The following is a 288,358-nucleotide window of genomic DNA, read 5'->3' on the forward strand; positions in this document are numbered from 1 at the left end:
CTAGGTAATAACTGACCATCTTATCAGGACAGTTGTGCTTGTACTCTTGCCAAGTAAGGTAAGTTATTAGTGGAAAAAATATATTGTAAAATTGGTGCAAGGTAAAGTGTGCAATTACATGTTTGTTTCAGAAAGCAATTGTCCTGTGCCTTAAGAACCTGGCAGCTGACAGACTTGAAAATACTGTTTGGACCACTGAGCATTGGAGAAGTGAGATACAGAATGAGTCAGTGTGTAGGAAGTCTACCAAATGAATAGTAGCATCATAAAGCTGAACTGCTGAGTCACCTACTACTGTGTGAGAGTATAAGGAGATTTCTTAACTAAAAGCAGGTACATAAGAGTTCCTATGTGGTTAGCCCATGTAGTGATTGAGGAATACAACTTTGAGACACAAATTGAAGGCATCTCAGAAATGAGATTCCATTGCATTCAAACATCTTGTTCCATTTTCATGCTAGTTAATGTTTTGTAGTCTGCCATCTGAAACCTCTGGGGAAGAAAAAGCCCTTCCTGAAACTATTTTTAAGGAAATACCCAAATCTGAGAACTTTAATTTTTGTGCACACAGGAGTTATTACATTTGTTGTACTTTCAGACATTATTTATTTGCTCCAATCATAACATACGAAGCATGCCAGTACTTTCGTTAAAAATTAAAGGATCACTTTTTTCACTTGAAAAAGAAAACATCTGGTCGGTAAAACACTTCACTGTTCATAGTATTTTGGCTTATGTTTTGAATACTTTTTCAAATACTTCAGCCTCTGCTTGAAGAGAGAAAGAAATGTATACTTGGATACTCCAGAATTTAACTGATCCATCAAGGTGGAATAAAAACCCAACATCACTGAATGTTTCAGAAAATGAAAACTTAGTGATAAAAGTATCACCTATGGCTTCTTCTCCTTCCTGGATTTAATTTTACTGTCACTGATCCTTTTATTCTTCATCCCTTCGCCATTTTATTCTTTTGATCTTATTTTTATTGCTGAAGTTAGGTTTAGGTTGTTTTGTTAGGTATGACTGTGGGATTTCAGATGAAAGTCATGTTAACCACAGGAAGGCAAAAAAAAATTAGCTTTAAACCATTATTTTCTGCTGTGTCCTCCTGTGGCCTTGGAAATGCTGATTAAAATCAGCTGGTATTGCATTTGTGTTAGTCAAATGTGTTTAACTGGTCACTGCAGGAAAAAAATGTGGGGGGGAACAATGAACAGCAACACAGATGTTTGTAGTTCTCTGTAAGAAACTTCTTCTGATAATGAAAAATACTGTACACACAAATATGATTTTCTCCGTAACATTCCTACTGTTAGCAACCTAACTGTGCCTTCCTTCCTCTGAAGAGTACAAGCAGGTGAGCTATTTCCAGTTTCCTAATCAAATAATGAAAAACCAAAATGTCACTTTCTAGGAAAAGGAGTCACAACATCCAACAGTATGTGGTGATATGCTCTAAACATGCTAGTGCCTTCTGTCGATACAGTAGATAGTAGTTGAATGATTTGGTATTAAATAGAAATAGCAAAGATTTCCCTTTGCATGTTTTCCAGCTAGACTGTTATGTATTCTAGCCAGTACAGTGTACAGCTTGTTTGAATCTCCCTAAGATATGTTGAGTATGAGGGCATTTCTCATTTCAAAATCAAAACCAGGCTTTGGTACTGTTTTAGAAAATGACTGGGAATTCCATGTGATGTTGGATTTTCTACAGCTGGACAAAGCAGAAATACCCTACTGTTCTTTGCCTGTGGTATTTTAACAAAGGGACTTTTATGATTAAAACTTGATATATGGACTCTTATAAAGCTCTGTGTACTGTTCACGAGGTTGGTTACAAGCTTGAATCATTTGTAGGGATTTTCCAGTAAGCTAACTCCACTGTAAACTGTCATGCTACCTTTTCTGTATTGCTGTGAAAAATGTAACAAAACCTCTCATTTGAAATTCACAAGCTACATAACATAGCAACAGCTCTTTCAGATCCTATGGAAATCCAGACCTGGTCACACTGAAGTGTTAGAAGTCATACAAACCATACCAATTTATTTACATAGGCCAAAGCATCAGATTCATGATGCGAGGAACACCCATTAACTACCAATGAAACTGAAAAAGAGTTTATTTTCTTGTACTTTTTAATTTACTGATTGGGGAGGGGGAGGAGGGGAACAGGCTCTTTAAATCCCAAGTTGATTTTGCACATGATGGCCTGATGCATGGTGCAGCACCTGAAGAAATATTTGTTTGCTGTTGTGGTTTTGACACCCCAGTCCAGCCATTAGAGCTGATGCAGATTTCGCAAGCACAGCTGAGTTCTTCTGCATGTTCAGTTGGAGCACGTCTCAGTGCCTTGCCTAAAGACAAGCACCTGCATTCACTTATTGATACACATCACTTAATTTAAAAGGTAAGAAGGAACACCTGCCTGAACAGCAGTGAATGGCACCTCCTACTCAAACCAATTTTAACTATCCTTATTTTCCTCATCTTGGCAGGCCTTAGGAGGGCTTTCACTACAAGAGAGATACTGAGGTGGTGGAGCAGGTCCACAGAAGGTCACTGGAGCTAGTAAAGGGTGTGGAGAACAAGTGTGATGAGGAATGGCTGAGAGAACTGCGGGTGTTCAGTCTGAAAAGAAAAGGCTCAGGGGAGACCTTATGGCTCTCTGCAACTACCTGAAAGGAGGATGAAGAGAGGAGGTGGCCGGTCTCTTCTCCCAGGTAACATGTGGTACAACAACAATGGCCTCAAGCTGCATCAAGGGGAGGTGTAGATTGGATATTAGGAAATATTTCTTCGTGGAAAGGATGATCAGGCATTGGAACAGGCTGCTTGTGGTGGTCTTGTGGCAGTCCTGGGGCAATGCCAAGGTCTTTCCCAACCTAGTTGGCTCTATGATTCTATAAACATTTTCTACTGGAAGACGCTCTCAGCTTAAACTGCAGCAAAGCTGAAATTCAGCTTGACACATAGCTGCAAATACATTGCCGTAGCTTAAAAACAAACATCCCCAGTGAAATACATTATCCTCTGTTGCTTATGAGCAAATCAGTCTCCATCAGCCCCACCCGAGCAGGCAGCCTTGTGCAGCCTCGGGGCACTCCACCACAGGCAGCCGGGGCTGGGCTCGCTCACCTGGCGGCAGGAAACAAGCCGTACCTTGGCTTCAGGTGCGGGCCGTTCTTCCCTGCAGCAGCTCCGCACGTTTTCCGCTGTGTGGTAACGCGGTGCGGGCCGGAGGAGCAGCGAAGCAGCCGCCACCTTGCGCGCTGTGTCCCGCTGCGGGTTTCCCAGAGCGACAGTTGAGAGCGGCGGGCACTGCCCCCCCTCGCCTCGCCTCGCACCGGGCCGTTGGCCAACGGCGGCCCCATCGCTGCTAGGTGACGGCGTCCGGGCAGCGCTGCCTCGGCCGCGCAGACATGGGCACCGAGCAGGTACGGGGTGCGGGAACAGCGGGCAGCCCAGGCTGCAGACAGCGGCGGGAGAAGGCTGGGGGTCCCATGGCGGGCCTTTGGGGCCGGGCTGGCTGAGGTGAAGGGCCTGGGCAGCTCTCGCTGTCTGGGAGGCACAGGGCAGAACGGTCGGGTGCGCTTCGTAGCGGCGGGGGCTGATTCTCATCTGAAAAGTGGGGTTTTGCCTTTAAACCTTAAGTAACTCGCGTGAATTAAGCTTCTGAAATGACAGGTTTAATCCCTGACGTCTAATTGTGCTGTATAAGCAGAGACCGCCCGGTGGGCAGCCGAGCTTCAGTTGTAGGCTGCTCCATGAGTTGTGGGCTGGTTGTGCCTGGTACTTTCCAGAAGAATTCAGCTGTGGTGTCCGTGCTGTGAACTCCTTAAATGAGGTCTCTAGAAACAGCATGGTCCTTCTTGCAGCTACCCAGATTCCCTTTAAATGGGGGGGTTTGTTTTTAAGCATGAACCATGATGAGATTTTAATTAGTTCAGTTTGTGTCCAGAATTGCAGGAAGCTCAAAACGCTGAAGCCAAAACCCAGTAGAAGCTTTTAGCCATGAATGTGGTTTTAGATCGCGGGGCATTAACAGACACTAATTTGTAGTACTCTTCAAGTGGCCAGATTGGGTTGTAGTTGGTTAATGTAATTATTGCTGTTCTTGGTTAGTGCGTCAGTCCTGCTCTTTTAGTCTGTTTTGGTTTTGTCCTCATTCACATTTGTTTCCCTCTGATGAAATCTTTGAGACTTCTGGAAGTGAAATCATTCAGTAACTTCCTCCAGTGAGTTAAAAGCTCACCAGTTTTCCTCTGGTGTGTCTTTCCTTGAGGCGCGTACCCGAGGGAGCGAGGTGGCTGCTCCTAACTGCCTGAGGTGGTCCTCACTGCCCGGGACTCTCTTTCTGGCAGACCTCATTGCCAGTAGTAAGTTTGCAGTATAGAATGTTAAAACATTGGTACTGTTTTGAGATGAACTAGTTTCAACATTGAGTTTATCAGTACCAGCAGCTCAGAGGTGTACATTGTGGTGCTGAATTCTGGTTTTCAACAAAAGAAAACCTGTACAAAACTGTGTAATGTTTTGCATGAATACCAGGTAGTCACAGTCATTTTTATAGCCCTGTTACTTGTAAAAATACCCAGGTTTCTGTTATTTGCTCCTAACCAGGAATCTTAAGAATTAAGACTGTGGACCTTGTCACAGGGAGAGGTAGACCATACTCTTTTAGGAATTCAAAACCATTTTCCTCTATAGAAAAGATTTATTTTAATTCTTATTTTATTTTTCTCCCTCCACTCCCTTCAGAGGGTAGTAGACAGCATCTGTTCTCTGCTTTAAAATCTGACAAACAGTGAGCTTTATATTTCAGTCTCATTGTGCGAGACATGGAGAACAGAGTGTCTCTAACTCAGAGTTCAGAATCACCTAAGGTGACTTTTCCCTGAGCCAGCTCTGGTCCAGCAGCTCTAAAGCTGCTGATAAACCAGAGTCCCTCAGGGATGGTTAGAGAGCTGGAGCACTTGGTGTGTGAAGAGAGACTGAAAGAACTGTGTGTTCAGCTTGGAGAAGAGAAAGTGGCAGGGGAATGTAGTTACTCTCTTCGTTGCCTGAACTAGAGAGAAAGTGGTGCCTGGTTCTGCTTGGTGCTGTGCAGCAGGAGGAGGAGAGGCAATGCTTTCAGCTTGCCAGGAGGGAAATTCTGAGTAGGCATAAGGATGATGTTCTTCACAGTGACGTGGTTAAGCAGGGGAGAAGGTTGCCCGGAGAACATTTCCCATGGCTTTAGAGAACGTCAGATCTCAACCAGACAAGGCCCTCTGCAATCTGACCTAACTTTTTCTACTTAGAACTGCTTTGAGAAGGAGACCAGATAATCAGAGGCCCTTTTCAGCCTAATTTTGACTATAATTCTATCATAGCATGTTTGCATAGAGCTGTGTCCAGACTGATCCAAACTGTCCACAGGCTATACTGCATCCTGTAGGCTTACTGGCTTGATAAGTAGTTTTGTGATGCTGTGTGGATCCACTGTTAGGAGATGCATTCCTGCTAGTGTTAGAAGAGACTGGTAGCTGTTACATATTTTGTGGTAAGAATCTTTTTGTAGCTGAGTATTTAGACTACAGAGAGAGAAATGTCTTTTTCAGTCGAGTTACAACTGCTCCTCTTACCAGACAAAAGCAGGCTTGTCATGTAAATCTTTCTGTATTATCTGTTATAATACTGCTTTTCCCTCATTTATTCTTAAGTAAGTTCCTCATGTGTGTCACTGCAGACTGAGACTGGTATGGGCATTAGAGTTTTGAGGTGTGCAGAATCTTGTATGTGGGCCATGCCTAGCTGGAAGATAGACTGGCCAGAGCATTAAATAATGGACTGAAAGAGATCTGTGGTTATTGTGGTAAAGTCTTCACTCACTTTTCCTGTGTTTGCCAAAAAGCTAGGTTAAAAATATTAAAATTGGCCTGCTTGGTGTTTAGTGCCCTTAAATTCACCAGACATTTTGATCTCTATTCAAAGGGATGTGTTTAATCTCAGAGTTAAGGGGAATACAGAACTATGGTTCATTAAAAGAGTAGTGCTGTTGATTTTTGAAACAAGATACTTAAAACATTCTGTTGTATGACTGCCTCTTGCAGCTAGTGGTAGCCAAGGAATTTGTCCCCATTGCCTTCAGGGAAGAACTCCCTAGAGCTGGAATGGGTTTGCTAACAACTGATAATGTATGTCTCTATGTATTTTATCACTGTCATTATTTTGAAGGAGGTTATCTTTGGAGCCTGATTTGATTTTTCCCTCACTTGGGAATTGCCAGAGTTTATCCTTGATTGCAAAATTCATGTGAATAAAGTGCCTAAAACTTACTCCAGTTCTACTCCACAGCAACTACATTGCAGATGATGGCCAACCTGACTTGGTTAAGGGTAGCTTGGGTATGTCTACATGAACTTTCTGTGCTTTGTGTCTTTCCTCCGTTACGGCCATTACATAGGATAAACAGTAGAAAGAGAATGGCTGTAGCATAGACATGCAATATTACTGCAAATGCAGCTGCATGAGAAGAGGCAGTGTGGGCAGTGGTGGGGTGGAGTTGTTAGTGTAAAACAGAGGAGAAATAGAACAGCCAAAGGCAGTTGCGTTAGAACCAACTTTAAATATTTTACAACTAGATTGTCTCGTTTGTTTATAGGAAGGTGCTGTACTTTGTGCTAGCCAGAGTCCTGGGCATGGTCAGGGAGTGCTTTTGGACAGTCAGCTTTGGTGTCTGATGCTGAGGGATCAGAAGTGTGGAAAAGCAGAAAATACTGGACACTTCTAAATGAAAGTTTATAGATTAGAAAAAAAAGGACCATTTAATATTTTTTAAATGGTGACTGAAGAATGGGAATAAGAAAATTGTTTATTTGTATTATTTAATAGTATCTTGTAATGTTTTAGTGTATATCTTGGCAGAAAGGTAACATACATGCTTCCCAGCCTAAAATTAATTTGTAAGAGCTCTGATTTTTCAAAGTCATTTGGGAAGGTTGTATTCTACGTGGAAACATTCTAGCAAGAATAGGGGAAGTGATATAAAAGTGTAGGTGTAAAAGTTACTATTTAAGAGATAAAAATGGAATTAGAGCTAGTTTACCATTTTAACTGGTCACAAAGGTGATATTAGTGGTAATTTTAAATTTCTAGTTGTGATTTTTCTTCTTTGGTTTTCCCTCCCAAGCCCGGTCCAAGTGTCAAAAGGAAGTCGACAAAGAAAACAGAGAACTTAGTACTACCACAGTTGCCTCAGGTAGTTTTATTGGCTTTTTTTGTAAGCTTTCATTTCAAATATACTTCATAGCATGATTTTATGAAGACCATAGTTCTCATTCAGATATATGCTGAGGTGTATATTCTCTCTCTGCACTATGTATTTTTGTTATATCCGTATATGGAGCATTGTTGATATTTCAGTACTTGGAAAACATTGAAAGTGCACTATGTGACCCAGTTTGAAAATATTTAAGTAAGGATATAACTAGAAAGTTTACAAATGTCATATATAAGTTTAACATGCTTATATCTTATCCATAGTCTGAATATTTAGAATTTGAGGGCAACTTATTAGTAGCTTATTGGACAATTTTTATGCTGGCTTATTCCTGCTATGTATTAGGCTACAGTATCTTTGATGTGCTATATTTAAGAAGTCTTGAAGTGTGTATAAGTAGCACTTACAAAAAGCTAAAATATAAAATACTTATTCCAGATAAGGTCTAAACCACTATGGCAGCAGACTTGTCCTTCATTCCGTCTGAGCAAAGAACAGAAAGATGATGAGTCAGATGACTTTACTGTAAAAAAAGAGTGTTCATCTGGTAAGGTTAATATTTTTAGTACTAATAAAGAAAACCTCTCGGAAACATAAACACGTGTGGTGCATTTGAACCTTTTTTTAAACTTAATTTCAAAATGTGTTTTCTGCAAGAATATTTGGAGGTGAGATCCAAGAGACGGAAGATACAGGATTCTACAGGTAATAAAGGACGTGCTGGACCATCAACTTCTACACTGCAGAGCACCAGCCATCTGAAAAAACAACAGCAATTCAGAAGTACTCTTGTTGACTTTATATTGTGAGTTCCCTTATCTTTGAATAATGTGTTTTTCCCTTTTGATAGATGAACCAAAAAGTATGTATATGAGCATGAACTATATCACCAATTTTAAAAGCTACCTTAGCAGGTAAAATACAAACTTGGTCACATGCTTCAGTGTTCTTTTGGATCAGAATGTCACATGCTCATTGTCAAGTTTTGCCAGTTCCCTTTTTCGTTCTGTTTGTTCACAACTGACATGTAGAATGACTATATGTTACTTACACCAGTAAAACATATCTGAAGAATGTGATGCATATTCTTTATTTTATTGGGTTTTTTTGTCTCAGGCACCAAGACCTTCCTGAAGAACAGCTTCTGTCCCCTGATGGAACCCAGCCTTCAGAAGCAGATTCTTCTACACCAATAGAGAAGGACATTTTGGTAGCTAAAGACAGTTTTCTAGAGTATTAAATGAAATGCAGTGCCAGTCACCTGTTGTAAATTTTGACAAGATGATTGATATAATGAGATTGATATAATGACAGATTTCTATGAGTTATGTCCTTTCTTCAATGAAATTCATGTTATTTTGATCTTATCAGAGAAATGGAATGGGGCTTATGCCACTATAACCTGTTTTTCTATCTTGGGGCTTTTAATCATTATTCTCCCCACTAGTGTTTGACAGGCTGATGAAGGTATTGAGATCAGATTTAATGATGTAATTTAAAACAGCCATTAATATTAATTACATTTATTTTTACTAAATAAGTCCATATCTCTAGTTAAACCTGTAGTAGCAATGACTACCTAATGCTTGACTTAACTGATACATCTTACTCTTTTATCCTGCAGAAATGCTACTACTACATTCGCCGTGGAATTGATACAGCAAATGTGTCCCCAGTGGATCAGTCATGGATAGACCACATCTTAGCTTTAATTCCACAACATCTGAAAGTGCACAGTGAAAGCATACGTTCACTGACTGATGAAATAAAAGAAGATTATCTTCTGAATGTAAAAAAGGCTATAGGTAGATTTCCGGAAGTTTACTTGCATTTTCTCCTAAGTTGCTAATATTGAAGAGTGTTCATTGAGTGGTGTTTGCTGTTGAGAGCTGCCATTGTAGAATTGTTATATAAAAGTGCTCTCCTGATGTTATAGGCACATTTTAATAAAAAGAATACTCAGGTTTTCTTACCTTTGTTATAACCAAAGATAATAATATTCATTATTATTGATCTGTCAATAGTTTTTAAAAGCATTATGTTATTAATAATGCTTTCTCCTAAATCCTAAATTTCATGTATATTTAGGTAAAACCATTCATTTCAATGAGTTATGTGTTTGGGTGTTTTGGTTGGGACATTAATGTGCTGGAGCATGTCCAAAGAAGAGCAATCAAGCTGATGAAGGGTGTAGAGAACAAGTCCTATGAGGAGCAGCTGAGGGAACTGGGATTGTTTAGCCTGGAGAAAAGGAGGCTCAGGGGAATCCTTACTGCTCCCTGCAACTACCTGAAAGGAGGCTGTAGCAAGGTGGCTATAAGTCTCTTCACCAAAAAGGTGAATTTCTTCACTGAAAGGGTGATCAGGCATTGGAACAGGCTGCCCAGGGAAGTGGTGGAGTCCACATGCCTGGAGGTATTTTAAAGATGTATATGTGGCACTTAAGAACATTTTTAAGTGGTGGACTTGGCAGTGCTAGGTTAATGATTGGACACTATGATCTTAAGGGTCTTTTCCAGCCTAAATGATTCTATGATTCTGTTTATTTGCTGAGCTTATTTTGGCTTTTTTTTCATTTCTTCCTCCTCCTCCCCCCCTTTTTTTTAATCCTTTTTTTCAGTTGACTTTGTTTTAAGAGACACCAGGGAAAAAGATGAAGACAAGAAAGATGATCTCCCTCATTGTGCAGAGTAAGAAAATACGTTTATTCGAAAACACTAACTGCAGAGCAGTGGGGTAGAATAGCATGTATAAAGAACAATTTTCCTACTCAGTAGTCAGTGTCAGCTGTAAATAAGGCTTAGTTATTCATTGTGTAAATTCAGATAATATCATTATACAGCGTCTTTGGAAAATCCCTGAAAAATACGTGTTTATCTTGAACGCTCATTTGGAATTAGTTTTGTTTAGCTTTGTTTAACTGGTAAAAAGTCTAACAATTAACTCTGCAGCATTGGTATAGGTGGCCAAATGCTTATGTCTCAACTGTTGTAATCTATGGAAGAATGTCATGTTTACACAGATTTCACTGAAGCTCTATCTTGTTTACAGATTGTGACGGTTTGGCTTATACACAACTTAAGAATATAATAAATATAGCCTAACTTGTTCCTCAGAAACAATTCAGCAATATGAAATGTAAACAGTGATAGATGTTGGGTTTTCCAGTGTATAGCAACTTCCAGTTTGGAGTAGTGGAGTATTTCAGTCCCATTTATACTTGTCTTAAAAAGTCAGCAGTCTACTGAGAGCAAGTGTAGTGCTACTACCAGGATCATACATCTGTCCAGTGTGAATCAGCCTACCAAGAATCAACTTTTCTACAGCATACTTTAATTCTTCCTGAGATGTGAAGGTGAAGAGGCATCTTATTCATAGGTGTAGCCAAAAATGGTGCAATATGTTTGCCTTGTAGAGAAATCAAATCTTATGAATTGTGCAGAAACAAAACATTTCCACCAATATTAATCAGGCTCTGTATTGAGGGTAGCATTACTGAGTAGTTTTATTGTAAATAGTTTCTGGCCTGTGGTTTGAGGTAGATGCTTTTAGATATCAAATGGTAGATTAGGTTAGATTATAGTAGAAGAGGTGGCTGTGACAGTTGTTACTTAAGCAATTTGCATCTTAAAAAGAGAAGTAATACATGAGGAACTTGTTATTGTATCCCCTGGGTAAAAGATACATCTTTTACATCGAATTCTTTGTAGATCTTCCGTATCCTCTAGTAACTGTGTAGGACATCACAATAGTTGGTATATGGGCTTATGTCTCTCAAATCCAAGCCTACAAAATTCTTCTAGTAGGATAATAATTGGTAACAGTTTAATTCCATTAACTGTATTTGAAATATGAAATTTTCTTCTAAAGAAATATGTAGGATAGATGTGGAAAAACTTTTTAACCTCCTGTGACTGCTAATTCTGTTTATTATACAATGCAGATTCACTGAGAAATGGATGAAAGTTTGATACTGGAATTATCATTTTCTTTAATAGGAGTTCATTAAGGAAATGAGAACAACAGTGTTATATGACAAAGTTGTCAGGAGTGTTTTTGCTTTTCCCTTGCAACCTAAAGATTGCCATGTATACTATTTAAGTTGCAATGCTTAGTATTTTAATAGTAAAATCAGACTGTCTGTAGAAGTTGACAGTTGTTTTTAAAGCAAATAAAGGCTATGAGTATATAAAACCCCTCCACCAAAATAGCTTGATGTTTTAAAAAAATTGAAAGCAGACAGAGTTTATGAAAAGCACTAAATTTATGAGCTTTTACAGATTTGATGTGACTAAGCATAAATAGAGATACAGCTTATTGTAGAAAAATTTATTGACTATACACATCATGTATGTGTTACGATTTTCTTACATGCTGAATATAAGGGACCATGAATAGGCTACAGATTTCTTAGGATCTGGCCAATATTTCTCTCATATTATTCTTTATCATACACTGATCAATTTTTGAAGATTTTTTTTTTTGATATCTGGATAATGAGCAGAAAGATAGATTTATCTCCTGAATTTTGTGCTTTCTGGGATGCAGAACAATTATCTTAAAATAAATGTATATATATTTTGGTTCTTTGCACATCTACATTCATCTTACTGTATCTTGATGACTTTGTGGTTGATTTTCTATTTCTTTTTTTTTTTTTAGAATGGCAGTAGTGCCAAAGCCTTGGAACAAGTCTTTCTTGTCAGCATGCAGTTACATGAAGGCAAATTTGCATGCAATAAATCCTACAATGCTTGCTGTTCAGAACTTATGGGAGACCTCGTTTAAGTAAGCGTTAACTACATCTCTTAGGTTTCAGCTGCTCAGTGATTTCAGAATCTGTATAGGGAAATAATGGATGGTGATATCTTAAGATTTCCAATTTCCCCTATTGAATTTTGCACTGCTACAATATATGCATCTGATCATGGTTATAATGGCTTTGGTCAAAAGCCATTATCCCAAATGTATTCTGTGGTCTCACTAACTTTATCCTGTGAATAATTTCTGCCAACTGTTCCTCAGTAGCAATCAAGTTTCCTATCTGTACTTCCCCAGAAATCACATGGAATGCTTTGCTATCTTCATTTCCTTTTGTATCTAGGCAGTTTTAAGCAAGAAGCTACACATGAAAGTTGAATAGTTTAGCCATTTCATATTTAATTTTCTTTAGAGCTTGGTCTTTCTCAGGTCAGGAACATTGAAAACAGTCTGTCTCCCAAGAGAAGGGTTGCTATCTTGCCTAAGGGGGCACATACTTTTTTTTTTTTCCCCTTTGATCTGGTTAGCAAGGGGAAAAGGCATTAGATGGGCTATTATTTTCTGCTTTCCGGAGCAGACCAAACTGCTTGCTTATTTCTTGACTGGTGAAACAAAAGGGAATGAACTGACCTGTCCAGGCAGGAGCCAGAACAAGTTGCAGGGAGAGGGTTTTTGTTTCAGTTTGGGTTGGGTTGGTTGGTTGGTTTGGGGTTTTTTTTGTTTGTTTGTTTGGGTTTTTTTTGTTTTGTTTTTGTTGTATCTGCTGAGTAGGAGCCAAAATTTAGCCAGTATCTTTAAAAAATCTAAAACCCGAAAATGATTTTTAGGTTTAGTTGGTCATTTATTTATTTTTCTGTTGTTTTGCAGTATTTGTAAGAAGCCATCCAGTCCTGGAAAGGAATGCTATATATACACAAATTCTGACTCTGAAAATAGTTATTAATATGCTCAAATGTAATAATTGCTACTTCAATTTAAGACCATTCATAAAGGCAGTACTGCAGTGCTTTTGTGTGGTTGGTCTGAAGCAATAAATGCTAATTTCTGAAATGAACATCATTTTTAAGTGTTTGTTTAAAAATCCTTTAAGCTTTGTGAAATATGAAAAGGGTTTTATGAAAAAAAAAGATTAAAAACCTAATTAGAGTGAATATGCTCCTAAAATATTCACGTTATATTGTTTCAGAAATTTCCGCCTTCTTGATACAAAAATATTTCACAATCAACCAGAAGCTGAGGACCTCTCAGGATTCCAGAATAAAATCATGAAGGAAATTGGAAAAGCCAGAGCAATTCTGTCTGAGAAGTATGATCCAGTGTATCTGTATTTTTTAAGTTAGAATTAAAGATTTAATTTTTCCTTCAGCTGTTTCTGAAACTCTGAATTTTCTGGAGGGAGAAGAAATGTCCCATTTTAATCATACATATTGAAAAATGAGTTGTAGTTTTGTGAAATTCTTTGAGGCCTCTGAACAAAAGCTGCTGTGTGAATATTGAGCATGGTATCTAATTTGTGCACTTTCCTTATTCTAACTTTTAGTGGTATGTATTTTGCTCACTACTTAGAGATCAACAACACAGCATATTTCAGTCTGACAAAAGCTTTTGTTTTGTGGACTGATTTGTGCTGGATAAGTGAGAAAATAAAATGTTGCCACTATTAATAATTTCACAGAATCGTAGAATAGTTAAGGTTGGAAAGGACCGTAAGATCATGTAGTTCCAACCCCCCTGCCATTGGCAGGGACACCTCACACTAAACCGTGTCACCCAAGATTCCGTCCAACCTGGCCTTGAACTCTGCATGGGATGGAGCATTCACAACATCCTTGGGCAGCCCATTCTAGTGCGTCACCCATAACATTTGTTTGTTCAGTCCAATACGGTTTAAAAGACAAAAGGCAGTTTTCTTGGTAGTGCCTCAGTATGCTGCAGTTAAGTTTTCAAATAAAGCATCAAAATTGCTAGGTCTTTTTTTGATGTTTGTGGCCAGACTGCATTCACAGAAATACAGAATCAGCTAGGTTGGCAAAGACTTTTAAGATCATCAGGTCCGACCAGAATACAAATTTTACTGTTTCAAGTAATGATGGTCTGTGAGGAACCCCAGAAACCCACAGCACGTCTGCCAAGTTCCATGGTCACTTCTTAAAACCTTCCCAGATGCTGAAGTCAGGCAATTGCCTTGGGCTCCCAGCCACACATCCAGCAGTGCTGAGCTCACCCCAGGCCCTGCAAGCACAGACTGCTGGAATTTCATACCCTTTTCTTAGAACCAATGAGTGGTTTGGGTTGGAAGGGACCTTAAAGCTCATCCAGCCCCAACTCCTCCCTGCTGCAGGAGAGGGGACACCCTCCACCAGACCAGGCATTGCTTGTATGCATCTGATATTTCTTTAATCAATAATGCTTGATTCCTGCAGTTATATATTACTGCATTTTTACTATCTCAGGTTTTAATTAAATAACAGTTGAGATCACTATAGTCTCAAATAAGCTGTTTTTCATGCTATTAGCCTTGAAGGTTTTAATTTCTGTACTTGCCCATGATTTTGTTACGTATTGCCTTTACAGTTTTCAGATGTATTTCTTCCTGGCTCCAAAGATACCTTTCTGCTCTTAACTGAAAGCTGTACGCTTCTGTGCTTTCTTCCTATTTCCCATCAATACTAGAGCCAATTTCATTTTTGTTAAGGCAAGTGGGCAGAATTCCCTTTGGATTGCATTCACATCTTAACAGCTACTGAGTTTGCAAGGCTGCATAATGAACTGTATAACCCTGGCACTTAAGCGTGCTGCCTGCACAGCTTTTCTCGCCTGATAAATAAGAGATCAAGGCAAGATAGCAAACTTGACTATCATACTATCTTTTATTTTAAATATTGTTCCATAATAATAGATAACATTTTCAGAGACATGATTCTGTAGATTTTAAAGATACTACCATATGACATGCTTATGTTATATGGTTTCCCAAGCATACTGCAGCATCTTTTGACTGCATGTAATATAAGCAATTAACTTAAAACCACAAGTTTATTAATGTTCATCACTTGAAGAACTTAAAGATGTTATATTCTTTTAAGTTGGCTTCCAGAAGTGCAGAAAATCTTTTACCAGGGAAATAAACGGAAACAAGTACCCAGCGGTGCCAGCACCAGGAAATTAGAGTCCTTCTTCGGTTCTGCTGCCACTTTAATGACTCGACAACTACAACATTTACTTTTACATTCAATTCAAGACTTTACAGATTTAATTGCTCAACCTGCAGTAAGTAGTCTTTCATATGCATACTAGCAGCATCGTTTATCCATATACATACAGTTTGTTTCCTCTTTATTTTACTTCTTTTGGAAAAACCAGAGAAAAGTAAGTATAAACTTTAGTGGCATGTGCTATCTGGAAAAAAAGGAGTAATATTTTCGGGATGCATTTTTAGTAAGTAGAGTTAAAATAACTTTTTTTTTCTCATATAAGAAGGGAAATATCAACATATTTTAAATCTGATATCCTCAAGAATATGTTGCAGTCAGACATACAGTAGAAATTCATTAATATGGAGACTGTTTGCATTTTGTGTAAGTGGTCTCTGTAATACCCATCTGCAGAGAAGCCTTATCCTCTCTGCTACTAGTAGGTGTCTGCTGCATGCTTTGGCAGTCCAGTTCTTGGAGAAAAGTAAGAAAAAGAAGTTTCTCCTTTGCAGTCACATAACTTCTATTGTAGGGGTAAATATTTCTTGTTGATATTTGATGTCTCGGAGTGAACTGGATCTTTGTTCAGCTTTTTGTTAATATGGACTTGCCATCAAATATCCACAGAACTCTGGTTCCAAATAATATTGATGAAACAGTATGCAGAGAATATAATTAAAGACTCACGTTGTGGAAACAGAGTACTTACTTTTTTATTCCTAATCCCTTGTAGTTGCTTTTAATACTTCTGAGATAAGTGAACTTTGCTGTATACAGTACTATTTTCTGCTATTATTATTTCTAAGTACATATTTTGTTATCCTTCCCAATGGTGATCCTATGCTACCTGGTAGTGATAAAGTATTTCCTCATGTTTGCTAATATTTTATGTAGTTAGATTATGTTAGCAGATGTGGGAAAGTTAAGAGATGCCTGAATCAGGTTAAAGATATGATAGAAAATCAAGATATACCACCAAGGACAAAAGCATATACAAATTTTCATACTGGAATACATGTGAATCCATACTGCAAATATAGCCCTCATAATACTCAGTTTTGTGAATCAGATTCTTGATAAGAAAGTATGATTAGATGTAATGCGTTTTTATTAGTAGTTTCATAGTGACTGCACCAAATGATGAATACATGTACTGCTGTACATGTAATCATTTTATGTATTGCTACCTTTGTAAGGGCTACTGCTGTAAGGCTGCTGTGTCTCAGTCTACACAAACCAATTTATAACAGTCGTTGGCTAGCATATAGGGGATGCCTTTAGTGCCTACTAAAAATAATGTGAACATAAGATTATGTGAATTGCATCAGAGACATATTTCCTACTTGCATGAGTATTTTTCTTACAATTATAGCATGTCATTTGCAATTAAAAGCCTGGTAATTTAAAATGCATATGCTGGAGTAATTCTTAATGATCCTTTGAGTTTTCCTACACGAGTTAGGTTAACTAATAATTTTCTTTCTTTCTTGTTTTTTTCTGTGTGTGTGTGTGTGTGTGTTTTAGAAATCATTCCAAGCCTACAAACAGCCAGGTTTAATCCTGAAGCCAGTCCTTCGGAATGACAATATTAAATTTGAACCTGACTTTTGTGACTATGAGGATACATTACTTAATATTTACACTAGTATGATTCAAGCTGTCAGTGATATACCAAGAATAGAGACCGAGTTATTTTCTAAGTGGGTAAGAAATTACAATACTCATGAGTTTTGTTTTATTATTATATTATTGCTGCATTTAGTTCCTAGGTATTTTAATGTATAGCCCTATTGTCAGAACTTGCATAGTGATATTACAATACTCTTTCAGGATATTTGGAACAATTTGAAATCTAAATTTTATTAATAAAAAGCCTAATAAAGTGTTCTCTAACAAATAAAAAGCTATGAATGCTATTTTCTCCTATGAGCTATTGTCTTCAGCAGCTGCTACAAATGTACTACAAACAAAATGGATGCATTTAAATTTTAAACGTATTTCTCCAGTATTCTGCAAAATGCCTTCTATTTTGGTACTGGAAAGGATGATGTCTTTTAAATATGGAAACTTTTGAGCAGATTATCCTTACAGATAATAAACTATAATTTTTAAGCTGTTGATATTTTAGTTGGTTTATGCATTCAGCCAGGTTAAAATAATAATTCAAACAGGAAACAATCCAAGTCAAATAAAAACATATTGTGAAATAATAATGATGATAATGTACCTACTTGTTTTAGGATTGTGTGTTTTCAGTATAGCAGTCTTAGTTTTCATGATGGAGAGTGAATGTAATGCCCTATGCTGCACATTAATAGTTTCCCAGAGAGTGGTGGGAAGTGAATATTTCTTTTTTCCTGAAAGAATATAATTTGAACAGTTTGTTGTCCTTTCTGTTTAGCACCAACTTGATTGGTGCTAAATGGTGAGTAACTCTCACCATTTTTGTTAATATGCTTGAACATATGACCAAGCAGAAACCTGAGTAGTATGCTGTGCTTCATAAAAGCACTAACCAGTAACCTGTGAAAAGACAAACGGAACATCCGAAGCATGTCTAAATGTACAAGAGCAAGGCTCTAGATCTTCTGGAGGTCTGCAGGAAAGTGTTTTCCATGTTACTAATGTTACAGATTCATCAGTTGATAGCAAAATTGAAGTTGTGCTTGTGATTCAGGAAGAATAAAGTCCATGTAGATTAAATTTAAAATTGTCTATGGAATTATTTTGCGTAAATAAATGTGAATTTCTGCAAGCAGCAGCTCTGATTTCTGACTTGTTGGTGGCAAACATCCGTAAGCTAAGACTTAAAAGAAAGTACAGTAGTAGACTGTAAATAGCTGTATCTACAAAATTAGGCTTATAGTTGGACTCTAATTAGAAAGATTTTAAAGTAACACTTAGTTGATTTTTTTCTGTCTATGTTTAACTTCCATGACATAAGTGAGCTACAGATACAACTGTAATTTGAAAATGCTTTTGTGGTTTTTTTCAAAGCCAAAAGGTGAGTTCTCCTCAACTATCTTGAAGCCCATTATCCTGGATGAGATCTTGGATGAGCATAAGAAAAGGATCAGAGAAGAAATTATCAAAGAGAGTGCTGCACCTGTGGAACATCTCAAGCTGTATGATAAGTACAGCTTCCTGATAAACAAACAAGCTGAACGAGATGTTGATCAATTCCTGTCAGGGGAATATACTTTTGAAGAAATGAAAATGGAAATTATAAAGTACCAGAAACTTGTGAAGGAAATAAAATGCACTTCTGGGAAGGTAAATGATAAAAATATTCAAAAAGAGATATGAATAGAATATGAATGTTGATTTTGTGCTTATGAATGTTGTCAAAGGTGCTGATAATTAGCTGTGAGATGATTAAAGTGAAATAGAATATTCTTTTTTTTAACATTTCTGGGGTGTATTTGTCATATTAAACGAGTTATTTTTGCTAGAAATTGTTTTGGAGCTTCTGAAGGCATTCAGAGTATGTTCCTCTTAGATGCGAAGGAGTAAGATTAAGTGTGGGTCCAGCCACCTACAAATTCCTTCCAAGCATCTAAGGCAGAGAGAGGATCTTTTAAGATGAACCATACTCTTTTTTTGTCCCTGTAAGGATATTCTGTGGTAATAATCCTTTGTGCATCCATTCTGGAAAAGAACTCGGAAGGCTAAAGTGGTTTTCCTTACGTTGTTTCTCTTGTGACACTCGGTGCAAGCCTCACTTCTGGAGAAACTAGTACTTACAGGCCTGTCGTGAGGGCGTCTGTGTGTGGAAGTGAAGGTTACTTGCCCACTAGTCAAAGAAAGCATTGAATTCAGGGACCCACTGAGAGGCAGAATCCCTTTTTAATCCTAACGAATGTCATGTGCCTCTAACAGGAACACAAGATTACCATATTTTAGATATATCTCAAACTCTATAATTTCACCTCACAACATTCCCTTCCCTTCATTTATGTAGATGCCCTTCGTTTTTGAGGAAGTAGATTTTTCTTGTCAAGGTCAAAAGCAATAGAGGTAAGATTTAGGTGAAGTTTGATGTACAAATATTGAACAGTTACTTGCAACTCTGGCTTTTTCTTTCCCTTCTTCACTTGAAAGTTTGAGAAGTATTTTATGCTTTAACTAAATTACTAGATGAGATCCCTGGCATTCTGCTTATGACAGTGAGAGAAAATAGGTAAAAGCTCTTCAGTGTTCTGACACCTGTTATATTTGTATTGCAGCGCCTCCGTCTAGGATTGTTTGAATTGCATTGTGATGATTTAATGAATACTTTGGGAAGGCGAGCAGAAAATATTTGTGAAAAAGTGATTTCCAAAATGCTTGATGATCTTCAAGACATCAATATGAGGTAACTCCCAAACGGAAAATGTCTATTGAAATGTATTTAATTTTGTTTACACTGTTGTATCTTTTTAACCTTCAAAGGATGTGTTGACCTTGTTTCTGCTGTTATACATGTATGTGATTGGTCCAAGGATGATTAAAACGAAACACAAGTGCCAAACTGGGTTTTTTGGATGTATTTTTCAGACTATGTGATGGGTATGAGAGAATATCAGAAAAAGCCCTTTCTCTTCCGGCTAACACCCAGGAGCTAATGGAGCTTAAGGTACTCTCTTTTTTCAGAAGTCCCAGATACAAGTAGCTACCAATACTTTTGCTCTGGTCTCAAGCGGTAAGATATGCAGGTTACCCGCTTTACAAGTATGATTCTGGCCTTGTTAGTCACTGGTGCCATGTCTTTTATTGCAAAATAGAAAAGGACAGGTCTTTGGCCATGAGGCTGAATGTCATATCCTGGCCCTTATACATACGGTTAAACTAGTTTTTCCCCACCAAAACACCACGGCTGTGATCAGACAGCCAATTTCAAGTAGTTCACTGTCTGTGCTGTCACTTACGCTATACAGTAGCTTTATTGGCAAGAATGCCGGTTAGCATGAACCAAAGGCCTGCAGGGCGACTGTCTCCAAAGTAGGGGGTGCGCAGCCCAGGGGATGCACAAGGTGATCCATTGAAGTATATGACTTAACAGTATTTACTTCTTATCTAAAAAAAAAAGAAAGAAATTAAGCTTTACCAATATTTGATCTCATCTATATGTCAGAGGGTCCTGGGTCACGTACATATGTGAAGTTTCCTGAGGAAGGAGTGGGTGTTCCACAATGAAGGGGGATTCACAGTGACACCCGGAGTTCTTCACTTGCTTTCAATGTATTACTATATATTGCAGTTCGTGTGCCCACTTAAATAGATTTGTGGATTATGTTATCTAGTTTTAATTAACCTAACTCTCACAAAATGGGCAACTGGCTTTAAAAGATCATCATAGAATCATAGAATGGTTTGGGTTGGAAGGGACCTCAAAGATCATCTAGTTCCAACCCCCCTGCCAATGGGCAGGAACACCTCCTGCTAGACCAGGTTGTTGAAAGCCTCATCCAGCCTGGCCTTGAACTCCCAGGGATGGGGCAGCCACAGCTTCTCCGGGCAACCTGTTCCTGTGCCTCACCACCCTCACAGTAAAATGCCGTCAAAGAAACTGTAGATTGAAGATAATACTAATAATGTGAGCACAAGTGATTGAGAAAGTGGCAGAGCTGATGCTTCTGCCCCTAATACGAGCTCTGCATTGTCCACATTACGAAGTAAAAATGATGGTTCTAATCAGATTTGACTAGTTGGCAGAAAAAAACCCAAAACCAAATCGGAATTATCAGTAAGAGTATTTGAAGTATGAGTTCACATTTGCTATTGTTAATGATGAACTTTGCCTAAAATGTTTATTGTGCCTTGAGATATTGGTTAATGATAGTATGAAATCATCACACTTAGGAAGACATGTAAAAACTAAGCATCTGGCTCATGAAGAGAAACCTCTACAATTTTTCGGTGATGTTTCAAGTCATGTGATACTTAATCCAGTACTCTACAAAATGTAATGATCCATGCTAGAAGACTCAGAAACCTATTCTTACTCAATGGTGAAAGAAAAAAACACATACTACTGGGAAAACATTTGTTCTTCTTGCTATCTGAATGGCTGAAATAATACATGAAAAACGACATGGTGACAAACTCAAGTGCATTTCTGTTGGAGGGCACATAGAAAACATTGCTGAAGGTTTGTAGAAACAAGTATTCAAACAAATTGTGCAGTGTGGAGATTTGCTGTGCAGCTGGGTGAAAGTACAGAGGCTTATTATGTCTCAGTTTATGGTACTTGCTAGATTCTGTTTCAGTAATGACATACATGAAGAACTGCCTTTTTCTGGACCACTTAAAGATGAGTTATGCGTTTTTTCTTTAACAAAATACAAGTGTTCCTAATTTTGCTGACCTGCTGACAAGTGGCTGTCAGTAACATGTTACCTTGCAGATATTTTGGTAAAATAATGACAATCTGTCATTCAGGGTGCAGGTGACATCTTTCAGAATGCTGCGTTGGAGAGAGAATTTTGAAAGTGGATGTTTGGAAATGTTTCCATTGTTATGTGATTTTGTTGCTGAAAACTGTGCCACTCTTCCACCCTCTGTATCTGTACCCTTTAAAAGCTTGGTAACACAATTTTCTGAGCTGTTTTAGTGAATGCATTTGTTAAAAATGCAACACTTTCCTGTTAGTTTGCAAGAACAACTGAGTGATGGCGAGGAAGAAGATGGAACTTTACTAGATTAATTTCAACACAAACCTTTGCATAATTGGTGGATGGCATCATGATTTATTAAGTGCAGCCAATGATGCAGTTCTTCCATTTGGATCTATGTATCTTTGAGGGTTGGGTTTTTTTTACTATGACAGCCACTAAAATATATTGAAATAAACTGAACTTAGAACAAGACCTTTGAATCTCTGAATCTCTACGTATTAGATGAAGCACATTTGATCATATTGCTTTCACTAGATATATTATTAATAATAGTGAAAGCAGAAAGATTTCTGTAAAATTAAAAAATATTCAATGTATTCTTTTCATCTTCATGTAATCCTTATTTAATTTCTATTTTGCATGCTTTTTTGTGTGCACACTATGTTAGTACAGTAAAAACTAAGCATCTGGCTCATGAAGAGAAACCACTACAATTTTTCAGTGGTGTTCCTCAAGTGATGTTTGCTGAAAATATGTTTATAATATATATATGTATCATTTATCATATATGCATTGCTTTCCTGATAGAACTTGTGAGCTTTTCACTATACTATAGTATGTGTGTATAATCTGTAAATAAATACACATATGTTGGGGGTGCATGCTGAAAGAGTCCTTGCTGGCAAGAATGTGTGATCAAGAACATTGGAGACCATTGCTGTGGAGGAGCATGCTAGCAAGCAGTGTGGCTGGCTGGAACAGTGATTGAGCCTGTTAGTAATATGCATATTTAGTTAGTAATATAGATATTACCTGGAAGTTTTTTCACTCATTTTCATGAAGCAATGCGTTTGTAAATGATGGCTTGGAATAAATGCATGGTTGTATTTCTATCCCCATCTCCCTATTGCAACCAGCTAGCAAGTAATTTCTGTAGTGCAGGCAACATGCCAATAGAATTAAATTAAAACTGTGTGTTTTTCAGGCTTCTGAACAGATAGCATAGTCAAACAGCGAATACCCCTTAGTTCTCCTAAATTAAATTCAAGTAATTAAATTAGATGTGGAACACTCCGAATATTCATTCCCAACATTCTAAACTAATTAAAGAGTCGAAACCTGAGGTGCAGGGAACTTTAGTATGTATTTAATTCTCCATGAGAAAACTTTAAAAAGCACTCATTGGCAAGTTGTACTAAGTAATTTTGCCTTTACATCGTTTGTTAAATGATGATTTAAAATTTAACAGGTGTAGGGTTTGCAGTTTGCTAACTGTAAAATCCCATCTCCCTTACAAATACAACTTTTGTAATCAAAACCCTGCTGTTCCTTTGATGTATTCTAACTTCAGATCAGCAAAGCACTTATATTCACACTTGAAAGGTAATGTGACTTAGTCTCTTGCTGTTCAGCAATGTTCTGATGTATGTGCCCACTATTAAATGTGTGGAATGTAGAGATGTGCTTACAATAATCGAGTGTCTGAGTGGTTGAATGTATTTTGCGTCTGAGTGATTTGAACTTTTGCTCAAAGTTTAACATGGAATATAACTGAAGTAACTTTTTCAAGTAAAAAGTAAAATCTTTAGAAGTTGAACTGTGTGCTATCTGAGAATATGGCACTATGCTATAATTTTGTGTTGGAGAATAAACAAATTGCATGTAATCATGGGTGGTATATAATAATTGTACCAGCGTGAAACCGCTTCTAATAGTTTTTCCATTTGATTGCTGAAAAGTTTTAATAGTATTTGGGGATTCTTTTAGTAGCCAAATATTCTCTTGATCTATAGCAATGAGTATATTCTGAAGCATGGAAACTGCTGTTACAAGAGCAAAAGTGTAGATTTGCTGGACAATTTATCCCTACCTAAAGAGTCTTTCCAGTGATGTCACGTTGTCATCACTTAAAAATTTTCTATATGTTCAGTTGATGGATATCAAGTAATATTTACATATACTGCTATACTATTGATCTGTCCATTTGGCCAACATTTTTACTAATACAGGTCTTGTTAGGAAGGTTTCAAGGTGCTTCGTAAAGGATTATTGTTTAAACAGGACTGTATTGCTGTTGTGTTAAGAGTACCATACAGAATGTTATGTGTATCAGTGCAGTTTACTACGATCTCTTGAGATCTGAAAGAACAGTGTTATTTTTATTTTAATTATACTGAGCAGTACAGTGGCTGTCTATATTCCTTACATTCTTACTTCACCCATTCTTCGGAGTTTTATTCAATAAAATAGCTAGTAGGGCAGTTGTATTAAAAATCTAGATGCTTTAAAAATGGTTAACACCATACTGTTCCAAATAAACACCTTTTCAGGTCACATATTTCTAACTTTATTTAATTTTCCTTGTAAAAAATTAGCTTTTAAAGTTTAATTATTGACTACACGCATTATTTTGGCATTAAATGATATAAAAAAGTATTGATTTTTAATTTATATTTCCCAGGACGCTGTAAAGAACATACAAACGTGTGACATAATTGAATTGGAGCAGAAATCAGCGGATGCTGTAAAATACATTGTTTTCCTGATAGATTGCGTCAGCTTTTCACCAGCAGACATTCAACTGAACAGTAGCGTTTTTCAGTGGCGTGATCGAATGCCAGGTATCTTTGAAGACCACAGGAAGATAATTGAAGAAAAAACTGTGCAATTCCAAGAAGAGCTTAAGGTTTGTAATGACAATATTTTAGAAGTCCTTGAGCTCCTAATTTTGGATGGCGTACAGGACATGGCATAATGGGTTGAAAAACCACTTTTATTTTCCCATATATTTTTAAAAGAAGTTTGAAGGAGATGGTTTTGTATTATTCTTGGTACTAACTAATTTTTCCTGCTTGCTCACGTATCCATGAGTACTGCAAGACAAGCCACATCTTACATTTTGTACTCTGGAAGCTCTCTGGTGACAGAACTTCCAGCAATGTTGATGAAAGTTGTCTGTATAGGAGATAGTAAAATTCAGATACATCCTTTAAAGACATATGGCTTAAATCAAGCCATGTATAAGCAGTCCCTTTAAAGTCAGTGGCAGTATATGAAATTTCTGTGATAGCTCAGAAAACTCCCAAACAAATCTTGCATTTATTTGGAAGTGTGATTCTGCTGTTAGAATAATGTCAAATAAGGTAGTTTTGTAACGTAAGCGCATTTTGATCCAGATCTGGTTTATATGTTTTTATTTTTTAATCTGTTACACTTTACTTGCATTTTATCTCTGTTAGCATTTTTCATTCTATTTACTAGCCTTCTACAGTACAGTTTGTTATATTATCTGGGTGATGAGCTTTCTCCACAAGGATTGCTAATTACCAGGCTACTGATTCATTACAGTTACTCCCTGTAGAGCTGTTCACTTTGGTTTTCTTGTGCTTCTCAGTCTCCTCATCATTTTGTCTTAGATTATATATATTTTGAGATAGTGAGCTGCTCTGTTTATGCAGTACATTTAGCTGGTGTTACTGTGTTATAAATAAATGTGCAGCATAGACTCCTATCTTAAAAAACCTTATTGCTTTGTATGGTTTGATACTTAGTTTCAGACACTGACCACTACTGATACTCAATGTGAAATATGTGTTGTGGAGTTGTATGTACGAGGAAAAAGCTGTCCTTGAACTGTATGGTTTTAAGGCAAGAAATACCTCTGTCTTGTGAAAGTGTTTGGCTTCATCTGTAATTTGATTAATCCTATTATTCTATTTTAATTTGAGATATACCAAGAATTTGAATTCAGCTTTCTATTATTAGTCTGCTGACTACTGATCTACTTTATGATCCCAGAAAGTAGAAATTTTTATGGCCAACTATATCCTATGACACAGAGCCCTCTGTCAGCCCAATAAATCACTGTAGGTAACAGTAGGAGACAGGGCAAATTCTGTAATTTGGGTGGAATAGATACTCATGCAAATATGTTGGATATCTTGGATATTCTTTAAGTATAAAGTGTCCTACTGTAGCAAATCAGAATAGTTTTTCCTTTTTTTGCAGAATTTATTGTGATTTTTTTAAAATGAGTGTATGTTTGCTTGATGTTTAATTAGATGCACTGTCAGCAATTTGCTGAGGAACTAGAAAACTATGCTAAGGAGGTTGAAGAATTCAGCACATTTGGAGATGTTCAGGAACTCGACAAGTATTTGAAGAAAGCTCAAGCATTAAATGCGAAATTGGATGTTGCTGGTGGAAAGGTACATGTTATAGTCGAATCTAGTCCAATAGTATAAATTATAAATCTTAATATTTGTGTTATCAGAATCATCAGTTTGCTTAGTAATGCAGTTACTGAGATGTAGCAAAATAATTCTTAATTCAGTTATGAAATATTTTTTACATGCTTTTATGATTTAAACTGCAAATTTACTGAGCTCAGTGATTTGTTACTATGTCGCCTTGCGTTAATATGGCAGCACTTTCCATAATGAAAGAGTGGATTAAGCTTACGTGGATTTGCATAGAAATTATAATTTTATGTGCTTGGAAGTGCAATTCCTGATGTTCAATATTACCTCCCATCTGTTAAAGCCTTCATGGTAATGCAAATTCTAGCGGAATAGCCAGGTACCATTTTTAATCTCTAGGCATATTCCTCTATTGACCAGCATGAATGCTGAGCTGTTACTGTTAGTTTGCTTTGACTGCAGTCAGTGGCAGCGATTATAGTTGCTGGTTTAGTAACTCAAAACTTAATTTGAAGCTTGTTGAAGACACCAGAAAACCTCCCTAATCCCTGTTGTAACAACCTGATATCACAGCTTTGTATTTCACCCCTCATTTATATTTCAACAGATGGATCAGTTTAATTCAGAAGAAGAGTCCTTTGGATGGCCAGTATCTCAGTTCCCTCAGCATAGAAGCATCCGGAATACTCTTGCTCCGTATCTTTGTCTCTATGATATGGCTGTTGAATTCAACAAAAAACATGAAGGCTGGACAGAGGGATCATTTGCAGAAGTGGATGCAGACAAAGTAGAAGCAGATGTAGGAAGCTACTGGCAGGGACTGTATAAACTAGAAAAATCCTTCCAAAATTCTCCAAATGCATTAGCAATAACAAGACAGATTAGATCAAAAGTAGAGGAATTCAAACACCACATTCCTCTAATCCAGGTGATTTGTAATCCTGGTTTGCAAGAAAGGCACTGGGAAGAGATGTCAAAAATTGCTGGTTTACCACTGTCTCCTTCTGAAGACTCAAATCTCTTGTCATATATTAACATGAATCTTGAACCATTCCTGGAAAGGTTTGAGACCATCAGTGAAGCAGCCAGCAAAGAACATTCACTTGAGAAGGCTTTAGTGAAAATGATTTCTGAATGGGAGGAAATGGAGTTCGCTCTCCATATCTATCGAGACACAGGAAGCTATATTTTGTCATCTGTGGATGATATTCAGCTGTTACTGGATGATCACATTGTCAAAACTCAGACTATGAGAGGCTCTCCTTTTGTTAAGCCTTATGAAATGAGAATAAGGTATTTTTTTGTTTTTCTAACAGAAAGTCACCGAGTAATGCTACCAAATAAGAAATCTTTTCTGCTTCGTCTGGAGGGACTTCAGTTGCTTTTATTTATCCCCTTAAGCAGTGAATTAATCTCATTTTCAAAGGGTAAAGCCTTAGTCAGCTACATGCTATTTAACCCCATAAAGATGATTTTGGAAAAAAAGTCTTTTAATTAACAATATGGGAAGTGCTAATGCATTGGAGAGGTTACTAAACATTTTTAACATGCTCTGGTACTTAAGGTACTACATGCATCATACCATTATATTTGTTTTACCAGGTGAAAGATAACTGAGGTATAAAGGCAAAGGTTGTAGACTAAAAGAATATAGTCTAAGCTTCCTACCTAAATTATAAAACTGCTGAATTTTTTAGCTCTTCATTAAAAATATTAGGTCTTATGTAAGGAGATGAAGAAAATGAAGACAAATATCGAGGGAGTGATGAAAGACAATAATTTTTTTCTAATGCAGAAAATTAAATTCTAAAACTTAGCATTGCATGTTAAAATTTCCATACTTCCATCTTTGAACATAGATTTTAATCTGGTTTTATCTCTTTCGCCTAAAGTTGGGCTATAGTTATTTAGTTCTATAGGTACCTATTAACCTGCAGAAATGCTATTTCAGATTTTAGCAGGTGTTAATAAATATGAATATATATGTACATAGACAGACATGTACTTTCCAATAGCATTACTAAGTGAATACAAAGCATTAATTCTCTAATTACTACTCTACTATAGTGTAAGACTTCCTTATTATTGTAAAATGGTGCGTTTTGCCTATCAAAAAGAGGAAGCACACCATGGTAATTTCATCAAGAGTTGTTTGGTGACAGCATTTTTAATAATGCAGGCTATTACTGTTAACTCGGACTTTGAGATCTAGGCAATAACAGAATGGTTGCTTTTCTCAATAACCCAACAAAGCAGGTAGAATTCTGGATTGCTGCCAGAGATTATTCCAAATTCCTCATCTTCATTATGGTGTATTTTTGGTGGAAGCAAATTAACTGAGCTGCCTAACTTACCTCTTGGAAAGCTGCATTTTTCTCTACCTCTTGGTAAAAGCAAAATCAACAGAGGTGATTACTGTGGACTTCTTATGCAGGAAATCAGGCTAGGTGAATATAATTTCTGTTGCTATCTTAACATACCTGTTGCACTTGCTGAATATGCAAATTTCCAAAAAGACTATAGCAGTCTGCTGGTATGGCTTAATACTAGCTAACAATTACCGTGCAACCACTTGCTCACTTCTCCTTGCTCCTCAATGGGGTGGGGAGGAGAATCAGAAAAAAGGTAAAACCCATGAGTTAAGAACAGTTTAATAATTAAAATAAGGTATAATATACTGCTACCACCAATAATAGCAATGAAAAGGGAAATAACAAAAAGGGAGATAAACCAAAACCGAAACAACAGCAAACAACTGTGATGCATAATATAGTTGCTCACCAACTGCTGATGGATACCCAGCCCACCCTGAGCAGTGATTCAGGCTTCCGGGTAACTCTCCCCAGTTCATGTACTGGGCATGCTGTGGTATAGAATACCCCTTTGGCTAGTTCTGGTCAGGTGTCCTGTCTCTGCTTCCTCCCGGCTTCCAGTGCCCCTCTTCACTGGCAGAGCATGAGACTGAAAAGACCGTGATCAAGTAAGTGCTACTGAGCAACAAGTAAAACATTGATGTGTTATCAGCATTGTTCTCAGAGTGAAGACAAAACACAGCACGGCACCAGCTACTAGGAAGAAAAGTAACTATCCTGGATGAAACCAGGATGGCTGGAAATGTTTTGCAGGCAGTATCAATTCATGCATTTAAACTAATACTATTTTATAGGGAATGGGAAGGAAAGCTGTTGTTGGTACAGGATATCCTGGATGAATGGTTGAAGGTACAGGCTACTTGGCTTTATTTGGAGCCAATTTTCAGTTCTCCCGACATCATGGCTCAGATGCCTGAAGAAAGTAGGCGATTCACTACTGTGGTTAAGACATGGAAAGAAGTAATGAAATCAGTTTTAGAGGTAAGTACTGCTCTCCTAAGAATATAGAGTGAATTTGTAGTACGTCTGATAACAGAGTAATCTGTTTTCTTTTTCATCTTAGCCTCCTTTCTTAGGTTCTTTAAAAAATGATTTTGCAGAACTGTTTCACATAGACCCATAGAAACACTGATTGGGAGGGGCCACCACTGTTAGTCTGACTTGTTTCTAAAAGCAGAACTTTTGCCAGCACTACATTAGGTCAGTCACAGCATTGTGTAGCCAAATTTCAAAAATCTCCAAGGACAGACATTTCTTGGAATTGCCTCCAGTGAATTCAGTGCTGCAGTACCTTCCCAGAGAATACTTTTTTCCTAATGTCCAAGCTGAACCTCCCAGGCAAAGATTTGTACCTATTGCCCCTTGTTGCACTGCTGAGAATTTGGCTCTTCACTTTCCACTTGGAATCATAGAACAGTTTGAGTTGGAAAGGACCTGAAGATATCTAGTTCCAACCCCTCGGTCATGGGCAGGGACACCTCACCGTAGATGATGTCGCGCAAGGCTCTGTCCAGCCTGGCCTTGAACACTGCCAGGAACGGAGCTTTTACCACTTCTTTGGGCAACCTGTTCACCGAGCTGAACAAGTCCAGCTCTCCCAGTGTCTTCTCATAGGGTGCATGGTCCTGCACCTGGGAAGGCATAAGCCCATACCTCAGTACAGATAAGGGCTGACCTTCTGGGAGGTAGCTCTGTGGAGAGGGTGTTGGTGGACAACAAGTTGTCCATGAGTCAGCAGTCTGCCCTTGTGGTTAAGAAGGCCACTGATATCCTGGGCTGCGTTAGGAAGAGCATTGCCAGCAGGTTGAGAGAGGTGGGCCTCCCTCTACCCTGCCCTGGTGGGGCCATGTCTAAAGCACTGTGTCCAGTACTGATTGTTCCTTCTGAAAAATGCTGTTTATTTGCATATTGAATGGTAGAGATGCCTCTGTAACTTTAAACTGTTTAGATATTTAACTTGCTTCAAAAGTACTATTCTCATCTACTGTAAATATATACATAAGGCAATTGTCAGATGCTATCACTGCACATGCTTGGCAGTTCAAATGTTACTGTGTTGTCAGTCTGCTTTGACACTTTCCAGAAGTTAGCATAGTTATTATGATCAATTCATGAGATTGTATTTTTGTTTCAGTAACTAGATTTATATTTCTGGATACTGTGTGCTGAATGATCTCTTTTGAGAAAATCTTCAAATATTCAGTGCTAATTGAATACAAAGTATTTTTATAATGTGATATGTGTTATCACTGCAGAAAAAAGATAAATCTCTTTTTTTTGTACAGGAGAATATAAATGCCAGACTAGAAGCTTAACAATCTCAGGTTGATTTTGGCTAAACAAGCAGGCATTGTTTTCCAGAAGATGGCAGTCTGTTTCCACAAATGTAGTGTTTAATTTCATGGCTTAAAAGAATGCTCTTCCCCAATCTATATGAATGGTCTTTCTTATATAGCTAACTTGAGTCTGTGCTTTTTTGCATTGTACTATAAAATTGCTGTGTATTATAAAATTCCTCTGTTTGCTTAGCTTTTCATCACAAATCAGAACAATCATACATTATTGCTTAATTTTAAATACCCAGTTTAAGCAATGCACATTAATGAGGGTTAAGTTACTTAGTGATTCCCATACATTTAAAAAAATCTAGGATACTGAAGCTTTACTGTCTTTGTTGGGAAGAAAGAAAGAAAAAAAAATAGAGCCTGCAACCTATCATATGTTAAAAACTAAAGTTTGTGGTGGTCTCTTAATAGGGTACTGAAATTACTTTTATACACTTGATTTATACTATTTTCCTGATAGTTTTTTTCCTTAATTGACACTCACAGTATCACAGACAAAGTAAGTAATACTGATGTTTCATAAGACTGAGAATGATGACATTACCTTTTTTTTTTCATGCCTTAGCAGAACTGTAAATAGGAAATCTATGTTGGGGCATAAATTATTTTTTTGCCTGACTTTTTCTCATATGAAACAGAAAACAAGCAGGAAGGCTCCCATTTATAAAACTGGCAACACAGCTTTGATGTTCTTTTCCAGTTGCACTTAATTCTATTTGTTGATGATAAATAACACTAAGAAAGGGAACAAAACCTCTTTCTGGTGACAACATGTAGTTACACAGTTGCTTGTGCATAAAAAACTGTTTTAGAAAACCAATTATAAACTATGTTTGTATACTGACAGCTTAATTGTCTATGCATAGATGAGAAGTGTATGTAGTTGTTGAGTTTGTTTGGGTTTGGTGTGATGCAAGAGGCAAGTGACAGAAGGTAAATGTAGTACAAAGGAGCACTGCGATTATTGTATTAGGGCGGTGCACCCTCATGATGATCAATTAGATAAACATACAATTCTGGTTTTTTTCAGTAGGTTGAAAGTATATGTGTAACATGAGCAGGGAATTGAACCAATGCTGAAAGCACATTGTGAATAATTCAAAATGTTACGAGTTTTTGAACTGAGACTGAACTTTTAATTTATTATTAAATTCTCCAAACTGAAGCTGAAGAGTAGTCAGGTTGCTGGATCAGATCTGCATTGTCACCCTGTGAAGAGTTTGTTTCTTACAGATAGATACCTTTTGCACCTTCTGGGCTTTGCACAACAGTCTAACCTGTCTCTCATCTCTCATCCTTTGCAACATGAGTCACCCATACTTCTGTTCCGTGAAACTCCTGTTCTGCAAACCCCATCAGGCACTTTTCTGAGTTGTATTTGTAATGGTCTCTGACAAAACTGTTCAAAATGGAAATAGTCTGGATACATCTTTGATTTCTGCAGTCCATTGTTTGAAGTAGTCTTTGATAGCAGTTCTTACAAGCCTTCAGTAGACTGACTAGTCTGAAATTCTCCCTACCAATCTCTTTCGTGCTTCTTATCGTTGAATACACCTGTGTCTTATTTAATCCTGGATACCATCTTCTATGGTGTGTGCTTCCAGGTGCAGACTCACTGGGCAGAACAGAGGGGATCTAGGAGTTCTAGTTAGCTCTGTTTCCATCTCACCAGTGGTCATTCTGGCCCCATTTAAATTCTGGGGAAATGCAGTGTGATTTAGGTGCTGATACGGCAGAAGGTGTTCTCCCAGAATTTCAGAAGGTGAACAGGGGATTGGGGTTAATCACTCTCCATTTCTTTGTCAGAACTTTGTAATTATAAAACATTATGTATTGCAGCGTGAATGGGTTTGAATCAGTTCACAGTTAACAAGTCAGTTAATGTATTGGCACAGAGCTGAACCAGAACTGAATAAATTCGGTCACAGGTGAATCCAAGCCCATACTGGAACTGAGTAGAAGCATTTGCTTGGTTTGGCTTCCACCATCATAAATCTGCATAATTTCCTCCTTTTCAATGCGTGTAGTGTTTTGCTTCCCAAGCCCCATACTTGATGAGCAAGATTAAAAAATACAATGATGATTATGCTATAAATTGGTCATAAGGTATATTAAATGCTAGTACCTGGTGTTCAGACAGCTGTATTGCTTTAAAGCCTCTTAGCTTGGAAACCTTTAGGTCTTTTGCAAAATCATTTTTGTATTTGTATTAACGGAAAATTTTCATCTTTTACAGTAGCTTTCATTTAATTTGAGAGGCTAATATGGAAAGCAGGAGAAAGCATTTGGAATGAACAATATGTCAATATATATTTTGTCATCTACAAAGTGTATAAAGATGAGAAACCCAGTGCTTATCCAGTAGCGTATATTGCCAGGTGTTACTGTAACTGTAAATAATTTTTTGTAAAAAAATTATTTAAAAATAAAGCAAGTATAACTTTCCTCATTTTGCTAGTGAAAATGTATGCAAGCAAGTAAATTAATTAGGATCAGAAAATACCTTTTTTTCAGACTGGATTACTAGTTGTTAGTACTAAAGCGTCAGTGTACAGCTTTGTCATTTCAATGACAAATGTCAGTGTACAACTGTCATTTCAATACTTATAATTTCAAATGTATACTTACATACTTTATATGGAAAGAAAGCTTTTTTTTTTTTTGCATTGAACTCTGAGAGATGATTACCACTTAAAAAAGGTGTGGCTGCATTGTTGTCTTGAAAGTACACTTTTAAACATCTTTCAAAACCTTTTAATTGTTCATGCTACTTAATTACATAATCCAATTGTAATCCAATCAGTGTAAGTTGATGTTGCTCCAACAGAATGATGGGAATTCTGTTGTTTGAATTGATTCTGTTTTGAAAATAATTTTCAACAATAAGAATTTATGTTTTACAAAAAATTATTGTAATACCAACTGCCAAACTAGTCTTCCAGTGAACCCTGCAATGAAGGCAGCTAGTAAATTGTAAACATGGCAATGGTTTGAGTAAAGCAGAATTTGAAATAGAGGTTCTTTTTGCTTAAGAATTGGTGCAGTGCTTTTTGACTTATTTCAGAAGGCATTAACATTTTTATCTGGAATAATTTCTTTTCCAGGACAAGCACGTTCTGGCAGTAGCAGAAATAGACAATATGTTGGAAAAACTGAGAAAGTGCAATGAATTTATGGACCTAATTCTCAAGGGACTTAATGAATACCTAGAGAAGAAGCGTCTGTTTTTCCCAAGATTCTTTTTCTTATCTAATGATGAACTCCTTGAGATACTTTCAGAGACCAAAGACCCTACTCGGTATGGTATTTTTTAATAGTTATATTTGCGACTTATGGTGCATGCAGATAGTCTTGTCATATTGTTTTTCTGAGCCCAGAGCTGACTTTTTTCTCACTGAGAGTTGTGGCATTAAGTATCTGCTTGTTAGATTTTATGACAGGTGAACACAGAGTAATTTTTAATATGGGTAATTAAATTCAATTCTGTTTTCTAAACTAGTAACCCTTCCATACACTGGTTTTCAGAAGAATCAGAAATCCGTATAGTAATTCATGGTAAAATGAACATGCCTGATTTTTCCCACTAGAAAATTGAATATCAGATGGAACTGCTGACCTGAGCTGTATCTTTTTAGGAGCAGTCCTAATTAAAGTATTTCAGAAGTTTTTTTGCCAAGTTTTAACTCTCAGTGGGATTTCTACTCCCCAGCCACATTCAGGATTATACTGAATGAGCATATAAAAAAAAGGTGTAACTCAGTATAAGTCTTTCTTATACTGAGTTATGTAAGTCTTTCTTATACTGAGTGGAATTAACTCTATGATGGTTCCTGCAGAAGTGATCTTACACTTAGAGCCTTTGCTGTATGTGGAGAAACTCAGGTTTGATTCCTGATATGCAGACTTGATAGCATTTAGTGAATTCAGTGCAAGGTCACGCAAAAATAAGGAGGAAAATGAAAACAAAATGCCAACTCAGTCACAGAGAAATACTCATACAGTGCAATGAACAGGGCAAGAGATCTTGTGGGGAAAAGGTATTGTGTTAAGGTCATACCTGGTTGCTTTACTCAAATTCCTTGATAATGACTCTAGTTTGCTGGGAACATGGGTTAGCAGTTAAAGGCTATTTGTTTATCTTTACCAGTTTATATATTACAGGGATTAAAAGTAATATTTTACATATTTAAAATCATCTTCCAAAATTGTGGTAAGCATCTTGCAGGGGGTAGTACACAAGAATTATTGGTGAGAATAAACTTTTTAACAAACTTGGAATGATCATTTAAGAAAATGGTTCAGGATGTTTTTGGCTATTTGTTTAGTTAGCTCTTCTTTGGTAGTATTGGCAAGAAAAAAAATTGTCAGTAGCTGTTTAATACTATTTTTGTTTTCTAGAGTACAACCTCACTTGAAAAAGTGTTTTGAAGGAATTGCAAAAGTGCAATTTACTGATGCATTAGATATTACACACATTAAAAGTCATGAAGGAGAGACTGTGGAACTCAGAGAGACAATCTCGACATCAGCGGCTAGAGGTCAGGTTGAAAGATGGCTGGTTGAACTGGAGAAATCTATGCTGAAGTCTATCCACAAGGTAACAAGTCCCAACCTCTTCTTTTCTAGGCTAATGATTTCTTCAGTAAACATTAACATATACTGGAATCACTTTTTATTCTTTGCACCTAGCCTCAACATTAAACCAATGAATTCAGTCTTTAAAGGTTACATAGTTCTTTTAGTTCTGGTGTCAATTACTGGTTCTAAAATTATCTAAAATTCTTTAAATAGTACAAAACACTTGCGCCAAGGATCTTTTTGCCAGAGATTGTTGATGTCACTTGATGTCACTTTGCCAGAGATGGTTGATGCCACTTGGTGTTGCATTAAGGGACAAGATTAAACTGAAAGTTTGCCCAGATTTGGGTTTTTTCTTTCTTTTTTTTTTCTGTTTCTCTTAATTATGGCTACTCAAGACCATTAACTCTTCAGATTTTATTGTTCTAGTGTTTACAGTGTCTCATCGTGGCGTTGTATATTTAACCATCAATATTGTTGTCTTTTTTGTGGTCCTTTTCAATGTCAAGGGATGTAAGTGAAATGTGCACATGCTTTGTTACAGTTTATATATACATAGTTATAGATATAGTTTATATATACATATATATGTATATATACATATATATGTATATATAGAGTTTATATATACATATATATGTATATATACATATATATGTATATAACATATATATATGTATATAACATATATATGTATACAGAGTATAATTATTGTAGTGGTATAGCAGTACAGAATAAAGTGAATAACCTGATCTGTTTGGTGCATACATGGACAAACTGAGGTGCATGACTAAGAAATGTTTAAGCACCATCTGCATGCATTTACCCTTGACTGCAGAACTTTCATAATGATCTAGACTGGATAACATTTACACAGTTTTAATGTCAATGCAGACACATTTTTTCCCCTCATAGATGTATATTTTTTAATTTAAGTTATTGTGTATATAGATTGCTAAAAGCAAAAAGGCTTGGAACTGCAAAACAAGTGGTAGATAGTCACTCAGGTTGTTTTCACTGTTTGAGGAGCCATCTAAATTTGTTGAGGATAATAAGACTGTTCTATGAGAGGAAAATGACCTGTTGGTATAGACTGGAAGGTTTTTTCCAGTGCAAGTTTTGATTTCGTTGTGATTATCTTTGAGTGGCACTAGAACCAGGTTAATCATTCTGTTATTAGAAAACATACTTGAAGTTAGATACAAGTTTAAATAATATCATCTGCAAAATTAAAAGCTCTGGGTTTTTATTAGTATTAATAGATGAAAATACTTTCAGTGTGGAATGCTACTTCTAACTAAATTGTGTTTGTGCTTGCTTTCTAGTTTCATTGTAGGTGGATGTATAAAATTTATGTATCTGAAGGCAAAAATCATTTTAGAATGTGTAGAGAAGTTCTCAGAAATTTTGTGTGATCACTTGTTCATATTGTGACATTTTGGGCTTTTGAGATTTATTGACAGATTTGCTTGAAAAATTATCACTATTATAGAGTTGAATTTTTGAGGCTGAATCCAGATTATTCTCAGTAATACAATCTAACCTAAATTCTAAATCTGAATATTACCTGCTTCCACATGTAGTTATAGTGTGCTTTTTGCTGTCTAGGTCATTGGGGAGGCACTTGAAGCTTATCCAAAAACTGCACGTATTAATTGGGTAAGAGAGTGGCCTGGACAAACAGTTCTTTGTGTATCCCAAACTTTCTGGACATTAGAAGTACAGATGTCTATTAGAAATGGCCAAGTGGTAAGAATCGTTAAAATTTAAATTAATGTCAAATTGATATAACGGAGTAGTAAATCAGACCTTTGGTAATAACCTTTTTGGATGAACAGGTGTACAATGTAATGGTTAATCTTTTGAGTATTTTCTTTAAAGATCTAGCTGACATGTGATCCTTGAAGATTTTCATGTCAGTGTTTACTTTTGGATATAGGCACCAATGCTTCTGCACTATGTCAGAGTGCATTCTGACAGCATGTAGATGACGTGTTTATGTGAAAGCAGCCCAGTGTGGTATTCAGGTGGTATTGACTGGCATAGCTTGTCTGTTCATCTCTGGTTCAGAAGTCTTAACTTACCTTCATTAATATTAAGTGCTTTTTATGAAGATGGACTAGGACTAGCATTAGAAGATATATATCATCCTCACCCTTGTCAAATAACGGATGTATATGCCTGACTGGTACCGAATTTATAATCTATTAGTAATGTTACTGGATAATGAGAATAAAGGTACTTAAGGCACTGAATTAAGATTCAGGATATGTGTTTTGTAGAACCTTTCTATTGTTTATCACTAAGGTTTAATGTTTTCCCCTGTTGTATTTGGAAGTGTTCCAGGATTGCCACCGTCAGATGAGGCAGCTAATCTTAGAGATTTTTAGAGGAAGTTAAGCGAAGGTTAAATTAGTTAATTTGCCTTTCGGAATGTTTGCTACACAATTCTTAGCCTAGACAAAAGTTCTTGTGCTGGTCTGTATCAAGTCTTCTCTGTACATGGGCATGCAAGGAAACCTGTCCTTCCTGTAGCTTTCAATTAAATTCTGTTGTAGTGGGAATTCTGCTCATCTGGCTTCAGCCCAGAATCTTCATTCTGCTGTGAAAAGGGACTTGTGTTTAGTTAAGTGGTGGAGAGGCATTTGCATCTCCTGACAATCTGTTCCAAATCTGTCAGGGATGGAGCATTTACCACTTCTTTGGGCAACCTGTTCCAGGGCTTCACCACCCTCACTGTAAAGAACTTCTTTATATCCAACCTGAACTTCACCCTTTAAGTTTAAATTCATTACCCCTTGTCCTATTACTACAATCCCTTATGAAGAGTCCCTCTCCGGCATCCTTGTAGGCCCCCTTCAGATACTGGAAGGCTGCTATGAGGTCTCCATGCAGCCTTCTCTTCTCCAGGCTGAACAGCCCCAATTTTCTCAGCCTGTCTTCACATGGGATCATGCTCTAGCCTCCTTATTGTCCTCATGGCCCTCCTCTGGACATGCTCCAACAGTTCCATGTCCTTTTTATGTTGGGGACACCAGAACTGCACACAATACTCCAGGTGAGGTCTCACGAGAGCAGAGTAGAGGGGCAGGATCACCTCCTTTGACCTGCTGGTCACGCTCCTCCTGATGCAGCGCAGGATACGGTAGATTTCTGGGCTGCGAGCGCACACTGAAGCCAGCTCATGTTAAGTTTGTCATCAGCCAACTCCCCTAAGTCCTTCTCCGCAGGGCTGCTCTGAATCACTTTTCCATCCAATCTGTAGCTGTTTGATTAATTTTAGGTCCCCTCCCACCCAAACCATTCTATGATTCTGTGTGTTCACACATACATGCACATGCAAATGCTCACTTTTGAATGTTTTTGAGTTGTTTCCAACAAGTAACTTTTGTATATAAATCAAAGGTGCAAATTTCTTATTAACACCAAATAATGAGCTAAGATGCTGTATAAAACCAGAGGGATTTCATAAATTTTGAAATCATTGTCTTGCTGGCCATGTGCATTCTCAGTGATATACAGTCATATGGTCAGAAGGATAGCACTGAGGAATGTTGCTGATATGGGAGTTGAGGACATAATCTATGCCCCAAGTAATATCTCATGTTTGCTGAGGAAAGCTTGGTGGTGAGCAGATGGGTTGTTATCCCTGACTTGAGAGAGATATTTCAGATTTTGTGCTGGTCGGGACTTCTAATGCAACACTAGAAATTGATCTGCTTTTGAGCATTGTGTTTGTTGCTTCATTCTCATGTATAGAAAGAAGTCATATTAAGCAGATGATTTTTGATACTTAATGTTTGGAAAATAACTAGTTGAGAGATCTCAAAACCTCATAGTTTGTTGAGGGCTACCAGTGCCAGTGTTTGGAGAGGAACAGCAGGCTAGAAGGGAGAAAAATCTAAAACAGGCCTAGATGAGTTTTTCTCCAGACAAGTAGAAGCTATGCCTCTATGGAAACATGCTTTGGTGTGAATGTATTGCTAAGGTTATTCCCACTTTTTAATTTCAGTTCAGTAAAGCACTTAAATCACATCTAAGTACTGTCACAATACAAGCCCTTTCGTTTACCAGCAGCTTATTAGCATGAAAGAAACTATCAATTACAGTGGAAAAGAATTATTAAACTAATGGAATCCAGACTATAACCAGAAGAAAATAAACTAAAAAACTAACAAGAAAATGCATATTCGTGTTAACTTCTTTGAATTATAGAACTGGGTTTTTTTTCTGACTGTTGCGGGACATAAAAGTGTTTCTAAGGTGACAGTGTCCCTTAATCATAGGAAGTATTTTGTATATATAGATATTTAAAACATACATGGCATTTTGTTTATGTTAATGTGAAACGTATAAAAAGTTAAGGACTATTTCCTGTGTTCTGGGAAGAAAACAGTGTATGCTGTTTTGTTTCCAGGTACATATCATTGATGCTTTACATATGGTTCTTTAAAAGTAGGAAATAAAACCCCCAAAACCCAAATCCAAACCCCTGTTGAACTGTCAGCAAATGAAGGTTGTTGGAACTGCAGTTAGAAGGAACTTTTTAATACAGAGATAAAAGTAATAATAAGGAAAAATAATCATGCCTTATGACTAGCCATGCAACTTCGTAACTTGTAAACGTTTTTGCAGGCACTAGAGGATTATCTGAAACAGAGTAATAAACAAATTGAGGACATTGTCACCTTGGTGCGAGGAGAGCTGTCTCAGCAGAATCGAGTTACTTTAGGAGCACTTGTTGTGCTTGATGTTCATGCTAGGGATGTTATTGCATCTCTAGTAAGCAAGAAAGTCAAAGATGAGGATGACTTTGAATGGTTAAGTCAGCTTAGGTACTACTGGGAGGTAAGTGATAACTCTCAATCCTATTAGAAGGTAATTTCTATTCACAGCTTTTCAATTTCTGCTTGCTTGCTTACACTGAGAATGGTTAACCTACTGTTGGAATTTCTGCTGATAAGATAATGCCTGTAACCAATCATTTTATGGATTGCTAAGTAGAATGGCCAGTGGCCAGACACAGTTTTTAATTAAAATTACTTTTTTCATCACTGCTGAGTCTCAGTACATTTGCTGAATTTGCAGGAGGGTTACAGGCAGAATCTGCTCAGTCAAAGACTATTTTGGTTGTCTGATTCTGCAGGATAGAGAATGCTGTAGAGATGACAATTTTCAGTTGGAGTTTTTCATGTGACATTGTCAATATTATTTTGAGCATTGCATTTATTGAAAAAATAATTATTTATACTGACTGGATAGTGGTAGAATATGGTATTTTTACAAGCATCAGGATAAGATTTCCCATGCTACAGAGGAAATCGCATGTGACACTAAAAAGTTTATATGTAGAGATTGTACAGTGCCGTATCAGTCATCAGATTGACCGTAACGATAGCTGCTGGTGATGATTATTTCTGTTTACCTGTTTAGAGAGTCGTTAACCTTTTAAGTAGCTAATACGACAGTTCTACTCTGCTATATGGTTAGCAGGACCTTCTTATGGGTAATGGTTAATGTAAAAAATGGTTTTATGTTTGATAATCTAGTATCTATTAATTGTTGTGGGGTTTTTATTATGAAAGTCACATTGAAACTAGTGTCCTAGAGCATCAGATGTTTCAAGAGCATCAGGCCTGATAAGGAACTTGAGAAATCGTATTGAATTGTGGGTATGTGAGGGCTTCTTATTTTGTTTTGTTGTTTTGGGGGGTGTGTGTTAATTCTTTTATTCTATTAAATGAATGCCTTGTTTCTTAGGGAGGGCATCTAGAAACAAAGATGATTAATGCTGGACTGAGATACGGATATGAATATCTTGGCAATACCCCTAGGTTGGTTATTACTCCACTTACAGACAGATGCTACAGGTAAACCTGCAAGATACTGAATGTACTGAATGCAAGAATTTATTTGAGATATTCTAATTAGTTCAGAGAATAGATGACTACAGGATTGTATTTTTTTATGTTCTAATAGGCATAATTAGAATAGGCTGCATTTCTTCTGATGGAATAAATTTAGTCCTGTATGAACATTTTAATTTAAATTTGTGAGAAAATTAAATCTTTTGTGAAACTGTAATTAGTGATAAATTACAAGACAATATAGATAGTGGAAAGCTGTTCTCTGCTGTAAACTTCATACATTGCTACACATTTGTAAACTGTAGCTGGCCAGAAGCAAGTAACCTGTACCATCATAGGAAAAATGCAGACATGAAACAAAGTTTGTGAAGTTTCTATAAAAGTTAGAGCAGCTGGAAAAATCGCATAAAAATTTGTACTTCCCTCCCTCCCCCCTCTCACCCTCCCAATTGTTGTATTGTTTCATTTCCAGAACCCTATTTGGTGCACTACACCTGCATCTTGGAGGTGCCCCTGAAGGTCCTGCTGGAACTGGAAAAACAGAAACTACAAAAGATTTAGCAAAGGCTGTAGCTAAACAGTGTGTGGTTTTCAATTGTTCTGATGGACTGGATTACCTTGAGCTAGGAAAATTTTTTAAGGTTTGGATAAATTACGATGGTTGTATTCTCAATTATATAAAAGCCATTTTATTATTCTAGCATTTGTAGCTGTCTTAAGGTATTTTAAATGTATCTTTAGCCATTTCCAGGCTACTAGAAAATGCTGGTATTGTGCATATAGATTTTATTGTAAGTAAGAATCCAACTGAGATACCAGGATGTTTTTATGTGCTTTGAAAGTGAAATAAACCATGGCAATTTTATTTTCTTTAAATAGGCAACATAGATGCTATTTCAATAGGTGCATTTTTCATACCTGATTGCAAATTTTAGGGGACTTTAAAGAGTCATAATATTATACAAATCAAGCATATATTCATTTCAATATTAGCCTTAGCAAATACCTCTGTATTATGAAAAGCTATCCTGAATGGAGATGTGTGTCTTATAGCCCAGTGTCCAGTTTTGGAACAGAATGTTACGAAAATAGAGCAAGCATGCTTTCCTCCCCAGCATTATTCTTACCTTCTGAGTCAGAGGTGGCATTGATATGATGTGATTTATCTTCAAAATTCAGCATGATGGAACTTCACCAAAATAAGCTAAATGAAGAGTTTTTATTTAGAATGATGAAAGCAAAATTCTGTGTCTTAAATGGGAATTTTAGAATTACTTGTAGCAAAGCATGAGATACTGTTAAAGGCTACCTACCAGTGCTGCAGAGACAGTACAGTAGTGTTTGGGGAGCGTATCTGAGAAAAAACCCCTATAAATTAACCAGAACTGTAGGAAAAGAGAATTATTCTTTAATTGCACTTTAGATAACATGGTATGCCATGAGATTCTATAACCAAACGGTGAATTTGAGCTCTGCAGAAGTCCTTACATTGCCTTTTGTCACTTTAAGCCTCGTTAGCATAGACAAAATAAGAGAGGGTTGTTTGGAGGCTTGTTTAGTGTTGCACAATACTAACTATAAAGGTAAAACACAAAAAATGTGTGTGTCTGATAGGCGCTTTGCATATGACAGAAGAATAAGGATTTTATATTAGTTTGTACAGTTTTTTTTGTCTCAATTATTTTGGTCTTTTTTACAAGCAAACTTTGTTTCTAAATTTCTGTAATTCTTTTTGAAACATTCTGGAGTGATTTTGTTTAGAAGTTAGTGCTCTGGATCATGGATATGAGTACTTTCTTTACACATTAAAGCTTTTTCTTGTTGCAGAATTGTTTTGATCAGTATGTCCAAAATAAATAGTTACCTATTAATTAGTCATATGTCTGTTTTTTCTAGGGTTTATTGACTTGTGGGGCATGGGCTTGCTTTGATGAATTCAACAGGATTGATTTGGAAGTACTCTCTGTGGTTGCTCAGCAGATTTTTACTATCCAAAGAGGTAACCTGTTATTTTAATCATAATTTTCACTTACATATGACAAAGAATAAAGATGCAACAAAACCTGCCCAGCAATAGCATTAGTTTTTATTTCTCCATAGGCATTAATTCAGGAGCTGAAATAATAGTATTTGAAGGAACTGAACTGAAGCTGAACCCTACATGTGCAGTCTTCATTACGATGAATCCTGGTTATGCTGGGCGTTCTGAGCTTCCTGATAATCTTAAGGTATTATAACACTTGTCATTTTATTTCTTTTAATAGCTAATGCACAAAGTAAAACAAGAAATAAACTTTTGTCTAATATAGAAATTATTAAGAGTGTTTAACGTTGGTTACCTTCGTTTTTTTTATTATACTAGCAAAAAAATAAATTTAAAAGAATAACTAGCCTGAAAATAGGAATAAAGTGAATTTTAGAATGTCAGGTTGCTTGATTCAATGTTTGACTCTCAGGACAAAAGAAAGTAAGTTAAAAAAAAACCTACTCGGATGTGTTTCTTAGCTAAGTACCAATGCTTTGTAGTGTACAAGCAGTGAATAATATCTTAATATTGAATAACAATGGGGGGGGGTATTAGTTTCTGCTTTTTCTGATATTTTGGTTTGATCTGATGGGACTTAAGGTGTTTTAAATGTCAGAGATTTCTATTCTGTTTAAGTGGTTGTTTAAGTGGTTGTTGAGTGCTACATCCTTTCTTACCCTTTTAAATAAATCTGTCCTGTCTCCATGGAAAGAAAAGGAAAGCTGAGCAAATACCTTGATAAATCAATAAAACCATAGAAAAATGCAGTCTTTATAAATATTTCTCAGAACTGCATGGGAAGTTTGCTCACTAATGCGATATAAAGAGAAGATTCAGAAATACTACTTGTGTAAATGAAAGAGGATAATTCAAAAAACTTTCTGGTAGATATGAAAAGTAGTGAAAGTTTTAGCTGTTTAAAAATCTTCTGATGCTTGTGTGGTAGAGCAATGGTGAAATTGAAGCATGGGTTGCAGCTAAACAACGCTAGTAGGAGTCTGACAGCATCATCATATTTGTGGTAGTTGTATTGCACTCCCCTGTCTGTTATAGAGCTTGTGGTGTTTTATGTGGTTTTTTTTCTTGAATGAAGACCTACAACCATGAGTTGTCACAATGGAAAATAAAGTATTTCTAATCATCTATGAAAAGCCATTAAATATATTGTAGTCATAATTGTGATAGTTGGAATTTAATTGGCTGTGACTGTATTAATGAAATAATGAAAGAAAATGATGTAATTGTATGAATAGAAGATTCATAAATACTACTTCTGTAGATGAAAGAGGATAATTCAAAAAACTTTCTGGTTGAATATGAAAAATAGGGGAAGTTTCAGCTGTATAAAAAAGTCATACATAATAATGTGGTGTGTGGGTTTTTTTCTGATGTGATTTTTTTTGTATGTATGTTCAATAGGCTCTCTTTAGAACGGTAGCAATGATGGTTCCTGATTATGCCATGATTGCAGAGATTGTTCTTTATTCTTGTGGGTTTGTTACTGCTCGACCTTTATCTGTAAAAATCGTAGCTACGTATCGTCTGTGTTCAGAGCAGCTGTCTTCTCAGCACCATTATGACTATGGAATGAGAGCTGTGAAATCAGTACTCACTGCTGCTGGCAACCTGAAGGTAACTGGTATTTTAGTAACCTGTCTCTTTTGTAACAGAATATACTGTTACATTCTGCGTAATGGCAAGTAGTTATTTAAAATTTCATCCTGTGGCACCTATGGAAATGAAAAGGGTATGTCTTAGGGCATAAGCTGTAGAAAGTCAGGAAGAGGTTAAGCTACTGGGCCATTCACCATACCTCTATGGCCATTCACCACACCACTTGTCACTGAATGATGTACCTATTAAGCCTGCTGATTATCTTTCAAGAATTTGTGTTAAATGCAGATGTACTGAGTTGGCATGTTGGCTATTGCTTTGCCGTGCCTTTCTTGCCAGGTTCCTTTGCCATAGTATGTGAACACTTTGCAGTAACATGCTGGCTAGTATCTGCTATGTGACTTTCAACACTGTTATGGTGTAGGTGTAGTATTTTGGTTTGGCTTACATTGTAGATGAATGCATACATTTTACAAAAACCTAAGCTGTTGTTTTATTAATTCAGTACCTTTTATTTAGACAGACAGGTATAATTTATAATTCTCTTCCATTCTAATTTTTTTGCAACCTACAATCTTAATATTACAACCCCCCCTACAGAATTCAGACTCAGTAACTAAACTCTACAGGGGCAAAAGAGATTATCAAGTAGACCTGAACCTGCCAAAATGATTGCAAATCAGGAAGCCAGCCGTATCCTGGGCTGCATCAAGAGGAGCGTGACCAGCAGGTCCAAGGAGGTGATCCTGCCCCTCTACTCTGCTCTCGTGAGACCTCCCTTGGAGTATTGTGTGCAGTTCTGGTGTCCTCATCATAAAAAGGACATGGAATTGTTGGAACAAGTCCAGAGGAGGCCACGAGGATGATCAGGGGACTGGAGCACCTCCCATATGGAGACAGGCTGAGAAAGTTGGGGCTGTTCAGCCTGGAGAAGAGAAGGCTGCGTGGAGACCTCATAGCAGCCTTCCAGTATCTGAAAGGGGCCTACAAGGATGCTGGGGAGGGACTCTTCATCAGGGACTGTAGTGACAGGACAAGGGGTAACGGGTTCAAACTTAAACAGGGGAAGTTTAGATTGGATATAAGGAAGAATTTCTTTACTGTGAGGGTGGTGAGGCACTGGAATGGGTTGCCCAGGGAGGTTGTGAATGTTCCATCCTTGGTGGTGTTCAAGGCCAGTTTGAACAGAGCCTTGGGTGGTATGGTTTAGTGTGAGGTGTCCCTGCCCATGGCAGGGGGGTTGGAACTAGATGATCTCAAGGTCCTTTCCAACCCTAACTATTCTATGATTCTGTAAGTGTTCTTTAAAACAAACAAGTGTAACATCTGGGTTTTGAAATTATAAAAATCAACTAACACTATTTTTTGCATCTTTTAGCTGAAATATCCATCGGAAGATGAAGAAATTTTGCTCCTTAGATCCATTACAGATGTCAACCTGCCAAAATTCTTGTCTCATGATATACCACTTTTTGAGGTAGAAAACATACAGATTTTCAATAATGCAAGGTGCTTGCTAAAAATACTAGTTGATAAAAGTACAAGGTTTGTTAAGGAGATGGTCCAAAGACTTTTTTAATGTAGCTTGTAATTAGTTTAAAAATTAGCATTAACTGTTCCTTCCTAGCAAATATGGGAAGCATTTGGGTTTTGAGGGGTTAGACCAATGAAAGTTTCTGATATGTCTGCCACTTGAAATGGTAACTTACTATTTTTATATGTCATATAGTCAAGATTTCAGAATGCCTTATGAGTGTTCTTATGAAATAGGTGGGTACTAATAGTCTCCTATTTTCTCTTTATAATTTCTCTTTATAAGAGAAAAATCTAAATAGCAAATAGACTCAAATCAAATAAATCAGGGGTAGAGCAGTTGACGTCATCTACCTGGACTTGTGCAAAGAGGTCGACACTGTCCCGCACAACGTCCTTGTCTCTAAAGTGGAGAGACATCAATTTCATAGATGGACCACTCGGTGGATAAAGAACTGGCTGGATGGCCGCAGGCAAAGAGATGTGGTCAATGGCTCGATGTCCAGCTGGAGACCAGTAACGAGTGGTGTCCATCAGGGATCGGTGTTGGGACCGGTCTTGTTCAACATCTTTGTCAGTGACATAGACAGTGGGATTGAGTGCGCCCTCAGCAAGTTTGCCAATGACACCAAGCTGTGTGGTTCGGTTGATACGCCGGAGGGAAGGGATGCCATCCAGAGGGACCTCGACACGCTTGTGAGGTGGGCTGATGGCAACCTCATGAAGTTTAACCATGCCAAGTGCAAGGTCCTACACCTGGGTCAGAGCAATCCCAGGCACAGACAGAGGCTGGGCAGAGAAGAGATTCAGAGCAGCCCTGCGGAGAAGGACTTGGGGGTGTTGGCTGATGACAAACTTAACATGAACCAGCAGTGTGTGTTCGCAGCCCAGAAAGCGAACTGTATCCTGGGCTGCATCAAGAGGAGCGTGACCAGCAGGTCCAAGGAGGTGATCCTGCCCCTCTACTCTGCTCTCGTGAGACCTCCCTTGGAGTATTGTGTGCAGTTCTGGTGTCCTCAACATAAAAAGGACATGGAACTGTTGGAACAAGTCCAGAGGAGGGCCATGAGGACGATCAGAGGGCTGGAGCACCTCCCGTATGAAGATAGGCTGAGAAAGTTGGGGCTGTTCAGCCTGGAGAAGAGAAGGCTGCGTGGAGACCTCATAGCAGTCTTCCAGTATCTGAAGGGGGCCTACAAGGATGCTGGAGAGGGACTCTTCATTAGGGACTGTAGTGATAGGACAAGGGGTAGTGGGTTAAAAAACCAGGGGAAGTTCAGATTGGATATAAAGAAATTCTTTACTGTGAGGGTGGTGAGGCACTGGAATGGGTTGCCCAGGGAAGTTGTAAATGCTCCATCCTTGGTGGTGTTCAAGGCCAGGTTGGACAGAGCCTTGGGTGGCATGGTTTAGTGTGAGGTGTCCCACATTCATTGTTGTCATGAGTTCATCTCAATGTAGAACTGAGCTGAAGAAAATCATCTGTAACTTGATCACCTGATTTACAGAATGCACTAAGAGCCTCTTTCCTAATATGTTTCATTCAGATTGGATTTCTAATCTGTTACCACAGGATAGGTGTGTTTAATATACCTCTGATCTATCCAGACATTCCCAACACAGGTGTGAGTTGTGAACTTCATTAGGAAAAGTCTGAAATCCTCCTCAGTAGCTGTGAGATTTCTGTGCTCTGTTAGAAAAAGGAGAAAGGATCTATGTTGGTATATATAAATGTTTGGAAACTGAAAGCCTTATCCTTTGTGTGTACAGTGTGTAATACTTTTTTTGTGTAATTTTATTAGGGAATAAAATGAGGCAATTTCCATAAGAAAACATGCATGGGTACATGAAAGTAGTGTGGAAGCTCTTTCCTTTAGGAATTTTAAGGAAAAACCTTAGAAATCTGAAGAAAATCTTAGAAATCTGTAAAAGATAATTGTCTTGCCCAAAGTTATATGAAAATGTCATGAGTTAGAAACTGAACGTATGTCTCTGGACATTGTTACTCTAATGTAAAGAAGAGTTTGCCTAAACTAGACACTTGTTCCTGAAAACAAGTCATGAGATGAAAGGAGAATTCATATTTTTGAAAGTTTCGAAATAGCGGAGGTAAACTTAGGAGAGGTCTGTGAAAGCTGAAGCATCTTCACTAATTGTTTCTCTAAGTTTCAGTCTTTAAAAATAAGAATAGCAATGTTAACAATTTAGTGTACAGAAATTAAGTATATTTAAGAAATAATACTTCAGATATATTTTTTTCACTGTCATAGATTAAGAAATGGTTTAGAGATAAGACAGTCTTGCACATACTAATATTTTGCTTGTTGGCATATCCCAAAAATAGGCAATATTTTCTAAGTTGAAACTAGGAAGTGTCACATTATTGACTTGGAAACAGCAAAAGAAGACTTAAGGAATGTGAAGCTAATAGAATTAAAGTAGATGATTGTGGCAGTACAGAACAGATGCGTGTTACAAGGAAAAACATTGATGAATGAGCATGACACCACAATGTCACTGTAATTAGTTATCCACTGGGGGACAGATTTAAGAGTCAACAGTAAATTAGGCCTATGCTATGTGGCTATTGTAATAGCTTATTTAGACCTATGCTATGTGGCTATTGTAATAGCTTAATTCTGTTAGTTCTAGAATGCAATAGGTTTGTTTGAAATTCTTATTAGATACAGAAAGAATTATAAAAAGAGTTCAGCAGTAGTAATGTAATTTAAAATACTGAATTCAATTTTAAGAATTATTTATATTTTTAATATAAAAAAATAGTTATTTCTTCCCTCAATTTATATATCTTGTTGTTAAGAAATGGGAAATCCCCATATCCTCTGTAATTAATTTTAATTTTGCTGGTTGTCATGGTTTAAGCCCAGCCAGCAACCCAGAACCACACAGCCACATGCTCACTCCCCCCTCCTTCCTCCTCCCACTCCTGGAGGGATGGGGAGGAGAATCGAAAGAATGTAACTCCCACGGGTTGAGATAAGAACAGTCCAGTAACTAAGGTGTAACACAAACCACTGCTGCTACCACCAATAATGATAAGGGGAATAACAAGGGAAGAGAATACAACCGCGCACCATCTGCCGACCGATACCCAGCCTGACCAAGCAGTGATCCAGCCTTTCTGAGTAACTGCCCCCAGTTTATATAGTGGGCATGACGTGCTGTGGTGTGGAATACCTCTTTGGCTAGTTTGGGTTCAGGTGTCCTGTCTTTGCTTCCTCCCGGCTTCCCCTCCTCCCTGGCAAAGCATGAGACTCACAAAGTCCTTGGTCAGAGTAAACATTACTGAGCAACAATTAAAAACATCGGTGTTATCAGCGCTGTTCTCAGGCTGAAAGTCAAAAACACAGCACTGCACCAGCTACTAAGAAGGAGAAAAAAGAACTGCTACTGCTGAACCCAGGACACTGGTTTTACCTTTGTTCAGGTGTCCAGTGTAGTCAGGTTGGCTTGAGATACATATAACTCTTCTGTGTTTATGTAGGAGCATGCAAATGATAACATGCTTTCCAAGTCTTGTTTTGCTCAAAACTCTCCTTCACTTTGTTTTAAATTATTTATGATCTGTCCAGGTTTTTTTTTTATTCTAGATTTTTAACACATTCAGTTATTGAGGGAAAAAAGATAACATTTTCTCCAATTTCTAACTGCAAGTTTTATAAAGTACTTTAATAAAAGCTTATGTTTATCAGGAAAGAATATATTTAGGCAGTTAATTGCTTCTCTATGTGCCCAGGTAAACATGAAAAAGATGCATGAAATAAATATCAATAATAAATTAAAAAGTCAGAATTTTGGCTGATGCAAGGGTGACATGAAATTAATAACTATTTAGTTTTAATCAAAATAGGTATAAGTTTGCTTAGTGTCAACAAAGGTTTGATTGCATGAGTTTCAAACCAAATTACTGTGAAATTAAGTATACTTTTAATTAATTGTTTGGATAGGGTATTACTTCTGATTTGTTTCCTGGTGTGAAGCTACCAAAACCAGACTACAAGCACTTATTGGAAGCCATCAAAACAAACTGTGAAGCTATGAATTTGCAAATGACTGATGCATTTACTATGAAGATCCTGCAGATATATGAGATGATGATTGTGCGTCATGGCTTTATGATAGTTGGCGAGCCTTTTGGAGGAAAAACATGTGCATATAAAGTTCTGGCAGGAGCATTGGGAGACATATGTAAGAAGGTATCTAAACATTTTTATAAATATTTTTGGTGAAAAGTCTTTTCAAGCAAATTTTATTTTTATTTTTATGAATATTTAATAATATATAACTGTAAAAATAAACCCAAAACAAATGACATTATAAATCACATGTTTGTGGTTAAAAGATTTTATTACTTTTGTGTCTTCAGGGGCTGATGGAAGAAAACAAAGTTGAAATCGCTGTTTTAAATCCCAAATCCATAACTATGGGTCAGCTGTATGGACAATTTGATCCAGTGTCACATGAATGGTCAGATGGCATCCTAGCAGTGAACTTCAGAGCATTTGCTGCTTCTCAGGTAGGAGCTTATCAGGCTTAGGGCATTTTGGGAAATTACTTTTCAATTTATACGTTTTATATTTTAATTGTAGGATTCATATGCTTAATCATTTGAATGCAGAGACTGCAGTTTGGCTTGATTGGATTGTAGCAAGTGCCATGCAAAGTACTTTCTGGGTTCTGGTGAATTAAAATTTGTGTTTCAGGAATCCTTATGTGAAGATAAAGGTCCAGGGACTGGTTTTTTGCATGTTATAAATAAATGAGTATTTAATTTTTCCACCCTATTGTCGTCCCGTATTTTGCCTGATTTGGCCCAAATCTGTGCTATTAATGTATATTGGTATTTTGATGTTTATTTTGGAAGAAACTGCTGTCTGTGTGTGGCTTTTGGCTGACCTTCCATTAAAGTGCATTGAAATATTTTCGCTGAGTATAATACAAGACATATCTTTCTGATTGATACTTTGCTCTTTGGTGATTGTATTATCAAACTTTTTGACCCATAAATTTAAATAGTATATTGAAGCTGATTAGTGCAAAGTTTACCATCTCTAATAACATTTGCAGAACTGTGTAACTGCCTTGTATTTTTTTGTAAGAAGTATAATAAACACCTATGACTATTTGCTTATATTGTAAAAAAAATCCTATATATTACATTTAGATATTGCCATATTCCTTAAATTAGTCCTGTTGGCTTCCATGGTAAGTGTGTAATAGGTATTACTGCTAAGTAGTAGTAACTTGTATACAACATTCTCACTGTGTTGTAAGTCAAAGTATTTGTGTTGCAGTTTGACAGAAGCAATATACTGTATTGCGAGTACAACTGAAAGAAACCAAAGATATTAACTTTCTATAGTTAAATACAGTATATGCTTTGATCTTATAGAACTAAATTGTATATATAGATTGTGATTTCAGAAACTGAAATTTTGATTTTTTTTTTTTTTGGAAAATAACTTTAGATCTATTTATTTTACAGTAAACATAATCAAATAAATTGCAGATATTTGATTAAAAATATTTTCTGCTAACCAGACTCCAGATAGAAAATGGCTGATTTTTGATGGGCCAGTGGATGCAGTATGGATTGAGAATATGAATACTGTGCTTGATGATAATAAAAAGTTGTGCCTTATGAGTGGAGAGATCATCAAAATGTCAGATCAGATGAGTCTTATTTTTGAACCAATGGATTTAGAAGTTGCTTCTCCTGCTACCGTAAGTATTTGTCTTTGGTAGTGGTCTAGCGTGAGGCGTTCTTGCCCATTGTAACGTGGTTTACTTGTTTAAGTTTTTCATAATCTTACAATATAATGTGATAAATTATGTACTTGCATATGTAATGTTAATTACATATACAGAAGACCATGTAACTGTTCAGAATCTGGCAAGTGCCTGACTAGAAAAATAAAATCATTTACATCCCAGAAAAATTCTGGTAAAACCAACAGTCGCTGCGAAAATAACAAAACAACCCTTGAATATGAAAAAGGGTTCATAGTAATATGAACAGAACAAAGTATCTGCATGTTGGGTTTAAGCCCAGCCGGGAACTCAGAACCACACAGCCGCTCACTCACTCCCAACCCTGCCTTCTTCCTCCCCCGGCTCCTGGAGGGATGGGGAAGAGAATCAAAAGAATGTAACTCCCATGGGTTGAGATAACAGCAGTCCAGTAACTAAGGTATAACACAAACCACTGCTGCTACCACCAATGATAATTGATTGATGGCTTGGCTTCGCGAACGAAGATTTGGGAAGGGCGTTACCATGCTCACTACAAGCACGATGACCAAGGGCAAGTGGAATAGGCAAAACCAATTGGAGAAAAGCTGCATAGGCAATCAGGAAGATTCCGCATGAGACTGTCATCTCCTAGGTCAAGCTCAAGCGACCAAAGGCCTGAAGTGCCTGGAGGCATGATTGGACCTGCAGCTTCCAGTGCACCTTGTCACCTGCCGTTTCGACCCTCGCCTGTCGCTACAGGGCTTTGCAAGTGTGAGTAAACCCTTCCAGCCTGCGCAGTGAATTTTTTAGGTGAGGCGCAGCGTGCATAGAACTGGCCCCACCCTTTACACCTGAGATTTATCTGCCATGGCCTAGATAGCTAGGACGGTGACAGCAAAGTCCTCAGGTCGCAGGTTTTGTAAGAGTGTCCTTCTTTTAGATGGAAGACCTTACAAGGCTAGACGAGCACCATCAGCCCTGGTTTGAAGATAGGAGTTTTCCTTCTCCTATGAGGATGGCATGTCTTCGCTAACGAAGATTTGGAAAGGGTTTTACCCTTGCATTCTAAACAAGACTGTCATCTCCTGGATCAATCTCAAGTGTCTAGGCGGGATTCTGACTTAGAGGCATTCAGTCAGAAGCCTGCAGATGGTAGCCTCGTGCCAGTGGCTCCTCAGCCAAGCGCACGCACCAGGAGTCTGGAACCTGTGGTTCCTCTTGTACTGAGCAGGATTGCTATTGCAACAACACATCATCAGTAGGGTAAAACTAACGACGGTCTAATCCTAGCTCACATTCCCTATTATTGCATGAACAATCCAACGCTTGGTGAATTCTACTTCACAATGATAGGAAGAGCTGACATCGAAGGATCAAAAAGTGACGTCGCTATGAACGCTTGGCCGCCACAAGCCAGTTATCCCTGTGGTAACTTTTCTGACACCTCCTGCTTAAAACCCAAAAAGCCAGAAGGATCGTGAGGCCCCGCTTTCACGGTCTGTATTCGTGCTGAAAATCAAGATCAAGCGAGCTTTTGCCCTTCTGCTCCGCAGGACGTTTCCGTCCTCCCTGAGCTCGCCTTAGGACACCTGCGTTACGCTTTGACAGGTGTACCGCCCCAGTCAAACTCCCCGCCTGCCGCTGTCCCTGGAGCGGGTTGCGCTTGGCATGCACTGGGCGCTTGGCGCCAGAAGTGAGAGCCCCCCTCGGAGCTTGCCCCCCGCCTCACCGGGTAAATGAAAAAATGACCAATGATAATAATGATAAGGGAAATAACAAGGGAAGAGAATACAACTGCTCACCACCCGCCGGCTGATACTCAGCCCAACCCGAGCAGTGATCTAGCCGTTCCGGGTAACTGCCCCCAGTTTATATACTGGGCATGATGTGCTGTGGTATGGAATACCTCTTTGGCTAGTTTGGGTCAGGTGTCCTGTCCCTGCTTCCTCCCGGCTTCCCTTCCTCACTGGCAGAGCATGAGACTCACAAAGCCCTTGGTCAGAGTAAACATTACTGAGCAGCAACTGAAAACATCGGTGTTATCAGCGCTGTTCCCAGGCTGAAAGTCAAAAACACAGCACTGCACCAGTGTCGTGGTTTAGGCCAGTCGGCAAGTCAGCCACCAGTTTCTACTCCCCTCCCCCACCCCCACCCAGAGGGATGGGGAGGAGAATTGAAAGAATGTAACTCCCACAGGTTGAGATAAAACCAGCCCAGTAACTCAGGTATAACACAAATCACTACTGCTACCACCAATAATAATTAACGATAAGAGAAATAACAAGGGAAGAGAATACGATACCACCCGCCTAATGAGCCCGACCGAGCAGAGCGTGCCCTTCTGGGTAACTCCCAGTTACCTCCCCCAGGCATGACGTGCTGTGGTATGGAATACCTCTTTGGCTAGGTTGGGTCAGGTGTCCTGTCCCTGCTTCCTCCCGGCTTCCCCTCCTCCCTGGCAGAGCATGAGACTCACAAAGTCCTTGGTCAGACTAAACATTCTGACCAGCAACTGAAAACATCGGTTTTATCAGTACTGGCCCCAGGCCGAAAGTCAAAAACACAGCACTGCACCAGCTACTAAGAAGGAGAAAAAGTGACTGCTACTGCTGAACCCAGGACAACCAGCTACTAAGAAGGAGAAAAATAACTGCTACTGCTGAACCCAGGACACTGCATAGTCATCCTGGGAAGCACTTTTTACTTAAAAGTTACATAAAGCAATTAAAAACCCAATTTTTAGGCACACTTGTGGTTAGCTTATTATCTTTTGTGATCTTAAAGTTGGGAACTAATTCTATTTAAGAGGAAGATCTGTCTTCGACATTAGGTCTTCTGTTGGCTGAAGTAATAAAGCAAAGTTTGAACCTTGTGTGTCTCAGAGTTCACATAGTCCCACTGTACACTTTATACCAGCTTCAGATACTCCCAGAAGGGGTATTGTAGCACTGAATGTTATGTTATGTTCTTATAGATAGAAAAAAAACCTTTGAAAATTGCTTAAGATGACACAGAATCGAAGAATCATAGAATAGTTAGGGTTGGAACAACCCCCTTGCCATGGGCAGGGACACCTCACTCTAGACCATGCCACCCAAGGCTCTGCCTAACCTGGCCTTGAACACTGCCAGGAATGGAGCATTTACCACTTACTTGGGCAACCCATTCCAGTGCCTCACCACCCTCACAGTAAAGAATTTCTTCCCTGTGTCTAACCTGAACTTCACCAGCTGAAGTTTAAATCCAGTACCACTTGTCCAATCACTACAATCCCTTATGGAGAGTCCCTCTCCAGCATCCTTGTAGACCCCTTCAGATACTGGAAGGCTGCTATGAGGTCTCCACGCAGCCTTCTCTTCTCCAGGCTGAACAGCCCCAGATTTCTCAGCCTGTCTTCATACGGGAGGTGCTCCAGCCCTCTGATCATCCTCGTGGCCCTCCTCTGGGCTTGTTCCAACAGTTCCGTGGCCTTTTTATGTTGAGGATGCCAGAACTTCACACAATACTCATGTTAAGTTTGTCATCAGCCAACACCCCCAAGTCCTTCTCCGCAGGGCTGCTCTGAATCTCTTCTCTGCCCAGCCTCTGTCTGTGCCTGGGATTACTCTGACCCAGGTGTAGGACCTTGCACTTGGCATGGTTAAACTTCATGAGGTTGCCATCAGCCCACCTCACAAGCGTGTCGAGGTCCCTCTGGATGGCATCCCTTCCCTCCGGCGTATCAATCGAACCACACAGCTTGGTGTCATTGGCAAACTTGCTGAGGACGCACTCAATCCCACTGTCCACGTCACCGACAAAGATGTTGAACAAGACCGGTCCCAACACCGATCCCTGAGGGACACCACTCGTTACTGGTCTCCAGCTGGACATCGAGCCATTGACCACATCTCTTTGCCTGCGGCCATCCAGCCAGTTCTTTATCCACCGAGTGGTCCATCTATGAAATTGATGTCTCTCCACTTTAGAGACAAGGACGTTGTGCGGGACAGTGTCGAACTCTTTGCACATGTCCAGGTGGATGATGTCAGCTGCTTTGCTCCTATCCACCCATTCTGTAGCCCTGTTATGCACCTGTTTGTTCTTTTGTTTTTAGGTTTCAAGGTGTGGTATGATCTATATGGAACCCCAGTTGTTAGGATGGAGACCATTAATGATGTCTTGGCTGAATACATTGCATTCAGGAATCAGCTCTGTGCATAAGGAATTTATAAGAAGCCTGTTTGACAGAATGGCTCCGCTCTGCCTTGAGTTTATTAGGAAGTATACAAAGGTAGGATGACTAACTTCTCTGAGAAATTAAGATTGTGTGAATTGTTTTCACTTCCAAGTGCCAAAGGAACAAATTGTTTTATTTGGACCATATTAATTTATATTTATTGATTTTTAAGAATAGCTGTTAAGATGAAGGCTCTGAGCAAGGTTTCTGTGTCTTGTTTAACTTAATTCTGAATGTATTTTAGAGATATTTATGTTACTGAATTTTTTATCTTCACAGTGAGGAAAAGAACCCCACTATTTAGCAGTCTCTTTTCAGTGAGTAAAACACACATGTAACTGAGGTGACTTCTTTCTTTTCAGGAGCTGTCTCCTACTTCAGATACAAACTTAATTCGATCACTAATGAATCTGATGGACTGCATGATGGATGAATTTGCTGATGAAGACAAAGTTAAAGAAATGAATGACCAAGACATTTTCTCTTGGCTTGAGGTAGGCAGTTTGTTAAACATAAAGAACAGGAAATTCTAAACCAGGCTTTAGTGAAATGGAATTCACAAGCAATAAAACCTGTATTTTGTAATTAGAATTACACATTTTGTAGTGTCCATTGAGGAGAATACTACTGCATTTTTTTATAATTGATGCATAGTTGAGTCTAATGTCTTTGATATCTTGATAAAAATTTAATGCATTTTATACAAACCAGCAAAAATTGTAAATGATTCTCCAGGTTATGGTATTTCAGTTTATTACTAGTTAGAACAATGCTATGCAAGAATTGCAATTCAAGGGAAGCCCTGTGAACAAGACATAGCTATCACTGTATGAGACTGGCCTTTGAATAACAGAAAGATCATCTAAATTGGTCTGGAATAAAAAGCAGCTTATGCTCGAACTTTCTGAAAATAACAGCTCCGCACTGAGCATGTCAAGCATTTTGCTGTACAACAGAAGCGATTACATACTGATAGTTAACATAATGGTGTTCTGTTTTACTAGCAGTATGGTTCCACACTATATACATAAAATCAGGTTGGTCTAATGTAATTTTGCTGTGATTTGTGTCAAAGGTTTCTTTGACATCAATGAATAATAACTTTGTAATATGCAGATGTTGCAGTTACGTTTTGTTTTTTTCCATCTCCAGGGCATTTTTCTGTTTTCACTGATATGGTCTGTAGGAGCCAGCTGTAGGGACGATGGTCGACTGAAATTTGACATAATCCTGCGAGAAATGCTGAACGGATCACTTAGTGAGGAAACAAACAAACAATACAAATTGTTGACCAAGTTAGAACAGTCTTCAAAAGCTTTCACAGTTCCATTTCCAAAAGAAGCAACAATTTATGATTATCGGTTTGTCAAAAAGGTGAGGATTGCAAAGTATAATGTGGGCTTCCAGTTTGTAGTAGTCAATGAATCCTACAAGGTGTGTGTTATTACTGCAGATTTGTTTCTGTTACCTACTTCTTTTATCACTGAATAGGCAGACATCCATCCTTGCAAACTAGTGGTGGTCTAATGTTCTGGCTGGGATGTGTAGCATCAAAGGCTGTCTTCTTGGCTACTAGAATATTTGTCTGTTGTGGCAGAACAAGTTTGCAGCAAAACTTGACCAGTTACTTTGTTTCTGTCATTTTTTCATTCTTAATTTCTTGCAAAATAATTTTATTTTGGAATTCAGCCCTTTTCTTAGGTTTCATTGCTGTGGTAGGCTACTTCTCTGCCTCTTCTCTGCCTTTTTTTCCTGGGATTAAGATGTGAATCCTTGATCCTCCAGTCTCCCAGTGGAGAGGCAAACTTCACACCCTGCATCTAGTATACTCCAGAGACTGTACCAATGTACCTTTTTTTTGAGTTTGTGATTCCTGTGAAGTCGTGTAGAAGTATAAGAATTACTTTTGTCTAGATTTCAGCTCATGGATGATTCTTGCATCTTGCCAAGTGGCTGAGGTTTCAATCATCAGTAAAGGCTTTATTTCTTCTGATCATAATCCATAAAACCATGTACTTACAGTAAAGGGATTTTTGCGTACAGAGGTGAGAATATGGCCCCTCTAAGAAAGACAGAAAGAGAGACTGATCTCTAGGAGTTTCATATTTTATCTCAAGATAGAATTTTTTTTTGGATATGATAGAATATACAGTTGTTTCAGGGCTATTTACAATTTTTAAAGATCTCCTTATATTCATTTACTGCTGGAGAGTTTTGACATCTTTTATGACTCCTCTACTAGCCTGATCTAAGAGAAATCTGTGCTATGGAGATTCAGTGCTAAAATTAATCTGCCCTCAAATTGGCAGATAGTTTGGAGGTATTTATTATTGGAGTCTGTGAAAAGGTTACATTTTTATACAGTAATTTCCTAATTTAGTACATGTTTATATATGTACTATATTGAACGTATTTATGTATGTATATAATGTATATGTCTATGTATATAATGTATTTATATATCTACTGTATATAATGTGTAAATAAGTATATTTATTATCTCATTTTGTGTATATATATATAAAAATATGTGTACAGATATAAAAAGTAAGGTATATTCTTTGTTTTTTCAGTACTTGCATGCTTCAGGCAGAGGTGTTACGTTTTTTTGAGTACACTTGAATTGAAAACACTGAATTTTGAAACAAACTGGACAACATAAGAAATTATTTTTTAATCCTTCGAAAAATTGGTTCATAACCTCATCTGTTAAGTCATAGAACTTAGATTTTTCTATTTCCATTGGCTCTATACTCTTTTTTTCTGTTAATTATTAATACATGACTTTTAAATACATTAAAATAGGGCCCAGGAATTTGGGAACCCTGGGTGGAAGCACTCAAATCAGCTCCTCCTATACGTGATGATATGATGTTTAACGAAATAATTGTACCAACTCTGGATACTATTCGATACATGGCATTGATGGAATTGCTGACATTACATCAAAAACCTTCTATATTTGTGGGGCCAACAGGAACTGGGAAAAGTACCTATATTACTGTAAGTACTTCAATTCTGATGCTAGAAATAGCTATGAAAGGGGTAAGATGAGAATATGACCTTTTTTTAGAAAAACAGGAAAATGAGAGATGAATTTTTGTACATTATGAAATGAAATATGTGTAAGTAAAAAGATATTATATAATATTATACAATAATTAGACATTTCTTGTACATTCATTATGATAACTCTTGAATTGCATGGTGATACACTTCCATGCCCACACCCCCCATAGGATTCTGTAACAGTAGACAAGTCACCTAAGTCAGACTTTTCACAGGCCATACACATTTTCACACTATGTTCATCATTTTCTGGAGGGCTGATTTGTATTCTGATTTGTATTCTGATTTGCAGAAGTGCTGTTCTTAAAAAATCAACTGGTTGTTATATAAGTTAGATCTAACTGCATAATATTTTACCCATTAGCTTCTCATATCTTTGTACTGGTGCATACCATAGAGAAGCTTGTTAATTTTGTCTTTGGATATGATTTGAATTCTGTTTAATAAATAAGATGAGCACCGAAGAGAAAACAAATTATTGACAGCTGTTTTTTAAGTTTTATATTGAAAGTGTCAAGATATACCTGGTTCTCATTGGGCCTAATGATAATCAAAACACATGACAATAAGTAATGAAAGCATTTAATGTAAGTAATGACTTAGTACAGCCAAACGTAATGTATTTCTCAGAGCTTGTGAAATTCTAGTCAAAGGGAATTACAATCTTGTAAAAAGTATTTTAACTTCAGGTATTAGAATAAGAATTCAAGATAAAGGTTTTGGGTTCTTTTCCCGTGTCTACAGATATTACTTTTTCTGTCTAAAGGAGTAAGTCAGACTATATGATTGCAAGCAGATTTTATTATCTTTTTGACATAATTGAGTCACAGTTATTTTGGGATAGTGTTTCATTTTTTTTTTTTTCATCTTAAGTCACCAAGTGATGCTTTGTTAATTTTAATTTTGTCATGTGGCTACTAAAATAACAATATAGGTAATACAGAACATCATTTTAGTAGTCGAGATTAAAAATGTGAGTTTTAATTCTTCAGGCAGATCTGCCAGATGCTATGGCTTATATGCTGATGGCATCTCTTTCTGGGAGACTATTAGAGCCTGACAGGCAATGAAACTGTCCCAATAGAATGTTCATGGTGTTGAGGTTCACTTACAGAAATTTCCAAATTCAGCATTTTTCACGGGGTTCCATCTATATCCATGGGAAAGTATACTTTTGAGGCAAAAAGGGTATACATAAGTGGAGATAAGGCAAAGCCATTACTGCATTTTTAGCTACTGAGGTTCTCCAAGAAAAGCCCAAGAGAGGAGGTAGAAGCTGAGTGGCGCAAATGTTATATTATTTGTACTTTTTTCCACTCGTATGTCTTTATGTAGAGGATTTTGCTACCGTTGATTGCTCCAATGCAATCAGCATGAAGCCTGTGTACACCCAGTATGAGGGAGCAAAACTTAGAAGTTATGTAAGCAGATAAAATATATTTGGCGTCATGGTCTTGAACCTAATATCTTTCATTCCTTTTCTGCAATAAAAATTAACTGTGAAGTTACTAAGGATTATTTTAACTTACTTTTGGTTTTAAGTTAATTTTCTGAAATAATTTTGAACAAAATAAATATTAAGACTAGAAGGAGATCTGTTCATAAAGGACTGTTCCTAGAATATTGATGTCAGAAATATGATAAAAGTAAAACATTTTGTTTAATGAAGAACTTAACTAGTTTCTACTGCCCAGTTAATTCCTGGAAGGGTTGTCAAGAATGTGATACTTCTTGGGAGTTCAGAACTGATCAAAGAAATTAAGTAAATATGGCCATTAAGTTCCATTGTTCTATGGTTTCCATAAGTTGGCATTATTATATTTTTGTGGAGCAGCTCAGATCTTTTCCTTCAATGATAGTGATTAAACATTTTTTCTGCTGAAAAAAACCCTATATACTCTGGGAAGTCTCAACAGCTGTTGACAGAGATTAGACTAGTCATTAGAGACATTACTTTATCTGCAGTAATACTCTGTGGCAACTGCTGGGAGGGATGGGAGGATTTCTTCCCTCTATTTTTTACTCACATGTGGGTAAGAAATTAGTCCCATTCAGTCTTACATGAAATGCTAACTTTGATCCAGGTTTCTCACAGAGTTTAAATTGCAGCTAATGTAAGGGTCTTTGGAAGGCAGTTAGCGTTATGCTGCCAGTCTTGATGGTAGTATTTTAAAGCTTATCATTAGATACTCTTGCTGTGCCCTTCAAATTAAATACTCCTGGAAAATCTTCAAAACTAGGCAGGAATATTAGGACCTGTGGATACTCTTGCAGATTTGGGTGTGGATTAGTACAGGCAATATTTATCAATTGTAATTGTAGTATGTAGTAGTACGAAGTGCAAAATATTAACATACTGGATTTATATAATACACTAGGTATATACATGTATATTTATTTTTTTTCTTGAGAAAATGTGAAAATATCTATATTGGAGGTAGAAATTTTTCCCTGACAAGTTCAGTTTATTATGTTTTCAATTATTCAAGAATATTAGTTTATCTGATGAAATAGTTATTAGAGTTCTCTCAGAAATAAATTAATGAATAATATTAAATGATATAAAAATGGTACAAAAATGTCTGATTGCTATTTGCTAAAGTGCTACAAAAGTTGTTGATGTGTGTATATAGATATTTAACTTTCTCCTTTTCACAATCCTTCCAGAATTTTCTTTTAAATAATTTGAATAAAGATGTCTACGCACCACTGCTCATTAACTTTTCAGCACAAACTACGGCAGCTCAGACTCAGAATATTATAATGTCCAGGCTGGACAAAAGGAGAAAAGGAATTTTTGGACCACCTTTTGGGAAAAAATTGGTAACTGATACATTTCTGTATGTAAATAAGCTTTAATACAAACAAAATTACTAGGAAATACTGAAAAGAAATAAAAACCAAAGCTGCATATACAAGAAGTCTACAGGCATCTTGAAAGTACCAGTATTTAAGCATACGTATCTGTCACAGTCTTTTGAGATTTTTGTGGGTTGTCTTCACTCCATCTTTTTTCCCAAGAAAAGCCATGTATGTAGAAGAGTAAGGTTTAAATAGCAAGTATTAGTTTACCATCTTTCATTAAATACACTCAGAAATTAGAAGCACAGTTTTTCTCTCCTTGGTAGGTATGTTTTGTAATGGCTTTAGAATGGCACAGTTACTTCTTGAGTTTGATTTTTGTTTATGTCAGCAGAAACTCCAATATGAGCTTAGGGCCACTTATCAAAACCATACATTTATTTTTATTACTACCATTAATTTTAATGGGAGTGAATTGATGTGCAGTGTTTCCAGAATCAAGCAGAATAGTGGCATATATTCAGTAAAATGAATAAATGCAAAATCCTTTCTTTTTTTCTTTTCAGGTTGTATTTGTAGATGATGTTAATATGCCAGCACGAGAGGTCTATGGTGCTCAGCCACCTGTTGAATTACTACGGCAGTGGTTAGATCACTGGAATTGGTATGACCTTAAAGACTGCTCAAAGATTAAACTTGTGGATCTTCAAATTGTGTGTGCAATGGGACCACCAGGTAAGAGATGTGTCCTATATGCTTTTTCATGATGCTTTGGTTTCCAAAGACTGAATGCTTATTGATGCATTGTTTTACAACTTGGGTCTTTCTGATAGGACTCAAGGAACCTTTTCCTTGCAGAAAACATGAGCAGAAGTCATAGTAGAGTGGTTGAGAAGCAGCAGAGACTAGTATTAGTCTCTGACAGAAAGAAATACTTCTTCTGAGGAAAACAAGAATCTATATGCAAAGTATTTATGAAATCCCTGTAGTCTAATGAGACCCTCCATTGGCCTTCAGTCATTTTTATTCTTCTTCAAAACTTGTCTAAATAGGACTAGATGATATTCTGAAGCACATGAACCTTACTTTATTTGTCCAAAAAGAAATAAAGCATATAATGTAAAGAGATCATTACTTTTCTGATAACCTGCATACACACTTACTGTATGAACTATGTAGTTAAAAAAAAAAAAAAAAAAAAAAAAAAAAATCTGGCACATTTTTTCAGTTAAAATGAAGAATTAATGTTTACTTGATTCTGTTGTGTTTGGTTTTATAGAAACTATACAATCTTATTTCCTTCACTACTGCAGAAATCGTGTAACAATTTCTTTTTGCAGAATTGTTCACAGCCGTGCCTCTAACATACCATAGCTGAGCACATTTACAGTATTGTCAGGCTATGATTGGTGCTCTCCTTATATTGTTTGCTTCAGCCTCATTAGACCTTCCTCCTTTATTTTGTAGAGTTATTTACACACACAAACACACAAAAGAACATGCCAGTTCTTCGCTGAGACTGCTTTTGTGTTTGCTGATGCATGCCCAATGTAATAGGGATCCACTGCTGTTTCACCTGTCTGGTTTCCTAAAGAAGCAAAACTGCTCTTACTATCATTTTAAATTAGAGACAGTGTTCATCCACACAGTTTAAACTATCAATGTGTGGAATAACTGAGCAGAAGGAAACTGTGACAGAATTTTGAAATTTTACACGTTAATTTTTTGTAAATTTTTTTCTGTAGGTTATCCTTTCATATTATGTTCCTGTTCCAGCATGATGGTGTGATTTTCAACTGCTTTGAAATTGGCTGTAATTTTCCTTTCCCAGGAAAGCTTGTAGCTGATTTTGTTCCAGTACTCTTTCAGTCAAATGGCGAAAAAAATGGACTGAACAAATGTACAAGTTATGGTCTTAACTATTTGTGTCAAATATTACAATTCAACTGACTTCAAGGCTGAATATTTTATTTAGTAGCTTTGTACAGGGAGCTACTTCCAGAACTTGCAAACTTACATTCTTCTTTCTATCCTGTGTTTATTTTTTTTTTCTACTAGGAACTGAAATTGGAAATCTGTACATGTATTGCTATTGAAACAAATACAAAGCTATTTAAAGAACATTTAAAACTACTTGGTTAAATAGATTTAAGAATTATATTAGGAACGGATTATCTTTTGAGTGAAAGCTTATTTATATCTCAGTAGCTTGCGTAATTTTGCCATCAGTGCACATGTAAACTCCGAGAAGTATTGTAATCTGCTGTGGCTGAGAGATGACCTTAGTTAGGGTAGAAGGAAGCAGGATAAATAACCGGCCTGTTTTGCATAAAGTATGAATCCTCAGCAGATACTAGTAATGCATGCACAGTTAAATATAGACAATCACTAATTCTGCTTACAAACTCAGGTGGCCGAATGTGAGACAGCTCCAGGCCAGGTGTGTTAATTTCATTAGTGCAGGGTCATGCCTTAGGTCTAAAGTCACATGCTTTAAAAGAACTTACCATGCTAATTTGATTGCACTTATCTATGCTCCCAATGTTAGGGATGGTAGATTGCCCACTTTTCAGCTAGATTTTTTTCTGATTGGCTGCTGTAAGAAGGTTGAACACACTGTGCAGCAACTTAACCCTGAATTCTAAACAAAAGGAGCAAGTATCCAATAAATTTCTGGTTTACACCCCCTTAGTTCCGTAAATAGCTTCATTGTTCAAATCACAATTTAGTCATAAAAAATCCTAACTCTAGAACTGGGATAAAATTTAAAATGAATTAAGTATACAACATTACTTGCAGAGTCTTCTTTCATTAGGATGCTTTGAAAATCAACCACATGGTTTTGGAGTTTTATCATAAAAGTTTTCTTATGTAACAAAAGCATAGTTAAAATCATGTCAAATCTATCTATCATTAACTTGAGATTTCAATCTGTATTTTGCAGACTATTGGTTACAGCGGAACTGATTGTCACATGTAGCTTTCATTAGATTTATGACAAGGTGTGGTGCTTTTTAATGTGAGCCTGCTAGCTGAATCAGAGATTAGGCAAAAAATGTTGAGCTTTTACTGCTTTATTTTAATTTTTTTTCCTGTTAGTTATAGCATTAATACTTTCGAATATTTAGGTGGTGGTCGAAACCCAGTAACACCACGATTCTTGCGACACTTCAATACAGTTACTATTAATGACTTTGATGATGAATCCATGTACACAATTTTTTCTAGAATCTTAGACTGGCACCTAACAATATGGTAAGTAATCTCTATGTACTGGGAAAAATCAAACTCAGAGTTTAAATTATCTTACTAGAAAGTCTCCAAGATATGTTTGTAAGACAGTGCTCTTGAAAAGAAATTCTGATCTTTTATATCCTGTGCCTTTTGGGTTATTCATTACTCCACAGAAATAGGGCTCATCTTAAAATACTCCAATAGTAAAGTTCTTGTTCTGATGTCTCTAACAGAGGTTTATATTAGCTAGGGCTAATTAGTTGAGGTATTTCTGTAATACAGAATTCTTCAATGTGTAATAACTAAGAATAGAATTTGGTTAGTCATTATTCAAAGAATAGAACTGGGAATGGCTCTTATATTTCCTGTGGTTCAAAAAGGCTTACTCTTTCTTTGGCCTTTCACTGCTACGTAATTTTTAATTGCATTATTAGGAATGGACTTCAGCTTTCGTTATCTATTCATTCTGACAGCTCATCCTCTAAAGGTGATCATATCCTGTTTCCAGACCAAGTCTGTGACAGTTTCTGATCCTTTGAGGGAAAGAAGTCCCAGGAGACAGCAAGAGCTATTTGACCTGACTTCCCAATTGTTAGTCATAAAAATGAAAGGGTATAATTAGCAAAGTAGCAAAATTTGTCAGCGTGTTCCGTAGTTAATAGGTTGGATTTGCAGAGTTAATCTGTTAATCTAGTGACAGAACTAAGATTTTTTTTTAAAGCTACATGTGAGGAAGTATAACCATAGATATTAAAAATTGGCATGAACTTATAAGTAAATCTGTGTACATGTAGAATTTTATTTATTAAGTCATATGCCAATATGATGGGATTGTGAGAATCATTCTGTTCTTACCACCTTTTATAACTTGTTAGTTATAGCTTTCCATCAGAATATGTAGAACTGACTCCACAAATTATTAATGGAACCATGAATATATATAAAGAAGCTATGAAGAATCTGCTGCCTACTCCAGCCAAATCTCATTATTTGTTCAATCTACGTGACTTTTCACGTGTTATTCAAGGTGTTTGCCTGTCAAGGCCTGAAACAACAGAATCTGACAGCATGATAAAACGTCTCTGGGTTCATGAGGTAAATCACCCAATAGTAAGGAATTTTATTTGTTATAAGTAAGAAAAATGTGAATTTGTGTATTTTGTAATTCCATCTCCTGTTGGCTAATAGCTGTGAATTGGTACCACACTCATGAGAAGGGATTTATTTACTGTATGAGCAGATGAAATCAGACCTTTTAAGAAATATGAATCGTATCTCAGTAGTAAAGTTGGTTGTTTAAACCTTCACTTTCATGTGATTATGTAGACTCTGCTGCTTTTAATGCCTGCACAGTGTTTTATATTTCTTCTCTCTTTCCTCCAAAAAAAGCCAAATCAACAGTGAGATTTTTTCTTTTATTTTTCTTGTTTTTCTTAAGTCTGGGCTGACTTTAGAAGAAATTCTTGAGCTTACTGTCTTCAGCAAACGCTTCTTGTCTTTCAGTCATAATAGGATAGACATACTGAAAGATCTGAAGTGAATGATCCCTTTTAAAAACAGAAGGGAAAGGCCTCATGTAGGCAGTATCTGCTCTTCAGGGCTTCTGTGTTTGTTTTTTTTGTTGTTTACTTGGTTGCTTTTTCTTTTTCTAGATTGAAATAAAGCAAAGTTATTGAAAAATGTTGCTTTTAAGTATTTAGCTATAGTTCATAGAATTGGATCAGTGTAAAGTGACTATGTAAGTGATCATTAGAATGCATGAAAGTGATGAACTATGGAAGTGATCATCCATCATCCTTCCCCAAAGCAGGATCACCTAAAGAGAGGAACAATAGTAACTTTTGGATTACTTTTTTTTCCTCCCTAAAAATTTCTTACAGTTCTCTAAGTAAGGATGAAAAATGTTCAGACTTCCAGGCAATCTGTTCAAGTTTTTCACTATCTTTTATTTTAATGTCCAGTTGCAGTCTTCTTTCTTGAAATACAACCCTATAACTTGTCCTATCTAGCTGTAATGGAAAGATCAACATGTTCCCATCCTCATTGCAGGAGCCTTTTATGCATTTATGTAATAACATTTGTAAATATATGTGTGTGTGTGTATGTATTTTCCATCTGGATTTCCATTTCAGAAGCATTATTACTGGGCTTAACTGTTCAAATGAATTCTAAATATCTGTGTAGTGTTTTCTACGTAGCGAAGTTTAAGTTTATATTTTGAAGCATTTTGCAGAATTGTATTTGTTTTAACTTGTTTAAAAGAAGTACAGGTACAAGAGCAGAAGCAGCTATTCAAAGGATTACTTTTTTATTATACAGGTTCTTAGAGTGTATTATGATCGCTTGGTGGATAGTCCTGACCGGGCTTGGCTTGTTGGATTTATCCAAGAAGTAGTGAAAAATGACTTAAATGAAGACTTTAATGAACTTTTCCAAAATCTGGACTTCAACAGTGATGGCCGAGTTGAAGAGGATGACTTGCGTAGCCTAATGTTTTGTGATTTTCATGACCCTAAGAGAGAGGACACTACATACAAAGAGATCAATAATGTGGATCAATTGAGATTAGTTGTAGAGAGTCACCTTGAGGAGTTTAATAACATGAGCAAAAAGCCAATGCAGCTTGTCCTGTTCCGATTTGCTATTGAACATATTTGTAGAATTTCCCGCATTTTGAAACAGCCTCGCAGCCATGCCCTCCTTGTTGGTGTTGGTGGTAGTGGTCGGCAGTCTCTTACTCGATTAGCAGCCCATATGGCTGAATATAACCTTTTTCAGGTTGAAATAACTAAAAGTTACGGTAACAATGAGTGGCATAAAGACTTAAAAGTCATATTAAGAAAATCTGCTGAAGGAGAAACACAGGGAGTTTTCTTGTTCACAGATACGCAGATTAAAAAGGAATCATTCTTAGAAGACATTAATAATTTACTAAATGCAGGTGAAGTGCCAAACCTCTTTCCAGTAGATGAGAAACAAGAAATTTGTGATCAAATGCGTCAAATAGATCGCCAACAGGACAGGTCAAAACAGACAGACGGCAGTCCTATAGCTCTTTTTAACATGTTTGTTGCTCGCTGTCGAGATCAGCTGCATGTAGTATTGGCAATGAGTCCCATTGGAGATGCTTTTCGTAATCGCCTTCGTAAATTTCCGGCCCTTGTTAACTGCTGCACACTGGACTGGTTTCAGGTAAATACAAAGCTTTTGTTGGTATTCCACTGGAAATGCCATAGAAACATGACTTCAAGCCTTTTTATAACAAGTAATTCTCTTTGGTCAAGTTAGCGGTGGAAAGTGTCTTGAATATTCTTAGTGTCATGTTTTAAATTATTTACACCATTAGAACCATTCTGACTGTAATAAACGTCAGCTTAGGCTGAATGTAAAATCATCAAGGAAATACCTATGTTATAAGACTATACCTGAATTAACATAGATCTGTAGACATTACAGATTTAAATGCGTGGTGTTTTCTTTTATTACTATGACTGGCAGAATCTAGGGTGCCAAAAATGTTTGAAACTGATGTGCCTGTCAAAGACAGAACTTTTGATACAGATTTTTCCCCACTACTTTGCAATAAAACTATATTTTGACTATTATGTGCAAAAGAACTTAGAATATATAAGATGTAGAATTTAATTGTAGAGTATCTGAGGAACTTAAGTTTCATCAAGTCTTAAAATGTAGTGCTGTATCTTTAAAGGTTATTTTGAAGAGGAAGTGTGAAAACAGTCACACACATACACACATATGGACATAATGAAAATGCAAAATGTTCCTTTTAGTAACAGTATATCTGCTGGATGAAATGAAAAGTGGGCTTGAACGGAATCCTTAAGTATCACAGTATGCTAGAGATTGGAAGGGACCTCAAAAGATCATCTAGTCCAATCCCCCTGCCGGAGCAGGAATACCTAGATGAGGTTACACAGGAATGTGTCCAGGCGGGTTTTGAATGTCTCCAGAGAAGGAGACTCCACAACCCCCCTGGGCAGCCTGTTCCAGTGTTCCGTCACCCTCACTGAGAAGAAGTTTCTTCTCAAGTTTAAGTGGAACCTCTTGTGTTCCAGTTTGTACCCATTACCCCTTGTCCTATCATTGTTTGCCACTGAGAAGAGCCTGGCTCCATCCTCGTGACACTCCCCCTTTATATATTTATATACACTAATAAGATCACCCCTCAGTCTCCTCTTCTCCAAACTATAGAGACCCAGCTCCCTCAGCCTTTCCTCATAAGGGAGATGCTCCACTCCCTTAATCATCTTAGTTGCCCTGCGCTGGACTCTCTCCAGCAGGTCCCTGTCCTTCTTGAACTGAGGGGCCCAGAACTGGACACAATATTCCAGATGCGGTCTCACCAGGGCAGAGTAGAGGGGAAGGAGGACCTCTCTCGACCTACTGACCATCCCCCTTCTAATACACCCCAGGATGCCACTGGCCTTCTTGGCCACAAGGGCACAGTGCTGGCTCATGGTCATCCTGCCGTCCACTAGGACCCCCAGGTTTCTCTCCCCTACACTGCTCTCTAACAGGTCGTTCCCCAACCTATACTGGAACCTGGGGTTGTTCCTGCCCAGATGCAGGACTCTACATTTTCCCTTGTTATATTTCATCAAGTTACTCCCTGCCCAACTCTCCAGCCTGTCCAGGTCTCGCTGGATGGCAGCACAGCCTTCTGGCATGTCAGCCACTCCTCCCAGCTTAGTGTCATCAGCAAACTTGCTGACAGTACACTCAATTCCCTCATCTAAATCATTGATGAATATATTAAATAATACTGGTCCCAGTACTGACCCTTGAGGCACTCCACTAGATACAGGCCTCCAACTAGACTCCGCCCCATAGACTACAACTCTCTGGCTTCTCTCCTTCAGCCAGTTTGCAGTCCACCTCACTACCTGATCATCCAGACCACACTTCCTCAATTTAGCTATGAGGATGCTGTGGGAGACTGTGTCAAATGCTTTGCTGAAGTCAAGGTAGACCACATCCACCGCTCTGCCATCATCCATCCATAGTGTTATTTCCTCATAAAAGGCTATGAGGTTGGTCAAGCATGACTTCCCCTTGGTAAAGCCATGTTGACTGCCCCTCATAACCCTCTTATCCTTGATATGCCTTAAGATGGCACCAAGGATAAGGTGTTCCATCACTTTCCCAGGGATGGAGGTGAGGCTGACCGGTCTATAGTTACCCGGGTCCTCCTTCTTGCCCTTTTTGAAGACTGGCGTGAGTAGTTTGGTTCTTTCCAGTTCTTTTATTGTCCTATATGCTGATCTTTTCATTGCGAAGTCATTTCTCTGTGCCTCTGTAACTTTACCTATGAAATGAGGTAAAAATGCTTTTTTGAAAAATGTTTTAAGATTTATAAGTTTGAAATACTGAATAAGAGAAAGGCATTTATTAATTTGTTTTAGTCGTGGCCTGAAGATGCATTAGAAGCTGTTGCCTCTCGCTTCTTGGAAGATGTTGAAATGTCAGAAGAAACTCGAAGTGGATGTATTGATATGTGTAAAAGCTTTCATACATCTACCATTGATTTATCAGACTTATACTCTGCAGAGCTTCGAAGACACAACTATGTTACACCTACTTCGTACTTGGAATTAATCTACACTTTTAAAAGTCTACTTGAAAAGAAACGCACGTAAGGATTTATAATGTGACCTTTTTTAGAGGAGCTCAAGTTCACTAAAAATATTTTCTCTCTCTTATAGCTCATTGCAACAAAACAAGTGAATTGTTTTTAGTTAATTTAAGTTGACAGAATGGCATAAAATGGACTCGTAGGACACATGCTTTCTCACTGGACGAAAGGTCTGGCTTGATGCTCTCAAAATTAGACCACTTCTAACATCCCTGGTGACATTGCTATATGTTGATTATGTTTATTATGCTACCAGAGTAATTAATGCTGTCTGCTTACTCCATGCTTCTCTGGAGGATGTAGGGAAGATATTATCTGGGAAGCGAGCTTTCAATTTGATAGGTGTCAGTGGCTTGCTAGCAGGGTTCAGCTGTGCTGTGCCTGTGCAGAAAGGACCTCTGTATGCATGTGCACATCTCTTCTATTCTCGTGCTGGTGAGGGAAAGTTCCTTTTTATTTCCTTTCTTACTTATTGATAAGACACTACCATAACAATTAAGACAAGTGCTTAACTTGATCAACACACTATATGAAACACTGCGTGCAGGAAGAAATTCCAGGAAAAAAGGAACACTGTTTTGAATGTAGTGATCCAGTGCCTTTGGAATTTCTTGATTCTGCCACTACTGGTTGTCCCCAGAGCCATTCACTTCTGCTAAAATGATTTTCCAAATGATATTGATTCTATTTCAACCTCACCTCAACTAATAATCTAACAGGTAACTAATATAACAGGTATATCCCCATCTCTTCCCTCTTCTTTTCTGGTCTGTTACTACCATGCCATCTTGACTTTGTAGCTCCTGCCAACAAAGGGGCAGAAGCTTAATCATTTATTCACCTATAAGTGATCACTTACTTGTCTATATCCCAATCTCTGAGTATACATGATAGAATAGTTCAAGACTGGCTCAAGTAATCCCTGCTATGTTTAATGCTTGTTGAGCAAATCAAACAAGATTGGCAGAGCATTTGATTATTCAGAGTAGCGCAAAATTTGGGGAATGGATCCCAATGAATTAAGGGATCAAATACTGATAAAATACCTTTATAATAAAGTACTGTTTACTTTCAGTAGGGTGATGAAATTGAAAAGAAGATATGAAGTTGGCTTGGAGAAACTGAACTCTGCTTCATCTCAAGTAGCCTCCATGCAGGCTGAGCTGGAGGCTCTGCAACCTCAGTTACGGGTAGCTAGCAAGCAGGTTGATGAGATGGTGGCCGTTATTGAAAAAGAATCTTTGGAAGTAGCCAAAACTGAAAAAGTCGTGAAAGCTGATGAAGAAGTGGCAAATGAGCAGGCCATGGCTGCAAAAGCCATCAAAGATGAATGTGATGCTGACTTAGCAGAAGCCATGCCTTTTTTAGAAAATGCTCTGGCTGCCCTGGACACTCTCACCTCACAGGTATGGCTAACAATATGTATTTACACACTGGAAAGGTATTCAGATATGAAAAGTATGGAATATCTGCCTTTTCAGATTTTACATTTAGTTACGCAGTGTTATAATTTAGAAACTTCTTGAAATCTCTCAGTTAAAAAAAGCAAAATGTTACTGTGTCTATTTTGTAGTGAAAAAGCTGTAACAAAATTTTTATGGATTACAAGACCAAATATTGTGGACACTTCAAAATTCATAGTTACAAAAATATTTTGACTCAACAATGGAGAAGTTAGAAAATGTATGCTTTTAACTTCCTTACTCAGAACCTGTCAGCCTTTCAACTAACATTTTCATATCCAGTTCTTCAGAGTCTAGAAACTGATGTTGAAATTCTGTGCTTCCCTGTAAGAGTATGACAGTGGAGGCAGCCGCCTCTGGTTTTATGGATATTCAGGTTTCCTTTGCCTGGATAATGGATGGAGTATATCCTCCAGCTATAGTTGCTGAAAACAAGATTTTCAAAAACTTTCAAGGAAACAGAAAAATTGAGTTTTTTATTATTTACAACTATTGCTTGGTATCAAAAGTTTTAGATTCTGGCATTGTCAAATCATTGGAATGCTTTGTTAAAATAGCAAATAGCTACTTAGTCCCTTCAAGGCAATTGCATTATACTTGGCATAACAAGGTAAGAACGAGGCTTTGAAGGCTAATGAAGTAATACTTCAGCTGCTGTCAGTGCTCAGTGTCTCCAAGAAGGGAGTATTGTAATACAAGAGGAAAAAAAAAATGTAGTAGGATCTTTCAAGGGAAAAAAACCCAGAGCTTTTTCCTCAAAATATATTTAAATAGCATTATGAACTCAAAAAACTGTGTGCAGGGAGAGCTTAGAGTATCTATACAGACTCTTGTTTTTGATTCACCCTTCACCCTAGCCACCACTGATGGGAAGAGCAGGACACATGTTGCAAGTTGTGCCCATAAAGCTACATACATAAGTGTGCAGATTAAATGCTTTGTTTGGAGAAACAAATCTACACATAATTCAGTACTGCTGACATGAGTATCTGAAGTCAAAAGGAGCTGTGTACCTCAAATGGTTCTTTGTTCAGCAAAGATTAGAGAAAGTGAAACAGTCTTAAATGTTATTTATTGTTGACCATCTAAGTTTCTAGCAATGCATATACAAAGATACTGAAATTTAGAACTAGGAAGGGACCTCTGGAAGTTGTCTTCTTCGGCCTGTAATCTTGGTAATCTGTTTCACTTTACACATTTATCATTAAGAAGATTTTCCTGGTGTTTACTTTTAATTTCACTCATTACAACTTAACCTCATTTCTGTCCTGCTCCCTGTGAACATGGTTCTTTATCTTTTATGCAGTTAAAGACTGTACTCATTTATCTCAGCACTTCCAGTTTTCTTTTCTATAAACTTAAGTAATCACTATGCTTTTAGTCTTTTCTCATAAATCAAATTTGCTTTCCTGATTATTCTTTCTGGACTTTTCCATACTCACTTCAGGTGCTCTTTCTATCCAAATTGCATATATATGCAATCCTATATGGATCCTGTATATGAGTATGATCCTATATGAATCCTATATGCATATATATGCAAGCTCTCAAAGTCTAAAACTAGTTGGCAAAATAAACATGAGAATCTAAAAATCCTTTAATTCGCTGAAGTATGTGTTCTCTGAGAAAAGCTCTTAGAAAGAATATTTGTATTTCCATTTATGCAGAGTTATCCTTTGGGAAGACTAAGAGAGATTATTCTCCATAAATCCTTAGATTACAAACCCCTTGCTTAATTAATTGTACACATATGTGTAGAAGTATTTCATTCTTTTATTATTCTATATTTGCAGTTAAAACTTTGCTTATAAATTTCCTGCTATTTTTTGTAATGTCAGTACTTTTTACTCAGTAATTGTCTTCCTTTTAGCTGCCTCTTCTCTCCTTCGGCTCACTCTGGGAGTTCAGTAACTGACCAGAATACTAATTGATTTATTTGCTGTACTTGAAGAGCATAGATCATTAGTTCTGGGTTAAAGGCAGCTTTTACCTTGTTATCTTAAATCTACTAATCCCCTGCTGCGCTGCTGTGATCCTGTAAGCTTGGACGTATTGTGTTAGAGCCTGAAGTGAGCATAACACTGGAACATCTGTACTCCATAACTGAGCTGCCATGCCCAGTACTGAATTAGAAGCAGAAAAAAGTGCAACTAAAAATGAATTACACATAAGATTTTTTTGTCTTGTCTGAACTGATTGTTGATTAGATTTCAGATATTTTTGTTTAGAAGTCAGTGTTAGTTTAACCTGCATAGTACCTTAGAGAAAAGACCAGAAAGAATGGAAAAAAATGAAATAAAAAGTTTGAACATCCCCCCCAAGCAAACAAAAATGATAAATATGCATGGACAATGCAGGCTTGCACTATGAACTTGAGATCATAGAGTGTGTTTAAAATTACCAAGTATAAGAACAGCAAATGTTTATGGAAAAATATTATCTTGACATAAAAAAAGGTTATTATTATTTCTGTTGTAATAGAAGAATCAATACACCTGTGTTCAGAGCTCTGAAGGTGTTTTTTTGACTATAATTTTAAGGATATTACAGTGGTTAAGTCCATGAAGAGTCCTCCTTCTGGTGTCAAGCTTGTAATGGAAGCTATATGCATCCTTAAAGGCGTCAAAGCAGATAGGATTCCAGATCCATCAGGTTCTGGGAAAAAAATCGAGGATTTCTGGGGTCCTGCTAAGAGACTTCTGGGTGACATAAGATTTCTTCAGTCTCTTCATGAATATGACAAGGATAACATTCCCGCAGCTTACATGGCTATCATAAGAAAACAGTATCTTACAAATCCTGAATTTGTACCAGAGAAGGTTCGAAATGCTTCCACAGCAGCAGAGGGTCTGTGCAAATGGGTCATAGCCATGGAGTTTTATGATAAGTAAGTATGTATAAAGATAATTTTTGAATGGTTAAATTTGATTAAAGTGATCGGTTTATTTTGATGTTAAGGTATAGAGCCTGATTTTCAGTTCTGAATTTTTCTAAGAAGGCACGGGAGCAACAATGTGCTCAGAAAATACTTAAAGGCTTTATTGAAATGTCTTTGGAAGTTTCTGGTAATCATATCAAGGCAAAAGGATATTTTTTGTTACACATCCTATTCAATGCATTGAAAAAGTGTGCTTATTTTTTGTGATACTTCCTAATTTGAAACATCTGGAACTCACATTTAACAGTAAATCAGCACTAGGTGACTAAAGTCAACCTGTAGTTTGAATGTTAAGTGATGGTAGGTAATGCATGCCTTCATTTGAGAGGATATTGTGTTACTTTACCAAAAGATTAGTAAATGCATGCTTGAGAGACTTCTCAAATTGAGAACAACAATTAACATTACAAGTGCCAACTGATAGAGAAAGTTGACTAAAAAGGTTGACTTTGAAGCAGATCTACAACAAGAGTATGAGAGTGGATTAATTAATTATGAGGTTAATACTTGTGAAATGCTATTTCAGTTGAGCATAGGGACATTCTAACACATTTTCTTGCTTGTTGTTTTTGGATAGATAAATAATATGTTACTTCCAATACTCTCCTCACAAAAGTATCTCTGTAAAAGACTGAAATCCTGAAAACTGGAAAATAGATTCTTGGATGTGAAAAGCTGGGGTTTTTTTCTGTGTTTTGTATTTTATTTTATTTTTTGTACAGAGTTGGCTGTATATGTGTGTACAGTGTCTGTGAGTGTTATTTAATATATATGATTATTTATGTATTTCTAATGGCACAAATCCATAATGGGTTCTAAATTGTGTTCAAATATGACACAGTTTGGAAGCATAATCCTTTTTGCTTTTAATTGTTACCTCTTATTAAAGAAAAATTTGCAGAAACTGCTTAAGTGGTGAATGTTCCATCCCTGGAGGTGTTCAAGGCCAGGCTGGATGGAATTTTGGGTGATGTGGTTTCGTGTGAGGTGTCCCTGGCCATGGCAGATTTTTGGAACTCAATGATCTTAAGATACTTTCCAACCCTAACTATTCTATGATTCTAAGATTAAGTAAAACCCAATTGTCTTCAGATATCATCAGATTGATATGAAATGTAATATTGCATGAGCTACTGAGTTGCAAAGGTTTTGCTTCATTTTTCATAGAGTCATAGAGTAGTTAGGGTTGGAAAGAACCTTAAGATTATCTATTTCCAACCCCCCTGCCATGGGCAGGGACACCTCACACTAAACCATGCCACCCAAGGCTCTGTCCTACCTGGCCTTGAACACTGCCAGGGATGGAGCATTCACAACTTCCTTGGGCAACCCATTCCAGTGCCTCACCACCCTTACAGTAAAGAATTTCTTCCTTATATCTAACCTAAACTTTGCTGGTTTAAGTTTTAACCTGTTACCCCTTGTACTACCACTGCAGTTCCTGATGAAGAGCCCTTCTCTAGCATCCTTGTAGGCCCCCTTCAGATACTGGAAGGCTGCTGTGAGGTCTCCACGCAGCCTTCTCTTCTCCAGGCTGAACAGCCCCAACTTTCTCAGCCTGTCTCCATACGGGAGGTGCTTCAGTCCCCTGCTCATCCTTGTGGCCCTCCTCTGGGCTTGTTCCAACAGCTCCATGTCCTTTTTCTGTTGAGGACACCAGAACTGGGCCCCTCAGTTCAAGAAGGACAGGGACCTGCTGGAGAGAGTCCAGCGCAGGGCAACTAAGATGATTAAGGGAGTGGAGCATCTCCCTTATGAGGAAAGGCTGAGGGAGCTGGGTCTCTATAGTTTGGAGAAGAGGAGACTGAGGGGTGACCTTATAGTGTATATAAATATATAAAGGAGGAGTGTCACGAGGATGGAGCCAGGCTCTTCTCAGTGGCAAACAATGATAGGACAAGGGGTAATGGGTACAAACTGGAACACAAGAGGTTCCACTTAAACTTGAGAAGAAACTTCTTCTCAGTGAGGGTGACGGAACACTGGAACAGGCTGCCCAGGGGGGTTGTGGAGTCTCCTTCTCTGGAGACATTCAAAACCCGCCTGGACACATTCCTGTGTAACCTCATCTAGGTGTTCCTGCTCCGGCAGGGGGATTGGACTAGATGATCTTTTGAGGTCCCTTCCAATCTCTAGCATACTGTGATACTGTGTGATACTGTAACTGCACACAATACTCCAAGTGAGGTCTCACGAGAGCAGAGTAGAGGGGCAGGATCACCTCCTTCGACCTGCTGGTCACTCTCCTCTTGATGCAGCTCAGGACACAGTTGGGTTTCTGGGCTGCGAGCGCACACTGAAGCCGGCTCATGTTCATTTTCTCATCAACCAACACCCCCAAGTCTTTTTCTACAGGGCTGCTCTGAATCTATTCTCTGCCCAACCTGCAGCTCTGCCTGGGATTGCTCCAACTCAGGTGCAGGACCTTGCACTGTTAATTTTTAAAATAGTAACCCTGGAGTGAGAGTGTAGCTTTCGGTTGTTTAATTTATTCTTTGACTTTATTTAGAGTGGCAAAAAATGTTGCACCCAAAAAGCTAAAGTTGAATCAAGCTGAAGGAGAATTGAAGATTGCTATGGATAGTCTAAGGCAGAAACAAGCAGACCTGAAGGAGGTTCAAGATAAATTGGCTGTACTCCAGGATACATTGGAATCCAAGAAACGGGAGAAGGCAGACTTGGAAAATCAGGTATATGATGGATATACAGTAAAGGTCTTTAAAATTTGCTTCTTTGTCAAATGATTCTTCCTTTTAACTGTCAATATGTCGTAATTTCAGATAACTATCTTTGTATTTTGGTGTAATGGTCCTGAGCTTATAAATGGGCAAAGCATGGGGAATAAATGCTTTAAAGTAATAGGAAATATAGATGTTATGAATTTACCAACTGATACCCCTCTCCTACACTCTCATTTATATCTGATTTTGATACATTTTCAATGATTGCACTAAGAATTTGATTCATCTACTAACTTGCAAGTGAGTACATTTAAAGTTTTGAAAGTTTATTTATGCCTTTTCTACTAATGCAATTTTGAGAATGTTTTTGATAAACTCTGCTCCTGACTGGTAAGTTAGCTGTCACATGTGCAGAAATAGGCAATATTTAGAAGACTTTTTTTTTAGGATTTGCCGTACATCATCTTGAGCTTTTTTACAAAAATAGTTTTGGAATTTGAAATGGAATCTTAATTCTTGTCTGTAGTTAAAGTCAGTTCTTTGTGCGTTTCTCCTGCATGCTGATATGGTTTGGAAGTAGAAGAGAGGGATAAACTACAGACGCATTTTGTTACTGTGGTGGAAATTGGCTGCTATGGTTATCAGAAGAGAGAGAGGATTGTGACAGCAGCGAGAGTTGACAATTTTCCTCCTATCCTGTGGCTGAAATGTGTCTCTACTTAATAGGAAAGAATTCTAACACAGCTGAATTAAATTCCTTTTGGGTTATAAACATGCCTGGAAAGATGGCTTAATTAAAAACCAACAACAGAAATGCAGAATATGTATTCATAAGGATGGGGTTTGGTTAGGGGTTTTTGATTGGTTGGTTTTTTTGCAGAAACATACCTACTTTCATGAGACAGCGATGTCTTTGGAGGTGTTTTTGTTTCTTTTATGACATACAGATAATTTCCTTGACTATGAATATCTTCCATATTGCATATAGAGCTATTTTGAATTGTATGATTTACACTGGTCTTCTTCCTTTATTTGGATGAAAATGTAACTGAATAGATTTTCTTGTACTGGTACTGAGATTGTTTTTGTTCTTTAAATTTTTTATTATAATACGAAAGTGCTTTCTTTCTATTTGATGAAATTACTTACGAAAACATCTGCACAGGAAAATAATCCTTGAATGCTTCTAATATTTGTAAAATGTCTTTAAAGTCATCATGTAATCAGCCATTTTTTTCATTCTGAGGTTGACTTATGCAGCAAAAAATTACAGCGAGCAGAACAACTGATTAGTGGCCTTGGGGGTGAGACAATTCGTTGGCATGACACTGCTTTGGACCTGGGACAGAAGTACACCAATTTGACTGGAGATATACTTATTTCATCAGGAATTGTAGCTTACCTAGGAGCCTTTACATCCAGCTACAGACAAGTAATATGTACAGGGCTTTTGTCCCTGTGTTTATAATAATTAAATTTAATTAATTTTTCTTCCATTCCAAAGTTTATATTTTTTATTTATGTTTTAATAGAATTCATAAGTGGAACCGAAACTATTGTAGGATTTTGAGTTTTGTTTTAAGACTCTCGGCAGAAATTCTTCTTTTGTTCTACTTATTGCAGTGTAAAGCATGGAGTTCTTTGGTTGCTTTTTCTTCTCTGAAGCAATTCCTGGTAACTTTATGCCTGATAGCTCTGGTTACTCTCATTCAATGACTAAATTCTTTTTAACTTGAAAGAAAACAGAATTAGGTTCTATTTCAGCAGCATCAAAATTAAGCAAGTTCTGAAAGTGGTCTAATTCTGTGCAAAAAGAGACAAAAGATAAAATAGCTCAATAATATAGCAGACTTGTGCCTGTAACTCTTAGTGAAAGAAATTCTGAATACAAAAAGATTTTGACATGGAAGCTGATTTTAGCTATAACAAATGTTGGATGTCAAGATTACTCTGACTTTGAAAGTTTTTGAACACCAAAACCTGCCACTGAATTCAGCCATAGAAATTAATCTCCATTTCTTTTGAAAATCAAGCCCAGGATATAAAAAATTGTTAAAAATGAAGAGAGAAAAGAAATCAATGTACCTCATTTTAACATAGAATTTGGATGTAATCCTTATTTCAAATTTTCCTTCAATGTACTTCCTTCGTCCATTTTTTCTTAGAAAATTTTGTACTGTTGTTTCAAACAAATATGAGTAAATTACATTATTAACTATACTGAAATGGTAAAGGAAATCATACCAAGCCTTTGACCAAATAAACTTGTATTTCATACATAAAAGTCAAATACAAAGGCATTTTTTAAAGACATTTTTAGACATTTTATACAGAAAGATGAGTTTCTTTCCATTTGAAGATCTAATCATCATGCATGTAGCATATGTTATGGGAAATGGGTTGAAAACTACGCTTTTTTAATGGTTTGAAAAATTTGGGAATAGGCAGAACTTCAGTTAATATTTGTTTCCTTTTTAACTAGATGCAAACTAAAGAGTGGGTATTGCTATGTAAAACAAGAAACATTCCTTGTTCTGATGATTTTTCCTTAACAAATACCCTGGGAGAACCAGTAAAGATCAGAGCTTGGAATATTGCTGGACTACCTTATGACATGTTTTCTATCGATAATGGCATCATTATCTCGTAAGTAAACACATTAGAAAAAGGAAAAATATTCATTAAGTAGCTTCTCACAACATGCTTTTCTACTTTTATAGACAGTTTTCTACTGTATATCCAGTTTAACAATCGCAGTTATAAAATGACTGTAATGCTCAAATTTATAAAAAATACTAATAATACTTTTTAACTTTAAAAGGTAAATTTTTTAAATCTGTGAATTCACTCCCCTTCTTTTTAACCCCTATGGATTGATATGATGATACCTCCCCCCCCCTTTTCTTTAATGCAAACGTGCTGCACACTGGATTCAGTTTAAGACATCCTAAAGTGCTTCAGGAGTAAAATTTTGGCTACTATTCTTGTAATGTAATCAGTAGATACAGAAGTAATTCTCCTTAAAAAAGCACTTTAAAGAAATGTGGTATGATCAGTTGCTGCCAAGAGGTGTCTCTGCAGAGGTACTGAAGATTATTCTGCTCATCTTTCTATGAGAGTCACACACTTTTCCCCTAAAATGGCACTGGAAGTATAGACAAAGTCTTGATTAGCTCTGTATAAACAGTTTTCCAGGTTATGTTGCCAACTGGTAGGAGATTAACATCCAGGCTTGTAACATATTTAGTACATAAAGCCCTGACATTTTGGAAGTGTTGGTTTGTACACTGGGAACTGGATCCTTATTTTGCTAGGGCAAGGTAATAAAACAGTGAAAAAAGGCCCATGTGTATCTTTTACTGAAGGCAGTAAAGGAGGTGCAAAAAGCTAGAATGGAGAGACTTTCCAGTCTTTTTTACAGACGATGATCCTAACCATGTTCTTTGGCCAGTTTCTTCCTCTGTCTCTTGCCTTTTATTCTGTGTACTTCTAAACTGCTTCAGAAAGAAAAGGTGTGAGATCGAGCTTTCCTGCAGTAACTTCTGATTGCACAAATGTGGGCTTTCACATCCTGTCAGGCAGCTGGGAGTTAGATATTGGTCTTCCTCATCCGTGTGATAGTTTTAGATACTTGACGAAAGGTGAAGAGGTGTATCTGCGCTGACAGTTTGCCGTCTATTTTCTTTAGGGCCTCATTTCCCTACTAGTACTTCATACAGACTAGTAATTCCTAGGATCCCTTCTGGAGCAGAACAACCCAGCGTATTCCTAGACAACAGCTGAGAGAGGTTTGGGTTTTGGGTTAGTGTAGGGACCTCTTTAGTAGGAGTTATGAATGGGGAACCACAAAGTCTTCTTTGCACCCATTCCAGTCCTCAAAGAACTTTAAAAAATAAGCAAATTCATAACAGAAACTTCGTTACATCTTTGGAGCACTGGAATTTACTAAATACTATTTATGGTTAAAAGCATGGCAGTTGCAATTGCAGCTTCCTATTGTAATGTAGTTAGAATTACAATAGGCTCATCACAAGTTGAAGAAAGTTCTGATAAGGAAAGAAGGATTTATTTTTCATTTTGAAATCCCCTTTTTGTTTCTGAATTTTCCCTTTTGAATTTATCTTCAGCTACATCCAAATAAAATCCTATGAATTTATGTAACAATACATTGCTTGATCTAAAGCATTTTTGAAATTCTGTATCTTTAAAGATATTCTCATTCTTCTTTGGAAGGTGAAACAAATTCTGAAATCTCAATATTACTGATGAAAAGAAAATATGGATCCCATGAACTCTAAATCTTAATATTATTGCCTTTCACTTTTAAGATGATTCTGCATTCTTATGTGGTGTTCTAATACATGCACATCTGTCTCGCATTAGTCACTAGAAATATGTTTGTCTGGGCAGAGTTCATCTGGTATATATCAACATCACAATCAGTGCAAACATCAGTGATTTCTTTGACAATGTGTAGCTCATTAGCGATTAGCTGTAGATTAATGAGTCTACTGATGACTGAAGTATGTATGGCACTGACACTTTTGTTAAATACAGAGCAGGTGCTTGCAATAGACTATGCTGTGTGACCTTGCATAAGCAGTTACGATTTTCATTTGGACTTTATGAAACAAAAAAACCTCTCAGTCCTGCCCAGTCTGCTTGCTAATGCCTTGGTACTGATTTTTAGTTTTCAGGTTTTGTTCTTAGTACAGCTGAAGCTGAATTGACTGTGGAACAACACTGTTTTAACTGGTTTTCTGTTTGTGATCGCTACCCATTTATGTCATGTCTGTTGGTTCTCTTTTCTGGATGAATTCATGGAATTATAGAATCATAGAATAGTTAGGGTTGGAAAGGACCTTAAGATCATCCAGTTCCAACACCCCTGCCATGGGTAGAGACACCTCACACTAAACCATGTCACCCAAGTCTCTGTCCAAACTGGCCTTGAACACCCCCAGGGATGGAGTATTCACAACTTCCCTGGGCAACCCATTCCAGTGCCAGGTTAATGGTTGACACGTCTATGGTAATAGGTAGCTAATATTTATGCATCTTTTATACAGTGTGCTACTGCAGAAACTTGCTAATATCTTTTATTTTTACTACGGTTTGTATGAAAATTCTTAGACTGAAAATTCTACAGATTGAGAAGTCTAATGTATAGTACTGGTGAATGAATACTTCTTTTACTGTACAGTGAATGTTAGGTTTTCACACATAACTGAAATTGCATATTATAGGGTTAACCTGTGGAAGCACAGATGCATGGATAATACTTCAGCTTTGGCAACTGGATATGTGGCAAAGAGCAAAATGAAACAGGACAAAATAATGCACTATCTAAAGAATCTTAATGTACTTTCATTTGACTTCAAAATTGGCATTGATTGTACTTCTGGAAGCAAAACTGCTCATTGAAGTTAGAGGGTATATGCTGGGATTATGACTGTATATGTTACTGTTTTAGGCAATTACTGTATTAATAATGCAATCACTCAGGCTAAACAGTTGAAAAATGTTAATGGATTCAACACTTCTACAGTACATCCTAGCACTTCACTTTTTATAAAGCTTTGATCAAAATTCTCTTCAAACTAATGGAGAGATGGTTAGCATTTTAAAAGTAAATAATGATAGCTTTTAATTTTGAAATGTGAGATAGATTCTACTTCAAATTGATGATACACATTATGCCTGTAGTTATGAGTTTATGGCTAGATTAATTTTATATAAAGACCCCAGGAACCGTATAAAATGCAAGTGAAGCTTTTTATAACAGATTTGTCAAAAAACAGAATGGGAGAGCTATTCAGGGATAATTTGCAAACATACATAGTGACTGCTTATGCATTCCCATCAATGAAGAGGATTTTATCATTAACAAAAGCTATGTGTTTGACTGTTATTAGAGAATTACTCTTTAGTTATTCAGTCTTAAGTATTTTATGTCTATTACACAATAGGTCTGAACCAGGATATGCTTGAAAACAATATGTGAAGTAATTAGGGAAAGAGGCACATTCTGTAGGTTTTGGCTGAGGTTTTCTCAAATTTAAAATAAAAGCAAGCAAAATCATTACAAGCAAATGACATAAGTTGTGCCTGGTTTAGAATATGCCTAACATGTAAGTTCACTATGTTCAGTTTACAGTTTGCAATTGCTTTATCACCTTGTATCATCTTATTCTTAAAATCACCTGGCCATATATCCCTTGGGTCTCCCTTTGGGTTCTCATAAGCAACTGAACTACCTAGCAGTTTGGGAGCTCAGCAGTACACTTGGGATCCATTGGTGAACACTTACCTACTGTGAGTTTGTCTTCTAATACTGCTGATGCTACTTCCTCATCTGACAGATGTTCAGATTTCATATCCTCTGTTTACTTCTCTAGACCTACTGTGGTACCAAATTTTCCCTTATCTGTTGTTTACCAAATTGTTCAAAATACCTGTAACTTTACAAAGCCCACATTTTAACTTTCTTAATGTCTGCTTAGATACCACGCTGTCCTGCTAGATTACTAATGTGTTTCCTGAATCTCTCAATGCATTTTACTTGTGAAAACTTACTTCCCTTATAGGTAGGCTGGGCATGGGTCCTTTTAGATGACCCATTTTGCTAAACCATTCTGTAAGGGGCAAGAAAGCCATCCCCCTTCATCTGGGTCACTGCCAAGTCCAGTTTGTGATCCGTAATGCGGAAGGAACCTCTGTATAGCATACCATGTATAATCTCAGGCTACTGCCACACATGGTAGATTTTCAAGGTAACTTGTAATAATGGTAGAGGCTGTAGAAGTAGTCTGAAAGAGTTCTTTTTAAGCTGAATTTGGTACACTATATTGTATCTCCTAATGAAATGGGATCTGACTGGGCCTCTTGATCCAATTTCTTAGGACTACATTTATTTTGGAATTCTCACTTCTGCCTGCTTAGATGTTTTCTAATTTAGGTGGTTATTGTTGTAATTCTAATTGGCCATGAAAATGTTTCACTAGTTTTAGATATCTTGGTAATGTAACTACATATGGTAGAGAGCTATAAAAATACCTGTGAAGTAGTTACTAAGTCTGACAAGAACAAAACACAGAAGTTCTTTGTGTCCATTTCTGCTTAAAGATTAGGGATTAAAAGGTCTTTGAATCTGCTTACACATTTTCCTTTACACTAACTCTAAAATGGTTTAGTGGAAATTTCCATTCATTTTCACTGGAAAAATGCTCACTTATGTATATGACTGTATTAAAACTGTTTAGAACTTCAAAACTAAGCATGCTATTTTTATTTTGGAAGTGTTATAAAATTAAATGTGATTAAACTTTCTAGGAAGTAAGAAGTCTTGTTCTAAGTACTTTTTTTGGAAAGAGGAAAATTGTGGGGTTTTTTGAACGAAGAACTTTAATCTGTCTCCTCTTAAATTCATTAAGGATTATAACTGGGTATGTGCCTACTATGATTTCATAGTGACATACTTTTGTTTTAATGACAAAAAGGAACAAATACCTTATGAAGTACTTTAAGGTACTGAAAAGCTTATATTTCAATTTTGAAAGTTTTTATTTTTCCCTTCAGTAATGCAAGAAGATGGCCTCTGATGATAGATCCTCAGGGTCAAGCAAATAAATGGATAAAGAACATGGAAAAAGCCAATAATTTGCATATAACCAAACTCAGCGACTCTGAATTTGTTACAACCCTGGAAAACTGCATTCAGTTTGGCAGTCCTGGTAAGTTGATTAATGGAAGTGTAAATTCCAGAAGAACCTGGAGGGGGCACAATTAGCTAAGAAATGAAACCGGTGAGTATCGAATGTTCTCATAATTAAGGAAAAGAGAATATTTTTTTTCTCATTTTGAGTCAAATTAGTACTAAAGTAATTGCAGTCCTCACCTCAGGTTATAAGATACTTCTTAGCACAATATAATACTCAGTTTAATTTGTATCTTTTAATTGCCTTATGAGATTTGTAATTTCTTTGTTTTCATGTTACAATAATTTTATTTCTAAAGAGTAACATTATTTTTATTTGGCTGTTCAAGAATATAAATACTGGATTGCTAAGCTGTGATCATTAATGATTCTTGTATTCTCTGTAGTACCTTTGTTGCAATTAGTCTTATTACCCTCAAATTGAAATAAATTAATGAAAGAAACACATAGTTACAAGTCCAGCAATTTTTCAGTGGCTGACTAGAATACAAGTGAACAAATTGTTTATTCTCCATTCCTTCTTTCTTGATTTTGACAGCCTCATATTTTTACAGTGAAAATCGAAGCATAAGTAATAACCCCAAAATATTTCTGTGGCAATGTGGTAATTAGTTTGTTGTTATTTCCCTTTTTAAGAATGACAGACCTAAAATGCTGTTCTAAGCCATTGGCAGCAGTAATAGTGATAGCATTTTAGTTCCTTTTTTTTTTTTTTTTTGCAAGTTGATATGATATTAGAAAAAGAAATTAGAAGTACATGTCTGTAATTAATTGTTCAGTCAGCTGAATATTGGGAGAAACTTAACCTTATCTCTAGATATTGATTTTTTTATTGTTTGCACACTGTAAATACACATTATACATACGTATTGTAAAGAACAGTCAATCAGTAATATAAATGCCAAAAATGTTCTACTAATTCTTATGTTATCCTGAAGTGCTACTGGAGAATGTTGGGGAAGAACTTGATCCTATCCTAGAGCCGCTCTTGCTCAAACAGACATTTAAGCAGTCAGGGAGTATATGCATTTGCCTTGGAGATGCCATTATCGAGTATGCTCCTGAATTCCGCTTTTATATTACAACTAAGCTGAGAAATCCACATTATCTTCCTGAAACATCTGTTAAGGTGAGAATTTTGTAAATGAATGTGTGACTATGTTTTAATTTTAAAACGATTCCTTGGCTAAAGCCAGGGAAGGATTTTTGGCAATTTTTTTCCCCCCCCTTCCCTGCCAACATTGCCTTTTTTTATTTTACACTGCTTGAAGACTGGTGTCATCTTAGAAGTGTTGACATTTCTCATATCTAATACTTCACCTTGCAATGCTGTCATTCTTTCATACTGTCAGTTCTTTAATTGAGTAATTTTATCGCTGTTCCCAGTCTATGTCTCCTGATGCTATTTAGTCATCTTTTATTATAAATATATTTTCAAGGGCTTAACAGAATAGTCAGCTCACATTCAAACTCAGCATTAGGCTTGCATATTTGTGGTTTTCATCTGTAGTATGGTTAGGGACAGGAGTCTGAGCAATTCCTGGCATTGTGCCTTGTTTATATCAGATAGAAAATATATTTACAGATGTATATAACTATAGCTACTCTTATTTTTCTATCTTAGGACAAAAAAAGGTAGTTTCCTGCTTTGAAAAATTGGTGGTTTAGTCTTTTTGAAGTTGCTTGGGAGATGTATTCCCCCTTTCATTTATTATTATTTTTGAAGAACTGTTTATTGGAAAGTATTGTAAATTTACAGTTTGGTTAAACATAGACTATACTGAAACTCAAATCCTTGAAATCAAACTTTTTAAACTATTATGACATTCAGTAAGCTGTTTTGACAATGAATAAGTACTGATGCATCAAAAAATATACATATGTGTTATAAAGCTATATGAATCTTCTCTAGTTGGGTTCCATGCAGCATGCAGTCAGACATCAGCTGTTAACTGCTCCAATAAGGAGCAGTTCCTTCATGCTGAGCTATCTGACTTAAGGCGGCTCACATACAGAGAGCAGGAGACAGAAAAGTAGTATCTCAATATCGTGGTCTGAAGACGATTTCAGCATCCACTGGTGAATTTGCCATGAGGTTTATTCAGGAGCTAGCTAATGAAATGAGTCCATGGAAAAGGGTTATTGATAAGGCTTTCATATCTCACAAAAAAAGACTACTGAATTCTAATGGGACTTACATAGTAAAGCCTGCAAAGAGACATAGGTCGTGGATTTACAAGTACCTGCACAGATATGTATTTGCAGTTATTAGCCATTTGGAGTAGCTTTTTCCTGCTTCTAGAACTATTAATTAAATGCAGTAAAAACCACTAAAAAAAGTCAGATAATTTTCAGGACTGCTGAGGGAAAGGCGACTTATTCACATCCATACGAAACACCAGCCTGGCCCTCAGGGACCAAGGAGAAATGCAGAACATATACAGCAGTTTGTGTTTAGGCCTCAGAGGTCCTGATGGCTGAGCCAGCCAACCTTTTAGAGCGTGGCAGCTCTGATTAAAAGCTAACTCATAACATTGTAGCTAGCCTTTTACTTTGAAGAAGAGAAATTGAGCTTATAGAAAACTCTTGAAGTTTTGAAACAGGTCCCTCTTGTATTTCCAATTACTAAAATTGTTAAATTAGGTGTGGAAGAAATAGGCCATGATGTTTGTGAAGATCTTACTGATTCTAAATGTCATATAGACCGGAACCTCCTCGCAAAATTCCTGTGTGAAAGAACAGTGTAATGTGCTATCTGCGCTCCTAAATTGTTTTTTTCAGTTGAGGCTGTAACAAAAAACTATTAGTGATGTATTTTAAGAAAGTTAAAATAGTACCGTCCTAACTTTACAAGCAAAACTCGTGAAACAAGCCTCAATATTTGGAGAACTTTCAAGTATTAGTGGCAGAAGCAGATCAAGACAAGTTAACTTCACAGGTATCTCATATGGTAACTGATCGTTATGCTGAAGGTGAATGTTCTTTGTAAATATAAGTCAATGGTATCTGTACCCCCCAAAAAAGCCTAGAGAATCTGTAGTTACTATCACCTAGTCAATGAATTAAAACCAATACTATCATCAATCTTGATGACCGATAAGTAGATTATTTTCTTGGTTTTGGACTACATGCATCAAACTGTTTTCTACCCTTCTGCTGGGAATGTATTTCATCCCTTTCTCATGTAAAATACTGCATGTTTTTGCCACTTCTTCAGCAAGATTATGTGGGTTTTTCTGGATCCATTATAAATATGTCATAGGATGGGAATTCTTTTAAACAATAACTATTTTTCCAGTCACTTATTTTCTCATGAAAAAAAAGAAAACATGTTGCTATCCTAATTCTAGGACACAAATATCCCTGTAATAACACCACCACAAATTGTATATGAACAAGGCCAATAGAGAGAAAACATGTGGCAGAGACAATAATAGTTTGAAGTACAACCCCAGCATGTATGTTAACCACTTACTTTATGAAAACAGCAAAAATTTCATGGGGGACACGTTTCTAAACACCAGAAAATGTGATCTACCTGGTCTTTATATTTTTGCAATATACTGTGCCAGCATCCCATTTGCACTGGGATGTTCAGACGGAACAATTTTGGAAAACAAATGATAATCACATTTACTTACAAAATCTGTACATTAAATTGAATCTTCCATTCATAGAAATGTTTTGCTTCTTTCCCTGTGAAGGCTGCTTGATATAGACAGGTATGAAATGGGTAGATCCTTCTTGAACTGATACTCAAATATTCAGTGTAATTTTGAAGAACAGAATGAAGTTCTGTAAATTCTTGTCACATCGCTTTTGTGGTTAACTTTCTGGGTTAGTCCTGAAGTTAGCTTTCTAACACATAATCTTAAGCCCTCAGCTGCAATTCATTTACTCTCAAAGTTTGTTTGAGCATAATACATGACATCTTGTAAACAAAGCAGCATTTTAATTGCATCTGGCCATAACTGTACTATCTCTCAAAAATATTTCTTCTAACAGGTAACATTATTGAACTTCATGATAACTTCAGAAGGAATGCAAGATCAGCTTCTTGGAATTGTAGTTGCAAAAGAAAGGCCAGATCTTGAAGAAGAAAAACAAGCCCTCATCGTTCAAGGGGCTGAGAATAAAAGGTATCAAGATAACTTCCGTTGTTAGAGACAGAAGCAGATTTTTGTTTAAGCAATCACGGGAAACATATTTGAGAGACCCTTTTTTTGTTGTTACTGTTTGATTTAACAGGAAATTCAAGACTGCTATTTTTGAGAGCCCAAACTTAGGCTTCTGTTTGGGGTTTTTAGGCGGATTTGAATGCCTACTCTTATTTATATTCCTACTGGCTATGCCTTCTTTCTTCTGATACCGTTTCCTATTTGTGGGATTATTGAAAAACGTTAAAGATCTTAATTGCAGGTTGTGTCATTGCAAAATGTAACTCTTGATCCTGTCCTCTGGTTTTATGCATCCCTTCAATGATGTTGGTGCATGATTTGCCATCCTCACAAATTTTCATTAGATATTAAAGGTTGCCTTTTAGAAATGTTTTCACTGTGTGCTAGATTTGCACTGATTTTACATGGCAAAGGGCATCTTTCCGCATGGGTCAAAGCATGAAATGTGCAGCATTCAAAGCGGTTTGTCATTTCCTCCCTTAGCCATACATTTGTAGCCTAAGTGGATGTACTTTTAACATATTTAAGGGAATGTTTAATAAGAAAAAAAGATTTTTAATGTAAGTTGCATACCAAGAACAGAATTTACACATTGTTTTCTTTTATAGAAACTAACAGAAAACACCTGTAATTTTAGTATGTGAAAAATCTCGTATATTATTTTAGGCAGCTGAAAGAAATAGAAGACAAGATTTTAGAAGTTCTTTCAGCCTCAGAAGGAAATATTTTGGAGGATGAAACTGCTATCGAGATATTATCTTCTTCAAAAGTTCTGGCTAATGAGATTTCTGAAAAGCAAGCCGTAGCTGAAGAGACAGAAAAGAAGATTGATGCTGCCCGTATGGGCTATTGTCCTATTGCTGTCCATACGACAGTCTTGTTTTTTTCTATTGCTGATCTAGCCAACATCGAGCCAATGTACCAGTATTCACTCATGTGGTTTATTAATCTTTTTGTCATGTCTATAGACAATTCAGAGCAATCAGAAGATTTACCAACAAGGTAAGAGTGATAACTCACCATTTGTAGTTAGTGATGTATTCGTAGTTACTCCAGAAATGCTACTGTCATTTCTCCAAAGTGTATTGTCTCGAGCACTGCATTTTGAAATATATTTTGTACGTATGTATCTCAGATATTTTCAGGGAAAATGATTTATTCATAAGAACAAAATGGTAAAATATATTACAAGTGTAATGTATTCCACTACTACTATTTAGTAATTGCTGCTTCAAGTCGTGTGTGAAATTACAAAGTATCAGATAAAAATGGCCCACTTGCTTTGTTTTTATATTTCATCTAGTGACTTTGTATGTCTTCAAGAAACAGACAAGAAACTTTTTCACACCACTGGTGAGAGAGAATGAAGTCTTGTGACTGGGGTTTTGGCTGTAGAGTGTGCAAAGCACTTATTATCAACCCAACCGATTTTTATTTAGTTCAGTTTCATTATATTTTTTTATAAGAAGGTGTCCCTCTGTCTTCCAGATTGTTCCTGAGAACAGAAGAAATTGCAGTTTTTAATGATCTGAATTTATTTTACATGCGATGAAGCCCACTATTATAATTACATTAGGAATATTCAAAATATATCCTTGAAGCGAATTGTCTACACAGAGACTGTTTAAAGAAAGTTTTTCAGTGTTCCATCACATCAGTTACTAAACTCTATTGGCTTTATTTGATCTTCGAATCACAGAGCATTGCTTCTGTTACTTAGCTATTTGCCTCTTCATCAGTCTTGATCTTCTATCAAAAGTTTTCCTCTCTTTTCAATTATGATTGATCACACTTAGGTTTCTGAATGATCACTATCTTTGAACTGCAGGAACACCCCCTTTCAAGGGACTGGTGACCTATGTAGTTGAAAAAAAAGCCACAGTACAAAAAAAGCCAAGTGTCACATCTTTGTTACTACCTTGAGAGAAGTATTTGAAATACTCGTGAAAATTCAGATATTGCATTTCTAACCAACTAAATGGGCTTTTCCTTTTTTTGACTAGGAATTCAAACATAAACCTTTATAAAACAATAGATGGCCTCCCTGTTTTGTATTTAAAGAAAAATATTTATGGTAAATCACAGAAGTGTAAATATATTTGTAATATAGTACTTATTTCAGATAACCTTTAAAGATGGACTGTTTTGGTTTTGCCCCTGGTATTCATATTCATAATGAGTTTTTAAATTGCTGCTGTTTTCTGCCTGTCCCAAAAGGGACCTCTCACTTCCTCTGAAAATTGTGTCGCTAAGACGTAATTGCACTTCATTTTTTTTATGTTATTTACTCACAAAATAGTACATGCATTTAGTGATTGCTTGGGGGTAACTGCCACAGGGTATATTAGAACAAAGAAGATGCAATGATTTGTTATAGGTTTCCAGAGCTGCACAGTCTTTAGAGCGGTATTAATGGAAGGTTGTTCTTTTTGCGACACCTACAGGTTGAAGACTCTCAAGGATCATTTTACTTACTCACTCTACATCAATATCTGTCGCTCCATCTTTGAAAAGGACAAGCTGCTCTTCTCTTTTTGTCTAACTGTGAATCTCATGAAATACGAAAAATTGGTAATTAAAAATAATCTGTAGTAAAAGAATAGAAAAGTTTATAAATAACTAGATCACTTAAGCCTTGATTTTGTGCTATTTTTCATTTTAATAAGCAATTTAGAAGCACTGAAAAATAGTCTCTAAAATAAAGTAAATACGTAACAAAAAGGTATGGCAAAACTGAGCTAGATAATGAAAGCTTTTCTAAACATTGTTTAAACCAAAGCCCAGCCTATGTTGTTCTTACAGAGAATGTTTTGTGAAATTTTACTGTAATGTGATTCTGAGTTCTAAGAGAATATCAAAATGAATTGTAACCATTGATTTGAGAAACTACTCTTTCTCACTTAAGGTGTTAAATGTGTTTATTTTTGCGTAGAATTCCTCAAAATCACGCACTCTGCCAACTAAATTCTATTAATTTCTAGGAATTCTTTACAAAATGTTTCTTAACTAGACTTTTAAAATTCATAAGGAAGCACACGCATTTTAACCATATATAAGCTTTTAGTGGTTGTATAGAAGCTTTTTCAACTAATGCAAGAATTCAGATAAATGTATTTATTTTTTACATAATATACTAAAACCATTAGATTTTATTTATTTAGTCCTGAGAATAATGTTTTTCATTGTAGATTAATGAGAATGAGTGGCACTTCCTGTTGACTGGAGGCATAGGTTTGGAGAATCCCTTTTCTAATCCATGTTCTTGGCTTCCTCAAAAATCATGGGATGAAATTTGTCGACTAGAAAATTTGCCATGCTTCACAAATATTAGTAAGGATTTTGCACAACTGAAGGATGGATGGAAATCAGTATACGACAGTTTGGTATGTTAACATTCCTGATTGCTTGCATTCATAAGCCAATTAACATACTGAAAATATTTATACAGGGAAAAGAAAGTGCTGTCATTTTACACAGTATGTTCTTACATATATTAATGTAAATATTTAAGCAAATAGTGTGTAGTAGATCATTGCCAATTTGTCAGGTGGCTTCTGAATAGCAAGTCAGGATTTGAACTGAATTTGGATGGAAAAAAGGCAACAAAACCTGGAGTGGGAAGGTGAAACTTAAATTTGCTAAATTAAGGCAACCATTTTCCCTTGTCAGTTTATACATTTGTTTACCGAGCTTTGAAGATGCCTTTTCCTGCTATTACATAGTATGCTGCTTTCCTGAATAAGTGAAAAAAAAACCAATTACTGTCATGTAGAGAAACTAGAATGGAGTTTAGGAGACCTGTGATTCCTTATTCTCACAGTGACCTGACGTATGCATTAATGACTTCGTCTTTGACTTCACCACTGATTCCTTAGAATCTAAGTATGGACGCTTGCTTCATCTTTAATCTTAGTATTAACTCCTTTTTTTTATTTTATCATACTCCTCCCTTCTGCTTCTTGATAGGCAAAGTGCTCATTGTACACATACTTCCTGGACAAATGATTAAAAAGTTATCCTTCTTTCCTACTTGCACTATTATCTGACCATAATCACTTCCATTTTCAGATAATGCTGTCGTCCATTTGTGCTAGTCCATTGAACCAGTTTTCTTACTGTTAACTTAAATGATGAAAATTTATCAGCAATATTCAGTCAAATGACCCAGGACTTCTTACACCCATTTAACACACCATGTGTTTTATTCATTGTAAATGTCAAGGATTTTGAAATCCTGCCTATTTAAATATGGGCTTAAAGATACAGCAACTTGAGGACTGCTGTTCTTTGTGAAATAGTTGCTTGGAAAATGAAAACAGAAATTATGGCATTTGAAAAAGAAAGAGACTGAGGGAGAGGGTGACTGTGTCCCCTTTGGAATTCTAGCTTTTTTAAGCAATGCCCAATATAAATGAAAGGTGCTGACTTTCAGAAGTAAAGATTCAAAAGTGTGTAATGGCTATGTGGGCATTCATATAGCCAAATGGAAATCAATAGAAGTTTCTTCATTTAAGTGGTGTTCAATAAAATGAGACCTGTGGAATCAGGTCATCAGTTAGTTAACAGATAAACAAATTGATAAACAGTAACACTGAAGCCAAGAACATTCAGTCACTGAAACTGTAGTGCTAGAAATGGCATTATCTACACTGTCCTGATATAGGAGAGTCACTATGGCTTTTACCTGTTACGTGAAAACATTTTCTTTACCTATCTAGCTTTAATACTAGTACTTTCATGTGAATGCACTATAATATCAAAAATGTCAGTTAATGGTCTTGGGAAGATTCCTTTTTGATAGTTGCATTTATTTCCTTTTAATTGCCAGTATCCCCAGTAATGTGCTCTTTTTCCTGTACTGTAATTGATACACAAATCTTTTTTAAATAGCAGTTGCATGCACTTACGCATTTGTGTTAGAGAGAGAACACACAAATCGGTGTTGCTTGAGCCACTTTGTCATCAGCAACCATATGCCGATTAGGACTCTTTCAAAGGAGTTTGAGATGCACTTTTCTCCTATTGTTATAGATCAGGTCGCTTCCAAAAGTAGGGAATTCCTGACTTCAACTCCCCAGTTCAAGGATTCCATGTATTTTATCTAAAGTTATATTGCATATCATCTTCGAGTAGGGATCGAAACTCACTTCTCTGCTAGCTGGCTGACTTGATCTCGAAGCTACTGATGCATCCCTTCTCATGGAGAAATTAAGAGTTTTCAGCACAGTGGCAATACTCAGTGGAGCCCTCAGTGTTTCTCAATTCACTCAGGTTTCTACAAAGCTTGCAAATTTTTAGCTACACTCTTCAACAGCCATTATAAATGTCATCCTGAGGTACCTGTTTGTTTTTTCCATATATTAATATGAAAATAATGCAGCATTCTGGATTCCAATCTGAAACCAAGTGCCTAGAAACTGGGGAAGGCAGGAGCCATGCTGCAGATCCTTAGCAGAATGTGAGCTCCATTATGATTTGATTTACTAAATCAGTGTTGCTCAGAATGCAGTTTGTGTGCGTTTGTCTACATACCTCTGTGGCCAGCCCTCCTTGACAAGTACAAGAAGCACACAAGCAGAGAAAATGTTTCCAGAAAGGCATAATGTACTTCTGTCTAATAAGAAGTTAACATGGCACACAAGAACTGCTGTTCCTAATCTGATAACTGCAATAACAACAGTTGGATTATTCATAGGCCATTTACAAACCAAGTTCCCTGGTGCATTGTTTGACTTAATTTTCCAATTCTTGTTTTCCTGCACTCATTTTCTGCATTCAGATGTAACCTAACTCATAGTTGTCATGTAATGCTGTAATGATTGTCATTGATTATATGGCAGTCATTGTAATACTGAAGACGGACACCATAATTCAGTTCTAACAGAAAGAGGGAGATAAAGTGCATTTTCAGGTTTCTTCTACCTCATTCCTTCTCTGCTTCCTAGAGAAAAAATTTGGTTTATTATCTTCTAAACACTTAGAGATTACTGTAACTTGCCTGCTATAAGAGACTCTTCTTAGCTATACATATATGTAAAGGTTGTTTGTGTCTTTTGCTTTTTGGGTTTGTTTTTTTATTTTGTAGTTTTAATTTTAAAGCGTTAAGAAAAAATACATTATGGATTAATGTGGCATATTAAAAGATAATTTACCCTCACTACAGGTAATTCACAAATGCTTTAAATAATGTTGAAATGTGTGTTTTTAGAATCCTCAGAATGAAGATTTTCCTGCAGAGTGGCAAGACAAATTGGGGGAGTTCCAAAGGATGCTTGTCATTCGCTGCCTGAGGCCTGATAAAGTACGTATGAAACTTTTATTCAAAAAGGTCTGTCCATCTTGGAAGCTAAAAGTATTTATAACCATGCATTGTAATTGTATTGTCTACAACCATTCTACAACAGTCTGTCATAAAGGAAAATGGGAATTAATGAGATTAAAACCAAATCAGCAAGTTTAAAATTGTAATTAAAAAAGATATTTAAAACAGAAGGTAGGCCTTTAGGTTTTGTGAATTTTCACGTGCATAACCAAAATCCCCAGAGCTCTTCCTCCTTTAAGCTGTATTATAAACCTTGTGACTTTCCTTTTTCAGTACATTTACTGTATTTGCTTACACATCTCTTTTGGTGGATGTCATTATGGTGAATTTTGCCTGATCTAAGAAGATAACGTAGGTGCTTTAAAGGTGGCAATTACTGCAGACACAGCAATCCATTTTGTTCTATGGAAGGTGTTTTGAAGCAGAACTGTTCTGATTTAGTCTGTCTAGCTGTAAGGCTTGAACATGGCACAGGTCACAAAAGGTGCTCAGAGTTATGAATCTTTATTCCAAAAAAGTCAACCCACTAAAAGGTGGAATACAAGTATCTGCTTGGACACTTGACATATATACACAGATTGGAGGGACTATTATTAGTAGCCATAATGACAAAGCATACTGTGAAAGATAAGAGGTAGTATAAACATTTAGGGCTTTTATTCCAGAAAGCCTGTGAAAGGAATTCACTACACTTCCTCACACAACTGTTTAGCTTTATATCAGTATTCGGATAAAAATATGAATGTTTGTACCATATGAAGAAGAGAAACCTTCACACCTTACACGTCACTGTTGGGTTTTTTTGACTGGCGGTATGAGCTTTTAGAAGGTTGGGCAGATGGCTCAGCATGGAGAGGCACTGGTGTATACTGATGCTTGGAGACAAAGTTATCCAGAAGACGCTGCCTAGTTGCAACAACTTCTTCTTCGAAAGCGTTTATTATGCTTTTGCCAGTTTTGCACTTAAAACAGAGCAAAAGATTGAGACTTTCAGTTGAGTGTAGTTCAACTACCTTCAAAAATTAGATCCTCAGAAACCTACTAATCTCCCACTAATTCTAGCTTAGAAGTCTGCTTTTAGCCTATGGTTAATACTGCTATGTGGATGATGCAGTTTGCCAGCTATTTCATATGCGTAGTCCCATTTGATTCAGAAGCTTCTCAACCAGTCTTGCCAGTAGGGCTCAGTGACCACTTTTGGGTATGTCTAGTATACTTTCAAAGTATGCTAGAAGTGTTGAGATGCAGATTTCTTAGCCAATAATGCACCTGAATCATTACTTCAAAGTACATTGTGTTCTAGCCTTACACAATCACTTCTTGCTAATGGTTGGAAATATTAGAGATGAAAGTTGTTTTCATTCTAGCTTATATTAAGATTATTTGGTTAACACTTACAAGGAAAGTTCTCAGCCGCGTCATCTCCAGCATGTAGTACTCCTCCATGGTCAGGTCATCGAAGGGCTTAGTGAGGGATAAAAAGCCACAGTTGTAATGCTTCATGTGTTCATTCCTGAAATGAAAACACAGAATAAGAACAGATATGAAACCCATGCAAGTTCCATTTCAAGCAATAAAGATACCTGAACAGACAAGTCTCTTCAGTACTTCTGCCATCTATCAGTAGAAAAAGTATCATACAGAAAACATATAGAAATAGATTTTACTTTATCTCAGATAAAAGCTAACCGAACTATTTCACAGTTACTGGATAAGATAAACTTTCAGTAGGCTTCAGTTCCGTGAACTGCTACAGAGGAAATTGGTAATTTTATAATGAGTAATGAGGGGATGTTGTCAAAGAAGTTTGAAGGAATACTTCAAGAACATTGTCACATCGTGCTTACCATGGGTCATCATTTGGTTCCCAGCCTTCCAGTTCTATCAAGCAAAAGAAACATTTTACTACATCTGGTTCATTTTCATCTGGACAGTGGATAAAGCCCGCCTTTGCCATCTGTAGGTGACAGTTTGGAAGTTTAGAGCCTCATCCAACACACGGCTTATGTTCACATCAGTAAACTCTGAAAGCTCACAAATAATGCCTTTCCCCACAATGTCTATCAGCACAGATCAGAGTGAAAAGTACATTTTAAGCGCGAGGGCTGCAAGCAGGCAGATAAACAACTAGTAAATGAACAGGCTGCAAGTAGCGAACGGATTTCTGCACAACTGTGGCATGTGCAGGCTGCCAAAGTAGTTTTGCTCTACCAGAAAACATCTAGTAGATGTTGTCATGCTACACATGCATTTCAGTAGCGGTGCATGAGATCTGCCATAGCCGGGACTATAGAGAATATTTTTAGAGAAAAAAATAACACAAGACCATGGACATACAGAATCAGTAAGTTATGTAAGTAGAACACTACATCTTTAACTGGCCACAGAGGGAGCGCATCTGGTCAGTAAACTAAAAATAAAGTACATTTGTTTCAGTTATCAAACTTCACACATTCTCAGTGAACTCTTGCAGTGCGATTCATCTGAGATCCAGCCTGGAAGTTTTATGTATGAGCCAAAGTACAAGTCAAGTGGATTTCTGTTTATTTATTTATTTTTAATGCTCAAGCCAAAGGCTGCAGGGACGTAAACATCAAGTTTTCTACAATTTAAGTAATTTCAGTTTCTGAGTTTGAAGTAGTGATCATTCTGCTACTTCATCCTTCCTGCTGGATGTCTGCTTGTTTCTTGTAGGGTTCTTTCTTATGAATGAAAACTCGCAATCAAAAAGACTACATAATATAAGAATTAACTTTTAAGCAACAAGAACATAAAACCAGTAAAAACAAGAGAAGTAACTATACTCAGTTCTGTAGCTAGATATACAGAAGCCAGTCATATTACTGCAGTATTTCTGAGCAGGGAACAGGCTTAGCAGAAGCTCACAACTCTTCCTGAATACGAATATACTTATCAAAGCTTCACATTCATGCACAGTAAACAGAAAATAAGGCATAGCCAAAACAACCAATTTCAGACTTACATTCTCTGGAGTGCACTTGCAGTTCTCTTTGAAAGGCCAGTTTGTAAAGGTTTTTAAACGGTTCTCATATTCATACATATCCTTAAAATCAGTCAAAAGCTTGGAAGCCGAACCAAGTTCTTTCAAGAGCATCTCCATCTTTAAAGCCTGTAACTGGCATAGCCTACAGTCTTCCTCCTGCTCCCAAATTTAAGGCATTATACTAATTGGTGACACAATGCACCTGTAAAGCAGGGTAAGTTTTAAAGTAAATAAAAACACAGGTGAGTTTGTAAGCAGGACTATCAAGAGAAATAATGCTATTGGAGCTTTCTCCTTATGTCACATTCTGTGTATTTTACATTATATATTTATTAACTGAAAACACCTATGCTAACGCAGTATGAAAATTACTGAAGTGGTTGAATTAACATTGCTGTTTGAAACCTTTAGCATTTCTTGAATTTAGTGTTCAGATATTAAATCTCAGTATCACATTTGTGAATACTATTGCATTCCTTTAAAGGGGAGGTGGTTATGGTACAGTACTCTAGAGTGTGTCCAGAGGTAGAATGAATGGTGATATTTAGAAGAACTATAAGTAAGAGTTTACAGGATGAAAGCGTTAAGCTGACATTTTATAAATTGTCTATCATTTTGGTGCACAGCCCAGCTGACTTCAGTAGGAAGTTTAAACATTAGTGTGTACAACAGGGCTGTACACAGCAGTTTTCTAAGCTAAGATTTTCACACCTTTGAAAGGTGTTGCATTATGAGATTTGAAATCCTCTCCATAATGCCAATCAAGTAAGTGCAGGGAAAAATCTTTTTTCCTATACCAGCACATTAGTCTGTTCTGATGTGGTGACAGAAACGAGATTAAAGAGCATTTGCATAGGACTTCCAATTTCAACCCTCTTAGAGCATCTTTTTTTTTTTTTTTGCCTAGATTTGCACCTGCTAAATCATTGATTCCTCTGGGACTGTATCTGATTTTACATGCCAGAATGCTGTCCTTGAAATTTATATGCAAATATTTAATGTGTGCTAATGCTTACACAAAAATAGGACATTTAATTCTATTTTTCCTTTTCTTTTAGATAATACCAATGGTGCAGGAATTTATCACTCATAACCTGGGCCCTCCATTTACTGAGCCACCTCCATTTGATTTGTCAAAAGCATTTTCTGACAGTCATGCTTGTGCACCGCTGATATTTGTACTTTCCCCTGGTGCAGACCCCATGGCAGCCCTTGTCAGGTTTGCTGACGATCAGGTAATTTAATATCTCCAGGCTTTTTTAATGTAGTTGATGCCTGTGTGTGTGTGTCTGCGTATGTTTGCATGAAGCAAGGAACTTTAGATAGAGGTTTTTAGTCAACTGGAATGACATGAAAAATAAGATTTAAACTGTATTTTAAAATATGCTGTACATTAAATATTTAAGGAATACATACAGACTCTCATACCAGAAGGTTTATTCTATTTATGCAATATTATTCTTACTTATAACATGCTTTCTGTATGCAGGGATATGGTGATGCAAAGCTTAGTTCTCTGTCACTTGGTCAAGGCCAAGGCCCAATAGCCATGAAAATGATACAGAATGCAGTAAAGGAAGGAACATGGGTAGTTCTGCAAAACTGCCATCTCGCAAGTTCATGGATGCCAACACTGGAAAAAGTCTGTGAGGTAAAAATAAGTATTTCCTTCTTATAAATACTTTTGAAGGCATGTCTGATCCATTCAGCTGACTGAAAAGCCAGCTTAGCAATATTTCATGATGATTTCTATGATATAAGGGTAATCATCACATACTGATTCTGACTTTTTCCTTCTGTCTGCCGGAATAGAAAGTGCTCACAAGCATGATGGGTCTGGCCCATTCCCTGAATGGTAAATCCCAGCTGCTACAACAGTCTCTTCAGGGCATTATATGTCATATATAGATACGACATATCATATGTAGCAATAGACATATGTCAAATGTCTGTCGCTGCAGAAATGCAGTATGCTAATGAATTTTACTCTTGAACAGCTATAGGTTTCCAAAGAGGTGCTAGTGTACATTTCTTTCTTTTCTTTCCTTCTTAATAAACTTAACGCGTTTCTGATGTGATACTATTACTATAGCCCTTCCCAGAACACCTGTATGACACTAAGTGCATTTTGGTCACATATTCCACAAACAAGCACAGAGAGGACAAATTTTAGTTCAAAATACCGAAAGGCTTCAATAAAAATACACCAGCTATGGAAGGGAAGTTGTCATTTATAACCGTGACTTTCACTATAATCTCATATAAGTATCTAAGAAATTAAAAGTATAAACAGTATATTTTCCCAGTTAAAAAAAAATGGCTTTAATAATAAAACTTGTGGTGTGTATTAATTTAGTGTGTCTTCCAATTGCCTGTATTTATATGTGTTTATTATAGGAGCTAAACCCTGATACAACACATCCAGATTTCCGACTTTGGCTCACCAGTTACCCATCTGCCACGTTCCCGGTGTCTGTGCTTCAGAATGGAGTGAAGATGACTAATGAAGCACCCAAAGGTTTACGGGCCAATATAATTAGTTCATACATGATGGATCCAATATCTGATCCTGAATTTTTCAACAGCTGCAGCAAACCAGTTAGTAATGTCATCCTGTAACTTTGCAAATCAGTTAAAGCAGACCCTGATGACTCTTTACGTGTGCTCTGGGGGAAAAGAACCTCCCAGATTAAATAGTTGTCTTCACTGCAATGAAACACTTTTGGTTACTGACAATAGTGAAGTTATTTGTTTTTTTAAATTCTACTGCTTTTCTCCTACTGCTTCAAGTGAAATTCTGTGGTGGGGCATTAATAATACAGCTCTCGAGTTAAAAAAAAAACCCAACACAGTAGGACTGGTGAAAAAAACAGTCTTTTCATAATTAGAGGTCTGTCTGGAAGCATATTATTTTACATTATTTTTCTATAACTAATATAGTTCTAAATGAGGTAATTCGCTTTGCTGAATAGTCTCAATTGAAAAACAAAAGTTCTTAGTGAAGTTTTTCTTTACAGGCCTCCTTCTTGATAAAGAGAAAACCAAACCCAAAACCACACCAGAGATACTGTATGACTGAACAGTGTTTTATAATCCAGTGGTGTGAAAAAAAATTCAGAGGTCTGTGTTCTCATACACATAGTTGTATGTGACATGTATATTAGATACACATGGATATATAGCTTTAAAATGAAATTGCTTTGAGGGTTCACAGTTTTAAGTGCGTATTTAGAACTGATGTTTACGAAAACTGTTGTTTATGCCTTTGTATGTCAACAACGAGCTACCCCTGACTTACAAACAGTATGTTAGCAGAGCAGGAGAGGCTGGCATTTGTGTGACTCAAAGACAGCACTGTTATACAGGATGTGAGAAAAAATGAAATGGTTTGAACCAGCCATGATTAATTAATGTTGTTGCATTTGGTTTTAAGGCTGAGTTCAAGACATTGTTGTACGGCCTTTGCTTCTTCCATGCACTCGTGCAAGAGAGGCGGAATTTTGGACCATTGGGTTGGAACATTCCATACAGTTTCAATGAGACGGACTTGCGCATCAGCGTGCAGCAGCTTCACACCTTCCTCAACCAGTATGAGGTACAGCAACCTCTCACTGTGGTCACCAGTCCTTGCTTGCACTTTCTTGGGCTGTTAGTGCATGTACCAAGGCAGGCTGGGTGCTGCCATGGCAAACGGGGAGCAGTGAATTAGAAACCAAGGTCTACTTGCAAGGTACTAACTACAAGCATTCTAAGTGGTTAGCGCACCATGATCAGTATGTAACTGACGTGGGAAACTTACTTTTAAATTACAATTTAGAAGTTCTGCCATGCAAAATAGAGCAGCGTTTGTTCCATACAGTTGCCTTATTCATTGGAACCTTACCCTGTCTCTAGACAGGAGCTGTGGATTCAGCTGAGTGATGTTACTGCAAACTGTAAATTAGTGTACTAAAATACTTACTGCTAACTATGATTTACTCAATGATAGGGATAATATTAGACCCTGGCCTGTTGTAGATTAATAACAACCTTAATCTATTTGTGTAAACTTGGCAGGTGACATTTCCTTCCCTGTTTGCAGAGCTACGCAGTGTTTCAAAGCTGCTGTGGAATTTGCTAGCAATACATAACACTTCCTTATGTTCCAACTTTCTAGGCAACCCACTATAGCCAGAATCTGTTAAAAGTTGTGGCTGGGGGCAGGAAAGGGGTGTTAGTTTTACACCACTGTCAGCCTGGAGTGGTTTTGGTTATCAGTGTGGTTAATAGGTAAACTGTGTTTCAGCATGAGAAAGTAACTTCAAGAAGGTGTGTTTCTTTCCCTGCAGAAGAATTAAGGGGAGGTGTTGGGGAGGGGGAGAGAAGTATGTATAGAGAAACAAGGAGATTTTGGTAAAGTTTTCCAAAAACATGTATTCAGGAAGTTCTAGCTGGACTACTACAGAAACTTCTGAGGCTACTGTTCTTCAAAATATGCAATGCTGGCTGACTTGATGGATGATTATTAAAGTAGCTGAAGATCAGATCAGTGCTACAAGCATGAACTAGCAGAAGTAACTAACACTTTTTAAACTTCCCAGTGAGAATTCTGGATGACTTTCAAACTACAATCACACCAATACAGCTGACCAGAGAAGTGCTATAGGCTGCAGTTCAGATCTTTGTTTTGCTTTTTTTTCAGGAGGTGCCATATGATGCTCTTCGCTATATGACTGGAGAATGTAATTATGGTGGCAGAGTCACCGATGACTGGGATCGGCGTACGCTCCGTAGTGTTCTAAACATATTCTTTTCCTCAGAAATCATTACAAATGTAGATTACAAATTTGATTCAAGCGGCCTTTATTTTGCTCCTCCAGAAGGAGATGTAAGTCTCCCAGAACAACAGGATTATCAACTGCTTATCTTTTGCAAAAATAGATCTCTCTTTAGTGACGTTGATATGAGCCTCAGAGCTTACTGCTGTCACTACTTGCTTTTGTGGCTTAATCTCATGTTTTATTAGAATTTGTTTCATTGACTTCTAAGAAATGGAAATGATGGGAAAAACCCACCCCAACTACTACCCGCTACAATGCCTTTGGTCTGTGTGAGCCAGCATGCTTAGGGGGATGGTAAGAGAAAGAGCCTGCTGAAGTTAAAAGCACTATAGAATAGGCATAAGAGAATTAGTTGATCATACCTGCTGTAGGTAAAAAAGACATAATAATCAGCTTAATTTATCGCACAGGAGAGTGTGGGTCTATAGGGCTTGTGTTTTTTTTTTTTTCCATTTTTCAGTACCAAAGCTATATTGACTATACAAAGACACTTCCACTGAATCCTTCCCCAGAGGTATTTGGAATGAACGCAAATGCAGATATTACCAAGGATCAGTCAGAAACACAACTGTTATTTGACAGCATTCTTCTGACACTGGTATGTAAAGTGTAGAAATCACACACTATCCTGCCATAATATGCTACTCTATCTCCACATTAGTATGTACACCTTTTTTTTTCCAGTTTTTACTGTACCTTATTGTGTTGTGTCTCAATTCTGGTGAAATTACTGTTCTACTTAAGAATCTTCTGAGGGTTTTTTGGCTTTGTATTTTTTCCTGACTGTCTTCCCAAGGAAATGTACCTTCTACACTTCGCAGCTTTTAACAATTTTCAACTTCTTGGCCATTTTCACTTCAGTTTGAAAGCCAGGTACAATCAAGGAATATTATAGTTCCTGTAAGCTTCATGAAGAAAATGAAGAACAGAGAATACAGAGAACAAGGGGGACAGCAAGACAGAACGTGGTGGTGTTCTGTGCCATTTCACAGTACCTGGCCAGCCACTGTGCTGATGGGTACATTGGAGAAGGGAGTAGAAAGATTGGTTTACAATGGAAGCAGGATTTCCACAAAAAAATGAGGAGGGCACAAAGATGTAGGAAACCAGATTTTGTTAGTTCTAAACTAATTACTTATTGCAATAATATAGGAAATTGTGAAACAATTTCAATCAATCACAGGGAAAGAGGGCTGGAACTGTAATGGCCTTTTAAACAATGCCTTTGTAAGACCTGCATTTTCCTGCATTTTAATTACTCTCCTAAGTCCTCTTGCTCAAAATAAATGTGAATTTTTGGCTCTCTGATAGTCCCAGGCATCTGGTGGTGGTGCAAAATCCACCGATGAAGTTGTCCATGAAGTCACAAATGACATCCTGAGCAAACTTCCTCCAAATTTTGACACTGAAGCAGCAATGAGACAATATCCAACTATTTATACCCAAAGCATGAATACTGTGCTTGTACAAGAGATGGGACGCTTTAACAAGTTATTGCAGACGATAAGAGACTCCTGTGTTAACATCCAGAAAGCAATAAAGGTGAGCTGAAGACAACCTTTAAAGACATTTACTGAGAACCTAGACTTGATCTCTGTCAATGCAAGTGCCCAGCAAAACTGACCTTGAAGTTGGATTCCAGTCGGTCAGATACTTTAAAGAATCCAAATTTGAAACAGATTTATTGATCTGTATCTTAAAATCTGGCAGGAGTATGATGGACTGTAACAGTACTACTGTGCCTACTGTACAGAAACCAAAGTAGAAGGTTTTCAACTACAGCTTTTCTAGCAAGACAAGCAGTACCTAAGTGTACACCTGTTTTTCTGCCTCGCTGGTATGAAAGACTTGAAGCACCTCACACAATTTCTTACAGATGGAAGCAGATGTTCCTAACACCTCAAATAGCAACTTACTGCTAGTGAGGATTCCAGTTAAGATATCACAGTCTAAAGTCAATGTTTGTTCTCAGGATCAAAAGGAATAAGAAGCTACAGCTGTGCAAAATACAAGGGAAAAAAAAAAAACCCCAAAAACCCACAAAAAAACACAGGGAAAAAATGTTTTAAGGAATTTTTACTTATCCCTAAAACCACTACTCCCTCTCCCTATTAAAACCAAACTACAAGCTAAAAAGTGTCTGCCACTTCAGAATAAGGCACTTGCAGCAATGGCACAGAGTTTTCACAAAACTCTAAATAATGATAAATAAGAGCATTTACAGTTAGTAAACTCAGAGAAGACCAGTGGGATTGAGTGCACCCTCAGCAAGTTTGCTGACAACACTGTTATATGGTTCAGTTCATACATCTGTTGGACAGAGCACTATGCTGATTATCATTAAAACAATCTGCTTAGGCAACATATTTTGATATCTTCCTTTTCAAAATTTACTTTAGGGGCTAGTAGTGATGTCTGCTGAACTGGAAAAAGTGGTGGATGGCATTCTGAAAGGCAAAATTCCAGAACTATGGATGACAAAGTCTTACCCAAGCCTCAAGCCCTTGGGCAGCTATGTGACTGACTTCCTTCAAAGACTGAAGTTTTTGCAGGTGAGCACACTCCATTTACACGCATTTGTTCAATGCTGTTTATTATTTCTGTCTGTTGATGGCAGGTGACATCTCCACCAGTGAACATACACATACCATGTACTTCCACTGAATAACTGACAGGGTCAGTTCATCTGTGCATCCATTTTGTACAGCCCTTTGCCCATCACAGCATCTAATGAAGCAGTGCATTTTGCCACATACCTTCCACCTCACAAAGAAAGAGCTCCTGTGTTTCAGTAATACTGTATGACAGAATTGGCCTTCTGACATAAATTTACTAAGGGCCTCTTCATACAGATCTGGTGATGGTAATGAATTTAATTCAAACAGAACTTAGTAAAATACTGCTGAGTTTCTTTTCCAGTGTGCGACCTTAAAAACATTTGAACACAAAATCTTCGCGTTCAAAGTCAAATACCAAGCTTTCAGTAAAATGCTGAAAGCAAGCTGGATGAGTTAATCAATCAGTGGGGCTCTTTCACCTATACGAGTGCATTCCCAAAACTTGACTTTAAATGAGTAACAGCTAGAGTTTCAGCACCATTCTATGGCTTAGTAATCACTATCAACTTAAGAAAACCAAACTTACAGCAGGTCGCCCTACTCCATACCTGTTGTAAAAACAGGTCCCAAGATAGAACTAAAATCAAAAGTAACTTAAAAATAAAATGAAATTATAATAGCAAAAGCAGCACCCGGTTTTGGGTCTAGCAGGATATTCACAAATTCTGCATTTCCAGAGAACCTCAGTTTTATGTGTTACGGATACATCACGCAGTCTCCATGCCTCAGTAACTCCCACTTTTATCTGTAGGAAGCCTGACAGTAGCTACAACGATGATTTTTTTTTTTTTTTTTTTTAATTCTTTGCAATGTAGGAAATCTTTTCAGACATTATTCAAAACTGGTGTTTGCAGCAATCAGAAAAAGATCTTCTTGCACCCAGTAAATATTCACCATTGCACCAGACCTCACTTGCATTATAACCCAACCCAACAAATGTTGTAATTTTTTAAAATCATTTGTCTATAGATGCCTCCACAGTGTAAGTTATTAAAAACAGAGCAAGAAATTAACCAAACAAACCCCTCCAAACACAGCCCCCTACAACCAGGTTACTTTAATTATAAAACATATCGTCCCTCCTCATCTTCAAACTTGGCGTACACACTTACAACGACAACTTTGACCCTGGAAGGGAAATATGAGCCTTTCAAAGAGAAAGCAGCCTGTCATTTGCACAGAGAAACAAAGATAGAACAAGGGAGAGAAGGAGGATTTGATGAACTTGAAGGGATGATGCATGTTTGATGGACTTATTGAAACTAATCTTATTGCATGTGATTTTTTGTTTGGTTGTGCTCAGCCATCCAAAGTTCCACTGCTTTCAGAAAAGAACCAAGAGCCCCAAGGACAGTCCTGGATTCACAAAGCAAGAAATTACTTCTGCTGTTATTCTAGAAGATATTTGCTTTCCCAAGTACTAATAAAATCAAAGGCAGATTTGTGTGGTTATTTTCCCTCTTTCTTTTGCTGCTGCAGTTGTGGTATGAAAATGGAGCTCCACCAGTCTTCTGGATTTCAGGATTCTTCTTCACTCAAGCATTCTTAACAGGTGCCCAGCAGAACTATGCCAGAAAATACACCATTCCAATAGACCAACTAGAATTCGATTATGAAGTGCTGGAAGATAAGGAATACGACACTGCTCCTGAAGATGGTAAGCAAATGCATCACAGAATTATCTGCCTTTGCTGATCTATTTAGAAGGTAACATAAATGTCCAGGCTCAGTTATGCAATTAAGTTCATGAATTCAGCTGGCAAACATGCACATGTGCACTGCTCCCCACAAGATGCACAAGCAGCAAAGAGGCAATTTTAAGTCCCTAGGAACAGCTGAGATCAATTCGCATCCTGGATTAGCATGTAGATACAAAATAACACCAACAGAGGACACTCCTTGACCCAAACTTCCCACAAGAGATCAAACTTTGTTTTTTTCACACCCCCCTCCCCCCTTTTTTTTTTTCACTCTACTGGTATATATGTCTGAAAATGCTTATTTTCCTAAGCCAAGGAAAACCAAGCATTCAGTTGAGAAGTTACGTATGCTACCTTAACTATCCCTAGACAAATATCTTACAGACCATGATCACAATGGACAATAGGGGACCACTCTAAGAAGGGAAAAGCTCTATTTTTTATCACACTGCTTTATCATATACTACTTACCTTAAGTTCCAGTTGCAGATACATTTGTTAACTTACCCTCCCTCAGAAAAAAGGAGAGATTAAACAGAACTCTTCTTAGTACTCTTTTTAATACCTTTCTGAGGATCAGTTTGACTGGAAGTTGTATGAAAAAGAAGGGCTTAGCATGTTGCCTAGGACAGGCATATCCAGTCATGTTTATTTTATTGGGGCATGTTTATTTTTTGTTTCAGAAGTTACAGTTTTCAGTCTAGAGAGCAAGAGGGTGCAAATCTGATGAAAACCAGATGCTGTTATCCCTTTTTCTTGTGGAATTCTGAGGGAATATCTTATCATGTCATTATGACATGTCAAGTAAAGATATTTATGGTTTTTAAACATTTACTTCTTTAATGAACAGCCTTAGAAAGGTATAAACAAATAGCAACTTTAAACATAAGCAATGAAACAATGTGAAGACTAAATAGTGAAAGACTGTTTATATGATAAAATCTCCAAGTCTGGAAACATTAAAGCTGACAATATGTAGTATGTACAGAAAACTTTATAATAATGACAAGTTTAAAAACAGTGTCCTGTACTGCGGAATCATTCTTAAGCTGTCACTGCCCATTCAGAAGAGGCTGGATACACTGCGATATCACTAGAAATTGTAACTTTATAAAACCTTACAGAACTGTAGCTATTTAAAAGTATACAAGTGTGTTTGTTACACTCGGAGTTATTTGATCATCACTTAGAACACACAAAAGTCCCACACACTCAGTTAACTGACTGTTAGCAAAGTGCACTGCACTAGCTGCTGCTCTCAGCTAGCAGACATTTGCAGGTTTTGGATAACGTGCTATCCTTTCCAACTGGATTCAGGTGTCTACGTTCGGGGGTTGTTCTTGGATGGAGCACGCTGGAACAGGCAAACTAAGATGCTTGCAGAATCTCATCCAAAAGTCCTCTATGATATAGTGCCTGTGGTCAGTATTTCTTGTTCGGTGACATTTTATGGTATTATATACTAACAGATACTGTAGAATTAGTACTCTTGAATTTCTAGTCTTCAAGGAGTTAACAGGGTAATTCTTATAAAACAATTTAATTGTATGTTTTGGGTTGAAATAGAAATAAATTGTCTGAGAGGAGCTAAGATTACTCTGCTATTAATGACAGCCACAGGAAGTTTGGTGTTGCGTATTTTGGGAGAGGAAGCAATCTGGTAACAAGAAACAGGGTTTCAGGGCTATCTTTTATAAAGCAAACAAACCAAAAAACTCACAAACAATGTCCCAGTACTTTGGCAAAGCTGAGACTGTTCCCTGTTTCTTTTTTAACTGAGATGAGGAGGATTATTTTATTCTTCACTGCAGATATGGCTAAAGCCGTGTAAGAGATCAGAGATTCCAAAGCGACCGAGTTACCTGGCCCCATTGTACAAGACCAGTGAGAGAAGAGGGACTCTGTCAACAACAGGCCATTCCACCAACTTCGTCATCGCAGTAACTCTCGCTTCAGACAAACCCGAAGAGCACTGGATCAGAAGGGGTGTGGCGTTACTATGTCAGCTAAACTCATAAACCTGTCCCCATTTTGGGAGGTAGGTGAATTTTCCAGATCACTTATACAGGATGCATGTTGGTCCTGAAAGGCCACGTTAAAAGAGAAATCACAATGAATTTGTTTACAATGTTGCATTTGTGCCTTTCATGAGATTTGAAATACAAAGACTAAAACACAAAGATGCACAATAAAACTGTATAAAAGCCAACGAAAAATCTCTGCTCCTTGAATAATTTTATTTTCTGGAAGCTCCTTATTTATAAGGAACATACATAAAATGAACACAACACTGTTGACAATGAACAAAAACAGCATTTGATCATTTCCAGCTTTATAAAATTTAAAAAACCTATTTACTTTTAACAAAAAGACTGACAGCTCAGCAAGTTATATCTTATAGGACCAGAATCACATTTTAAACCATAGACTTAATTGTTAATGGGGAAGGGAAAGGAAAACAAAAGTTAAAAAAAAAATTAAAAGAAATCACACTGCATCTAGCAACTACAGTATTTTCAAAGCATAATCACAGCGGATTGAGTGCAATGTGATCTACATTAAAATTCATATGGGATGTCACACAGTGACAGCATTGTAATATACAAGTAACATTTATGCCCTCCAACAAATACAAGTTAAATGAGACTCTGGATTCAAGCAGAATGGAATGTTGAAGCCAAGTAGAAATGTAGTGGAATTCAGATTGTCTGTAACATGACTCAAAAGCATACATTAGAATCACCTGGAACTCAATACTGGTGGAAACATACAGAAGTCACAGCTGTTACACTGCTCTTCATAACTTGTAATAAATACTAGAAAATAAAAGGAAATAATCCATATTTCATGAAAAATACAGTACCTACCTTCAAGGACCATGTTTTTCCCTTGTCTGAAGATGGTCTTGGAAGGAAGTTAATTATTTTTCTATAGAGGCAGTGTATTAAGCTATAACCATACTCCAACTAATACACAAGTAAATATACTACCTGAAATACAGAAATCTTCGCTTGAACAGATTTAAAAGGAATAACCTTTGAAAAATTATTTGACAAAATATCAGTTCAACCACATAATAACCCCCTTATACTCAACAGGATTAACAGAAAAGGGTCAGTTTAATACCCAACAGGTTGTTTAAAATTAGATCCTCAGAAGGTATGCAGTGAGTGAAGTCTCTTTGAAAATGGTACTCAGTGACCTGACATGGGCACTATGAAAAAATGTCACCCAGGATCTTTATACTGCAGAAATTCAGTCATCTGAAGCTAACAACAGTGTGTTTGCTAATTAGGGTCCAACAGTAAACGTGTTTAAAGAAGAAAAAATAAAACTTGAATTCAGAGCATCAAATGGCTGCATGTCTGAACTCTGGGCTTTTGGCTTCTTCACTGAAGAAACTGTGCCCATCTTTGAAATGGACCCTTAATACTGTTTCTTGATACTGCATTAGAAGAAATACTGGCAAGAACCAACCGATATATCTTTAACGTACATGAGCTGCCCTCAGCAAAAATTAAATTGACCAATGAAGCCTGAAAAAGTAAAGGGCCACAGGAAACACATTAACTTGAAATGGAATGAAGATACCAACTGGCTCTCATTAAAGGCGTTAGAATCAGTGTTCTTAGCAGTTACACTGGCACCAAGCAGACCTAAACAAAACTTAACGGCACATAGTCAAAATACAGCTTTTACCTGGCATACACATAAAAGAAGATGAACTGTATGTTTTAAAAAAGGCTACTACCATGCTTAGGACTGGTACTACAGAATCAACTTGCACTCCTCACAAACTTATAATGTTTTTAAGGAGATGGGTACAAGAACTAACTCATGTCTGGCAATGTAAAAATATCAGCACAATCCGATCTAGGACAGCTGATCTGAGAAGTTAAGGCCCAAATTTTCAGTCTATCTTTCCAAATTACACATACCATGGGTCTATCATATCTGCTTTTTAATAATCTAATTAATACAAAAACTGTAAGAAATATCATAGAAATTAACTAACTCATTTATGCTGGAAGTAGAAATCCTCTTACATACTCTCTACTGCCAGAAATGGCTGGTGCTACAATGTCTGATATCAAAGGCATTGCAGAAACAGATTTTGATCTGGTATTACAGTATTGTAAATAACCTACCAGTACTACATACACAGACCATAATTTAACCTTTGTGCCCAGGTTCAATCACTAGTGTCTTTCTTACACTTTGGATTGTTTTAACATGAGGAGGAGAAAACAGACCAAAACAACTGCTATTAAAAATGGAGAAAATTCCCATATGGATTCTCTGTTAAAAGAGTTTGCACAAATTCACAGCCACAAATCTTCAGTAGTTTATGCTGCAAGTGGCACACAATACATGTTTAGCATCTGTAAAAAAGAACCAGAAATAGCTCAATAACTCCAACATCAGGGATTTCCCCAAGCTAACACTAATTCTACTGCATTTTGCATTTTCCTACTAATATCAAGGAACAAACATCAAATAAATCTTAGTCAGGAAAAACATCGTCAAACTGATCCTCGACAGAACATAGCACTTTGCAGAATATATTGCAACAGCCTGCCTTCTTACACATGAAGTTTATAATGATGGAGTGCAGCTTAACACATATTCTAAGAATTTAAACAGTGTTTAGAGGTTTTTGGTTTCTTTTTTAGAATTTAAACCAGCACAGCGGTTTCCAGTCATGTGCTGTTGTGAGATTTAATACTTCAAGTCACCACTATGCAGAAGAATCAGCACAGAATGAATATATACACACACACGCACGCACATGTACATGGCATGCACATCTGTATATATCTATATATCCATCTCTATATATATCTATATATACATACAGAGATATATATATATGAGCTACTTAAGACTTACGTGGCACTAAAAGCTTACTTGGGTTCCTTGCAGAGGTTATGAACTTCAGCTGTAACATTTTCTGGGTTCTGTTCAAATGTACTAATGAAATGGCATTTTCCCACATGCGTAGATCATTCACTGCACTTTTTCTTTCTTAAACAAGCAGTGCTTCCTATATAGTACATGAACTTGGCATTTATTTCTCGTATTTAGTATTTCCTTATTGTCACTCACTTGAGTTTAGAAGATGCATTGGGTAATCTCATCTGATTTGAATCAGAAAAAAAGCAGAAGGTAATCTACACAGAAATGAATATACTGTACTTGTTGTGTAAGTAGTGCAAGCCACTGCTTTTCCTCTGAGCAATGTGCATACAGTGAAACAGTGCAGACTCAAAGCCATACAGTAACATTATTGTAACCACAGTGATTACCAGATTTAAGTCAAAACTGGATGTCAAGTACAATTTTATCTTCATAGAGGGCAATCACCAGCATGATAGCAAATCCAAGCAGCAGGCCTAGATTCTGAAGAATGAACTGCCCCACAGGACAATAACCATGCTCTTCATTATCTCCATCTCCATGAAGCATTTCTGGAAGCTAAAACAAACATCAATTTAGAAAGTTATTTCACCCTCTATTCCATTTATACAGAGACAAGTTTACAAGATGATACTGTAGAGAATAAACACACCAGGATTCCATTACAAAAACAATTCACTAAGACACAGATTAAGCTCTACCTAACCACTACATCTGATAAAAACACGATCACATCATGTATTTAAAAATAAACTAAAAATACCTTTCCTTTCCACATTTTTTCCTTAGCTTCTACTGGAGCAAACATCTACTCAAAGTTCCTCAAGATAAGGACAAGCCCAGCATTCTTCCAGCTCTGCTCTTCCATTTTTACTTGTTTAAAGTTGTCATGTTCAAATAAGCATAATAACAAGCTTTGACTATTTCTACAGTAATTGCACTGCTATAAATACACCCTTTATAATGTCTTTGCTGATTAACTTAGCCATTCCTTTGTCATGTTACATGCTTACACATGTTCACATACGTGTCCCTTTTAAATACAGGAATAATAGCTACAAGTAATTCAAGAGAAATTCTATGTGACGCTATAAGAAGTTCTGAAAACTCTGGATATTGCTTATATTCCTCACCTATGAAGAAAAGTCCAACAGTACTGACAAAGGCAACACATAAATAATAGTGGACTTGGAATATGTAAAAATAAATCTTACGAAGTGTCTTACAAAACCACCCGTAGAGAAGAGAAATACAGAGTTTTACAAAGAAATTAATTCAGGAAAGCATGAGGTAAATGAAGGAATTCCTTCAAGAAACACTTAGTTCAGAAAAATGTAATACAGTACAAAATTGAAACTTCAGGTAATACACATCAGAAGTCTATGCATTGCTCTTCATTGGAGAGGATAGAATAGTTTGTTATTCTGAGTACCTGCATACTGTACAACAATGACAAATTATTAGAGAATCAAATGTATAATACCCATCTGTTCTTGTGTTACTGTATTTCAAAAAGGTACATAAAGCTGACAATTGATTCCACCCCCTATTTAAATATAAAAATATATACTGGTGTGCAGAATATTTATCACCGCTACAACAGACCAGGCAGTTTAACAGCGAGCACTATGCTAGATTTCAAAGTACTGTTAGGTAAGTCATTAAGAATAACTGAAGTAATCACTAGTGAAGATTGCTATATAGCTGTCATGTTGGCAGGCAAGAGTTGTCGCAGAACTATTTTCTTTTTAATAAATCACAGTTGTATTCACCAAGTAACAGCAAACCCAATCAGAGAATTGTGCTTGACCTGTTGCTGCCAATTCTCACCTCCATGTTTTCTGAATGGAAGATCTGCATGTAATTCAGATTTTGTAATTGACTTCTACAGAGACATAATAAATATCGCTGTGCCAAATCTAAAGATGCTTTTAAGAGTAATCCAAGAATATTGTGGCAACTGTTTCAAAACCTAGGAAGAACATAGTGCCTCTGTCTCCATAACTTCCAAGGTTTCCCATTCCATGGACGTGAAAACTGAGAGTATGATGAGTAGAAGTGAAGTCTTAGCTATGGATAGTGACAGATGTCAGATATTCTACCAGGTAGGTTTTTAAAAAGCTAATCACTACAAAAGCCATCTATTACCAGCTGCTCATGCCAAGAGTTCAGATTAAGCTTTCCAAATCTATGAAAATTAAATTTTAATGAAGAACAATTCTAAATACTGATCTCCAGCATGTAAAGGCCCATCCATAAAACCAGAGAACTGCCCTCCTTTTATTATTGGGAAATTATTAATGTTATTGGTTTATTAGTGGGAAGTGTGAGCATCTTTCTCAGCCTCTCTGTACTTTTGTATTTTAAGAGGAGTCACTGGCAGACTTTGGTAGCAGAAACCCAAACAACTGTAAAACTTCACTACACCTCCCAAAGTATCTTTAGCATTTTAAAGTCATGTAACAGAAACACCCATCTACTGTCTACAGATATTTTATTTGTTGTAACAAAAAAAGTTCTGTTGCAGGTGCCACTTCATGTCCTAGGTTTTATGCACAGCACGCAAAAATGACATAAAACAACAATCTTACCATGTCAACCAATGCCACATAGAGGAACATGCCTGCAGTGATTGCAAAGATCCACAAGGTGATGTTATTAGCATACTGTCCCACCGCTGTGCCTATCAGCATCCCTATGTAAGCCATCATGGCAGACAGGAGATTGTACACAATAGCTTGCTTTACCGTCATACCTGCTTTAAGAAGCACAGCAAAGTCACCTAAAATGGAGACAGAACACAGGGGTTTAGTTTCAGTGCTTCTCAGGAGAGTAAGTAGTAGATAAATTAGTCTGTATTTACTATGAGTACATAAATTGCACAGAGTTTAATCTAGTACAAGTTTCATGCTGCTGGCAATAAAGAAGACTCCTCTCTCTAGCTGCTCTTAAGTCTCAGGGTGCATGCAATGTGCCTTATGGCTCACAGTAAAACAACAGCTTTCATCTTGGTTAACTAACCCCAAGAAGAAATGCTTCAATTACAGGGGAAGAATCAGTGCATCAATGGCACTGGCAACTATGTCTACAGGTTTCACCCACGCCTACTGGACTCAGCAACAACTGGTACAAAGCATCTTCTGAAGACCTCTACACAGAATTCTACTTTTGTAAACTTGTGTTTACTGATGTGATTTTACTTAACTTTGTAAGACAATGCCACAGAGAGCAGTGTGAAATGCTCTCTATAAAATGCAGGGGTGTAACACCAAAACTAGCTGTTTGCTCCTAAGAACGTTTTAAAAACATGTTCAAAAAGCCTCACAGAACTGCTGTAGCTAGCTAACCTGCAGTATAAGCCTGCTTAACATTCTCATTATGTACTTACTCTGAAGCAATATGGCTCCACTACTCTTTGAAGTTCTGGTCACCCCTGCAGCATCTGCATTGCATTATGCTTATTAGGATGAGTATCACAACAGCTTTTAGGTAACTGTTTTGCAGAGATAAAAAGACCGAACACATTGAGTATATTAAATTAGTTACCTAATTCATGGGGAAGCTCATGACAGAACACTGCTATAGAGGTACTAATTCCTCCTGTAAGTCCAGCGCTAAAAGCTGCTCCTGGGGAAGGAGAAGAAAAAAAGATGAAACAAGGAAAGATACTATTTTCAAGTCAGAAAATTTAATCAACAGCCTTTCCAGAGGTGACGCTCTCCTCTTAGAATGCACGCTCTCATGAATGCATGGTTTATCATTACGTCTGTGCCCTGTCTGTACATAAACTGAATTACGTGCATTGCCACTGCAGGCTTTATTACTCAGTTTATCTGAAAAGCAAATCCTGGGAGAGGAGAAGACACTGAGCAAAACAGAGGCATAAATGCAACAAGCTAATAAACAGCACCACTTTCACAGTTTTAGGAACTCTCAAGTACATTATTAGGACAGTCAATATGAGCAACAGTCTAGCTCTCTCCTTTCCAGGTTGGAAATCCAAGCTAGTATTTAACCCACAACCTCCCTATATCCTTTATGCTTATTTGTAGAGCACATTACCAGCAATATTAATAAGCCAGATGTGGAAAATAAAAAGACGAATAACACTGCCATAAAACTCTTCCAGTAACTTTTGTGTAAGCTAATTTAATTCAATCAACCTTAGTGTACAAACCCTTTTTTGGCCTTAGAAGCCACTTTCTAAATGTCTTAACCTATTTAATGTGACAATGAAGAAAAAAGTTTATTTTTATGGAGTTTAGTTTCTTTAGAAATTGCCTGGAGAAAGTGGAGAAATTGTAGCAGATTCCATTGTTAACTGAGGACCCTCACACATAGCTTATCCCCCATCCTTCAAAGTCAGTATGTTCCTTCTGCTAGTAGTTTGGAACCCTGTGCTCTCTTAGTTGCGACCTTAGTAAAAAATATGCAGTTCAGTACCCTCACCATCATTTTGATTTGTATGACAAATATATATTCGAATTAATGTGTTTTTTACAGTTCAAATCACATGTAGGAGTCTATGTGAATCAAAGCCGATTTAAAAAATCTAGTAAGCTCTGCTTGGTATTTCAATCTCTTCTACGTTTAGTTAGAAATAAATCTATACTGACCATACGCCTACAAAATACTTCGCTCAAACAGAAACTAAATTATCCTAAGTAGTACTTTAAAAAGAACTATTTCAGTAACCTAAGCATAGTACATTTATTACTTATTACTGTTTAATTATTACTGTATAATTCTATGTATTAATAATAATAGAAATAGAATTAATATTACTAACAAGTATCATTATAAATAAGACTGAAAGGCCTGTTTTATTATTCAAAGGGACATATTAAGACCCAAAACCCAAATGTGCATTACAAGTGCTCCATAATTCATAAGGAGGTTTGTCTGCACCTATCTTCATTTGGCAGAGATTGCAACTGTCACTACATCAAGATTATTGTAATGATAGGAGCTGGTCACAGAATATTAACAAAGGGAAGACTACTGCAATTGATGGTCTTTTAATTTCTGCTCTGAAGGAGACTAAACAATGCCAGCAATCACAGGAGCTAAGTGGAAACCTTACCTGTGATCACTGATAAGTACAATATTACCAAAGTTACTAAAGATAAGAAGAAACTTGAGAAATACTCAGTGCTTTTTGCTTACCGATTGCTAAGCCATCACTAAAGTTGTGAATGCCATCTCCCATAATTACCATCCATGCAATATTAGCTATCCCAGTATCTTTCAGGTCTTTTCCAGAATGACAGTGGCCATGGGAATGATGGGAATGTTTGTGATGCCAGTGGTGACTGTGCTTTCTAGCTATCATTTTATCTTCGCCATGGCTGTCATACTCTGAATCATGAAGATCATGCTCTTGAGCAGCGTGTGAGATATCATTGTGAGAATGGTGCATATTGTTGTCCTCTTCTACAGACAAGAAGTTTTTGGGAGGGGATTCCAGTTGGCCATCTAAATCAGTTAGTTCAGTTTCATTGAGTCGATCTTCAGACAAAACTGAGTCGTCTGCTCCTACATTGAAGCCAGTTGGGAGAGACAGGGCATTAATTCTTATTTAAAATACCACCAGCAGCTACTAAGCATCACTGAGTTAAGAATTTAACTGTTTTGCGAAAGCAAAAGGAGTATTTTAACACATCCCAATCCAGCAACTTTGTTGTCAATGTTCAGTTTACCCTATAATTTTGCTAGTGACAAAGGTTATGGTTCAACATTAGAAAAGGACAGCTGACAGAATGATAATAATGTCTTACACATTGTAGATGGAATCTAAATGGCTCAGGAAAACTTAACTGGCTACTCAATGCAAACCCATATGGGTCACAACTTAGCCTTCACTGAAGCATTCCAGCATCTGCCACTGATAAAACAGGTCTTCAAATAATTTCTGTACTGCATGCATCTTTGTGTCAGACACTTGTGTCATATGGTGCGCTCCTTCAATGTGGCTTATTACCCCTGCTAGCAATCAAAGCTCCTTTTACAAACAAATACAAAGTGAAAACTATGCAGAAGGCAGACGCGCATTAATTTTAAGTCTACTAATATTTCTAAGGTATTAATAAATAAATGAAACCAGCAATCTGTGCTCCGGGAAACAAAACTGGTTGTGGGAAAAAAAAGGCAGTTCTGGACAATGAAGTTATTAGCTCACAATAATTCAACAGAAATATTTCAGAGTCAAAAATAAGCACGGAGTGCTTAAGCAGCAAAGAAGTTCAAAGAGTTCTAAATAAACAGGTTTTTAACTATCATTTGGAAGCTGTCTGAAAAGAAACGGCATGGCCATTCAGGTCAGTGGTAGTGGCACTGCAATTAAACATTCAAATTCAGCATGGGCTTCCAGTGCCTGTAGCATGAATGATTTACTCGTCCGCAGAAGAGTGGATCGTTTTAGAGGCAGTGTAATGAAACCAGTACGTGATCCATGTTATTAGAAGCAAAATTCCTCTGATTGCCCATCAAAAGAAAATGAAGACATTGAAAGAAATGAAGACATGAAGACACATACCACCATGTGAAAGCTGAAAGGCCTTTCTATGTTCTACATCAGTGTCCCAGATCTCATTTTAAGTTGTTTGAGAACACTACAGTCCTCGCTCCCCCTTTCACAGACCATTCAAATTAACAAAATTGCATTGGTATAAATATAGCCTATGGATTCTTCGTCACAAATTAATTCAACAGCCACACAGGCAACAGGAAGGCAAGGTTATGAAGCAAAGCCCTTCCCTCATCCTTTTGAGAAGGGCAATTCCTTCTGGGTACACACCACAGCATCCAAACTGCCATGAAGGAACAGCATCTGAAAGTTGTTTTGGATATTTGAGTAATATTCAGATTACTCAGTTGTATTTATGAAAATACATTAATTTTGTTTAGCCCTCGTAGCCCAACTATAATTGGTTGGAGGCTGGAACCTTCAAAGTGAAACAGGCAACCCCTTTCAGATTGTGCGTGTTCATTTTTGGTCTCATTTTTGCCAGGGCTGAGCTAGTCAGGCACAGCTTAACCAGAAAACACCCCAAAGCCAAACAAATAATCCCCCCCTCCAAAGAACCACAGCCACCCAAAACCTCACTGCTTCAGAAGTCTGAGAACCATTTGTATAGCATATTAGGAAGCATTCAGAGTACTCTCAGATCTAAGGAAAACAAAATAAAGAAAGATTTAATAGGGAAAGCCTATTAAGTCTTATTAACGATGATTTGCATAACAGCAGCAAAACTGTACAAGAGGTTACATGCTACACGCCACAGGTTATGTGCCATTACTTTGAATCTCACAGCCAGAGAAAATGCTGAAAATGAATGCCTACCTGCAAGGGGTTTGAGCTGAAGCCAGTCAGCATCTGGTCTATTATTTAACTTGTGATCAGAAAGTTTTCTTCCAATTGGTGATTCTTCAGTCTGGGGTTTTTTGCACCATTTCTGCTTACTCTGCAACAGGAAACAAATAACATCTGCTTTGTAAAAGCACATCGGTGGAAATAAAAGAAACTGAAAGGTTGTCCAAAAATCTCTTCAAAACAGACTTAAGTTACTCTCTCTTGATACATCCAACAGAAGTATGGGACTTACAGACTTACTTTTTAAGGCTCAACAATGATATCTATCTCAGTGGAAATGCTTAGCTGCCCACCACAGAATCTCACTCACACACAGATGGTATTTCACTTCAATAACAGAGTACATAATGGCAAGGATTGCACCAACAGCCCAGAAACCCATGGAGGCAGTTATTATATTTGCTTGTTTTGCTCAACAAAGCAAACATACAGCAAGAGCAGCTCCTCTATTTTGTTCAACTTCTGTTTTTTTATACTCCCATAAGGTCCTTGTATTTCTCTTTAGAGAAAAGCTTGCTACTTTCCTATCTGAGGCCCATAGAACAGAGGTCATACTTTTGGCAAAGCAGCGTGGGGATTAAATTACTTAACTGACCTCAAAGAAGATATGCCCAATGTGACAGCTTTTATCTCTTTATCAGAAGATCTAAGAAAGACCTCCTCTCACACAGAAAATGTTCTGCTGCCTGTCCGGCTGAGGCAGCAGGTCTGATGTGAAAACAGAGAACTTCAAAAGTTTCCATGCTCATTTGGGTGAAGCAGTTACAGCTTCACCAAAATAATTTATTCCTCAAAGTTGAATGATGGAGGCAAAAGCTGAAAGTGTATTTATGGCATGGGGTTGGAACTAGATGATCTTAAGGTCCTTTCCAACCCAAACCATTCTATGATCCTATACTGACTGTTGGAAGAATATGGCTCTTTGGTTGCTTGAATCTCAACCCACTGTCATTCAAGTACCCCAAGGTTCTTCCTCTCCTTTTAGCCCACATGCTCCCAGCCCTAAAAATCCAATCATTTTCAGGGAATCAAGTTAAAATTTGACTGGCAATTTACAGGAAGCAGGAGGTCTGCAAATTTTAGCATCTTCTGACGTAGAAAAACTGAACAGCTCTTTATGCTGGCATCATTAGCTAGGAACATACAGTTAAATTGTCTGACAACTGCCCTGCTCTATTCCCAGTTCTTTCCTACACACCGCCTTTCCTATTTTGCAAAACAAAAGTCACGGTGCTTTGGAGAAAGAGCTGTCATGTCTTTTACTTCGATCTACCTCCAAATATATCGGCCAAAAAGCTGCAATCTCCCCCGTCAGATTTCTACTCCATCTTCCTAAATTACCTCTTTTACAAAAGGTTTCCTCACATAAAATCAAACAGAATGCAGATAAGCAGCACTTGCTCATCTTCACAATATAATGAATCACCACTAAGACAATTCCTCAAGAGGCAGAAGAGAACTTCAGGTAATATATTTTAACATAGCATGCAATTTTAGCGCATACCTTCTGTTTATTGTAATGCTTGTACATTCTTAAACAGTGTTCAATAATGAACAAAACATAAATGCCTCCAAGTGCCACAAGACCTTTCAGCACTGGATCATTTTCTTCCAGAAAGCCTTCTGTCTGCACTCCATGTCCGTGGGCATGTCGATGAGAACGCTTGTGTTCATGTACATGACCTTGGCCATGGTGGTGACTGTGGTTGTGGCCTCCATGTGACTTAGGAGAGAAAACAATAAAACAGCATGACTTGGTGCAATCAGGAGACTGAAACGGATCCAAGCTCAGATGACAAAACATGTACCATTGCCAGAAAAGCAGCAGAAAAGACTTTACAAGTTGGGCTGTGTGTTTGTGTGGGTTTGGTTGTTTGCTGGGTTTTGGTTGTTTGTTTTTAAAACACAAATGCATTTTACTATGGAAACTTCTCACTACACTATTCATTACCCTAATGAATAAAAGTATATTCCTCTGGGAAATATTTTAGGGGTGAATGGGAGATAATCTAGTTTCAGCTTTTTTCCTGTCACAATGCTGAACATAATGAGGTTGTCACAATGCTACAAGCTAACGAGACTAACAATCATAATGCCACAAGGAACTACCATTCCCACACTCCCATTAGCAACCAAAGATGGTTTAACAGTTACAGCCTTACTTCTGATATGAAATCCAAACTTTGAGAATGTTTGAAATGCCCAGAAATTTCCATTAAAATTTACAGAAAGGAAACATTCAAACATTTGACTTTATGCTGAAAGAATTAAGATAACATTTAGAATTACAGTACCCCACCACAAACTAGAACCTGCTTACCTTCCCAGGAACTGGGACAACGCTTGGTTCAGTAAGTTAGAAGTTACTTTCTCCCCAAAGACTAGTAATGAGGAAGTTTAACCCCCCTGCAATACTTTCAGGTGGTACTGATACACAAGAGATGGTAATACTGCCAACTTTAAATACTCTCATGGGTCTCACTACATGTTTTAAAGTAGTGTGACAGAAGTTAAAACTATGAATACACAACTACTTTAATCCACATTTTCTTTTTGTTAACAGAAAGTCTCAAACAGTTTCAGGCTGTCCCTCACAGTTAAGTCAATCTGCATCTGCATTAGTGAACATTTACGTGTTGATAGTCAAACAATTCTCTTTGAAAATGCTATTATATAGTTACAATTAAGAGTAAGGAGGGGGGGAGAAAAAGGTAAGGAAACCATACTTACATGTGGCAAGAGATGGAGTAGTGCATCTCCACTCATTGTTCCTACAGCCAGAGCTACCAAGAAAGTTAGAAGAAATTTGAAGCACCATTGGTTAATGATGGGAACCAAGATCACACCTAGTAAGGAAAGCAGGCTAATGACGGTGATAGAGATGATACCACAAAACCAGGCTGTGGGAAGAAATGAATACAGAAAGATCATCAGAACAATACTTGTAAGACTTTTAAGGCTGGTTAATGAATTTCAACTCTCAAGAATGTCACCTCCTTTAACCTAATTGTGACTGTTCATTCACAAAATGCTGAAAAATACGAAGGCAATACTGAAGTTCACAGCAAAACACACACAGGCTTATTCGCACTACAGTACAATATAGGGAAAGACACCAGAGGACAATCCCCTAAAAGGCGCTGAGCAATTCTTCCTGGCTATAAGTTCCAGGCTTCCCTCTGTAGCCCTTCATGAGACACAAAAAGCAAAAGATTTTGTGTTGGAACAAATCAGTCTCTGCTACTTAACAGATGTCTTCTTGGAGGGCTAATTCATATTTAACACTTGTTTTTAAAAGGATTCTACTGCCTAATTTAACTGTAATCAGTATTCCTTCCCCTTTGTTAGGAGGAGCATGTTCAGTTAGGCACTATTCATTTCACCTGGTGCTTTGAACACAAGCTTTTATTTGGGAGAAGACTCAACCTGCGAGAGAGGAACTTCAAAATAAAATGCTAAGAGCTTGAAGAGCTGAAATTAACTCGCTACCAACATAAGGTATTATGTGATAAAAGGAATATGGTCACCCAACATAATCCTATCAGCAAAGAAACATGGCTCTTGCAGTCAGCATCTCAGTGTAATAAAATATTTTCTCTTCTACCTTCAAGTCGTCAGTAAGGCTACGAATTAAAACTGATGGGGTTTTCCTCTTCTCTCTTTGCCTATCACTTCTCATTTCTTTCCATCACAGGAACTTCAAAGAACAGTAAGTAAAAACTGTTCAATTACAACAATACAATTCAAAAGGTTCACAGACCCAAAGTCAGCGCTCCTATTTTACAAACACTAACTGTTTAGGCTGAGATCTTTCATGAACATGACTTCCCCAATCTGAACTATTCTTTTGTTACTTTAGCCTAAACGCTTCAGGTTTTTCCAAGTTTTTTGCTAGCTTCATTCTTAATCAAAACTGTCAACACAGTTTGCCAACTTTCATGGAAGTTAACAACTCATTTGAAATCATCAGCATTTCTATACTTTGGTGCATGAATTTTCCTTACAGGTGCACTCATTTTTGATCAAGTGGGATAAAAACACCCTCGGAAATGAGGGGGATGGAGGGAAGAGGAGAAGAGAGGAGGAATGAATATGTTGTAGCTGCTCAACAAATTCTGTGATTTAGCAGTCAAATGTTCCAAGAATTCTGTCTGTACCAAAAATGCTACAGATCAGATTTGACAAGACTTTGCCACTCGAATTGTGGCTGCTGCAGGCCTGGTCTGTTCAAAACCAAGACTTACAACATCTGCCGGTTTACATCTTATTTTGGGGTATTAGTTCTTACGAAATCTGTAGCTGTCATTCCACAACAGTGCAGAAAAGGAAACAATCCAATTCAAATGAAAGGGTACAAGAGCACATTCACCAGGAGAAACTGATTGGAAAAATCTTCATAAAGCATACAGTGTACACCGAAATGCATATTGATACCAAGCGGAAAACATGAGCTGATGAAAAGCAAAGACTGCCAGCAGATGAGGAACTAAGAAACCAAGGGGAAAATGAGAAAACAAAAGCAGGTCTAGAGCAGAAGCAGGTCCCTGCTAACCAAAATGCTGCCACTACACAAGCCTTCATTCACCCCCAGAGCACTTCAGTCATGTAGTCTGGATTAAGAGGCTCTGCTGAAAGAAACAGCATACACGGCTGTGTAATTCAACGCTGAATCATGCAACCATGCACAAATAGCCCAAATTAATATTTCACAGTCATTCGGTAGGACTCTGGATCCCCAAAATAGACACACACATTATGATGTTAAGTGCCAGGTTAGATGACCAAGAGCCTTACACGGAGAAAAACGGAAAGAGATTATGTCTTCAGTTTCATATATCATAGCACAGATCTGGCAAATGCATCTTGGAAAGTCTTACATACTCTTATGAATTATACAGTATCTAAACATGGCACCATGATTAAGATAAGGCACATGAGAACTAGAATATGGCATCTGTGCATCTCTCAGATGTTGGTCATCAGCTTCTGCCTCTGTTTCAACCAAAATTATCAGCAAAAGGTTGAAAGGTTGCTGTCAAATCAATGATTAAAAAAATATATTATATACAGAAGCTGTACATGGCCCCACAGCTACATCTATGTACCAACACTCCTCATGTAAAAAGGACTACTAAGGAAGACTTGTAACAAAATTCCAATAAAATAAATTTACTGAAAGATTTCATTGATCTGCAGTGTTCAAAACACTAAAATATTATAGAAGTGGAACTAATATGAGATATTATGAACGCTGCAAGAGTTCCTCAGTTACAAAAGCTTGGTGTATAACACTCCTAGGAATACTATATAAAGCCTTGTCAATGGAGGTGAAGTTATTGTGCAGCTGCTTATAAAATATCCCTGTGGACAAAAAAGAAGAGGTTTGTGACTGAACAATTTCTTCAGTAAGGGCCCTCTGTTCCAATAGTGGGGAACAAACAACAGACGGCTTCTCAAACTGGATTTGGACAGCTACCTGTAAATTAAAACAGACTAATTCCGTAGTAAGGCAGACTCCTTGGAAGGCCAACAGTGGTTAGGTAGCTTGCTTTCTTGTTAAAGCTTGCAGATAACAGAAAGGCTCCACTGAAACAAAGCCTTCCTGGGTTCAGAGAACACTGGTATCTGCACAGGTAGATTTACAAGGTATTGGAAACACTTTTAATCAATAGCTCTAACTCATCTCCACTATAAAAAATCCTGTTACTGTTTACTTGTATCACTTCTATTAGCTTGATTCATAGTAGAGTGTACCTTTCCTTTTAAGCCAAATTATTTAGAAGCCCTTGATGATTTCAATGCCACCTCTCCCAATAAGGTACACTGTGAAAGCTCAGCTGTATGTATAAGCCCTTTAAAATCCCCTATTAGTAGAATTAATTGCAGAACTATCTGTAAATTACAGGAAGAAAACCCAGCATGACTTCCTCAGGTTTTGGTCATCAGTTAACTAAACTACCTTGCTTTAGAAAACTGCACTATCAGAACTAATGGAAACCTTACAGGTTAGGATCAATGCATAGGAGCAGCACTGCTCTAGGATTTTTGAAAGCTTTAATTAGAACTAAAGAAAACCAGAGAAAACAAGTGTTTAAAAGTGTCTGCATCCTCATAACTTTGGCAAATACTCCTATCTAAAAAGGTTTACCTTAGCTCAGGTAAGGACACATTTTCATTTTCGTAGCATCCTACAGCCTGCAGGTTAAGTTACTCTATGACTGACATTTCTCCTACACCTCCTACAATCCCCATATAGCAGTTAAGATTTGTAATTTTGTGATTCACTTCCTTAAGAAAGGAAGATGATTATTACAAAAACTGAAATCCAACTGTAGTTAACACAAGAGTATACAGAAAATTGCTATGAAGAATGATTTATCATTATCTGACCAAGCTGAGCTGTTTTAGAGGTTACTGTGTTTTCACAATCAATAACTTAAAACCCAATTTTTTATAATTAACTGGCAAACGTGCTATTTATACTTAAGAACCCAGTTGCCATAAAGCATGTTAACTGTTCACAATAAGCTTCACTGATTTTGCAAATGAAGTCCCTTAAAATGTTGAAGGTCATCAAGCCAAGTTATTCATCTACTGCCTTCCTCATTACAGAGAAAGAAAATGCATTCTTTTAAAAAGAAGCACTCATCTGTAGAAACTTGCTAATTAAACTGGCTCAAAGCATGTGCAACATGGCAGCTTTGTACATGGTTTCCACTTTTTAATTGGCAGAAAATGCTTACAGCTACTCTAGAAATCCTCTTGGTAATAAGGCAGAGGTCAACCCTTACTACAGTGAAATTACCGCACAAAACAATCTGCTGCCATATAAAACACACGCTATATTTGGCTTAGCACCTTTGAACAGTTAACAAGATAGTAGCTGTGTCACTGTAGGAGATTCATGTGTAAAAAGTCAATTATGACTCCAGCATTGTTAAGAAAAATTAGCAGCAATGCATTCTTTCCAACAGTTATCATCTATGAGAATGTACTTACTTCATGCTTTATTTTGAATGGTACTAATAAGCACCTATGTCCTAATAAATCTTCATAATCACCAGTATTGTTATTCTCAAAACATGGACATTGTACCCAAGACTTTTTAGATTTTTAATACTACACCACAGCTAAACATGTCAACAGTTCCATTGTAACTTCTGAAAGACAGCAGGAGTAAGCATGTATTTTAAAAGCACATTCAATTATGAAATCACAATGCATGCCACCCTTACATTAACTGCTTTAACAGGAGTAAAAATATTTTTAGCTTAAAACTATGGTAAGAAGAAACAAAAGTCAACTGATTTTAACTCAAGGCAAACTGCCTTAAAACTGCCAACAGAGGATTTTGATTGAATACTTCTCATACGCTTAAGAGAGCAGCCGTATAGAAGAATTGATACTGGAAGTCAGAAAATGGAAGTGCTGTCAGAAATGGCAATTTGAATGTTCTTGTGTCTTGCCTAAGTCTTTGTATTTCTTCAGTTCACAAAAAATTCTGGATGGCAATTCTACAAATCTGCATTACTGCTTGAATATAAAACCAGCAACAGCTACACTAGCATTTTCCAGGGAATGAGCTGTGATGAAGGTGCTGTTCTTGATTCCTGAATTCATAGATCCAGATCAAATCCATTAAGAAAATTTATGCCAAACTAATGCTGCAACTTTCCAACTTGGAGACAGTGACACAGACCACCTCAACCACACTAAGAGACAAAGTATGTAAGAGTTTACGCAAATAATCCAAACTGTGGGTAGACCTGGTCACCCCTAGAGGTCCTTTCATCCCCAAACATTCTGTACCTTGCCTATGTTCCTGTAAGAGTCCAACATCCAAAGATATGTGGGACAAATCCAAGCCAAAATGCCTGGGCCATAGGCCCAAAGATAGGATATTAGGCCTCAATGACAGAAGACCAATAAAAGGAAGTAAAAATAAGCAAACATAAAATAAGAAGTGAAAATAATGAAAAAGGATAACAAGTTACAAGAAAGAAAGGTATGCCTCCCTGAGCCACTGTCATTTAGAAGCTATTATACTGCCAAACAGGATGCTGTTTCCTGACTTAAAGGAGCATGCTGTCTCAAATTTCTTCTAATCAGTATGTTAAATTGTAACCATTGCTTTACAGTCAATACTACGCTGCATGACGTTTTAAGCTTTCAAGTTAATATTTACAATGCAAAATGATTTTGAAGACTTTAGATGTTAAGCACCTACCTGATGCACCTGTTTTGTCTTTATTCTCAATTGTTGCGTTTTTACTTTTCATAACATCTTCAAGCTCATCATAATGTACAATACAAAGCCTTCTCTCAATCTGGTATAGCAAAGCAGGACACATGTATACAAACAATTCAGGAGATATCGGAGAGCTGGTTTCCAGACCATAGTACCGTAGCAGCTGGGTAACATTTAAGCACTGCAAGCAAATTGCACAAACAAATTAAGTATGAAAGCAACTATTTCATTAAAAACTACAGTTATGGAAAATTTAGCATATAACTTGAGAACACAAACAGAAAAGAGAACTCTGGAACACAACATTTCACCAGTGCTAAAACACGTCTTAGCTGATCTAAGTGGTTTATGGAGAAACAATAAAAATATCTGCACTATAAATTCAGACACCAATATAGTTTTTGATAGATGTCAGTGAAAATAAGTTTCCATAGTCTTTACCATTACAAAGTACAAGCAATGAAGAAAGAGCAACAGGAAGGAGTGCAAGAACATAAATCCAAACCACGTTTTCTAACACTTCTCTTATCGACCTTCTCTGTTAGGAGTTTCATTTTTTAATTCAGATTAAAACCTCAACCTCAGCACTCACTCCATCCTTTCCTATCCTCACTTCTTGCTTAAAACCATGAGAGCAAAATGCCCTGCTTCAGTAGTTAACTGCAAGGGGGAAGGGAAAGTATATTTATGGTCCAGGCAGAAATAACAGATGCTGAAGGGAGAAATGGAAGAGCTTTACACTGACCACAGTGCTACTGAAGCTTCGTTTACATTGCTTTGCAATCTCTTAGGACAAAGAAATTAGAAGCATGTTGAAAAGATGCAGTTGTTTCTTTTTGAAAGAGTCTCCATGCAGTTTCCAAATATGTTAATCATCTTAGACTCAGAAAGAAGTCCAAAATAAAGGGAAGAGGGTTGTGAGCGAAGTATTAATGAATATTGGGAAGAGAAACAACCCCACCTGTAAGCAGAGTATCTCAGAAAGCTTTAAGGAGCTCTTTTATACAGTTAGATACACATGTAGATCTCTGAAAAAAGACAGGCAGACAGAAATGAACACCCCTACAGTAAACTCAAAACTGTAGCAGTAACCTCTCACCTTTTCACTCTGCAACCTGTGTTATGCAATGGTCTCAGTGCTTCTGCGCTGATTTGCGGGTGTGTACCTTCAATTGTTATCTAACAACAGTGAAAGTCAGCTTACCAGTTCTTCTTTTAATACTCACCTCTTCACGACCACGTTCATCTTCATTATGATCCTTATGACTATGTGATGGAAAAAGAGCACGTTTTCTTACACTACTCTGTTTACGAGGTGCCTCTCGTTTGCTGGTATGGTGGTGCCCATCCTCAACACCTAAACTGGAATCCTGATGTCCATGACTAGTAGAACGATCGCTACTGTGTTCATGACGGCGTACATGCAAGTGAGATGCATCATGTGCATGATCAAGTTTATGAACACGATTGTGCTCATGCTGATCACCTGAATCATGATCTGGGGCATAATCTCCTGAAGTCTCACTGATCTTCTTTTGCTTCTTCTTCTGTTTGCGCTGTTTTCTTTCTGGCTGATCTTGAGTTGTGTTTGTCTCTGTTGAAGGTTCATGGTTCTGTTCTCCATGTTCACTATGACTAACTGAATCATTACGAGAATGATGTGTACCATTATGGTCATGATGATGTAGACGAGGGTGGTGATGACGATGATGACGACTCTGATCATGACTGTGTTTGCCATCATCTTTTACTGATAGCGCTACTGTCTCTCTCTCAGGGTCACATTTATGATTTCTCTTTACAGCCATGGTTTGGTTTTCTGAATCTGAGTGGCTATGAGGATGGTTATGAGAGTGAGAATGCTTTCCTTCCTGGACTTCTAAAGCATATAAGTGAGAAACATGATCATGGCCAATATCATCATGATTTATCATCACTACTTTTACCTCTCCTAAACCAAGGCTTATTAACAGCTTTTCCAGGCCAAAAAAGGATAATCTTCCATTTTCACCGTAACGATCAAAAATCTTTTCAATGTAGTATTTTTGTTCATTTTCAGCTTCCAACGTTGAAAATTTACTCGGCATAGATTCTGTTCCTCCATTCTGGAAGTAGGAATCATTTGAGATCTGACAGTCATTATGGTAGTGTCCACATTTCCCTTTGGGACCACGGTGATGTCCATCTTTATGGCAATGATTGCACTGATGAAAGGTAAATGTCAGCAAACAAATGATGCAAAATTTTGTGTGCATGTGTACCTTCATCTCTGTTTCCTACAAGAAACACAAGGGGAAGCACTTAGGTGTAAGAGCAATCTCAACGTTTGTACTACATGATTATCAGTTTGGTGCTTCTTTGTACCAACTGAGTGACTCACAAATCCTTTTAGATATTGCCATTCACAGAATAACAATCACAGTATTTTCACTGCAGAAATTGTATTAATATACTTATCCAACAGTAAGATAGGCTCTGTGTATTTTACAGATGCAGTCTTACCATACTTACAGGAGGCAGTTACAATAAAAAAATCAGCATTTACAGTCATATCAGAACATTTTTTGTGTATATTTTCAGAGGCACCTGTGCTTACAATAACGCATAGTATTTTAACAAGGTTTTCAATGTAAGTTACAGAAGAATAAACATTATTTTAAACCAACCATACAGTATTTTCTTATTTATGAGGATGACAGGCAGATAATACAGTTGAAAACCCACAGATCATTTGCTCTCTCATGTACTGCTAAAGTACCCCCACTAAAGACACACACTGTGCAGTTCCCTATTTCACAGAATCACAGAATAGTTAAGGTTGATTTTGATTGGTAATTAGTGATTTAAAAATAAATTGTCATTAATGAACTTCAACATATTACTGAAATGTTTGTGTTTTTAGTGCTTTTTACTTACATGAGTTTACTGATTTCAAAGATCTAAGTGGATGTTCATTTAAAAATAAGGTTATATGGAAAACATTTGTTTAAGCAACTCGAAGTGCTTTTAATGCCGATACAATCAAGCTCAAATAAGTAGTACCAGTTTTTAGAGATTCTATCATCTACACATGTGGTTTTCAACTTAGTATTAAATGCAAGAAACTTACTATTCAACATCAGATAACAAGAGGACACTGCAGAAGTCGATCTCGTGTTCAGAGCTGGTAACAATTCACTATGTTACAAAGTATGACAGTGTTCTTTTGTCTACATCTGCTAGTAAAAATACATGTAAAGCCAGAACAACTATTCTAAGAAAAACCTTAAAGAAAAAAATAATCCAAGCTTATGTAAAATTGTCAATGAACTAGAAAGCTAAAGATAAGCCAAGAATTGTATTTTATGAATTCTATTTTCTAGAGACTTAATTTTGGGAAGAGAATAACCTCTAAAATACATGGAGTTTTTAAAGAAAAAATAAATCATGTAAGGACTGCCAGGGTTTTCTAGCAAGACTTTATTTGTTCTGCTGGCTACCCAGCCAAACGAAACGTGGAACATTTACAACAGTTCTGCTACATACACGTGGTAGATAGTCAAGCCCTCCTATCAGCAAAGGAGCAAACAACAAAAAGAAAGCAGCACGGAGCTTCCCAATCAATCTGAACAGTTGAATGACTAGTTTGAACAGTTTAACAAGGTTGGGTTAACTAAAACAAAGGAAACAAGTACAGTAGGGCTTTTTACATGTAACTAGTTAAATTTAAAACATGACTGACAAATGAGAGCTGAGAGAAAGGGTAGGCACAGAAGTTCCATCCACTCTGCTTTCTGCATACATGAAGGCTACTACAACACTACGGCAAATGCAAGGATGTAAACCAACAGGAAAACAGGTGAAGTTTATAACTCTTGTTTACACTGAAAGCAGTTTTAGTTCCTTACGTGCACCTTGAGTAGAGCTGTGACTGATCCTACATTCACAAAGACGCAAATGAGCCCATCCACGCATCCTAACATGATACTGTCTTTCAGACAAGAAATGGCAAATTCAGTTGCCTTTCTCAAGCCCACCCTAGCTGTGAACTAAAACGTGCTTCGTGAAATTGGTCATGAAAATACTTTGCAGCAAACCACAAACATTTAAAGTCCATTTGAATTTCCTAAGATATCAGTGTGGGTTTTGTGCTTAAGAACTTCCAACACTAATGCACAAAAAAACCCACAAACAAATTCTCTTGGAAGCTCCTATACTTGCAACAGGTTGACAGAGGAAAGGAATCAAAGGTAAAGAAGGGATACCTTTTAATGACTATATAGAAAATAAATGTGTTAACAAAGACTGGGGGAAAATTTTTCCTGTTAACCTTCACAGAAGATGAAAACTGAGTTTTCACTGAAGCTTCAACTGCTTGCAAGATTAAGAAAAATAACCACAACAGAACTGTCTTTTGCAATACTGACCCTCTACAAATATAAGATCAGAAGAGTAACTGTCAAACGGAGGCACCTGCAACAAAATTGATTCTAGGGACACCAGACAGCTCAATGGGTAACCACTGTATACTCCTGTTTTATTTGTATGAACCCCAGTTCAACCATCAGTCTGGAATGACCCCAGTTTGTCTCCAGTTCAATCATCTACACTGCAATTACTATTTTAATGGCTGTGACCATCTTTTCAAGTAAATTAGTTCATCCCCAAAATTTACTGAGATACTATTTTCATATAGTCATTTTCACTCATGGATTCCATGTAAGGCATCCTTAAGGTTTGTATAAATACATCACTGGCATTCAAATAGAAACACCGAAAGCATCTCAAAGCACCTTTCAGAAGCTTCCTGAATTCTCCTTTGAGGGAACAGGTAAGTACAAAGTTGTTACTGGTGGAGTACAACGAAACTGTTTGCAAATCTTTATCTAAAAGTCACTGGACTGAGTCTACTCTCAGATTGTATGATTGTCTGGAAACTCACTTCATAACCTTTAAATAAAGAACATATGCTCCTTCTCACACGGGCTGAGAACCTGGGCTCTGTGACTTACATCATCCCAGGAAGCACAGACATTCTGGCAGTAAGTAAAGGCACTGGGTCAGGAGTATGGCTGGTGACAGATCAACAGAGCTCCGCATTTCTATGCAGATTTCCATCAATGGGATTTACAATGTTGAATGTTACTGAATGTGAAGAACAGGCTCATGATCTGGAATAAGCAGTTAAGATACACACAAGACAAGTGAAAGCCCAGGGAGAAAGGTGAACTTAAATATGCTTGCACAGAAGACGGCAGCAGCAGGTAAGTACACGCAGTGTACTGTAATGCTCTAGCAAATCGTTCAGTATCTTTTTAACTTCACTTTCTCACTAGTGAAAACAGCTTCTCAAGCTTAAGTAAATGTCAGTTACTCAAAGGATACTACTTCTGTAGGTAAGACACCTTTTCTCACTCCGCCACATAATGGTAATATAACCAGAACAAGTCAAATTATTCTCATTTAAACAAGCATGGATTCAGACTAAAATATCTCTACCAAGAAATTCATGACTTAAGCATGATCATAATCCTTTTCAAGACCTCATGATCTTTTTCATGTGACTGTCTCATACAATACTAGCAATACATTACTTTGAAAATTTAGTCATGCATCCCTAATTCTAGTGTTTAGCTTTGAATGGTACCTTTTCTCCATGCCCTATTGGTTAAAATCGTTTGTAACCGATGACCATCATTCACTGCTGAAATACAAGAGCTGAGCATTATCAGACCAATTTCGAGATCAATAAGATGCCTATTTTCAGTTTAAACAGTAATAACCCTAGCACAGTATTTTTAATCTTCTATTACACAATCTTCTGTATCTTCTATGGCAATTCTTGTTACAGAACAGAGACGCTTACAAAACAAACATACCCATCATAAAAAAGTTCCAAACAGAAGTTTTATTATTATTTTTTATTATTATATTTATTATTTATTATTAAGAGTTGACTATTTGTTTCTTTTTAAACAAGCTTCATTATTCTCTAGGCAATTATAAATAGCTGTCATCTTTAACCTGTCAGGCAGTATTCGTATGTGTAGAACACCAGAAAGCTGAAGTTCAAATCTTATATGTTTCGGTGGCTCAGAATTGTATATAGCTGATCTCAATATAGAAACATTCAGACTCTTGAATCCCTCCAAAAGAATATGGAAGGGCAGCCCGAGGACAAGGCTACAACAAAGCTGAAAAAGATTCTGCCTATTATTGCTGTCAGCCTTTGCCTTATTTTATTCACTCATTTGACCCCCTTCTGCCTCCCCAGCTCAGTAATGGCTGGGCACCCAATCTGAGAGACATGGAGGAAGCCTCTCCTAGCTAGCTGTCAGGTAAGAAACTACAGCACCCGTAGCCCAGAGCTGGAAACAGCAGCACCTACTCTGGTTTGTTGAACTGCAAACAAGTATTGCAGGATTATTCACACAGGCAGCGGGACACCTCCACCTTCAGTGAGGCTGCAAAGTTAGAACAAATGTGTAAATTTACAGTAGATAAGATAAATAGTTCGGCCACACCAGCTGACATAGCGTAAACCACGTACAGCACTGCCAAATGCACCCCCTTGCCTTCTCATTCATCAATGCAAGCAAATCATTCAAACTAAATGCAGTACTGACTGAATATGCATATACAAGGTTTTAAATCAAAGGTTTGAGGTCAAAGTACCTGAGCAACACATCAGCAGAGCTCTCTTTGCTGCATGGAAAACTCACAGTATTTCTGTGCTAAACCACTGTCTGCCTTTGGTGTTTCATCTATTAAACTAAATCACCTCTGATGAGAGTTGGTATTTTTTTACAGCCTTTTTCATTCAGTTTCCCTTGGATTCCTAAAACTTCTCCACAATGCCTTCTATTTCAACTGTTCTTCTTTTATAGCACTTTATTTTTCAGGAGACTCCATTTAAAGCCTGGAATATAAAAATATTTTTGGGAGATATTTTGTTTATCACAAACTGCTTCACTGAACCTAGAAAACCAGTTTGGCAGTTAGGCTTTACGTAAAACAACAAACTTTGGTTCAAGTAATGCTGTCAAACAAAATTCAAACTCAACTGAAGTGCCATCCATCATTTCTGTTAGTGTACAACACCAACCACAATATTCTGAACTGCCCAATTTTCTCCCTCCCTTCGCGTTTGCTCCCAACAATTTTAATAACCTGAAATATTTGTAACATAAATGTTCTCCCCTTCCCATGCTCCGTTCCAGGCTGTTTTAGTTTCTCTCCCTTCTTAACTCTTTGTTTCCTCTGAAGAATGTTTTGCCCTCTTTTTTTCTATATGGTGAAGAGATCTTTGAAGAGTATCTCTCTGACTTCTCTGAGCAGTTACTCAGCTTGAACACCACAATAAGTGCCTTAGTAACACTTCACAGGCAACCAGAAGTTTCAGAGAACTGAGAAACACAAAAGGTGTTAAAAATAAAGACAAAGCAAAATCCTTACCAAACTACTTCTCTTATTCAGGACTGGAAAGTGTTCGTGCCATTAATTTCTACTAGGAAATGCTCAGAACAACAGCTCTGTGAGAAATGGCTTTTCTTAAAGAGAAATAAGTCTTGCAATAAAGCCAGCGACCACATGATGACAGCTTTCCTTACAATTCCTGGAAATTTAGATTATTTCCTACACTGCAGGTATTTACACCACTGTACATGCAGGAGAGATGCCTGCAGCCCCCAGCCACTTCCACTCCAGCAACTCCGGAGTTTTTCATACTAACACTCAGTTCAGGAAAAGGCTGGAATCTGAAAATACAAATGAACCCACAGTTTATTTTCCAAATTCCAAGTTTTTAACAAATGCAGGAATATCAAGGTCTATTAATCTAGCACACATTTTAAAGGTAAATCATTTTTTAAAATATTAATGTGAATTTAATATATTGCTGTTACTGAAAGATACCTTAAGAAAGCCATAAAGGCATTTAAATAATAATCACTTTTGGTTTTATCAGTTTTAAGCTGACATTAGTTTCTGGATATACAAACAGGAAAACATGCTACAGAGCTAAAAAGTTACAATTAACCATTTCTAACTTCAGTTCTCACCCATCTCCTCTACTTTCTTTCCTCTTCAATTTCAGTGAATCAGCTTTGTGGATTTAATTTCATTCATTTGAAAATCTACAGAGTGGTAGGAGGGGCACTTTGTAAGAAGAGACCTTTAACTAATTGATCCAAGCCATATTTGCTTAATACCAGATAAGACTTAAGTAGCACAGACAGCATTTATGCATAACTGAACACCCCAGGAAACCTTTAAAAATCTGAAATGTTAAGTATTTGAAATGCTAAATCCTAAGCACGCTAGAAAATGATCCTAAACTAATACAGTAGCAATCTACTAGCTCAGTTACCCAGAAAGAGGCATTTATTTCATTTTGAACAGAAGAAAAATGGCCAGCCTTCTTCAAAGAATCAGTTATTTGTAAGAAATTGCTGAGTACAGGATCCTTCTCAAAGCTCAGAAGATTATAAAGCCATCAAAACAGTTGGAAATTGTGTATTAGCTTTGCTTACCAAGAGTTAGCTTTCAGTCTTTCATACACAAACTGTATGTAGTCCATAAAACATCTATTAATGCACAAAATTTATAACTGAGCTGGTTTGATTTTGTGCCAGCATTCTACTGTTTAATGAGGTTCTTTCAAGGTACCAGTGCTGGGAAGAATTAAACACTTAGAAAGATGAACCAGTTACACCTGCATTTTAATACCTTATTTTTCTATCGAGAGTAAGCAAATGTTTTTGTTAGAACTAAGGCTGAAGTTCAACAAACATTTTAGGATAGTGGTGTACTTCAAGCAGCAGTCCTGCCCTCCCCCGCTGCTTCTTTCACTCATTCCCATGAAACCATTTTTGTATAGCATCCCATTTGTTTGCTGATCTGTTCACCGTGCAGCTGTACAACTGGATTCTGCTGAAAAAAACAGCCTCGAAAAATAATAAAAAGATTGTTTTCAAGACAGATTACTTTTCTTATCTGGTTCACTGTGCAGCTGCACAAACACCACAGTCCACACAAAAAAAGATTAGTCTTGCTTTTGGTGGCAGCGCCAGCTTACAGATTTGGTTGATCGGCAGCCTTACAGTATTTTGGCCTTAACACAAATAAAACAACTGGCCACCTCAAAATGTATTCAAATAACACTGAAAAAACAGCAGTAGACAAACCTCCTATTGAAAGCTACTTGAGAATAATTTATCCAATTTTCTCTTCAATACAGAATAATGTTTGCAATAAAGTGTTAAAACCAGCTGCAGTATTTTTCTTCTTCCTGTAACTTAAACCACTATTTCACTATACCTGTTTCATCCTTGTGCTATGTTAAAATACTTGAATTATGTTTAAAGGCATTAAAGGTATGGCTTTGGTATGGGTTTAAATCCTACTATTACAAATAAAAAACCCCTCTTATCACAGCTACAGTCCAAAAGGGATGATGCATGTCTACTATTAAGCTGATGACTTTATTGAAGCTATCAAGTACAAAGTCCATTAAAAACCAGGACTAAGGCATGTTTCTGTTACAAGTGCTATGCCAAATTAGTGCCTGGAGGATTATAATTATTAAAGTCTACGTCTAGAATTTACAGGTTGAAAATTTTTTACTTGACAAAATACACCACTGATTGAAAGATGTCTTCTTTTTTTTTAATAGATTAAGTTAATGAAGCACTGTCACAGACTTTTATAAGGCCCTCTGTCAATGTGCCTTTCAAATTCTTCTTCGCAAATTCATTCTGTCAAGAGTACAAATCAAGAGAACTACTACTCTTCTTAAGAAAGACAGAGCCCTCTTTTCATATGGATGTACAGGCAATTTGGGAGACACAGGCAGCTGCTGGAACCCCTCATACCTTGAGTTAGTGGGCTTCCAAAGATGTCTTTGTTCAATAAATGTGGGAAACAAAAGTGTTCGTAAGGACATCTTGGCTGTTTGAGAAGTAACACTGAACCACTCTGACATGTGACATAAAATACGCATACGTATTTCTACCGGCAGATCCACCAAGGAAATGCTGAGCAAAAATGTGTAATTTCCATCACATTGCAAGTAAGACATCAACAGAATTCATTGCCCAGCTCTCATTTATTTTTAGCCAAGATTATTGCTACAGATCTACATGGCTACCCATTACAGGGCTGGCGTGATGATCGAGGCAACCATTCAAAATGACACAAATACTGACCGGCTTCAAAAATCACCTACTTTGAACTACTAGCCTTTCTTAACAAGGTATTAAAGCAACTTTGAAGGGACACAACTTTGAGGCGAATGAATGAAAATGTACTTGCAGCGTTACTCTTACTGCAAGATTAGAGGCAGAAAAGGGGAAAGGAAGCACAGCCCTTAAGAACCTTAATCTAAAATGCAAACAGACATATCTTCTAAGCCAATCCAATTAAAAACACTGATGGGCTAAAACTTAAAAATAACATTATGTATATGTACTTCCCTGCGTCAATCACCATGCAAGCACAGGTACGTTCTAGTAGCAACACAGACAAGCAAGGACAGGAAAGTGAGACTGCATGACCAGTTTTTCTAAAACTATATTACCATTAGATATATCTAACCTAGGCTATGTTGTAATTTGATCTAGTATCAGTTCCTGGCTTTTAAGGTAACTACAATTTGGTACGTTCTTCTTCTATATCTATCCTGAAATGCAGATGCTCCCCTGTCGTTTTCCTTGAGTGTCACCATGTCTTCTTCTTTTTACTATTACTTTAAGGATTTTCTGAACTAGCTGCTGATTTGCTTCAATAACTATTGCGGTCACCATCTTTCCCACTGGGATCACTAGGACATTAATGTTTTCTATGCCACTCTTGGATCACTGATACCTTCCATCTTTATCAGTTTTCCCTTGCTATTTGGGCTGTCATCATTTTACATGATTCTATTACTTCTTAAGGCTCTGTGTAATTTCTGTAACCCATTTCAGTAAAAGAACACTTTCCATCAGGAACTTACTACTTTGATACATTCTCCTAATTACACAAAATCTGTCAATTCCAGTCAACAAACAAGTGAACCAACTTATTATTATTTTTTCCATTATTAAAACTGTCTACTGTCAAACTGTGGTACAAGAAACAGTTTCAAGTTACTTGAAGAGCTACCTGCTGTCTCGACCTTTAACACACGTGATCAGTAAATGTATCTCAAAACAAATCCATTCTTTTGGCAGAACATGACCATCCTGACTAATCAAGAGGCACATTCCACAAAGGGTGATGTAAAATATTTGTAGTTTTTCTCTCTTGACGAACAGAAATGTCTTGGCAGCCTACCACTGAAATTATGGGTTATCGAATGTCTTAGAGAAAGATGTTTATGCTCTTTAGCACTAATAGCTGAAATGGAAACTGGACTCTACCTCCAAAATCAAAGGGTCAATAGTTGGTTGTGACCATTATTTCACAGGTTGAACTTCAAAAATACTTAAGAGATTTACAGAACGTAAGCATGAGTTTCTGTAACAAATGCTTTATTATTCCACACGGATAGCGGAGTCAGCATTTTCTGTTAAATGATCCTCCTTCCCTCCCCTTTTGCTACTGTAATTGCCAGTACATCACCCCCTTCCCAAGTCTGCTGAGTCCATCAAAGCTGTATTACAAAATACCTGACTGATCATATTAAAGCTATTGAAAGTAAATGCATTATGTGATCAGGGCTGCACACCTTTTCTACAAAATCTAGCCAATCAGAACTATACAATTTCAAATTGCATGTTTAATTAATTAAGAGACTACAAAACAGACTTGTGGTAGAAAGCACAGCTTCAACCACCAGGCTAAACTGACAGAAATCTATCAAACTGATAGGCATCAGCAAAATTAAAACCTACTGGAAGAACCAGTTACAAATCAAGACAGTTACAGTCCATCCACACCTCTAAACTTATTTTAATATCTAAAATAGCTCAGTTTAAAATATCATTAAACAGTACGAGAACTTAATCCTGAGAACAAACTTCTCATTCCAGCCATCAACACCTGAAGACACCTAAGCACTTGGGTGCTGTTAGAAGAGTCTGAAGTTTTACTTTTCTTTTTCTAGACGCACAACAGTTGCTTGTGAATCCTCTTGATGCTCTTCATAGTCATTTAAGCTCTTATGATACCTAGTCACTAACAACGTAGCAGGCCACCTCACTGCCAGGTTAAGAAGTTTAAATACTTCAATAAATAGGTTTGCTATTTGGGACCCAGACGCGTATTTGGCATCCATATCTAGGCTAGTACTCTACCACAGTCCCTGACCAGAGAAGTTTTCAACACAGGGGGAAATCTTATAACCTGATGCCTGAGTAATAATTGTTGAAATACCACTTTAGAAATTTAGCAAAGCTAACAATGGATCTTATCTTTGGCCAGCATAATCGTATCCTTAAAGCAAAGCACAACAAATTAACAGAAATACTAAAAAGTATTTTCTTGGCTGGTAAGCTAAGCTCACTGTTTACACACTTCTGATTAAACTGCATCTACTTTCAAGTTTTCAGCTTTAATACTGTAAATGTAATGTTTAATAAGTCTATTACTGGTAAGAGGACTGTAAGGTAAAGTTAAGGATCTTCCTTTGCTTGCTGTCAAGTAAAACCAAAGCAAACCATAACTGCTTGTACAGAAGAGAAAACAGCAGAACACGTATTATTTCAGGTTATTATTCAATCACTTCCTGGAACTACTGTGTTATGTTTTTGGTAAGATATGGGCAAAAAGTCAGGAAAAATGTATTTTCTTTCATAGTTAAAACACATTCTTTTTATTTGAAGAAGAATGCACTTCTCCCAATGTTTCGCTTTGAGAATATTTTGTTTATAAAAACGTAATTAATCCTTTGCTTTTCATGTCCACATTCTGAATTTTCTGTTAACAATTAAGCTATGGTAAGACAGAAAATTCCAGTACATTAATTTATTTGTAGAAGCACTTGGAATTTTCCCTGAAGTGAAAATTTGCCGCTTTCATTTTTTTTATGAAGAACTCAACAAGAATTACACTGTCTTATTCTAAAACACTATTTTGATTTGTCCACAGTCCAACCAATAAAAACCCATTAAAATATTAAACCCATACATTTTAAGGGGTTTTGGCTTAAACTACACTGCAATTAAACTATGAGAGGTGTTCCTATGCATTAAAGGCTAAAAAGCACAAAAATAATGCACTCTTTCATTAGACAAATGCAGCCACTTAGCACTGATGAAACAGCAGTTTCTGTGGGGAATACAAGATCGGGTAGGTCTTCAAAGGCAGTGAAAGTGTTTTTACATTGCCTAGCATGACTGCTTACTGCAATTAATTTGAGCCACAAAGTTTGATACAAAGAAACAGAAGTGAGTCATAATAATTTGTTACAGTTAGAGCATCATTAAACCATCTCATCTTAATCCATTCTTTTAGGAGTCAGCAAAAGCCCCTTGCATTCCTCTCCCTACTACTTAATATACATAGTCAGCAAAAGCCAGCATGGGGATTTTTGCCCAGAGCCACTAAAACTGAAATTCTCCTGGGATTCTCTGTACCTTACCCTGCAAGATGAAGATGCATAAATTTGGACTACACACCTTACACAACTCAATCACTTCCCTGTAGTATAAAACCAGTAACTGTGTCAAAAAGTAAGTTTTGCATGAGAGGAAATTTTGGCTGTTTGAGAACAAGCAAATAAAATACAAGTCTAGAATATATTACCAGCATTAAGAAATTATCTATGGGCATATTACAATAAAAAGCTACATTTTGTTATACATCCTGCTGCAACTACTATATAGTTAACTGAATATATTGTACAAGTCTTGAGAGCAGCTGGACAATTCAAGCACCATTACCTAATACAACGCCGCTGTTGCCTTGATACGCAGTTCAGAATGGGAATGATGGCAAGTCTATCCTGTTTATGTATTATATCAGACATCAAATAAACAAGAATATTTTATTTTTATTAAAAAACCCTAAACAAACAAAAAACCCACAAACACCAAATATGGAGCAATGCAAGGCTACCACATTATTTAGACTGCAGTCAAGCAGCATATCTCTGAAGTTTTAATGTAAGCTAGCACAAGTCAGAATTGTACTTTTCAGCTGAGATATTGTCTTTTATAGACAGATATATTCAGGTCAGCAACAAATAAAATGCTTCTATGCTCTGCAAACAGAACTAGCAGACAAATACAGCCTAAATTAGATGGTTTGCATTTCATGGAGTGAGAGTACTTACCAAGGTAGCAGAGCCCTGACTGAAAAGAGTTCTTTCTTTACAGGAATGGATGACAGAAACTGCATAGAGCCTTGAGAAGTAATATAATCAGTTATAATATAGACTACAATATTCCACTTGACAGTAAAGAAGCTCTTCTGGACTGTTCTGTATATGATATGAAGTAGTGCCTACAATAGCAAAATAAGACTTCAACCCAGATATGTACCTGCTCATTATTGCCCTTGCAGGAAACACTCAGTCGTAGTATTATTAGTAATTGTGAAAGGTGAGTTAAACTCAGCTTACAGCTGTACAAATGACATACGGTTACTATCATGAACAACTTCAGAATCAGTCATCCAGGTATACAGTGCTACTCAGTCCTACTTAAAATGCAAATCAATATTGGCAAAATATTGCAAATCAAGTCATAGGCTCACAGAATGGTTATGGCTGGAAAGGACCTTGGGCCATGGGCAGGGACGCCTCACATTAGACCATGTCGCCCAAGGCTCTGAATACTAACAAAATACTCAAAACATCTACTTGAGGAGAGTACCTTGGGTATTAGTTGTATTTTCAGTTTGTTTGGCTTTGATACTCAAACCTAAGTATGGCTGCAAGTTATCATCAGCAATAAGCTTGCTTAAAAGAGGAACTATTTATAGGTACCAATCACCAGCAATTACAATTACAATTTACAGTTCTCTTTCAAAATTCAAGATATTGCTTTTGTCCATTAATAATCATCACACTGCAGTGATAAAAATGCTGCTGCAATAAAAACGTATGAAGATCAGTTTATTAATGTTTTACAAGTCAGGTAATCTTGAGACATCTATCTTTATATAGAAAGTTTATGACAGCACCTATCTGAAATTCACTTTTTATTACTACGAGCTGTGATTGGAAACTATTTTGAACGTGTTTACAACCTACATGCAGAAATACTGCACAAAGCCTCTGTTGATCATGATCCTATGGAAATCCTGCAGTCTTGCATAAAACATCCTTCATACATTCTTAATCTGAAGAGTTTTTTATCTCATGTATGCATTTACAAAAAGACTAACCACAGGAATATTTTTACAGGACTTAATTTGATTAATGAGTTTCAGATGTGATCATAGTTATTCACTGACTTTCAGCACTATGCAGACTTTATCTCAGGTCTAAACCGGTTTAGCTACCTGGTATCAGTGACTTCAGAAAGTCTGCCACTTAAGCACCAAATGCTTACAAGTACCATTTTTTGTACCTTTTAACAGTTAGAGCTCTAACTCCTCTCTAGTTAGTATTCCACACTTTGTACATACTTGCTATCTTATGTAATACTGAGATGATGTGATTGTCAACACAGAAGAAAAACAGGAGTAGGTTTCTATAGCAAACTTCATCATAAGACTACAGACAGACATATTCCTCATAAGTGAAAATGAGATTTTAGAACTGCTCTTCAAAAAAACCCTTAACCAAAACCCAGTAACTCCCCACCCCCAAAGAAAAAAACAAACCTGGAGATCAGTTTTATTAATCTGCACTGCCAAAAATCTCTAATAAACACAACCTAACTGACCTAGGTTAATTTTGCGGATGTTCAAGATCCATTTAAGAATATTTCCTATTCTGTTCATGTTGTTCACAGAGCCACAGTAACAGACAAACACACCTAAATCCAGACTCTCCAATAGACAGTGCAGTAGAAGTTTTGTAACAGGTCCATACATTTTTAGTAGCAATCTAATTTTGCACTAGAGCAACCAGCAAGATTTTCTTCACTCGTGCTTCTGCTTTGGAAAGCATCAAGCTATAGAAAAGGTGATAGCCAGATGAAAATGAAGCTCATAGGTTGTCAAAAGCTGAGAAAGAAAAGACAACAGCTGAGTCATTCCTCCTCTGCAGCAACAAAGTCACAAAACTGAAAGGAGGAGATGAGGCAGCACAATGTGACACCCAGAAGATGAGGATGTTTCCAGTGTAATGAACTGTGTCCCCCAGCATAACACCCTATGTATAATTTCAGCATCCCTTCTTCTCATAAGCTTTTGAGACGAACATCAGGAAACCATCATCTTCCCTGTCTTTCATGCTGGCTTCCAGCTTTTTGGGCATTAAAACCTGTACAGGATTTGGATTATCACAACAGGTAACAAAACACAAGTGACTTCAAACAACTATTTTTTAACTTCTTTACCCGTCAGATTTCTATTACATAAAAAAAGGGAGAAATAAAAGGAGCAATGGCACTGATGCAATAGCACATAAAGTATTATGAATAGGTGGACTGATACAGCGCATACCTTTTCTTTAGATTACAATGTAAGCAGGACACGGTTTCCAGCATTTCAATCAGTTTTTGAAACTTAAAAACCAGTTTTGATATAGCTTTGCCTAATGGGTACACATTTCTTTTCCAGACTTTACTGGGTGCATTTCAAGTAATATCTCAGTGGTAATTTAAGAATGACCTAAACCCAATCTAAATTCTTTCTGCATCAAGCGTTACTTCAGGCCTTTATCAAACTAAAATTACTAGTTCTCATTTAAGATAACTTCAGCAGCCCATCCCCAAAGATGAGATCTTGTCATATGATAAAATTGTTTTAAATAATTGCTCTCTAAATTAAGTTGGACTCCCACAGAAAAACAGGAAGTGATGCTGATTCTCTTCACATTAGGACAGAAATTGCTTCCCTAAAGGCAATTCTTAGTATTCAGAAACCTCTCCCTGCACCTAAAGCTAATTCTGTGAAAAGTATGCCTAAACCAGGAACAGAGGAACTCCAATTAAGCTTTCCTTCTTTGAAACTTCTTCTAATATTTTCCACTGTGTTGAGAACAGCTAGGATACATTCGACAATTCTGAAAACATGTTACAACATGCTATGAAACAGCAAATGCTCTGACAGTTGACAGCCAAACTGTTAAGAAAATGGAATGAGGTTTTCTTGTTCTGATATAATTTTCACTGACACACAGTTATGCCTGTCCATCCCTGATTTGTAAAGGTGCCACGACCTTTTCATTCAGTTTCATCAGAGTTAAGGACCAAATCTCGACTTGCAGAAAAACTTTCATGGAGCTCAGCTTTTGAAGTAGCTTGTGCAATTTTAATTCAGTAATTCCGTCTGATGGAAACACTTAGTTGTTTCCAAATCCAGATTGATTTATCGAGTGCCCATCGTACATTCAAAATAAACTTCCACTTCTGTAAAAACTGTGACAAGAGACAGGAATAACAGTCATTACAATAGGTACAATCATGATCAAACAACATGAAAAACAGACAGCCAAAACAAACAAGTCTAAACATAGTTCCTTTGGGACTATACACACCCAAGTTTGAGGTCCATGTGATCTGGGCACTACCTAGAAGTTTCTTCCTAGCTAAATCAGCCATTGTTTTGCTGAAAATATTTTATGGATATAAGTACCTAATTACAGTTGCTTGACTTAGTGAAGACCACCAAGGAAATCTATGCTGGTTGGATATAATAATTTTTCTATGTGCATACATTTGTATCTTATTTTTGTAAGTCAAACTACACAAAAAGTATGTATCTTATGAAGGCTTCCTACTGAACACTCAAAATGAATGGTTTATTAACACGTGAGGCCTAAGTACCAAATGCACTCAATACTCTCCTGCTGACTTTTCACATCTAACTCCAGAAGATGGATACTGTTACAATGTCACATAGATCTTAGCCTGAGATCACTAATTAAAAAAGGAGTATTTCCAAGCACCACAGTAGACAGAGGTCAGCACCGGGATCTGCGCTTTTTCACTTGAACTTTCTGCAATACACTTGAATTACCCTGATGATCCAATTTCACTTGATCTTTTTTTTTGTAATGGGAGAAACAAATGTTAAGACAACCAAGCCTATGAACACATTTGCATCACTGTGAACAACTTTTCTTTAATTGCACGTTTTATGTCTGACTGGATACACACTCCAAACTTGCCAGTCTGGAAAAGGCATGAAGACCTACATGAAAGCAAAGAATGTTAATTAAAATAAACCTTGTTGTTTTGGAGTTTTTATCTAGGCAGAATTGCTTTTCATGATGCCTATTCCAGATACACAACTGCATACGATCCTTCCACACCTGCCTTCTTGTGGACACTAGGACACATACCCATATGGAACTGCCACAGTAATCTCATAAAGCATACACAATTCACAGACTATATACAGGCCACATTCTTTTTTAGAAGTGGATGGCATGACCATGTACTTTCGTTCCTCAGAAGTGTTGAAAGCAGTTTAGAAACAAGTAAGGAGGGCAGTGCCACCAGTTGTTTTCAGTTTACAGCAAAAATGTTACTTGGTAAAGTCTATAGTCAGTCTCAGAGTTCTTGGGAACCACAGAATTTTTTCCACATTATTTTCTTATACTATACTGAGCATTAGCCTAAGAAGTTACTATTAGTAAGTCTGACTCTTGCTTTGAAGTTGAGTCATATGCTCCACCAGTCCACACAAAACGCCCATTCCCCTATGCATCTAATGGAAAACACATTCATCAGCGGCAGAAACTCTTGAGTGTGTTCTGTTAAAAGTTTTTAAAACATGATACCTGTTTTCCACAGAAATACTCTTATATGTCATTGCACCAGTTACTACACTGTGACACTAGAACATACCTGCTCAAACACTCCAGGAATTACATTTTCTAACTAGATGGCAATTGCTTCCATGTTTCTGAAAATTTAACCAGGCCTTCCAGTGTACATTTCTCAATAGCTCATCAGGCTCCACGTATCAGTTTCCCTCAGTACTATCGTACTGAGGCATGGTATGACATCTTATCTTCACTTAGAAAAACAAATTATGATTGCTGCTTAAAGGCATACCGTTTTTAGAGTGCTAGAAACCAGAACTGCTTCTAAGTCAGGCAGGTCTTGCTCAGAGGCAAGAGTTGAAGAGCTAGCAGGTATCAACACTTCTACAGAAGCCCCCCAAAAATGACAAAGATAACTAAACGTTTTGAAGAGTGATTTTATTCCGAAGTTTCGACGTTAGGTATGTTTCCCATGGATGTAGCATAACCAGTAGAAAAAGCTGAGATCAGTAAATCAATCCTTTTAACTCATTTCTGTGTACAGGATACTACAGCGAGGGTCAAAACCTCCAGACCCGCTCGTAACTTTAAGGTTACATGCAGGTTACAGCCCAAGTGCCATTTATGCAGTTTTAACGCTAACTAGAAACCTCAGGCCAAGCAGAATTTAATCTTGTGGCTTCCTCACCATCCATCATCACTATGTTGTCCCTCAACAGATACAACATAGGACAGAGCCCTACACAGACACAGCACCGAGGCTCCCCCTTCCCACACACCCCCTGGCAGCGACCCTCCTTGCAGCAGCACCATGTGCGGAACCGTTAAGGACAGCACCAGCACCGTCTGCTTGCACCCGGGAACTCCACGTGGCGAGCACGGACGGCCACTCCCCACATCGCACTCGGGACGGGAACGGGACGCTAAGGAAATGACAAGGGCCGAGGCGAGGGAGCGCTACGCGCCGCCCGGGGACACCCGCCGCTCCGGACACAGCTCAGCCTGCGGCGGGACCAAGCGGCGCCCGCCGCCCCCCAACCAACCGCCCCATCCTGCCGCCCCCCCCCCTCCTTTTTCTCTCTCCGCCCAAAACGGCGAGGGCAGTTACGGCCCCGTGGCCGCCGCCACGTCCCAGTCCCCTCATGAGGGAAAGGGGGGCGGGGAGGATTTACCTGCCGCATGGTCGACTCGAGAGCCGGAGGAAGAGAGGGGTGGGGGGAGATGCGCCAGGACTACGGCGGCGACTCACGTTCCGCTGCCTCCGGGGGGAGGCCGGGCACGGCTCCCCCTACCCCCTCCAACCACCGCCCCCCGGCTCCCCACCGGCCTCCCTCGCCCACCCGCGCAGCCCCCGGGCCCAGCGGCGGGTCTCGCCGCCGGCACGTGATAAGGCGGCCGCGCCGCCGTGTCCCCGGCTCCGCATCCCGGGGAGGCTGGTGTCCGTTACTGCCGATCGTCACCGGCTCCTTCTCCTCGTCCGCAAGCCCTGCGCGCCCCTCAGCCCCCCACCCCGCCGCCAGCCCGGGGCCAGCCGCCACCCTCACCGCAGCGCCGGCCGGTTGTGGGGGAGGGAATGTAAACAAATGGGGTTTTATAGCTACCTCACTCGAGTGCCGTGTGCATCTCCCTCTCCGCTCGGTACCAAACCGCCGCGGCGCCTCCTCCTCCTCCTCCTGCAGCTCTTGCTGCGGCCACGCTATTCACTAACCGCGGCTACGCCAGGCCCCACACTCGCCACTACGCACCATGCGGCCCGTTCTACACACGCGTCCCCGCGGCCCGCTTCACCCAATACGGAGCCATTTCCTCCCCTCCCCCCCGCCGCTTCACTCCGCTCCCCCCTCCCCTGCTCCACTACCGGCTACGAAAATGGCGTAGCGCGGTCTGTGCCCTCCTCCCCTCCCTGCGGCGGCTTGCGCTCATCACTCTAGCGATCCGAGCGGCGAGGCTGCCAGGCCGGGACGCAGCCCCGAGGCAGGAGGCCGCGGACCGCGAACGCTGCCGGCCGTAGCTGCGCCGCCTGCGCCACCTCGTCTGGCAGCACAGCGGCCGCGGGGCCCGGGAGAGCCTCCGGCCCAGAGCCTTGCGGCCCGCTCCGGACGGGTGGCAGAGGGGGGAGCGGAGCCGCCGCCCGTACTATGAGGCGCCGTTGGCCGCTACCCCGGCGGCCAGCAGCCGGCAGCTCGGAGGGAGCCGGGCTTGCCGCTGGAGTCGGGGCAGGGCCTTCATCTGCAGCCGCGGAGCTGTCTGTGCTCCCGGTGGCAGGGTGAGAGGGGTCTTCAGGAACGAAGGAGTATTCCATGGCTGGAGCTTGGCGTTCGTGCAGAGATACCCTCTCAGAGAATGGGATGCGTATTACCCGCCATTTATTTAACTCTGAAAAACCCTGTTTATCCAAATGATAAACATTCCCCCTGTTGGAGGAGGAGCCCCTCATCACGATGCGTTAGGTTCCGAGACAACACGTTAGATAGTTTACAGAACTAAAAGTAATACCGTATGTAAGTTAAAACCCTTTCCAGAACAACACCGAAGACTTCTTGGTTTACAACAGAACACCTACAGCGTGTAAGAGTCCTTCACATCAAATACTATTTCAAGATAGACCAGCTTACTCTGTAATGGTTATTTATAGAAAGTATGTTCAGCGGCTGAAGTGCAGTTGTAGAGACACCTCAGATAAATTTTAGGCTGTTCCGTTTTTCTTTCTGAGGAGTTTGCACGCAATTTTCAGCACAGTTTCCTGCGAACATGACTGATGTTTCCATAGCAGGCTTCCGTCTACAAGCAAACCAACACCACCTCTCCATTTGTTAAGGACACATATATTTCTCTTTTAGATTCTTAATATTGCCAGATAGAACTAATTCACCTTTCTAAACTTAACCCTTTGTTAAACCAGATGGTTCACACCAGTACAACCTAAGTCTGGCCTGGCAGATCCAGTATCCAATCCTTTCCATAGTCCTGTCCAAGCCTTGGATTGAGATAGCCAATCTCAGCCACCCTAATATCCTCCCAAAGTCATTATGTGAATTTTTGCTTGGTGGTATGCCCCTAGAATACAAAACCAGTACAGAATACCAAAAATGTAAAGGATTGATAGTACTTGCTTAGAAACCAAAGAAAGTTTGATATCTGTAAGACTCAAAAAACCCCTCATAAGCATAACACTGAAGTCACAGTGCAAAGGAAACCCAGCGTAAAGCTTCCTCAATAAGTTGAATAGTCATTAAAATGCAGATAATGTAATAAACTGATTGAAAGACATGTAACCTATCGAACAGGACCTAAGACCACATCAGTTCTGTGTGTTATGCTACACCAATCTTTCAGTCATGTGATGCTGAATCTTTACTGAACGTCTCCAATTACTCCTTTGATGTTTTTTTCTCTCTCTCCATAAATTTCATATCCAAGGGATGGACTTTCTAATTTCAAATCTCCTCCAGCACCTTTTCCTCCCTTTAGTATTTATTTAGAGGGGAAAAAAATAACACCTACATTCCCTCCCTCATTTTTTCCCCAATAAGGTATGGAATCAATCACAAGAATACAAACCATCCTAGTCCAAGAATCTGACAACCTCTGCTCAGGTCAGGTTTCAGGGACTGTGAAACCGATTATGAGGTTCTAAACCAAACTGTTACATCAGATCATTTGCACATGGATTTGAATGATTCCTGATTTCAAAGCAGGTCTTTTACCTCTCGGAATTTTCACACAGCAAATAAAATACAGAGCTGCTTCTGACACTGGTTGTTAAACACCTACCACAATACCCACTGCTTATCACTAGGCGTGACTGAATTCTGCTGTTCTTTGGTCTACAGTAGAAATCCACTGAATGCAAAGAATATAAAAAATGTGAAGTTTTGTATCTTCTTCCTTCAGAGTTCATACTGAGTGAACTGTGCACAGTAATAAAACAGAGCATATGGGGTTTGTTGGCTTTTCCAAATAGAATGCAAATAATGCCATAAAAACCCAAAATCCAAAACTCCAGGAAGAGCGCTACAATCATAGGATCAATTGAAATTAAGGCATTTACTACACAAATGTCCTTTAAAATTTCAGGCTTGGTTGATTTTGTACTAGTTTTACTGTATTTAGAAAAGTTACATATATAGGGGGGTAAAGAAGCTTTTCTGAAGGCAGCTTTACCTTATTGTGGAGGTGCTGATGCTGTGTAGTTACTTTCCAGAGATTCACTCAAACAGACTATACCAGTAAAATATATATCTCTATATTGGTGGTTTCTCTCTGCAGAAGCCTTCCTCCTCTCCAGCTGTTACAAGTTCTGACAGGCAGCTGTGTATTTTAAAGCCAGAAGGGACCATTAGTAGGCCTGCCAGCACAATGAGATGAGAATATCGTTTCCTGTTAAGAAATGTGAGTCTCGTTTGTATTTTGAGTTAGGCTGTAATCATCCTGGTTAGTCTGCTGTGGGCTTTCATCTGATACATTGAAAAGCTTGTTTGTATTTAGAATATTTTCCCTATAGTTGTACACTGTATCTTGCAACTGAATTATTTCTCCATAGTTTTAATTGTATATTCTAGTACAAGAACTGCCTACATATCAATAAAACCAAGTATGAGTTTCTATACCTCAGCTTCAGAAACCCAGAACAAAAACTATTAAATCAGGCATTACTACGAAGAGCAGAGAATATGCTTCCTTGTAAAGCATGTGGAACAACATTCTATGCTGCAGGGAGCTGGTACAACAAAGCAGGGTAGCCAGCATCGCTAATAGCTCAAGATCACACAAATCCATGCAACAAATCCAGATTGACTTTTCAAGCTTCAAACAGAACAAAAACTTACTATACTTTTAGAACAGAACTGTCTTATTTTTTTCCTGCTCTCACAGGGTGTGTACTTGCTGAGTAACACTGCACTGTACATGCTCGTACATTGGTCTGCTGGAGAGTAATGGATCCTGTCAAGTAATATAGAAGGGCTTGGTGTATAATGCTGCAAAAGCAGATAGTGGCTTCTAGCAGGGGTTGCCTCAAGATGGGGTCCTGTCTAGAGACACATCTCCAGCTTCAGTAGAGTGCTGTGACCTTTCCAATACCCTGTGGTCCTGAAGCACCTGGTCAGCAGACCCCAGTTTTGGGTCAGCCAGTTGTGTTGGCACAGAAGACCGTGTAAAGGAAGTGACAGGACATAGTGTCATGCTTCAGTTGTGATATGCAGGCCTAAAGAGAAGATGTGTGAGATTGCACACTCTGACAGATCTCGTGCGCTGATTTCTCTTCCTTGTAACAGCCCAGTTTTGCATGTGAGGGATAAAACAGTGGCATATATACACGTATACACAGAAGTAGTAGCTAGTTTAGAAGCAACTTTTTTCTCACTATTAATAAAAAATAATAGAATTTAGATTTTGCTTCCACTTGTATTCTTACACCCAGTGTCCTGGTTTTGGCTGGAATAGAGTTAATTTTCTTCCTAGTAGCTGGTGCAGTGCTGTGTTTTGGCTTCCGTCTGATAACAATGCTGATAACACACGGATGTTTTAGTTGTTGCTCAGTAGCACTTACCCTGATCAAGGACTTTTCAGTCTCTCATCCTCTGCCAGCACGGAAGGGCCCAGCTGGGAGGAAGCAGAGACAGTACACCTGACCCAAATCACCTAAAAGGATATTCAGTACCGTATGATGGCGGGGAAAAGGGACTTTTCAGCCTCATGGAGTAACCTTGAGAGGCACCCCTGCACAAGGAGAGATCACTGCTATGCAAGCCTGCTGCCATACAGGAGAGCTTCACGACACCCAGTTAGTAATTGTACACACGGGTTTAATTCTTAAATCCTCATACTGCCTCCGACTGTAAGCAGAAGAGTCTTGTGAACTTTCTTTGGAGATTGGGAACAATATGTTGAAAAAGATTTTAACTGGGAGAAATTTATTTAGAAAACTAGCAGTTGAAGGTGTACGTTTCTTCTGCTATTTAAGTGGGGAAAAAAATGTTACTATTTCTTGCCCAGATGAAATTTTGTACCCCTCTGGCAACTTTAACTTCTTTGGCTGAAGAACCCAACTTAATTTTCTTACTTCTGAAATACTGATATCTCAAAGAAAAAAGCCAAGATAACAGCTTGAAATGTCAATTTCCTCCTTTATTGGGAATAATTCAAAGATTTAATCAGAATTTAGGGCACTTTGAATGCCAACATAGCTGGGTTTATGGTATGTATTCCATGTGTGTTTTATTTCCTGTTCTTTTCTAGCTTCTGTCTTTGCCCTTCGTTCATTCTGAGAGCCTGAATCAAAGTCAGAAATGCCATTTCTGATTTGACAATAGCGGACAAGTACTATTCAGCTTGCTGAAGATATTCATGGAGGTAGCTAGCAGCAGAATTAACCATGAGAAGGTAGAGAACAGTTCCCAGGGCACAGCTATTGTCAATCCTGACTTGCCTACCAAAGAGGTTTTACCAAATTCCTTAGAAGTGAAAGAGCTTTACTACAGAAGGCTTTGCTCAGAATTGCACTGACAAGATCCCCTGAAGTGAAATATCAGGGCATCATACAGAAGACATTTTCTTTCCTCAATTACATAATTTCTTGATCTGGATCTTAAAATATGAATGACCTGTTGAAAGTCATCTATTCTGCTTTGGATTTACTGATGTACTTCTTGTATGTGGTCAGTTGAATTGTACAGACTTACTTGTACTTTCACTATTCAGTATTTTGATATGTATTCATTCTCAGGCTGTATAAGAGGGTGCTGAGATTTGGTACTGAAGCAGCAAAATCTTTGCTTATGGCAAGGACTTAAGTGAAGATGTTTAAGCATCAGGGTGAGCTTAAGTATCCCTACAAGCAAGTAGTGATTTGGTGATTAAAGTCATGCTTGGAAGTAGGCAGTGATGTCCTCTAGGGGATTTCACTACCTCAGGGCTACTTGGCTTATTTGCAATGAGTTTAAAGCCCAAGTTTGTTTAACTCCAAGGCCGTATATAAAAATGGTACTTTTTGTAGAGACTGCATATGCTTTTTTCCCCATTCCTGCTAAACTGGATGATCTTGTTTAAGCATTTGCTTGTCAGATTTGTTTAGTTAGTTTTAATTGGTTTCAACTGTATAAATTCCAGTGATAATTCAAAGTAGATCTGGCTAGCATTGCAGTATCTGGAAAGTATAATTTGAAAGTTTCTTTACTCATGAGAGGGGACAGAAAGGGAAATCCATTGTTTTTGTTTTGTTTTTAAAACAATTCTTACCCTTCTCTTCCAACAACATTGTCCTGCAGCAACATGTACATACTCCCCTGTTCAGATTGTATATAAACGTGTATGGGCATATATGTAGGTTTTTAAGCAAATGCATTAATGTCAATGACAGAGTCTGTGCAATTTTAAATATGGTACTATTGTAAATACTGGCAGGAAATTAGTTTAAACAGAAGCCCATGATTTTTATTGCTTCTTTTAACATGTCAAATCAAGATACATATTTTACAGATCTCTCTTTTAGAAGTATTCTAGTTTGTCTCTTTGTGGGTGTTGAAATTTAACCCCAGCTGGCAACTGAGTACCACGCAGCCACTGGGAAAGGGCTAGGCTTTCTGGTTTTTGTTTTTAAACATAACCTGACTTTTTTAGTGAAAAATAAGTTTACAGCCAATGAAAAATATTATTATTTAAGGTTACATAAACAGCTGAGGACATATGTAAAAGGTTGTGATGCTGCAGCAACAACCCAAGTGTTTGTTCCACACAAAGCGTTTTTCTGCAATATGGAAAAAAGCCAGTATGACTCGCAGACCATTGGTTAAGTTTGCAAAGCTGGCAAATACCAGTGTAGCTAATCCATAGGAAAACTCCTGCTGAACAAACTTGACTTTATTAAATGACTCCCCTTTGTTTTGTTATTATTTGTTTGAAACATAACTTGCCAGCCCTGCTCTCTGAAACAGCCCAAAGCCCTTTCATTGGATTTGAGACACATTTTTTGCTGGTAGCATGGTCAGGGTAAGATTCAAAATGTAAGATACTAGAAAGTGAGGACAGTGTGTCACGGCTTTGTTCCTCTCTTGCAGACTTGGGTTTATTTGCAAACTTCGGTTTATTTGTTTTCCTCCTTTCCTTCCTGTCTGTTGAGAACACCTGCTTGTTTGTGGCACCTTTTCTGTGCTCACTGGTTGCAGAAAGATACCATCTTCATGCCAAAGGATATGATGGGAGGGAAAGGCCAGTCAGCTGCTTCCTTTAGCACATGAGCGGGGTGAGAGTACTGAGCGCAGAGAACTTACGATCATATCCATAGGAGAGCTCTGTATCAATAAATATGGGATAATCTCTGCTGGAGCTAGGCAGGGTTCAAAACATTAAACAAAGCTGTTCTCACTGGCTGGGTGGGGTAAACTGAAAATTCCTCTGAAGGCTTATACTTAGGAAAGCAAACTGGATCAATTCCAAAACTGGGCCACCTGACCAAAGAGGAAAATACTGACTTTAATGTACACTCTTCACATGCTGAGGAATTTGTTTTACGCCCTTTTCTCAAACAGAATGTAAAAATTTAATGATACTGCCCCTGATATTATTGGAAAGAATCAGTGAGCAGATTAAATGAAGAAAATGAAAGTCAGTAGCTTTTATGTCGGTACCTGCCAATTTTTAACTACTAGTTTGGTGATTGGGAGGAAGTCTTTATGTATGACCTAGACTTAACTGAGTAATACAAGTATATCTCTTCTAAAGCTGGACTGCAATTCCTCCACTATCAGCAGGCAGAACCAGGAAGCCAGGACATCCTTAAGTTACTGGCTACCTGTTTTGAATATCTCAGGAGGAACTAATCGTCTCTGGAATTTCAACAGTGGAAAGGGGAACCAATATGAACTACTGTGGATATGCTTCAGTAATCTAAGCTTAAATGAATGGGCAAGGATGTCACACAGCCTCATCCCTTCTTCACCAAAGATCCAAAGCCTCCAAGGAACACCTACAGAGATGACAGGAGACAAGAACATGCACTGGCAGGGAAAACAAAGAAAGATACTGCTGGCAGAAATAAAGCAAATTATGAAATGGGTGTTTTGTTTGCTTTTAAATCTGTGTACCAGTAGCAAAATCTAAAATCAACAGAGAGGCTCATTGAATTATTGATGACTGGTCCACAGTGTAGGGAAATAGTTGGCTTAAACTTACTTCCATGCCTGATAATTACATAAATGGGAATTGGAGGGAGCAGGAGGATGCTGGCCTTCAGGGTGACATCAGTGTTGAAATGCATGACCATGACTTTGAAATGCTGGCATGCACTGAAGTAGTTGGTTTTCCCCCCCATAATTTATATTTTTGTGTTTGTTCCGCCTGTATTCCATGATGTAAGAGCATGGTAAAATCCCCCATTTCTACAGAAAGCAAATAAGGGGGCACCAGGAAGTGTATGAGTGATACTAGGAAACGCTGTGATTTCACTTGGCAGTACTGCTAGGTGCTGCAGCTTTATTTTCTGTGTTGCTGCCCCAGACTGCTTTGCACAGTTGGATGTTAATTACAGTTTTAATGACACAAGTAGGAGTGTGAATTTAAGCATAAACAGCTACAAAGGAGCGAGTTAACTTTAGCTGATACACAAAGCATGAAGAAAGGACACAGAATATGGTCTGACTGACAAGAAATGTGAAAAATCAGAGATGAACACCCATGAAATCACACGGAGAGACAGGCCACGGGGATGTTGCAGAGCTAGAAACTGGAAAGAGTGTTGGGGAGGCCTGTTTCATTGCTATTCTTCAGCTGCATGACTTGGCAAACTCACTTGATGCCTGTTGCTGTAAACCAGTAGTAATTCCACTGAGCAGCAGAATGGAGTAATACGGTGATGAATAAAGCCCATTATTAAAGGAAAGGAAAAAAAGGGAGAGAAGTTTTGAAGCATTTCCTCAAGCAAGCATGGGACTAGTGGGACTGCTTGTGAAGGAATGTTGTCATGTGTTTTTCCTGAGGATGTATTTGGCATATATTAGAGCACTGAGAGACCTCTGAGAAAGTAAACAAGCAGAGAAAAGATAAAGCCATTTCTGCAGTGGTTGTGTTGGAGTAACATTGCTGAGATAACTAATGGACTAGAGACCTAGTGGGGAAGCAAACCAGTCTGACACAAGCAATGGAGCCCCATATACACAAAGGGCAAACTCAGATGAGCCTCTAATGGTAGCTGTAATGAAGTTACTGTAGTCTTCTCCAAGAAAAACACACAAATTTGAGTTTGCACCTTTAGTTGGTAAAGCAAAGCATTCCAAGAAAAATTGAACAGCAAAAGCTGTTCTTTATAACATGTTTATGTTACTGAATGTATACCAAAATGCTCCACAAGTTCGCCATCTCTCAATAAATCTGCTTGTGGAACTGCTTCCAATAGGTGGTTTTCTTTAAACACATGAAGAGTATCTGTATAGCTTCTGAACAGGTTTTCAGTATAAATTACTGCTGAGGTTTCTTAGCTGTTTCTTAGAAGAAATCATGCTGCTTCACCCTGTTTATATATTAAAGTGAGTGGCTGGTGTTTCTCACCAAAAGCAGTCTTACAGTATCTTTTGGTTATCAGACCACTTATGTAGTTACTAAACCTACTACCTTAACACAGTAGATTGAATCATAGCCTTTGAAAAGTAATTACTTAAGATAATAATCTTTCTCTGTATTTTTTTGCAGGTAGTTTAGTCTTAAGTCTTTGTGGGTGGGTAAACACTAATTTCATTTGCATTTTCAGAATTACTTTTCTATTAATTGGAAGTTAAAATATATGAAACAAATCCACAGGATTAATTCCAAATCTGAAGTTTGAAAGCCTGTAATCTATCCCATTTTTAGCTCACTAAAATTCTGAAAGTAAGTTTCTGAAGCACAACATAATATCCTTTGGCAAATCAATATCCATAGTGAAAAGAAGGAAACTGTACACAAGAGCTTCAAGGCATTGTTTCTTAAACCTAAATAGAAGCTAAACCTAAAGTCAATACTTACTAATACTTTGCAAGGATGCTTGGAATAAGAATACTTTAGGCAAGCCAGTTACATTAAAAGAGACTGCTTAGGGCTCTCCTGCTCACAGATACCTGGAGGTGGGCTGACTCATTGCCAAATTCCCATGTGAAGCAGAGGGAAGCAGAGATTCTGGGAAATGCTCATCCCCAACACAGCTCATGGGGTTTTATTTAAGTTTATCTGAAATAACTGAAAAGTACTTCATTTGGACAGTGTGATTCTTGGATAACATTATTTGTATTTCAAGGTGTTTCAAATTCATAGCATAAGAATGACAAGCATTCATTGTTGTTTTTTCCAAGGAGGCTTCAGTTTTCATGACATCTACACTTCTTACCCTAAGAGAAGTATACAAATTTTGGCCCCATCTCAGAAGATATTAACAATATCAAAACTATGACTAATCAGACAACAATAGACTTGGTTATGCAGCTTCTAAACAGCAGAGAATCAGAAAATTAACTACCAGCCATGATGTGCCAGAAACTACTTCAGGTACCCCCTTCCTGAGAGCAGCATGCACACATTACAGAACAGATCAGTCCACTTACATGATGTTAAGTGCCGCCTTCATCATTCAGGACAGCAGCGTTTGATTCTTGTAATTCTCCTCTTCCTCATTTACAGGAGGGAAAGCCTGCATGACCTATAGTCACTTCCCTCAACAGCAATAGTTGCTATCTTTGCAGTTTCCTTTTTAAACTACTGTATTTTTAAGGAACTGTTTGAACAGGGGGCTTTTATTTATTATTATATTGAAACCAAACCTTGAGTTAGTAAGATCAATATTATGGTAGTACTCTAGTTCTAAAACCAGAGCTGCTGTTTTCATAGGACACTTTAAATAGCTACACAAAACTTCTGCTGAGCACTGAGATGCATGCAGAGTACAAAGCCCCAGTTACTCTGAGCAGCAAAGCAGCGGAAGGCTATTTTTCAGAGGTTATTGCTGAACATTAGGTTTTGGGTTACAGTTAAAACTCAGAACAGTGATCTTTGCAGGGGAGGGCAGGGTGGATCAAAATTACCGCCACTTGTATTGCAGTGCAAACCGGCACAGAAACAGCATTCATTTCAGAAGTTAATGATCTCCTGCGAGCAAGAGACAGCAGTCTTAATGCTAATATGACCTGATCAGCAATTGTTCAGAAAGCTGAGTGAGAAGGAAATAACTAGACTTCAAGAATCTGGCAGAGGCAGATAGAATTGCCCCAAAACATCTGTCTATGTGTTGCACCCAGTTCTGTCTTCTACATGTATCCCACAGCTTTCTGTCTTGCTATGGCTCATGTTCAGCCCTTTGGCTTCAACCACCAGCGAGGTCACCCAGCAATTTTAGGTTATAATGCCGTCTAAATAAAGACAACACTCAGCTCTGCTCTCTTGTCCTCATAAAATTGGCTTTTCTAAGCTCAGACAGGTACAGAGAAAATACCTTGGCCATAGAAACCTTTTCAGAGATGATTCAGTCTTCATGAAGCAGTAGTTTGTACTTTCAAGAATCTCAGCAAAAGAAGCCCACCTTCTTTTTCCCAACATGACATAAATTTATGTCTCATCTATATAGAAGCCCCAAAGAGACAGACATTGTGGTTTCCAGTTGTAGGAAACCAGACCTGCAGTTCTGTTCCTTCTGGGGACAGCACTGCCATGTCCTTTCTCACAACATATACTTAAACAGAGCCTAATCTGTTGAATTTGCAGCTGTAGGGATGGTCATGTTCACAACAGACCACTGCCTTGAAATACTACAAATCCAAAGATACTCAATCTAGGATATGCTCTAAAATAGATTTCCGCCTCTGAAGTGGTCTTCTGCCTGACTTCGTTTTCTCCTCAAGTTCCTCCTACTGCTATTACCAATGCAGCTCTAGAAAAGTCATGTCTGTATTAGGACACTACCAAATTGTCATGTGAAGTATTAATTTGAAGGTCAGGAAACATAGTACTCAAACTAGTGCTGATGGCTCCTCAGTGGCAGCACTTGCCACGTTGGAATGGTAGCAGAATAGTGGCAAGTACAGAGGAATCAATAAGAGAAGCAAATCTGTTGCTGATACGGGCTTATGTAAAACATAAGCTATCTCTCTTCACCAACCAGTCACTCTCCTCACTGCAGAGCTTTGAAGTCTCTAATCACTGACTGTTAATTACATATCACCCCTGTCACACAGCCATGCCCTGGTGATGCAGAGGACATGGAGTATATAGGTACTCTGTTCCTGAGATACTGATGAGGAATAGTCTTCCCAGGATTAAGTTTTAAACCAGTTTTCCTTCAGTATCATTCAGGAAGAGGCAGCTTGAGAATCCTTTCCTATTTGATGCTTGCGTAGTGAACATACACTGGAATGGCCTTTCACAGCATTGCTGAAGTTAATGCCCTAATAAAAGCAGCTTCTCCTCAATGGACTTTGTTTGCTTTACCCTGACTTTATTCTCAGGGGATTAAAATTTAGCAATAATATTTGTATGGTCTTGAACTCTCTTGTTTTCGGAAAAAAAGCACGTTGTTAAGTTTAGAGAGGAGTCAAAAGGTGTTTTCCTTTAGTTTCATTTTGTCACGTTCTAGGAGGAACAGAACTAAACAGCAGGAACCTCTCACAAAAAAAAGCTGGCCACTAGAGCTTTTTTAGAGAACTTCAACAGTAATCTTTAAAAATATACATATAAAAAGTGTAATAATAATTTGGAGATTCCTATAACAATAGGACTTTTGGTGAGATGTTTGAAGCTAGGATTTAATACAATTTAAAGTACTGCAAAGCACCTGCAAACTACAAGGTAGGAATGATTACTAAAGTGTTTAAACAAGCAAGCCATATGTAAGTGATGACACAGTTGTCTTCTTTGCTGTACTTTTAAAACATAGACATTATCTTTGGCAGAGAGATGCTTTCCCACTAACAAATCTGTGAGCTGCTGGAAAAATTGACACTGATGTTCAGTAGGGAACACCGAGTCCTGTGGAGACAATGGGATGTAAGACTTTCCTCCCTCCACCCCCCATTGTGCTTGTTGCTGGTGGAGTTCCAAGAGAATGTGGAAAAAAGGTTATTTGGTTTCTATGGCCCTGAAGCAATCATTTCCAGTAGCCACCTAGTGAGCTTAAAGGAAGTCTGCTTGCTTTAATTTTTTTCCCTGAAAATGATGATAAAACAAGTTAATAAAGGAACATGGTACTTACCCTTCATCAGGCTCAAATTCAGGAGTTTAAAACATATTGTTGACTTTACACAGTCAAGTATTCCTTGACACCTGGACTCAGTTGCTTAATAGCTCCTTTCATATCAGCGGGAATGTAAATGTGCTATGAGTGAGGCACATGCTTTAGGGTCCTGCTGAGTCATGTCCTTTGCATGTCACAATCATTACTGAAAAATGTGGTTGTGACCATACACCAAATTAGGACAAGAGCATTTGTTATGGAAGGTAGAGTATGGTAGTCCATGAAGCTGCTGTGCATGTGAATGGCAGGGTGGGGAAGGACTGCCAAGCATTTAGACCTCTTCCAGATTCTGCCATTTCTGGTCATTGTCCTAGGTGCTAGAAGCCGTGTATTTTGAAAGCAGTGTTATTTCTTCAGGTACACTGCATGCATACGCACAAAATCTTGATTTGTGCCAGGTACATGATGGCATAACCACATAACCACCATAGCAACATAACAGATCTGCTTTTTAATGAAATGCTTTGTACATACTGAATTCAGTATGAACCAAGATGACATAATTTCTTTCCCCATTTGATAGTAATATTTAGGCCTCTAGTATGCAGTGTGTGTGATAGGATGTGTGGCTCTGAGAAATGCAGTGTACCAAATGGCTGATGCAAAATCTACTAAAATTAATATGCTCACTTCAGTAAGCTCTGTATTAAACTTCAAAGTCAGTTTTGTTTCTGAAGTTTCAGTTTCAATAGAGATTTCTGTAATGACAGTGGAAGAGGAAAAATATAAAAGATAAAACCACATCTACAATTAAGTAGTAGTGCACAGCTATCATTAAATGGCACAGCTTGCTTTCCTTCCCATAGAGATCTTTATATGTGAAGAAAGGCACCTTCTCTGTCACCCCTTCAAGAAAATTGTTTTAGCTTTTAGTTTCTTTGAGCCATTGTAAAAAACGAGTATATTTCATTGTAAACAGCAAAGTATTTTGTTGCTTTCAACTGACAGAAGTAGATGCAGAAGAGAATACAGCAGGAACCATATTCCAGAAACTATGCACTGTCTGCCTTAATAATCTGCCTCTCCACTTGCCTTCATTTGCTCATGTTCATATTATTAGCCTGTAATTACTAAGTCCAGTGTACTCATAATGACAGTTCTGCATTAAGAATGCTGAGGGGATCTATTAAAATATTAAAGTGAGGAGTAAGTTATTCTTGTTTTGCCACTTCACAGAAATCTTTCTTTTGCTGCTTTGAGGCCCACTGCTGTAGATCAACTGTAGGGAAAGTCTAACTGGAATCAACAAGGGTAGCATATGAATAAAGCTGCTACCATAAGTATTTGTCAAGACAGCAGGGATTGAGCCTCTGAACACACTGAGCTACACGTAGTAGCCTGTTCTCTACAAATAAATTAATTACAAGTAAAAGGATGCATAAAAGAGAATAAATAATATGAACTGAATACAGTGGGAGACTGTGATGTCCATAAGACGCTCAAAAGCATGGGTACTTGTATTTTTGCAGAAGTTTAGATAATTTTCTTACAATTACTCTGTGTTAATGTTAACAATAGTCTAAATTTCAAATCCACCAAAATATCTTCATTCTAGATTTATAGGAAGCAAGCCTACATTTAAAGCTGTTGACTAGCACTATAAGTTTATGACAAATTGTATTTGTAAAACACACGTCATTTCAGCTCCAGTGTTGTAGTCCTGGAATTGGACTAATGCCTATTACCAGGAAAGGCACTTTGTTTTACAAACAAAACACTACTTAAAAACTCAACTTTGTTTTCCTTCTTTGTTTTCCCCAAGACACAGGAAGCCTGATCCAGCAATGAGTCAAATCTGAGACCTCATGAGAATGTCCCAGAAGGAGTAACAGCACTCTGTTCATTGATCTTTGCAAGACTAAATACAACATTGTTTAGCCAGTTCTTCTGGTCATTTTTTCCTCCTAATTTTTAATATTAAAAGTATTAGATAACTATTTAGTTTTCAGCTACTTGGTTTTCTTGCTTGAACTAGTAGTGCAGCACACTAAACACAAGCCATTGACACTGGTTTCATAGAAAACCATGACCATGGTTCTTGAGCCATGACAGCAGGCTTAAAGTTGGACGGCAGAATATCTGAAGCTGCCTCACATTTGACTGACTATGCCAGTATAGTCTGACCTTAGCTAGTTTTTCTGTGAATCTTTAAAATGTATTTTAAATCAAGTTATGCAGCACAGAAAGCTAAGTCATGACCATTTACAGAACACAAACCCACCAAGATTATGATACCTAAAGAATGCTGACATCAAAGCCCAGTGCCACTCTCCCTAGCTACAGTGTTAGCTAAACCCAAAACCTGATGCTGCTTTGATTTTGGATAAAAAAAGAACTGGGTCTCACTGTTGTGATTCAATGCTTGATGTCTTCAAGGCAGTTGACAGTAATCCTTCCAGGAAAAACTATTAATCCGGTCAAACACGTTTTCCATATCTAAGTCATCACTACTCCAGCAATGTCTGAAGACTTATAGTACGTCTTACTACCTTTACTCAAACTAGTACAGCTCCTTTTCAGGGATCAGATCTCTCCAACCACAGTCAAAATGGATTCAGATTCTGTTTCTCTAATGCTTAGATATGCCAAAACATTTAGATACGTCTAAAAACGTTTAATGCAGAGATGGAATCAGGATGGATGGTCTTGCAGAAGAAAGGAGCAAGCATCTTTTAATTAAGGAAATAAAATCTTCTAATGAGTTCAGAGGTTGAAGTTTACTAGATTAAGGCTGCAGAACAGGAATAGAAAACAAGCTGTGCCCTGAGGATGGCCTTCTAGTTGAAGCTTAGGAGGACATGTTCATGGAGCAGTTAGCTCAGACAAGCCTATTGGGTACACAGCATTCAGTTTGTTAATAGACTCTGTCTCTATTGATTGACACTTCTCATATGATCAAGTTGTTTTATCACAATGTTGGGGGTTTTACCAGATAGATTAATGATCAGTAACCTGAAAATAAATTATAGCCTCCCAGTTTACCTGGTATAAATCTGAAAAATACATGCATTTCACTTTGAATTGTCAAGCATAAGTTACCATGCTCTTTCCAGAGTGGGATATTTGTTGTGGGACTGTTTTGTTTTAGGATTCCTCTCAATGGTTGCTCATTAACTAAAATCAACAATGGTATTTTCTTCTAGTTCCTTACTTAGAACATTGATTTGTACATTCAAGTCTAAACTACACACCAAAGAGACCGCAAATTTCAAATTGCAATGCTAAACTTCCTCCAAAATACCCTTTAAGTATTTAGAATTACTTTAAGAAACACACAAACACACTGTAGAGGATAGATACCCCATCTATGCAAAGCCGAAGTGCTTTCTTCTCCATATGAGAGAGGATAGTATAAGGTTAAGCCAACAAGGTATGGATCAAGTAGCATTAGGTCTGACACAGCGCTACAGTAAGAGACAAAATGGACCTGAAGTTTATTGCAGGTATTCCCTGCAGTGATGCTCTGAGAAGTCAGTCACAGATTTGCCTCTCTTGTGCTACAGTTTTTACCTTCTATTGTTTCTTCTGGCTACTGAAGCCCTTTATTCAGGTGGAGATTTACTGAAGGTGGTGTGTAGAAGTGGGCTAATTTAACTCTTCAATTAGTCCTGTCTCTCGCTGTTTTCCTCCAGAGCTAGCAACAAGTAACAAGACATTGGAGAAGGGTACCAGAGTGCATACCAATAGAGACAACAGTGAACCAATTCTTGAGGTGGTGACCATCCTTTATCCAGATGGAATTACAGTAATGATTCTTCTTGGACAATACAAGATAGGTAGTTATAAAAATCCACAACTTTTGAAATTCTGCTAATCTCATTGCTCTTGTGTGCCCAATTCGGTTATACTGACGCGCATGTATTTGAAAATCTGAAGAAAGGCACAAAGTGAACAACTGATGTTTTTAACCTTGCACTGTCTTGCCCTCCTTTCTTTCTTGAGACAGTTGAAGGGTTAACAGTCTGCTAGCTACATCTGGACTGGAACTGGGCTGTTATTAACTGAAGATACTGCTCTACAGAAGGAGTTTTAGTTGCAAACCTCTTATCTCAGGGTGCAATTCAAATGTATCTGAAGACTGGATGGCAGGAATCCTCAACTTGAAAAATACAATTAAGATGCAGAGCACGGGCTTGCATCACAGAGTGGTTTAAAATGTAGTTCAAGATTGTTTCAGGGTAATTAAGACCAAAGGATCAGAATCGTTTTCAGACAAAATTAAAGAGGTGGAAAATGCACATGATTATATGTTCACTGCTTTAATAGAAGAAAATAAAGGGTTTGACCTGAAGAGAAGCAAAATGGAAACTCACCTAGAACAGACAAGTGTCACTTGAGTCAGGTGCCTGAAGGAATTGGCAGTGTCAAAAAGCTTTCTGCTCCCACCTCCTCCTTTGCAAAAGTGGATGGCAGCTATGTTGAAGCAGTATTTTAGGGAAAATTCAGAAGGTATTATGAGCTGGGAGAATGCCTGAAAGGAAGTATCTGAGGACATTAAAGTAGCTCATTTGACACATTTAACCAATTTTCATAGTGACATAGGTTATAAGATAGTCTTTTTATCTTCAGCTGTGGCAATTTTCATACTGTACAATAACGTCCCTGAAATGTCTTAGAAAAAAGCTCTAGCTATTTGTCATTCATACATCCCTCTTCCCAATATTCAGCCTCTGACTAGATTAATAGTCCTGCTCCTAGATTTTCCTCACTGTTGTATGCCTGGGAAAAAGAGAAATTGCTATAGCAATAGAGAATTACCTCAGCAAGAGTAAACTCTTGAACACTCCTAATATTCAAGCATTACATACATGGAAATTCCCTGGAAGATCTACTGGTGCAAGATGATCAGCACAGTGATACTTCTATGCTTTCCAGTCTTCAGCTCCTAGATAGAATCTTATTTGGGTTAACAAGCAGCTTTGGTATACTGGTCCCATTCTCAGTGAAAGACATCAAAGCTCCTTCTCATGTGCAATTACTGCAGATAGATGCAAACGCATGATCTTTCTTAAACCATGACTGGATTTTACCTGGAAGTCTGTGGCATTCGCTGAGCAGGCATCCTTATTGCAGCTTAAGTGCAGGGGCTCCCAACATGAGGAGGACATGGACCTGTTGAAGCAAGTCCACAAGAGGGCCACAAAGATGGTCCAAGGGCTGGAGCACCCCTGCTATGAAGACAGGCTGAGAGAGTTGGGCTTGTTCAGCCTGGAGATGAGAAGGCTCTGGAGAGACTTTATAACAGTCTTGCAGTACTTGAAAGGGACATATACGAAATCTGGAGAGGAACTTTTTACAAGGACATGTAGTGACAGGAAGAGAGGGAATGGCTTTAAACCCAAAGAGGGCAGATTTAGATTAGATACTAAGAATAAATTCTTTACTGTGAGGGTGCTGAGACTGGCACAGGGTGCCCAGAGAAGCTGTGGCTGCCCCATCCCTGGCAGCGTTCAAGGCCAGGTAGGATGGGGCTTTGAGCAACCTGCTCTAGTGGAAGGTGTCCCTGCCTGTGGCAGGGGGGTTGGAACTGCCTGATCTTTAAGGTCCCTTCCAACCCAAACCATTCTGTGATATAATATGAAGTCTGATGTTCCTTACGCATCACATTTATTCTGTGACAAAGCAAAGGGTGCCTTTGCAATACCGTCCTTACAGACATCCTGTGTTGTCAGACAGTAACCCTGAACTATGACAGAGTTTCCATATAGGCCACTTCTCCCAAGACAAGAGGAAGCGATTCGAAGTCTTCCTCTTAGAGTCAGCTTTGAACAGACAGGCCCTTCATGCTACCTAAAACCTTAGAGATTATGTTTATTCAGCGTAATTGGAATGGAAAACTAAGGCTTAACTAACAAGAACATAAAGGAAAAATATTATTCTTGAGTTCCTTTCCAGTGGTATCTAGATGATCTTGTTCTGGACAGTGAACATTAACTTGACATTTCAATTTAATATTAACTCCATGATAAATGAAGGCATAAAGAAACCAACCAGCACATCATCATTTCTGACACTACTGCAGCTCTATGAAGAGGTGGCAAAAGTGACTTAAAACTAGTGATGAGGAAGGAGAGACAAAACCTAGAAGCCCTTTAATATATCTCCTATTATAAAAATATTTACTGGTCTTGATTTTTAGTAGTTTTCCTGGACCAAAATGTGCACTTTGTGCTTCGAAGTTAGATGTACTGAATTAGCATTATAGTTTCAACTGGTCTGAGGAACAAGACTTGTAGAAGAATGCAAATAATTAAAGTATGCTAGCAAGTATTAAGATGAGCATTGTAATACCTAGGCTTAGAGGTTGAAATTAGAAGCACAAGAAAATCCCAGTAAGTTACATACCAGGTCAGATGAACAACTGGAAAAGCAATATGGAATTTCTGACAGTCAGTTTCATGCTGTCTCCTTGCCAATAAAGCCTAATTTTCTTTAGCACAAAAGGAGTACAGCTCATCCCTATTAATTTAAAATAATTTAATGGCCAGTACTACTTTGATGCAGCCGCACCTGGAATGATATGTTAGTGTTTAAATGGGAGCTTAATAAAATGAGTTAGGGAGAATAATAATGAGAATAGACCAAATGATGGGGAAAGAGGGGGATGATAATCAGACGGAGGGGGCAGAGAGTTGTCTGTTGGGCCAAGTAAGAAGTCATAAAAGCAATGGATATTCCGGAATACACATGAGGAAGTAAATTGAATGAATAGGAATAGATTTTAAAAATGCAAATATGAGGTAAAAAGAAAAAGGGAACTGAGAAGGACAAAGCAAAAGCGGTTAGTGAAAAAGTCATGGGGAAGTTTTGTTGACTGAACAAGTGCAGTGACCTTAAAAGAACAAGTTTGACAGCGTGAAAAACTAAGTAGTACTTGAAACCTTAGGAGACATTTTAACAGGGAAGACACTCCTTGAAATTTATCAGGATCGATTTTGATGAGGATTGCAGTTTGTACAGTTGCAGCTCAGGAAGAATAAACTCTGAACTCTTGTGTAATTTCAACTTTACTCCTGAATCCCCTGAAAGCTGCCAAAGCCTGTAACTTTAAAAGAAGATATGTTGATAATTGGTACCTTTGGTATTGTAGGCAGAATTTTTACAGTATTAGTTATCAGTTTTGGTTAGGAGCCTGTATATTCCATCAGTTACAAGTAAATGTATAAAAAACATTCATGCAGGCACAATCTAAGCAAGGTAATGACACTTCTGAAAGCTTCTGTAGTGCCTAGCACTAGGCTCTCAAAACAAAGATGAATGCTTCAATACTTAAGTCAATGGATTCTCTCCCTGAAATACAATCCATGTTCTTATATTTTCTGGAATACCATGCATAGCAGCTGACACACTGAACAGGAAGCTGCCAAAATTCAGTGACAGGAAACATTAAGTATTATTAGGTGCACAGGCCCCACTATCTTAATGTATATGAAGATGCTTCTTGGCTAATACTGCCAAAGATGTTTCTTTGACCCACATCTCTGAATTGTCATCTTTACAGTAGTCTACTTGAGTGCAATGGTACACTTGGCTATCCTTTGGATACCTGAGAGTGATACTGGAGGGGAGTAGGGAGGGCACATTATGAAAATTGTCCAGCATCCCAGTTTTAAGTTTACCATGCCTGTAGAGGGTGAGTACCTTGATATTAGTTAGGTATCTTCAAGTCATTAAAATCCAGGTTATTAAATTCAGGTTAAGAACAAGTAGCAAGGTTGTTCATACAAAATCCAAAATAGATAACTGAATTACATACAAAGCACTTACAGACTGAGGATAGAAATAAGAGGAACTATACAAAATCTACTTATTGCAAGACCAGAAGTTCATTCTGCTACCCTTCTATCCAGTTGCAATTAACTTAACAGCCAATGTGCTGTTAGATTCTTAACACAGATATTCAGAGATCTGGTCCATTTGTATAACTTGTGTCCTGAGGGAATTAAGGAGCCTAGTACTGTGAATCCTTTTTTTGTACTACCGACACACTGCTTGGGGAGCTAAGAATCAAGGCTTCTTCCTCACTCCACCGTGATGAGAAGGATTTCTTAGTATTCATTCAGTCCCAGGTAACTTCAGAATTCCTCCCTCTTTGTCACTGAGCACCCCTTTATGCTTTCAAAGTGTTCATTTCCTTTAGGCCTGTCTAGAAGCAATCATCACCTGCCTAGACAGTAAACAGGTTATGCTAATGGTACTCCAGGAGAGTTTTAACGTGCTGTAATGTAAAACATCCTTTCTTTTTGAGCAATTCAAGACCCAGGCTGATGCTTCTTTTCCACAGAGCTTAACATACAACCTGATATTTTATGTGTATGTATGTAACCTGCCAGTCTGATTTGATGTAATTGCATAATCCAGTTTACTTGCAGTTTATCCAAGACCTTATCTGAAATCAAATGCTGCAGCATTTTGTCAAAGTGGGTTTGGGAAGACTACCCCTTCTGCCCCCGAAACCCTTTCCCTCCAAGAGTTGTTTCTGGGGGACAGTATGATCTTGCAACCCCTAGATTTGATATTTAACTAGAGGTGGTGCCTCTCAACCTTGCATGGCTTTAGCTATTGAAGATCCATCACTGGCAAATTAAATTTTCAATTAACTAACACATTTCTTAAACACAGACACACACTTTTAAGCACACTATGTAACATTTATTGCTTGATATGAGTGCAACAAATTTACCATAACCCTTTTTAGATGCAGGTGTTTGGTGAATCTATTTGGACAGCTAAGTTATCTTCTGCTCTACCACATTCACATCACTATCTGTTTGTTTAACATCTAAAACAAGAACAGTTCAAGAGGAAGTGATGTAATGAAATTGTTTCTGTTTGAGCTTCTGAGTCTACGCCATTAACACTCTATATGTGAATAGTGGGAAGATAGTTATGATGTGTCATTAAAGACCGGTGACGAGCACACTATGTGTATTTTACAGAGTGGACAATACAAGCTGCTGAGTGCATTCAGCGTGCAACAGGCTTTCATAGCACCTCTACTATGTTTAGAGCTAAAACCCAACCCTCCTGTATGAAAAAGTTGCAAAACTTGCAACACTTCTGAATTACTACAAGAGATGGTCCAGTGTCTTTATTACATCTGATAGCACGGTTCCCACTTATGAACCAACCAACTTCCTGGGAGAATATTTTATGCCCACAGCACATTTTAATCTGACAATACAAAGCTACATTTCCAAGTTTATCGCCTCTGCTGACAAGCTGAAGGAATACTTCTCTCTCTTTGCTCCCCCTGATGCTTCATAAACAGTCGGTGGGACAGGAAAAGCTACCTGACTTCCCATAACTCCTGGTTCAACAAAGTAACCAAATTCTGCCCTCAGGTTTATACCTACAGGTTTAGAGTTAGGGAGGTTGGAACAGACTCAGGTTCTTGCTCTGCATCTGCGATTTTCTTAACAGTTCTGTAGAAGTCTATTCTATTTCACCATGTCGTTGTCTGACAGCATTCTGTCTGCTTGGCTAGAATAAACAGAAAGAAATGAAACATCCTGTTATACTTACTGGCTGTCTTGGAGGTGACTGGACTCTGTCTTCACAGGGGGAGAAAAGGGACTAGAGATTTTACTCTATATGCAAAGGATTCCCTAAGCCTCTTATCCACAGCACTGCCACTGAAGACTACTGGGGTAATATCTTAAAGACAAGGAGGTACAAACCACACGGAGAATGCTTATTAAATAAGATTGCTACCAGGAACCGGCCATGAAACACGCCATATTTGGGAAAAAGCTTGTCCTGAAAACTACATAAAATTCCTGCCTCTCTCACTGCTGGTAGCAGCTTTGTGGATTTCCTTGGAATACTTAACAAACAAAAGACACCAAAGCTGCAAAGGACATGGCTATGGGTTACGTAATTGTGAAGTAACTCCTGCACTACAGAAATAAGATTATGATAGTAGTAAATGGCTTCCCCCCCCCTTTTTTTTTTCTTGTATCAGACAATAGAACATCCAGTATCAAATAATCAAGAGTTGACTTGTTTCCCAAGGCTTTTACATCAGTTCTGACAGGAAGCAATTACAGGCAGTTTGTTCAGACACGATACTGGTATTACCTGTGTTTCTGCTGGAAAAACTGCACATTTAACTAAACGGAATTATTATGACAAACTTTAGTTATTACTGTACATATCTAAGAGACCAAACTTGTCAAATATCTTTCTTAATAAGTTGCTTCAACATTGCAAGCAAAGTTTACACACGTGTGTTTGCAGTTTAACACAGCAACATTCAAACGAGGGTAACTGATCTGTAGATTAGAATTATTTGTACAGGTAACAAACAAATTAAACTCTCCTCATTACAAAGCCTTACTTGAATACTATGTGATTGTTCAACTGGGATAGAGTTACACAGTTGAAAAGTGACATGGTTGGAAACTAAAGCCAGGCTATTCTGTGCTGTGTTTCAAAGTCTGTTTTCAGATGTTCCTAATCTAGTTTTAAGTTTTCACCATTCCATTTGCATTATCCCCAGAAGCTGTTACCAGCCAAGCATGAAGCAGCACTTTCTTCACACCAGAAATAAGCCCCCTTGGCCTCTATACCTGCCAGATTAGCTGCATCCAGTGGAAAGCAGTGTAGCCACTGGGCAGAAGTCAGTCTGGAGGAACAGTAGCTGCAGTTGGCAAAAGGGATCATGTTCTGCTAGTCAGAAGAGAGGCACTTAGGAAAGAATTGTCCTCTGCCCAGGAAGGTCTCAGTACTACACGTGAGAGCCTTGCCTATCCAAGCCTTCTAGGAACATCAGTGTGCTTTAGAGTTTTATGATCACAGAATCGTAGAATAGTTAGGGTTGGAAAGGACCTTAAGATCATCCAGTTCCAACCCCCCTGCCATGGGCAGGGACACCCCACACTAAACCATGGCACCCAAGGCCTCATCCAGCCTGGCCTTGAACAGTGCCAGGGATGGATCATTCACAGCTTCCCTGGGCAACCCATTCCAGTGCCTCACCACCCTCACAGTAAAGAATTTCTTCCTTATACCTAACTTGGACTTCCTCTGTTTAAGTTTGAACCCATCACCCCTTGTCCTATTATATAATTATAGAGTTAAATAATAATAACATTTGGTTCCCCTAGCTGGATAAAATGCTAGAAATCTGATGCAACTGTTTTGGGAAGGCTTATTACATATCTGCAAGGCAAAGATTACATATCAGCATTAATTATCAAGACCTCATTTAGATAATCAAATTTACCTTTCATTATTGCTCTTCTGCATTCTTTGTATATTTTAACATTTTGCCATGAACATCTTAACATTATTACAGGAAATTATATTATCTATGGTAGGATTTTTTAAATTATGTGAAAAATCAATGTGAACATACCTACATACAGAGCAGTTTAGTACTCTGAGGAGTAAAAAATATCATTATGACTACAGAGCACTTGAGAGAAAAATCTTTGAGTAGTCCTCCTAAGTACACTCATAAGACTGAAAGTAATAAGTAGCTAACTAGAAATCCACATTTAAATATGAACTGCCTCCTAGGTGCTGGACTTTTATTTCAGGGTAAAGCTGATATAGCTGAAGCTTGCAGACCTGTTAATTTTCTGTCTAAATAACTCCCAAAGCTCTTTTCTGAAAAGGGTCAGAAACTTTTTCTTTCTTGCACAAAAAATACTTGTTTTTCTAAGGATGATTACAATTATTCTGTCAACTCACAGGACTTCAGCACAATCTAATTGCAAAACTTGACTGACTGAACTAAGAAACGGATAAAGGAGAGAAATGCAAGTATCTGCTATAAACAATAGTTTTGTTTCTAGGTAACGCAATAGCTAGGAAGAATAGAACTGCTAGATGCAGGAGACTTTATGTACAAACTATGAGGCAATGAGTGACACACATTTTAATGTAGATAAACGCAAAAAAAGATAGGACCAATGAATAGATATTTGCTGATAAGAAAGAAACAAATATATGTGAATGCAGTGGAGATAAAGAGAGACACATCTTCTGTTCACAATACACCTAAAATGGCCAAAGTGATTAGGGAGAACATCACTATGTAATGTATGTAATGAGGTTGGATTATAGCAAAGAAAAGCACAAGTTGCCTCTTAAATAATGAGCAGCAGCACTGGTCTGATTTTATACTCTTTTGGATCTCCCTTGAATACAACCCTTTGTCTGAAATACAACACAAAACGGACCCAAGATATAAATATATTTCAAAATGCTTTGGAAGAAAACCAGCAGCTGTACAAGAAATTCCTCACAATAAAACCAAAACTTGGGGTTATTAGGGCTTGAATTCTGAAGACACATAGTACTTGACTTTTGCTGCAATCCCAGTCATTTCAATGCCTCAGTTGGTTTCTGTCCCTTCCTTGTCATTTAGTTGCTCTGATAATTCACCTGCATTTGCCAGCTGACAGGAGTTCTGGAGAAGTTGTTTAACAAAAAGCCACAAACCCTAAAAGCACAGCCCTGGAAACTATTGTTCAGCTGTCTGAAGGATGGTTAGAGAATCTCCAGTTTCACACCTACCACACCTCTCCCCCACTATGAAATACCAAGAGAATTTGTCTTCATGAAGGTCAGACTTAGAACATTCAGAATTTGGCACGTTACAAGTCACCAAAAGAATAAAACCCTCACACCCTGAAACTGGGCTAACCACTAACTTCTTTATTTGAAGGCAGACTTTGGCATAATCATTTCAGACTTGCTTAGGAAGCATGGGGAGTGATGGCTGAAAGGTACCTCCCATAGGTAAGATGCAGGAGGACATCACTGCATTTTTTCCCTGGAGGGAATGAATCAGCAGGAAGACAGCATGTGTCTTGTAAAAATCAGCAGGACAGGCCCTATGATCAAAACAAAGAATGAAGAAAATTAACTCATAAAAGCACTAGCAATTTGCCTTAGTTTTAGAGTGGTGAAAACTACAGGAGATTGGAGTGCCTAGAGCTTGATCATTTTCTTAGGAAATAAACACCAAAAATACACATACAGAACACCCACCCCAAGCCCTAAATACAGCATATTTGACTGTAGGAAATGGAATGTGCTTGGTGTGCATGGAATAAAATGTTAAATGGCTTTCCTATACAAGTTACTGTCTTGGATTGCCAGAAGCACATCTAATCATGTGATTAGATGATTTGGGACAAGATCTTACATAGCTATGGTGGCATTTAAGCTTTCACTCTTCAGATGCAGTATGAGCCATTCAGCTTTCATTACCTTGAATAGGATTATGATCTTTGAATATGGTAATACCTGCCTTTTTTTCCCCCATCAATTCCCATGAGCTCTGTGCTGCTCCAGGGATGACTTAGCTGGTGACAGCTATTCATATTTATAAGACCAAAGTGTTCCTTCTGCTTCCACCATTCTTCCCTCTTTCCTTCTGAGTTTTCTTTGAAAAGAAGTCTGTGCCACTTTACATTCATTCCCTTTTCAGCCCTCACCAACAATTCTGGCTTGATCTAGGTTATGTACTCAATTCAGTCTGGCTGAACTGTGTCTCCTCCATAACTGAGAAGCTCAGGTACAGGTTGCAGGAAACCTGATGGGTGTCCTATGTGAATGCAAGTCATCAGCCTGCTGGAAGTCTGTTAGACCATGTACTGGACTTACTACACAGAGCTAATAACACATTGCTGTACATCTGATCTGTCTTACTGTGCTGGTCAGTATAAAGTTACTGTAGTACCAAACTTGTCATCCTCTGGATATGTGGGGATCCAGTGGTCTACACTGCTGAGCATCCAATTGATCACTGCTCAAAGGCAGTAGAGTTAAAAGGACTGGAATATTACAAATGCTGTGCACACACAAAACCAACTCATCAGCTCTTCTAGTGTTAGTAGCTCATAGGGGAGGGGTTGTCTGCCCATGGTCCCTTCTACATCCTGTTCTCTGTTGCTCGGAAGGCTGCACACCTCTTTGCCCCTTCCCTCCATCCCACTGCTCTGCCATTGTGTTCTTCAGCAGGATTGTTCTCCTCAGTGTAATACTAGTTTTACGTATATACCAATAAGTGTTTAGATTTATTTGGTTTCATATTTTGCAGCTTCTTACATATGGTCTCAGTTTATTTATGGAACGCTAAATACTCACTAAAAACAATGGCCTCCTGTTTATCTCTTCTGGATTTTATACTCACAATAGGAATTCTGGGACCCAAGTTTGACAGGCATTATTTAATATAGACAGTATCAAATGGGGCTGAGAACAAGTATATTCACTCTGATTTAAGCACACTCTTATTTAAACATAACTCTTACCACCATGGAACATCCTTTCTTGAAGAACAGAGGGTTATAATCTGTTTTGTATAATTTGTTTAAAAACCATAAGGGCCTCTGGTTATCAACAAAAACCAAACAGCTTCTTAGATTTTGTATCTTTAGGTAGGCATAGGCTAAGCCAAATGGGAGAACCAGCGGCAGACAGCATCATTAAGTTTAGTCTGTACCATTATTAAACCAATGCCTGTGCCTGCTTTTGAGATACCAGCTAATGGCTTGAGGTACCTTTCCTTGGAATCAAGATCAAGGTTCTGATTATATTTGGTCATTAACACTTTTATGTATTTTTCTGACCTTTTACTTTTTTTACTCCTTATCCAGTGCAGTCTGGTTTCGTTACTGCCTGTTTTCTTGGAGAGAATATCAGGCTACAGGGTATGCATTTGGTAATTAATATACTTGTTATCAAAAGTGCCTTTTGCAATACATCTGCATTCACAACCCAGGAAGCCCAGTGCTGAAGGATCCCAAAATTGTGTTCCCAGTTTTTTCATGGCAATACCCACCAGCAGAAGTACTGAGGTTCAGTAAGATCCCAAGCTGTTAGAACCATCTCCCACCAAGGTGACTGCAGTGTCCCATATTAATCACTTATACTAGGAACACTGTGGCCTCAACTCACCTACACAGTGTGATTGAAATCTGGACAGTTTTGTGGGGACAGAGTAATCTTTAGGAGAGCAGGATGCCATATCCACCTCCTCTCACCCAGCAGCTCTCTGGTTTAAGCTGATTGACAGGCAGTAGCTGGCCCTGTGAAAGTTCATATTGTTGACAGACTGCTTGCATGCAAGGTTATTGATGGTTTGGAGGAAATGGGGTTTCTGAACCATGTAGGTGTTACTGCTGATGTCTTTTGCCTCCCTTTCCAAACCAGACGTATTTTCCCACAGTAATGCAAAACCTAGTTCACTCCTATGCAGTAAGCAGCATAACACTTACTTGGAATTAGGCTTTTGTGAGCAAGGAAACAGCTGACATGAACGTGGAAATGTTTGTCTTCCTGATCAGCATTCCCCTAAGTATTACAGCCATTTACCTATTATACCAATGAGCAGGTAAAGGGTAATGGTACATAATAAATGTTTGGCAACCAAGGTTGCATCTTCCTGCTTTACTCAGAACTCGGAAGGCATCCAGCATCACCCAGTTCGTGGTGAGAATGGAAGTCAACAGGAACCCAAGAGCTGATCTTAGCCTCCCTTTTGGCAAGAAAACTACCACCTGGTGAACCACTTCTGCAAGTAAGCTGGTTTGCAACCAGCTTGTGAAGCCCTTTGTTCTCACAAAGAATAAGCTAGAGATACTTCACTGCAGTGACGCCAATCAAAGAAGGCCTAGGGATGTGAAGCGCAAGATAAAAGGAAGCAGCGGTGCTCATGGTACAGTGCCCAGCTTCACATGCTTCCCAGCCAGTTTCCAGCCAGGTTCTCAGGTGAGAGAAAAACAGATTTGTTTGAAGGTCACCCATTCTTCTGTGCCTTAATAAAGTTTCTGGTGAAGTGTTAGTTATTCTCAGAAGAATTATACCATCAGAGTCACAGCTTCATGCCAAGAGATTATAATATGGATATGCTGGGCCCAAGCCCAAAGGGAAAGTAGTTTTGTGAAGCCTAGTAACAGCTTGTATAGTTTAAGAATTTTCTAGTCTCTTTTCCATTCTTAAAATTGACACCCATGTGTATATATATGTGTGTATATATATATATATACACGCACACACAGTTTAAGTGTTACACATTTGCATACTCTTTAATCAGCTGAATTGTAAAGCAGTCACTGCAAACTGCATATGTTCATAAGAAGTTCACAGAGGCCAGTAGATTTACTGGCATTATATATTACCTTACTCTGTCCTTCTCTTCAGTAATATACACGCGACATTTCCAACTTCTGAGTTAGGAAACAAGGGAACAGTTTATGAATGAGAGATTAAGGACAAAGAAATCAAAAGATCCTGAATCAGGAAAAGCCTCCTGTTTAAGATGAAGCAGTATGATGATGTCTACATTACATTTACATACTGGAACACAGTGCAAAGATCCTGAGGCCAGTACCAGAACTGAAAACAGTATAGCTGGGAAACATGGCTCAAAAGGACTAGAATTAGTAGCTGCTTTTAGTTGTGACTGGGTGTCTGACATAGAGAGGATGGTGCAGGGAATGTATTTTAGTTGTGGATACTGTGGTTAATGATTAAGAAGAGAGAGGTGGTTCCTGGCAAAATTGAAAATTACCTTGAAAATTGAAAATTTAGAACTCTCCTCCTACCCCCTCCCTGAGATGTTTCCACAAGGTTATAACTACCACCTTTGTTTTATGGAATGTATAATTTCTTATGTTAAGCCTGTCAATAGGAAGGTTGTATCTGCCATGCTACTAAAAGAAGGCTGGAGCTAAAAGAGTCACGCTCACAGAGAGGCGGTTTCAGAGGTAGTGGAAGAGCCCTATCAGAGCACAGGAATTTTTGCTGACAGTTCTACTGAGATGCCTCTTCTTTGCTCTCTCACTCTCCTTTCTAGCATGTCCAAAATAGAAAGAAGATAGAAACAGCACAAGTCCTAGTCTGCAGACTGCATGGAACTCTAGCAAGCCTGAAGGGAGCGTGTCTGCCACTTGCAAAGTTATCCTGTTTTCCTTCTTGAGTTTCAAAGAAAGAGAGTCCATCAGGCTGTTAAATCTATTGATTGATTTATACGTTTTAGACTTTCTCCACTACAATTAGACTAGAAACATTTTGCTGAAAGCAGTCTAGTCCCACAGCAGGGCTCCTGATTAGCCTTTGCTGTTCGCTCTACCTCCTAAGATGAAAAGGTACAGTCTTTACTGCATGGGCCTCCAAAGCCCAAGTGTGCTTAGTGGATCTAAAAGCACTGGTTTGGGATTATAAGCAAGAACCAAAGAATGAAGGAAAGCCAGGAAGTCATCAATCTAGGAAAAAAAGTTTTAACTTTGGCACCTTCTGCCAACTGATTAAAAGCCAACACAGCAGTTTGGCTGGAAGGACTGCTTCCCTCCCAAGCCCCAAGGTAAGCAAGTATTGTAAATGATTTGGGGGAGTGGCAGCAGGAAAAAAAAGGTAGAAAATTGCTATTAGCTTGGACTTACTTGAGATGGGCCCAAACAAAATCTAGGCAACGCTTCAGCTATGGGGTGTGTTAATCTTCGCTGTGGATCGGAGCTCTGCAGCTCATGACCATTGTTAATTGCGAATTTCATGTACTATGTTTAAACAAAAAGAAAGATGTAATATAGCATAGGCATGTGTTTGCAAGACATCAAACAAGCACACACATTCACTTGATTTGAATGGTAAAGCTTCCTCTACTGAAAGAAAGCAGTTGCCCCAAACGATGGGTTGAAGACAAGCACTCTACGCAGAGCTGGGCACCATTTACCATATTACTTTGTGGGAAGTCACTCGTGATGTGGATCAAGCTACATATTTGAAAATATCAGTCATTATGTTAATTGTTTACATTGGTGACTACTGAACTTTATTACAATGTTAATGAACCTATCAATTGAGAACAGATGCAAGGGAGTACAGAGGTTACAGTATGGTAAGGAGTACTGATAAAGGATGTGGATAATGAAGACAGATCTCATTCTCTCCCTTTTCCTCCTCATTTTGCAGATGAGGCCACTGTGTGCAAGAAAGGAGTGAAATGCAGGTTTATCTCATGCAGTCAAAAGGTAGGAAAATGATTACTCCCACCACTCTGCAACATTTTCTCATCTACTGTAGAAGAGAAGCCAACTGTGCCTTGAGCTACATCCTAATGCTGGTTGCTGCTGCCTAGCTGTAGTTGTTATTACTATTCTCAGAGAGCTATGGGGGGGGGGGGGGGGGAAGAAAAAAAGATTGCTCTATCACCTTATTTTCACCAGGAAAGTCCTATTCTCTTGCTGTATTAATTTTATGAAGAAAAACCTGTGGCATTACCAATATTTCTGCAGAGAGCTGGAGTTTAAGCACTTCACCAGAACAGAAGACAACAAAATCCTCATGACGAATGTTTAAATAGCTCAATGTAAGGAGGGTGTACAAGGAACTAAAATGAGGCTGTACGTAGCGTAGATTGGAAAGAATAGGAACTCAGAGACTTTTTTACCATTATTTGACAACAAATCATGTTTCTGACTCATGTTGGCCTTTACTGGCATATGAAATGGCAACTGAAAGTGCGTGTGTGGGAGTGTTGAAGTGGGTGTGGAATATCGCCCTTTCATTTCTTACATAAAAAAGCCCCCTTCTCTGATGATAGCAGCATATCATATTTCAAACCTGAGCAGGACCAATAGCAGGAGAGAGTTTAGAAGTTTTTACATTCTTTTGATCATAAGGGGGGGGGGGGAAGAAAACCCAAAACAATTCGAAACCTCCAAACCACAACCCCTAAGCTACAAAGAATAGATCTATTTTCAATGAAGAATCTAGAGGAGCGAGTGGCTATATTGCAGGCTTTACAGAATATATATGATGTATAATTATCAAATAACATATATATATATAACATATATATATGTTATATATATAATTATATATAATTAACATATATATTTATTATATATGTTTTTTTTATATATATATATATAACATATACATATATAACCCGTTTGGGAGAAACTAGTAGGAGAGCAAAGGATGGAACACTTTGAATTATGATGCTAAAAGAGCCCAAGCTAGGTCCATATAAAGCTACTGAAAATATAGAGTGAATTACAGGCCACAAATAACACAAAGCAAGCCAGCAGCACCCACCATAGAATAACTAAAGATGAGATCCCTTCACTGGCAGAACAAGTTATGATGCGGAAGGCATCAACCCCACAACCACTAGCAGTCACAATACACAGTAACTTCCAAAACAGAGGCTGTATAAGGAGTATAAAGAAAACTACCTCTCCCTCTCCACTTCTTCAGTGAATTACTGACATGAGTGATGTGTTCAAACACTGCCTAACCATGGTTATCCATTCCCTGCAGGACACACTGCAGTACCAATGATAACTCACCCTGACTGCCAAGCTGAGAGCTGGCTGCAAGGTTCTCATACAGCAAAAAACCCCCCACTGCAAACCAAAAAAGCCTCAAACCCCAGATAGAAATATGGTACAGCATGAGAAGAAGGGTGTGCCTGTATGATTGCTCCCTGCAAAGCTCCCTATAGCTTGAGAAGAGCTGAATTACGCTCACTTGCATGGAGATGGGGCATAGGCTGGAGGTGCCAGTCCATTGCATATATCCTCCGGGCTCTTCTTCCAGATGCTGCAGCAGATGAGGTTGTGGGGAAGAAGAGGAGCATCGAGGAGGCATAAAGATGCAACATTAAGAATAACTAAGATTGTTGAGATCCGTTTTAAACATCAGAGCTTTCTGTCATGGCAGTTACAGCCACGGGAAAGTCAAATGTGTTTTCAAATGAAACCACTGCAAAGCAACACGTTGGGCTGAGCCGCCTGTGAAAGTCTGTTTTGTTTCCACTAGAATTCAATAGGCATTGCACCCCTGGACTTCACTGGACTCCTGAAAATCTTAGCCTTAAATTTTTGCTTTAGAAGTGTAAGGGAGATTATTTCCAAGTTATTAAGAATAAAGTTAAGTGGATTTGAGAGAGAAACTCTTGAGAAATCAACACTGGTTACATTGCTTTGGTAGGAAGAGATCAAACGAGTGATTACCAGATTAAACATACTTTTCATTCTTCGGAAGCTTTGCTAGATCACATGGCTCAGGTAGTTAACTTAAAACCTAGCCCCTCTGAGTTTCCCACTTTGTTGTACAGATACAAGCAATTCTAAATGCAGCTGGGTATTACAGTTTTGTAAGCTACCAGATTTCTTTTGAAGTTTTCTAAGTAAAATATTACCTATGAAAGAGAAAAACAAACTAAACATTACTGAGCATTTTAATACTTACAACAATACAACAACAATAACAAGAAACCACACCAAACATAAACAAAACCTCTACCACTATTTAAGTTTGCAAATTCGGTTACTTGAATTAAATGCTTCTGCCTCACATTTAGAATTTCTTCTGCTTTAAAACCCATACCCGTAAAGTATCACTACTCAAAAAAGAAAACCAAAACTACTTATATAAATAATAAAGAAAAAGGACAAAAAGGAAAAACAAGATCTGGTTATCAATGCTGCTTCCAGCAGACAAACTGGTATGAAGAACAAACTTATGATTAAGCATCTGTATTAAGGGCTGAACCACAGAGATTAAATACTGCCACCATCTTGGCTTACTTAATGATTAGCACAGCTGGGAACACGGACAGAAAGGCTGAAGGAATGGTAATGGCTATTGGCACTAGACAAAACAGGTTGTTACATCTTCTGCTGTTGTTGCTTTAAGTCCTTTGGCATCAAAGAGCTAGAAGGTACTTCTAAATTTATTTCTTCCCAAGTTCATATCTTGTTCATCCTGAAGTCATAAGCTGTAAGTCACATCACCTGCTAAAATTCTTTAACCTTTAGGGAATGACAAATCATAGAATGGTTTGGGGTGGAAGGAACCTTGAAGATCATCCAGTTCCAACCCCTGCCGTGGGCAGGGACACCTTCCACTAGAGCAGGTTGCCCAAAGTCCTTTTCAACCTGGCCTTGAACACTGCCAGGGATGGGGCGTCCACAAATGCTCTAGGAGTTTGATATAATTGCCCTTACTTTTATAATAGCATGGCAACACCAGAGAGATGGGCTCAGAATTCAGTTTAAAACAATTACAATGCCAACAGAATCAAGAACTCATCTTCTAGATGTGTTCCAACTGGGGTTAGTTGTTTCTGTGCGTGTCACATATGATTAGTGCTGAATGCATTTTAAACTGCTGACAGTGGAATTCTGGGAAATTTCTTTTTCTTATACACCATTTGTTAACCTCAGCTAATACTCTAAAGAAGTAACCCAATTCAGTTTCATTTTAACATATAATCTGTTCCAGCAATCTGCTAAATCGTATGTTTATGTTTCAAGTAAAAGCCCAATTACTGAAGTTTATTCACCTTTTTCAGTGCAACTCCAGCAAAAGTGGTTGCTGATAATAGCTCGTGGTACTGATAAAATACTCTATGGTTAGGCTTCACACCAGTGTAAGACGAATCTGCTGTTACTAAAGTCCCACAATATGTATTGCAGCTTGACTGTGAAAATTCCTGTTTAATAAATCTTTTAACCTGTAAATCAGCAGCTTGTTTCTCCCCATTTTGTTTCTCCACATTTCTGCATGCTTGCCATTAGGTCAGTAATAAAATGTCCTCAGAAATGGATTAATGCTTTGGAGTGCTTACAGGGATGCAACACTGTCACATAACTGTGTGCATACACACTGAGCATTAATCACAGTAATACATGCTTACGAGAAGTTCTGCTCTACCACAGTCAGTCCTTGCAGGATCATCAGAAGGCATTTTACTTGCATACACAGGTTTACTTAGCTTTACATATGTGGTATGTAAAGTGAAATAAAATAAGATGATTTATCTGCATAAGATAAGAATATATGGAAGTCTTGAAAGGTTATAGACCCAAGTTTTTACCCATCTGTTCCCCAACTAAGCATGGTTTTCGCTACTCAGTCCCTTGCACACTTCATTCCTTTAAATTCATCACACGAAGTGTCAAATAGTATTTTCTTTGTTCACTAGGGAGAGAAGCAGAGGAATTAACTTCACTTAGTTTGGAATTTTCAGCTTAAAAGATGATTTTCAGTTTTCATTGTACACATCTTCTGATCCTGAAATTCATACCGTATCTCCAGAAGCTTCAGAACTCACTCTTGGGAGTGGCTGCCACAATATTTGTCTTATGTTTCAGTCCAAAGACCACCAGAATTTATTTCTCTGATGCTCTAAGACTCTCTGCTCTATTTCGAGTTTTATATTGAAGAGGCAATAAAATGATTTGTTGTCTGTTCAGCTACCTTGATACTGCCAGTGTTTGTACTGATTGCTTCCAAAGACACAGCGTATTTTTTTCCATGCAAACTCTAAGCTGCATTACCTCACAAAGGGGCCGGATAAAGAGTGTCCACGTAGAGTATTACTGTGATTCATTTGGCACGCAGCTATTTGTAAAATACTGTAATTTTACTGTGTGCTGAAACCACAGTTCAGTCTGTGAACAAAGACTTGCTTTCACTTATTTCATATTCTGAACTAGCAGCCTACTCCCCAGCAGACTGTTAATTTAAGGGTTGATTATCCTTAATCTTGGTATTGCAAAGGTGTTTACTGCCTTGCTTTGTGTAGGGCACAGTGCTTAGAAGAACAGGGTTTTGATCTCAGCTAGCTTGTCTAGATGCTAACGATACAAAAAATGCATCAACAGAGAAGAGCTGGTTCTACTGTTGGTACATTGAGGCAATCAAAAGCAAATTGGATACAACGGTGTTTAGATCACACCACTATCCAGTGCTGAATATTTTGGATTGGACCAAGCAGAACTAATATGAGATAGGATAGGCTGTACGTACATTGTTGGTGGCTTTTGGTTTTGTTTTATTTTTAAACATGTTTAAGATCCTACCGTGTTAATATTTCTCAGTAACGAGATTAAAAGAAGATCAGATGATGAGAGAACTGATACTAAGGAAACTTGACTCATCATTTGTGACCACACTGGAATTTCACTGGGAAGGGGAGAGAGGGTAAGCAAAACCAGAAGAAAAACAATCTGACTCAGAGGGTGGAAAATGAGGGATCAGTTAAAGATTTCACATATGCCAACCCTTCCCTTCTGACTGCTTCATTTCTTGAAGTTTTTTCAGGCTCTGATTAAAGCTGTTGCTTCTTCATTGGGGCAGTGATAAGATTTCCTTCACTGGTGTATTTACTTATTTAGATTCTTTAATGACAACTTAGAGAGCTGCCTTTCCCTTCATCAGGACGCTTTATAAGTATGCTGTCTTCTTAACCTGTCTTGTTTTTTGCTGCCTGTCCTCTACTTGGCCATCAACTGCCACCCCTTAAGAGCTTAATTATATTTCTGTTACCGAAGCCTGTTTTCTCTCTGAACCACAATTATGTTACTACATCGTCTGCAAGCTTCATGTCACCAGATCACAAGTAGCTGAAGTAGTAGCAAGGCTAAACCACCTGCAGGTCAAGGAGGTCAACTGCATCTCCCATGTCCATTTCCATTACTTCACTGGAGCAGAGAGAGCCCTAACAGCTTAAGGTAATTTCATGCTCTGCATGACATTCCTAGACTGTTGTTTGTGTGCTGAGATTTCTGTACTCCCTTTTGTACTGGCCTAATTTTGTCTTCCTTCTCCACTATCCCTTATTTATTTTCTTAAAGCTTGTGAATTGGAAGCTTTTTGACTCCAGCCCCTAATTTCCTTAAACCAATTTTAAACCAAACATCTGTGGATCAGTTGTAAAATATTAATAAATATTTGAATACAGCACATAGAGATCGTGTACCGCTGGAGATTAACAAACATAACTACACTCAGTTTTTACAATAAACGTCCTGCCACATCTCCTCTCCTCCCCAGTGCATACCTCTGATATGGTATATAACCACTCAAAGCTTTGCCCCCCTACAGAGAAACTGGCAAGAGAAAGGGAAACTAATTGCTCCATCTATCAAACTTCCTCTAGCCCAAAGCTGTGTACAGTTCCACAGGGGATCTTTACTGTAAGCACATTTTGTGCTGCAAAATGTGTACTAGTTTATGTCCTGTTTTCATTCCTACAGATGAAAGTTTACCTCCTAAACAATGATGGTTAGAGATCTTGTAATCTCTTGATTTGACAGGCTGTATAAGAAGTTGTGTTCTTTGAGCAACACAAATCATAACTGGCTTGAAATCTACACGAGGCACATTGACCTTCTTGAGTCTTGCTGGTACTGTGCACCGTGTAGGTACGCAGACCAGTAGGATTACCTTTGGAGAGTTTAATTAGGAAAAATCCAGTTGTTTATTGATTTACCTACAAAGAAAAATATAGCTAGTACATTACTTCCAGTGGAGTTCCTGACCTTTATGCTATCAATTCTGAAACATAAAGAGATTAGACCTTACTGATGCCTAGTTGCTTACCATCTCCACTACCTTTACACCGTTTGGTGTAGGCATTTCCAACAACACCAATCAATAGCAATATCACATTTCAGAGCGTCTGGTACTCCATCTTACTTTCTTTCACTGTTATATTCAGCTCACGCATTTGATGAATTCTATATCCTGATAGATGAATAGCTTCCTTTACTAACACAGGAGTTTTGCTGGTTTTATTGTCAGTTTTTCAGGTCCCGCCAAGTATATGCTGAAGACTTGCTTTTTCCTTGCTCTTCATTAGAACAAACAAAAAAACCCCAAACACCAAAAGAAAAATGAAGGCTTGGAGGATAATTACTTATTTTCAGCCAGCAGCAGCTCCATAAGGTTATGCAATTGTCAATGAAAATACAGTTTGGCCTACATACATTTTATTATTGACAATGAACTAGAATGGAGAAATATCTTGGCTTCCAACTTTGAGACTGAGTTCAAGCTTAACACTTAAAAGAAAATCTTATTATTACTATTTCATGAGATTAATCACATCTGATGTGAATTACAGAGAAGCAGATAGTGGTTTATAACGTTTTCCAACATGTACTAATTACTCTTTAAAAAGCATCTTGCACTTCAGATGTTAAGATTTAAACCCTCCAAGAATCAAATCTCATTTGTCTTTCTTACTTAACCAGTCTCATAACAGGTAAGAGAACACAACAGATAAAGTATAAACTGACCTAGTTAATGGCCAAGCTTGTAAGATTAATACATATTAATATACTTGCTTATCACTTCGTTCACATAAGATATACCAATTGCATATCATTTGGGCTTAAATATTTCATGCCCAGTGCATGGATGAGGTTGGTGGGGTTTTTCTTTTGGTGGGGTTTCTTTCTTGTGCCCCATTTTAAAATGTGTGCGTGGAAAGCTCTGTCAATTCAGCAAGAATCATGGTAACATTTTTTCCTATGCCTCATGCAGCAGACTAAGAAAACAGAATGAGAGGGACACATGTCAAGGAAGGATCCTGTGTTGTTCCAAGGACAGGGGGGATGAAATCCCTCCGAGTTCAGCCAAGTTATAAGCTTTCGACTTACATATACAAGTGCCACGTGGAGACTCCTCCCCAGCATCTTAGTGTCTGACAGTGGTGTAGGTTTACACTTGATTATGTCCAGGTTCCTTGTAATTCCTAGCACATAGTTCTTCAGCCTAGAAAGTGTATCCCTAACTCAAGAGGCAAAGCTGGACTTTCTTAGTAATGCTAACATTGGACCAGGGCAGGCACTGAAAGCAGGAGCAACCTCTTAGTTTTTCCTAAACTCTCAAAGATAGTCTTTCTATGGACATTCAGAAAGAGGAGGAAAAAGACTTTCAGTTTTAAGGTAGGAGGCCAGAAAGCATTTTGAAGAGGAATCAAATGAAACATAGTCAAGGAAAGGTCTGCAAGACCCTGCAAGCTATTAATAAAAGCTTCACAAGGAGACTAGCTGTACAGCACCGGAACAAGTTATCCAAAGAGACTGTAGGATCTCCATGCTTGGGGAGGTTTTAAGGACTCCTGAACCAGCTATCCTATCCTTCCTTGACTGTAGCAGATACCCACCATCATTGTAGGTTTGCTAGAACATCATTGACAGCGCTGGCTTTCTGCCTTGAGGGACCCACCACAATAATAATGCCTTTTGGGCAGCAGGCAAAAACACAGACTACATCTCAGTTCCCTAGGTAAGAGGCAAGACAAGGCTGCTTGAACAGCACTACTTAAAGTAGTTTGCTGTATTGTTGGGTTTTTTTTTTCCTGGCTATATTCAGCCTTGTTTTGTTACCCAGCTGGTTTAGCCATTGCTTGAATATTATTAATTGCTCTTGGCTGTACAGGACTCATGTTCTACATCTTTATTTTTTCCTGTAATTTGATGGCCTTATCAGTAAATATGCTTCCCTGTGGAACAGATATATTTAGTTAATTTTGGACTCAGCCTTGAGCCCTTTTAGCTGGGCCCTCAAAAGCAGCTTGTAAACAGTTACATGGAAAGGAATGAAGGACTCCCAGGGCTCATGAGAATAGGAAATGGCCCTACAAGTGTAGGAGAGATAGAATCCCTAAGGGGATAAAGATAGCTAACTACAGAGACCAACTGTTTAAAATGAATGGGATGATGACAATAGGTAACGTGAAGATAGGTGAAGGGGTTCTGGGGAACAACATAGCTGACCTTTATTTGGGTTACATCTATTACGTAGGAAAGTGGTGTTGGAGGCAGCCTGTAAGAAAGCAGGGTTCACTGCTTCATACAGGAGGAGAAAAGTGGTATTTCTGCTTTGTAAATAGTAGCAGCTGAGTTACGAGGAGAGAACAGCTCTTTCCTCAGCAGAGCAAGTGAGAAGACTTGTCTCCAGCTAGGAATTCTCCTTAGTAACAGCCCCAGATCCTCACAGCTCCCAACATGTTAATTGGGGCATTTACAGGGTACATTAGTGAGCTGTTATGAAAAGCTGGTTTAAAATTACTTCATTAGCAGCACAAGACAATTCTGTTGGAAAAACAGAAGCCATACTCTTACCCCTCAGACCCACACTCTTACTCGTCCTACTCTACTTCCCCATGCTTCTTGTGCCACACCATTGTTATTGGGAAAGGATGCTGCTGCGAGTTTCCAGTCTTAGCAGGGCCAGCAAGGGCAACTTCTCTAGCACTTGCTATAGGAACTCTCTTCCCTGCTCATACAGCAGCTGTCATGAAACTTCGGTGAGCTTCACTATCTTTAAAAACCTGCCTGTGAAATTTGGCTGAAAGTGGACATGTCCAAAGCTGTCAGGGGAAAATGACACAACATAATCCTAGAAAACTTGTTTATTTTAGGCCCTTAACTTTGCATTCTAATAAAGCTTTCAAAAGATGTAGTAAAGGTTATGTTCCTCCTGCACACCTGTTAGAAATACTGAAAGTATTTGGCAGATGTTTGTTTCCTCTTAAGTCTGCTTGATTTCCCCATGCAAGAACTCAGAAGTGTCTCTCATTACAAGAAACCCAAATTCTCTGCAAAAGCCATTTTTACCTGGTTTCCGTTTATGCTTTTGCTAACACTCTGCTAAGCTTTCTCTGAACTATCATTATTAAGACGCTTTCATTAACAACCGTATAACAGTTCAAACATTTTTCCTTAACTCCCACCCATGTCTCAGAAGAAAAACCCTCCTGATCCCCCATGAAGTCAAAACGTATACCTAGACAGATGGGAACAAGAAATATTAGAGCTGGTTTGTGTTATGCTGAAGATACAGCTATACTTTTAAAGCAACCAGCATCATCAAAATCTTTGTTCAAGTAATTTGGTGGTTTAAATACCCTCTGCTTTATATGTTGTCATCAACCCAAACAGTTTATCCTGGGCCTCAGGATATGACATCAAGCAGAGAGGATTGCTTTTCCAGAGCAGTTCTCTGGCTACCCAGCCTTGCAGTTTTGCACTGGTTATTGACCAGTCTATTTGTGAGCTTCTACGTGCTCTTTATCATCTTGACCCATTAGAAAAACCCACTTGACGCTGATGCAGTTTGGCTCATGAAGATTTGCAGCATTCACACTTCATGCCTAGCATGGCCTGAGGAAGAGTTCTGGGATTTCACCAAAGACGGGGAGGAAGCCTAAAAGCACCCAAAATGAAGGCTGAAAAGACTTACTTCAGCCGCAAACATGGAAGAGTTGAGGTTGTTTCCTGAGTGGCCGCCCTTGTCTTTAACCGTTGCTGAAGAAGTGCAACTTTCAGCTAAAAGGCAGAGGCTGCCGCATCCGCTGCTCCTCATGGAGACAGTCTGATGTGCTCCAACCCAGTCCACCTGTGGTCACAGCTGAGCTGTTTGACTGATTTGAGGCCCAGAGCACAGGCAGCTGGCACACACTGCAGCCGCAAGGCAGCGGTTTGTAGCTGAGGCTGGCACCTGGCTACGTGAGCCATCCTTAACCCTTTATGTGGTTTATGTGTCCCAGGTGCCAGGCATCTATGTGCAGTCAGGCTCCAGTCCAACTCCAGCCAGCAGCAAGCAGTTCAAAGGCTTATCAGGATTAAGCAGCTCTTTACTCATTCCTCAGCATGCACACACACTTGTGTCCTCAGTGGTAGAGCTCAGCACAGTGCACAGTTACTTAATGGACCCAGGAACGACCGAGACCCACAGTTAAGCCTGGCTTTAAACAAGCTAGGCAAGTCATGCAGCAGTGACGGAAAGCTCATGCCCGGTCCAGATATGCAAGTAGTTACTGTCCTGTGTCACCCAGCACTTTGAACATGGTTCTGTAGTTGGTTTATTCTGGCTTACATAACTAGAAAATGCGCAACATATTAAGATGGTGAAGAGCAAGGAAAAGAAATAAATAAAATTAGTGGTCTTTACCATTTCCAGTGAGTTTGCCCCATTTTGTAGCATGAAAAAGCCTAGTCAATAAAGTGTGTTAGCTATGCAGCATGATACGGCTCATTAGATGTTCCCAGTGTTGAAGGTGGTGCGTGGCTATCTGTACCCACTAAAGGAGAATTGACTGATTAAGTGTGGATAGCCATAAGCTGTATACCCATTGTTTACTCAACATTTGCTCCAAGCAATTTAATTCATCTGTGCAACACCTGGCACCCATTTCAAAGACAACTTTTCACCTGAGCTGTGTCTAACAGCCTCAAATGAAGAAAAAGATTTAAAAGGAAAAATAAACATGTAGTTTTCAGGAGGATGTTATAAAAATGTATGTGTAGCACTCCAGACAACCCATACAAGATCTGTCGTTTGATCTACCGAACAGCTTACCTATGCTTCAGAATACTCAGCAAACAGGTAAAACTCTTACAAACGCTGTTTAGTTTCATAGAGTAGAATCATAGAGTAGTTAGGGTTGGGAAGGACCTTAAGGTCATCTAGTTCCAACCCCCCTGCCATAGGCAGGGAACCCTCCATAGTTTCTGCTTACAGAAGCATTTTGTCATAGAGTTATTGTTTATAAATATTCTGTTCTTCTTTCTTTCAGATTCCTCCTTGCCAATGAAAGTTTTCTGAAACTGACAGTAAGCCACATCTGAGAGCTGGTGTTGTTTTGCCATGCCTAAGACCTTGAGATTAATTGCTTAATGCCGGGTATGGGCAAACATAAACCACAGAAACCTGGCAACAACATTTGAGTCACTAATGCTCTTTCTCAAGCTATGCATTACTGCCAAGTAGCCCCCAAATTAGCACAGATTAAAAAGAAATCATAAATCAAAGCTAACATTTAGGGAAGTGCACTGACATTTCTTGTTGCATAATGGATCAAAACTAGAGCAGCTCTGGCTGAACTGTGCCGAAGCTTACTGTGAATAAGCAATGCTCATCAGTGGAAACATCCAAGGAAGACAAGACTGGCAGTACCAAAGAGTTTGTGAGATTAAAGTTCAGCATGGTATGGCTCTGCTGTAAAACACACAAGCTGCTTCATGCACATGTCATTCTAGGCTTTAGCTGAAAGGGAAAGCGGGTAAAGCAATTCTCTAGCGCGTTTGCAGGGTTAGACTTCTACACGGATAAAGAAAAAGGGTTGTAGCAGCTTTATAAAAGAAGTGCCTAAGTAAAGGAGGGAAGGAATCTATAGATTTTAATCACAATTGAAATATTTGTCTTGAGTATGACGGAAGTCTGACAGAGAATACAGTTAGTTTTTCCCAGTTTTCCTAGTCCTTTCATTACAATCAACCAAACTACATTTGAAGTCAATTATAACAGCACAGTGATCCCTGTCTTCTAAAAGATGTTGCCAACCTGAACCATATTTTCTTTCTGGCCTACTGGGAGTTCAATGTGCACAGCCAGAAAGTGTGCACACTTTGGATTTGCTTCATTTTAGTCATGGTGGCACCATTTTCCTCTCTCTTTAACTCAGTTACCCAGCCGTCTATTGTTTTCTTTTGAAGAAAACCCCAAACTACACAGTGCTGTATGAAACTATGCCTCCTCACACTGCACAGTCCATACCTTATGCAGGTATGCCCATGCCTGACAACACCCATTTTATCCTTGCTCTTTAAACATGCTGTTTCGGTGCAACATCATAGAATGGTTTGGGTTGGAAAAGTTTGCCTCCCTCCATATCCCCAGATACTTCCTGCCCTTTTTTTGTCAGGTTTTGATGACAGGAAAATGTATAATCCCATTCATCCACCGATTTAAGATTTCCCTTTTCCTTGCAGAGGCAGCTGCCCAGTCAGCAGCAGCATCACCACCAGGCAAACCCCGCTGTGTGCTGGTCCCATCTGTGATGGCATTAGCACTGACTGGAGCACAGCTGGACAATTTGCAAGGTGTTGCACACTGACTGCTAAAGCTTCACGGGTGATTATTACTGAGTAATCTTCCACCATCACTGAAAGTGATTCCCTTCCTTGAAGGCCTTACAGCACAAGGAGCACAAAGTGCACAATGCTCACACTTCCCAAGCCTGGTGCCCTTCCTGACTCAAAGTGCAGGCTGATTCAGGTTGATGATTTCCAGATTTATATTTTTTCAGCATGACTTCTTGGCCTTTTAGGTCATGGCACTACTTTCACTTGCAGGGATTTTGTTGGCATGAAGATACATTCCTGATGTCTGCCATCAGCATTCTCTCAGCAGCTGCCCCACCATGCACTGCTTTGTTCCAGGGTGGGCTTACCTCTGTATTCACCAACACACTGCACTTGGATATTACCTTCTCATGCAAGTTCTGTCCATCATTCACATTGCAGAATGCATATTCCCTATAGTACATATCCCGGTGTGAGGTCTGCTTAGTGTTTCTGAGCTTGCTTGTTAAGTTTGGTGAGCTATTTATTCTGTCTGATCTGGAGGAGTCAGAGCAATATAATGACCAACAAGATGCACACAGTGCCCCCAGCATCAAGACAAGACAAGGATCTCCAACAGAAGCTTTTGAAGGAAGTGAAGGATTTTGGCAGACTTCCACTGTTCAGACCAATGACAAGAACTGTTTTACAGTAATCTAAGAACAAATAGCTCATGAAGACCTACACAAAGCAACAGAAAACCTATACACAATCTGCTGTTATCTGTCAGATGGCTAAACATGGACAACGTAGGACAAAAAACTGAAGAATCAGATTCCACATTCTTCTATTTCTGGGAGACATCCCATGAGGTATTACAAAAAAATCCACTACAGGTAGCAACATACCTTCAAATATCTAAGGAGAATGCTGCCTGGTTCATCTGACCAGTATCCTGTAACTGTTCACAGTGAGAAACAGGGTGACCACCTCAACTATTTTAACATGCACACCTTATTTTAGGGACAAATTATGTCTGATAGAGCATTAAATTGCTCAAAAGCACAGCTTTCTGTTTCTCCTTTCAACCAAAGGAGAACATCAATCTCAGATTTAGTCTTGGGGACCAGGAGAAAGGGACGCTTTCAAACTGACTTTGATAATACTTTTTCCAAAGCTAAACAGACTCACAATGAGCAGAAAGGTACAACAAAAACGAAGTATGAGCCATAGCGGATGTTACAACCAGCATAATCACCCAGTGAAACTAAACCCATGTGTGTTTTATACACTTGTAATGTATATTTTGAGGGTGTTGTTTGTATGAAGTTGTGCTGTTACTCAATCACTAAGAACAACTGTATCAACATTAGATACGATCCTTCACATACTAAGTTTTTAATCAAAAGATACTTTAACTTTTCTTGATGCTCAGATTCTACAAGACTTTGATATTCTGTTTACAGAACAAACTGATTGCATTAAATATACAACAAAGAACAGTGCAGATCCCATAACAGTCATTGGCCTGACCTAGTCAAGCATTTAGTCTTCTATTGGATTTCTGAAAGGAGAATTATGGTACTTGCACACACACCACCCTATTAAAAGGATAATGATGCTGAAGAAATTAAAGGAACTACACATGACGCCTCTAGCTGTTGTATAGTTCTCTTGCAGTCTGCTTTAAAAGACCATTGACTGCATCCACTTTTTTTCCAGATGCAGGGAAATACCTTCCCTTTGAGACTGTGCCAATCTAAGCGGCAGACTTAGTCATAGACCATAATGGCTTAAAATTTTGAAGAACTCCAAGATGAGAGCACCGAGCTCATGTTTGGGCTGGAACTGTGGCCCTGGTTGTTTCAAGTCCAAGGACAACCTGCAGCTTGACTCAGTTCTTACATAATGTTGTAAAACGGTTCTGAAAGTCTCCCTCTTGATCATTTAGCAAAAAGTGCTTCTTATCCCAGACTTATGGGGCACAACTGAGCAGCGCAAGCGAGTTATGTCAGCTGAGGGTGCTTAATGAGGGCAGGGCTGCAGCTTTTCATCAAGGAAAAGCTTTTAAATAACAAGTCCCCCTCTGCTGTGAGCTGAGCCTGAAATGTTATCTCCCCATCCCTCCCTCTGCCCCAGTCAGCACATAACATTACAGGGAAAATAAAAAATAGAGCAACTTCAAAGTGGTTTCTGTCTTTCCTTTTTTTATGCACATATATATTTAAATTAAGACATCAACTGTTGCAGCTGTTTTAAGAGTAACCATCAGGAACCAATCCCAGCAAAGGCTTTTAAGGTCATTTTCCAATTCATTTTTTTGCTGGAGATACGCAATAGGGAAGCGTAGCACTCAGATTTTCAAGGCATCCCTTTTCCTGTAATGATTAGAGTCAAAATAACAGTTTAAGCCCTTCCCAAGGAGGGGTTTATAAACCTCTGCACCACAAAAACACAATCTCCTGAGACACAAACAGAAGCCAGATGCTCCTGAAGCCTATCTGTTGTTTCTGGAGGTGGGTCAACTGGACATTGCATTAATTCTGTTTCTAGTTAGCTAATATTTTTAGGGTATTCTCACCTCCTGCCTAGTATTTGCTGAGAAGAACATGCAGCTGCAGTAACAGCTTATTATTTAAGTCTCCCAAAGCCCCTCAAACCCTGACAGAAAAAATGTAATAGGTTGAGTTCTGTCCTATGCAATCATTCTCAGTTTATTACAAACCATCTTTCATGCTTTATCTCTAACTACATTAGTAATATATAGCAAGCAAGTGAAGTAATTCTTTACAAGTTCTGCTTATAGCTAATAGTTTTCCACTGAACTCAAGGACCGGTCCTTGAATTACACCTGCTTGTGCATAGGAATAAGACTACTTCAAAACACAACACAGAGCAAGGGCCCAAACCCGTCATTACAGCCAAGCACAGTTTGTATGACTGTTGAGTCCCATTACACCGCTAGTGAGGTTTGGCACAACTGACCTTCCAAAAGAAAAGGCAGACAATGAATCAAATGAAGTAGAAGAGATCCTCTCTAACAGGCTTAAAACTTTAACAGCAAAAACCAAACTGTTGTCCTCAAACTGCACCTTAGGTACAACATACAGCCTATGCTTTGTCTCTAGCACACTGCAGAAGAGCTCAGCGTAACCCTGTCCTCAGCCATTGCTCGAAAAAGAACAGGAATTCAAACACTCTTACCTGAATATCCGTGGGCTACACAGATACTTGCACAGGCTGGATCCCCTTTATATGGCAGGCCTTCCAGTGCTCCCCGTTCCCAGCGTTCAAGTCAAGTAGAACTGTTTATGCTACTACACTGATAAAAATCACCTCGGAGGGCCCCAGAGCTGCCCTCCTAGCTCATAAATTATACAGCTTTACTCCGCTTGGCACAGGCTTGAACCCTGCTATAATTTAGGCTAAAAGACAACACAAAGTTTCTGCCTTTTTTGGAGCCCTTCGGCAGTTCGCTGCTGAGCCACAGGTTCTGGTCAGGCCTCTGCAGGTGCTCTTAATTAGGAGAGAATCCACATAAGGAACTGGCCTTAAAGATACAAGTCTTTTAAGCACAAGCCTTCAAAACCTAGCCATATCGCACCGGCATCTGCACTGAGAGATGCTTACAAAGAGCACAGATAAAGCAGCATTTAAGCACAACTGCTGTTCCCCTTTGCAAGCAAAAGATCATGAAATAGCATTGACTTATCTCATCCTAAATGTGAGTGCCCAGTTGATTCACCTTCCTGCCTTTGACTTGCTTTAACACTTCTATTTAAGAAGTACTTCTGTGCTTAGAAGAGCAAGAGTAGTGTATAAAAACTCGCACAGGCACTTCTTGCAGAGTTTGATTATCTTTGGGAACAAATAAGCTCTTATTCACATTTGCAAGAGAAGACTGAATGACTTGAAAAGTAAAGACTTCAGAGAACCAGTGTGAAATCATGCACAGAAATAAATATACAGCCTGGATGATCATTAATGGCATATAGCCTGTAAGGATGTATGGAAATAACATTCTTCATTTTGAAAGCGTCAGAGGAAAAAAAGACACATACAATTAAACCACACAGTACCAGGAAATACAGTAGGCTCTTTCTCAATACTGGATAAAATGAGACAGGCTTACACAAGTATTGCCATTGACACACTTTGAGGGCTGGAGCACCTCTCCTATGAAGATAAGGCTGAGAGAGTTGAGGTTGCTCAGCCTGGAGAAGGCTGTGGGGAGACCTTATTGCAGCCTTTCAGTTTTTGAAAGGTGCCTGTAAGAAAAATGGGGAGAGACTTTTTAGCAGGGCCTGTTGTGATGGGACAAGGGGTAATGGTTATAAGCTAAAAGAGGGGAAATTCAGGCTGGATGTGAGGATCAGAGTGGTAAAATACTGGCACAGGTTGACCAGAGAAGTGGTGGATGCACCACCCCTGAAGGCATTCGAGGCCACGTTGGATGTGGTTCTGAGCAACCTGGTCTAGATAGAGATGTCCCTGCTCATTGCAGGGGGGTTGGACTAGATGACCTTTGAAGACCCCTTCCAACCCAACTATGATTCTGTGATTCTATGATTTTAGTCCCTAGAGCATCCCTGAAAGTTAATATTAGGCTGACTTTGTCCTCCCTAAGCATTGGACTGTGACATCTAAATTACAATTTGGGAGGCACAAAGGAAGAGGGAATATCAATGCTACTTCAGATGTTGTTCTGAAACATGTCCTATAATAGCCCTCACCCTCTGCCAGCGCTTATAGATAGCCTAAGAACACTAGCCCCTGAATCTGGGCTTCTCATCAAGATGTCTAAATTATGTGAATAACTTTATAAAATCCACATCTGAGCTGTGAGAAAATGTGGATCACTTGATAAAGTCCAAAATACAGCTATGCAATTTCTCTAGCATAGCTCAACAGACCTAAACATGAAGTGAAATCACAGGGGAAGCCTTCCCAGAGAGAATCTCTGGGTTAGACTTTGATCTGATTGATCTTGTGCTAATCTAAATTAATTTTCATTAACTTAGATTAATAAATTAATTTTGTCAATAAAAATTAATTTAAGAAGGGTGATTTTAATGTCTCAGTAGTCCCACGCATATTTGGCTATTCTCAAAACTACTTGGGCTACACTTTGATTGATGACAGAAACCAAACACGAGTCTGCATATTCTTGATACTGGATGTACAGCAGCTGTTTTTCAGGACCTCAGTTCCATATTGCTCTAGCAGCAGCCTGAACTGAAGCTGCACAAAACTCTCATCAGCCCTATAGCACATGATGCCAAGTTCTTCTCCAGGAAGGAGTATTTTCTCATCCTGACAATGGCCAGTGGATGTTGTAAGAGGGAACGTAGGGACTGTATGATGAGTAGAATACTCATCAAACTATACTGCAATAGGTCTGAGGATGACCAGTTTGTCCCCCATACATTTCACTATTATAGTAATATTTTCCTTCAGCATCTGTTGTTTCTGAGGGCTTCTAAATAGTTGCTGAACTTTCTTCACCTTTTTTTATTCCAGAAACCTACAGTTTATATATGCCCAATAGGACATAAATATTGATTTTGTAAGTTTGTAAGGAAACACTGCGTGAAAAGGATTGCTGGGAGACACTGATTTAGAACGTCACATTTGTGCCATTTCCTCCTAACTTGATATGAAAAACAACCAATCAAATTCTGCATTCAGTCAGATTCTTGTAAGCAGAACTTTTCTGGCTTTATACAGGTATAACTGAGTACAGAACTAGGTTCAATGCACTGCCATGGAAAATTAGATGGTATTCGGTCATATTAGTTCAGTTGCTTCAGCTTGCCCATTGGCACCTCATTCAGAGGAGAACAGATAAGATACCATCGTAGTTTAACTCCAGCAGGCAACTGAGCATCACAGAGACATTTGCTCACTTCCCCCCAGTGGGATGAAGAAGAGAATCAGAAGGATAAAAGTGAGAAAACTCGTGGGTTGAGATAAAGACAGATTAATAGGTCAATTCATTCACCACTTCCCATCAGCAGGCAGGTGTTCAGCCATCGCCAGGCAAGCAGGGCTCCAGCATACGTTAACAGTTACTTGGCAAGACAAACACCATCACTCCGAACATCCCCCCATTCCTTGTTCTTTCCCAGCTCTATGTGCTGAGCATGACACCATACAGTATGGGATATCCCTTTGGTCAATGGGGGTCAGCTGTCCCGGCTGTGTCCTCTCTCAACAGCCTGCTCGCTGGTGGGGTGGAGTGAGGAGCAGAAAAGGCCTTGACTCTATGTAATCATTGCTCAGCAGTAATGAAAATATGCCTGCGTTATCAACTCTGTTTTCAGTACAAATCCAAACCACAGCCCCATACTAGTTACTGTGAAGAAAGTTAACTCTATCCCAGCCAAAACCAGCACAAATATCTACTACAACCTTTATGGATATTTTTAGGTGGAAGAGATCTGGGGAGGGTCAGGAGAGGAGATGGCTAAATAGGTACAATGAATATAGTGTTCCAGTCCACCTTTAGGGCTACTCTGAGGCTTCCACAGCTCTGAGAAGATGGTAGGATTACTTACCACATCTACAATGTCTTTTCATCATCAGCTTTCTGAATCTGCAGTTACTCTTGTGGCTGTTGTATAACTCTCATCTGTCCCATCCTAACTACGAAGAAGTCTGTCGTACACAAAGTAAATGACAGGTTAATAGCCAAATATGCGTGGGACTACTGAGACATCTAAAGAAAAGTGATTGCATTTATCACCGAATTCTGACTGCTCAGAGTATAAGAAAGGCAGAATTGACTACAATGGTTGTAAAAGAGTAAAATGTTTCTTACCTCATCTGGCCTTAAACTGATCTCTTTTCTGAAAAGTCAGTTCTTAGTGCAAAAGTGTTATGAATGCCATTCTGGGAAATCCTTATTTACGCTCTGCGTTATGTAATTCTAACAATACTGTCGTTTATGTTTTACAACAAGATACCTAATTTTTTTAAGTCATCATATGCACATTGAAATCAAAGAGAGAGAATCCTAATGAACAGCACACAAGCGTCTCAACAGAGAGAAAGAATGCCTAAATTACACGCAGAGGACAATAGTGAACAGAACCTTTCTAAGCCCACTGAATTCAGAGGTGCCTTGAATGGACTTGCTGGCTTAGTGTAGGTCAGTGTCACCAGCTGAATTAGGAACCTATATTTAGCAGTGGGACTACTTCCCACTACCTCTTCTGGAAGTGTATTTTTAGCTCTGAATGTCTAGAAAGTCCTCAGCATCACCTCAACAACTAATGCCAAATTGGCATTAATTTCTGCAGAGTTCTAAGCTGAGAGAAACTGATGTTGTAATTAAAAATACCTATCTGGCAAAGAAAAATGGTAATGATATGAAAAGTAAATAAGCACAGGAGATAATATAAAGATGCTGAGTTGGGCAGGAAACTATTTCTAATACGAACTAAGTCACTTTTTTATAGTACTCATTCCACTGAAATGGATGCATTTAAATTGCTGTTTAGGTACTCTTATTCATTGCTGTTGAGATCATATTAGTTTAAATGCTGAGTTCATTTAATTCTGGCTAGGTCAGTAATTGTGCTAATGAACAAGGTGTACCCTCAACCATTTGCTTTCAGATGAATTAACGCTCATTTGTGAAATAAAATGGCTTTCTTTTTGTAATTTCATGGAGGCACACAAAAAAAGGAAGTGCTGATCTTGTGCAGGCTGAAAGGAAAAGTTGGATGCCATGAAAGTTTAAATTAAAGACAAGACAGTTTCTCATGCACTATAAAATCTGTGACTGCCATAAACCAAGACCCTGCTTAATATCCGTGCATTTTAATTCTTAGCAATTAATGTTACAAAAGAAGGAAATTAACCTACTAACCACACCCTTTCTAATGCACCCCAGGATGCCATTGGCCTTCTTGGCCACAAGGGCGCATTGCTGGCTCATGGTCATCCTCCTATCCACCAGGACCCCCAGGTCCCTTTCCCCTTCACTACTTTCCAGCAGGTCAACCCCCAACCTGTACTGGTACATGGCGTTGTTCCCCCCCACATGCAAGACTCTACACTTGCCCTTGTTGAATGTCATCAAGTTTCTCCCCGCCCAACTCTCCAGCCTGTCCAGGTCTCGCTGAATGGCAGCACAGCCTTCTGGTGTGTCAGCCACTCCTCCCAGCTTAGTCCCTTCCAACCCTTGGGATTCTGTGATTCTGTGACTAACTAGTTAATCATGTTGTTATAGATATTTTAGAGAGTTTCCTTTTTCCCACTGGTAAATTCTTGTTACAGAAAAATTACTTTAGTACCAATTATTTATAGTTTCGATTAGAGCCTTCATATTTTCCATGAGTGTTTCTACTTTGAATTGCTGTACAATGAATAATTATGAATTTAATCCTGTAGTGAGAATATCACATGTATAAACAATTATTTAATTTGCTACAAAATAGATGAGGAAGCTAGCTAGGATCTTTTTAGGATCTTCTGTAATACAACCCAAACTTAAAGGATTCTTTAAATCTGCTAGCTTATAATATCGTACAAGCCGATTTCATCCATTCTCAAAGGGCCTGATTCAAAGCTTTGAAACTAATGCCAATCAGTTTCTTCATTATTTCTTCATAAATCACAGCATGATCAGTGAGTTCTGTGGGACACTTCTGTGTTTTCTGCATCCTCTGTAGAGAGTGCACTGGAAGCCGGTTTGATATACAATTTGGGGCGTGACACGACAAGTTAATGCAGAGGACAAACCCACAGAAATGAAACTTAACTGATGTACAGAAAAGGTGGGAGTGGGTTTAGAAGTGTAGTAGTTTTGTAAAAGAACTTTTATTTAATGGCAGTGGTGCTGATGTGCTTACTGACTAACTTGAACACTGGCAGAGTATCTAGTGTGGCTGCCCCTTGAAAGCAGAGATGGGGAACGAGAGAAAGGTCCTTCGAAAACTGTTCTATCAGATTTCTCATTGATTAAATGGTATGTATATCTCTGAAAGAGGATGTTATATTTACAATTGTAATAAAGGTGTTTTCAGTTTTGTAAAAGTGAAGAAAAATGTTCTGTAAGTTACGGCTTTGTCTAGTAATGTAGAAGATATCTTTTTAGATATTCTCTTTTTAGCACTAACGCATACTTTGAAGGTAGTAAACTAGTAAATTATTTACTACCTGTGTCAGTCTCTCAGCTGTAAAATACGTTTAGTGATGCAGGCAAAGCAGCAAAATGCCACATTATCTATTTTTTGATGATGATGATGATGATGGAAAGAAGCAGGAAGAGAAAGAAGCAGGAATTGTGACATGCAAGTAAAAACTCAAAAAATATGTAGCAGGGGACAGTAAAGTGGAAAAGGACAAAATTGGCAAAAAGGATATGAAGGAAGAGAAATTTGAAGCAAAAAAGAACAAGAAGCAGATGGGGAAACAGCCAGATAAATAAAGTCATTTGATTCAGATACTAATTTACAGTAAAAGTATGAAGTCTCATTAAATACACAACTATAACGCAAAGGAATACTCTCACAAAACTTGTTTTGGCCAGATGCCTATGTACTGAGTCCCATAAAACTGTTATGTCTCCATTTTAAGGTCAGAAGGGCTCACCTAATCTGACTTCCATACGCAGTGCATTTCAACCAGCTTTCAGTGTATTGAGCACAGTAACTGCACAGAAGGAAATACCCTTTGATTTTTTAAAAATCTATTTTGAAAGTCTACATTTTCCCCATGTTCTCTGCACCCTTTTAGAATATCCAAACCTTCAATTTATTGAATGCACTAAGTATAGGCTCTTCTTTTATGTGGGCAGAGATCAGTCAATGTGTTCTTAGAAGAGCTGCCAAGAGCTAAACTGTCTTTGAGAATGACTTGCTACAGTTTTCATTTTAAGCTCAAAACCTTTGTAGATGTTATTTTCCTCATTTAACACAAGTGTTCAGTGATAACCTGTGGATCCAATTACAATGTATTACTCAGAGGTTTTCAGTTTTCTTAATTTCTTTATGACCAACAAAAATGTTCCCTTAAGAATGTGAAATACCTTTTAATTTATGAATTCATTTGAAGAGATGCCATCATTCCATTTACTACTCATGCGTTAAATTAGTACTTTTCAATTCATACACTTTTACCAGTAAGCCTCAAGATCTTTTTCCTTCCCTGCACATAATAGGACTTCCTACCTTCCTTTCAGTCCTAAATAGAGAACTGAAGTCGTTGCCAGTGTTTAGGCTCTAGGCACTTTTTGGCCTCAAGTTTTTTTCTCACAGTTCTTTCCTCCCCCCACTGAAGACGCAGTGATTATACCTGTGATCTGCTGACGTGTCCATGCCTGTGCATGTAGGAACCTCTCCTTGTCAGCGAGGCTCTGCCTGGGCACTAAGTACAGGAGTGTTGATCACAGTGTGAGTTGGGATTGAACTCAGTACCACAGGGCTGTGTTTCTCCTGCATAACCATCTGAAACAAAGGCTGTCCCGCCATCCATGGATTTGTATTGCTATTTAATCCCTAGATTTACTAAAGTCCAAAGAAGAGAACTCACCAGCACCTAACAGGACTGTGTTCCTCAATTTACTTCTGTACATAAATCCAAGTCTCAAGGTTTTAAAATGAGGCTTTTCCCCACGATTTTACTTCCTGTTTGGTAAACAGTGCTTTTACTCCCTTTGCTACTTCAGCAGCAGAAGCCAGGGTGGCTTTTTTTCTTAGAGTTTGCTTGGAAAATCTTATTAAATTGTCCCCACAAAATTAATTTACTTTGGTTACAGTTACACAAGCCAATGAACTACTTCTCACTAGACGTTCAGGTTTTGTCGTGTTTGCATATACAGCAGTGGCTCTGGTGTTCTGATTTGTCATATTATAGGCCAGTTGGAGTTAAGAGTATGTTTTATTAATTGAATCCTACTCCAGTTTGTTGGATCATAATAAAAGGGAAAAATCCTTATAGGCATCTAAAAAGAACAAATATATAACTCATCTGCTTACGTTCCACTGAGTATGCTGAACATTCTGAACTAGAAAGATCAAATAGGAGGCTACAAATCATGCAGACTGCCCAGATTTTATTAGTAAAATCTCACAAGGTAAGAGGGGATCGATGTCCTCCACTGAATTCCAAATGGCATGCATTAAGTGTTTAATAGATACTCCATTCAGAGCATTTTGCTGTCTAAAAATGGCTCTTTTGTTTGTGAAATTTATAATCTATTAGGTGAATCTTTATAATCTGCTCTCTCTAGTGCCTGAAACCTATGTTGGAACTTGCATTCATCCTGTTATCCAAAATGAGGTAATGAGAATACAGCTAATGTGCTTAGTCCATTAAAGAATTAACACGGAAAGTCTTGGAACACAAATTTTTGTAATTAGCATGTTTGCTGACAAAAGCTATGTGTGTGTTGATGGCAAGCTGCATCCTTATTATATTTTATACACAGATGAGACTGTATGTAAGTACCTTTGGAGCTGAAACATGTCTGATACTGAGCAACTTTCCTATCCGTTGGGAAATGCCTAACAGGCATGATTGAAGAGAAATTACTTGAGTATGGATACCAACTTTCAAGGTTAAATCTCAACTCCAAGGATAACTTATACTGGTTTTTATGAGACTATGTTGTGTGCTGTTGCTTTTATTGCAGGGTAATGTGATGGAGCACAATGCTGCTGCTGAAGTGGAGACATCCCTTAAGTGTCTACTGTATCCATTAGGCTCTGAAAATTGCAAATCGCTGACTACATGAATTACTCTGGAACAGTTTAGCATGTGTGTAGAGTTTTCGCTATCAAAAAGCTCTGGTGATTCCACATTAGAAAGCAATTTTCAATATGGCTTACTGGGAATTTAGGCACATAAACAGATACTCAGCAGTGATATTTAATGCAGTTTACTGAATAGGTTTACAGATTAGGGACATAATTTTCAGAGCTTTGTCAGGTTCTGTCTGAGCGCACTGATTATGTGCCTGGAAATTTGACTTTTCCCTGTGTGTTTTATTTTCCTCTGTTCTCCATTTGGATGATAAAAGGTAAATGCAAAGGTAGGATTGTGCTGATGCAGTGGAAACATACTTCAGTGTAGTTTATAATCAGAACCTCTGCAAGAAATAATGTTTATGAGATCATCTTGTCTTGCTGCAGATGTTTTACATTAAACTTCTTGCTACACATTGTGCACAAAATACATGAGCAGATACTGGTATTTTGCACAGAAAATTGATATGGAATAGAAGCTGATGTAAAATTACAATGAACAATTTAAGTGCAGACATGGCGATATCTAGTTGTTTCCACTTAAATGTTTATGAGCAGAATAGTAACTGAACACAACAAGGACCTGCGCCATAACCGGGTCCACTGGGTGCCTTAAGAGTATATAAATATAAATAGCAACATATGGGGTATGGATTCATTTGTAGTCTACTCTAAACAGTTTTGGAACATCTTTCTCTTGATAGAAGGCAAACAACCAAACACAGCAAGTATATGACAGTGTACAAATTTGTCTCAGCCAGCGAATGCAGGACAGAATGTTTCTGATCCACTTGATATCTCCTTACTTCAGTGCTCAGTGAGGAAGGCTATATGACTGACAAGGCACAGTGGCACTGTGGGTGATGTGACCTCTCTCATGTCACATTGGGGTTTTTTTGTCTTCGTTTTGGCATCCAGAGTTTGGCCTTAGATAATTACCCAGCTCTAGTTTGGAAACTTGCTTCTTTTTTCTTCCCCATAAGCAGATTTCCTGTTTCCTTTTCCCAAACCTGCTTTTCTTTGGCTTTGGTTTTATTTTTGTGCTTTTAAGTAAAATTTGGCACTTGAAGTTCATCATTTCAATAACTGGAAATGTTTTTCTGATTAATAAAGGCCATAGCTAAGGTTCTAGGATTACGTATTGTTATAAGCTGCTCCACCAAGTTCCTTATAAATCATTCCCAGCAGATTCCTCTTCTAGTGTTTGTCATGCTAACATGATTTCAATTCAGAAAGACAGACAAATGTAATCAGGGCTCAATGAATCAAATGCAGGAAAAGATCATTTAACATAATACTGATAATACTGATAAAAGCAGTAGGTTACAGAAATTTCTTGTCCAAGTTATGCAAATTACTTAAGTCTCTATATTTATGACATTTTCTTTTGAGTCATATAGTTTCATGTGTTAATTTTATGGGTAAACAGATTTTGCTTGGTTTTTTTTTTCCAACTCGTTTTTTCTATATATAAATTTTTCAGCCTGATAATGAACTAACAATACTTTTACACATAGCTTTTAATAACAAAAGAGAGAATTGTGAAGAGATCTGAACATTAAAGACGAAATATACCACTGAAACTTAGTAATACTGTGGTGATTTGTAAAGCTTGATGCAAGCACAAACTAATAATGGGGTCTTTAGCTAAGATTCATAATATGGGCAGAGAGTTTTGTAACACAGCATCTTCATTTCGGTGACTAATATCATCTAATCTCATCAGTGACTAGTCTTATCCAAAAGAGGTCTAGTCATTGATGTCAGTGGATACTTGGTCAGACTTTAAAGTGAATGCATACACATTATATTATAAAAGCTTGAGGTTCCTTTAATTTTTATACACGTACCTCAAAGACCAACATTATTAATTCCTCTTTTTTGGGGGAGCAAAATGGGGGAGGGCAGCAGGAGGAGAAGTAACAGGTTAAAGTATATAACTAGTGGAGGAAAAGGATTTCCATCATAGGAAGCATTTCAAAGTTTCTACATCCCTTTGAATATAAACCAGAGTAAAAAGTTAAGATTTGGACTTTCTGTGTCTGAAATGCAATTCTGAAAATGCCCTCAAACTTGAAATAGCTCATTTGAGAAACTGTAATGCTTTTTTTTTTGACTTTGAGTCTTTTTTAATAGAAAGTATATTTCAACTTTTCATTTTACTCTACTAAATCCTATTAACTGGTCTGTATCAAAAGAGATGGAAGTATACACTTGGAATAGCCCTTAATAGTTTTTCATATGAATAGCAACTAGCGCTATCACATTGTAGTTAAGCTGACACAGAGAAACATAGACATCTACACAACAGGAAGAAGTTATTTTGGTATTTGTGAAATATCCATAGGAGCCATAAAATTGGCACTGCTCCTTCCCCTCATCAGACATGACATCTCCCATGAAGCAGACTGAAAAAGGGTGTGCATAGTATGGGGACGGAGTAGAAGCTGCTCTTTCATGGAAGGATTTATGCTGACAGAGCTCACTTAGATACCTTTGGAGAAACACAGCTGGAAAAACAAGGTCTATGGATGAATTCTTGAGTTTCTTCCAGAGACAAAGTGACCCAGATTTATAATCTCTGCATTCCTATGGTGGCATGAAAATGCGTGTGTCTCAGCAGTAATTCCCATTCACAGCTTTACATGTTTTTTCCTTATATTCAGACTCATACTGTTAAACAGGCACAAACCTCTGATCTTTCCCAAAGTCTAAATATTTCCAACTGTAAATCCTAGGAATGATGCAGAACTTATGCTGAATAGGTTCTGTAACTCAAAAAGTCTTGAGCCTCTCCTTTAATGAATTTTCAAGCTGTTATCTTCCTTTCTTATTTGCACATTGTCCTTTTTAATTGCCCTTCTGATTGCCTGCAAAAAATTCAAATTCAGAACAGGTATTTTCAGTCTCATCCAGCCTTAGTTGTTCCCCTGTTAACAGCTATGCAAAACATTAATTACTAAATTGAACTTGCAAACATTCAGAAAATGGTTTCCTTCTCTCTTTGAAAGCATTTCATTCACAGCGCAATTTCATTCATTAAAAGCATTGAAGTGTCTGAGGATACCTGCATTCCCTCCCCACAACTGACACAGTAAATCTTAATGCTCTCTTCTTTTTCCTAATCTGCAAGGCAATCAAGCTGGAGATTCTCTGCAGCCCTCTGGGATTAGAGGGTGGCATGAGGAAGAAGCTGCAGAAGGAACTCGTGCAACTAGGAGGAGGGGACACTGTTTTGGGGGTAAAAGAATTAATTGTTGGATGTTGTGGGTGTGTGGAAAATTAGGTCACCCTAATTTTTCAGGCTATTTTAAGATCAGACAAATATTCACAAACCAGTAGTGCAATAAGGCCAGAGAGTTTTGAGTGAGAGAGCTCGCAGGATGTGCAAGCTCAACAAGGAGAAGCTCAGCAAGGTTTTTGCTGGATATCCTACCCTATAAGCACTTCACTATGTGCGTTTTCTGATTGATCATAAAATCTCATGCAGCTGATTTCCAAAGCCAACTAAGTCAGGCAGTATCCTTTACTCCTTAAACCACAATCAGAGCCTCTCCCCGCACCTCTCCAATGGAAATTCTTCTCCAAGAAATGTCTGATGTAAATCACGCCAAGGCACTGCCAGGTTGACTTGCTTCTTAGACTTTTAGTATTTCTCTGGATTTGACTTTTTTCCTTATAATGGCAATTACTTTGGCTAAGCAAAACCTCTATCCTGCTCTTTCTCACTGAAATGTAGAAACAACCACTACTGTATCTTCCTGGATTATTTTCTCCTTTTGTAGCATAGGGGGAGACACAAAAAAGAATTAGTTCATTTCGTTTGATATCCGTGAATGTCCTTGGCTTTGAGGCAGGCTGATGGCACGTCTGCTACATTCAGAAAAGGTACCTCGAAGAGCAGAGACATTCTACAGAACAAGCAGTGCAGCACTGCAGAAAATCCAGGTGGGATGTTTAACAAACCTTACAGATTTATGAGGTAGGGGAATTATATTAGGAGTGTGGACTATGCTTTAACACAATCATTCATTGGGATAAGAGAAGCAGAACTTGCTCTGTAAGTCTGTAATTGTTGAAATTAATAACTGTGGCTCATCACTCTCTGCAGTACTCCACCAATTTACTGTGCTCTTTTATCTCAATTACTTTCTGTGTGTGTCTTACATTTCTCTATTAAACTTCAGTAATTGTAACACTATGGTAATAACATTGACATATAGAGTATTATATGATGGGCTATTTTACATTATTCTGACTGCCTTATTTATATTATAATTATTAGTGTCTATATAAATGTGATTCATTGAACTAATAAGGTTTTCAGACAACTGCCATAGCTCACTGATTTTCTTCTGTTATGCATGAATTTACCTTGCACTGCTAGTTGGCTTTCCCTTCACTTTTAATGCAGGCATTTGTAGAATAAAGGCCTTCCACTTTAGCCTCAAAGTAATGATACTTAATACCTCATTCTAGCTCGATTCCATTAAGATGACAAAGCAAATGGGAAGTACCAAAGTTACATTTTCTCAACTAATCTGTTCTTTTGTTCAAAAGTACTTCCAGAAGCACCCATTCCCACTAATCCCTGCAGAAGTGATGGCCAAAACATGATTTTATGAATTTAAGCAAGTTAGCACTCTGAAATCTGGTGTAGATTTTATGTAGTTCATTAGCCATGCAGTTCTCCTCAGAGAGGAATTTGGGTAATGCCTTCTGAATGGCACAGTTGCTTAATCTTTTCAATATCTCAGAGTTGAATGAACTGTTTACCCTATCTGCCCTGCAGGGACCTTAGCCTGCAATCAGTTCTACCACAATATGAAAGTCAGTTAAGAATGTGGTAAATGAAGGGGATCCAGAAAAATACACTACTTAGTATAACCTCATCTAGTTCAGGTCTTCTACATGTAGCGGCATTTTAACAGATCCTTCAGACTACATCTAGCACACCACTAGCTTATAACATAAACCATATACATGTATTAGATCCCACAGTAATAAGAAGATTGAGAGAAGTAATGCAAAACATTTATTTCAAAGAAATAATTATGCAATGTAAACCCCAGCAGACTCTGTCTATGGTTTCCCTCCTGTGCTCTGGTCTAAGACAACTCAGTTGCCAGTCGTTTTATAGGAGGAGATCAAGACTTGTGCCTGTGGAATGGTTTTGTTTACAGTCGCTTTGCTTTCTGAACAACTATGATAAGAGGGGTTTCACTCCATCTCTTGTTATTTCTGAGCATTTGTTGACGGTAAGCTGTGTACAGCGCTGTGCACTGCAATAACAGTATGTTATATTTTGTGTTGGCCCTTTGTTCTCGGCATATATTGATTTTCTTTTTCCTAAGGTGACCTTCATACTCTGCCTGTGTTGAACATGAAGGGTATTTATTTCAAGCTCTTTCCTTGCATGCTTAGCTAAGTTCTGCTGATGCTATATGAAATTACAGAAGCACCAAGACGTTGGGAGACCCTAAATCGCAAGTGTCCAAGGGTCAGAGATTCCAGCGTTGCAATTCCAAGTTGCAGTAAAAAACACTTTCAAAGTTTCCCGGTGTCTGACTTACATTTCAGGTATTGATTCCAGCTGCTGGAAACAATCATAAACAGTGACACCACCATCTGGTGGGTGACACCTCTGTAAAATGTTTATCTTTCGTAGTCACAAGTATTTATATGGGATAAAGGACTATATAACATGAGTTATATAGAAACTAGAACCATCAAAGGTCTGTGTTACATTTTCCCCTTTTGCGGGTGTGGTATTTTGTCATTAGTGGTACAAATTCCCTGCCCTGTTTATTGATGCAATACAGATGCAAGTACACTCATTTCTACGCTTCTAACTAACCATGTGGGTAGAACCCGTAGATAAGATGATCTTTGCACAGACAGTGACTATTAAACTTCCCTTTAGCAGAGCTTACTAACTACCTACTATAGTTAGTATCCAGATGCACAGCCTCATCATTAATGCAAAGAGTTCTGAAGGTCAGAGCAAACAGTAAGAAAAATGGCTATCAAGGCAATTATTTTGCAGACTGGGGAATAACTGTGATATAGTTGGCTGATTTATCTCTGTTTTCTGTCTACAGAACATTAATGCAGTGTTTTGATTATCTTCTCAGTAGAAAGAAACTGGACAAAATAAGAACTTAGTGAAAGAGCAGCCATCTGGAACTGGGATCTAGGTATCACAGTATCACAGTATGTTAGAGATTGGAAGGGACCTCAAAAGATCATCTAGTCCAATCCCCCTGCCAGAGCAGGAATACCTAGATGAGGTTACACAGGAATGTGTCCAGGTGGGTTTTGAATGTCTCCAGAGAAGGAGACTCCACAACCTCCCTGGGCAGCCTGTTCCAGTGTTCTGTCACCCTCACTGAGAAGAAGTTTCTTCTCAAGTTTAAGTGGAACCTCTTGTGTTCCAGTTTGTACCCATTACCCCTTGTCCTATCATTGTTTGCCAATGGTCTGGAATGCTATTTATATTCTAGGCTTAAATAATTTGCATTTTTATTGCAAAGTAGATGAGGATGGTGGACACAGTCTAGACTAAATTCACAGTAACACGGACCCTTGTTTTCGGGCTTTGATTCAAGAATTTGTGTTGGTGGCTATGCAAGGATTGTACAGCCACCCCCAGACTACATTGAAAAGCAATGGGAAACAATACAGCTCCTCAAATGTTAGTTGCTAGGTAGGAGACTGACACAGAACTTTAGTTAAAGAAGTCTTCTCTCAAAGAGGAGAACCAAAATTTGACTTGGTTTTGGAGTCTTTTTTGGTCCTTGTAAAAGATGCTGTTAATCAGTAGTTCAACTCAAAGTTTCTTCTAATTTTCGCAGCTGATTTAAACAGGGTGGAATAAATTTATCCCTCTTGGAACTGAAGTATATAAACTGTCATGAAGCTCTCCAGCACAGAATAAACAAACCAAACCTGCAAAACACCTAATGCTCCCCAAGGATCTCATCTCTCAGAATCTAAATGTCCTATTTTCAAAGAGCTATCTAGTTACTGTGCAGTATGCAGTCCACCCATGAGTAAATGTCAGACTTTTGCACTTAAAACTCCGATTTCTGATGTCCTAAAAGATGCTGCTTTCATACCTTCTCTGTTACTGCCCATCCTGAGCTATGAATCAAGAGAGGTGCACATTCCAGTTCCTCACAAGCTTACATAAGAAATCAATTTTACCTCATGAAAGACAAAACTATTGGACTGGAAGATTAATGAACAATTCCAGTTGCTTTACAGCAGCAGAATCTCAGTGATTGATCCCAAACCAGACAAAAGCCTTGTACTGCATCACAAAGCTGAGATTCTGTACAAAGAGAGACTGATACATAATTTGTGCATGTCACAAAACTGCTACACAGGTCGATATAACTAGCACTTTACACAGGAAAGGCATGGAAATAGAAACAACCAGTCTCTACTGAACTAGAGGATAAAGCAGCAATGCTTGTCCAAAGCAAAGATGTTACTCGCTTCTCTTCCCTAGCCTAAACCAAGCCCTAAAACATTTGCCACATTTGAGCAAGTGAATTAAGGAGATTCTGTGATTACATCTGACAATTATTTTAGTCCAGAGTATTTTTCTGTGAAGATAAACTGTAATTATCTGCATAATTTAAAATAGATTGACAATGTAATTATATTGCAGACATTTCTGCACTGTTGGTATTATCCTTCTGAACAAAGCAATCTTTCAGGACTGTTCATCTGAATGGCTATTTTAAGTTAAGATAAATAAATAAATAAATGGATGCAAAATAATAATTTAAATAAACATTTTCAATGAATGCTCTTGGGTTGCCAAGCTTCATGTTTAAAAAAGTACATTAAAGCCAGACCATCAGAGCAATGTAATTAAGATATGGCTTGCAGATGTAGCATCTGTAAATCATATTCAGAAGAAAAACCCCTAAAGAGTAGCCTTTAATTTGCACTAGAAGCAAGCCCTAGCTCTTGTTAGTGTTTTCTTGAGTCTGAAATGCTCAGATCCAAATCTTAACTTCTCCACAGTTGAGGGTATTTCTTTGTTCTTATGCTTTTAGTGTATTTGCTACGTTAGTCAGATTTTCTCTGAAGGTTCCTCCTGCTAGACTCATTTTATGAAGACAGTTTCGCCCTCTTTCACCTTCTTCTGAATCTCAGGGGCAATATTTGTGGCACTGTCTTGAGATACCAGCAAATATTTAGTACATCTAGTACAGGATGCACTGAAAAACATTAATTTGCATAAGAGAATGCGTCTGAGAACTCCATGCTCATGTAAAAAAGCTGCTATAGTTTATTATGGGCATATCATACCTTTAAGTCGTAACTGGGAATGAACTTTCATTTGGGTTCCCAAGGCAAGTAGGTTGATTCTGCTATTTCTGTGTATTAGTATATCGTGGGCCGGTTTTCTTTGTTGTGCTAACAAGTCTGCGTGGACTGTTGCTAATATTTCCTGATACCATATTGGTGCTATGATATTTCCTCACTTTCCTTGTTTTTGCTTTTACAAGGGAAGAGAATACTGTGAGTTCTGGGATAGGTGCGAGACAGCATATGTTAAAATCCTTTTGCTTAGAACATGAGTGACCACATGGGTCAGATCAGAGATTTAAGTGGTTTAAAGTCCATTTATTGCATAGAGCCATTGCTCTAATGCTGCTGTAAGTTAAATAAATGGGAGGATGGCCTAGAAAGAGAGAAAGGCAGTGTGTCTGGTCTGACTCGGGTACCTCTAAGACTAAACCAGAACAGGTCTTGTACCTGGAAGGACACCTTAAGCCACATTTTGCCTGAGGCATGCCTAATATCTGCCTGACAGTTGAGGAATCAGATAGAATCTAGAAAGCCACGCCTGGCTTCCTACAGGTGTCTGGTATGCTCGAAGTTCAACTTACCGCAAACCATTCCTTAGCTTTAATGGCTGTAAGTAGCAACATGTTTGAAATCTCAGTGGGCTGGATGGTTTCAAAACCAAGGTGCTAGAGGTAAGAGAACTTGGGAGGGTTCTCATTCTACTCCTGCGTTTGTTGCTGAGTCTGAGCAATTGTAGGGCACAGCCTCTAACCTCACTGACGCTTTGCTGAAGTTAAAAGGGTTACTATTTTAAGCATTGCATACTTGTTGAAGTTGCATGCTTGTTAAACATAATCACCGATACATATCAAGAAAAATTTTCAGTAATTACACAAGAAAGCACCATGGCTTATTTGAAGTTAAATATTACATAAACTGGACTTTCTATACAGATTATATGGCTGTGTATGAAAAACTACAAAGAATGAGATTATTTTTAGAGTCAAACTGGCATGTGTGAGCTGTGAATTGATAATGGGCTTTTAGTCTGTCATCTCACATGAAATGTCTGAGGCTAGCTTTCTTGCTGTTGGCACACAGTTACTATCCCTAGCAACTGTTTCTGTCAGGACATCTTATGATAATGAATGCCATGAAAGTTGACTTAACAATTATGTTATGTATACTATATATAGCGGTGGTATATAACAGTGACAGAGACTTTGGAATGGAGAAGTTAAGAATACAGAAACCAGAAAATATCATTTTAAAATGGCTTACAAAGATCAATTCCATACTCATTCAGATAACTTCTGCCTTCACTATGAAACTTGGATTTACAGGAAGAATGATTTGGCCTCAGTTTAGAACAGAAGAACATATTTTAGTAGATGTCAACTTGATCTGCAGCTAATAACTGTATGGTGTTGAACAGCAGAAGGTATATTCAGTGTCAGCAGAGCTCAGTGAAGGTGGTGTAATCCTAGTTGTATACAGCACATTATGTAGCATGTGAAGTACCTAAGCATTTTTCAGTATCGATTTCAATACCATGGTAATAAAGAACAGGTGCCCATAAATTAGAAGAGAGACACTCTAATTGTTACAATGAACTCCTTTACAATAAGAACTTTACATAATGAGATGCATAATTAAACATTAATGACTAGGATCATTAGTGGCAATTTTATTCCACTTACGCAAGATTTTGGCCTTAGGTGAAGCCTAATGTTTTAGTAAAGCTGTCATTCATATTGCTGCTCCTTTGTTTGCTTTACAACCACATCATATTCTAGTCTTGAAAAGTCTTCTGGATATTGATTTCTAATATGGGTTTAAAGGAACATTGCTTCCAGATTCAATCCTGCTTCTAGCACTAGCAACACACATGGCAACCTAGAAATTACACCAGAAATTATGATGAACCAAGAAATCTTGTGGTTCAGTATCTCCACAAAGCATGGAGCAGGAAATCCAGCTCAATATGTAAGTGTGCATGATTGGATATAAGGAAGAAATTCTTTACTGTAAGGGTGGTGAGGCACTGGAACGTGTTCCCCAGGAGGTTGTGAATGCTCCATCCGTGGGGGTGTTCAAAAGGCCAGTTTGGATGAGGCCTTGGGTGCCATGGTTTAGTGTGGGGTGTCCCTGCCCATGGCAGGGGGTTGGAACTGGATGATCTTCAGGTCCTTTCCAGCCCTAACTGTTCTATGATTCTATGAGTTAACATTTCAAAATGCACTTTGATTTTCTCTAGCTACTTTACAGTCACACTTGACATTTTTCAGCTTTCCTTTAAAAGTGACCATTGTTACTGCAATCAACATCCTGCGCTCTTCTCCTTTCCATGTCAGCCACAGAGGAAGGTAATGATGAAACAGCTGCTTTTCCATAGCTGCAGTCTTATCATTCGAGCTCAAGCCTAGCCTAGCTTTTGGTTATTATAGCTTCAATGCAGGACTTTGGGAGAAAGCTGAGCAGGATTTTGCCAGGAGGCTGCACTAGAGAAGGCCCAGCAATTGCTGAAATTGGGCCAAACAGCAGAAGAGAGTTTTACCTGCTTGTGTGCTGTAACACCTGAGCAATCAAAGGAGAAATATAACTCACGTTTCACTTTAGCATCTGTAGTTATATTTAGGTACCTGAGGAGGTTGGTGCCACTTAGTCACTAATTCAAAATCCTTGCTCTGAGAAATGCCAATTATACAGTGAAAAAACAAGCAATATTGCTAGAACTGTGTTTTGTCCAAGCTTTGTGACAGGGAGTTGCCTTCAACGGCTGCATTTCCAAGGAGTTATTTACAGGGTACTAACTACTTTAAAGAAGATCCTTTGTCCTTTAGGATATTAAAGGGTTGGGTTTAAAATATGAAAGCTTATTTCTTCTATAACCAGTATGAAAATTAGTAGCAGAAGAATCTCCAAAGGTTTGGAGATAAACCATCTAAAGCTAAATGGCCGTGGAGTAAGTAAAATGGGACAGGTCAGTCACCAGATTTCTAGTCCTTCTTCCTATAACGTGATCAGAATATGGACTTACCAGATTCTTACTTAACTACTTATACTACCCTTTAAAAAGTTGATCCAAACATGGTGGATCACATTTACTCTTCCTGCGATGTTGCATAGTAAACCATCTTCTCTGATTTAATCAGGCAAAATCTATTGATTTTTTTTTTGTGCTGTTTAATGATCTCCATTTATTTCCCAAAATGCAAAGACACCTTTTTTTTTCATTGCAGGACATTTCTACTATGGCTTTTTGTCCATTTTCAGGGTCCATACAATACTTCCTATCTGTTCTGAGATTCACAGTTGGCAAAAACACAACCAGAATTCCAAAAGATCCTTGCAAGATTGAGTAGGCAAATAAAATGGCAGGTGAAATTGAATATAAATAAATGATGCGCAATAATCATGCATGAAATGATGAGCTCCCAGCTGAACATTGACTCAGAAATCTCGGTGTTATGACAGCTGCATGAAAAAGACGACAGTGCTCAGTAGCTGTCAGAAAGGCAAACTGAATGAAGGTGCTCTTCTAGTGCCTTCATATCCAAAAAAGAGAACTCTAGAAGTGGAAAACACTTGACAGAACTATGATAACCTCAAAATGCCCCAGGACTGCAAATGACTGCAGGCTAGGAAATACCAGTTGTACATATGCATACACTCTACTTGTTCCTGCATTCTTCCCTTGGCATCACAGACAGAAATCACCTTTGGTGTGACCTAGTACAGCCATGCTACATTCCTCTTTTCATCAATATGTAGAGACAGGATATTTGTATATGGGGCACATAAAGAATAGTGACAGAACTAGGACTGAAATTCCTCTTTTAATTACTAACACAATTGGGTTTGCTGTATCTATGAGCAATGCTTACCTTGGTCTCGCTTTGGCTTCAGCATGATTGAACTGCGTGTCTAACCAGGATCAATATACTTGCTGCTGTTCCTTCCTGGGAGAGAATTTGGACATTGTCAGAGAGCTTCCATTCCTTAAGATAGCTTACATATATAGACTGCAGAATGAAGAAAACAAATTGAAGTTTTGATCTCTGTTTGGCTTGCTGTGGACCAGATGACCCTTTAATATTTGTTTTTACAATACTAATGTAGTCTCATGCTTATGCCTACTGTTGTCACGTCTTTGACAAGGAAAATGACTATTTTGCTCATAACCATTTTCGACATAATATATATAATTTATATATAACATGCAAAAATGTATTAAACACAAAAACGTAGAAAATCCCTTCAGGAATTTCTGAAAGAAAAGACTGTAAGAAATTGGGAAGGAATGTCAAGGAAATTGTCCCCATGTGCTTACCCAGTTTCAGTGCTCTTTGTTTAGACATCTCCCACTAACTACCTCCCACTAACTGTTGTCAGAGACTTTTGGTCCATCCTGTGAGAGCTCAGTCTCTGATCACAGAATCTATATTTGTATACTAACAGTGGCAAGCAGCACTTGCACAGTCTTTTATGAACCCAAATAACATACTATTTTCAGATAAAAACATTGACATATAACAATAATTTAGATAATAACTGTAAATGCCTCAGTTCTATTTCAGCACCTTAATTAACTAAATATTCTTCAGAAGAAGAAAGAGGTTGGGATCCTGCTCATTTTGAGTGCATGCAAAACATCCTCATTTCAGTGGGTGGTTTGAGTAGGCAAAGAACGCAGGAGCTGGCTTAGAAAATAGGTGGAGAGAGCCCATCTCTAAGGGAGAGGTCAGCTCAATCTCCAGGCGCATCCAGTGCTCAGCAGCTGGTGCCAACACAGGCACCAGCCAGTGCCAGCTTCAGTGATGGTTTCTGATTAGCTATCCCGCGCCCATCAGGAGAGATCAGACCCTGGAACTGGATTGTGTGTTCTACAGGGAGCTGGGACAGAGTATAGAGTGGAAAGTTGGTAGCAGGGAGCTGGCAGCTCTGACTGCTGAATGAGTGGGTTGATATAAATGGAACTGTCTCAAGGCAAATGACTTAATTCCTAGCTATAATGAATTGCAGTAATCAGGCCTAGAAGTTATGTGTGCGCATTGTTGTTGCCAAATTAGGGTCTGATAAGAAAGGACAATCTTCTGCTGCTCTGCAGAAAGAAGGTGACATTTTAGGAGCTGCTACTGTGGATGTTCAGATGCAGCAGAAAAGACCTCACGCAGCACATTTCTTACGTGAACAGAGGCAGCATACCTCTCTGGTATAGTGACTTAGCTGTGTTTATGTTAATTTTCTACCACCAGCTCTCTTTTTCTGTTCAAATTCAGTCACGTTCTTCAATGGGGTTCTAATAAATTTCAGTTTGCCAATGGTATTTTAAGGTGATCCTCTTTCCTTGTGTCCCTGCATTGCTGCTCTTTACAGAGAGTCATTTCCAGCAATAGCTTCATACAGGTGAATTAGAGAAAGAAAAGAACTGAACCTCTCTGGACGTCTTTTGTGAAGGGCTGAGAGGAACAGCTGGCTTTCCTAGTGTTTTCTGCTCAAAGATGAAAGATTTGAGCTATCTGTGTTCTGCATTTTTCTCTGACAAAAACCTGGGGTTCATCAGGCGAATAGCATTAGAAGCTAGACTCATCAGAATAAGAACGATGCAGTGCTTGTTATCCCTGGAATATTGAGTTAAAAATTATGTTGACTTTTGGTGTGTCTTGAACATTTATATACACAAAAAACAAAGTTAAAGGAATAGTACTTTGATATGCTTGTATAAAGTAACAGGAGGAAGATCTGCTGTAGTAGGATGCCTCTTCTCTTACATAAGATCCCCAAACTTTAACTTTATTCTGGAAAAAAATCATTCCAAAAGAATTTTTCTCCAGCAATCCCACTTTAGAGCTTCTTGTGCCTCCAGCAGATGTAGATTAAAGTTTTATCCAAAAGGAAATTAAAATAAAAATCCGAGCAATTTTGCCTCAGAGAAGAAAAGGAGCTACATGTTTCAAACAAAAATGCATATACCATAAGGAATTTACTGGGCAAAGCCACATTTTAAACTTAGGGAGGAAAAAGCACCTTCAACAATGTCATAGGTATCAAAGCATATGTAATATCTTCCAAGTCACATCTGCCTAATCTCCTAATAAAAAAAGGTTTTAGTATGATCAGAAAATTGAACGATGACATTAATACAGATAATAAAGACAGCGTATTCTCATCATGCCCTATCCACCACTAACTATTAGCTCCAATAATGGAATTGTTAATGTTGATCATTACATAAAACTTGTATCTAGATTTGCAGTTTGCTGGGGTTCTGTAACATAAAAGATCTTGTACAAAGTATTGGTTTATGTAAGTTTTCTGTACCTCTGAAGGTCCTATTTCCATGATACTCCCAAGCCACTGATATTCAAAAGTACTTATGCGCTTAATGAGTGCTCCTGGATGCCTGCAATAGTTCGATGGCATGAACTAAACACAAGTAATACCCTAGGTAAAAAGCTTTTACTTTTGTATATTTTGGGTGAGACTAAATTCTGATTTTAGTTATATTGAGGTAATCTCATTTAGCTGTCTAAAAGAAATGTATGCTAATTCTGAGCAGAGGCATCATTAAGTAAAACGAACTGCAATGGTTATTCTCTGACTCATTAGGAATACTTTCATGTACTGACTATGAAGGAATATTTTACATCCACTGAGATTTATTTAAGAAATTCTGTACTTCAGTGACAAGGGCACCATATCTATTGCTATATGATTAATTACAGTAATTACTAATAGAAAGGCTGAGGGAGCTGGGTCTCTATAGTTTGGAGAAGAGGAGACTGAGGGGTGACCTTATTAGTGTATATAAATATATAAAGGGGGAGTGTCACGAGGATGGAGCCAGGCTCTTCTCAGTGGCAAACAATGATAGGACAAGGGGTAATGGGTACAAACTGGAACACAAGAGGTTCCACTTAAACTTGAGAAGAAACTTCTTCTCAGTGAGGGTGACAGAACACTGGAACAGGCTGCCCAGGGGGGTTGTGGAGTCTCCTTCTCTGGAGACATTCAAAACCAGCCTGGACACATTCCTGTGTGACCTTATTTAGGTGTTCCTGCTCTGGCAGGGGGATTGGACTAGATGATCTTTTGAGGTCCCTTCCAATCTCTAACATACTGTGATACTGTGTAATAAGAATAAACAGATTTGGAAAAGTTCAGTGTCTGTAGCAATTATGCTTTGAAATTTCTGGGATTTTTGCATTTGCAAATTTATCTTTCACAGGAAAGCCACTTGAAATTAAAAAGGGAATAGAGGTGGTATTACGAGGAAAATATTGGTGTGCTTAATTACCATTCATGGCTAGTCAGACAAACTGCCACTCAGAAAGACACACACACACTATAGCATAGCCCTTTTTGCTGTGGTGTTTCTCAAAGTTTGTAAGTAAAAAAAAATGCTTTGAAAACTTCAGGAGCTGAGATTTCTCATTTTAGACACTAACAGTGTCCCAGGAAACAAAGGTTATTATTATTCTGGCAAGTGTTAAGAGTGCCAGTCATACTTGAAATGATTAGATTAGATGAACAGGAGATTTTGTGTTATACCGTAACTCTGTGGAAATGCTTCTTAACTCAGTTATGAAATACCGTGAAACTAATCTCAGAGAAGCTAAAACCCCAGTGAAAACAGCTTTATTTAATGGCGTTGTGGCACCAGTCAGGAAAGCAATGAAGTAAGTATCGAAATTCACATTGTTTTTACACTTTTGCAATACAAGCAAAAATATAAACACTTCCTGGAAATTAATGCAGTCTGAAACATGATTTTTGCTGAACAGAGAACTTGGGCCCATACTGCAATAAACAAGCTTTCACCCAGAGGAAGACTTCCTTTTTCATGAGCGTGAGGGTCAAACACTTTATTTAATCTCAATGGACAAAATGCTGCGTATCAAATGTGCTGGTACTAAAATCTGAGCTGCTCCCCCATTCAGATACAATGTTATCAGTTGGAACTAGATGGTCTTAAGGTCCTTTCCAACCCTAACTGTTCTATGATTCTACGATATACAGTCACTTACAGCACTTCTCATCCTCCTTCCTCAGCCTTACTGGAGTATGAGGCAGCATCAGCAAGCGCTTGAGACTGAAAATGACAGAGAGAGGCTTGTTTTTTATTACACCTGTATTTTCTAGGAAACATATGTCTGCACCCATTGGGCTTTATTTGCAAACTTCCATCTGAGGCACGTAACGGATTTAACCCTGGCAGTACCAATCTGAAATGATAATACTGGTAAATTAAAAGATCTTTCCACCCTGACAGAAGAACAATGCCTTTCCAAGTGGCAGTTCAATGCATCCGTAGGAGTGCAGCCTTGTTCAGAGATATCAAAAGGATTATTCTCCTCTTTCTGTGTATCACACCATGCCTCACTCTGAGTCTGTCAGCTTCTGAATCATTACTTAACTTTTCTTCACTAGGGGATCTTCATCACTTCTGGGCTGTACCATTGATGATGCACTGGGATATGTGGATCAGAAAGATGATGTGTCATGTCTGACTTTCACCTTTTATATTTTAATATCCCACCCCTGATTTCTTATGATTACCACTTTTTGGACACCCTCCCAGTGGGCTGCAACTCCCTGTCCATCCAGAGGCAAACTAAAGATGGCAGTCACTGCTAGCTTCTGTTGAACTGTAGGCTGAGTTACCTCAATTCTCCTCTTTGCAAGCTAAGAAGAGGGCATGGCAAGACTGTGTACCCATTAGCAGTGCTGTGTATCAATCACATAATTAACCAAGCACTTCTGATTCAGAGCCATGTCTAAACCATGCTAGTTCTTTCCATATTGTTCCTCTAAGATATAATCCTGCTATTGTATGTAACTACTCCCTCTTGCTATTTCATTTGAAAGCTCCTTGAGACCAGGAACTGCCTTTTGGATCTGCAATACTTCAACTTGAATCAATGAAAAAAATTGTGTTTTCTATCTCTATTTCCAGATTCAACATTGGCTTCAAAGGCAGGAGTAGTCTTCCTCTGATTTGCTTACACCATTTCTCTGAATTCAACTGAGACAGAATAACAGCTCCAAGTCCTGTTAGATTCTGGGTAGACTGCTTTAGGTAAATATGGTTCCTTTAAGAAACCCCCCCGCAGAGCAATATCTTAACTAGATCAGTTTGTGTTGTTGAACACCACAATGACAGCATCTTTACAGACTCTCCTACCTTTCGGGAAGCCATAGAAACGTGCAAATTATTTTTGAGACAGAAGGTATTTTAGACAGACAATGAAGGAGAAATATTTAGCTCACAAAGAGAAAAGTTTTGCCAGATATTATGGCTGTTTGCATGGCTAGCTCTTTGAAAAGTAGAAAAGTGAGTCTGCCAGTTATGTTACTGACAACTGCATATTCACTTCCTAAGTAAACTCAATTAGAGGCATAGCTATGGATGGGAAAAGGCCTAAAGCTAGATTATGGTCTATAAAGGGATTAAAACCTGATAATTGTATAATGGAGAGTAAGCAGCTACTTCTGTTATCTTAGGAGAAGCAAGAGGTGCTTTGTAAAGCAGTTATTCAATGTTAATCATGGACTACCTTTGTGACAGAGCATTGCTTTCCATGATTTATCCAACCAGAGTGCAAATGTTGTTAAATAACTGTCATGAGTTTAAGAAATATATGCCCCTTGTCACTGCTTAATTCAAATTCAGGATCTGCTGTAGAGCTGGAATAATCTTCCTTATCTTCTTTTCATAGCCTGCTTTATAAGAGAAACCTCCTATTCCTTTTCATAGCTTTCTGCCAGAATTCTGCAGTTCATTAAATCAACAGAAGCTGTATTTCCTATCTTGAGCTGCCTTTCCTACATGGCCAGGTCTTTTGTGTCATGCTGAAATTCAGAAATGGACCAAGATTTATCCATGATAGCAGCTCATTTAACCTTTATCAAAGAAAAGATGGCAACTTACCTCTATTTTCTGTTTACCCGGGGAATTACAGACCAGTCAGTCTCACCTCTGTGCCTGGCAAACTCTTGGAGCAGATTCTCCTGGAAGGCATGCTAAGGCACATGAAAAACAAGGAGGTGGTTGGTCACAGCCAGCATGGCTTCACTAAGGGGAAATCCTGCCTGACCAATTTGGTGGCCTTCTATGATGGGGCTACAGAACTGATGGACAGGGGCAGAGCAGTTGATGTCATCTACCTGGATTTGTGCAAAGCATTCGACACTTTCCCACACAACATCCTTGTCTCTAAATTGGAGAGACATCAATTTGATGGGTGGACCACTCGGTGGATAAAGAACTGGCTGGATGGCCACATGCAAAGAGTTGTGGTCAATGGCTCGATGTCCGGCTGGAGACCAGCAATGAGTGGTGTCCCTCAGGGATCGGTGTTGGGACCGGTCTTGTTCAACATCTTTGTCGGTGACATGGACAGTGGGATTGAGTGCGCCCTCAGCAAGTTTGCCGATGACACCAAGCTGTGTGGTTTGGTTGATACTGATGAGCAGTAAGGTGCACTGCCATGTATTCTCTAAGTTACTTACTTTGGTGTTAATGTGAATGTCCAGGCATATGAGAAGGCAAGAGACAAGGAACAGAGAGATATTTGGAGGGGAGCAGAACCAATCAGATCTCAAGGTCCTGCAGGCGCACATGAGAGCTCGTGAAGAACTTGGGTGAAGCATTAAACACGATTTGAACAAGGACCTGGAAGAGAGTAGGGCAGCCAGACTGGCAGGGAAGGCAGGCTTGAAATTGGGATGGAGCAGATGGGGTTACAGCTATGACAACATTTCAGTTCCCACTGGCTTGAACTGAACCTGGACTGTAGATTTCAGTTATAGGGAAACAGAAAATTTCTGCTGCCACTTTTTTCCACAGGTTGCTTCATTATTTACAAATTGATCACTATTCTTTTGAGGCGTTAGCTCTAAAGACACACCAAGAGAAAGCCACCCACTATGCTAACATATGCGAGATTAGGGGAAATTCCATATTTATGGGAAATGGAAATGTTTTTACAAAGCTTTAATTGTTGGCTGCTTGAGATTGCTTAGGGGCTTAAGACACTAGATTAGAACTCAAAGAAATCTAGCTGTGGGGAGAGAACAATAAAGATTTGCTACATGCAAATGTACCACCATCTCTGCTCTGTTTCACTGGCTATTATTCCCACGTATGTGTGCATGTAGCAACTGTAATAACGATATATTACAGTAAAAACAATTCTAAAATTGTCTTTTCATTCACATTTTGGTAACTTGAACTGAGCATTGCACCTCTTCCTGTTTAAAAGATCACAGCGAGGTTCACATGTTGGAAGTAGGTTCCCTCTTAGAGGACACAAAACCCAGCTTATTCTGACACACCAGGAAAGAGAAATATTTCTCATTTCAGCTATGAAGAACAAAGAGAAGACATTTCAAAAAGAAATCTGACAGGATCCCAGTTGATTTGGATTTATGTCACGTCTGTACTGGGATTTACATAATTTTTGAGGAAAAATTACTTTTGAAAGCTATGAATTATAACCCCGCGAACTGAATACAACAGACTGATTATTCAAACACAGCTCAGTCAGAGAAGCAATTTAATCACAGCACAAAAATTTAAAATTGGATTTTTAAAATTGAAATTTAAAGAAAGGCTCTCAAAATCAGCAGCACTGGGGACTATTACAGACATGTGATCACTTAAAATTAATCCTTTTTCTTGCAGATTTGAGACTGATCCACTGTAAGGGCAGGATACACCAAGAATAGGACAGATCAGTTTCCACTGTGAAATTTAGGTCTGGATCTAAACTAAGATTAAATGTGTTTAGATCTGAGTTTTGATGTTCTTTACAGAAATGACAGTCAGTTGAGAAGCTGTGATTTGAATGCACCAGATTTTGATGACATTTATATTCAGACAAGTTTCTGCATGACATGAATATTTCAGGACTACAGGACCTGAATAAACTCAGACATATGCCTATATGCAACATGCAAAATACTCCCCAAAATATTTGGAAGTTGCATCAGTTCATTAGCTTAAAAAGAATCTTGCAATCCTGAGTTCCATCCACAGAATTTCATCACTGCTTTACGCAGGAGAAGTTAAGGATCCACTTAACTGGGAGCACAGCACCTAATATCAAAATATTAATGAATCAGAAGTAGAAAACATAGCTTTTTTTTATATATGTTCTTTATACTTTTTATTTCTGCAATACCTCCAGAAAACTCAGTTACTTTTTTACATGCTTTTCAACAAATAAAGCACTAGATGTTAAAATGTCTGTGTCACACCATGCATTTAAATGACTGTATCTTATTTTTACCCTGAATTGAAATGAAAGATAGCCTTGCTAAAATATACAGTACTTGAAAAAAGCCACCTCAGCATTTTGCAGATGTTATCATCTAAAAAATATTGATATTCTCTTTCTCCTCAATTAGAATTAAAAAAGACAAAACCCCAGACTCAGTTCGTTATCTCCAATGCCAAAAATGCCCTGTGAAAAGCACTCTGCAGAAGGAAGATTGAATCTGGAATTCTTACAGGAAATCCAAGTAATCCTTTCAACCTTATACCCAGAAGACAGCATAAGGACGGGAGAAGAAACACAATCCAGATCCTGAATGATGACAGAATGTACAGACAAAAAGACTTGTTCTCCATTTATGCTGTACTGTCACTTCTTCCCACTTGCAGTCCAAGTGCTTTGCCAGCTTTTCATCAGACTTCCATAAGGCCAGTTGACAACTCATCTGTTATCATGTCTATACAAGTAAGTTCCTTGTTCCTTCCAAACAATTTACTAAGATCAGGGCTCCATATCCTTTTTGTCCTCCAAAACGTGGCAGGGATGTTTTTTCTTTTAATCTCACCAAGCTGCTTTCCCTCAGTGTCCCTGTCATAAATTAGTAACTTGAAATAACCAAAGTCTGAGGGTTTTACTAACTGATCATGTGTTGGAGAATATACTCTCTGTATCAGACTCCTTATCTGACTGCTGTCTAAACACAGTACATAAATTGAAGCATTATGTCTCTCTGCCACTCACAGTGGAAAGAAATGCATTGAGCTGGTAGTGGGAGCACACTATTTCTCTAGACACTGAACCACAGAAACAAAGCCTTCTTCTGCCTGTCTCCTAGACTTAACACCTTACATAAAGATTAAAAATCACCTTGAAACAAAAAATTCACAACATACAGCTGTTTCAAAAGCTAGTTCTAATGCTTTAACTATAGCTGTATATTATGGACTGAAAAAAGGAATGAGAAAACATTAACAAAATGTTAATTTTAATAACGGAAAATTCCGAGCTAAGTAGTTATTTCTGAATTCTAAGCAATGAATATGCATCACTCAAACCAATAGGGAGCAGATTAATCAAAACCCGAGCGAATTAATGACAAGTCCAGAGTTAGTGAGAAGTTGAGACAGACGTTTTCATTAAATTACACTGAAGACAAAAATGCCTTTACTACTGGTCCGAAGGCCTCCTCTATCTTCCACCCTACTTAAAAAATACATTGGTGCTGCTGTTTCTAGGTAGGTCTGTCAAAAACATTCAAGTTTCTTTTCTCCCTATAAATTAAGTGAATTGAGTGCTTTCACATCTAACAAGAGATTTAAATATACAAAGAGTGCACACAATAACAGAAGTGCTTATGAGACTAACAGTAATAAACCTACTGCTTTTGTAGGTCAGGCAACGAATGTATAATGCACTGTGTGGTGGTTTCACCATTTTTTCATTGCTTTTAATTTCCAAGGAAAATTCTGCAGACACCATGAAGTGATTTATTGCTTTTGAAGCAATGCATAAAAATTATCAGGGAGTCATTTGAAAACAAAAAAAGAGATTGACAGTATCAGCTTCAATTCCATGTAATTTTTCCTTTTCATATTGTTGGAAACCTTTATGCGTACTGCTGTGACTTGTTTTGTATATTTTGCAACTCTCTCTTTGAGAAGATGCAGTTCTGTGATGGTTGAAGAGATTCCTGTGAGAACAGATTTCTTAACTGACTGTCTTGGGTGCTATATAGTATAACTAACTTCTAAGGTCCTCCAATGAAAAATGGTCTAATAAGCCATATTACAGACTGCTACTGTTTATAGACAATGAGAATTGACAGTAAAGCTGAGTGAGACAGAATTCTATTAGAAGAGGAAAAATAGCATACATCTCTGCTACAATGGAATATATGTACAGGCAGTGGCACATGATAAATACCTAAATTATAATTCAGTGTGCATTGATCATGCATTGATATTTACCAGGGAGTAGCTAACTGTTAAAAATTCACACTGCAGTTTGCCCCATGCTATTCTGCTCTTAAGTCCCAGCACAAAACACATTTAAAACACAGGTGATACAGAAGACACTGAGAAAAAACCTACACAAGTGCACAGGGCAGACTTTGGTCACTTACTTTACTACATCTTGATTCACAAGGTACTTCTGCCCATGTTCAAAGCTTACACCTCTTGAAATGCTTATTTGAATTATAGGGTGGATGACTGTTCCAAGCAAGCATTTGCCAAATGAGTAGCACATAAATTGAGAACTGATCTTAGGGGAAATAATATATAAGAGGAGTACTGCTGGTAGAAGACAGTTTAAAATATTCATAAGGCTATCAAAGAAGGCTAAGCAAAAATTTCATGAGGATGAAGAGAAGTGTTCATTGGAGAAAGAGCCTGTTACTCTGAAGTCAACAGCTAGCGTGAATAACATCCCAGCTGCTCCCATTAAAGACCACACTTTATATATCTTGTTTCAAAAGAATGTGAGTTTTTTATATTCCCTAAAGGATTTTGCCTGTATGTGGGTGTGCCTGAGTGAAATCAGCAGCAATTTGGTGGCCTGTCTGTGTGAAAAACAAGTGTGAGGCTGCAATAACAGATTAATGCAGGACATGCGAAAAGCCTCCAACACAAACTTGTTCAGGTCACCCTCAAGTCTCCACCTGCACAATACCCACTAAGGAAAAGGAAAATAAAAAGAATAACAACCAAGCTAGTGTTTGCTGACAAGTGCAGATTTGTTGTGTGCATGCCTCTATTTTCAACAACAGTGGCAGTAAGGATTAATGTTTCTGAAGGTGTAGAGTGGGAAGCGGGCTTTTGAAGTGCAGAAGTAGCAGACGGAAGAAGCAGATTAAGATGGCAGTGGTGGGATGGTTATGGGTAGCATGAGACAGCGTAAGCCCAGGGACAGCAGCAGCTAGGAGGAGAACAGTGGGCAGCAACTGCGTTGGAGCTTGAAAGGTATTTGTTAAAAAGAAGCATCAGGAGTCAGAGGCACACAGCCAAGTGCATCAGAAAGGACTAGCTGCTGTTAAAGAACTTCATCCACCTCTGGTCAGTTGCTACAAAGATAGGCCCTGTTATGGCCATCAAAAAAGATAAACCACAGCTGCTCAGTAGCTAGAACAATGCAGAGCTGCACAGATAAATCAGAAAGAGAACAAAGAATAGTGCTGCTGAATTAGTAGGGATGTTTCTTCCCCCGTGGCTTTCATGCCTGTTCTGAGCTTTGGCGAATGTCTTTGCAAGAACTGACACACAGCACAGGCAGCTCTCTCCAGCTTTTCAGGCTCTCAGCGTTCCCTATCCTGAAAGATGCTGGCTATTAAAAACCTTTTAAATTCTGATTTTGGAGGTGCTCAGCCCTAGAAACTCCAATCAGTCTCAAAGGGAATTGTAAATAAATCTCCCTAAAATTGTATTTATGTAAAAAGAACTCAATTATCTTTCAGCTTCAAGGCTGAGATTACTTATTTCTCATTGCAAACTGACAGATTTTCTTTTTTTTTTATTAAGAATTTATAAAAACAATGTTATTGTTTTGCCTTCAAATTAGAACAAAAGTCATGAAATAACAGACAAAATACCCACTTCCTTCTCTCCTCTTCTGTGTTTTTTGGAAGTCATTTGTTTAGCTTTGCTTTCTGTTTGTTTTCTTTTCATCTTTGTGAATTTCAAGTTTCAAGTATACAATAAGAAATCCTAGTGCTGCAGTTTCCTTGCAGGCAAGTTAATTTATCTGACATGTATGCTATCAGAAGGTTAAATCTTTGTCATCAAAGCTGTGAATTCTGTGTGAGCAAGCTCCTGGTCCCACTGAAGATAATGTTGCTTGGTGCACAATGTCCTTGGTGCAAGACTTGCCTTTTAGAAGCAATTCAAAGGGGAAATATTGCTGACTTAGAGAAAACCTTTAGACCGGTACAATAGTTTTAAAAAGATTAATCAAGAACCATAAATAGAACAAGGTATTTTAATTTAGACATTCAATCAAGTCTAATTTCATTTTCATGTGCTGGAAATGTAAGTAAGTAAGCTAATAAGTAGCTACTCAAGCTTTTGCATTTTAGATCATATAATCTCCAGAGGCTATGATCAGAAGATCTAAAGGCAGGATGGTGATTCTGTTTCCCGTGCTGAGACAGGTTGTTCTAGCTCTTCAGATGAAAAATGTTGTATGGGAGGAAAGCACTATTTGTAACAATCATGAGAATTAGAAATAAGCTATATTAATAGTTTCCCATCTGTCAAGAGGGAGAAGTCAGGAGCATGGTTAACTAAGATGCTTTCACTCTTCTGCTACTAAATGAAGTTTACCTTTAAAGGACATATTTCTGAATAAACTCTCAGTGAAATATCAGAACATACTCCTGCTTCAAAGTAGAGCATCAAATGTGTGCAAAGGGTCCTTCTTAGCCTCTCTGTATGCATTCTTTTTTGTATTAAAAAGTAAACACAAGCAACATAGCTTTAAAATCATTATCTGAACTAGCATCACCTGTGCATCCTAGAAGTCCTTCAGATAAATGGTTTGTCAAAATCCTTTCAAAGGTAGGGATTAAACCCACTGAATTTAAGGTACTGTAGACAATATATGTATTTATCAGATCACTGTGCCTGTAATGGAGTTCCCTTCAATTTGCCAAACAACCTCTGCTTACCAAGTGCATTGCTCTGCTTTCTGTATTGAAACATTCCTTTGTTACAAAAGGCTCCTAATACTGCAGTGACAGAAGGCTCAGAGTTATCATACAAATCACACTGATACCTTTTACACAGTTGTTTCACTTTATCAAGGATGAGTACAAATGGAAGGGGGCAAAGGAAGAAAATCTGAAACTGTAACAATAACTCTCAATAAAACAGAGTTTTTCTTGCAAGATCATGTTTCTTCTCTAATGACTACTAATTAGTATTAGAACAAATCACTATGAAGCGCCAGTTCTGAAAGAAAAACAGAATAGGTACTGGCTTCATTTTTCCTTTGAAAATACACTTACTATTAATTTCTTGTATCTGTTTTTAGATTATTGGATGAAAAAGGTCAATAACCTTTGAAGTAAACCACAGAACTGTTGCCTTTTCACTCCTGCTTCTCCTCTCAACACTACCTTTAATACCTACTTATCCTGATTGTTTACCTCCTACAAATTTATAAAAGAGTATATGGTTTATCATACATGGAGACATGGCCTACTAGAGTTGGTAGATATTGGTCCGTAACAGAATGGTTCCGCTGATCTGCCAGGGCACGAGTGGGTCCGTACACTCAACAGGTACTGGAATGACAGACTCTTAGGAAATCACTGGTAGAGATTAAAAGTCAAATAGATGATGGGATAGTACAGATAATGGTGCATTAGGGAGTGCGAAAGTCTTACCAGAGGACAGAAAATTGTTAAAGAATCATATTCTACACGACACTTCCAGTCAGTGCCCTGACTTGTGGGTTGACATGCAACATACCTCTGTGGAGTTATTATATTTCCTTGGTCCGAGGACGGACCACTAAGCTCTAGGGAAGGCAGTAGAAAAACATCAAATGAATTCCAGGTTGATATCAATCCATTCAGAGTTCATGGCTGAGGTACAGGTCAATGGGAATTTTCATTGACTTTTTTAGTGTTGGAAGTATCAAACTCCATGATTCTTCTGGAAAGGGGAAAGACCAAAGATTCAGCCAGCTAATGAGAACATAAACTGCTGAGATCAAAATCTCAGTGCAAGCACTTAGTCTGAAATAGGGTGTCCTAATCACTGGAACTGATGGATAAGAAGAGAACCATTTCACATCTGCCAAAGCAAAATGTAATTATTATAAAAGTAGTGATAGGGCAGGTAAATGACTTGCTCCCAAATTTAAGAAGTCAAACCTAGTTAATTATATCTGAGCTAATAAAAACAGCATTGATAAGACTCCTACAGATTGGTGAAAAATTAATGAAGTCTTTAATGAACTTTATGGCAAATTACATAAATCAGAGCTAACTTAATAAAAGCCCAGAAGATTTTTAGCACTGATTAGATTTTTGAATTGCTGAAAGATAAAGAAAATAACTCTACTAAAATGCTCTCTTCCCTACTGGAAGATTCTGAAAGACTATTAAAGTAGTGGAAATGGTGCCAACGAATGACAGGTTCAACAGTCAGATCATTAAATGAGCTTAGAGATTTATTTTGAAATGGTCGTTTACTGACCAGAGAGTATTTTGAAAACCCTGGATATCAAACAACAAAGTCAATGTTTCTTTTTTAATGAATATGAGGAAAGATCTGTGTGTGCTGTGTAGACACACACGTATAAAACATGTTTTACAGCTACAGCTTTTGCCAGACACAGTAAGTGATAAGCAGCTTTTGTTTGTAGAATTGTTTCAAACCCCCAAACCCCAAAGAGGAACAAAAGGCAAACTTAGTTTTCAACAGAGATAAGTCAGGTTTCAAGCATATTACTAAGATCAGGGTTCCTCATAGCACTACTGTGAGATTACCTTGCATTAAATATCCAAGTATATAGACATATTTGTAAATAGGCAAAAATTTCAACAGGAAGAATAGGCACAGACAGCACTTGGGTCTGATTTCCATTACAAGTCAATATGTTTAGAAACTTAGTTTTCCTTCTTGCCTCTGAATCTGTGTTTGCAATTAAAACATTAAGAATCATATATTCAAAAATTTATTTCAGATTCAAAGAACAGTTTAGACCTCCTGCAGGTTTTGCTAATTTATGTTACTTATCAGGGACTCGTAAGGGAGAGGGGAAGAAGAATAAAGATTGTACTCTGCTTCCTAAACCATGCCAAGAAGCCTTGAGCCAAATTAGTTACATGAGAATCGTTGGCAAAGTCATTCAAAAGGCTGGTTTATTTCTCAGTTTTTCAAAGTGGTGAAAAGAAAGAGTCCTTCCTCATTTTCAGAGTTGTATCAAACATGACATTCTAAACAACTATGTCTGAGCCTATGCAAATGGAGAAATCCCCTACAGGAGTTAAGGATATCATGAAAGGGTGGATGAAGAATGCTGGGCATTTTGTGGCGAGATTATACAGCAGTTACTATTCTGTTCAGTAAGCGCGGCACGCTCTGATGCAGCCAGAGCAATAAAATGCAGCAGAGTAATAAAGAAAAAAAATGTTTTAATAACACTTCCTCAGCAGGACAACTGGCTGCCCAGAGAACGTTTGTCTTTACACAAGGAGGCTTCTGAAATTACCTTTGAGCACCACTACAGGAAAGGAGACTGGAGCAAGGGTCCTGCTGTTTGTACTCCATACTGTGAGCAAGACAGCAGAAATTGGGAAAGGAGAGTCTTACTGCAGGCTTGGAGAGCAAAGCTGACTGGCTGTAAGTCAGTAATGTCTTTCTTCTAAAACAGATTGTACGGAAGTGCTTTTTACCCTACCCACAGGAAGGAAAGAGTATGAGTTTTCAAAGCAGCACTACCATCTCTTGCACACAAGGCTGTTGCTCAGGGAAGTTGTGCTGTCTTCAACTTTGAAAGCTTTCAAAATCCAACTGGATAAAGCCCCAAGTAACCCGTGATAGTCACTGAGGAGAAGGTCCAATAGAGACCTCCTGCTTTCTACCCCAACTTGAACTGTCCAATGACTCTGAGCACAGCTGGACCATCGCTATGCCCGTGCTCAAACATGGAACTTTCCTTGATGACTATCCTTGTAGCTCTCACTTCAAAGTAAGCTCGAAAAATGTGTTCCAGCTATTTGTATATAAATGTGTAACAATTTGTGATGAAAGTGTGCTCCATGCAGAATTGTGCTGTAACCATGGCAACTTCCATTCAGAGAGACAGCCATTGTAAATCTGTAAGGATCTCATTTAGAAGAGATTTAGTTGTACTAGTCACTGATTTATGAATATTCCAATCATGTGAAAAACACCCTAGTTTCTTACAGAATTGTTTTTAAATAGTGCAGCTGTGTGAATAAGAATGCTATCAGAAGCATTTACACTGAACAGCTCCTAAATTTCTTTTTATGATTCTTCTGCAGCTTTGATATTTTGGAGGCTACGCTGGAATCCTTTGCTATAAAATCATTGCAGGTTTACTTAGTCTGGCTTTTAGTATTCCACTCTTTTTTGCACTATTATATTTTTCATATAGAGACAACTGGTAAATGTGTCTTTATCTGAATACCCAGCCACTTGTGGGAGGGTAAATTCGGAAATAAAGGAAGGTTCCCCTCAGTTAGTCCTTTGGCTGTGAGCACTCCATAAAATCATTAGTTACCTGTTGCCTCTCACCTGAGACAAAATGCTGAACCAAAGTTTCCCTGTGGTTTCTGTCCATCTTGTAACCTTTCTCAGTGAAATATTTACCTTCATTTCTCACTGACTTTTTGTAAATCCTCCGATTGTGGACTTGTACCTAGTATATCAAACTCAGCATTGAAATTTGGGATAGTTGTTTTGCTCCTTACTGACAGGCTGGTTTACTAGTACAGTCAAATGCAGAAAGAGAATGAATCATGAATCACCTAAGTTGTCTGCTTTTCTTAATACTAGAGCAGACCAAATCTCATTCAAGGTGCATTTCTTTGCATGGGAAGGCGTCAGCCAGACACCAATAAATCTGATATATTCCAAGTAGCATTTCAGAATAGCCATCTCAAAAAAGCACAGCTCTGGGGATAAAATAACACTGGTGATGTCAGATAACAGTGTATTCATGAAGCAAGTATGCATGTAACACAGCTAAATATACTAGTAATGATTTGGATTTTATCTGGTCTTTTTTTGATACTGTTCTGATCCCATTATTTGGGTATTAAAAACAGCATCCAGAGAAGCCCAAGGACTTTCTAATAAACTCTGCCTGGTGATTAGCTGTGCAAAGACAGGAGAGGCTTTGTGAATCCTCAGGTTACATTCATCTGAGCTTGTACAGACTACATGGTTTTTGTAATGACAACACAATTTCTGCAGATTTTATAACCAGTAATATATTTTCCTGAGGAAAAGGGACTTAAGTCCTGAAATGCTTTGGGAAAAAGCAAGTCCATTACTAAAACACACCTGAAATGCCTAAAGCAGGCATGGCCTTTCTCACAGATGTGTTTTAATACATGAAGACTTCCACTACTCTGCTGTTAAATTTGTTTAATAGAAGAATACTTAACTCTTCAGAGATGTTTAATTTCGTGGGACCTTTTATGAACAATACCAAGCACATTAATGTAATTACTCATTTCTATACTTTTCCTTCGTAAAGAAGAAAAAGAAATGCTGTTTGTACAGTGAGAACACTCAATCCACACTCCCTTTTCCATTACTCCAGCTCTGATACACCCGAGTATTTGTTCATGTCTTGACCCCTTTTTTTACCTCTTTACAAATCAGATCAGTGTTAGGAAAGTTTCACTTTATCAGCAACACTGCATCCTGCTGCGCAGATAACAGCTCGCATGTTAACACTGCCTGCAGGTTACAATTCTGTTGGATACCTTCAAAGAAAAGGAAGAAACGTCATAAATTTTGGAGGCAGCTATTTTCTTCAGTTTGCCAGAGGGTTAAAAGCAATTAGTTGCATCTCATCTAAATGGCAGTCTTTTACAGAGCATACACTTATCCTATTTTCCCATTTATCTCTCGTTTAGCACAGTGGTTCAGGACTGTGCTTTAGAATTTGAGATCTGACCAACACCTCATTTTTAAACTAAAAACAGTCCTGCCCCACTGACCCCCTGCGATCACATTTTTCTAAACAGGCCACTTTGTTATTTTTGGAAGGCAGCAATATGTGACTTTGGGCCCCCACTCTCCCTTCACCCCAAGAGCACACAGAAAAGGCAAGACAGAGATTTTCAGTGTGACAGCATGTATGCTCAGCCCAAAGAATGAGTGCATACAAACGTACCTGTGGTTCTGGCTTCAGTCAGGGTCTCATTAAAGTTTGTAGCAGCAAACTTTCAAAACTTTCATTTTGGAAACCACAATTTGCCACCTCACAGGAGTATTATCCACAAACTCAGAGCACTTCCCACAGCATTTCCCCCTCACCTGGAGAACTGCCACCGGAACACAGGCTGGAGTTGTTCTCTCCCATACATGCAGTCGAATGAAGAAGAAAGATTGATGGTGCAAGGCAACATGGCTGGATGGGTGTATCCGGTTACAGCACATATTATATTCCCATGTGTTTCTAGCCAGTGCCTTTGGAAATTTCAACCTAGTAGTAATTAGTTCACATTTTTAAGTGTTCCTGTAATAAAGGAATGTCTTCCTTATCATATATCAGTCCTTTCCCCCTTATTGGACATAGAAACTTATGAGATAGATGGGTTGAACAAGCTTTCATTTAAATATAGCTACAGTGGCATTCAGTAAATATGAACTGGGATTTCTTTCTATTCCATGAACTTGAATCTGAAGTTTCTATGAGCAGCTGTTCTTCCACCGAGGAGAGCGGTTTTGTACTGACTGCGGTTCACAGCATTCGCGCATGCAACGCTTCCTCATGGGAACCTCAGCTCTTGTTTCTTTCACAGTGTTAATAAAAGCCAGATCAAAAATATGCGGCTTCCCTTTGTTATGGAAAACACAACAGTGCTGTTGCAGGTGGTTAACTAAGTGGTGAAGCCCAGGGAGAGGAATAATTCCCTATGCTCTCCTTCTGTCACCTGCCAAGCGAAGAGAGTACAAAACTATCTTGGAAAAAGAGTTCTGAGCTGTACTTTTACAAACCTTCCTCCTGTCAGGGCCCATCCTTTCAGCTTGATTTCCACTCCCAGTCTCTCTGCATTAATGTATTCAGATATGAATATCAGTTTTGCTACACAGCTCCAAACCACCAGTTATAATCACAGAATAGTTAGGGTTGGAAAGGACCTTAAGATCATCAAGTTCCAACCCCCCTGCCACTGTACATTGTAAGGCTGGGCAGTGGGGAGGAGCTGATCTGGTGGAACATAAATTCCATGTGCCTGCTCATTTGTAGAGTAGAAGTAACCATACCAGGCAGTTGCACAAAATATTCAACTGGATAACTTATCTTGGCTACTGTCAGAACCAGATAAGCAGAACATACTGAAGCCTTCAAAGCCAGCACCTACAGCCAGTAACATGATTACATGAGAATCTCAGGTTTGGAAATAGGAAAACATGACAGTATTTCTAGCCTTTAATTTAAAAAAAAGAGAAAAAAAGCTGGAAAGCCAGAAGGCATCTCTGTCATGGTACTAAAATGTGCTAAAAAACCCAGGCTACCTTAATTCAGGCCCGGGAGTTATGCCCATCTTTACTACTTAATTAATTGCAAAGATGAGCTTGCAGGAAGCGTAATTATCTGTCTTTTCTGCTGAGTTTCAAGGTATTTGGCAAAGAGATAGGCAAAATTTTGTATTTGCTGAGCAGGAAATTTGTCACTCATTATCGTTTTAGCAAGCTAAAAGTATTTGCAAATTTGGCAAATAATTTCAGTCAAAGAAAGTAGGGAGTTTTACAAGAAATGTTTCAAATTTGAATATAGCTTTGTTCAAAACAGCATTTTCCATTTTAAAGTAGACTTTTTTAAAAAGTTCAGAAGATTTAGAACAAAATTTTTCAGATATAGAATCATAGAATAGTTTGGGTTGGAAAGGACCTTTAAAAGTCATCTGGTCCAACCCCCCTGCAATGACCTGGGACATCAACTAGATTGGGATGTTCAGAGCTCCATCCAAAACTTCATTTGGTCCACAATATCATGTATTGTATTCTGCCAAAAGGTCCTGAAATACTTTATCTCTTTGCAACCATAAATCATTTCCTCCATCAACGCTTTTCACCTAGGCCACAGAATTCATACCCCACCAGTGCTCTCACATCCAGTGTGCCTTAGCCCTGATGCAACAGCCACTTTTTATGTTAAAATGCAAAATCTAATGTGGACAGTTCCAAAATTCAAAGATGTTTAAATACAATCTTGTTCAGAACACCTTCCATGACAAGTATTCTTCAATTTCCAACTAAAGACTTTTTAAACTAGTAAACCCCTATGGTTTTAAATATGTTTAAATATGTTTTGAGCTAGGATGCTGCAGTAGTTGGCAGAAGAATTGGATCCCTTCAGAGGAATGTTTCCTTTACTAGGAGGTTCCTGGTCACATTACAGCTGCTTAGGGTAGAGGCTTTAAGAAATCAGTTTGCTGCTGCCTAGGTGTCAGACCACTCTGAGATAGTGCTAACATCAATCAGAAAAGCAACAAATGAGTTGCTGAAAACAGCTTTGGTATATAGAAATGGGTTTACTTCCTTGGAAGGAATGATTGTAATACAGTAGCCATCATAGAAAATAATGAATGAGGTAAAAAACCCCAACAAAACCATGATTAGTCATTTGGGCCCAATATTTTAGAAAGGGAAAAGGTTTATTTTAAACATAAAACCTGCACTGGAAAAAATGTCAGTAAATGTTGGCATGCTACCTGCAATGGCAATGTTGGGTTTAGCTTTGGTTTGATCGGAAGCAATTTGAAACTGAAAAATGGTAGTTGTACATTGACACTGAAGAGCTAATCAGGCAAGAAATTTGAGGAGCTCATCCACATGAGAAAATCACTCCGGAGGAGATAACCCTTGTTAACTCTTATTCTAGAGCTTAAAATGCGTTATTCTGAACACTGAGACTCTGAACTGGATTGAAAAGCACTATTATTCTACTGTAAGAATCTGCAAAAAGAAATAATTTGAAATAGCAATTCCACCATAAATCTAAAAGCTGTTTCTGCACAAATTAATGACGGTCTATAAAAATTCTAACTCAACAGTCTTAAGTCTGAGCTCTTCCTATCAACTTGAGTTACAAGATGACAGGGGGTCATCTACCACCGTTGGAAACTGAGAAAAAGCAGTTCAGCCTTTGTACCGAGACCCTATGTCCTGACTTAGTGAGCCGTGCTAGTAACTAGGTGGGACAATGCCTAGGGAATGTTCACTATACAGACTTCATGTTTCTCTTGCATGAAAAGTTGCAACAAAACACAAAAGTGTGTAGACCTCAAGAAGAATTTAATAAACCAACGTGTTATTTGGTATAGATCTCAAGAAAAATTTAATAACCTAAAGTGAAATTAGGGAAAAACAGAAGTGCAAGGCTTAATCCTGAAAGCCTTCATGCCATTACATAAAACTAACTTCCTACAATTAAATCCAAGGCATTACTGTGGAGATCCTGAAAATGCTTTACTTCACTTAATAAAAACACTGTGTAAATAGAAATAAAGAAATAGAAGTATTATTTACTTAAGTGTGATTGCAATAATACATACACTTTCAACAAGCAAAGCCATCTCTGAATTTTTAAGCTTTGTTTTTCATAACCCCAGCAAAATGGAAGAGGATGCAAAAACCAGAGATGGAAACAATAGCATTTTGAGGAAGAAAAGCACAGCTCTTTTTAGACCTCAAATAGTGTTGCTTAGAAGCCATCCCTCTTCTTCATCTGTTTCTGTTCATGCGTCCAGAAATTATTTATCTGCAATTCATATTATTATTTTTCTTATTGCATCACATCTTCAATTTGCTTTTCTACTGCTGGAGTGGCCTACTGTCTAACGCTATCCAGTCTTCAGTGCTTGAAAGTCTACGATCTTCCAATACATCTGTGCACACAGCCCCCCCCCCCCCCCTTTATAAGTCCTTGCAAAATCACAATGTTAGCAGGTCTAGTGATCTCTGCAGCTGCTAAGGAAAACTTTTGAGTAACAGCTGCCTTGGGACATGGTCTGTGCCTGTTATTCCAAAGGGAAGCTGTAGCAGTGAGTCTGCAGGCAATAGTAATTTGATTGTTCAGATCTCATCACTGCTTTAGTCTAATAATTTGGGCCATGTAAAAAAAAGAAAACGGTTGAAATTTTCTTGAATAGCATGCCTTAAAAGTCCCAGTTTGGTGCACCTTTGTCACTGCTATTTGCTAAGAGAGTCCTGCTGACCTTTTTGTTGTTGTGCAATGGACATTCATGCTTTCCATACACAGAAATATTTCTACTGCTTAGTTGGTGGTGACTAAAGATACTGGGTTACTGAGAAAAAATAATATATACAACCATAATCAATATTACGCTGTGAAAACATTTTTTCCTCTCCCTCCTTGTTCTTAAGGTCTCAAAGATCTTTGAGACTAGACTTTTGCTCCAGAGTTCTGAACAGGCTGTTGTGGCATATCGTGCAGCTATTTAATTTGCCCTGTGGCCATCATGGCTGAGTGACTGTGCCCTGTGAACAATTCTTCATATGCCTGACGACTGTAAACAATGATGAGGATGGGCAAACCTCCTGGGCTACACAGGCAAACAAATATTTCTCAGTTATGGGAAATGAGACTAATTAAAGCTTTTTTTCTTAATTTTGGTATCTGAAACCAGCACTGTTAGCCCTTCATCTCCCTCCAAAGCAGCTTTCCTAAACTGGCTAGGTCTTCTGGTCTTTAACTGAACGTGTAGGATGTTTAGGGGACAGGATGCAAGCGATTTTAGATGACAGTGTTGCAATGTTTATGCATTCAGTCAGCTTTAAGAATGCCTGCCAATGCTGAAAAGGAAACATAACCTTAATGAAGCACTTACAGAATGTCACAGAAAATCTAAATTAATCCCTGAGGTTTCTGAAGTATTCATTAAAACATCTCAGAATGCAGAATGCTTTTCAACCACAAAAACAACTCTGCTACTGTGAATTTCACTGATGATTTTCAGTGGAGATAGTAATAGATAATTTAATATAAAGTGATAAACCTTCAAATGGTATTTTGGTCCAATCTACAGCATTTAAAGGAAGTGTAACAAACTTATTTTCTAAAATACAGAAAAATCAAACAGAAAGAATGATGACCCACATTTGAACAATTTCTATATAATTACATCTAATTCTTTTAAGAATAAGACTGTTTCAAAACTGAGGAAAATGCTACTCAGTAGTTCAAGATTTTTCAAGTATTTCCACTCACATTTCCATTAAACAGAAGAGTTCTGAGTACACCGAGTAATGATTTCACTTGATAACCATGAAAAATGTTCAGGTTGTTGAAAGCACAGTAAGACTGGTTCTTCTTTCTGTCACACAGGAATTTATTCAAATGCCTTTTCTTTCAGTGCCAGTCATCAAACTGGTCTCTCTTTATGAAAAATGCAAAGGACACCTTTGTTTGGTGTCCTGGCAAATAAAACCAGAAGTAAACAGCAGTAAAATAGTTTACTTGGCATATGTGGAAAAAAAGTGAAACAAAATTTGGTAAACTCCTTCTCTTTAGAAATTACAATCCGCAGAAACAAATTATTTTTTCCTCTAAGAAAATCAAGTGAAAATGGCCAGGCACAGAGATACCACTGATTTTCAAGCCTTGAAATATGTAAGAATCTAAAAAGCATGAGAAAACATGCAGCTTCCACCTGTATAGGTGGCAAGACTGTGTTGATTAGCTGTACTTTTTAGCATGGTGAAGAAGAAGAAAACCTAGAAAAAAGAAAGCCTGGATTCTCCTGTGTTCTTATACAAGGTAGCATAATTCCATTAGAAAAATAATGTAATATTTTTAGTTTTCAGTCCTTCATTAATGATTCTTTTTCTTTTCCTTTCTTCCGCTTGTGAACAGGGTACTGCTCTAATGTTAACATGCGCAGCATGATGATTTCATTAAATGATTTTCTAAGACCTCATGCATAATCACTTCATTGAAAAATAATGAATAGTCATTTATGTCTTGTCAATTAATAATGTGCAATAATAAGGGCTGATACTGGTTTAACCCTTACACCACACCTGAGGTGGTGAATGCAATTTGGTGAGAGTTGGAAAAAGCAGCTAGACTGCCAATGGCATACTTAGAGAAGGCACTTTGGCTGTTGCACATTAACGAGATAAGGATGCCTAACTGTGAATTTACTCTTGTGTCATATATCAACTGTATAATATTAAGAGAGACAAAATTTAGTTTTATTTTATTTATTGATGATATGCAATTGCCAGTGGGCTTCTATCTGCTCGGCTGCTTTTAGGTTCCTTAAGACATTTCCCTTAAAGGTCTTCTAAATTGGTAGATGCAGAATTTCTATGGAAAACTGTAGAATTTTACTTATCCTGGGAGAGAGATGATAGTATTTTATTGGTACAGAAAGGGTAAGCTGGTTTTAATTTGCATAGTATCATTCTCTGTTAAGTTTACATAAATTAGTCTTTAACAGGTAAGTCTATTAAAACCTTTGAAAACCTCAAGAAGTAGTTTAAAATACAGAGAAATAAGAAAAAAGGCAAAACTGGGGCTTCCTGTTGAGGTTTATCCTCTCTGATGATGCCTGCCTGAAGACAGAGTACGCAGGTACAGAAAATATGAGACTGTCTTCACTAAGCAAAACCAGGACAACTATCTTGCGAAAGCTAAACCAACAAATGGTAACTTAGCTTGATCCAGCTACTTAACCCAAAGACCAGCTCATAACTCTTAGCTACAGAATGAGAAACCGCTTGTTCTTGTCACTTGCCTACATTAGGGTTTAACGACGGCTGTTTTCTTAGTTTAGTAAGAGCATACCAAAGGACACACTTGAGTCTCAAACCCCACCTGTACCAATACTATGCAAGTTGGATCTACAGAGACTCATTGAAAATGTAAGAGCCAGGAATTCACATAAGTACCTTCAGCTAACATTGAGCACATTTACTTCTAATTCTTACTGGAAAAACTGGTCCTGCCCATGTCTTTTGAAAGCACAAACTGCATAAAATCTGAGATTTCCTTGAAAGTCTGGTGCTCCACTACTCTCTACCAGGCACAAAGGTTACTAGAATTGTCATGCATCATATCCATTTGCTGAGGTCAATAGAAAGCTTACCAGAAAATACACATTTGACTGGTCTTTTTTGTTTTGACACATAAAACATTACAAAAAGTGACAGTTCTGAAGTGTTCTTGATAATACTGTGAAATTTCATGGTCACTTTGTTACAGCTGATTTGACTGGCACCTCAAGGGAGGCCAGTCAATATTAAATAGCTCTCAAGCCTTTTTTTCTGTCAGTAGAGGAGAGATTCAAAATGCTTGCGATGGATTCTGAGAGTGTTTCATATGATATTTTATTAACTTCTGCAAACTGTATGAAAACAATTCAAAATATCTCTTAGATAAAACAGCTTTAGCAAGAGCTAAATTAAGTCCCACGATTCAGCAACATCCCATATGGTACCTCATATGTCACAAAACCTGCCTGCATCTTGAAAGTGAAGGTGATTTTTTTTCTCTTGTAGGACTTCAATCTACATTACAACAAACCAAACAGAAGCATGCTCTCTTTCCTGGATTTCCATCTTGGAAAAAAAAACCAACTATTTTTACGTTGTTCTCTGCTTACAACACCATGAAATAAATTTAGTACTTAAACCAGCGAAGTTTAGATTGGATATAAGGAAGAAATTCTTTACTGTTAGGGTGGTGAGGCACTGGAATGGGTTGCCCAAGGATGTTGTGAATGCTCCATCCTTGGCGGTGTTCAAGGCCAGGTTGGACAGAGCCTTGGGTGACATGGTTTAGTGTGAGGTGTCCTTGCCCATGGCAAGGGGGTTGGAAGTTGGTGATCTTAAGAACCTTTCCAACCCTAACTATTCTATGATTCTATGATCTTCCAGTGGCTGCTGCTTGGGGTCTTGAAACTCTTTTGATATTTGGAGGTATGAACCACTGAAGAACTTGGCTTAGGAATAATCAAATACATAAAAATCTACTTCCTATTGCAAATGCAGATAAACAGCATCATCTCTAAACACTTCCTGATACAATCTCCCATGGCCTCAGGTCTATGAGATACAGAGTTCAAATTAAAGGTTTGGACAGTCCTAGTTTGCCAATGACTGGCAACAATCATTTTCTTCTGGCATTTAGCTTATATTCTGTGCTATCTATGATGCCCTTTTGCAAAGGAAGATGGTAACATAGCTCTCAACTTGCTAAGGCATGAATGAGGAATAGCAAAATTATTTTTAATGTAGGAAATGTGAAGCCATATGGAATTCCTTTTATAACATAAGCAGCTCTTTTTACAGTCTTTATTTGAAGATTTCTTATTAAGTAACTTTCAATATTCACAATGAGAGAACACCAAATCTCTATGGAAATCAGGCAACTCTGGCACTAAAACAACCACTGTTTCTTTATAAGGTGAGCATTGAGAAGCATGGCCAGAAAGGGCTGTGTATTTGCCATTACCAGCACTTGATACTTAAAACAGTCATCCAGTGCTCCAAAATATAAGGTTACAGTCTGGTAAACTATGCAAAGCCACAGCTGATTTATGCAGTGGTCTACTGCAGGTGGGGTGGTAGTTGAGATGGCAACCAATGCCTTATGCCCAGAATTTTACTTTTCATCTGAAACTGCAACACGCATGGAAAACACACATTTAAAAAACCCCAGTTCTATTTATAACTTAAAAAAAAAAAAAGGAAAAAAGGTCATGAAAATGAGTACTACCAACAAATTTGATTTTGTGTCTTATAAAACTGGACTGGTACCAATTTTACACAAAGATAATGGTTGCTGAGCCATTCAGCAGATAAATGGAATGCATGAAGAAGAGGTTGCCAAAGCAACGCCAGTTAATAGGCATGCAAGGAACATTAATGAGGAGCTTCACACTTCCTGTTTAAAATGCATACATGGGCTGAGGACATACTAATATTTTATCTGCAAAATTGAAGAAATTATTATTAGCAGCTTCTGATTTGCAAGAAACAAAAGTGTAACAGCAATGCCCAAACATAGTGTTTACTGAAACTCAAAAAAATATCTGCATGTTAAGATTTTGAAATCAACTACAGCATCAACTGGAGACATCTATATAAAATGGCTATAATCCCTTTACGAAGATTCTGCTCTTACTTTCCCCACAAAACACAGTGTGATTGATCCCTTGCAGTTTTTCCTCACTCCATCCTGACACATCAGCTCCTTCTGTAGTAGCAGTTGAATTATTTGAATTCTCACAACTATACCTGCAAACTGTGTTTTGCCCTAATAGTTTGTTACCCTGTCAGGGGAAGTGATAATTACTGAGATCACAAGGGCACCATCTAAAAAAATTGTCACCTTCCAACTCAGTGCACAAATACACTTGTCCTACATGAACAGCAGAGAGCTTACTATCTATGCCAAATTTTGCTTATGGAAACAATTTTATGTCTGCAGTTAAAATAGTTGCCATTTTTTGAAAATACTAATTATTTAAATATGATATTTTTAGAAAGCATGTCGGATTGACCTAAGTAATTATTTCATTATTTGCAGTTCTTTAACTCATTTGTCGTTGGCATAATTTTTAATGCAAGCAATTACACAATTACTATTTTCCCCGTGGGTAGCAGGGCTGGCCATAAACTCAGAGACTTTCCAATGACTCCTATTCAAACTAATGTTCATTCTGCAATCGCTACTGTTATTCTCTCCAGTGCTCCCTTTGTTAGGCTTGTCTTCTGGATAGGCACATGCTTTTTCTGTCACTCATTTGAATGTCCTTCAACACTGATTCCCTTTCCTTTGTGTTTTTGACCCCCAAAAAAGAAAGTACTGGACTTCTGTAAACTATACGTTTTTGCTAGGATTATCAGGATGCTTGGTACTAAAGTCCACTTCGACTCAGTCCTTCTACTTCCCACAGAAAGCAACACCTCAGGCCAATAGATCTTTTCTTTCTGAAAGAACAAAGGTTACCTAATTTGAGAAAACTAGCTGTTCATAAGGCTACCAAGAATAGTTTACTGATTGATAAAGGAGCGTACAACTATCATTAGAGCTGTTATTTTGCTGATTATATGAATTAAATCACCATTTAAAGAGCTTTCTGGCAGTAGGCTCTAATTTAAGAGTTCAATCAATTTTGGGTTGGTTTTTTTTCAGCAGGGTTCTAAGTGGGCTACTTCATACTTGTTCTGCACTGAGCTCAGATGAAGAGAACAGGGGAACAGCTTCCTACTAGAGATCTACCACTGAAAAAGAAGTGAGGGAGAAAGAAGTGTGCATTATTCTAGCATGATTACATTTTCGCCGCCCTGAAGATTCCTTACTCAAAAGCACATTTTGCTGCTGATTCTTTTTACTGTTCTACAGTCAAAGAATTGCAGTGCAGCTGCTGCTTTCCTATTCCTCTTTGAGAACAGTGCCACATCTTTCTCAACACATAAAATCACATTAAATCACAGAAATTGCCTTATTCTGAAGAAAAGAGATTTTACACAAATATGATGCAGACAGAAAGAATCAGAACTTAAATCTGGGTGATGTTTACAAGTGAGAGCTTGTGTGTGTGTATTTAAATGGAAACATATTAGGTGACATAATCAGGGCTGTTTCAAAGGAAAAAAGCTGGGAGCAATGTTGCAAAATCTAAGATGAAGCAGAAAAAGATTCCGAAGAAAATGACATAGGAATAAACTGCTGCACCACTTGGTGTCACTCTTAACTCGTGCTTGAATCAGCTCAGCGCTTTCTATGCCAGCAGGAATCGTAGCTGTAAGAAAAAGAAAACTGACAGACTGGGGAGGATTTCACTAGCTGTATTTTGGAAACAAAATGTAGAGGTTCAGATATTCCAACAGACTGACCTAACCATTCTCTAAAAGTTGAATGGTGGAGACATGTTCTGCTAGGACTTGCTTTCTCTGAGATAGACAATGACCATTCATACTCCCTTTTGTCTGCAAAACTTGATATATTAAACCCGACTGTTTGATCTGTTACCATCTCCACCCTTGTTCTTAACACGTATTGCAAATGGGAGAACTCTACAGTAGCTATCTTTGTGCATTATTTTCAATAGAAATTGACTTAGTCACTCTGGTTAGTGAATAACTGTGCCTCAGTTGCAGGACTGGACTTCTTACATGAGCAATCTGCAAACCACCAATTGAAAAGTTTTCAAAACAGTAGCCTTAAAAGCTAAACTGGCAGTTGAATTCTACATCCTTGTGGGCCACATAGCTAAAATAAACTGGATAAATCATCCTAATGCTGACAAGTGCAAACAGCACTCTCGTCCATGCCGACATGCATCAGGCAAAACAATCACAGCTGCCCCAGTCCTTTTGTAAAGCCTTTGCGTGGGGTAAGCATACAATCATAGAATCATAGGTTGGAAAGGACCCCAAGATCATGTAGTTCCAACCCCCCTGCCATGGGCAGAGACACCTCACACTAAACCATGCCACTCAAGGCCTCATCCAACCTGGCCTTGAACACCACCAGGGATGGAGCATTCACAACTTCCCTGGGCAACCCATTCCAGTGCCTCACCACCCTCACAGTAAGGAATTTTTTCCTTATATCCAATCTAAACTTCTCCTGTTTAAGTTTGAACCCGTTACCCCTTGTCCTGTCACTACAGTCCCTGATGAAGAGTCCATCCCCAGCATCCCTATACCTCCCCTACAGATACTGGAAGACTGCTATGAGGTCTCCATGCAGCCTTCTCTTCTCCAGGCTGAACAGCCCCAACTTTTTCAGCCTGTCTCCATACGGGAGGTGCTCCAGTCCCCTGATCATCCTCGTGGCCCTCCTCTGGACTTGTTCCAACAGTTCCATGTCCTTCTTATGTTGAGGACACCAGAACTGCACACAATACTCCAAGTGAGGTCTCACGAGAGCAGAGTAGAGGGGCAGGATTACCTCCTTTGACCTGCTGGTCACGCTCCTTTTGATGCAGCCCAGGATACAGTTGGCTTTCTGGGCTGCGAGCGCACACTGAAGCCAGCTCATGTTCATTTTCTCATCGACCAACACCCCCAAGTCCTTCTCTGCAGGGCTGCTCTGAATCTCTTCTCTGCCCAACCTGTAGCTGTGCCTGGGATGGCTCCGACCCAGGTGTAGGACCTTGCACTTGGCATGGTTAAACTTCATAAGGTTGGCATCAGCCCACCTCACAAGCATGTCGAGGTCCCTCTGGATGGCATCCCTTCCCTCCAGCGTATCAACCGAACCACACAGCTTGGCGTCATCGGCAAACTTGCTGAGGGCGCACTCAATCCCACTGTCCATGTCACTGACAAAGATGTTGAACAAGACCGGTCCCAACACCGATCCCTGAGGGACACCACTCGTTACCGGTCTCCAGCCGGACACTGAGCCATTGACCACAACTCTTTGTGTGCGGCCATCCAGCCAGTTCTTTATCCACCGAGTGGTCCACCCATCAAATTGATGTCTCTCCAATTTAGAGACAAGGATGTTGTGTGGGACAGTGTCGAATGCTTTGCACAAGTCCAGGTAGATGACATCAACTGCTCTGCCCCTGTCCATCAGTTTCGTAGCCCCATCATAGAAGGCCACCAAATTGGTCAGGCAGGATTTCCCCTTAGTGAAGCCATGCTGGCTGTCACCAACCACCTCCTTGTTTTTCATGTGCCTTAGCATGCCTTCCAGGAGAATCTGCTCCAAGAGTTTGCCAGGCACAGAGGTGAGACTGACTGGTCTGTAGTTACCTGGGTCATCCATTTTCCCCTTCTTGAAAATGGGGGTTATATTTCCCTTTTTCCAGTCGTCGGGAACTTCACCTGACTGCCATGATTTTTCAAATATGATGGCCAGTAGCTTAGCAACTTCGTTCGCCAGCTCCTTCAGGACCCGCGGATGGATTTCATCAGGTCCCATGGACTTGTGTGCGTTCAGATTTTTAAGTTGGTCTCTAACCAGATCCTCTCCTACAGTGGGCCTAGGGTCTTCATTCTTACAGTCCCTGCATTCGCAGTCCAAGACTTGGGGTGGTGTGGTCAGAGCCTTTGCCAGTGAAAACGAGGCAAAGAAGTCATTAAGAACCTCAGCCTTCTCCAAATCCAGAGTAGCCAGTTCTCCTGATAGCTTCCAGAGGGGGCCTACGTTGTCCTTAATCTGTCTTTTATTCGCTACGTACCTATAGAATCCTTTCCTATTATCCTTAACATCCCTAGCCAAGTTTAATTCTAACTGGGCCTTAGCTTTCCTAACCTGGTTCCCAGCTTCCCGGACAACATCCCTGTATTCTTCCCAGGCCGCCTGTCCCTGCTTCCGCCTTTTATAAGCCTCTTTTTTCCTTTGAATTTTCCTGAGCGGCTCCTTATCCATCCAAGGAGGTCTCCTGGCCCTCCTGCTGCACTTCCTTCTAGTTGGGATGCAACACTCCTGAGCTTGTAATGCAGAAAAGAGATCAATGATTCCCACCATGAATACTTTCCCTGCAGCTTTACGTTAGCAATAACATTTGGCTTTTACTAGTATCACTGAGAGTGTTACTCGGAGGAAGGTAACTATTTCTCAGCAGAAATATAACTGATAATGCACCCTTCTGTTGGCTTTGCCAATGGCATGAAGAGAGAATAATGGGTGGCAAGGAAGAAGCAACACTGACCTAATCACAAACTGCTTGAAAAAAGATAGCTAAGGAGACAAACACCGTTATTACATTACAGCTTCTTAATTCTGCTAGTTTCCAGGGAATTAAATTTCATATTTATTGCCCACAGAGAATTTAGAAAAGCAGGATTTATAAAACAGCACACTCATATTTTTAGTGTAGCTTATTAATGAGAATTTCAGAAACAACCTGCTCCGAAACTTCCAATATATGAGTGCTAACAAGAAAACAAAAAAGAACGTAATGAAAAAGCACTACAGGTGTCCTCTGCTGGCTTCCTGTTTACTGGCAATGCTCCTGGTGTTGGATATTTGAAAAGCATATCAGAATATCCCAAGGTGGATGGAGAAAAAACCCCAGAGACCTGCAGCAACTGCAGAACACTCCTCTCGGTTTTTCATCAGAAGCTTACTAATATAACCTTGTTTTCAAAAAGTATCAATCCACAATTCCTCATCTTAGTCTCTGAAAAGGATACTAATCTTCTTGTAACTTCATGGCACAGAAAAATTCCATGACCAGAAGAGAGGTTTTGCTGTCTGAAAGGCAGCAGGGTTGAATCTGGACCTTACTTTATTTGAATCCTTCCTTTTTATCTCATCATCTCTCTCAATCTGCAGGGTTTTGCCCCCCTTTTTTTAAATTTATGGTCTTTCTACTGATTCCACATCTTCTACTGCAAAAGGTATTAGGAGGCATTACCTCTCTCCTCTTTCCCCATCCCACCAGCTTTTTTTAATTGCTTAATTCCATCTTTCTTCCACACTGTGATTCTGGGCACTATACGCAGTAATTTTTCCTGGTACTAAGATCAGAAAGGAAAATATGATGCCAGTGGGTCAGAATAGCATTACTGGTAACTCACTGAAGGAGACACAGAGAAGCAAAGAACCGGCCACCCCCTGCTCCAGCAGAAACCTTCTCCCTCAGTAGTACCTCTACTCTCAGTTCTCTGCAGTAGTTTGCAATCTCTCCTCTTTTGCTATCAGTCTTAGTAATACCCAAGTTAGCCTACTTTATCTTCAGCTTTTCTCCTGTGAGCTTAACGTTTCATTCTATTTTAGCAAAGGGGGACTGCAGACAAAATAAATTGATTTGTTTAATGTTATATAAGAATTTTGTGGGTTAGCAAAGAAATTAATTGAAGCCTCCTGAATGACAGGCCACACCACCACAACCTTGCTCTGTTCATTGGATAACTTAGACTCCTGTATGGAGTTTCAGGTTCATTTCTGATACTGACTTTTAACCTGGAATAGATCCAGTTGAGAGCTGCAGTCAACAACTCACATTTCTGGAGTCAGCAAGGATGAAAGCTGCAGTGACCAGGGTTTAGCATTGCTTTTGTTTTCTCATTCTGTTTTATGAAATTTACTTCCACTACACTAGAGTTTTCCAGTCCCTCACTGAAAAATACACTCCTATCAAGTCAACTCCTTAGTTCTTCCAACTAAGCTGTTCAGATGAACAGCTCCCTGGCGTCTGCAAAGCAGATCGTTGCTAGACTGTACTAAGCTTAAGATGGAAATGGCACCAAGTTCCATGTTCACACTTTGCATCTGGTTGCACTGCAATGTACAGAAAATTGGTCTGAAGCATGACATTAGCTCCATAACGCAGAACACCCTTAAAAAAATGGAAGGGCCCTGACAATAGCACCATTATCCATAGCTGTGCTGAGCAGTTACGAACAAGTGATTCGGTGATCTACCAGAGAAGTTATATGATCAGAAATGGTGTTTCACAGCAAGGGCATCACCTAACCAAACTTGCTAACACATAAACAGCCTAACACAAAACAATAGTCTTTTCAGCTCATTAACAAGCCAGTCATCATATTGATGCATCAAGCCAATTCCCTTTTATTCCCAAGACTTGTGACACAGGCTAAAACCCATCAGCTGAGACACATAAATATTACTATCCAGATCTTGGTCTTCCCACCACAAAGGCTTTCAGCCCATCATCAGCTCAACACAGCCTAAAAGTCTTCCAGTTTAGGACTTGAATTCTTAAGGCTGTCTTCCCTCAGAAAACCCTGCAGTGCTTCCTGCTACTTTGCCCTCACTGCAAAAATAACTCAGCTAATGATGCACAGGTACTGGGAAATAAACATCAGTGCTGGTTCATCCCAGTCTAGCTCCAGATGGTGTCCTGGGTTCAGCAGCAGCAGTCAGTTTTTCTCCTTCTTAGTAGCTGGTGCAGCGCTGTGGTTTTGACTTTTGGCCTGGGAATAATACTGATAAAGCCGATGTTTTCAGTTACTGGTCAGAATATTTACCCTGACCAAGGACTTTGTGAGTCTCATGCTCTTCCAGGGAGGAGGGGAAGCCAGGAGGAAGCAGGGACAGGACACCTGACCCAAACTAACCAAAGAGGTATTCCATACCACAGCACGTCATGCCCGGGGATGTAACTGGGAGCTACCCGGAAGGGCACGTCCTCTTCTCTGTCGGGCTCATTTCCGGTGGGTGGTATCGTATTCTCTTCCCTTGTTATTTCTTTTATCATTATTATTATTGGTGGCAGCAGCAGTGATTTGTGTTATACCTTAGTTACCGGACTGTTCTTATCTCAACCTGTGGGAGTTACATTCTTTCGATTCTCCTCCCCATCCCTCTGGGAGGGGTGGGGGGGAGTAGACTGCATGGTTCTGATTTGCAGCCTGGGCTTAAACCACGACAGGTGGCTATGTAGGGACTGCCTGCCTTTCATCCAGTATACTGTCAATAGCCAGCAGAGGGCAGTTTTCACTGACACCCAGGCTGTGGGAATAGTTGGCTCATGCATAGAAGTTGACAAATGGGATATCTATTCTGTTCTTCTCCATTTCCTTTATCTCAGATCTTTTCAGTTTTTAATCTCTTGATCATTGCCACAGAGCCTGCTTTCATCTACATATGCCTGTAACCACTGATTCCCAGTTTTCTGTCACTTTGGTAAACATTGGTTTTAGTGTTTAATCAATATTAGGATTTTAGTGCATCAAGATTAAAAAATACAAGATCCCATCAAAAACCAGGTATGATATATTACAACCATCAAGGGGAGCTTGATGGATATCCTACTGGGATCCATTGCTGCTTCTCACCATCCTCTAAGCTGAAACTTTTCAGCTGCTCCACTCACAGTACAGTTCTTCAGTATGAAGTGAAATATGATGATTTAAGTCAATCTAACAAGATGCAGAATAAGTGCTACCTGTTTTGTTATCTCATCTACAGAAGTAGCTTTAAGCTTTCAAGGGGATTTTCAAAGATTTCAAAGGAAGGGTGGAGAGGGAAGAGAAACATGCATCCAGCTTTTAGTACTGCAAAAGAACAAAGCCTTTAATAGTAATGGCAGTATTCAGGGTTTGGCTTAAATCTTGAAGCATGATGATTTTGCTTTATAGTATTTTTGGATACTTACTCATTCATATAACCTTGGTTATTTTAAAAAAGCCTAAATAGTCTGCTTCTTATGGAATCTAAATAAGCATCTGGCAGGTGGCAGTACGTTTCACTATGACATTATGTGTTCAGTTAAAAATATTAACCAGCTATTCTCAAGACGCAGATATTTTAAAATAATTTTTAATGATGAAAATATAGCAAGAATAAAAGTATTTAATACCCATTCAGAGATGTTAGGGAAAGCAAAATCTTGCAATTCTTCTGTCTAGATGTTGTCATGAAAGCCCAGGCCAGAGGGAATGACTGAAACTGTGTTGCTCCAGATAAAAATCCATGAGACCCACAGAAACTAATATGAACCTTCCCTGCATCTTCTTTTTTTTCCCTTCAGGAAGATGGTAGATATTAGCTGTTATCTCTACAAAGATCCATGTAGTTCAAAGAGGAGAAATTTATACTTCCTCTCTCTGGTCCCATTCATACCTTGGTTTTTATGTATTTTAGGTCAATTACGAAGCATGACCACAATTATGATACTTTTAAGTGTTCAAACAACATCCCATTATTACTTTTTTATTATTATTTTGTGAGAGAATACTTGAAATCACTGATAGTTTTGTTCTACTCATGTAATTTCATTATTAAATAGTTTTCCTATATAATATAGAAGGTTCATTAAGAAAGCAGCAAGCTGAGGGATATTACTGAAAGTATGAACTCAAAGGAAAAGTACATAGTCAATAGAAACATATTAATTGGTGTACCTCACACAACAATGATTCTTTTACCAATATGTTAAAGTTTTATGAACCATTTTCCATTTGCTTATGTGGAAAGGCATTAATATTCAATCAGTTGAACTGGGGTACACCTACACTATATACCTTGTGTGTAACTGCTTTATTCTGAAGATACCCGTAGAGCAGGAGCTGTTATTGCTCTGCATGCTCCAGACAACCAAACTGGGATAAGTAACTTTAAAACAAGGAAAGATAATAAGATTTATCATGAGGTTGAAAGCATAAAGAGAGGGACCATACATATTAGATATTATCTCCTTTACAAAGGAAAGATGGATTAATAAAAGCTATTAAAAACTTGAATTAATGCATATTTTATAGACTCTACAGTATTAAAGGGAAGATTAAACTTAAAGGTAGCCATTTCAGGCTTTATGCAGCACTTCATAATTTTATTTTCATCCCTTGAAGTAATGTGGGTGTAATGCCAGCAGACCAATTATGTTACCAGAATTAAGTAACCATCTATAACAGCTTTACTTAACATGCAAAACTGCAGAGGCACCTTCTAACTAGAATTCACTGTTTCGACACCGTACACAGAAAATACCATCTTTTTATAGGAGATACATTTTTTTCCCTTTAAAGTTTACTATTTTGGTAGATTTCAAAGGCACTAAAAATTCTCTAGCAAAATAACACCAAGAATGAGTCAATAACAAGATTAGTTACTGTAATTTAATTGAATGAATATGAAAGGTTCCAAATGCAATACAAAACCTACTGGAGCTAAAGTGATGAGACCCTCTGCCTGAAAAACGAGCTTTATGTAAAAATTACTCAAAAAGCCTATTCCCATATTTCTGTGTCTTGGGATCCACATGTTCTACTTCCGAAAGTAAAACCTGTACTGGAAAGTCATTCAGAAGCTAGAAACAGTGAAGGGAAGCCAAGGCATATGGAAGGGAAGAAAGCCCAAGTCAGCCTTAGATGCCTCTTGTAGCTACAAAATCAAGGACAGAGTGAAAGCATACAAACTGAAGAAAATATAAATGGAGGAGGAATGCCATAAAGAAAATCTCTCTCTCCCCACCCCCCCTTTTTTTACATGAATATAGGCAAAATGTGAAAATAACAAGGCAGCTAAAAATACTGATGAACTTGCTAAAAGCATAAACCCTAAAACTAGCTTCTTTCAAATATGCCAGAAGCAGAGATGCAGCCTGAGATTCTGTATGGCCAATACACATTTACAGTAAGAAAGAAGTCCTCAAATAAGTCAAGAGAATGAATCCCTTCTCCCTACTCATTGCAAATGAATTTAGCTAAGTTATACCACAAATTTCCTTTATGATGGACATGTCAGACAGACCATCTCAAATCTAAGTGTCAGTAGAATAGAATTAGAAACAAGTTGGTAAAATGAATAAGTAACAAATCCCCAAGACCAAGTGATATTCAGTAGGATGTTTTAAAGGCAGTCAGGTATGAAATTACTGTAACATCGTAATATGTAACCTTTTGCTTATAACTACCTTGGTGACAGAAAGAGGTGGCTAATGTGATACCAAGATTTCAAGACAGTTCTTAGGGGAGTTGGAGAACTACAGACTAGGTAAGCCAACTACAAGGAAGTTCAGACAGCTCTCCATTAAACCAAAGGATAAAGCTTTACAAAAGGGCACACAACATTTCATGTATGAAAATCTAACTTGATAGACATGGGAAAACAATTCTAACTATAGACATACAGTTAGGACTTAGAATTTGCACTGCATTTTTCATTGTGTTTTTGATGAACATTTCAGACAGCTCTCGTTCTATTTCTGATGTAAACCATGTTTTTTGAAACCTTTGGTCTTCAAGAAATGAAAACCTAACTTTTCAGTGATCTCTGATCAGTGCTGCAAAAGAATCAAAACTCTCTAAAGTTAAGAGAGATAAGCTGTCCCCAGTGGAAATGTGAAAAGTGAGGGTATTTCCATTTGTATCCTTATTAATTTTCCAATAAATTTTAGTCAACTGAAAAAAAGAATCATTGAATCTTTATGCATTTTCTTTAGTTGTATCCCTTGTGATTCAGAATCCACTTGTGTTTTATTTCCTTTATTAAGTAAAAGGCCCATTTTCCTCATTTTCAATCTTTAATCTCAGTCTTTTTATACTGTACTCTGAACAAGCCAAACATGCAAAATTAATTTCCCTATCTGGATGCAATTTAGGGGCCAGGACTGATTTAACTCTTCAGATTATTTACCAGTGAGCTAATTTTTCCTTTGGTAATGAAATAAAAAGGCACAACTCTAGCTGGTAAGCATGCCTTTATGTCAGCCCTGTCAGCCAGGGACTGCATGGAAACATTCCTGATGAGTTTTAAGTTCTCTGAATGATGGGCAGGAACCACTTAAGTTGGTGAGAACATTCAATACACAGAAAAATGTCTTACTCTAAGCACTATATAGGTAAATAAAGAACACTTTCTTTGGGTAAGGTGAGGGGAAGACTTAATTGCTTGAAACAGACCATCAGGCATTTTAAACATGTTTTGTAAAAAACAGTTGTAAAAACCTATGTAGCAGAAAGACTGGCAGCAGAGAATAGAGGTAGATTTTATGAAGACAGCCTTGTACCCTGTATCCTGCATAGATTTTGCTTATTTAGAAAGGAATTACATCATGATATCCTTTCATACACACCAAAGACAACTAAACAAGGCAGCTTGGTCCAGTGAGCTGCACAGAGTACACTGAGGTAACTCCCCTCCCCAACTCACCACTGGTGAGTAGACCACCAGTCTAACTTCATTTCCCACCCACCACGCTTCCCCATGTCTCTGCCATGCGCATCTGATTACAGCTTGGTACGAGTTTACATTGCAGCCCTGTCCAGTTGAGAACCTAACCTCAGTGAGTGCACCCACACATCCATAAAACCCTTTTTGGCATAGTTATAAAAAGAATGGCATTGCCAGAGTAATGGCCATAGTAATAGTACCTGCATAACCATGATAAATAATGAGAAAATAAAGCAAATGGTAGCACAAGGAACTCTAAAAAGACTGCTTATGGGAAAATGTGCTTTCATGTGTACTTCCCCTATGTATCATGGAAGGAGTGTTTTTTGGGAAGTATTTGCAGACAGAAAGATCTCTTCATCTACAACCAGAATGCCTTCCTCTCTGAAGTAGAGTGCAGTAAGTGAATAACCAGCACTAGCAACACAACACAGCTCTTTAGGGCGGGAATTGAAGAATATATCAGCAAATAATGCAAATTACTGGTAATCAAATAAATTAATTCATCTCCCATGATTAGTAAAGAATTCAAATCCATCGCAAAGTGCTGTCTGTAGTGAATTCAGCCCAAGAATATGCAGCTTGATCAGTTAAGTTTGTAAATAACTTTGCAGCTGAAGTATGCTGTTCAACTAGTAAAGAGGTAGGTCGGTTGCCAAAGTACTTCAAAATATCCACAGCTGAGATATGGAGGAACTCAGAGAAACAGGTGCCCGGATCTGTGACAAATTAAACTAAATCAGGAGTGTATTCATCTTCATTAGGAGTACACACAAAGAAGAATCTAAAATAATATCTCAATTATTAAACTGTTCAACTCCACAAAATACACAATTATATGGCTGGGATAATGTACTGTTAAAGTAATGAATGCATCTCAGTCAAGACATGGAGAGAAGTCTGGCTATTAGCTTACCACCCTATTCGCTATGGTATTTGGAGTTACTAGAGTGGGCCTTGGCTGGAGGACAACACACTTGCCAAGTGTCATGGTTTAAACCCAGGACACTAGGGAACAGTACTGAATTAGGAAAACATGCACATGCAGCGTGTTTTCCCTTCCATAGTTTCCTGCATAACTAACAGCAAGAAGGGTCCTCTGCAGGTTCTCCAGAGATGCATCATGAGACTATGGCTTATAATCTTTTAGGATAGCTCTTTTCTGTTTGGAGGCAAGAGCTGAGATTGAAGTATCATTTGTTGAGGTGTCTTCCAACTGCACTATCTTGTGACATGGTATATTGTCTTTGGATGAGAGCTACACTAACTGTGGTTACAGCAGGGATAGTTTCTGCTCTTTTCCTGCCCTGAGTTGAGGGTGGCTCTGCAGTGGTAGGCTGCACTTTCATTCTCATTAGTAGCATCACTCAAACTGGCCTATGTCTTTGACCCCAGTATTTTGCTGCCAGCAAATAAATGAGTCAAAGTGGAAATTAATGTGGTTGGGGATTAGGGCATCAAAAATGTTTTCAGTAATTCCTAACTATAGATGTTTAAACACACCTGAACATATGATGTGTTAGAAGTCAACTAAAAGTTATAATACAGATGCACATTACACCATGTGTATACCTGTTTTGGTATAAGTAACACCCAACTTCCTACAAGCTGAACAATGACTTTAGAACTCAGTTAAAATTATTTTTCTATTAGCTCCTTTACACAATCCACTATCTGAAATTAAAGTGAAATTCGCTCTCTAAAGTACTTTTATGAAAGAGTTCCATTCATATTTTGTTTCTTAGTAACATTCATAGCAAATTGACTTTTTAGAAGTAAAAAACTGGCATGGGAAATCTATCCTGAAGTGTCAAAAGCAAGTGCTTCTTGCACAAACTCTAGTAATAAAGACTTTTAACAAGGCAGTTAAAGATTGAAAAACCTTCCTTTGTTGGCTGTTATTTGCTAAGGAGGCAAATCCCTTAATATTAAGATGGTCACATGCATTCATCTGTCAGTTTAATACCTCAATGAGCTAAGACACTGATGGTAAGAAGCATGGTACAAAATTTAAGATTTTACAGAAGGAATGGCTTCTTAAAGGCAAAAAAAAAGGATCAACTCAATTTTAAAAGGAAGCACAATCCACATGAGAAAGTTACAGTCCTCTTTTCTCCAGCTTCTAATTTCTTGGGTTTAACAGTTACTAGAGCCTAACAACATGCTATATTTTGAGTACAGACTAAACGTACACATTTTGCAAAGTTTAAACTCAGAACTAGCGGAATTTATTCATCCCATAACTTTGCAGGAAAACATGTATTTCATACCTAACCAAATACATTTATTTCAGAGCCCCCTGGAGAGTGACAGTTATAAGCAATTTAATATTTAGTTATCCCCCTTAACCCTGCACTGAATGACCAAATGACCACTGCCTTCACTGGGTCACAGAACAAAGCAGGGGATGCAAAGAGCTGTTTTCGTAAAGTTGGAATAAGTAAACCACGGACTGATATTCCAGTATTCCCTGAGGGAGGGTTGGCTTTAAAATGTACTGGCAATTAACTTGATAACCATGCACAGGACTGCAGGAAATACTTTGCTGTAGATGATTTATCCACAGCTATCCAAGTCGAGTGCAATCTTGGCATCTGCTTGTGAAGAACTGAAGAAACATCATAACCCATATTCAAGGTGCACTGCAAAGTTACACCTTGTGCATATATCATGCTTTTTAGCTAAGCATACATTTGTGTCTTGCCTCTGTTCTAAACAGAAGCAATGCTGAACCTAATCAGTCTTCCCTGTGTGCACCCCATCCCAATCTTCATGCAAATTCTATGGGCACAACTTTATTTTTTGTTCAACTCATTGCACTTTGTAAAGCATGGAAGCCATAGCAAAGGCTTCTTTCCTTATGTTCTTCCTCTTGAACTTTTAGTTGCCGAGTTATTTCTCTGCCAAAACATACATGCCTTGGAACTTTTCTAAAATGAGGTCTGATTAATGTATTTTGTTGGAGTTTCTTTTTATTTGACTGCTCTAACTCTAAAATGGCTGAAGAGACCTTTTCCTCTAGTTCAAAAAGCCAAAACCAACTATACCAAATTAAATGAGCTTCAAACAATCCTTTGCCCACAAAGAAAAAGCAGAATAACCCCAAATTAATCCCAATTTTCTTTACAAAAGCAGATCAGATCAATTTTAGCTATTGTGAAAAATCTACTTGCTGAAAACTGTGTCATTACCATTAATCAAGCTTATTTTATTACTTTGGTGGAACAAAATCCCTGGTACTCAAATAGTAAAACAGCAATAACAAGAAAGACCTGTACATAAAGATGTTACAATTTACCCAAAAAAAGAAATAGCTGTGGACTGATGGAAAGAGTGCTTTGTAGCCTGGATTCTGTAGTTAAATAATCAAAACTATTCTGTTACCTAAACAATGGTATGTTCTACTACTAAAAATATAATCAAACGTTCAGTTTAACAAACTATTTTAACAAGCTTTGGCAGAGGATGTTTTACCACAAAGGCTTTATATAAGCATATGCAATATTATATAGAACGACTATGCATTTACTAGGTATACATACCAAACTATTCATATAGTATTCACTATATGATACAAAGCCTGCAAAATAAAATGCAGGAGATGGATGCATGGAAGGGAATCCATTTTACCATTTCTGTTTACAATTGTGTAGAACAGTTTGACTGGAAACAGCTGGGACTGTCTATCTAATTGACTCAAATGTGCATTCAACTTGTTTAAATCATCAAGTTGATTACGTAAATGAGCTTTCTATGGAAGATGATGAGTATAGGTTTTTTCCCTTGGGTTCTAGTATGGTGCAATGATGACAAAAAATTGCTACCAGGAAAATAGCAACGTTTGCCTCCCATGGCAAAACATCAGCTATGTGGAAGCCTGTCTTCTCTGTTTCCCAAATGAGCTATTAGACAATTTACATAGACCAAGACGAATATTGAATCTCTATAGGCCTATCAAGTATCATCATAAAAAAACCGTATAGATAAAACTCTGCAGGAAATCAAGTACAAATTAATTATTCATTATGCAGATTTCTTATATTACCATAAAAAGTATAGGAAATTGCCATGTCTACTGGTCATGGTGTATTATGAAATCCTGATGGGGTATAAACTGGTTTGCACCTTCACTGATTGCAAGAGCAATTTATGGCCATAAATTGGGTTTAGAAATTGGAGCTTAGCAACCTCGTAAGTGTAGAAAGAAGCTTTAGAATCATTTCAGATATCGCTCAGATGTAAGCTTTCCAATAAAATAATTTCACAATTAATGTATTAGTCTTCTAGAATTGAATCTTCTAAATTTGATATCACCAGGAGAAAATCAAGACCTACTTCCAAATGAATAGATAAGAATTCTAGACAAAACATTTTTACAGATATTACATTTTAAGGTATTAGTCTTTGGACTGTGAACTTCTGGGTTTATAATCCAGTTGTCACAACAACAACAACAAATAAATTCTAAACAGATTAACATGTGAAATCAGGAACATTCATGTAAAAAGATTGCAGCAGGAAGGAAAACTAATATTGAAATAGGATTATTTGTGACCAGCAGGTTGAGGGAGGTGATTCTCCCCCTCTACTCTGCTCTCTTGGGACCCCCACCTCCAGCACTGCCTTCAGCTCTGAGGACCCCAACACAGCAAGGGACAAAAAGTCCACAGAAGGCCCACAGGTACGATCAGAAGGCTGAAGGACCTCTCATGTTAAGACATGTTAAGAGAGCTGGGGTCAGCTTGGAGAAGAGAAGGCTCCCAGGAGACCTTAGAGCAGCCTTTCAGTGTCTGAAGAAGGCCTACAGGAAAGGTTGAGAGACTCTTTGTCAAGGAGTGCAGTGATAGGTTTTAAACTGAAAGAGGGCAGATTTAGGTTAGATATGAGGAAGAAGTTCTTCCCTGTGAGGGTGGTGAGGCACTGGCACAGGTTGCCCAGAAGAACTGTGGCTGCCCCATTCCTGGAAATGTTCAAGGCCAGGCTGGACAGTGCTTTGAGCAACCTGGTCTAGTGGAAGTTGTCCTTGCCTGTGACAGGTGCTAGATTATGGGTCCCTTCCACCCCAAACCACTATATGATTCTATGATAATCCCACTATTTTTCATTTACAATAATTACAAAAGCATTGCATTTTTTAGGACTAGCAACTAGCACCATGTCAATTATTACTTTCTGCATGTAAGTATTGTATAAATCAGAATACTAGACTTATTTAAACGCTGCCTTATTAGTGCTCCTAGGAGGTTGTGCTTCTAGAAGTGTATATTGCAGTTAGCACAGCAAGGTGTACATACAGCAGTGACAGCAGAAATTAAAGAATGAACGTAATAGTCTGGAGTTGTCTGAATTTGTCATTGTCTTTTTGGCTTTTTGGCATTTAGAACAGAAAAGAGTTTAATACTCTGCTTTTAAATGATTCCACTTTTTTATAATGTCACTGTTGAGTCCAAGTCTCCTGTTTTGTTTTTCTAGACGTAATATCAGTGGGTAGGTAGGAAAAAAACTTTGGCTCAAGAATTGGGTCTGTAGTTTCTTTTGTTGAGACAAAACAGCAGTCTTGCTAAAACAAAACACTGCAGCAGTTTCTGAGGTAGACAGCTTATTAACCAAAATTGCTTTCCTTTTAAATCGCAAGAGCTTTGCTCATGTTTGAATTTGAGCCTCCTCCTTTTCGAGTGTTAAATGGTTTATCTTCCAAGCTGTCCTGGAAAAATCTCTGGTTTCAGGACAGTGAATCAATGTATTATATACAGTATAACAAAACTTATCCTTAAACATTGAAGAGCTAAGATATTAGATTGAAGTTTATTTTTACAGTTGTTTAATATATGAAAAGAATCATTATAATAGGTATAGGGAAATATATTCACAAGCACGAATGCATACAAAATCTGTGATTTATAGTAAGAGGCACATAAACACAGAGCCACTGAACATTTATCTGCCAAAAAACTCTCATGGTTTGGTTACCTGTGTCTATTCAGTGTCTATTCCTGTGACTAATTCATTTTTCATTTCATCCTTCATGTAAGTCTTTAAACTTTGTGCATGTTTGGAGTCTTGTGCATGTATGATATCTCTAATAGACAGAACTCAGTCTTTTAAGAAGTCTCTGAGGTAACTTCCATTTGAAGCCATTACTATTCAATGGCGATAGCAACTTAAGAGGCCAGAGATCACTCACTGCAAGCTCCACTGCTGCTGAACTCATGCCAGTCACGAGTACTACAGATGTTTATTCTATCAGCAGATGGAAACTTCATGGGTCATTTTTCCTCATTCCCAAGTGTAAATGTCAGGTTTTTTGAGACTTGAAAACTTGCTTCCTTGTCACCAGGTCAAAACTCTGACCTAATCAGTAACAGCAACATTTTGGGTTAGACATTAGGGAATCTTTTGATTCATTAGCTGCTGACTCAAGCATATGCCCATGAAAACAGGCAAATATTCCTTTCCCCCTTGAGACTCAGGTTCTATCTTGCATGTTTGGTATCAAGGCTGTGCAACGTGCAGTTACTTTTAGCAGATGTCATTTTTACCTTTGAGAACAGTTTTAATGGACCGTGGATGAGCCATCAGAAAAAAAATAAAGCTGACTCTAGCATTAATGCTATGCTACATAAGGTACACCATGAACAACTCTGCACTAAGATACTTAAAATTTAGAATATTAAATATGCTCAACAGAAGTATAGAGCGCTCCTCCTTTGCTTCATCAGTACGGCATTAAAATCAGACACACACATTTCAAAGAATGTTATTTTTCTCCTAATCTACAAACATCAGGAACCTGATAGAAATCACAGATCAGGGTTCAGAGGTCAAATGGCTGTCCAATTGAGTATAACTAAACAAAAGAAGCTACAGCTCAAAAGTCTTCCCTTATTGAATATGCTGAATTCACTCGACATTGTGAGTACAGTGCTACTTGTCACATGCACTGATGTCTCCGTGTCATGTACTTGCATAAAAAGAAGAAATGGATAAAGAGAGGTTTAAGGTCCGCTTCCTCTGCTTTTCAGACTGCTCTGTAATTGAAAATACTAAAATTATCACACCATTAATGTGCCTCCAGTCTACCTGGAGCAGCCAGTTGTTTGAAATGAAAAGGCATGTTCTTCTAGATGCTTTCAGCCCATTCAGCCCATGGCTTCTCTCCAAAGATGCTGCGGTTTCAAAAAAATAAATGAATTAAAATTGTGGTTTATTTTCTAAAGCCATTTGCAACAATACCTCTCATAATGGATAGCTTTATTTTATGCACATATGTCCTTCTGATCTTAAAGGGCAATGAAGTTAAATTTAATCATGTCTTACTTCATTTGACTCTATAAAATGACAAACTATTAGAACAGCTATGTAACAAACAAAGCCAGCCTTGCAGTCTCTGCCAGCTTGCAAGTTCCACTTTTCCACTGCTATAACTCCATTTTCCTAGGGTACAATAACATTAAAGTTAGTAAGAGTTATAATCCTGCAAGTACTGGCCTGTGGAAGCAAGATCTTTTGGAACAGAATCAAAGTTGATTCTACTTTTTCACCCCCTAACAGAAAAGCTGTATTTATAATGACGTTATTGTGCTGTGTATTTGCTGCCTGATCTCAGAGCCTTAAAAACAGCACGTTTTTTCTCCAGACAGTCACCTGGATTGGGCAGGCGTGTTAGCTTTTGAAAGCTATGCACCACTGCTTATGCCTGAAGGTGTTTTACTACCATCCCTGCCACTTGCCTGCTGTTGGATCTTGGAAAAGTTACTTTCCCTATCCACACTCAATTTTCCCCCTTTCTGAAAATGCAGTATCATCACTAATCAGTACACAGATCCTGCAGTTCATCGCCCAGGGGTGAAACAGTACTGTTATTATTACAATAAAGCCATCCGTATATTACTGCATGCCTGGTGCTTTACTGAGTTGTCCAAATAATCTATGTCTTGTGATTACAAGCACTGTAACTCCTGAAATACAACTGAGAAATAAACTTGAGCCCAGTATTAAACCCTTAAGGTCCTACTAATTAAAAAGGCAGTGCTTGTATTAAGAACTATTCCTTACAGGAAAGGTTTATAGGGCTAGGTTTTTATTGTAAGGAATAACACACAGAAAATGTGGTTTTAATTCTTCATGCAGGCTGTGACTATTTATAATAGATACACATATATGTATATAGATAAATTACAGTTTCTGGGAACTGACTGTACAGTTACCTATAGGCTGTTTCAACTCTGCATGTTCAATCCCAGGTAGACATTCACCTTGCCTAGATATTGCAAAAATGTACATAGCTGGGTTGCTAACAATCTGAATATCACTGTATTTCAAAGTATTCCTGAAGAAATATTTTAGGACAGTTATTGTATGTGCTCTTACTTTAACTCTGTCCTGTATTTAACAACAGAATATAATTTTAGTTTCAAATATGGGAAGTCTAATCCTTTTTCTTTACAGAAATCAACTCATTACAATTTCAATTAAAGCTTCTTATTTTACATTTTCTTCACATCGTTCTCACAGTTCTGAATCACAGGGCCATATTCTTATCTTTTGCGTCTAAACATTGTTCCTGAAGAAACTGGATTCCATTTTACTTCAGGATCCATAAGAACTTGCAACTGCTGATGTCCCAGTTTGAAGACAAAGGTACCAACAGTCCTTAGAAAAAGATATATTTCGGAGGGAACACAAGACTATATATCTATGACAACTGAAATCAAAGGCATGATAACCCTCAAAATAACCTCAAAAGCCTGGCAGGTCTTAGTGTGTTGTGATCAGTGGCGCAGAGCCTAGCTGGAGTCCTGTAGCTACTGGTGTTCCCCAGGGGTCAGTGCTGGGTCCAGACTTGTTTAACTTGCACATCAGTGAGCTGGATGAAGGGCCAGAGTGTACCCTCACCAGGTTTGCTGATGATACAAAACCGGGAGGAGTGGCTGACACAGCAGAAGGCTTTGCGACCATTCAGTGCAACCTGGACAGGCTAGAGGGTGGAGCAGAGAGGAACCTCACGAAGCTCAGCAAAGGCAAGTACAGCATCCTGCACTTGGGGAGAATAACCCTGTGCACCAGTTCAGGTTAGGCATTGACCTGCTGGGAAGCAGCTACACAGAGAAGGACCTTGGGGCTCTGGTGGACAGCAAGTAAGTTTTCCATGATCCAGCAATGTGCTCTTGTGGCCAATGGTATCTTGGACTGCATTAGGAACAATGCAGCCAGCAGATTGACAGAGGTGATCCTCCCACTCTACTCTGCCCTGCCTCAAAGTATGGAAAAGCTAATTAGGGTATTTCCAGAAGTATTATTTTTTAGTTTTAATGATTAGAGAATCCCTTGTTTTAATATACTTCTTACATTACTCATTTTGTAATTAAGAAAACTGTCTTTGTTACAGTTTGTAAAATTCTATGGAATAAGCTTCTATCTAGTTTTGTTTCAAGAAAACTTATCCAAAATCTACAGAGATAACATAAAATGATCAGAAAGGTCTTAAAGGGCTTTGCTGACCTGTGGAATTAAATATCAAAATCAGCTCTGGAACAGAGAAAAAAATATGGACTATTGTATAAGTTACTTTAAGAATTACATTAAAAAGCAAAAAGAAAGACCAACTTAAAAGATGAGGAAATTGCATCTACTTTTTGAGTAGATGTAAGACATTGTAAGCAATCTACTCATTAGAAGGAAAAATGCCAACAGTCACAATATCCAGGATCTAGATGCCTACATATGCTCCTTCAGGAATAATAATTTCTCATTACTAGGAAATCACATGAATAGAAAATTAAATATTATGCGTTCACCCTAACTTCTGAATGACGTAACCCTCCTCTTTATAATGAAGCAGCAGCTCAGAAAAACAGCAATAAAGAAATCACATAGACTGGATTGTAATTCTTCATTCCGGCACTATACTGGATATTGTATATAACAAAGGTTCATCAGGAAGAAGCAGTCTCCAGCCTGTAGAGAAAATGGGCCTGTCAAATTGTGAATATTATAAATATTCTCTCTGGGGTCTAGCAGGTGTTGATATCCACTGTTAAAAATGTACTTGAAGTAATGAGAGTATTAAGATAGTGTATACACAAGCAGTAAAGTGTAGTAGTCAAAAACATAGGGAATTGATTGACCTTTAAGCACATGAAAATAGAGTTTGAAAGGAAAAGAGTAAAACTACTTTCAATCAGTGCTTTCCTACTGGAATCAAATCACGTATGAATGAGAGCTGATGGTAATCACTATAAATCAGCTAGAAATTTTAGAAAAGCAGCAAAGAAAGCAAAAAGACATGGAAAGAAGTCTACGGCTAGGAGAATCTGTGAGTATAAGAGATATGGTTTTTACAAATATCAGGAACAAAACAATTCTAGCAATAACTGATCTATGATTAAAAGCAAATAATAGAAATAAAAGTGAAGATAATTACATATCTGAGTCACAGGACAAAAATATCTTCCATTTAGTAAATGTGATAGAGCATGTTTAAAAATTGTACTAAAATTTGTCATTTTAACACCAGATTTATTTCTAATTTGAAGGAAAAAATGTCCAAACCACAAATAATTTAAAATTGGTTGGCAAAGGACAGCTCTTAAGTAATAAGGCTGGCTAGAATATTCTCTTTGAAGAATGGAGAATTGCCCTAGATGGTGATGTATCTCTGCTACTGGAAATCTGAACAGAAAAATGTGAGGTTTTCCTGAAAACACATGGTGTAGTTATTAAGAGAATTCAGTTATTAGAGTCCTATTTGTATTATACACAAACAGAACAGATGATAAATGTGTCTTCTTCCTTTATAAAACGAATTAGTCTGAGAGAAACAGTTGTAACATTTACTAGTAGAACAAGGAGCCCAAGATCTGAATCAAACCTCTATGTGAAAAAAAGTCTATCATGTATAGATATATATCTATATATAGATATAGATATAGATATATTAGATATATATATTAGATAGATATAGATATAGATATAGATATATTAGATATCTCATGTACTTGAGAATAGTCAGGCAACACATGGCGCAACAATCACTTTTAGGAAATCTGAGATCAAACTCTTGGTTGGCTAGAACTTTATTTTTAGGGCTACCCTGATTACAGAGAATTCTGAACATCAAAAATGTAATAGCTGCTCATGTTGAAAAACCAAACGTGCTTTTTCTCCTTCTCTGAGATTTGCTTTTAGAAAGTGTGAGGAGTCATGAGTTTACTTTAGAAACTGATTCTTCCTTATACGATTAAGATGACTGGCAGGAAACAGCATAGTGATACAACATAAAACCAAAACCAATATGAACAATAACACTCCAACAAGAACATTGCTAGTGCAAAGAGGAGAGGCAGGTGACTTACGGTATTTCAATGATAGGAATATCAGTTCATTAGTGTGGCAAAAGGAAATTTCTGTCTCAAAAGAGTTAAGAGGAAAGATTTCTTCTGAATTAAAGATGTGTAGAAATTCAAGGAAACACAAATGCTATGAAATAAATGTACTCTCCACAGTGCTAGAACAAAGAAGATATGTCCCTTCTTCATCATGTTATCACCCACCCACCATGTCTGCAGTTGATAAATCAAAATGTTAAATAGGAAATCAGTGCATAGTTAGCAGCAGCTGTCAAACTGAATAGCAGCTGTTTGTTCACCCATGGTCTATAAATGAAAAACCTGCATTTAATGGTTAAGTAGAGACTGAAAACAACAGGGCCCCATTGAGGATATGAAATGTCAGCACTCCCCTAAAATAGCTCCCAGGCTGCGGAGGTGAAAAGGAAAGATTAGGTGACTGGCAAAACTTGTACATTATTTATTTTGATTTGAACCGACATTCCCACCATGCAGTAGGCAATATTTACTCCAGTTTTACCAGAGCAATTCCTACTGGATTCTTGAGGTAAATGTTTATTTCTTGCTTTCTCTTTTCTCACCAAGCTAGAATCAGCTGTGATCCATACAAAATGATGCATGTGTTCTATTGTTACATGCATGTTCTATTTGATTTTTTTTTGATAGCAAAGCAGCTATGAGTGTTTGCAAGCACAGAAATATACAGTCATCTGTAACTGCACAACAAGTGTTTCAAAATAAAACTCTGAACCAGTTGTGAATGGGATTAGTTTTTCTTGGGGTTTTTGGCTATTCACACTCCTGCCATCTCTTACTTTTCCTACTTATTAAGATTAGTATTTACCACTATGAAGGAAATAGGTACATGGCACCACTGATGGATGTCATTACAGTGATGGGAAGTCTTTAAACACCTATTAACCACATGAAAAATACTAAGGCTGTTCTTAAATATTAGCTCTCTTTAACATTAATTTATTATTGGTGCAAGATCTGTGGCCTGAATAGGACTAGTGATTTCCAGTTTTTAAAAAGTGTATGTATCTTTAAAAAGATACCTACATTCATTTCATGTGTCTACTGAAATTACCTTATGCTTACTGCTTTCACAGTCTTGTGAAGATTTTTTATTTCCAAATTATTATTCAGAAAAAGTCTCTCTAAAATAAAAAGGTTTATGGGCTATGCAAAATCAAATTGCAAAATCATTAAGCTTTTCTTTTCCCATAATACTTACTGAATTTATCATTATTCTTCATGTACAGCCCTGGTAAAGTAACTGAACAATTGCCAGCAGGAGTACAAAGTCAGATGGCGACGAAAGCTTAAAATGTAAGTGTGTATATAAGAATACAGAACTACAAAAAAGGGCTCTAGCACTAAAAGATGAAACCAATCACTTTAGGTAGAAATCATGTGGCTACTTTCATTTTTTTCTTATTTCGCAGCTGGCACATTTGCAGGATCAGAGTTCTATTGAACTCTTACTACTAAGTGTATGGGCACAGTGCTTCATATGTTACCTCTGTTTAGCAAAGTACTGCAACTTTGAGCAGCTTCTAAAAATATTCTTCCTTTTAGATAGCTGGATAAGTGTTCCCCTTCTATAAACAGTACTTGGAGACTCCACCTGCAAATCAGCTCAATATCATAAAACCGGTAAGAGGCCAGAAGAGACCCTGTAACTCTGTATGGGCTTGAGAAACATACATGTCAAACTTTCAGAGGCTTTACTGACTCCCTTCACAGAAATCTGTTTTTCTTGCAGGCTTATAGTATATAATATTGGGGGGCACATGGAGATGGGCTTGGGACGGCAAAAAACAAGGATCTGTGATTTTATGAATGAGACATGTCTTAAAGTGTGAAGTAGAAGTCTGTTAAATACTAACAGAAGTTCAGATGAGAAAGAGAGGCATTATCAATGCTACTGAAAGTAATGTTACTATGTCATATCCTAGGAGAGGCTGAGCATCTGCTGGTCATCCCCAGGGACCAAAGAGACCATTTCTCTGTTCATAATCAAAGGTGTAACAAAATTAATATGGTCTCCCAAAGGATCATGATCTCTTTCTTACTTAAACAGTATTTGTAAAATTCACTCAAAATCTCAGAAAAAGCTGTAATAGAAAAAAGTTTTACAGCACCAACTCACATTCTTGCTTGAAAATAAGGTTCTACAATATTCACATTACAGCTATTTCTTTATCTCGGCACTTTGTTCTATTATCTACACTTTATCTACCAAAGTAGGCAGATACATACCGCCTCAGTAATGAGGTACTCAGGTGGTATATGAATTTTAGCAGATCAGTGGCAACTTGCAAGTCCATGCAGAATCTGGCTATATTATACCCCAACATCAGAGAGAACACAGGCAAACATTGTCTTTGGGGGAGAGGTGTGCCAACAGTGTACACCCATCAACATCTCCTCAGATATAGAGAGCATTTAATTGTGAGGTCGTTAGTTTGAATTCTTTACATGTTACAACGGGTTATACCTTCCCAGTGGGTGTTTCTATTTAAGTAGTCATCAAGGCAAGGGAAACGTCTCTTGCTGAATATCAGTGAGATATAAATTCTATTCAGCATCACACACTTTTAAGCAACTGTGATGCTATAATAAGACACCAACAAAGCAGCATGCTCTGCATACCAAGGGCTACATATTTTATGCGTACATGCTTTATGCAGGCTCACTTCTGCCCAGCAGAACTGAGGCTTCTTCAAGAAAAGCAATGGAAATTATTGCATTTGCTGTTGGGTCTTATAACAGAACTTCAGAAGAACGAATAAGGAAAACAAAGCTCTTTTACTCAGCCTTTGCAAAGCTATCAGCATGCTATCTGAATTTTATTTCGGGCACTGACTGCAGACACACAGGTCAATGCAGCTTGCCCGATGGAGGACAGAGCATCTTGTTTCTGACAGATTTCTTAGCTGAATGTGCTCCTCTCATGTTGTATTTAAATAGAGGAGAATATTATTAGGTTAAGAAAAGACTAAACCCTTGTTTTCACTCAGTTCACTGCTGTCAAGAGTGGAATAGCTGACTTGCTGCTTTGGTTCACTCTTCCTAATAATGTGTCTGTACAACAACATAGCTTTCCACTCACTTTAGACAGATTTAAAAACTAACACAGGGCAAACATGATGATACCTGTATGAACAACTTAATCTGTCCAGACAGAACTGAGCTCAGCTCCCTAAGGTCACATCCCATAAAACCAGTGATGTTATGGGATGGTTTTATGGGATATCATCCCATAACGATATCCCATCATTATGCTCAGTTGTGAAGTAATAACATCAAGCCAATACAACCAGTCAGACACACAAGAAAAAGCCCACACTTCTGTGCTCTGCTGGATGCCTCCACACATGCCAGCTTAGGGCCTAGCATGGACATCTCTTCACAGACATCAGGCTAATGGAAAACAAATCTAGCCTTTCTTTTCCCCATTTAAATACAAATGCTTCCTGTCAAAAGAACAAAGAAGTTACCGGGAACCCTTCAGGGGTTCTTATTTGCAGGAGATGGGTGGGGTGAAGGCTGTCATCTATCCTAGCTTCAAATCCCTTCTTCAGATTCAAGGTCTGGATGCTGGACAACGCAGAGGACAGCATAGCCCTGATGCTTTAAAACTTTGTTTAGAACCTGGTTTCACATCTGAAAAATGGACCATTAATAGGCGAGATGCTTCTTGCAATGGTATGACCTTTATGTCCAATGACTGCTGCTCCTGAATGTGTCTATGAGAAAAAATAAGAGCCTTGAGACTGGCATAAGATATATTTTCCCATTATACCCATTTATAACTGAAAAAGCCTTTGCATTAAATGTGGCAAGATGATCTTTTAAGTTCAACCAAACCCACATTTTTTTTAGTGGGAGCCTTCTTTATGGCAATAGCAACCCAGTGCTACTTTTACAGGGTTGAAGGTTAAATGTAACTGACTCAGTTCAGCTCTGCTACAAGAATGTTGTTTACTAGCAGTATCAACAAAGCCATCCTAATAAGACTCTAGGGTGTAAATTAGAGGTAAGAAGAAAAATCTCCCAATTAAAATTTTCCTAAAGGTTGAGGGCTTAGAGCCATTACACACTGTGGTCAGATCTGGATGCAAAATAAAACAAGACCTTAGTTGTGATAAGGCTAAGACAGAAAGGAGTATATTCAGAGCCAGACAGACTATAGGCAATCTGTTCTAATAATAGGTATGTGTCTAGACTTCAGGCCAAGTTTTGAGAAACTGTTGTTGAAATCAGCAAGAGCTCTGCTGAGGAAAAAGGTTAAAAAAAGCAAGCAAAGTACTTCAGTATTTGATCACGATATGCACACAGTAAAAAAAGCACAAAAAGACAGCAAATGAATCCCCTTTCATGGAAAAAATAACTACTTCTGATTGACTTTAGTATGTGCCAAATGATGCAGAGTTGAGTCTTGCTTGTTCATGTATCAATTCTTGTTTGAAAACATGTAAGATTTATGCAATGAGTAAAGAAAAAAAACACAGTTCATGCAGAGATGACAGTTTTAATCCTGGAAGACTGACACTTATCTACAGAGTATGGGCTGGATTTAAGAGTTCTGGAGTTCTTGCCCAAGTCATTGACAACTGTACAACTATTGGACATGCTCCTGCAAGGTCTGGATGCCCACCAAAATTAAATCTGTGGCCGTACTGGAACTACTTCTCATATAGGGTAACTGTCTAGCAACACACAGGTGTAATGAATTTCTGCATTTTATATATTTCCAATCCTTAATATGCAATACATAGAGCACCTCAGGGAGAGCTAAGCCTCGCTAGAGTGTGGGAATAGGAGGTACAGCTATACAGAAGCATAGATAATACCATGGGAATTTGAGTCTACTCTAACTCCATCTGCAGGGGACTAAAATGAAGCTGATGAAAACGTCCAGGCACATTAATATCAGCCTACCGATTCTTTCAGTCACTTAAAAGATATCCTGCCCTTCACTTAAAAATTCCCCTCAATTAGTATATCTTCCACAACTTTCTCATTAATTTCATCTAGCACCTGAATCAAGAAGTAGTAAGACTTCCAGGTTCTTTGAACTGCACTAGAACATATACTCCATTTTTTACAAAAGCCTTCTGAGAAATTCAGGAACTATCTGATTTTTTCATGGAATTGATTACTGCTGTCATTACTGAATGTCTTCATTTTTAAATTGCTGTGGTTGTGTCTATACAGACAGCTTAAGTTGCTATCAAACCCTAAATGCACCTTAACGTGCCTGAAGTCCTCTAGCTCACCGAAAACTGAGCAGTAAGCCTTGAGCTCTGTTCTTTCAGAAATGTAAGACCAGTGCTATGGACCGGAATGCTTGCATTTCCCCTTGACATAGGGACTGATTCCTGATCACTTTTAATAGAAGCATTTTCTATTCTTGTACTCAGATGAACATAAGGAGTGTAAGCCAAAGCTGTATTGTACTATCATCCCATCCCTTAGCAATCATTTGCAACTCCCTAAAGTGACTCAAGTTTTTAACTTCTTCATACTTCCCAGTTTTTCTGACCTTTGCTTCTTCCTTTGTCTGTCCTTCACTTTACATATGTGCAAGTGACTGATTTGCCACATACCTTAATAAAAACTCAGAGGTTGTCTTCACATAAAACTAAGATGGTGAAGGGAGTTGAGCATCTCCCTTATGAGGAAAGGCTGAGGGAGCTAGGTCTCTATAGTTTGGAGAAGAGGAGACTGCGGGGGGACCTTATTAGTGTATATAAATATATAAAGGGGGAGTGTCACGAGGATGGAGCCAGTCTCTTCTCAGTGGCAAACAATGATAGGACAAGGGGTAATGGGTACAAACTGGAACACAAGAGGTTCCACTTAAACTTGAGAAGAAACTTCTTCTCAGTGAGGGTGACAGAACACTGGAACAGGCTGCCCAGGAGGGTTGTGGAGTCTCCTTCTCTGGAGACATTCAAAACCTGCCTGGACACATTCCTGTGTAACCTTATCTAGGTGTTCCTGCTCTGGCAGGGGGATTGGACTAGATGATCTTTTGAGGTCCCTTCCAATCTCTAACATACTGTGATACTGTGAAAACTCTTCTTTCCCAGTTGACAAATAGCTCATTGTTCATCCTGAGTAAACCAGCATGCAAATCTATAAAAGATGACAAGGGAAACTGGAAGCTTGGTATTGTCAGGAAAGCTGAGTGAGGAAAATACCTTGGGAATGTCTTTTATGATTATGAATGAAGATGATGTTGCTTGGTTTGGATCCCTATAAGTTACTGGTAAAATTCTTATTCCCTTCGTGCTTTTTATTCCAGTCCCTCTTCTGTCCTTCCTGTTAGTCGGAATCTCTGCTTACTTTTATTTGTACCAGAACAAAGATCCTCAGTGTCTACTGAAAGATTTCAGCCTATTTCAGCACGTCTTCGAGAACACTGTAAACTTTGCCAACTCTTTGTCTACTGCCTGCCTTCCTAACTTCAGGCTTTCCAGGCATGACTGAGATTGCACTGCAATGCTGGGATCCATATCATTATGCTTCAGTAGGTTTGGGGAAGACTAAATGATGAACAAAGTCTGGACAATCCCTAAGCTCTGCAGATACTTGGCACCAAGATATACCAGTCAAAACATGGCACTATCTCCCAAGAGCGGTCACTTCCACATATTGTTTTTCTGAAAACTAGGTTTTTCTTTAAGCAGTAAGTCATACCCAGACTTGGAGTATTTTGGAGAACGCAGAACTGCATAGGGGTAAGTGATGTACAAGCTGGCTGGGATATGGGGAGTCCCAGGTGTCTCAGTGAACCTTCCCAGGATAAATACAGCACCACTGAAGGCTGCAGTGTTCTGGCATATATCTTTTCTTTTTTTTCCTTATTGAGTTAGGTAGACTATATCGGATATGCTGGCAACTACCTGAATTTCTCTGTTGGTTCCCCTTCCCCTTATATACTTCAAGTCTCAGTTATGGTTTTCCTGACTAAAAATTCACCAGTTTTCTCTAAGGTTCACTGAATGGCTTTGCTTAAGCAGTTATTAAGTAAAAGCACATCTTCAGAGAAGAAAATATAGGTGTTTGGTTTATTTTTCTTTTTCAAAAGATACCTAATACTAGCCCCTCCTGTAAAAAACATATTGTAAAAGGAAATGTGGCAATTATAATTGATACATAAACAAGAATAACCCTTCAAAACTTTATTGTAATTCAGAAGTGATATTGGGCAAAGCTTGTTTATACCGCATGAATGATTCTGTGATTCTAAGGCCTTCAATGCCTGCAAATCTAAATAATGTAAAAAACAACTTTAATAGTAGTATGTTTAAAAATATAAAGCTTCCTTATAATCATAGAAATATAGAGTAGTTAAGGTTGGAAAGGACCTTAGCATCACCCAGTTCCACCCCCCTGCCACGGGCAGGGACACCTCACACTAAACCATGTCACCCAAGACTCCATCCAACCTGATCTGGAACACTGCCAGGGATGGAGTATTCACAACTTCCTTGGGCAACCCATTCCAGTGCCTCACCACCCTCACAGTAAACAGCTTCCTCCTTGCATCCAATCTAAACTTCCCCTGTTTAAGTTTTAACCCATTACCCCTTGTCCTATCACTACAGTCCCTAATGAACAGTCCATCCCCAGCATCCTTGTAGGCCCCCTTCAGATACTGGAAGGCTGTTGTCTTGTACTCTATTAAGGCTGCCATTAAAGCTTCAAGTATTAGAAACCCTGTCACAGGAAAACAAGATAAAAGACTCCTATCTGCCTTATCTTTAATTGTAGTTCGTATGTTTTCTCTAAACTATACCCATACCTATGTGTTTAAAACACCCTAATTGACCCTTTTTGATGAATGTATGCAAATATTTTGATTCTGCAAACATCCACATTGCTGTTTGTAATATACATACCAAAACATGCCCATAAAATGCTGTTGACACCTACAAAAAATGGTGAAGGTGCTAAAAATGACAGATTACTTCTGATTGCTGTTATTTCATTAAACAGTAAATTATAAAGGCAGTAGAAAGCTGAGGTAAGTAGAAAAAGGAAAAGCAAGTATGAAAATAAATTCTTCTCTTACATGCTAATACAAATCTAGCATCTTTAAGAGCTCACTTGAAGGCAAATTTAGACCCTAGTACAGCAAATACAAGCTCAGCAGCAAGATACAGCAGAACCACCACTTTAAACACTGAAGAAACCTCTAATAGTGGATGAAAATAGATGAAGAAACATGGTGAAGGGAATAACTGTCTCAAGTATCTTTGGAATACAGAGACTTACTTTCATGTTTAGCATATGGCCTTCACACAAATTCAAAGGATTTTAAAGTCAAGCTCTGGGGACTGAGAGTAAACTCCACTCCTACTTGAAAGTAAATGGCTCTGCTAAATGAAGTGGAGGAATAATGGTCTACAGCAAACAGGTGGCTATTGCCTGCAAGAGGATAGGCTGCAGCTGATATTGTCAATTTGTTTATACCATAGCTTTCAAATACAGAACACCTAGAGCTTGCACTCAGCTGGCAGAAAGGTATGCTTCACAGAAGTGGCATCAGAATAGAAATAAATTGGATACCATTTAGAGACTTTAAAGCCACTGAAAAGCAGTGAGAGGAAAGGCAAATGCCACTGAAAGTGACAGCAATATTTTCTTCCAGAGCACGGAAAACATTAAAGAAGAGAGAATTCTTCAATAGCATAAAGAGAAAAGACACTGTCTTTCAGAAATTGAGTACCGTACCTCTTCATGGAATTCAAGTAAATACTTCAAAATGGGGCACATTAAACAGCACTGCATTCAAGAATCCCTCTCCATTGTTTTCTTGTTATAATGCGCAATATACAAACATGAGAGGAACAAGCTATGAATTGTGGTGCAGGCAGCTTTGTCTTCACCTGTGATTACCATTTTGCCATAAAGCACTGGGAGATTAATATTTGAGTTGAAGCTACATTGTAAAAATATTTCATTTTGCATAACTGTACTTTGGCTAATATTTCCAAATGTCTCTTTTAATGAAGCATTATTCCATGATACATTGCTATACTAAAATGTCTCATGGCATTAGCTTTACATCAAAGTTTAGAATGCTGGCATTTCCCACATAATATACTCAGCCTGCTGAACATTTTTACATAAATGCACACTTTTTAACCAATGAGGCATGTCTTGTTCATTTTTCAAAATATTATGGCACATTACATCTCAAAATAAAAGCCTCGACACTTGCTTTTCAGACAGATAAGTTTCCAATTACTAGCAGAAGTAACATGGCTGCTAAAACAGAATGGATCAAGTTTAGATGATTTTGGGGGGATTGTTGAATTGCTTTTTCCAAAACATGAATGCAGGTGGCAGTGTCATGGGCCTTTTGAAATCATTTAAAATGTTTCTTTCAAAACACTTTTACATACTTCATCTGCTGCATCACAACTGCTAATAACAGCCTGTCCTTTTGCACTGCAGTGTGATGAGATGAGCATAGGGAAGAATCACATTTGTGACTACATAAGTCAAACAATGGAATGGTTGGAAGCAAAGGGAAAGCAAAGTATATGGATAGAAAAAAATATACTAGGGATTTTGTCACAGGTTTACCCAGCCAGCTGATTGTTCTATGTGCTTAGATCTGTGTAGGTAGAAAAGGATTGAAACTGAAGCCGTAATAACATAAAGTGCCTGGTTACACAGAAAGAGTGTTTAGAATGACAGATAATTGCTGAAATGTATATAAACTGGAAAGCATGGAATAAAATCCTATTCTTAGTTTTCATTTTACTCCTCTGATTGCAACTGTAACTTTAAACAGATTCAGAGAACAGATTTCAACCAGTAAATGAATCCAGAAAAGTTCAGAAAACAAATGTTCTACCTCTTATAGTATAAGCCACCAGTTGCTTCCCATCAGTCTATAGTGATAACGTTTTGACACAAAACAAATACTACAAGACTATCACGCACTACAAAGAAAGGAAGAAAGCATCAACTGCCCTCCTAACATATTCAGCTAGTGCAGCAGAGGGGGAATAACAATTTGTCAAACAAGCATTTCCAAACCACAATGCCTCCCTCAGCTGCTTCAGAGAAAGACTTACTCCGTTCTCCGTATCTGCCAACATGCCATATGCCCAGCATGTGAATACCTATCAGATGCTCACATTCAGAGAAACCTCAATACCACAGGATGACTTGCAAATGCCAACCAATATTTTGTTTACAGCTGCAGCTGATCTCCAAAACTGCCAGTGTTCAGATACCCATAAATTGTTTCAGTGAAGTAACACACTTGATTAAAGTCTGACCAAATCTTGCCAAAAGTGTGTGCAAATATATATATATACTATATAGACACAAAAATACATCCATTCACCTCCCCTCTTCCTTTGACATAAGCCAGTCATAGATTTTGCTGATCTCTAATTCCAGTTTATCACTCCTTTGATCAACCGATGTCTGAAAGTTATTCTGGGGAATCTCTGGACCAAGCACAAATTTTATGAAGAGTTTAACTAAGAAAAAAAGCCAAAAAACCAAACAAAAAACCCAACCCCCAAACAAAACACAATAAGACACACCCCCCCCCCCCAGCCCAAAACACAAAACCCTGCAAAAATAAAAAGGAAATTAAAAAAAAAATGAACAAACAAAAACCCCAAAACCAGAACTGGCTGAAATTTTGTGGAGACAAAGTCAGCTGTATTATTTTCTTTTTCCTGTTACCTCTTATTGGTGGCTCTAGACATAAAGACTGCCTTAAAAGTGCCTACTAGGTTACTGAAGTGAAGGGCTGTACCTGGGCATGTTTTATAGGCCTACAAAGCTGCATGATGCAAGGCTCAGATCTTTGTAGCTGGTGGCTGTTGAGCACTAGAACAATATATAATGTTCAGCAAGACCCACATGTGCAGCCCTTTCTGGGTTAGGGCTGACTACATTTACAAATGTGCTCTGCTTGGCTAGGAAAGATTTTATAACTACAGAAGTACGCATGAAACTCATAGTGTTGGGGGAATTACTTGTTACATTGTAGGTCGCCATCAATATTATGGGCCTGAGATACTTCCAGTAAAGACAGATGAGTCATCCAATCCATATGTTTCAAATAAATGCATTTGAACTTTTAGTGATTTTACTCCAATCATGATTTCACCTCTTTTGAATTTACCTCTGTGAATGTTTGGAGCAAGGAAATTTTGCTGGCACAAGTTTAGAAGCATATGCATGATACTCATGGCAACTACTCCTGCCGGACCACAGAATAGTTAGAATTGAAAGTGCCCACACTAGTAACTACATGTTCTGATACAACAGTTGCTCTTGAATTATGTTGGTCAGAGTAAAAAGGGGGCATCTCAAAAAATAGCTCTCATTGCTGACAGGTGCAACTCTGCTGTTCCTACTTCTTCCTTTTTTATCTCCAACTACTAATGACAGCAGCCAAGGCTTCCGGGCTTCATCCTGCATGCTCACTGCTTAAAATTCCATTAAAATGAGAAGATAAAATTAAACATACACTCCTCTTGGGACTGATGCTGCGTGGTCCAACCCTGTCAACATGTGCTTGCTCTTTTGGCATAATCTTGTTCATAAAAGGAAGCAGAGCTAAACAGAGTATATCTGTAAACTCAATACTAATGGTCCATTTCACTGCCTTTCCTTGTAAATGGGAGCAGAAAGATCGTTAATACGAAGGCATAATCCTAAAATAAAGATGATCTCATTAAGGTGTAGAATATACAACAAGAAAGTATTAGATAGCTGTATATTATAGACCAAGAGCAGCTGTACATGCTATTAGGTACCAAATATAAGGACACTATTGCCGTTTTCCCCTTTGGACTTGCCTTACTACCAAACCACCAATAAGAAATTTCATCCATCCTTAAACGAGAGAAAAACCCAAACATGGACAATTCAAAGTGTGATTGCCTTGAGGAGCTTTGAAAGTCCAGTTAGGCCTAGATGTCATTTCAGATTTGATGACTAAACACACAGAAACATAAGGCTCACAGAAACATGCAAAAGAAAACATTATTAAACATATTCTTAACGCACTGGTAGAACATATGGAACGGCTCAATTAAGTACCTGTGCTACAGAATATGTATTAACTGCTTCTAAAATTACACCGAGTCCCTCTTTGTGAAATTAATCTCTCTGACCATAAAATGTGACCTTTACTTCTTTCTGCACTCTTATTAATTGCATGGCACATGGCACTTCACCGGCTCTTGCTGAACTGAAGCTGGAGAATTAGGCCACAGAAAGGTCGCTTTCCTTTCTGCTTGCAAGCTAATTAATGAGATCAAAACAGCAGCTTATATCTACAAGCAGGGTGGATTAGGTTGTATGCAAGGAACTTTCCAAGCTATGGTAACAGAAGCAGGGCAAGACTATGTGGCAGAGGCTGTGATTACAACATGTTGAGCTTGACATCCTGTCTTATGAGTTGCCTTCACAAGTGCCAGTAGGCGATCATTACTTATAACATCCAGAAATTCTAAAAGCTTATTTGTAACCATCCAAATATTCTGTGTTAATTACCACAAAGAAAAAAAACATCCCCACGCCCCCCCAATGGTAAAGCTGTGAAAAAAGAATGCACTTCCTGCATGTGTAACATGAACCAATAATACGCCAGATCAAAATACTTTATAACTCTTTAAGTAGATAACAAATGTTCACAATCCAAACCCTTTCTCTGTATTAGAAATGGACTGAACAACACCAAACTAGTAACAAGACTCAGAGTCAGACACAAGTATAAAACTTAAAGTGCATCTTTCTTTAATGGATACTACGTATAAACAGTCAAATCTTTATATAAGCATTACAGAAAAAGTGTTTGATACGACCAAACTGCAAAATATCTTTTATATGAAAAACTGCCAAGGATACAATCATAAAAAAGTGGAACTGTGATACGCTAAGAGACAAAACAGTAAACACACTTTGTTGGCTCTGTACATATGATCTTATCACTCACTGCTACAGATAAAGGACTGAGACCTTTTATGTTTAGGGAGACTTCACAGTACTCCATACCCATTTTCCACTGGTGTAAATGGTGATCCATTCAGCATATATGACTAGACACTCCGTTTTGCAAAGCTGCTTCCTGAGTTGAGTCCTTATCAAAAGATACAATGCTTGTATTTTCAGTAACTTCTATCATACAAAGTTACTTATACCAGTATGATATCTGATGGCAGCATCTTGCAACACCTTGATCAAGTATAAGTGTGTAATATGCAATGCTGCATGGAAGATAAGTCCCATAGGATTTTTTAATTGCAGCTATGGTTGTGGAAGAGGGAATATGATCAATAGTCCATTTATTCTGGTACCGGCTAGTATTGAAGGCTTTGTAGGAAAGTCATTATGTCTAAGTCACTACTTTCTCATACTCAGTAAAGACAGAATGCCAAAGAGAACAGAAACCTAACATGCCTACCCACAATATAAAGTGCTGGAAAATTAATCCCTTTCATTACACCAACTATTACATTGAGTATTGCTTCAGCATGGAAGGCAATTGCTTTCCAGTCTCTGAGGTGACCTGTATCTGCCCTGGAGCGAATGGACTAACAACCCTTGTAACTATCTAAGACAAGATAGAAGAGTGCAGCTATTCAACTAATACATTTCTACGTAGCAAGGCAAATTAGGCTTCATAAAATAATAGGCTCTTTTAAACCAAAACATGAAAAAAAACCCCAACAACCCAAAACCCTAATAAGTATTTTTTTGCACAACAGGGATTAAGGATTTAACAGATTGCTGGTTTCCTGACACTCACCCTCTGGGCTTATGTGCCATGAATGAAACCACTACCATGGTTGTCAGTGGCTTTTCGTATTTGTTCCTTTCACACTGAAGCAGTCAGTTTTAATTGGAGAAAAGAAATGACAGTGAGCTCAGAAGCTGTAGAAGAGTTAGGGTAAAAAAGGAAAAGCTAGCGTTCACTTCAAGAGCTGCAGGGATGCTTTGTGTGGAGAGCAGAACAATACGTGTATTTTAAATAAACTACAACGTACACGTATATTTTATTTTTAGATGACGATGGGGTACGACAAAGGCACTTTTCTGCTTTACAGATAAGTACTTTTCAACTCTGCAAACTATAAATATACTAAAGAATAGGAAGTATTTTTCAGTACTTTTTTTTTTTTGTTATTAGAATTCTGTTTTGCTCACCCACTTCATAAATTGATTATAAGGTAATTAAACACCACCAGACCACGTGCTTTCAGCAGTTCTGCTGTCAGGCATCACATAAAGGAAAGGCTTCCTCAGCCTACAGCAATCAGACACACATATTAACTAGGGTCAAAAATAATGAAATACAACTGGGACACCCCTCAATCAGTCTTATTTCACAACACACACTAACCCAGTGAATAAATGCTTTTCATGTTAAGCCCTGAAAATCTGGCGATGAGTCTACGAGGAAAACAAGGGTTTTCTACTGCTAGCTACTTCTCACTGGGAGAAATACATACGCGGTAACATATGCTGAAGTGCAGCCCCTTCCTCCCCTCAGTTTCTGAAAAATCAATGTCCTAGTGGTTGAGGCAGAAACTGGAAACAGTCCTGGTGGGCTATGGTGTCCTAAGCAGCCTGTCTAGTAATGATGCTGAAGGAGGCAAAACTTTATTCCAAGAGGGTGCTCTGCAGAAAGAAGTGAATCATCTCCCATTCAATCTGCTGAACTTTTTACCCTCTATTAAGGTTCCTCTAGGTTGACAAAACCTTTGACAAGTGCATGGGAGGATCTCCTCACACTGAGATACTGGTCCATCTACAAACATACTTGCTTTCCTTCTTTCTACTGGGCACTATACTTCACACATGAAAGTGAATTTCATTTCAAGTTCTAGCCATCTTACAAGCACAGCAGACTGACACATTTGAACAGCAAACTCTGCACAGGAAATTTAACATGACCTGTCCCCAGTCTACACTGCTTTAAATAAAATAATTATTGACTATTCTTAATAGGCGTTTCTGGGATCGGAATTGCTTCAACTTAAAGTTTTGGACTACAAAACCAAAAGTTTAAGACCAGCTACAGTCGCTTTCATACTTATCATAATGAGTGAAAATCTATTGGCTGAAAAACGCAAGCAAATTGTCACTGATGTTTTACCTACCAGTAACTTAACAGCTGCATTCAATTCCCAAATGAAACCTGAAATAAAACCACTACAAGTAGGTTAATCTGTGGGCTCACCATTTTCATTTCAAAGGGATTTTTTTTTTTTTAAATATTAATTTGTCCTGAGGCATAAATGAAATACAGACAGACTGTATTAGATTTTAATTTGCTAAAAGTAGATTACAGGTCTTCTCCATAGAGATGCCAAATACTCAGTTCTCACAGAAGTAAATTTTTTTCCCTTAGTAAAGGCAGGTACCTACCGAGAACTGCGAAGGAAGTGTTTTTCAAAGGGTTGACCCTGTAAAGTGCAAACATTCTGACTTTGAGCCCACAAAAGAGTGGGCTCAAAGTACAGAGAGATAAGTTTAACAGAGCTGGAGTTAAAACACAAGTTAATTCTGTGTTTGATTAAATGCTTGAATTCAGAGAAAAAATATTTAGCCAGTATTTAGGCTGAAAAGACCTATGCTCCTCTCCTCCTCCATGGTCTTATTATTATTTTAGATGTTCGTCTTGTCCTATTGGATGACGTTTCTCAAATCTGACAGGCAGACATACGTATGAACAAAGCGGGAGAGTCTCAAGTCCACCATTGTCTCCAAGTGACTGCCTTTATCTAGATTAAAGGACAAACTGTTTCCATATTAGGCTTTTACGATTAGTGACATCTTCCTGGTGCAGAAACTTTTTCATGTAAGGAGGCTTTGAAATCAGAAATGGCAAATTAAATACCCTGGCTATAAATCTAGGAGGTTTGGGACCTTCAAAGCTCTGGGCCCATATTCTGTTTTCCTGCTGTTTGTCTCAATTGCGAAGGACTTGTTCCAACTGAAGGCAAACATGACACCCAAAACCCATCTCAATTGTCCCAGAGGCCATTTGGCTGGGAAAAAGCAGGAAGGAAGAAGTCCGCCTGCCTTCAGGCTCCCTCCATGCAAGAATGTCTCCCATGGGACCATACTAAGAACAACTCTCCTGCTAGCCTGCATGCCTGAGTGGAGTTTCTCAGAGGATCTTTCATGTACTTTAAAGCAGGAAAGAGTCAGAGATAGAACGGAATGAATCAGTAGTCAGACTTGGAATATCCAGTTCACCTGTATTGTCCAGCTCTTTTCCCATTATTATCTTCAGCCTTGTGAAGGCTTCCAGGAAATCTGATAGAAGCAAGATTCTCCACTGCCACAGTTCTTTTGCAGGGCTCTGTGTGACTGCCACTGAAGGAGGCCAGATTCATTATTAAGCATCAAGAGACTTCAAAATCCCTTACTTGGAATCCAAATGTGTTTGCTTTCACCTCTGTTTGACAAGGCAATCTGATACAAAGCAAGTTTCTCCTGAAAAAAGAAATACTAGTTTTTTAGTTTTGTCTGAATCACAAACCTTTTCTCACATAACCAGTGCTTTGAAATACAGTTTCTGAACTGCAGGGTATAGGAGCAGAAGGTTGAAAACCAAAAAGTAGTCTTGTTAATAAAAAGTTGTTTGCTATTTAGATAAATGCATAACAATACTGTAATATTCTCTCAGCTTCCCTACAGTTATTATGGAGAACACCTGCTACATAACACTGGGGTCATTATTTGGTGATCCAAGGAAAATAACAGGTTGCTAAGGGTAACCACCTTACACTCAGTTCCTGAAATCACATGTGATTCATGTAAAATCATGATTAATAAAAAATTAAACAAGAAGCTGCTTCTATGAGTTCATACGAGAATCTTCAAAGATGTCTCCCACTGGAGAGAACAGGAAATAATCTCCTTCTCTAGAAGTAGGATTTGATTGTCCCTTTACATTTCATCCATGTTTTCAGATTTAAAAGCCTGCACTCCACCAGCTGCATCTGAAGTAATACTCTCCTGTTGGAAAACTATTCCTCACTGCCTTGCAGGGGGAGATTTCCAAAAGGCTTATTTTCCTCATCATTTGAGGAACCGATGTTAGATACAGGCAAGATGCAAACTTGCATATGTGATCAGTGGGAAAGCATGATGGAGTAACACACTAAAGTGAGAAACAAGACATGATAAACATCAACAGCACAAAATCCAGCAACAGAACCAATTTTAGATGCAAGGTAAAACTGAATTAAGAGAGAAGCAGCCCTCCCTGCCTAGTGTGTTCTCTCAAGCACACCTTTACTTTCAAGTCTTGGTTTCAGTCAACCAGTTGCTTTCTGCCTTGCAGCAACACTCTTTCTGTCTCCAAGCATCCTCATTCCTCATCCACAAAGCCAGCCTGTCTGGTCCATCTCCTGCTCAGCAGTTTCTGTTGAGCTGTTATGACTTGCTTCTCATTCTGCCAGTCCAGTCATAGTCTGGAAACTTCCCTTCCCTAAATATCCCTCCACCTGCCCAAGTTTGCAAAAACACATGGACAAAGCAAGTCTTTCCTGGAAAAATAAGAACATTGAGAAGAGCTGGTACAAAGAAGTCTACAACTGAAGCAGCATGATAACATGTGACAGTCACTTCGCTATATAGGATGCAATACAATTACTTCATTATTTTACACATAAAGTGTTCAGCTGCTGTCTCTTTCCAGACCCTACATGCAACTGAAATCATACATATATAGTGTAAACCTGAAGAAATTTCCTTTGAGCTTATAAATTAAGGATAATTTAGATAGTCCACCTCATTTTCACTGACACAGGCTTAAGAGTACAAGCACACTGCATCCTGCAAGGAGTTCCGAGCAGGGCACAGTCAGCCCAAGGCTGCTTCAAATTACATGGGCAAAGGCATTTTAGCACTTCATCCTGAAACACAGAAGATGTGAGAATGGCATAAAGCCATTGTATCATTGAGGTGTCACTAGGAAAAAAAAATGCTGGAACTCAGGATGGTATCTCCAGTTTTTCCAATGAATTCAGTACACTGACAAGCTTTATCATGCTGATCTAGTTACTAGACATGTCAAAACAGAAACCTGGGAAAAAACAAATAGAAAAATAAAACACTGTGCTAAAAGGCGGAGATCTTATTTCTGGCTTGTGGGACTGACAGGGAGCTGGAATAAGTGCTGGCTCTAGGAAGATCAGTTGTGGAAGACACAGAAAGCAAGAGTAACATGCGTATGGCTATATTTGCATTTTCACCTTTGAGGAAACACATGCTATCAGGTTTTCCAGAAGCATCTTAGAATGGAATATGCTCTCTTCAACAGAGTTTCCAGGTATTCTTTGTTGTTCTTTCTTAACATGAAATAGAATTCTGCTAGAAACTACATTTTGTTCTGAAGCATAAGAAACTACAACAAAGTATGCCATAAAAGCAAACAAGAAATCTCTCCAGGAAATACACCTTTTTTGCTTTCCCAGAAGCAAAGTGAGAGGTTATAACATTTAAGCTGTGCCAGTACATTTACTTCTCAATCATATTACCATCATGCTCAGGGCTGGGTTCATTACAATTCAGGCATTTATTTCAAACACCTGAGTTACAAATCCAGTTACTCAAAAAAAGAAGCAAATGCTTTGGATGTGAGGAAGGCCATGGCTCTCATCTTTTAAGTTACTGCATTTTAGCAAGAGAAAAAAAAATCAGCAGCATGTTGTTGATATTCCTCTAGTGCATCCTATTCTACCTCCATGCAAAGCTCCCTGATCTTCTTTGAAAAGGTCTGTTTCAAGGCCCTGTAAAGCCAGCGGGGACCACTCTGATTTCATCTGTTTATGGTACAAATGTAAACCTTGCGTCACATGTTTTCCAAAGAAAAAACACCAAACTGAAAACCTAAATATTAATCTGTGTAACTTCATGGTGAGTATTAACAAAAGAACTGTTTTTCAAAACAATATAAAAGAGATGGATTCTGACTAACTTAATGGAAAATGAAAAGGAATTAGGCATTTATATCATAGAATCATAGAATAGTTAGGGTTGGAAAGGACCTCAAGATCATTTGTTCCAACCCCCCTGCCATGGGTCTTTAAACAGAGGTCTGATCCCAGAGGTCTTTGAAAATCCCAACCAAAATGTCTTCTCTTTTTATATTTATTATATTTTTCCCATGCTTCTATGTATTTCCATCTGCTTGCAGCCATAATCACACAACAAAGCTGAGGAAAACAATTTCTTATTAGCAGTGCACACAGCATTTTCTACTTCTTCATTGCAGATCTGCAGAATTCTCCTAGCTGTGCATTTAACACAAGTAAATTACTGAGGTCTGAAGTATCTGTTGAATTAATTTAGCACTGGAAAATGGAAATTGAGACAAGAGAGCTATCATCATATAACATTAGTAGGGAAAAGTTGCTTATTATTTACATGTAATAATTTGAAAAATGCTTATGAGTGAGGCTTTTTTCCCAGTTTCACTACTTTGCCTGAACACTGTTACCAAGTTTTACTGAGGATAAAAACGTTAATACTTTACCAAGTGCATTATTTTTAATTAAAAAAGTAATACAGGTGATGTAGCCACAAATACTAGAATATTGTAGATTAGCCAGAATATTAGAAGCCTAAAGAAAAAATGATGCTTGAACTAAGCGAATGGATGTTGGGAGACAGAACTGACACACCATGTTTTCTCCAGCACACTAAACGTAAGAGGAAACGTCAGGTATGCTCATAGAAGTGCAAATACAATCAGAAAGAGTCCTCTGAAGTCCAGATTGAATACTTCATTAAGACTTAGAACAGACTTTTTGTCAGTCAAAGCCCATGTGCCTTGCAGCCATACTTCTGCCACCTTTCATGTAACAGCCTATCTTGGACCTAAAAACAGGACTACCAAAGGGTTTTAATGAAATTCTTCACTAGTTTGTGCCCAAGGCACTAATCATTTCTAGTTCACTCTCTGGAGTGCCCCATCCACAGGTAGTGCTTTTCCTAATGAGAACTCCCATGTCTCTTTTCAGCTTTGAGGATACTTCCTTCAGTTACGTAAGTTATAGCTGTCTCTACAAGATTTATCTATTGACGTGTCATAGCTGAGAGGGAGGCAATAGAACTTGAAGTAACTGCAACTGTATGGGTTACCTTTCCAAAACAACCTGACTTTTAATTAGTCAAAAAGAAGATACTAAGCTGAAAGAAGTATTCTGCATAGGAAAACCAAACACTTGTATAGTCTGTTAATCCTAGCAGAACATGTTCTTGAACTGGAAGTCAGGCTGCTGGACTTCAGTTCTTGCCTTGCCACGAGATCTTGCAAAAGTCACCTCAGTTGTCTGTGCTCTATTCCTTCTTTCATCTCTTTCTGCTTTAACAATTTAGGTTATAAATACTTTGGGCAAGGCATCTCCTTCCCCCCTTCACATGTCTTGATTAACAGAGCCCAAACCTCGTATTTCGTAGTAATAAAGAAAAAAAAAGATGTTAAGGATGATTAAAACCCCCCACACCTGCTTTTCCACACATTTTCACTGTTATAGCTTGTTTGTTTCTTTAGTGACCGGAATGATCTGGCAAACTCTTCTAACCTGCACAGTCTGTTCACAGTTAACAGAAACCTGTGCAGGTGGGGAGGGCTGCTGCTGTCCTTTTGTTTGCAGAGAAGACAGCAGTCAGGAAATTAAAACAATGTAAGAAACAAATTAGAATGTGTTGAATACACTGTGTATGAGAACGTGCTACTGTCCACACTTAATAACCAGTTCTGAACTAGAAGAATAAGTGCTATTTGAACATTAAATCAGACGGAAAATTTCTGAAAGGATGTACGTTATATACAAGATAAACTTACTGAGCTTTTAGAGACAGTCTAATGAACATTGAAGCTGTGACAGGTGATGACAGCCTCTGAATTAAGTATCAAATGATATCCTTAATCAGCCACAGTTAATCCAATTCATTAATTTCTAAGCCAAGCTCAATTTGCATGGTGAGAAAATTTGAAGTATTGAGTCCTAAGTTTCAAATGTCTGTTTTTCACTTTAAGTTAATCATAACCACAGAATGGGCTGGGTTAGTTATACATCACAAGCAAATCACAAAATGGTTTGGGTTGGAAGGAACCTCAAAGCTCATTTAGTTCCAACCCCTGCCATGGGCAGGGACATCTTCCACTAGACCAGGTTGCCCCAAACCCCATCCAACCTGGCCTTGAACACTGCCAGGGGTGGAGCAGCTATAACTTCTCTGAGCACCCTGTGCCAGTGCCTCACCACCCTCACAGTAAAGAATTTTTTCCTAATATCTAACTTAAATCTACCCTCTTTCATTTCAAAGCCATTCCCCCTTGTCCTGTCACTACATGCCTTGAGAAGTCCCCCTCCAGCTGCTCTAAGGTCTCCTGGCAGTCTTCTCCAGGCTGAAGAAGCCCAACTCTCTCAGCCTGTTTTCATAAGAGAGGCGCTCCAGGCTATGATCATCTTTGTAGCCATTCTCTTAACTCGTTCCAACAGCTTCACACCCTTTTTGTCTTGGGGTCCCCAGAGCTGAACACAATATTCCATCTGGGATGTGTGAGTATAAACAGAATGAGTCATAACAAACAAAAAAGTTATATAAAATATTGTTTTGTTTGTAATGACAAGTTAATGAGTATA

General features: G+C 38.2%; 3 protein-coding genes across 4 annotated transcripts; 1 reads left to right on the forward strand and 2 right to left on the reverse strand.

Annotated features, from left to right (window-relative positions):
* Positions 1-4,844: 4,844 nt before the first annotated feature.
* DNAH7 (dynein axonemal heavy chain 7) lies at positions 4,845-111,145 on the forward strand (the record flags this gene model as incomplete). The annotated part of the gene is made up of 64 exons (XM_080622051.1): positions 4,845-4,889; positions 6,099-6,182; positions 7,706-7,832; positions 7,925-8,072; positions 8,384-8,477; positions 8,892-9,072; positions 9,888-9,957; positions 11,930-12,055; positions 13,215-13,334; positions 15,115-15,298; positions 16,747-16,926; positions 18,220-18,495; positions 19,449-19,576; positions 19,759-19,837; positions 24,280-24,504; positions 25,880-26,026; positions 26,625-27,310; positions 29,184-29,370; positions 33,839-34,032; positions 35,133-35,331; positions 36,921-37,061; positions 39,948-40,160; positions 41,073-41,182; positions 41,652-41,820; positions 43,076-43,178; positions 43,280-43,407; positions 44,625-44,837; positions 46,198-46,296; positions 50,321-50,569; positions 50,740-50,889; positions 51,915-52,097; positions 56,203-56,379; positions 56,688-56,819; positions 57,478-57,699; positions 59,131-59,328; positions 62,062-62,217; positions 62,763-62,931; positions 65,325-65,451; positions 66,306-66,525; positions 67,750-68,622; positions 70,854-71,083; positions 72,159-72,489; positions 75,087-75,433; positions 77,994-78,174; positions 79,412-79,597; positions 80,648-80,811; positions 85,744-85,898; positions 86,821-87,011; positions 89,888-90,021; positions 90,727-91,062; positions 92,505-92,631; positions 93,249-93,443; positions 96,269-96,361; positions 100,445-100,621; positions 100,876-101,037; positions 101,784-101,984; positions 102,820-102,981; positions 104,068-104,253; positions 104,667-104,804; positions 105,518-105,748; positions 106,606-106,758; positions 108,304-108,481; positions 109,842-109,945; positions 110,336-111,145. 64 exons carry the CDS (start codon positions 4,845-4,847, stop codon positions 110,540-110,542), a joined length of 12,081 nt encoding a protein of 4,026 aa, XP_080478177.1. The 3' UTR covers positions 110,543-111,145.
* LOC308222755 (baculoviral IAP repeat-containing protein 5.1-B-like) lies at positions 97,162-99,503 on the reverse strand (the record flags this gene model as incomplete). The annotated part of the gene is made up of 4 exons (XM_080621108.1): positions 97,162-97,344; positions 97,781-97,895; positions 98,230-98,339; positions 99,366-99,503. 4 exons carry the CDS (start codon positions 99,501-99,503, stop codon positions 97,162-97,164), a joined length of 546 nt encoding a protein of 181 aa, XP_080477234.1.
* Positions 111,146-113,840: 2,695 nt separating the features above from the next.
* Positions 113,841-171,674, reverse strand: SLC39A10 (solute carrier family 39 member 10; the record flags this gene model as incomplete). Of its 2 annotated transcripts, XM_080621713.1 has the most annotated exons (11): positions 171,616-171,674; positions 166,132-166,184; positions 130,288-131,337; positions 129,041-129,242; positions 123,544-123,713; positions 122,318-122,536; positions 120,784-120,904; positions 118,608-118,976; positions 116,988-117,068; positions 116,033-116,223; positions 113,841-113,999 (listed from the first exon to the last, which is right to left on the reverse strand). In XM_080621713.1, exons 3-11 carry the CDS (start codon positions 131,326-131,328, stop codon positions 113,841-113,843), a joined length of 2,553 nt encoding a protein of 850 aa, XP_080477839.1. In that variant the 5' UTR covers positions 131,329-131,337; positions 166,132-166,184; positions 171,616-171,674. The 2 variants fall into 2 exon arrangements, with proteins under 2 accessions (XP_080477839.1, XP_080477838.1); XM_080621712.1 differs by lacking the exons at positions 166,132-166,184; positions 171,616-171,674 and adding an exon at positions 149,447-149,511.
* Between the last annotated feature and the right edge of the window lie 116,684 nt (positions 171,675-288,358).

Source organism: Psittacula echo, assembly GCF_963264785.1.
Source record: "Psittacula echo genome assembly, chromosome: 6".
Lineage (NCBI taxonomy): Eukaryota > Metazoa > Chordata > Aves > Psittaciformes > Psittacidae > Psittacula > Psittacula echo.